General features: G+C 44.7%; 2 protein-coding genes, 1 long non-coding RNA gene and 2 other non-coding genes across 11 annotated transcripts in view; 3 read left to right on the forward strand and 2 right to left on the reverse strand.

Annotated features, from left to right (window-relative positions):
• Positions 1-25,334: 25,334 nt before the first annotated feature.
• Positions 25,335-123,884, forward strand: Ube2h (ubiquitin conjugating enzyme E2 H). 2 transcript variants are annotated; one of them, XM_027391394.2, is made up of 7 exons: positions 25,635-25,905; positions 69,712-69,788; positions 71,162-71,236; positions 90,480-90,519; positions 91,638-91,690; positions 114,365-114,493; positions 119,894-123,884. In XM_027391394.2, exons 1-7 carry the CDS (start codon positions 25,853-25,855, stop codon positions 120,016-120,018), a joined length of 552 nt encoding a protein of 183 aa, XP_027247195.1. In that variant the 5' UTR covers positions 25,635-25,852; the 3' UTR covers positions 120,019-123,884. The 2 variants fall into 2 exon arrangements, with proteins under 2 accessions (XP_027247196.1, XP_027247195.1); XM_027391395.2 differs by lacking the exons at positions 90,480-90,519; positions 91,638-91,690 and having other exon boundaries at positions 25,335-25,905.
• Positions 123,885-126,059: 2,175 nt separating this feature from the next.
• LOC118238455 lies at positions 126,060-128,553 on the reverse strand. Its single transcript, XR_004772097.1, has 2 exons — positions 128,393-128,553; positions 126,060-126,479 (listed from the first exon to the last, which is right to left on the reverse strand). It is a non-coding gene; the product is annotated as an uncharacterized LOC118238455 (long non-coding RNA).
• Positions 128,554-167,870: 39,317 nt separating this feature from the next.
• Mir183 (microRNA mir-183) lies at positions 167,871-167,950 on the forward strand. The gene has a single exon (NR_105142.1). It is a non-coding gene; the product is annotated as a microRNA mir-183 (primary transcript).
• Positions 167,951-171,667: 3,717 nt separating this feature from the next.
• Positions 171,668-171,767, forward strand: Mir182 (microRNA mir-182). Its single transcript, NR_105141.1, has one exon. It is a non-coding gene; the product is annotated as a microRNA mir-182 (primary transcript).
• Positions 171,768-185,300: 13,533 nt separating this feature from the next.
• Nrf1 (nuclear respiratory factor 1) overlaps positions 185,301-288,358 on the reverse strand; it is a 109,177-nt gene continuing 6,119 nt past the window's right edge. The window contains exons 2-13 of one of the 6 annotated variants that reach the window (XM_027391389.2): positions 247,988-248,144; positions 246,759-246,993; positions 246,609-246,644; positions 240,781-240,895; positions 236,996-237,122; positions 232,142-232,282; positions 220,244-220,402; positions 218,853-219,050; positions 217,992-218,093; positions 216,174-216,331; positions 209,535-209,659; positions 185,301-187,080 (exon numbers count right to left, since the gene is read on the reverse strand). In XM_027391389.2, the coding sequence (XP_027247190.1) occupies positions 186,917-187,080; positions 209,535-209,659; positions 216,174-216,331; positions 217,992-218,093; positions 218,853-219,050; positions 220,244-220,402; positions 232,142-232,282; positions 236,996-237,122; positions 240,781-240,895; positions 246,609-246,644; positions 246,759-246,981 (1,548 nt within the window). In that variant the 5' untranslated portion in view covers positions 246,982-246,993; positions 247,988-248,144 and the 3' untranslated portion in view covers positions 185,301-186,916. Of the gene's footprint in view, positions 187,081-194,410; positions 194,692-197,546; positions 198,270-209,534; positions 209,660-216,173; positions 216,332-217,991; positions 218,094-218,852; positions 219,051-220,243; positions 220,403-232,141; positions 232,283-236,995; positions 237,123-240,780; positions 240,896-246,608; positions 246,645-246,758; positions 246,994-247,987; positions 248,145-288,358 lie in introns of those variants that run through there. The other 5 variants (XM_027391387.2, XM_027391391.2, XM_027391390.2 and 2 more) reach the window with 5 other exon arrangements.

A 288,358-nucleotide genomic window follows, 5' to 3' on the forward strand; every position in this document is an offset into this window, starting at 1 on the left:
TTAACTGCAGAGCCATCTTTCTAGCCTTGCACTCTGCTTCTTAATCCCCATTAGGAAATGATCTTTCTGGCCTGGAGTTGGTGGTACACACCTTTGATCCCAGCACTGGGGAGGCAGAGGCAGGTGGATCTATGAGTTCGAAGCCAGCCTGGTCTGCAGAGCGAGTTACAGGACAGGCTCCAGAACAATACAGAGAAACCCTGTCTTGAACCCCCCCCCCAAAAAAAAAAAAGAAAGAAAATGATCTTTCTTTTGGGGCAGGGGCCTTTTGTTCCCACCCTAAGCCCACCATCTCCGGCTGTGGATGGGACATACCCAGGGGTTTTGACCTGAGAGAAGGGTACCCCAGGTCTAGGAAGGTAGGAACATTGGTAGCTGTATAAAAGTAAAATCAGAAGGGGCCCTGAAGAAGAGGGGCCAGCTAGGCAGATCCTATGAAGATGAGATTTGAGCCAGACATAAAGAGGACTTTGACCAGACTAACAAGAGTGAGGGGTAAGAGATTTCCTTCCGGAGAACCTATGGTCCTCAAGAACTGATTGGGATGAGGGCAAGACAGAAGCCTATAACTCAAGTGAGTCAAAGCTTGCAGGGGACCTCAAGAGAAGGAGCAGGCCTGGGAGGAAGAGGGGTGTGTGTGTGTGTGTGTGTGTGTGTGTGTGTGTGTTTGTGTGTTCCTACATACGTGGACACCCTGAAGTGGTTGTCTGGAATGTCTTCTATAGCTCTTCCACTGTCTTCATTGAGGCAGCCTTAATCAAACCCAGAACTTGCTGATGTAGCTACTCTTACCAGTCAGCTTGCTCTGTAGACCTTGTCTCTGCCTTCCAAGGCTAGAATTACACCCACAGGGCAATTTACGTGGGAGGATCCAAACTCCATCCCCAAGCTTGCACAGCAAGCACTTGAACCACTGATTCATCTCCCCAACCCCTGGGCTGGAGTTTTTAGGGTACCAAGTTTGAACTTTTTTTTTTTTTTTTTTTTTTTTTTTTTTTTCCCCCCCGAGACAGGGTTACTTTGTAGCTTTGGAGCCTGTCCTGGAACTAGTTCTGTAGACCAGGCTGACCTCGGCTACTTCTCACAGAGATCCTCCTGCCTCTGCCTCTGAAGTGCTAGGATTAAAGGGGAGTACTGCCATCACCCAGCAGGAGTTTTTCTTTTGGCCTAGATGAAAAAAGGAAAGAAAAGAAGTGCTGCTGGAGAGATGGCTCAGAGGTTAAGAGCACTGGCTGTTCTTCCAGAGGTCCTGAGTTCAATTCCCAGCATCCACATGCAGCTCACAACTTTCTGTAGCTCCAGTTCCAGGGGACCTGACTCCCAAACACAGACATACATGTAGGCAAAATACCAATGGCAGAACACCAATGCATATAAAATAAAAAAAAAAATTAACAAAAGCAGGAATGGAGGGTAGACATGGTCAGGGCTATGGCATTCATGATAGCCTTTGCTCCTGGCTGGCTTTGAAACCTGTTCTAGGCTCTCCTTTGCCCTCTGACATCCAGATTTGGGGGTGGGGGGTACAGAAGCTTGAACATGGTAAGTTTTACTCTGTCACCTCTCTGTCCTCAGGAATTCTCTTTCTCTTTCCTACATGTACTTGGGATATGGAAGGAGGTTTCCTTTTTCTTCTCTTTCTTTCTTTCTTTCTTTCTTTCTTTCTTTCTTTCTTTCTTTCTTTCTTTTTGGTTTTTGGAGATGGGTTTTGCTGTCCTGGAACTAGCTTTTGTAGAACATGCTGGTCTTGAAACTCACAGCGATCAGCCTGCCTCTGACTCCCGAGTGCTGGACTAAACACATGTGCCAACACCACAGGATGTTTCACAGCCCTTAAATCACATTCTCCAGATAACTTGGAGAGTTACTGAATCTCTGAGCACATTGTTCCTGCCTTTGATCCCTCCTCATAATGGAGGCATCCCTGGTAGCCCAGGACTTTTCTAAGCTTCTTGCCCACAAAACAGATTCCAAGGAGACTTATGCTGGGTTGAGCATGGGAGAACAGAGAGGTTATAAACACTGGTATAGATTTATCTTTGTCACATTCTATTTCAGAATTCTTTTTTTTTCAGAATTCAATGTTATCTCTGTATGTGTTTCTAAAATCATTTAATACAAGGTAGCCCATATCTATAATTTTTGCCTGTAATTGGGGAGTCTGAGGCAGGAAAACCATTACTGGTTTGAGGCAAGTCTGGTCTCATAAAACCTAAATAAATAAACAAACAAATAAAAGCATTTATTGACCTGATTTTGTTTTTCTCTTACTAAGTTGAAAACTCCTGCTGAGCGGTGGTGGCACATGCTTTCATATCAAACAAGGGGGGAAATTTTTTTCATTTTCTTCATTGGCTAATGATACAGAGCAATATCAGTTTGGTGTTTGGTGTGTGTGTGTGTGTGTGTGTGTGTGTGTGTGTGTGTGTGTGTGTGTGTGTTGGGGAGGGGGGGAGAGGGGAGGCAGAGGGAATTGAAGTGCTATAAAGTTAATGAAAAATTTCTCAACAGTTGCCAGATAGTTACCAAAAAAGGCTGCATTCCCAACACTTGGGAGGCTGAGACAGGAGGATTATTATGAGTTCAGTGCCAGTCTGGGCTATAAGCCAGTGCGGGGCCAAGCTGAGTTACATAGCAAAACCACATTCCTGGGAGCCTTCTACCCGCCCCCCCCCCAGAAGAATATACCGTGCTAGAAAGATGATTCAGCAGTTTAGAGTACTTGTCCATGTTACAGAGGACCCCAATTCAGTTCCCAGCACCCAAATGGCAATTTACAACCATCCATAACTCTAATTCCTGGAGATTCAATTCCCTTTTCTGACCCCTTTGGGCACCAAGAATGCACATGGTGCAAATACATATATGTGGGCAAAACACTAATACACATAAAATAAATAAATCTAAAAAAAGGAACATGCCATATATCTAGGCAAAGATGACATATATTGCCAAAAGCACAACCCATAAAGGAGAGCATGTGTGAAGAAGTCCCATGTTTGCACTCTGGGGACAGTTCTACCTTTGAGTCATTCTAGCCCAGGAACAGGCATGCACAAGGTGATTCTGCCTGTCTGTCCCCAGCTAGTGTCAGTCTTTCTGGCAGAGTCCCCAGACAAGCCATTCCCACGGGGATCTGTGTGAACTTTTGACCCACGGAATCTATGCTTACAACACAATGCTAAAAGGAGGGAAATCCCTTCAATAGATGAGTCTGGAGACTGGGGAAGAGGCAGGGTTGGAGACAAAAGCTGAAAGCTGTTTGAACAGCCAGGTTTATAATCCAAGCAGTGGGCAGCCGAAGTTAGGAGGGACCACCATTTGGAAGCCAGATTGGGCTTTGTCGAAAACCCTGACTAAAAGAAAGACAGGAAGGAGAAAGCACAGCTATTGAGTAGAAACATTTGGTGGCTTTAAGCTCCCTGATGTGGGGTTAGTTAAATAACAGTAGTGTCCATGGTCGAGATGAGAAGGATTTGGGAGACAACTGGAGAACCAATATTCCATGGTTGACCCCTGGGTCAGCAGAGATGAATGACCCAGTTAGTGCTGCTCAGTACTGTCTACATGACAAGATCTGGAATCACCCAAGAAACAACCTTCCAGATACATCGTGAGGGATTGTTTAGCCTCGGGCATGCCTATGAGGGATGAAGTTGAGAAGCTTGATTGTTGGCTGGAAAACCTACATACACTAAAAGAGCCCAACAGTGGTGGAACATGTCTTTAATCCCAGCACTCGGGAGGCAGAGGCAGGCGGATCTCTGTGAGTTCGAGGCCAGCCTGGTCTACTGAGCAAGTTACAGGACAGCCAAAGCTACATAGAGAAACCCTGTCTCAGAAAAAAAAAAAAAAAAAGAAAGAAAGAAAAACAAAAAAACACCAGCCAACCAAAAGATAGTCCTCTTTGACCTTGGGTCCTGAACTGTGTAACTGTATAAAAAGGAGAAAGGTAGCTGGGCATAAGCCATGCTCTCTGATTCCTATTTGTGGGTGGCAAGTGACCAGCTAGTTTAAGCTCCTGCTGTCTTGATGTTCCACCATAGTGGGGAACACCCTTGATCTGTGAGCCAAAACTCATCCCCTTCTCTCCTAAATTGTCAGAATGTTTTACCAGCCCAGGGTTCTGTGTTTCCCTGCCACAGAACAGCCAAACAGTGAGTGCTTCCTGCGGCTGCTGTAATCAACTTGCGCAAAACAGGGTGACTTACGGTAACAGGGTGGCCTCTTCCCACTGCCACCTCTGCTTCTGCTGCCACAAAGAGTTGGTCCCAGCATGTGTGTCTCAATTTCCTTTTTCTCTGTGTGTTTGGTGTGTCTGTGTACCTGTGTTATGTATGTGCGCAGGTGATCCTCAGTTGTGCTCCACCTCCCTCCTCCTCCTCTTCCTCCTCCTCCTCCCCTTCTTCTCCTTCTCCTTCCTTCTCCTTCTCCTTCTCCTTCTCCTTCTCCTTCTCCTTCTCCTTCTCCTTCTCCTTCTCCTTCTCCTTCTCCTTCTCCTTTTCTCCTTCTCCTTCTCCTCCTTCTCCTTCTCCTTCTCCTTCTCCTTTTCTCCTTCTTCTTCTTCTTCTTGAGTCAGGATTTCTCACAAGCTCCATGGATCCTACTGTGTTCATCTCTCTAGTTCTGGGATTATAGACAATCCCTACCCTGCCAGTTTGGGTTTTTTCTTTTTTTGAGAGGGGATTGTTACTTAGGGATCTGAATCCAGGTCCTCATTCTTAAACAGGAAGTACTTTACTGAGCCATCCCCAGTACCACCCATCCCCACCCACCACCCTCAATGGTTTTCCTTTTTTTTTTTTTTTTTTTTCTTTTTGAGACAGAGTTTCACTGTGTAGCCCTGACTGGCCTGAAACTTTTAGACAATGCACAGAGATCCATCTCCTTTTGCCTCCCAAGTGCTGGGATTGAAGGCACACGCCTCTACACTCAGCTCTGGTGTCCCAGTTCTTATAAGGACCCCAATCATTGGATTCAAAGTCATCTTGATCTAGTATGACCTAAACTTGAGTACGTCTGCAAAGACCCTTATTTTAGATAAGGACACATTCACTTCAATGTCTTTTCTAGGCCATGTTTCTGTCCCTCCTGATCCTACAGCCCTGTTTGGTTCCAAATAAACACACACAGACTTGTATTAATTATAAACTGTTTTGGTTGATGGCTTAGACTTTTTACTGGCTTAACTCTCTCTTAATTATTAACACATTTCTATTAAACTATGTATCTCCATGTAGTCTTGGCTTACCAGAGAATGCCTGGACCTCTTGCTCCCTCAGCAGCTATATGGAGTCTCCCTGGCAACCCACTCTGTGACTCCTCTCCCCACAATTCTCCTCTTCTGGTTAGCCCTGCCTATCCTTCTGCCTGGCTACTGGCCAACCAGTGTTTATTCATCAACCAATAAGAGAAACATATATTCACAGCATACAGAAGGACACCCCCCCATCAGCCTTTATTATTATCCTTTTTGTCATTGTTGTGGTTTGTTTTAGAGACAGGGTTTCTCTGTCCTGCAACTGGCTGTCCTGGAACTGGAATTGGCTCTGTAGACCAGGTTGGCTTCAAACTCACAGAGATCTGCCTGCTTCTGCTTCCCAAGTGCTGGGATTAAAGGTGTGTGCCTTTACCATATGAGAGAGAGAGATGGTTACAAGCCATCATGGGGGTTCTGAAAATTGAGCTTGGGTCCTCTGCAAGAGCAACAAGTGCTCTAAACTGCTGAGTGATTTCTTTTTTTGTTTTCTTTTTCTTTCTTTTCTCTGTTTAGCTGTGGAGCCTTCCTGGAACTAGCTCTTGTAGACCAGGCTGGCTTTGAACTCACAGAGATCCACCTGCCTCTGCCTCCCGAGTGCTGGGATTAAAGGCATGCACCACCACTGCCCAGCTGAGTGATTTCTTTAGCTTCTATTAACAATATTATTTTCAGTTCTGGATGTTGAGCCCAGGCCTCTTGTATGCTAGGTAAGTTAGTACTCTACCACTTACCTATATCCCCAGCCCTTTTTTCCCTTTTTATTTTGAGACAAGGTCTCACTGAGCTACTCAGGCTAACCTTGAACTCACTCTATATCTTCAAGTAGCCTGCTTTTCTTCTAATTAAAAAAAGATTTTAATTTTAACATAATAAAACTATATAAAACAAAAAGTTATCAAGTTACAATATCTAGATCATGTGTATTTGACAATATTATAGAAAATACTCTATCTTCATTTTATGATTCTAAAGTTTTATACATAATCTAAAGTTTTATACATAATTTACTTTTAATCATAATTAAAAAACTATAAGTTTAATTATTTAGTCTTTAGCTCCCTCAAAGACCCCAGAAGGGTGTAATGTTACTTAACAACAAGAACATCTGGTTGCCTGGACTGTCACCCAAAGTTCTTCTGCAATTTTGGGGCATCCAACTTTGGCCTATAGACATTTCTGAGAAGCAAGGAATTTTGAAGGACTGTCTACCTACCTTGTCTTGGCAAAGTTTGGCAGTTGAAGTAGCCTGCTTTAAACCTTTTTTTTGGTGGTGGTGGGGTTGGTTTGGTTTTTCAACATAGGGTTTCTCTGTGTAATCCTGGCTGTTCTGGAACTTGCTCTGTAGATCAGGCTAGTCTCTGCCTCCAGAGTGCCGGGATTAAAGGTGTTTGCCACCACTGTCTGGCACATGCTTTACATTTTTGATTATCTTGCCTCAGTTTCCAGAGAGGATGGGATTACAGGCCTGAGTCACCAGGCACACCTCAACATCTCTTTCATTGGAGCACAACTCAACCCTTGTCAGGATGTGAGCCAGAGGGAGACTCTGCTAGATGAGCCTCACAGTGAGGAGCATCACGGGAACTGCCAATTGAGAGTCATGATAGCAGGTGTAGTGTGTGCCTGTGCTCCACCCTCACACCATTCATAGTGGCCTTATTTGAAGATACCCTTAAAAAATCGACTAAGGTCTGGTAGTGGTGGCGGCGGTGCACACCTTTAATCCCAGCACTCGGGAGGCAGAGGAAGATGGATCTCTGTGAGTTCAAGGCCAGTCTGGTCTACAGAGCTAGATCCAGGACAAGCTCCGAAGTTACAGAAAAACCCTCTCTCCAAAAACCTAAAAAGGGCTGGAGAGATGGCTCAGAAGTTAAGAGCACTGACTGCTCATTCCAGAGGACCCGAGTTCAATTCCCAGCAACCACATGGTGGCTGACAACCATCTGTAATGAGATCTGGTGCCCTCTCTTCTGACATGCAGGCAGAACAATGTATGCATAATAAATAAATAAAATAATAACGACAAAAGCTAGATGAGTGGATGAATTGCCCGAGGAATTCAGATCTCTCCCTAAACTTTGTACTTACAGGCAGCATCAGGAGGCTTAAATCCCAGGACCTATACTGACGGAGAGCTCCTGGGTTTTGAAGCTCGATAGAGGCTCATCCTCACAGACTGTCTGTGGGAGAAGCTTTTATAAGACCCTGTTTACAAAAAGTTAATAATTTCACAAATACAGATTTAGTGCCAAGAAAAGCATTGGAATATTGTGTGTGGTTAGGCAAGGTTATTGTATGCTGCTTCATTTGCTGTTAGGTATGTGATGTTTGGTTTTTTTGTGGGGGTATTTTAGTTTGGTTTTGTGTTTGCTCCATTAGACCCTGGCTTTATCATGTTAATAAAACTGACCAAATATGACCAGCCGAATAACGGTAGTTCTTGAGTTCCAGCTGCTCTTTGATGCAGTGCCTCCACCTGGGCTAAAAAACGAACCTGCTTTGCCTAGCTGACTACAGGGAGTGAGCATTGCTCCATCCCAGCAGGACATAGACAGAGGAGGGCTCCTCAGGCAGATCTCTTTAGGACTGGGGACCAAGCGCTTCATCCCATCCCTAGGACACAGACTAGTGCTTAGAAATGCACGTGGTGATCTCAGTAACAGACCACAGGGTGTGTTCTTGAGTGAGAGACCTTCAATTCTAGTCATCTGTGTGGGCAAGCTCAAGGGACCCCAATCAAGTGTTCTGAGAGAAAGGCACCTAATAACTAACACATGCATTTCTGAGAAACAGATCTACCAATAAGGATCTGAGTTCTCCCCGACCCTTGCCTTATTATCATTTTTGAGACAGTGTCTCCTGTAGCCCGGGTTAGCCTCACAAGTCATTACATGGCTGAGGATGACCTTGAAATTTGGATCCTCTTGCTTCTTCTACCTCTGGAGTGCTGCAACCACATCTGGCTTTATGTGTCGCTGGCTTAAAACCCAGGGCCTTGACAATAGGCAAACACTCCACCAACTGAGCCACATCCCCGGCCCCCTCGGACTTAATTATTGATCACAGTTGAAATATAGTGGAAAGCAAGCCCTTGAGTGGAAAAGAGTCCCTATCAATGCTAAACAAAGACACAGATGTGTACAGCTTAGATGTAAAGTTGGCTTTCCTGGGTGAATGCAGGGGAAGGGAAGGACTACACCACCCAGCCAGGGCAGACTCCTCAGAGAAGGGGACTACCACGGAAATTCATTTATCTGTCAAAGGCAGAGTGAGGGGACAGAGCAGGAGCAGGAACAAATGCTGTTGAGTTGAATTCCTATAGCACAGTCCGGCACTTCATACAGGACAAGGGCGGCTGGGGGACGTCTAAAAAGAGCTATCAGCCAAATGAAAAAGGAGGTGAGAGACACCATTTATGTTCAAATCATCATTGAGCTCTGGACTATAGACACCCGGGACTGTGCTCAGCACTGGGCTGTACTGTAAGAGAGATCTGGTCTTGACCCCTGTGGAGCTTCTAGAACATTGAGAGAGACAGACGTTCAACAATTCATCACATAGAGACAACACTGAACGTCAGCAGTCTTCAGACTTCAGCCGCCTCCTGCTGCTGGCCAAGGCATTGCCTCAGCCACACTCAGGTTTCTTTCACTGCTGTCAAAGATGGATCCAGCTCCAGCAGGACGGATCAATCAGAGAGGCCATCTGTCATTAATGAGCAGGATTAAGTTACAGGACTGGATTGCATGCAGTTCAGCTGTAGAGCATTTTCCCAGTACCTGGAGGTCCCGGGTTCTATCCCTAGTCACATGTGCAAGCCCATGTGTGAGCCCATATGCACGCACACACGCGCACACACACGAGTACACACAGGCACACACAGGTGTACACACAGTACACACACGTGCACACACGTGCACACACGTGACACACACAGAGTCAAATTTTTTGAGGGAGTCCAGCGATTTACTTTAAAATGACAACCTCAAACACTTCTGGGGGATAAATAACATTTTGAAAAACCAAGAGCCTTCAACCTTGATTTCTAAGAGTTCTATTTAATTCTAATATATTGTAAGACAAAAACGCTCATATGTGTTTGTGAGGTATGAGTGTGTGTACATGGATGGGAGTATGCTCACTTGTGCATGGATATGCGGAGGCCAGATATCAACTTTGGGTGTCTTCCTCTGTCGTTCTCAATGGACCCCTGGCTGCCTTTTTTCAGATAGACTGGCTGGCCAGCAAGCTGTGGACTCTGCCTGTCTCCATTCCTTACCACTGCTGGGGCTTGGAGAGATGACTCATGGGTTAAGAGCACTGGATGCTCTTCCAGAGGACCTAGGTTCAATTCCTAGCACCCACATGGTGGCTCGCATCGGTCTGTAACTTCAGTTTCAGGGGATCCAACACCTTTTTCTGTTTTCCTTGGGTACCAGGCAAGCCATGGTACACAGATATACATGCAGGTAAAATACCCATACACAGAACATTAAAATTAAAATTAAAATATCAGCTGGGAAAGCGGTGTTAGTGGTACACAACTTTAATCCCAGCACTCTGAAGGTAGAGGCAGTTGGACAGTCAAAACTACATAGGAAGACCCTGTCTTGAAAAAGAAAAAGGAAGGGAGGGAGGTAAGGAGGGAGGCAGGGAAGAACCTAAGTAAGTGTAGCCAGGCAGTAGCAGCCCCTGTAGAGCCTGTAGCTAAGTTTTTTCATATTGTTTTGTTTTTGAGAAAGGGTCTCACTCTGTAGTCCAGACTGGCCTTGAACTCACGGTGATCCTCCTGCCTCAGCTTAGGTGCTGGGATTACAGGCAGAAGTAGCACAGTCAGGTGGTGTTCTTTTGGAGTCTAGCTTTTTCTCTGTAGTCATCTTTTCTGTGTTCCAGGTTTAGGAAGCAAGAAGGGTCCAGGGCCTGTGAGGTAGGGCCAAGCTTTGAGGACCATTTTGGCACTCCTCTGAAAGAGCTTTTACCTAAACCAGGCCACCACCTCCAGCCTTGCTACCTTTTAAGGGTGTGGCAGGCATGCAGGTGAACTTCATACAATGCAACCAAGGCTAGGCAAGAAGGCGTGCCATTCCAGGGCCTCAGGAGGAAGCAAATTGCTCTGAGAGCAGTAGAAGATGCCAAAGGGAAACTGAGACTCGGGCAGACATGCCCTGGAGACCTTGCCTTATCTCTCTGCCCTGGAGAGAGGCATTCCTGGCAGCCACTGTGCCCCTTTTTCTTACCTACAAGGTTTGGGGTAACTTAGAAATCAGAAGTATAACAGGGAACCACAAATATGACACACAACCTTGGGTGGGCAGGAGTGCCACCTGGCTGGTAGTTCTGGGGAACCAATGTCAGCTTTGGGGGGAGGAAGAGGTTCTGAGTGTCCCTGCCCCAGTGTTTCATACGGTTTGGGGTAAGGAAGTTTGGGAGATTATCCCTAACCAATGCACTGGTCAAAGTCCTTGGGCAAAAATGAAGCTCAGGTCACTCAGCATGTGTTGGAATCCCTCCATAGTGTAAAATCCCTCCATCCCAGAGGCTTCCTTCTCAGGGACTCAAAATCCAAGCCTCCAACAAAGGTGGGAGGCTTGTGAGTGACTCACACAGCAAGGAGAGCCAGCTTCCCAGGGGAGGTGGCAGCAAGTGCGGCCTGGGGGACAGGGGCATCTTTCCAGAAAACAAGGGCTGTCTAGGGGTTGGAGGCAGCAGGGGAAACAGCCTCAAGGAACCAAAAAGTCAGGTGGTAATTTAGGGAAGGCCTGTGCCAATCTCCAAGCTATGACTGAGGCAAACAGAAAGGGAAAGAATTGGGATTTATTTTTCACTGGTACACATATTTGTACATACTTACAGGGTGTGGCACAATGATTCTATAAACACATTGAATTTGTATTGATCAAATTAGGAGGATCACCATTTCCATCTCCTCAGGCATTATTTTTATTTTGCTTACTTATTATTTATTTTTCATTTTGGATTTTGTGGTTGCTTTGTTTTGTTTTGTTTTGAGATAGGGCCTTGTGTAGTCCAGGCTGGCTCGAACTAACTATATGGCTGTGGGCAACCTTGAACTCCCAATTCTCCTGCTTCCCTCTGCCCTCAAATGCTGGGATTACAGTCTGTGATTTCACTCCCAGATTGTTTATTTATGTATTTATTTGCGTATTTATTATGTGTGTGAGGGTGCTAGTGTATTCATGTGTGGAGGGAAGAAGACAACTTGTGGGCTCCTGTTTTTATGCTTTTTATTGTTGTTGTTTTTCGAGACAGGGTTTCTCTGTGTATTTCTGGCTGTCCTGGAACTCACTCTGTAGACCAGGCTGGCCTCAAACTCACAGAGATCCACCTGCCTCTGCCTCCTAAGTGCTGGGATTAAAGGCATGTGCCACCATCTCCTGGCAGCTGTTTCTATGCTTTTAAAATAGGGTATTACATAGCTCAGGCTTGCCTGGATCTTGCTATGTAATTCATGCTGAATTCAAATTCTTCCTGCCTCAGCTTCCCAAGTGCTGCGATTACAGGCCCACGCCACAACACTACTACGTGTTGGGAACCTCTCTGGATTTTTCTGGTTATTATGAAGTGTCTGGGATGAGAGACAGGGGAGCCCATCTGATCTCCAGCACAGCATAAAATGGGTGTGGTGGTGCTTGTCTGTGACCCCGTGCTAGGGAGGTAGAGGCAGGAGGATCACCGATTTGTAGTCACCCCACTCCCCCACAGCATCTATAACTCACTTCTTGGCATGATTGGGGAAACCACATCTCACACAAGCATCTGTATCCACCACCTTGTCTCACTGTGAAGGAAATGCCTGAGCTGACACAAAGGAATGGAAGAAAGGCTGGTTTTAATTCATGGTTCCAGAGATTCCAGTTCATCATGGCAGGGGAGTTCCTGGTGACTACAGCATGTGGCAGGGATTCCTTAGATCACCGTGGACAAGGGAGCCGAGAGCAGCTGGACCCAGGGATCAGTCTATAACCATTAAAGGCCAGCTCCTAGTGATCGTCTTCCCACAGCCAGGCTAACCTCCTAAAGGTTCAAAAGCCTCCAAAAAATACCACCAGCTGGGGAACGAGCAGGCAAGATATGACTCTGTGGGGGACATTTCAGATTCAGACCACAGCAGAAGCCTATGGACCAGAAGCCTAGCCACTGGACCAGAAAAATAAAAATTAAAACAGTCACCTGGAGTTAATAAAGAGCTGTGCATCTGCACAGGCATAGTGATGAGATGAGATATAGATCTCAGATAGTGTAGATATAGCTTTAGGCCCAAAGCAAAATTCAGAGTTTTTAATGTGATATTCTTATCTCTATCAGAAACATTATTAATACTGAGTTCTGGCCAGTCCTCCGTGCCCCCAATTGTAGTCCCCCATGCTCCCTTGGCCAGTGAGGGCCTGCTTGGGATGTCTGATGGTCTCTAGATGCCTCTGCTAGCCTGAGGGGACAGCAGGCTGTCATTGTCGTAATCAAAGAGCGTGTTCCCAGCTGTGACAGGTGCTGAAGCAAATGACAGCCAGGCATGCGATCGGACCGCCTCGGTGAACCTGTAGCTTTATGACTGATGAGCAGTCATGAGAAAAGCATGTCTGGAACCTATGTGCAAGTGAGCTTCCTGTTCTCCTCCCAGGCTCTGCTGCTTTGGGCCTTCAGATGTGTTATGATGACAGCTGTGGTCAGTAGTAGCTCTAGGTAAGCAGAAGGAGGGGCAGGAAGGCAAAAAGGAAGAAGAGTGTGTCACTGGAGAGGCCTCTCCTGATCTCTCCTGTGGTGTGATGAAGCAAGATCTGCAAGCACCAGAAGCCCTAAGAGCTGGGTCTGGGCCTGCAGCTACAACCGCTGACCAGGTAGCTCAAATGCTGGGACAGCAGCATTTTTTCTGTTTTTATCAGACAATCAGAAACAAATTAGTCATCATATAGTTTGGCAAAAATTATAATGCTCTTCCCTTTTCCTCGCCTATCATTACTAGTCCTCAGCTGAAGCTGTGTCATCGTCTGAATGAGGCCAAAGGCCTACCCTACCGGGGTTGCCAGAGCACCCTGGGGACACAGCTCTAGCAACACTGGTAGAATCAGACTCCAGTCTCTCTCTCTCTCTCTCTCTCTCTCTCTCTCTCTCTCTCTCTCTCTCTCTCTCTCTCTCTCTCTCTCTCTCTCTCTCTCTCTCTCTTCTTTTCTCTCCCTCTCCTTCTTTTCCTTCCCTCTTCCCTCAAGTAGCCCAGGCTGGCCTCAGACTCCTCTGTGTTTGTGGCTGGCCTTGAATTCAGATCCTTGTGTGTCTATTCCCCAAGGGCCGGCAGTACAGACACATGCCATCATACTTGGTTTACACAGTCCTAGGGATGAAATCCAGAGCCTCCAGCATGCTAGGCTAATAGTTTATTACCTGAACTGTGCTACCCACTCCCACACCCTGACCCTAGATTCAGCTTTCTTGTTCTTTAGTCAATGAAGCAGACTACTCTCCCCTTATGTAATCCCATCCATTTCTCCTCAAGCCTAATAAGCATACCTTCGTCCCTTGCTGGCAAAGTGTGTGTGTGTGTGTGTGTGTGTGTGTGTGTGTGTGTGTGTGTCTGTGTGCACTCGAGTGTGAATGCAGGTGTGCTTGCCCATGGATGTTCATATTTGAACCCAGAACCCCTTGCATATTGGGAAGTTCTTGACTACTGTCGATGGATGTCCCCAGCCCATTTTTTACTTTTTGTTTTGAGATAGGGTGTTGCTAACTTGCCCAAGTTGGCCTTGAACTCACTCAGTAGCGCAGGCAGACCTTGAATTTGAAATCTTCCAGCCTCAACTCCTAAGTAGCTTGGAATGCCACGCCTGGCCCTTTTGATTTCTGCTTTTTGTTTGTTTGTTTGTTTGTTTGTTTGAGACAGTAGTATAGTGCAGGCTGACTTTGAACTCGATGTGTAGCAGAGGCTGGCCTTGAATTCTTTGGTCCTCTTAGCATGTGAGCCTCTGCCTCCCAAATGATAGGATCACATGTGTGCACCTATCTGGTGCACAGCCCCCCTGTCTGGTTCTTTGCCTATTTCTGTTTTATGAGGGTCTAATTCACTGTAAAGGATCACATGTTAAACTGTCCAGTCCCTGCAATCCATTTGTAGGAAGTGAGCAGGTAGATCCCCTGTATGCTCAGGGATAGAGCTGGGATTGGGCTTTGGGGTCACAGACCTCATTTATCCCTCTTCTCAGAGTTCAGTCAGATTGGAGTAGGAAAGACGGAAGCCCTGATTCCATACACTGTAGCCACATCAAATGCCCGGCACCAGTGAGACTGAGATGCTATGTCTGCCCATGTGTACAAGGCAAGGTACCCTGGGCTGTGATGGGTGGCCTCAGATGGGCAGCTGTATTTGCTTTCAGAGAACCTCGACCTGCAACTGCTAAAGGCTGGGAGGAAAGGGCTGGATGCACATTTGGTGGGAGATATGGCAGAAAGGGCTCAGTGATGTGATCACTGAAAGAAAAGCTGTGGGTCCCCCTAGAAGATGGAGAGATAAAGGCCTTTGAGGCATCGGGGGAAGCCCAGCCCTCTGAGGAAGCTTCCTCCTTCCCTATCCACACTGGCTCTCACTGGTCCCCAGGAGAGAGTGTTCTGTTAGCTTCTGTCCCTGATGGAGTTAGGAAGAGGAAGTGGGGTTTTTATTTATTTGTTTACTTATTATTTATCTATTTTGTTTGTTTGCTTGGTTGTTGCAACAAGAGCTCATTCTGTAGTCAGGCTTGTCTGGAACTCACTGTGTTCATAATGACATCATTTTTTTTCAAGACAGAATTTCTCTGTAGCTCTGGAGCTTGTCCTGGAACTCTCTCTGTAGACCAGGCTGGTCTTGAACTCACAGAGATCCGACCATCTCTGTCTCTGGTGTGCTGGGACTAAAGGTGTGCACCACCACTGCCCAGCTTGACTGGCCTTTTCATTTTGCATGTTTTTAGTCACCACCTGTGATATAGCATGTGCTTGTATTTTTCTTTTTATTGCTAAAAATACTCCAGTGTATGGACATACCACATTTATTTAATTCATTCATTCAATGTGGACATTTGAGTTTTTCTACTTTATGGCTATTCTAAATCATGCTGCTTTGTAAAAATCCTTGTGCAAGTTTTTGCGTGGAAGGGTAAAACTTTTCAGTTAATTATTAACAAGGATGTATTAACTGCCTGCTGTGCATGAAACATGGGGTAAAAGGGAAGTTGAAGAAAGAAATGTAGGAAGACAAAGAACCAAAGGATCTATAAGTATAAAATGTAACCATTGGGGCCTGGAGAGATGTCTCAGAGGTTAAGAGCCCTGACTACTCTTTCAGAGGACCCAGGTTCAATTCCTAGCACCCCTGTGGTGGATGATAAATGTCTGTAACTTCAGTTCCAGAGATCTGACACCCTCACACAGACATATGTGCAGGGAAAATGCCAATGTGTTGGTGGTGCATGCCTTCATGCCTTAAATCCCAGCACTAGGGAGGCAGCGGCAGGCAGATTTCAGTGAGTTCAAGACCAGGCTGGTCTACAAGAGCTAGTTCTGGGAAGGCTCCAAAGCTACAGAGAAACCCTGTCTCTAAAAACAAAACAAAACAAAAAAACAAAAACAACCCCCCCCCAAATATAATCACTGTCTTATGACTAGTTGGGGAAACCAGACTATGTTTTTGAAGAATGTTTAAATTAATGACAATCATTTAGTTTTGAGTACTTACTTAATCCTGATAGGTCACAGTAGATCAGCCCTCCTGTGCAAAGGAAATTGAAGGAGCTAATGAGGGAGTGAGCTGGGATTCATGTCACTTATCCCAAAGGCTCAAATCAGCCTGGAACTTAACATGTAGTTGTGGTGACATCAAAATTAACTAATTAAACAAAATGTAAATAAATTAAACAAGAAATAACAACAATAAAAAGCACACAGCACACATAAAGCAAGAAAGAAATGAAAACAAGGAGAGGAGCTTGGGGAAATATCAAAACACACACACACACACACACACACACACACATACATGCACACACGTGTTGATGTACATTTTTAAAGACAGGGTCTCACTATGTAACCATGGTTGTTCTGGAACTCATTGTGTAAACCAGACTGGCCTCAAACTCACAGAGATCCACCTCTTGAGTGCTAGGACTACGTGGCAAAATCCAGACTTAAAGAAATAAATAAATTGCTGTACATTGTGGTGCATGCTTTTAATCCTTAAAGGCTACACAGAGGAGATAAAATCTGGGGGTGGTTATGCAAGCTGTATATAATTTTCTATCAGTGATCGGAACATTTATGGGTTCTGGTATCTGCAGGGGTCCTGGAACCACTTAAGCTGAAGAATGGACTGTGGGTCAGGGTGGGCAAGAATAGGACCAGAAAGGCAAGTGGAGGTGGAATTAGGTGATATATGTTGGGGGTTACTTGGGTTTGACAAATATATAGGGGGAGTTTTGTGGGCTTGGGGGTGGAAAGTGTATAGGTGTGAATAAAAAGCCAACGGCTGTTCCAAGGCCTTAGAGCAACTGCTGGAACAGTTACCTTGCTGTATGGGGAGTAGCAGAGGATACATTTACTCTTCCGAAGAAATTAATTTTGTTTAGAATAGTCAGGAAGCCTTTATTTATTTGTTTGTTTGTTTGTTTTTCATTTATGATATGTGTGTGTGGGTGTCCATTGAGGTCAGAAGAGGATGTCAGATCTTCCTGAGCTAGAATTATAGGTGACTGTGAACTGCTTAACATAGATGCTGGATCTGAACTCTGTCCTCCGGAAGACCAGTAAGTCCTCTGAGTCACTAGCCTTCTCTCCGGCCTCAGCTGAGGGTAGGAGGAGTGTCTTCAGGGTTATGAAGGACGTGGAATCTGGAGTACTAAGCAGAAAGTATTCATGGACATCTACTAGTGATGTATTTCACTGGAGTTAACAAACGAGGCTGCATCTCCAGAACCAAACCAAACGAACGGATGAATCCTGATGTCTCCGCTTCCTGTCTGCGTGACTCTGTGCAAGTCATTTAACCTTTTGGAGTCCTTATCTGTCCTGCAGACTGTTAGGCTGTGAATGTCACACCCTGGCCCAGTACCTGATTCAGGGGAGGCACTCAGTACATAAGCCTTCCTACTACTTTGAAGAGAGTTTTAGGAAGAACTGATTAAACAATTTTTCAACATTTTAATTAATTTGTGTGTGAGTTGGGGGCTGCTGCATACACCCCCATATGTGTAGGTCAGGAGAGTTGGTGCTTGCCTCCCTTCCTCTGGGACTCTAAGACAGAACTCAGATCTTCAGGTTTGGTTGTTAAAGCACCTTTTCTCACTGAGCCATCTCATCTTAAATTTTTACTGTTATTGTGGAGTGCGTGTGTGTATGTGTGTGTGTGTGTGTGTGTGTGGTGTGTGTGTGTGTGTGTGTGTGTGTGTGTGTGTGTTTGCACATGTGTGACATTGTGGGGTATATGTGTGAGTGCAGGAGCATATGTGCTTGATGCACATGTTGTTAGAGTAAAAAAATGTCTGGCCACCGGGCATTGATGGCGCACACCTTTAATCCCAACACCTGGAAGGCAAAGGCAGGTGGATCTCTGTGAGTTCGAGGCCAGCCTGGTCTTCAGAGCAAGTTCCAGGACAGCCTCCAAAGCAATACAGAGAAACCCTGTCTCAGAAAAAAAAAAAATTCTGGCCAAGAGAATGGAATACAGGGGCTGGAGAGATGAGTCAGTGGTTAAGTGCTGCTCTTCCCGAGGACCCAACCATCCATAGCTCCAGTTCCGGGAGTCCAGTGCCTTCTTCTGAACTTTGAGGGTACTAAGCACAATGTATGTGGTCTACATACATACATCCAGGCAAACAGCTCACACGTAAAATAAAATGAATAAATCTAATAAAAATTTATGAGACAGAGGAGAGAGAGAAGAGAATCTCTGACCTAGGTATATACTTAACCCTCCAGATGGCTGGAGCATCACCTGACCCGGGGCCTACCCTTAGGAGAGGAGGCAGACTCACTTTAAGCCATGCTAAAGAGATAGGAGGGATAATTAGCATTTTAATGATGTACTTTAGTAATGTTCCTCCCCATAGTCTCACTTCTAGTGTGGTGGCCTATGAGCTTGTACACCTCTCCGTTATTTTTGAATTATTCAGAAAATCATAACTTTCCCTTTTCTCTCTTATCTCTTTTTCTAGCCTGCTTTCCTTAACACTTTGGACTTTCCCCTTACCGTTTGAACAAGCCTCCCTCCCTACCTCGTGGCTACTCCTCTGCCATGTGTCTGACCTCTGTGCTAGCTTAAGTGGCATGGCTTTTGTTTTTCCTTCTTTCTTCCATTGTCCTCCTCTGGGCAGCCTTGAAGTTTACAGCTGGCCTATACTTGGGATTTTCTTTAAAATTCTAATAAAATTGTTCTTGAGCTTATGTGAGCCCCCCCCCCTTTTTTGGTTTTCCAAGACAGGGTTTATCTGTTATTGCTTTGGAACTCTCTCTTTGTAGACCAGGCTGGCCTCAAACTCACAGAGATCCACCTGCCTCTGCCTCCTGAGTGCTGGGGTTAAAGGCATGTGCTATCAATGCTGGTGGGATCCCATTCTTAAATTCCTTTATTAATGAGACTGAGAACTCCAAGAGTTATCAATGTGACAGTCAGGATACAACTTGCAAGTATTCAATCCTTCTGCTATAGGTTCTGCGGTTATCAGGTTTGTGTGGCAAGTGCTTTTATCCCTTGAGCCATCTCACCATCCCAGAAACAACTTTTGGGAGAAGTGACTAGTTGAAGCTGTCAGTTTTTCAGCCAGTTCTCCATACCCCCCCCACCTCACCCCGTCTTTTATTGGAACCCAGAGCCCACTGATTAGAGATTAGCCTGATTCTGCCTCCTTAGCACAGGGGTTACAAATTTGTCCTGCTGTGCCTCCATCTTCTATGTGGGTTGTGAGGGTCAAATTGATATCCTTATGCTGATGCAAAAAGTACTCTACCAAATAAATTACCTCCCCAACCTCTGTTTGGAAACAGAGCTCAAGTAGTTGAGGGTGGCTTTGAACCACCAATATCCTGCCTCTGCTTTCCAAGTGCTGGGTTTACAGGAGTGTTCCATCCTTCTGAGTTAGTGTGAGGTTTTTATTTTTTATTGTTAAGTGGTTTTTTTTTTCCCATATTATCCTTGAATTCTTGGTAATTCTCCTGTCTCAACCTCATGAGTACTGGGTTGGAATTATAGGTATGAGCCCCCAGGCCTGGCCAATATGACCAATTTGTGTTCCACGTATTGACATAGGCACTCAATGTATAGGAGTGAGACAGACAAGGCTGTCTCACATGAAGAACATATGTTCTTCATGGAACATATGTTCTGGAGAGGACAATGAGCAGGGGATGGTGGTTAGTCCTATGGAAGAAGGAAGTGGAAGACAGTGCTAAGTTAGACTGGGCACCCATTTTAAGTATGGCTTACATGGGAGGCTCCCTTGGTTAAGGCTTATTTTCTAGAGGGGAATATTTCAGGCTAAGGGTGTCAAGTTCAAGGGCCTAAGAGCATACTTCATGTATGTGAAGAAGAGCAGAAGAGCAGCCAATCCCGTGCCTCTGGGGGGAAGTGAGTAAGGAACAGTGGCGGGCTACCTTCTGCCAGGCCTCAGAACCTGCCATGTCTTTGGCTTTTTACAGATGGGTCCCAGTCTCAGTGGCCAGCCAACCTAGCCTATGTGGCAAGCTCCAGTCCAGTAAGAGACCCTGCCTCAAAAAAACAAAGTAGATAGACATTCAAGGTTGACCTCCGTTGACAGAGAGAGAGAGAGAGAGAGAGAGAGAGAGAGAGAGAGAGAGAGAGAGAAAGATATTCAAATGTGGGTAATTGTGGTTTGATAGAGCAGATAAGATAGATATAAAGATTCTGGATATATTTGAATGCTAGAGGCAACAGATTCTGGATGAATATAGGATTTAGAAAATGATATCTCTCTTTTTTTTTTTTTTTTTTTGAGACAGTGTTTCTCTGTAGCTTTGGAGCCTGTCCTGGAACTCGCTCTGCAGACCAGGCTAGCCTCAAACTCACAGAGATCCTCCTGCTTCTGACTTCTGAGTGCTGAGATTAGAGCCATTCAAGACCTGCCAGGCTAGAAAATGATTTTAAACAATGATCATGGTCTTTGGATACATTGGGTTAAACAATGGTTCTTTTTGTTGTTTTTTTGTTTTGTTTTGTTGAGACAGTGTTTCTTTGTGTTGCCCTGGATGTCCCAGAACTTGCTCTGTAGACCAAGCTGGCCTTGAATTCAGAGATCCACCTACCTTTGCCTCCCAAGTGCTGTGATTAAAGGTGTGCACCCATTCCACCACCACCCAGCTTAAACAATGGCTCTTAACCTTAAAGAGTAATTTCATATATTTCTTTCGAAATTGTCATTTACTAAGATGAAGAAACCTGTGAAGAAGGAAAGGGTGTGGCATCTGAAATGCATTCTGGGTTCTGAGGAGATGCTGGATAGGCCTCTCTATCCATGTCTGGAGTTGAAGAATGAAGGCCTATATTACGAATGTCTTCTTAGGAATCAGTAGGGATAGTTGTTAAAGCCCTGGGGCTGGATGAGGTCCTTTGAAGATTAGGCAGACCAGAGATTTGAGGTATCCACATCTCCAGAACAGGGAGATAACAGTGGAAACGAAAAGGCAGGATACCACCTGTGGAAACAAGGACTCTAGCCAGGACATCTGGCCCAAGTGGGAGCTCCCTAGATGTAGGTGTAAGTAATTTCCCAGGCTTCTTCTCTCCTTTGAGTTTGTTGCTGGGGAGTGTGTGTGAGGTTGTGTGTGCACGTGTGTGTAGACATTACATGTCACAAAGACTGGTGCTATAGAGGTTGCAATATCTCCTCTGTGAGCCTAACAGACGCTGTCCTCTTGCTTTTAGATGAGAAAATAGAAACTAAAAGGCCAGGTGACCTAATCCAAGGTTCTCTCAGTGGCAGGGACTGGGAGAAGAAGGGATCCAGGTTTCTAAGCTGCTATTCTTGGTGCATGTTTCTTAACTCTCACTGCTCCTGAGGACCCACTATGATTGGGTCACAAAGAGGTGACCTCAAGTGAGCTTTAAGGTTTTTTTTTTTTTTTTTTTTTTTTTAATTTGTGTATGTATGTGCGCAAACATTCATGCGTGTTTCAGCTCAGGCATGCATATGGAGGTCAGGGGATAACCATGGGTACCACTCCTTGCCTTCCCCTTTGTTTACTTGCCACTGGGAACACCAGGCTACCTGGCTTCTGCAGATTCTCATGCCTTCTTCCCATCCCCCAGAGAGTGCTGATGTTGCAGGCACTACACGGCTATCTGAACTCAGGTCCTCATGCTCATGTGGCCAGCAGTCTACCTACAGAGCCATGGCCCCAGGGCAGAGTTTTACGCCTTTATGTCCACAGGAGTAGTCTGATGATATGATGACCCCCTGAAGGGATCCAGATCATCCCTGTTAGATGAACAGTTATCTCTGAGGAACAACCCCGTGGAAACAGGAGGCTGTATTGGGGGGATTTTCAGCCTGGGAAGGGACATCCATAAATTCATCTTAAGGGTTAATAAGTCACTTTAGAAACTGTTCAGGTTCTTGTTGGCCTCTTCCACTCACTCTACCAAATAACTGGTTTCATCTTAGTGTCTTGCTAGAAGCACTATAGTCTCTCCAAGCTTATTTTCTTGCCTCGTTGAAGCTGCTTCTGAGCTCAGAGGCCCCCACCAGTCAAGCTTAGCCTTGCCCTGGGCAGAGATAAACAGGCCCAGAATCCATTTCTCAGATTGCAACACTGGTGAGTCAGGCAGGGTCGGACAGCTGCTCCCTCCCAGGCGCCCCTTGGCTGTACCTGATAAGGAAGCACATCGCTCATTCCAGAGCACCGTCTTGCTAGTGTACAAGTATAAACAGACACTCCCAAGCCCTGGTGTTGTCTTAGAGTAAATTATTGACATTCTGAACAGCTGAAACATGGGGAAAAGGAGAAAGCAAAGCTAACAGATTCAGTGGTAACTTCAGTTTTCTTTAGCTAAACCTTGGGAAAGTTTTTGAACTTTCACAGTCAAGGGCAGGCTCTGGAGTTCCCTGAAGCGCTGGAAGCAGGAAGGAAGGTCAGACTATGGGAGGTGCATTGATGAAAGAACAAATGTCAGAATACACAGCAAGGAATGTGGGCATGCCTTTGACACAGAGAGGGACAAGGGATGCTGTAGCATCCTCAATAGCAAGCAAACAAAACCAGTTTCCCCAAATCAAATGACCTCCTCCTGTAAGTGGTATATACGCAACGGGGAGAATGGGGTACTGAGGATATAGTAATAGCCACATAAGACCAGAGCTAGTAGCATGGTAAACCTGGCCATCAGTATTTCCCATTGCCTCTATGGCAGCCTTTCATAGCTTCTAGGTCCTCGAATCTAGGGCTTTCACACTGATCTTTTCCACCAACTCCATCAACCTACTCAAGCAGGGTAGGGCATCAGAGCCCATACTTTATAGATGAGAAAATTTGAGACTCTGCGAGGATATAAGCAACTTACTGAGGCATAATTAAGAGCCGGGAGGGGCAGATTTGTCCTAAGTAAGAGTTAAAGTGCTTCCGAGGCCGGGGAGATGGCTCCTCAGTTAAGAACAGGTGCAGCTCTTGAGCAGGATCTAAGTTTGGCTCCCAGAGGCTCACAACTGCCTGCATCATCAGTGCCAGGGAATCTGACTCTGTCTTTGGACCACCAAGGGCACCAGGTACATGGTGTACATTCATTCATGCAAGCAAACACTCATACATGTTAAACAGAAATAATTACATCTTTAAAAAAATAAAACAAAATACTTCCTAGCAACATCATGACCCTCCTTTAGGATGTTTCCTTTGCTAAGACTGCTTGAAGGGCTAACACTGGCTTGCATGTGGAGAGAGCAGCCTTGCCACCATCAGTGTGGCCTGCAATTTTGTCAGTGTAGCCTGAAAATTTCCATTATGAAAGGGCCCTGACTATTTTGCCAAGTTCTTTGCTCATAGCAGTCCTGTCAGTGAAGAGGAAAGCACCAGGTAGAATTTCTAGGTCTCCACTCCAGGCCTTTCTCCCTTGAGCGAGTGTCCCTTCCTTGACCCCCCCTTTTCTGTCTGTCCTGTATATATGCTGTGGTTTTAGAGATAATAACCATGGGTCCTCTAGGTGCCAGTGGGTGTGGTGGAGGAGCAGAGGGTACTGCTTCTGCCTTCTTGGCATAGGACTTTTTTATAAATGCATTTAACAGCAAGGGGTGGTCAGGTAGGTGCCTATTGGAATACTGAAGGCAGAGGTTCTCTGACTTTGGCCAGCATCAGGACCATCTGAGGTACTTGTTAAAGACAAGGATATTCAGGCTTCCCCCTGGACCTTTTGAATCAGAATTCTCAGGGGCGGATCCTGGACACTTGTGAGCTTAACAAGCTCTCCAGGTGATTCTGAAGTATTGGGCCAAGCTTGAAAACCACTGTCTTAGCACAGGGGTGGAAGTTAATCAGGCCAAGGAGAGAAGGAGAGCAAGTAACACTCTAGGGAAAAAGACACATCTTGGTTTATTTTTTCCTTCCTTCAATAAAGCAATCAAATAAAGGGGGTTAGAAGTCCCTTCACAAGTGTCTGCTGACAGATTTGATGTAGGACAAAACAATGAGTTGTCCTTTCTTCCTCTAGAACATAGAATGGAGGTTACAAGGGCCACTGGGAATGGGGGCAAGTAGTCATTATTTAAGGGGTACACAGTTTCTGTTGCGGTTGGTGAGAAGGTTCAGGAAATGAGCAGTAGTGATAGTTGCATAATAGCCAATGTTATTTTATGTGGTTGCATTGAATATTTAAATATAGTTTAATACTGAACATTTTATGACATATATGTTATAATTAAAAAGTAGCTAGCATATTGAGAGTAGAATGGCAGGAGCAAATGATGTCCAACTTTAGCCCATTGTTCTGTTCCCAGGAGTGTGTGAGTGTGTGTGTGTGTGTAAGGTTTTTAAAAGGGACCCAGCTCACAACACCTGGCTTGTTAAAGTACAAGTGTAGTCATAGGGAAAAGACAATATATAAAGCTTTTGAAAATACTTGGCACTATTCTCTTTTGCCTGGTTGGCTCCTTAGTTTAGCTGTCACGTTTGAGCTCTGTAGAGCAGTATCCCTCAAACTTCACTGTTGAGGGAACCACCTGAGAACTAGGATCACCTGCATATGCTAATGAGCAGGCCTGGGGCCCTTTTAGTGGCATTTCTAACTAGCTTCCAAGTGATGCTGACACTCAGGCCCATTCTGGGAGGGCTGTGTAACTTTTGCCTTTATTCATGCTATAGCTTCATGAACTCAGGACCATAAGCACACAGTAGCAGTTAATGTTTATTAAATGAATGAGCAAGTACACACGGTTGGTATAGGAGTTTGGAGGGCTGAACCATCTTTGTCCTGAATCAGATCGTATTTAGGGTGCTTCTATCAGTCACACACATTGTGAGTTCAAAATCACCTCAACTTACCTCAAACTCTGTAGAACAAGGATGTTAGTACCAAATTATTTCTGTTCTTGCTACCTTGCTGCTCCTACTGCACTCCTGGAATTACTGGCCTCATGTGGAGGATTCATGAACCCTGGTTTGCAAGCTCTGAGGAAGTCCTGCTGTAGTCTACAATCCCTGCAAACCAATTCTTTCCATCTGAAGAGGGAGCAGAGTGCAGAGAACATGCTGGTGTGGGAATTTCCAGATTTGGACGCCAGTCTGAGTAATTGCCACTTTGGCCTCCTCCATATCCAAACAGGCCTTTGTAACACCGTGTGAGAGGGTGGTTCATACAGCACACGGATGTAAATCAGACTGCCATTATTTACTACCATCGCTTATGTGGATTGGTAACGACACTGGCAGTTGAGCGATGAAGTGTGTGGGGAGGTTGGGGGAGGGGGCAGAGGGATGCAGGCGGGCAGGAGAAAGAGGAACTACATCTCCCAGAACGCCGCGGCCAAACCTACCCCCGCGACGGCGCCCCGCCCCTCCCACCGGCGCCCGCCCCTCGGATGACGTCACAGAGGTGACATCACGGCGCCTGGAGCGAGGCTGGGGTAGAGAGGCCGGCCGAGCTGGAGTCGTCCGCTTGTGGAGGGAGCAGCTGGGAGCTGGCGAGAGCGTGAGCGGGCGGGCAGGCGAACGAGCGAGCGAGCTAGCGAGCTAGCGAGCGCAGGCGGGGGGGCGGGGGGGGAGCGGCGCACGGCGCGGAGCAGCGCCTGCCCGGGCCGCGGCGGAGCCTCTGCCGGAGGGCAGCCCCGAGCGGGCGCCTCGGTCCCCGCCCCCACTCGGCGGGGCAGTGCCCGGTGTTCCCCCGTGCGGGGCGGGCGGCGGCGGCGGCGGCGGCGGCGGCTGAGCGGACCCCACGGACCGCGCGGGTGTTGCCACCTCGGCCGAGGAGCCGGCGCGGCCGCGGGGCCCTGCGAGCTGGGCCCGGGGCCCGTGACAGACGGGGCCGAGGAGGGGAGAGAGGCGGCGGGCGGCGCAGGCGACGGGGAGGCAGCGGCAGCAGCGGGCGGCGGCGGCGGCGGCGGCGGCGGCGACACCACCATGTCATCCCCCAGTCCCGGCAAGAGGCGGATGGACACGGACGTAGTCAAGCTGTATCCTTCACGGAGGGGGATTGGGGCTGCGAGTGGGGCGGGTGGGGTGCCCGGGCGAGGGCTCCGGGGCACTCCAGGCCACTGGCCGCGCCTCCGGTGCCTACGGCGGCCCCTTAGCACCTCCCCGGAGCCCAGGGCTTTTCCAGGCCCCCTTTATCTGCAGCCCCCCGAGATGTGCGTTGCTCCTCGCTCTCGCTGCACCCCCCGGAGCCCGTGACTTTTCCTCCACGACGTTTGGATTCCTAAGACGGCCCTTTCTTGGAGGAGGAGGGGGGGGCATAACTAGCCGCCTCCTTCGTCACCCGGAGCTCATCTTCAGGGTCTTTGCTTCCTGTTTGCTAGCTTTGGATTTATGGACTCATGATAGAAATTTCCCGAGAGGGAAGTCTTTCTTCTTCTTTTTTGTTGAGGTGTTCGGGTCCCTTCCACTCACAGTGCTGCTTAAACTGGGGTAACTCAACCGACCTCCTTTATCCCTAATTCCTTTCTATATTAGGAAGAGAGTAGTCTGCTCAGGGCCCCTCTTGTAATAAAGAGCTCCGTGTGTTTTAAATCAGACACTCTGTTAAGCCTTCTAGTCTGGAGAACGTTCCTGTTTTTCTTTCGACTGACAAAGCCTATCCCACTCGTAGTGTGAGCAGTGAGGACCCCCAGGCCCTCTTAGCAGGCAGGCCACCCTCCATATTGTGGATCTGACAGCTGGGAGGAAGGAGAGAAAGAGGAGCTCCTGAACAAAATAGCCCCTGTACTAGCCACTTGAGCAAAACTCCCTCTGTGAGAGTATGGTTCTTGAGGACTGCTTACTCTATGATCTGGGCCAAGTGACATTTTTTATTTTCTCCCCCCGCCCCCCAACTTTATGTCGACCCGAGGTTGCAGTGGGAGAGCTGTAACTGATAAGTCTTCCAGGCAGTGGTTTTGGTTGGAATCCAGACTGATTATTTCATGACCGGCTAGAAATTCTCGAAGGTTCCTGAAACAAATCGGGTATTTAAAAAATGATTTTTATTTTTTGAGGGCTGATGGGGGGCGGTGAGAGCTTAGTGTTGTAAATAGCTAATCCCTTGAGAGAAGGTGAAAGGCTGTTAAAAAGTCCTGTCTCTGGTTTCTCTTTCTGCCTCGCCCCCCATCCCCCACCGTTTCCCCCTGTTGCAGGATTTTGTTTATATAACTCAAGTTGTTTGGCTAGATTCTTCAGGTGAATTCCTTCTTTTATTTGTTGCTGTTTTTGATTGTTTTACCTTTTCTATCAGTGGTGTTTGTCAAAAACTGTTAGGGAATTTGCTGAAGTTTTTAAAAAAGTAGTTTTTGCATAGGATTTTAATTTGGGGGATGGGAGGGGAAGTTGCATAGGCTAGGTTTTTTTTTTTTTTTTTTTTTTTTGGTCCAATCCGTCTTTTCAGGAATAAGAGCATGCTTTTCTTCTCGCCCAGGGGAGACCTGGCTAGAAATTAAGAATAGTGGGTAAACTCCGAAGTTTAGAGTTTGGGGAAAGGGTAGTAGGAGAACAGTAAGTAATAAAGGGTAATATGCCAGATACACACCTAGGCACAAGTGAAATCAACTCTTTATGAGCTGTTTGTGGCAGTGATTGCTTTTTAAATATGCGAATGATACCAGGAATGTTGGCTTTTCATAAGCCCACAGGAAAACTTGTAACTATGGCTGTGTAACATTTACACAAAGTAGTTGGAGGCTTTATTTTTGTTTAGAAACTAGGAAATAACATGGTGGTAGACTTAGGAGTTATTTTTGTCTTGAATTGAGAGTTACTGTCACACCTAATGTGAATTTCACCCTAATGTATAATTGGGATGGGGTGATTCCAGCTGTTTTTGATCCGATGTCAGTTCCTCAGATTACATTTATACTTAGATTTCTAAAAGATTGAGGATAAAGATCGAGGCCTAACTTGACCTGATGCCTTTTCCATACAGTGCCTTTTGTTCATGTAGTTGTGGCATCTAGAATGATTACCGCATTTAGGAGTCCGGGTGTGGGGGGTGGTGAGGGAGAGGGAAACAGACAAAGAACAGCAGGGTGTCTTTTTCCCCTCTCCCTAAGTGGCTTATTTCATAGCTTATTTTTAGTAGAAGATGAAGAAAGGCGAAGATGCATTGGCTTCTGTTCTTTCCCCACCTTCCCTTTGCTGACAAAAGAAACCAGGGCTCTTCAACATTGTAGCTTTCTGAGATCAGAGGATAACAGTTTTGATTTGAAAGCTAGAGGTTATCTCTGCTTTGAGTTTGTTTTCTGGTTTAATGTAGTTTGGAAGTTAAAAATTGTCGGATTTCCTTTTGTGTGTTGGTGTGTATTGTGGAGGATTTTATGGCCTCCTTTCTCAGTTCTAATTCACATCAGTAGGCCCAAGTAGAGTTTTACAATTTCTGGGTAAGGTATACTAAGTGGAAATTTTAAGAACAAATTCCCCAGCCTCCTGCTAAGATGAGTAGTAAAATTGAGTGTCAGTGCCGAGGGTTGTTAAAAATGAAAGATGGTGGCAAGGAACTCAGAGAAGGTCTGAAGGAATGTCTGGTACTACTTGTCCCTTGCCCTGGATGGTTTCTTTGGTGTAGAGGCTGATCGACCCACGGTTTCATCGAAGCTCCTGGTTCAGCCCATTTTCGGCTGTCTCTGGGCGTAATTATACCACAAGGATTTACAGCCTGGCAGGAACCCTATGTAGTAGGAAAGTAGCGGTGTGGGGGTAGGGAGGGGAGAGGACATGGGACTAATTGGTCAACGCTTTCCACCAACGCTAGACACTGTCTCTCTGGAGTCTGATATTTCTTTTGTGACCGGTTGGTAGGATAGCTGACTCCCAAGTTATGCAGGGAGTGAGTGTTTTGCACCAATGCATTTAATCTGCTGGGCGATTATGTTCTGAAACTCTGACTCATTCATTGTTTCTCTTCTGTGCCTCAGCTGAGCGTTGTGCAAACCTCCACAGGAGCCGAGAAACTGATTTACATGACTTTTGGGCGCTGTGGAATCAAAAACACTTGTCCTTAGCCTAGGTCCAGTGGAATGGGCTTGGATAGTGCAGCCATTTGCTGCCAGAGTCAGGTAGATTGCCAGCCTGAGAGAGCACAGGATCACCAACCTTTGAGGTTTCCACCGGCAACCACTGATTATTTAGATTGTCTGAGACCTGGGACTCTGGTGACCTTAAGCGTGATTGCCCTAAAGGAATATTGGTTGAAGTTCTCCCTGGTGGAGGAACAAACAGCTCAGGTTACATGGGTTTCCTTGTTGGTGGGGGTGACTGTCTCGCCCAGTTGCACAGCTCTGGTGAGCCTTTTATCTGTGAACCAGTGCCCCTGCTGAAGGCTAGAGCTGCTTGTTTTGGAAAAGCGTATGCAGGCAAAAGGCCGCAGGCACAGCTCCTTGCAGCTCATTGGCTGCTCTGTTACTACCCGGAAAAGGAGGAGGGGTGGAGCTACCAAACAGCTGATGGGAGTGTGTGACAAGAGCGTGTTTACATACAAAAGAGGTGGGGGCTGGGGAGGCCCTCCGCGCCGCTGACAAGCACAAGTGTAAGTTTAAGGGATAAAACAAAAACAAAACAAAAAAACCCTGTACTCTTAGATTCGAGAAATGTTCAGAAAATTAAACCAGAAAACTGGATCTGAGCATAATGGGGACTTGGCTCACCCTGCTATTGCTGTAATATTGGAAATTTAAGAATGCCGTGAGTTTTCAGAGATTCTCTTTTCCAGAAGGATCTCAGTACAAACAGGATATGCTGGATTAAATAAAGGTGTGCTGGAAATGGACCTCCAAAGCTGAAAGCCTGGGGATTCACAGGAATTTTCTGCAACAAGTTTAAACCCTTAAATATTTATGTTCCCTCTTTGTGTCAGGCATTGTGTGGCTGTGTGGAGGAATTAGTGAAAAGATAAATGGTGGACACAGTGCTTATAAAATTAGTTATTAAATTGTTCTTTTAAACCACGAATGGCAACATGTTAGGTCAACACTATGTTATCATCTTGTCTTTTTTAGAATACTTTGTATTTTTAAAATTGACTTTTTCCCCTCCTTTTTTGGCCAGGCTTGGTGGAGTCTCACATCTTTAATCCCAATAATTGGGATGTAGGTGGATCTCTGTGAGATCTCTAGAGCTAAATACTGTCTCAACAACAAACGAATTACTATTTTTTAAGAAATTGAAAAGTTAAAAATAATTTTATGTGGTGGGGATATTTGGATATCTAGATGCCTTTTCTCTATCTATCTATCTATCTATCTATCTATCTATCTATCTATCTATCTATCTATCTATCTATTGGTTTTTCCAGACAGGGTTTCTCTGTGTAGCTTTGGAGCCTATCTTGGCACTCGCTCTGGAGACCAGGCTGGCCTGGAACACATAGAGATCCATCTGCCTGCCTCTGCCTCCCTAGTGCTGGGATTAAAGGCATGCGCCACCAACCGCCCAGCTTCTATTTATTTTATGAACATTGGAACCTGAGCCACAGACAGTGGTGGAGCTGCCATGTTGGGTGCTAGGAGTTAAACCCACGTCCCCTGGAAGAGCAGCCAGTGCTGATAACCTCTGAACCATCTCTCCAGCCCCCACTTTTTTTTTTTTTTTTAAGGTGGGCATTAGAACAAAAAGCAAGCATGAAATGTGGAGCCATTTATCACTGACTTTAACTTTGGTGTTTTACTGTTAATCAGCAGTTATTCTATTCCCAAGTTAGTCATTGTTACTGTTTAATTTGTGTTCAAAGTGTGGACAGTCTTTTAACTAGCCTTAGTGTCCATTGGCAACCTGTGGTTGACCTCTCATTTCCTGTGGCCTCTCAGTGAATTGGTGAGATGAAAGTTAGAACAGTTTTATGGTCTTAAAGCTAAAAGTTAAAGATTTGGCAATTCCCAGTATTTTGAATTTGTCTTTGACAAACAGTTCATTATAGTACTTTGGTAAAGCAGAAACCTGTGGTGAGTTTGCAGTGAAGTTGTAGGCCTAAAAGTTAAGCTCTTAGAAGGAAAAATTTTTTGTAGGTAGGACCTGTAAGAGACCCTTTTCTCTGTGTGCAAGCATTAAGACAACCTAGGTGCCTTGGTTGGGGTAGTGTGACTTACCCAGTACTTTGATGGTGTTTATACATACATGCAGTGGATATCTTGTTCTGTGTTAACAGATTGATGGTTCCAAACACCATGGTTTTTTAGACATGCAATTCAAATCTTAAAATGCCTACAACATAGCAGCTTTTACCTGGAGACCCAGAGAATCTGTGTTTTAATAAAACACTTTAATGAAAGGCTTAGTTGGGTTTTGAAAGTGTGATAATAAAGTAATTGGGGAAAATACAGGTTACAAAAAAGGAAAGAAAACAGCCACTCATAATCTTATCCTTTAAATAATAGTTCTCAAACTTGAGTGTGATCTTAATTACTTGGAGGGTTTGTTAAAATGATTGTGGATCCCACCCCTGGACTTCCTCATTCAGGAGTCCAGAGTGGGGTCTGGGGATGAGAGAAGCTGCTCCAGGGACTGTGGCATGGAAATCATCTTTAAAGGTAGCCTGTTGGTGTTTTTCCTATAGCATTGTATTCTCCTCAGGATTTATTGGCCATATTCTATGTATCTGCTTTGATTTTGCTTAATATTTTTGAAACTGATTTTCCCTGTTAAAAATATTGGAGACAGCTGGTATATTGAAACACCTGTAATCCCAGAATTCCAGACTTAAAGGCAGGTGGATCTCAGAAATTTTAGGCCAGCCTGGGACATATAATGATAGTAAGATCATGTCTTTCTGTTTTGTTTTTTTGAGGCAGGGTTTCTCTGTGGCTTTGGAGCCTGTCCTGGAACTTGCTCTTGTAGACCAGGCTGGTCTCAAATTCACAGAGATCCGCCTGCCTCTGCCTCCTGAGTGCTGGACTAAAGGTGTCTTGTCTTAATCTAAACCCTCCCTGGGGAAAAAAAATACCCACAAAGAAAGCAGTGCCTGACTGAGGCTATAAGTGTGATAGATTGCTTGAGTAGCACACACACAAGTTCCTGTTTTGTGATCTAGAAGCACCAGAAGCATTTGCTATGTCTGTCCTGTCCGTGTGTCTTCTGTCCCCCCTCTCTCTGTGTGGAACTCCCTTCTAGACCAGACCCTCCTGCAGTGCTAGAACTAAAGGTGTGAGCCACTACAGCCTTTTTTTTTTTTTTTTTTTTTTTTTTTTTGTGACAATAGGTTCTTTCTATATAGCTCTAAGTACCAAAACTTATATAGACCAGGCTAGCCTCAAAACAGATGCCTCTGAAGTGCTTTGTACCACTGAGTTTTAAAAATTACTTTTCAGCTAGGCATAGTGGTACATGCTTTTAATCCTAGCATTTGAGTCAGAAGCCCGAAGATCTTTGTGAGTTCAAGGCCAGCCAGAGCTACATAGTGAGACCCTGTTTTTTTTGGGGGGGGTTACTTTTCTTGGGCTTTATGGTGCTCATCTCAGTACTTAGTGGATCTCTGTGGGTTTGAGGTCAGCCTGTTCTCAAGAGAGAGTTCCAAGGTAGCCAGAGCTACATACCGAGATACCACATTGTGCGTGCGCGCGTGTGTGTGTGTGTGTGTGTGTGTGTGTGTGTGTGTGTGTGTGTGTGTGTGTGTGTGTGTGTGTGTGTGTTTTCGATCAGATTAAAGGAAAGCTTTTGGGAGTTTGTTCTCTTCTTCCACCATTTGGGTTCCAGGGATTGAATTCAGGTCATTAGCTTTGGTGACAAACACCTTTACCTGATGAACCATTTCACCAGTCCCCCAACCTTTTTTTTTTTTTTTTTTTTTTTAAAGATTTTGTTTATTATGTATACAACATTCTGCTTCCATGTATATCTGCACACCAGAAGAGGGCACCAGATCTCATCATGGATGGTTGTGAGCCACCATGTGGTTGCTGGGAATTGAACTCAGGACCTCTGGAAGAGTAGTCGGTGCTCTTAACCTCTGAGCCATCTCTCCAGCCTTTTAAAAAATTATTTTTATCTTTATGTGTACAAATGTGTCAGCTGCATGCATACATACATGTATGAGCACCATGTGCATGCCTGTTTCCCTCCAGAAATCAATAAGAGGACTTTAGATCCCTTGGAATTGGAGTTAAGGGTGACTGTGAGCCACTATGTGAGTACTTGGATGGAACCCAGGACTTCTGCAAAAGAGTGCTTTTAACCACTGAGCCAGCTCTATACCTTTGTTTTTTTTGACACGTGGTCTTGCTATGTAGCTTAGGTCTCTGAATTGAAACCCTGCTGCCTCTGTCTCTGAGTGCTAGGAAGCTATTTAAAAGTGATATGGTATGCTTTTTTTTTAGTGGTGTCTTAACATATTATCCATGAAGCCTGTGACCACAATCAAGAAGAAACACACTCATCTTCCCCTGTAATAACTGTCGTTATTACAGGATCTCACATAGTTCAGGTTAGCCTTAAACTCCCGATCCTCTTGCTTCCACAGCCCAAGGGCCTAAAATTTCTTGTATTAATTTGTAGTTCTTTCTTTTCTCCTCCTCGGCCTTTGGTTTGATTTCTGTCCCTAGATGATTTTTTATTTTCTAGAATTATATACGAATGGAATAGTATGTGTGCCCTTTACATGTATCCCTTCACTGGTCATAATTTTGAAGTTAGGTTGCTGAGCAGTATTTCATTGTTTGGATGTGCTGTAACTTAGAAGTTTGTGTCTTTATGCTCCATGTGTGTATAGAAGAAGTAGGCATTGAGTTCGGGACCTTTGCAAGCTAGGTAAGGTCTGTAATACTGCACTTCTCCCAGACTTTTTTTTTTTTTTTTTGGTTTTTCGAGACAGGGTTTCTCTGTGTAGTTTTGGAGCCTATCCTGGCACTAGCTCTGGAGACCAGGCTGGCCTTGAACTCACAGAGATCCGCCTGCCTCTGTGTGGGGTGTGGGTTGGACCATTTGTAGGAATCAGTTCTCTTTTGTTTTTTTCCAACATGAGGGTACTGGTAATTAAATTTAGGTTGTCAGTCTTGGTGTTAAGTGCCTTTACCTGCTGAGGGCTATGTCCCAAACTCATGCCCGCCTCCCCCAATCCCCTCAGGGTGTAGCTGTAGCTCTGGCTGTTCTGGACTTCTGTAGACCAGTCTAGCCTTGAAATCACAGATCCACCTACCTCTGCCTCACTAGTGTGGGAATTAAAGGCATGTACCACCACCACCTGCTGAGCTATCTTGATAGCTTTTTTGTTTTAAGTTTTGAGACAGTCTCACGAAGTTATCCAGTGTGGTCTTGAACTTGATCTGTAGGCTATGTAGACCTTGAATTTAAGCTCTTTCTCAGTTTACCAAGATGGGATTGTAGACATGTCCTGTAAACCTGGTAGAATTTACATCCCGATGCTCCTGGTTCTAGTTTTAAGTGGCTGAGCTTTTGTATGGGTGTATGCTTTCTTTGGATTAAGAAATATCTGCACCATGAGGTAGGTATGTGGTTAACTTTTTGCTTGAGACAGGCTCAGTGTGTATACTGGGCTGGCCTTGACTTCTCCCATGCTGTCCCCTGCTTTAACTTCCTAGTTCTGGGATTAAAGGTTGTACCACCTTGCAAGGTTCTGTTTTACTTTTTAGAAGATAATTTGGATATAGCTTTTACTAATGATGTCTCTGTTTCATGCACTGGTAAAACTGTGGTTAAACTTTTGTTTTAGTTGGGTGTTTTAAAGGACTCATGTTAAATAACACCCCCTCCTACAGTACTTATTCCTAGCCCTATTCTGTCAAAGCTGGTGTTACAGGTCTCTCCCCCATATGAAATTGGTGCGTTATGGCTAAGCAGATGGCTCTGTGGTAAAGTGTGTGAGTTTAAAGAGTTCTGATCCATACACCCAATTAACGGCTGGTGCTGTAGTGTGAATCTGTAGTCCCTGCGCCCTTTAGAAGATGGGAAGTGAGGACAGGAGAACCCTGGAGGCCTTGAAGGTCAGGTAGTCTGGGAAGTGCCTCACTGTACAACAGCCCCTGTCTCAAACAAGGTAGAAGGCAAGGACCAGTACCTGAGATACACCCACACAGTACACACATACACCCTGTGTTTATGCTTACATAAATATTGAAAAAGGGAAAGTAGTGAATTAAAAGTTTTCATTATGGGGCTGGAGAGATGGCTCAGGGGTTGGGAGCACTGACTGTTCTTCCAGAGGTCCAGAGTTCAATTCCCAGCAACCACATGGTGGCTCACAACCATCTGTGATGGGATCTGGTGCCCTCTTCTGGCCTGCACTATATACACTGCACTCGGGAGGCAGAAGTAGACCCATCTCTCTGAGTTCAAGGTCACCACAAAGTGAGTCCAGGACAGCCAGGGCTACAAAGAAAAACCCTGTCTCAAAAAGTAAACAAAAAGGATTGAACAAAGGTTGGCACCTTTTTTGTTGATGAAATTATTGTTTTTTCTGAAATAAGGATAATAATTTTAAAAACTATAACATTGCCTTACTATGTTCATGAAGTTTACAATAATTTGCTAATATTTGCATAAAATTCTGGTATCTGAACCATGACTTTAATTTTCATATAGAGTAAATTCAGGTGGAAGGGCTGAGGGTTCATGACATAATTGAGATTTGCAGAGTTAGGGTGCTCTTAATATACTTTGCAACAATTCAGAAAGTCACTGGTAAGGTTTGTTTTTAAGAGCATAATACCATGCTGTTACCATAACACCTATGAAAATGCCATCACTTTGTATGAATATAATGAAATCCACTACTTTGTACATAAATAACATGCTTCTTTTTCTTTCTTTCTTTCTTCCTTTTTTTTTTTTTTTTTTTTTGGTAGAGTGGTGTACTATGTAACCAGGACTAGGACAGCTGAGGCAGGCCAGCCTGTGATGTCCATAGTAAGACCGTCTCCAAAAAAAGAAGAAAAAGGTTTTGGACTCTTAAGAGTAGACACTGACGTAACAAAAGACTCTACTTTGTGATGTTACTGTTAACCTTTTTTTTCTGATAAATTCACCATATTAATGGTAGCTGGAACTTTTAGATTGGATAACAAGAAAACAACTTGGAGTTTTTCCTGTTTTAGGTTGGAGTCGGTGACAATCCATTGGGTGAGCAGGCTTTGTTTCAGTACTCAGTGTGGTACCTGGAGCATTGAGTTAATATGTGTTTTCTTGTCAGGAAGACTGGACTCAAGCTCACTCAAAATGTTTGCAATCAAAGGGCTGTTCATGCTTTTGTGAGGCTAGCAGAGCTTCAGTGCTAGCTTCACAGCACAGGTGAGGAATTGTCTGTTTTTGAGACAAGGTCCCACTATGTAGCTCTGACTGGCCTGGAGCTCAGAAATCTACCTGCCTCTGCCTTCCAAGTGCTGAATTGTCTTGTGTTTTTGGGCAAGTACTATGGTTACTGTAAATTCTTTCCCTTGTCAAACCAGATACTTGAGAAACATGGCTGTTTGCATGCTGGTTCCTTTGGTTTTTCAAGACAGGGTTTCTCTGTAGCTTTGGAGCCAGACCCGGAACTCGCTCTGTAGTTCCGCCTGCCTCTGCCTCCCGAGTGCTGGGATTAAAGGCGTGAGTCACCACTGCCTGGCTGCAGGTTGGTTCTTATAGTGCTTATCTGCCCAGCATAATCCAAAATCTCAAGAGCCACATGGAGAGCCTCTCAACAATATGTTTGTGGAGGACGAGTGATCCATGTGCTCCTCTACTACTTATGGTATTAGGTGTGGGCAGTTGGGAAGTCAGGAAGGAGGACAACACTGAAGAGGAGACTTCTGCTTTGTTTTTCTCAGGAGGACAAGGCTGGTTGGTGCCACTTGTACACAATTTCAGGCATGAAATATTACTTGTTTGGGAAATGGGTTAGTTGTCTTTTGTCCCACCTCTTGATTTCTAATTTGTAAATCATTTTTAGGGTGGTATTCTACATGAAAGGAGCTGTCCCCAGTATACTTTTTACATTTCCTCTTTCAATTTTAATAAAATACGTGTACACACACACACACACACACACACACACACACACACACACACACACACACACGGAGGGAGGGAGGGGAGGAGGGAGGGAGGGAGGGAGGGAGGGAGGGAGGGAGGGAGGGAGGAGGGCGGGCGGGCCTGGGTGCACGTGTAAAGGTCAGAGGACAACATTGTGGAGTAGATTCTCTCCATTTACCTTTATGGGCTCAGGTGACCAAACTCAGGTTATCAAGCTTGCAAGGGAAGCACCTTTTAACCTCCAAGCCATCTTGCTGGCCCAGAAAATATTTTTTCTATGTGTCATGTATTTAGTATGTATTCTTTTCAAGTTTTCTTGGATTGTAAAATCTTAGTTGTGGTGCTGCAAATAGAAACTAGATCTAGAGTGGGCCTACTCCTGTTCCCTCAGAAGCAGTTGAGCTGACACTGGTCTGGTGAAAATTCAGTTTACCAGGCATGGTGGTGCATGCATTTAATTCCAGTGTTTGAGAGGTGGAGGCAGGTGGGTCTCTTGAGTTCCCTGCCAGCCAGGGTTATATAGTGAGACCCTGCCTCAAACAAAACAACAGCAAAAAACTGGGTGTGGTACACACACCTTTTTTGGGGGGGGGGTAGGGGTTCTCTGTGGCTTTGGAGACTGTCTTGGAACTAGCTCTTGTAGACCAGGCTGGTCTCGAATTTACAAAGATCCACCTGCTTCTGCCTCCCGAGTGCTGGGATTAAAGGCGTGTGCCACCAACACCCCGGCACATACACATTTAATCACTGCACTCTAGAGATGGGGTCTTAATAAGTTCAAGGCCAGCCTGGTCAGCATATTGAGTTCTAAGACAGCCAGAGCTATAGAGAAAGACCCTGCCTCAAAAATAAATTAAGTAAATGAAATTGTTTTGTCTAAATAGTGCCAGTATAACTTTGGATTTATGATTTTTGTCAGTAAGTTGACATTATATAGGCAATTTATGAGAGATTGGCTAATTTTTGAAACTTAAAATTCTGTTAAGCGTTTTCACGTAGCCTTTTCCCTAACAGACACTGTTAGTTTTGTGTCCGTAAGAGATCAACAAATTCGATATGGTTAAGATATATTAATGACCTTATACTGCTGAATGTTTAGGACTGTGTATGTAACTACATGTACATACTTGGTGCCCAAGAAGAGATCAGAAAAGTGACATTGGATCTCCTGGAACTGGAGTTACAGATAGTTGTAAGCCTCTGTGCGGGTGCTTGGAGCCCACCCAGGTCCTTAGTAGGAACAAGTGGTTGTAGTCCATCGGTGGTGACATACACCTTTAATCCCAGTACTCAGGAGGCAGAGTGAGTTCGAGACCACTCTGGGTTTACAAGAGCTAGTTCCAGGTCAGCCTCCAAAGGCACAGAGAAACCCTTTCTCAACCCCTCCCTCCAAAAAAACCCCCAAGTGGTCGTAACCGGTGAGCCATCTTTCCAATATAGTGCCCCCCTCAGGTTTGTAGATCTTTGAGTCTAAAGCTACAAGTAAACTAGTCTCCTTGGTAACAAGCCTGGAAAGTAAAATTTTGCAAAGGAAAGAAAGTAGATATTTTTTATTTTCATTAATAAATGGTCATTTTTTACATGGCTTAAGGTTTGCATGGCCTCAGGTTCTCATTGTTTTGAATTGATAATTAGATCACTAATCCAAAGAAAGAAAATTCCCTCAGAAATCATCCCATAACACAGACTTTGGAAATCTATATCTCTATAAATTAAATTTATATTAAATTAGATTTAAGTGTATGAACATAGAAAAATGTGTGTCATTTTATGACGAGTTTTAGCTTTAAATTGGTAATATAACTAGTATACATATATATAGAAATGTTCTAAAAATATTGCTGTTTGATTAGAACATGGAAATAAAAAGATATGTGCATCAGAGCATATGTTCTCCTTAATTTTTATTTTATGTGTAAGTGTTTTGCCTGCATGTATATCTGTGTACTGCATTTGTGCCTGGGGCCTATGGAAGTCAAAAGGTGTCAGATCCCCTAAAACTGAAGTGGTAAATGGTTGCTAGCCTCTATACAGGTGCTGAGAATCAAAACCAGATCCTCTGGAAAAGCAGCAGGTGCTTTTAACCATTGTGCTATTTCTCTTGGCCCCTATTTTTATTTATTTTTGAGTCAAGGCTGGCCTTGAACTCATATTAACTACTTCTGTCTCCTGGACCCTGGGATTAAATGATTGCGCCATCACTCCTGGTATGCATGCTCTCGATCTCCCTCCCACCCTCCCTCCCTACCCTCCCTTACTCACTCACTCAACTTTATGTATATGGGTGTCTTGCCAGCATGTGTGTATGTATGTATGTATGTATGTATGTATGCATGCATGTATGTATGTATATCTGGGTACCACATGGCTCACAGCATCCACAGAGGTTAGAGTATGGCATTTGGTCTCTGGATCTGGAGTTAGGGACAAACAGCTAGCTACCATGTGAGTGCTGGGATTTAAACCCTGGGCCTCCAGCAGTAAGTAAGTAATCTAAACTGTTGACCCATCTCTACATCCTGCCTCCCTTTGTTTTTAAATTTACTAGGTTTTGTTGTTGTTGTTGTTGTTTTTGGTGTGTGTGTCTGAATGTGGATTTATGTGTACCGTGGTGAGTGTGTGGTAGTCAGAGGACAACCTTGGGGAGTTGGTACTTTCCTTCCACTCTGGAAAGTGAACTCAGGTCACTTAGCAGCAAGCACCTTTAGCTGCTGAATGTAAATATCTGATATGCAGGATATCTGATATTCCACCCCTGTGAGAGGATCATTCGATTCCAAGTTGAGAACTGCTGCCCTAAGGTTTTTGTCTTTGCTGAAGAAACTTGTAGAAGTTAATTTTAATAGTTTGATTCATGTCTTTGAGATTCAGAAGCCTAAGGCCTGCTTAGCTCTTCAATGAAGGAGGTCTTGAGATCTCTAATACCCAGTATGATGCCAAGCAAGGCTGAGGATATAATTTAGTGTAGAACACTTGCCTGGTGTCCTAGGGCACTCAATTAAATTCTTAGTATTACAAATAAAGAGAACTATCTACTTGGGCTTATTCTTTTTTCCCCTTCCCTGTGCTGGGACTCAACCCAGAGCCTTGGTGATGTTTTGATTATCAAGTGTTCGTCACAAGCTGCATCCCAGCCCTATTTTCCATTATTTTAGTGACCTGGTGTAATATGCTGAAGCTTTTGAACCAGTTTATGTGAATTTAAAGGCATGAATGTCAATTCTGTTTGCTTAATGGGAAGTAGAATCAGAAATTCTATTTTTTATAAAAACAAATTAGTGTGTGACTACTGTGCTTTCAGATAGGGGCCTATTTTGCGGCTGAGTGAATTGGATAAAATGCAATGGCTTTATTCTGCCAGTTATGGCTATTTTATTTCTTCAATGTCATTCAAGTGTTTTGTCAGCTCTGAAGTTCTGTTGACATCTGGCTAAAGTCAGTTCCAGCAGTTAATTATACTCACATAGTTAAGCGTCATTTTATACTTGGACACCTGAACTGCATATAAGAATATGGTAAAGCACACTGATCCTTTCTGCAGGTAAGAATTTTTTGAGTAGAAATTAATAATTATATCTTCTAGGCAATGCTATTTTGGCCTTAAGTAGCAGTTTAAGGAAGTACTAATGCTTAGAAATATGGCTTCACAGTAAGGAAATGACTCTGGTAATTTGTTGTTATCGAGGCAGTCTGCTGAGGTAGCTCTGACTGGCCTGAAACTGTAGAACAGGCTCACTTTGAACAGACAGAAATCTTTTTTCCTAAGTCCCTGGCTGGATAGGGTGATAGATCTGGTCCACTCTTCCTGGCTTTATTTATGGATAGGTTTTTCTGGGTAGCCCAGGCTGGCCTTGAACCTGAAATCTGCCTCAGTTGTCCAAGTGCTAAGAATGCAAGCATAAGCCATTATGCTTTTTTTCCATTACTGGGTTTGTTCTGTTTTGTATTTTCAAGACAGGGTTTCTCTGTGTAACAGCTCTGACTGTCCTGGAACTAGCTCTTTGTAGACCAGGCTGGCCTCGAACTCACAGAGATCCACCTGCCTCTGCCTCCCAAGTGTTGGGATTAAAGTCTTGGGCTACCACTGTCTGGCAAATAGTTATATAGTTAACCGTAAGAGAGAATATAGATCACCTGTTAATTTTAGTGGCACTTCATCTTGATCCATAGATTTCCTTTTCCTTTTTGGTTTTTTGAGACAGGGTTTCTCTGTGTAGCTTTGGAGGTGTCCTGGCACTCAATCTGTAGACCAGGCTGGCTTCGAACTCACAGAGTTATTCCTGCCTCTGTCTTCCAAGTGCTGGGATTAAAGGTGTGCGCCATCAACGCCTGGCTCCATTTTGATTTTTTTTTAAAGATTTTATTTATTATGTATACAACATTCTGCTTCCATATATATCTGCACATCAGAAGAGGGTACCAGACCTCATAACGGATGGTTGTGAGCTACCATGTGGTTGCTGGGAATTGAACTCAGGACCTCTGGAAGAGCAGTTGGTGCTTTTAACCTCTGAGCCATCTCTCCAGCCCCCATTTTGATTTTTTTTAAAAGCAAGTACATTTGTCGTTTTAGTCATTGTCCTGATTTAAAATATTGTTGGGAGTTTTAGTCAGAAATTATTGCAAAATAGTTAGCTAAGTAGAATTTCACCTTTTCTGTTCAGATAGTGTTTCTCTGTGATGCTGAGCTCAGCTTGCACAGCTCAGCTCTGTTATTTTGCCACAGCTCCATGTAGTTCTTTTTCTTGACTTCAGGATTTTTAATTGAAGTTATGCCTCTAATTGAGAAAACTTTAATAGCCTTGGGTATTTTCTTTCTTGTTTTTGTTTTCATTTTTTTTGTTTGTTTTTGTTTTTGAGGCAGGGTCTCACTGTGTAGCCCCAGCTGTCCTGGAGCTCACTATGTAGACCAGGCTGGCTTCGAACTTGCAGAGATCCGCCTGCCCCTGCCTCTTGAGTACTGAGATTAAAGGCGTACGCCATTATGCCTACTGTCATTTGGGTGTTTCCTTTTATTTTGCTAGTGCTTTTGTTGTTTTTCTCCTTCCTGGGAAGTAGGTGGTTTTGTTACATGATAAAAGTCTTAATGTGTATTCATTGTTGAACAGACAATATTATTGGATAAGTGAAGCTGTTGGAAAAGTTATACTAAGATATTAAATGTCATTTGTTTTCTTGTCTAAAAAGTTGATTTTATCGTTCACCATCTTTTTTCTAAGATTTTTTTTATTTGAATTAGAAAGCTTATTTTACATGTCAGTCCCAGTTCTCTCTCCCTCCCCTCATTCACCATCTTAAAGGGTAGAAATGAAATGTTGCAGCAACACCTTACTAGTTAAGAGTGTAGGACAGATTCTCTAATTAGAGACTAAAGAGCTCAGAACCTACTCTTGAGGACACCTGCGTTGTTGTTCGGCTGTGGGTCAGAAGTGTAACCAGCAGCTCATTGGCTCAGTAACTCTGCTGGTGTATTTTTAGACCTTTGTATTTAAAAATACCCACACCTGGCTGTCACATACGGTGCAGAGTGTCAGCTGTGTGACACTTTAGGTCTTCTTGCTGGCTTGTTGACACTGGGCTTCACGTTCAGTTTCTTTTGTGCCTCTGCTTCCTCTCTGCACCATAGATTTGAGTGCTGTGAACTGAGGGCCACTTTCAGTCAGCAGAACCAGTACTCCTCTGTTTTCCTAAAGCCCGAGCTGTATGTAGACTCCTTATGTCTTCTTAGATAGAACGGAGTGACTTCAAGTACTTGATGATCTGTCTGCTGGATTATATATAGCACAAGCCACCATGGATGACAAAAGTATTAAATGTGGAAGTAGTATTTTTAATTTTTGATGTTTTGTTTTGTTGCTGATGTATTTTTTTTTGAGACTGGCCTGGCACTCTTTAGCTGAGGTTAGCCTTGAATGTCAGATTTTTCTGCCTCTCAAGTGCTGACAGGACTGTACTACCAAGCCTGCCCTTGAACTAAAAAAATCTCTGCTGTAGCTTCTTAAGTGCTGGGATTATAGGTATGTCAGCATCCCTGGCATGGATTTTGTTTCTAGAGCAAATAACTAGATTTTGCATTGTTGAACTGTTCTGTCTTTAATTTGGCTTAATTTCCTTATCCTCATTGTATATTACAGCACTTTAATTTACATAATAATATATTTTGCCCTTTTTTTTGAGGTTTTGTGTGTGTGTGTTTGAGGTAAGATTGGTCTACAGAGTAAGTTCCAGGACAGCCAGGGCTACAGAGAACCCCTGTATCCAAAAAAAAAAAAAAAACAAAAAAACAAAAACAAAAAAAAAGACTTCTGTTTTCTTTGCAGATTCCATTTGCTGTTTTTTTGTTTTATTTGTTTTTTTTTATCCTGGAACTCACTATTTAACCAGGCTGACTTTGAACTCCTGATCCAGCTGCCTGTGTCCTCTTAAGTACTGGGATTAAAGGTGTAAATTACTGTGCTTGGGCTCATTGCTGCTTTATGCATAGCATTTATGACTTTTTTTATTAAAGGTTTTTTATTTTATTTATTTATTATGTATACAACATTCTGCTTCCATGTATATCTGCACACCGGGCACCAGATCTCATAACGGATGGTTGTGAGCCACCATGTGGTTGCTAGGAATTGAACTCAGGACCTCTGGAGAGCAGTCAGTACTCTTAACCTCTGAGCCATCTCTCCAGCCCGCATTTATGACTTTCTACATGAGTAAATGTATTTGTGTATGAACTGCCCCTGAATTCAAAACTTCAGCCAGTAGTTTCTGTTAAAGATTTAATTGCTAAGTTTTTGTTTGGTGTTGGCAATTAACCTACAGCCTTGTGAATGTTACCTGATGACATGGTCTGCCGCTGAGGAATGTCCTAGCCTATAAGTACTGTGCCCCTCCCCATCTCTGTATGTAGTTGCATGCTCAGTTGAGGAAAAACACAGTTGTGCTCCTTAGGTCACTGATAACTCTGTTCTAGGGTGTGTGTGTGTGTGTGTGTGTGTGTGTGTGTGTGTGTGTGTGTGTCTGTCTGTCTGTCTGTCTGTCTGTCTGTCTGTCTGTCTGTCTGTCTGCACCACAACTAACCTTCAGAATCTGATACTCCTGTCTCCATCTTCTGAGGGCTGGGATTATATTGGTAAATGTTTAATCAGTTGGCCCTTTTGAGGTTACATTACACACATTGCCTGAAGTTACCTGGGGATCCCTCAAGGCATTTCATCCGAAATCCAGAACTTGATGATAATGTTAATTCATTGATTGCCCTTTGTGTTTTATTGACATTTATACCGAGGGTGCAAAACCAATGGCAGGACTTAGTGCGCCCAGATCAGGGTTAGCAGTTGTTTGATTAAGCATTTGCTGTAGGTTTAGAGGGTAGTTCTTCTGGGCCCGGGGTCCAGGTATGCTGCTCAGCAGGTGAGATAGGTGGGTCTCTGTGAGTTTCAGTTGGTCTACAGCCTGTCTCTACAAACCTAAAGACTGAGGCTATCTTCACGTAGAACACTTGGCATACACATCACCTGCTGAAGAGAGTTTTCCTGGAAGCTTGCCCTTGATTAGGATAGGATTAAACATGGCTCAGCAGCTAAGAGCACCAGCTTGTTCTTCAGAGTGCCCAAGTTCAGTTCCTAGCTCCAAACCACCAGTAACTCAAGTCCCAGGGGATTTACCCTCTTGTTGCCTCTGAGTGTTTGAAGCAGCCTTCTGAACTGGCTGCCTTTTGGGAATGTCATTTGTATTTGAAAGTGACTGACAAACGTAGACTTGGGTATTTGACAGTATTCTCAAAAATGAATTAGCTAAGCCTTTATTTCTAGGCAAACTAATACCATATGTCACCAGTAATAAAATTAGAACTTGAAAGCAGAACATCTGTCACCTAACAAGCACTTTGTAGTTTTCTAATGCTTATATTCCTAGCAGTATTTTGATACTGTGTAAGGAAGTTTGTCTGCTTTGGGAAGATCTGTATATAAGTCAGTGAACCATTATTTTGAAAATGTCCAGTGCATGATAGGAAATCAGGCTTGTGTAAAAGATTCCCCAAGAATAAGGTAGAGGAGCAGATTTTATTATGAGTATGAAAACTTTACTGATATAATTCAGAGTTCATGTTACATTTAGCCTTTGAGAGTTTCCTACATGTATTTTTTTTTCTCCAGAAATATTTGAAAAATGTTAATTTCAACACTAAAGAGATTTGTGAAGTCATTTTAAAATGCCATTTTGGGAACTAGGATGGCTCAGCAGTTAAGAGCACTGGCTACTCTTACAGAGGACCCAGGTTTGTTCCCGGCACCCACATGGGGGCTCACAACCATCCATAATTCCAGTTGCAAGGGATCCAGTCACCTCTTCTGGCCTCAGAGGGCACCACACACACACACAGGTGGCATGCATACATATATGCAGGCAAAGCACTTACACACACTAAAAAAGATGCCATTCTAAGTTTTTGCTTTGGAAATTACAGCTTTTAAAAAACATGATATAGTTAACAGTGATAAGATTTACTGCTCTAAAGTGTATTATTCCAATATGTAAAAAGGTAACTTGATTGATATAACCCACATATAAAGAGCACTTTGATGTCCTTTTTTTTTTTTTTTTTTTTTTTTTTTTTTTTTTTTTTTTAAGAATCCCAGGCTGCCTCAAACTTCATTGTATCGCTAAGGGTGACGTTCTGATCTTCCTGCCTTCATTTCCTGGTGCTGTGGGATTAACTGGCAGCAGCACCATGGCTTGTTTATGTGCTGCTGAGATCTAGGCAAGGACAGTACCAAGTGAGCTACGTCTCCATTCACCCTGCAGGGTGTGTGTGTGTTTGTGTGTGTGTGTGAGAGAGAGAAAGAGAGAGAGAGAGAGGTGAGAGAGAGAGGATGTGGGCATGTGTGTACCATAGCACATGTGGAGGTCAGAGGACAGCTTTTGGGAGTCACCTCTCCTTCCTTCATGGATTCCAGAAATTTAACTCAGGTTGTAGGCTTGGTGTCAAACTCTTTCTTGTTAAGCCATCTCTCCAAACTACCTACTTCAGCTTTGAAGGCAAGGTCCCTTGCTGAGTCTGGAGCTCACTGATTTTCAATGTCCTGGGGTCCATCTATCCCCCGCCCTCCCACCTCCCAGCTAGGATTACAGGTGTGCACTGACGCACTGGGCCTTTTTAAGTGGGTTCTGGGGATCTAGTTCAAGACCTCATTCATGCTTGTTTGGTAATTGCTTTCCCAATGGAGCCATGGCTCCAGCCCTCCCAGAGTAAAGAGGCAGGCTACAGAGATGACTCAGCAGTGGAGAGCGCAGACTGCTCTTGCAGAGGACCTAGGTACTCTTCCCAGCACCCACACGGTGGCTCACAACCAGTCACAATTCTAGTTCTGGGAGTTTGACCCCTGCCCCATCTAACCTTCTTAGGCATCAGGTACATAAATATATGCAAGTAAGACACTCATGCACATAAAATTAAATAAGTGTAAACAATTTTGTGTAACTTGAGCTGGGACCACAGAGTTTGAGAACTAATACTCTTTAACAAGTGTATGTTGAGAAAGAGAAGTTGTCACTTTGTGATAGTGTCTAAGGTGTACTTTAATTGTATCCAGCACAGCGCCAGGCAGATTAGTAGGTTCTTTATAAAATGTATGAATCATATTGAATTTAATTATACAGCAAGTCATAAAAATACATATTGAGCCCAGAAGGAAAATTGGTGTGTGAAGATGGCAAGCGATTTTATGTTAGTAAACAATGTCAGGTTTACATCACATTTTCTAAATTCTTAGACAGTTTTTTCCACATCTCAACATCGTTGAAATTGAGATGTCTTAAAATTGGTGGTGAGTCACTTAAATGCAGCTTTTTTCTTTCTTGGTGTGTCATAACATAATGATGTGTTGTACGTGTGATGAAATATGGTAGCATCTTTTTGTGTAGAGAGAAGCATAGGCTTGCAGTTTAGTTCCCTAAGATACAGGTTACACTGCATTAGCATTCTTACCAGGCATTAAGTTGACTCTGGGCAGTTGATAGTGTCCCCATTGTTGGAGAGTTTAACTTATTAAAAAAGTTATTCTAAGTTAGAAGACTAGACTTTAGTGTTAGAATGCAAGCTTTTTACAAATAACTCATGGGAGTCAGGCATGCAGCCTGGACCTCCAATCCTAGCACTGTAAAGGCTGAGGCAGGAGAGTCAAAAGTTTGAGGCTGGCCTGGCCTATGTAGTGAGTGCCAGTTCACCCTGGTTTATGGAATAGATACTGTCTTTTTTATTTTTTATTTTTCTCAACAGGATTTCTCTGTATATCTTTTACTGTCCTGAAACTCAGTAAGTAGACCAGACTGTCCTCCAACTCACAGAGATCTGCCACCCCCCTCTTGTTTCAAAGTGCTGGGATTAAAGGCATGTGCCATATGACACCCAGCTTGAGACACTGTCTTAAAACACTTCAGGGAGCTGATTGGTGGGTACTTTACTAACATGCAGCAAAACCTGAGTTTGATTGCTTGAATGGTACAAACAAGCATACTATGTAAAATTGTATAAATCTTGCGTTTTTTTTTTCAAGACAGGGTCTCCAGGGTCTCTCTGTAACCCTGGCTGTCCTGGAACTCGGATCAATCAACCTGCCTCTGCCTCTCAAGTGCTTCGATTAAAGGCAGGTGCCACAACGCCTGGTTAGTAAATCTTATTTTTTATATGCAAAGCTGTTTGCTTTTTTGTTGCTCATAATTTTCTCCCCACTTTATTCTTTTGTGTCTTTTTTTTTTTTTTTTTTTTTTTTTTTTTTTGAGTTAGGCTGGCCTTGAGCTCAGATCTGTCTTATGAATGTTTGGATTGAAGGCATGTGCTTGCTTACTTATTTCAGTGTGGTTTTGCTCTGTAGCCCAGTCTGGCCTTGAACTCTGGGTCCTTGTTCCTCCTTCCTTGGGATTTTAGGTGTGTGCCCGCTAATGTTAATTTTTCTCATTTCCATGAGTAGAGGTTAACTGACTTATGGTTTGAGGGGTTTGTCGGCTATCATGGCAGGGAAGACCTGTTGGTGGACAGCTCCTGGAAGGAGTATATAAGTAAATACTACAGCTGCTTGCTTATATTTAGTGAACTAGGAAGCAGAGTGAGGCCTCAACACAGGGCCTAACTATGAACCTCAAGGCCTGCCTTCCACTGACCTACTTCTCTAGCTAGGCCTCATCTAAAAGTCTCACAGCTCCCCAAAGCAGTTTTTAAAATGTGTGAGCTTGTGAGGCACAGATTCAAACAGTAATGTCTGCATCTTTCTTTTCTTCAGATCTTAGTTTTATCTATTTAAAGATAATTTTGATCTGTCTAATGCCTCTAATTCCAGTACTTGGAAGGCTGAAGGAGGAAGATAGTAAAAAGGCCAGTCTGGGTTATAGCAAGATTTTGTTTCCAGGCGCAGTGACCCTTGCCCATAGTCCCTGATTCTCAGGAAGATTGGAATTGGGGGAGGTAGGGTCACTTTGAACTCAGATGTTCTAGTCTGGGCTGTATAGTAAGTTCTAGTTCAGTTTGGGTGATACAGTGAGACCTGTCTTACAGGAGGGTGGACAGTGGTGGTGGGGAGACGGCTCAGTGGTAAGAACACTGGCTGCTCTTGCAGAGGACCCAAGTTCAGTTCTCAGCACCCACATCAGTTAGTTTACAACTGCCTGTGACTCCACCTCAAGGGAATCTGATAATCCTTTTTTTTTGTTTTTGTTTTTTTCGGGACAGGGTTTCTCTGTATTGCTTTGAAGCCTGTCCTGGAATGCTATGGTGGAAGTTGCACCTAAGCTTTCCTCCTCTATCTTCCTCCAAATCCTAATACATCTCAAAAAGCCCGCCAAATGATGACCCCCCCCCCCCAGAGATGCTTAAGACCACTCTCACAGGATATTTAAACTGTCCCCCAGAGAATAGAAAGGTTTTTTACTGGTCTCCCTTTCCCATCTCCTGGGGGGAGGGAGGGCTGGAAGGCCATCTGGGAGTGTTGTGTCCATTAAATGTGGGCTTTTCTAATTCAGTTTGATTTGATCTGATTTGGATTGCTGCATTGGCGGAGAGGTTTATCAGGGTGCAGAAACTTTTCACTCTGCCTTCTAGTATTGGCATTAAATGTGTGCCATCATTGCCCAGTTCTTCAGTGTACTTTTTTTTTTTTCTCTCCTGGTTTTTCGAGACAGGGTTTCTCTGTATTGCTTTGGAGGTTGTCCTGGAACTTGCTTTGTAGACCAGGCTGGCCTCGAACTCAGAGATCCACCTGCCTCTGCCTTCCTAGTGCTGGGAATAAAGGCGTGAACCACCAATGCCAAGCCTGTGTACTTCAAACATAAGTATAAAGTGGGGATCAAGCCTTGAAAAATTTCAGAGTTGGTTTTTTTTTTTTTTTTTTTTTTTTTTTTTGAGACAGAGTCTTAGACTGTAATCTAGTGGAACACACTTTCTAGCCCAGGATAGTCTTGAACTCTGTCAGTCCTGCCTCACTTCCTCAAGTGCTGTGATTATAGGCTTTGAGGCACCATACCCTGAGAACGCTTCCCTAAAGAAGCTGAGTAACAAGAGGCAAATGAGGAAGGTTGGAAGGTGGTATTAAAAGGTCTGAGGATATAAGTGAGTTACTAGACCTATATGTACTAGAGCACAGTTTATCTGAGCAGCAGTGTGGGTTCTGTTGGTAGACAGGCTGGGCTTTGCCTCTGATCTGGGATCTCTAGGATCTCACTTCATACTTTTCTGATGGTTTTCATCAGAGGAGAACTGTTGAGAAGTCTGCATCCACAGAGGTTGTTTGAAACCTCACCATGGATTGGCAGGGTCATCCTTTCACTTAGGGAGTAAACCCAAGGCTTTGGACAATGATAGACAAGCTTGTAACATCGTTTATCTGACTCTTTTCATTAAGTTGCCTTAGGCTAGCCTTGAACTTAATCACCTTCCTTTGTCTCCTGAGGAGCAGGTCCAGTTCTTGTCAAGGTTTTAATGGAATGGTAGTTTTATTTTTTTAGTTGTTTTGTTTGTTGTGACAGGGTCTGTCTACATAGCCAGTTTTGAAATTCACTGTTTAGGTCAAGCTGGCCTTGAACTCATAGATCTCATAGATCTGACTTGCTCTGCCTCTGAAGTGCTGAGACTGAAAGCATGTGCCACCATGCCAGGCCATTAAAGTTGACCTCATTTACAATTAAATTAGTATCTTGACACTTTAATCTACAGCATCTAATTTCAGAGTTAGAGTGTTACTGAAGATTGGTAGAGGAGAGCTGGGTTGATTGGGAAGCAGGCTGCCTACCTAGAAGTCCGTGTCCTTGATGTTGTACTGACTCCTTTTCTTGTCTTTGTCTTATCATATCACATGAGGCGTTGTATCCATAATTTTGTCTTAACCATCTTAATATTCTGTTTTCATTTGTAGACATTTTGCCTATGAATGTATTTATGTATTCTTTTCTTTCCTTTTTAGTCAGATTCTCCTGTAGTCCAGGAGAGCCTTGGACTCAACATAGTCCAGGAGGACTTTGACTCTGGTCTTTCAGCCACCACCTTCCAAGTGCTGGGATTATAGATGTGTGCCACTATGCCTGCCTGGGACAGGACTTTTATTCTAGGATTTTAAATGTAGGTTTTGCCTATATGCTTGTTTGTGTACCACATGTGTGCAGAAGCCAGATGAGGGAATTGAATCCCCTGTAACTGTACAGACAGTTGTGAGCAGTCATGTTGCTGCTGAAAGAGCAGCCAGGCTCTTAACCTCTAAGTCGTCTCTCTAGCACCAGATATGGATTATAGATCCTCTAACCTAAATTTGTCTTATTAGAGATCAAGTATCCCTTGGTCTGAAATTCTGAGGATTAGAAGTGTTTGGGGTTTGGGATATTTTGGAATATTTGCATATTCTGGATTAAGCATTTTGGGAAAGGGACCCAAGTGCTAGCACAAAATTTTTGTTTTACATATACTTGTGCACAAGTATGAATATAATTTCACACACTTATTTTAGTAATTTTTGTATATGAAGTTATTTTTTTGAGTTGGGGTTTTGGTTTCTCTGTGTAACAGTCCAGGACAGTCCTGGCTGTCCTGGAACTCAGCTGTGTAGATCAGACTGGCCTTGAATTCACAGAGATCTGCCTGTCTGCCCCGAGTGCTGGGATTAAAGGTGTGCACCATCACTGCCAGGCATGAAACTATTTTCTAATCAAATACTTTTTTTAGTGCTCTTCTTCTAGACTGTTTGCAAAGTGGTACCAAGAGAAGCAAAACATGGCTTTTCTTTTCTTTCCTTTTTAGTCAGATTCTCCTGTAGTCCAGGAGAGCCTTGGACTCAACATAGTCCAGGAGGATTTGACTCTGGTCTTTCAGCCACCACCTTCCAAGGGCTGGGATTATAGATGTGTGCCACTATGCCTGCCTGAGACAGGACTTTTATTCTAGGAAGCTTATCTAGGATGATGAGTTAGATTTTTACCACCTTTTTTTTTTTTGAAGACTTATTTATGTGTATGAGTGTTTTGTCACATTTACATCTGCACACCAGAAGAACCTACAGTTATAGACAGTTGTAAGCTGCCTCATGAATGCTGGGAAATTAACTCAGGACCTCTGGAAGAACAGCCAGTGTTTTAACCAGAGAAATTTCTCCAGCCCAACTCTGTCATTTTCAAGTATCAAGCACACAGAGGAGAGAGGCTCGTTTAGGGAGAGGAGACTGCTGAGAGAGAACGCTGCATTTTGGTCATGAAAGGGCTTTTTGAAGGAGCAGTGGGGTGGAGAGAGGAGTGGTTAGTCAGAAGCATAGAGCTGTAAAGCTCTATCAGTGGGAGAATTTGGGTGTTGTGACTGCTCGGGATGTATGAGACCAAGGGAGAAGCAGTGGGGACAGCCTGTAGACACAGAGGCTGGAAAATGAGTTTTATGTTGCAAGCATTAAGGCAGGATATAAATTGGAGTGGTGTTTTGTTTTTGCCTAGAAATTTCAGTGTTTAAAAATAAGAACCATGCTCAGTGTGACTGGGCATGCTTATAATGTGACTGTTAGAGCTGAGGTCAGCCTTGGGCAATAGCATTAGATGCTAAAACTAGTGTTACCACCATCCCACACATGGCTGGGAACTTGTGATCATTCCACGTCAGCTCCCTGAACACAGGTTATTGGCATGTGCCTTACATGCTGCTCAGAGTTTTAAATTTTAGTTTCAATATTGTAACCTTCTCCATCTGCTTTTTACCTTTTTGAAACATGTAGATCATAGAAATTGCTGTTTATCTTTTTAGCTGAACTTAGCTTGGTAATTGGCTATCCTAGTAGGAAAATATTTGTAGCCTAGTACACAATGTATTCAGTCCCATCCAGGCTTTGTTTTAAGTGGTTAAACAGAAGAACTTCACAAGTGTTCTCTGTTGTAAAGTAGGAATAGGTATAGCTTTGTGTAGGGTTGTTGTTTGTTTCGAGACAGGGTTTCTCTGTGTAGCCCTGGCTGGCCTGGAACTCACCCTGTAGTCTAAGCTGGCTTGGACCTCACAGTGATCTGCCTGCCTCTGCCCTCCCAAGTGCGGGCCTGCACCAATACCTCCAGCTTGAGTTGGTAATTTTTTTTCTTTTTTTTTTTTTTTTTTAATGTGCGTTGGTGTTTTGCCTGCATGCATGTCTGTATGAGGGAGTTAAGTACCCTAGAATAGGAGTTACAGACAGTTATGAGCTGCCATGTGGGTGCTAGGAATTCAACCCAGGTCCTTTGGAAAAGCAGCCAGTGCTGCTGGTTAACAGCCATCTTCCCAGCTCCTACTGTGTTTTTAAATGTGCTTTTCTTTGTATTTGGAGACAGGGTATGTAAACCAGGCTGCCATAACCGGTGTCGCTTCTTTCCTTGCTTCCTGAGGACCTAGGGTTACAGGTGTGCATTACCAGCATTACCAGCTCTGCTTGGCTGCCATGTTTAATTGAAGAGAATCCTATGCATATAGAATCACTTTTCTGGACCTTACAGTTAGTTGAATTTTTACCTGTATTTCCTAAATTAAATACTTAACCTTTGTGCTATCTCTAAAGTAGAGGCTTTTTTTTTTCTCCTAGTTTGTATTTTTTTCTTTTTTTAACATTTTTATTTATTTTAGAAGACTCGTATTTACATATCCCTCCCCCATTCCCTGGACCTCCAATCTTCCCATGGTCTCCCCACCCCCCAAGCCCACCCCTACCTAGTTTGTATTTAATTTGGGGAGAGTTTTCTGAGGAAACCATGCTAGAAATGGAAAGTGCTGAACCAGATGTATGTGTCATACAATATGCCTGGCCCAGCTTTCTTCTTAGAACCTCCAGGGACATGTAGTTTTGTTAACCTTACCCTGTCACCACCTCCAACTCCAGCGTGGACACCCTTATGCACAAATGTGTCTGCACACACAGTTTGACAGTTGGGAAGGATGTTCTGTGTTAGGGGCTGGGGCTCTCTGATTTACTTCCTTCATTTAGCAGATGGTAATACTTGTTAACACCTTGGCAGTAAAAGGGGGGTGGAGCAGTTGGATGGAAGGTAACCATTCTAAAATAAAACAGTATAATCCTGAATTTGTAGGTAGCATGTGAGGCTAAACAAATGGGACTCTTGCAGGTGGTTTGTCCATTAGCTGTGACCATGAGCAACGTGTATTAAGCAAGTGGACAGGATGTTCTTTGTACTGTGTAACCTTGAAGCCTTCTACTTCCATTTTCAGAAATAGAGTCTAAACTAGAAAAGCTGTTTTCTTCCTCTGAGCTTTCAAAACAAAGTATGGCTTGTACAGCTGAAGTGTATGTGTGTGTTTGGGTGGGTGTGGGGAGTAGGTCTCTCTCTCTCTCCCCCTCCCCCCTTCCTCCCTCTCTGTGGTTTTTTTTTGAGACAGGGTTTCTCTGTGTAGCTTTGGAGTCTGTCATGGTATTCACTTTGTAGACCAGGCTGGCCTCAAACTCAGAGATCTGCCTGCCTCTGAGTTCTGAGTGCTGGGATTAAAGATGTTGGCTACCACTGCCTGCCATTCTTTCTCTTTTTTTTAGAAGTTGAGCATGGATACATGTTTTGTTTTTGAAGTGAGAAGTTGTGGCTGGAAGGTGGCCCAGTGGGTGGAGGCTTGCTGCTGGGTCTGGTAACCTGAGTTTTATCCTTATGACCCCCTCATGGTAGACGGAGAAGACCTACTCCCACAAGCTCTCCTCTGCCTTCAGTGTGTTCCCACACAGGTACCCTTCCATCCGAGTAAATGTAATGAGATATTTTTAAGCAAAAAGAAAATGCAAAATTACTAACCACTTGTATGTATACTGTTTCAAATAACAGAAAAGTTTAAGGCAAAATTGGTCACATTGTGGAAGCCAAGTGCTTTGGTTTCTGTGGTGAATAAAGCTAATGTCTAGAGATTATTTTCCTGTGTTGTCTTGGCTACTCCTCAGATTGAATTATCTGTGGGGAATTGGGGATGTTTTATATTTATGGGAAATGGTAATGTTTTTGTGTGTCAGGATCTTGCTTACCTAACCCTGCTGGCCTGAAAACTGGTGGTGGTCCTCTGCCTCCGTTTCAGAGGTGCTAGGATTATAGGCGTGAGCCATTATGTTCAGATGAGTTGGATTTATTTATTTATTTATTTATTTATTTATTTATTTATTTATTTATGGTTTTTCCGAGACAGGGCTTCTCTGTGTAGCTTTAGAGCCTATCCTGGCACTCGCTCTGGAGACCAGGCTGGCCTCGAACTCAAAGAGATCAGCCTGCCTCTGCCTCTGCCTCTGCCTCCCGGAATTGGATATTTTTAATGGAAGATTAAGCCAGTTAGTTATATTACTCATTATAACTTTGTTTTTAGAGCCCTGGAATAGATAAAATTATCTACTTAGGAAAAAAATTCAAAATTATTTGAAGAAAAAACAGGTGGGGAAATATGAGCCACTTGAAAGTTTAAAATGCATCTGAGAAAGCTCATAGTCTAAGGGTTTTATGGGTTTTGTTTTGTCTTTAATAATTGAACTTGACATGAAAAGTACATTTTGTCTAAATGGACTTAAGCTAGAAGAAATCAAGGAATATTTTATTTGTTACAGATTGCCTTTAACTTCCCTTAGCTCTTGTTTCTATATCCTAACTAATGGTAGACAGGAAAACCCATGGAACTCAACATGTTTATGGCTTTGGGGTTGCCAGTGAAGTTCAAAGGCAGCTCCATTCTGACAGAGAATCTTCTGTCTGGGGCACGTAGCCTGGCGTGTTTGCTTCTGCTGTGGTCACAGGAGCAAGCAAGCTGCTCTTTAGGGCTCACGTCCCACTGCTGTTCCCTGCCTCGGTGTTCTCCCGGCGCTCTTCACTGATGTATGGGGGAAAGTATTTCTAGGGCAAGCACTAGCAGTGGAATTTAGTAAGTAGTTTAAAGACTGAAGCGGCAGATAAAGAACCTTCCCACCATTTAACAAAAAAGGAGGCAAGCCAGCAGTTTTAGTTCTTTGAAATGTGTTTTACGCTTTCCCATAGAGCTATAAAAGTTACTCTTACAACCTTGAGGAAAGACATCACTTCACCTACAGAGTTTGCCTAGTGGTGGTGAAGGAGGTGGGTTGTCATTATCCTGTAGCTTGCACAAGTGGCAAAAGGCTCTATGAATACCTCCTCTAAGCCAGACATATCATCAGTAGTGATAGCAGCTGACACGGCAGAGTGTCAAGCATGCACTTTTTTTATTTTAGCACTTTGTGTGGCTTCCTCAGTCCTCAGAATGACTCTAAGATAGCTAGTTTTGTTTTACAGACGAGAAAGTAAGACTTGGGTTAAGTAAAATTTCAGAGTGGGGAAATACAACATCTGACTTACAAAGATCTTATTTCTTGTGTAGGCTGTCCTGTTCGCAAAAGGGTTTAAGAGGTTGATCTATGAGTTCGTATTTTGCACTAAGAGTCCATTGTCTCCTGGCAGTAATGCCATACTGGTGCTTTACCTGGTAGGAGTTGTAAGATGGCTGCCCAGTTGATAACTTTCTACTCACGCCAGTGACCCATTGGGTTCTAAGATCTGCTCCGAGTTCAAAGGGAGACCAACCATGTGTTCCGACTAGTTAGCAGGTCCTGTTGGTTCTCTTTCCAGATGTTCTGTCAGTCTCGGAGTGTGGATAGGTACAGAACCAGAGAGGTTAGACCTGGTTCTCCCATCCACTCCCCAGGTGTCTTGACATCAGGCTTTTAACCTAATTTGTGAAATGTGTGGGTGTCCTCATGGGACAGCAGTGGGGCTCAAATGAGATAAACAGGCCCTGGGTGCTTAGAATTGTATCTGGACACTGATGGTAGGAATGAGGGCCGTGGTGTGGAGAGGGATACTTTGTGGAGCAGACTGGGGCCCAACACTGAATTGCTACCACACTGGGTTTTTTCTTATTTTAAAACAGTCCCACTGTGCAGCCCAGACTAGCCTAAAACCAGTGTCAAACACACTGAAACCATTTTATCTGTCTCCCCCAGTGCTAAGATTAGAGGCTTGAACTACCACACTTGGTTTGGAACTAATGTTTATCAATCAGCTTCTCCCCAGAATTAATATTTACCCCAAAGTTAAGCTTGTGCCTTCTCAGCACTAGCATTAGAGGTGTATTAGGCTTTCTGTGAGTGCCCAGGGCTCTTCCTGTTTACTGACTGAGCCATCTCCCCGACCCTATCCCACCCTCCTTTTTGAGACAGGGTCTAGTTATAACCAGGGTGCTCATTTAGATGACCTTGGTGTCTCCACTTAACATGGGATACCAGGCATGCTACTACCATGTCATGTCTGTTCCCCAATTATTTTAGTACACACATAGTTCTTCCCATTTCCAGTCATTTGCCCCCTGACATTTTCTCCCTGTTCCTTATAGCATAGTAGTTTTGATCGCTTTGTCTTCTTCCCTTCTGAGAGATACAGGTTTTATTTGCAGTAAGGTTCCATTAGTAGAGACATCGGTGTTTCAGTTTAAAACTCTGTGCATTGGTTTTCCAAAAGATTTGTGTGGGTGAGGATTAATATTTCAAAATAAAACAGTTCATGTCAGATACAAGTTAGTTAAATTGACTTTTATTTTGGGAAAGTTACATTCTGATTTCTGAGTAAGGGATTTAGAACTTTGAAAATGAAATTGTTGGGGAAGTGCTGCCCTGGTCAAACTTGCTGTAGACTATACCCCAGGCATGCTCTAATATGAGAAACAGTGGCCCTTGAAAGTGGGCTGAAAAACGGAAATGTGATACCCTTGAGGTTTGGAGGCTGGGCTTGTGCAGATAGTTAGCTGTGCCTGCAAGAAGAAATGTCTGTATGCTTCAGTGGTGACATTATCATCTACATAACAAATCAACTGCTTCAGGACTATGGAAAAAACAGTAAAGGAGTTCTGAAATTACGGCTGTTTGAGACGGTGTTGATCTTTCCCAGTAGGATTCCTCCAGAAATACCTTCTGGACTCTGCAGCAATTCCTGTTTGAAAGAGGAAAGCCTATTTCATTAGTAGCCCATGTGATTTCCTGGTGGTTGGTTTTTTGAGTCAGGGCTTATGTAGCCCTGGCTGTCCTGGAACTCAATGTGTAGACCAGGCTGGCCTCAAACTCAAAACCACCTGCCTCTGCCTCCCCGGCACTGGTATAAAGGTGTGCGCTACCACACCTGTCTCTCCACAATTTATTTTTTTCCCAAGTCAGGGTTTCTCTGTGTAACAGCCCTGACTCTCCTGGAACTCCAGGCTGCCTCAAACTTACTGAGATCTGCGTGCCTCTGCCTCCCAAGTGCTGGGATTAACCAGGTGTCACCACTGCCTGGCTCAAAGACTTCAGATTTAATTGCCCTAACTGGGATATGTGTCCCACACTCCTTTGCTGAATTTCATGATTCCCAAGTAACTCAAGGTGTTGCTATTTATCCTCAAGCAGTTTTCTTTCATCCTGAGCACAGGCTGACTCTTTGTTGCCCTTATCTCTTGCCTAACTATGTAATTTAAACTAAGGGCAGGGTAATTTCTTTGGCCCAAATGAAGTAAACTCACGAATCTGGAAGTAAAACTGAAAATCCAGTATTTGTCAGTGTGGACAAGTGTCTTGCCTTGTCTCTGTGAGTGAGTGGACATAACAGGGAGTCAGATGCCACAACCAGACAGCTATTTGAGAGGGAGGTGGCACAGAGGCCACATGCCGTGGCCTTAATAATGTGCTGCTGTGCCGGCTCTCAGTCTTTTTCTCTGGGGTCTCGGTGGCCCCTGCCAGCAGCATCTCTTTCTGACTTCCTTTAGGTGCTCATAGAGTTCCCTTTTTCTGGAAGACAGCTTGTTTTTGTGTGAATGTGCTTAGTCTGGCTCTTCTGGAGCCTTGCTGCAGGAGAGCAAGCTTTCTCTGTGGGTTGATAGCCCTGGCAGTGCTTCCTGCTAGGCTCACTGTGAGTACTGCTAGGCTCACTGTGAGTACTGCTAGGCTCACTGTGAGTACTGCTAGGCTCACTGTGAGTCCTGCTAGGCTCACTGTGAGTCCTGCTAGGCTCACTGTGAGTCCTGCTAGGCTCACTGTGAGTCCTGCTAGGCTCACTGTGAGTCCTGCTAGGCTCACTGTGAGTCCTGCTTAGGCTCACTGTGAGTCCTGCTTAGGCTCACTGTGAGTCCTGCTAGGCTCACTGTGAGTACTGCTAGGCTCACTGTGAGTACTGCTAGGCTCACTGTGAGTACTGCTAGGCTCACTGTGAGTACTGCTAGGCTCACTGTGAGTACTGCTAGGCTCACTGTGAGTACTGCTAGGCTCACTGTGAGAACTGCTCTGTCTTTTTACATCTATACCTTCACCTCAGAATTTCTTTTCACGTTTCAAAGAGTCAGAATGTCCCCTGATTTCCTCTGCACTTTGTTCCTTATGTGTTGGTTTTTAAGTGTAGCTCTCAGAAGCCCATCTTCCTATGTCAGGAATGGCACGTTCCTCAGTGTCACCACGTGTTAAACTACTTTTGCTTCCTCGGCCTCCTGGCTGAAAGAGGCTTCTGCGTTAGGCCTTTTGTGGGTGGATGAATAAATCTAGATAGGACTTGTATGGGTTAAGATCTAATTAGAATTATTAGTGTTTGAACTTGGGATTCTCTTTGGTTTTTCCCTCCGAGGCAGGATTTCTCTGTATATAGCCTTGACTGTTCTGGAACTTGCTCTGTAGACCAGGCTGGCCTCAAACTCACAGAGACCCGCCTGCCCCAGCCTCCCAAGTGCTGGGATTAAAGGTGTGCTCTTACCATCTCCCAGTTTGAATTTGGGATTCTAAATGTATATTTTTGCATTTGCTTTTCTGAAATATTAGTAATCAAAAACTAATTGAAAACTACAGTTGTGCCAGGGGAGGAAGGGGATGGCCTTTAATTCCAGTACTCAGGAGGCAGAGGCAGGCTGATCTCTAATTTGAGGCTACAGAGCAAGTTTCTGGCAGCCAAGGCTACACCCAGAAACCCTGTCTTGAAAAACAACAATGAAGAGCTAGTTCAGGACAGGCTCTAAAGCTACACAGAGAAACCCTGAAACAACAGGTCGTGGTGGCACACGCCTTTAATCCCAGCACTTGGGAGGCATAGGCAGGCAGACCTCTGTGAGTTTGAGACCAGCCTGGTCTACGAGAAAAACAACCAAACAAACAAACAAAAAAACATAGAGAAGGAAAACTACAGTTGAATCTTATATGAGATGTGTCCTTTGCAGGAAAGTCATGGAAAAGAGTTAAGATGAAACCAAAAAATACTTAGTGATGAGGTTTTTTGCTCCCATCTTTCTGAAGAGACTTAGAGCTGTACTGCCTCCTGTCCCAGTCTCCTTGACTGCTGAGATCATGGCCTGAGCCATTTGTGCTCTGCTTTCTGATTAAATGTCTCAGTGGCACCCAAGGGGAACCCAGGAGCCCTGTCAACTTTCTACATCACATCTTCCTACTATATGCATCCACTGTTGTGTCTGTGTCTAGGTTTGTTTTCTCTTGATTTACTACGTGATTTTGGTGTGCTCTCTCCCCCTGAATTATTTAAAAGTATTTCTCTGCGGAACTTTTGTTTCCTGCCTGTATTTCCCAACCTTATTCAAGTTAAATCTTATTTTACTATTTATGTATATTTAAATCTCAAACTTCTGTTACTGATTAGGTCAGCTTCCGTAAAACATAGCTACTTCCATATGGAAATTGTACCAGGCAGCCTGTTTGTTGCTGTATTAATTACCTCTGCTGGTCTGGAGGAGCCGGTCAAGCACCCCCCCCCCCACCTGTTACTTATGGTGCTGAAAGTAGCTCTACACCACCCTTGTATCACATTGCATGTCTAGTTACAATGGCCTTTCATGTCACTGCTCTTGACTTTCCAGGGTTTTGTACTCATTTATTGGAATGATTTGCCATAGTAAAAGCATTTCTTTTTTAATTTTGTTTAATACTATGGATAAGAACAGTCAAAAGACCACTTTGGGGAGTTGGTTTTCTCCTTGCACGTTTATGTGTTCCAGGGACTGAACTCTGACTTCTATGCTTGTGCTGTACACACACAACTGCTTACACCATCTCACCAGTCTAGGTATTTCTTGTTAATAGGTAGGGGTGTGTGTATGTGTGTCTGTGTCTTTCTGCCTGTGAGTGAGTGAATGCCATATGTATATTTGGGTGCCCTTAGAAGATAGAAGAGGGAATCAAATCCCTGGGAACTGGAGTGTAAGGCATGTGTGAGCTGTAGGACACGGGTGCTGGGAACTGAGCTTTGATACTCCTGGAAGAGTAGCAAGGGCAACAAGAACTTGCATAGGTCAGAATGGCCTTGGACTTCTGGTCCTCTGATTTTGTGCTTCAGGGTTGTGGTTAGCATATGTGTGTAGCATCATGTCTGCCTGGTCTGTATGATTCTGGGGATTGAATTCAGGCTTCATGCATGCTAAACAGGCCTTGTTACTGATCAAGCTACATTGTCCATCCCCCATAAGAAATTCTTCCCTTTTGCTTATTTTCTGTGAATTTTTAAAATGAAATCAATGACATAGTTGAATTTTCTTCATTTTTTCCATCCTAATCATAAGTAAAAATAAGACAGTTTCAAATACTGATTTATTTGTGTGTATATGTGTGGGTATATGCATGCTGTTGGCAGTGTGTGGAGGTCAGAGGACAACTTGGCAGGACTCAGTTCTGTCATTCCATAACAGGGATGGGTTCCTGGATTAAACTCAGGCCATCAGTTTTGACGCCAAGTCTGATCTCACTGGTCATCTTCTTAGTTTTTGTTTCAACAGGGTATCACTACGTTGACCAGGTTGGGTTTGAACTCTGTAGCTCAGTTAGGCCCTGAATTGGGAAGCCCTGGCCTGTAAAGTAACTGGTATCTGCACCACCAAACTTGATTCCTGTGCTTTTTAAGCAGACTTTCATTCAAGAAGAGAGGGCTGTTTTCTGAGGTGGACAGTAGAAACTGAGTCCAGCCGAATAAAGGCATCCTAGTTTGTTTTGAAACAGAGTTCTGTATTTAGTAGATCACATGAAGATCTCCTTTAACATACCAGCTTGTTTGTTGTTGTTTATTTTGTGGTTTTTTTGTTTTTTGTTTTTGAGACAAGGTTTCTCTATTCCTGACTGTCCTCGAACTTACTCTGTAGACCAAACTGGCCTTGAACTCAGATTCGCCTGTCTCTGTCTCTGCCTCTCTAGTGCTGGGATTAAAGGTATGTGCCACTACCCGGCTCCAGCTACTATATTTACCTGTGCTTTGCTTTCTTCAACTTAAGTCTTGGTAGTGAGTGATCTTGAACCTCTTACTCCTTTGTGCATGTTGCTTTAAACAGGACTAAGTGTGTGCTGTTGTTTGGCCCCTTTGAATTTGTATGAAATCAAAGTTGAATGCCACTTAATAATTGGCACCTGCTGTGCCTAGTGACCATGGAGTAGTAAAGGGAACGGCAGGTGTTGGCCATTCATGCTCAGAAAACAACTATAGGCATGTCTCACCTGCATTTGGGGTTGCATGAATCCCAAGATAGCCATGAATGTGGCCTGAAATATTGGCAGATGACAACAGACCTGACAGTGTCAAAAAGTTTGGACAACCTGATCAGATCTTTAGTGAAGTGATTTCTAACCTGTTCATATGGGTAAACTAGTGATATGTAGATGTGTGTTATCTTTCCTTTTTCCCCCTCTGGATTTACATTTAAAATTTTAAAAGCTTGTTTTAAGAAACATTTCTTGTTATTGAAGTCACACAAGTGAAGTGGGGAATTATTGATCTTTGGACACCCACACTTATAATAAGCTGGTCTAGGGAAAGAAGGATGGAAGGGAGAGCCAGCCACCAGTGTGGGTTGAGGACCTTGGACTTTTTTAAGTAGCTCCGTGACAACACTCCATGGTGTGTTGTGTACTCTTTAGAGGGATGACAGCATCTAAGATCTTTCTCAATTTCTACAGTCCATTATTGTTCATACTTTGATGACATTCATCAGTTGAATGGGTAGCAATACTTGGTGTTTATTCATTCTTTAACCCAGCACTTTAAGTCAATCCACCATACTGCCTTTATTCTTATCCATTACTTTGTAGATGTAGTTAGTATATATGTTACCATGAAAAATGCCAACAAGATATTTCTTTGTAGAAATGTCATTGCTTTCTAAAAATGATTCCCATGTGCCTTAATTATAGTATCTGAGGAATAATTTTTAAACACTTATTTTAATTCTGTCTTCAGTAATTGAGTTGGCATAAAAATTGGGCTGTCTTCTCTCTTAAGGATAATGTTGTTTATGCTCAGAAAGGTGGTGGTTTAAAAGGAAGTAATGTCCAAGATTAACTCACGGTGGCATTCCTGTAGTCATAGCACTGGAAACGTGGATGTGGGAGGACCATGAGTTTGAGGCCAATCTGGGCTACCGAGGGAGAGTCTCATTTAAAAATATAAAGCAATCAAACACAAAGAAGTTGGGAGGTTAGGGGATTGGGTATGGGGTAATACACACCTATAATCGCAGTACTTAAAGCCGAATGAGGAAGATGGAAAGTTCAAGGCTTTCCACTAGTGAGTTCCATGGTAGACTGGGCTATTCATAGAAGACCATGCCTGGAAAGAAAAGACAGGAAATTAGATTGATTAGAAATTAGGAAGTAGGTGTTGACATTTGGGTTGATTTTTTTGTTTGTTTTTTAACCTTTAAAAAGTCTGGATGTGGTAATTTACACCCGTAGCTGAGGTACTTGGAAGGTTTAAGGTCTTCCTTGGTTGCGTAGTGAGTTTGAGTCCAGCCTGGACTACATGAAACCTTTCTCAAAAAAACAAAACAAAACAAAAACAAAAACAGTAAAATATGTTGGGTGTGGTAGTGCATACCTTTTATTTTAGCACTTGGAAGACAGAAGCAGGCAGCTCTGAAGGCCAACCTAGACTTCATGGCAAGCACCAGACCAGCCAGGGCTGCATCGTAAGAACCTGTTTAAATAAAATGACATTTTAGCAACAATAGAGCTTTGTGCCCTGTCCAGTAAACTGCAGAATCTATGAAATCTTCTATCATTCCTATAACTGTTGTCTTGGTTGAAGTCTAGAATGTCCCCTTTTTCAGTCCTGTTTTTTCCCTGTCCTGCACACCACAGCTGGCTCATCTCTGTAAAGCACACCGACACAAACTCTGCTTGGAAACACTGCATCCCTGCTTGTTGGATCAGGTACCTCGAGGCCCCACTATCTTACTTTCTAGCATTCCTTCATCAAAATAAATTTTTAGTATTCTGTGGACCTATCTCCAATCTTTGCTGTATTTTATTTTATGACTTCAGTGTTTTGTTTTTATGAGACAAGATCGCCAACTCATTTTGTAGCTGAGGATGACCTTACACTACAGAGCCTTCTGCCTCTACCTCCCAAAGGCTGGCTGGGGTTACAGTAAGGAAGACCCTACTGTTTCTGTCTTAAATCTTTACTTTAAACGCTTGTTCCTCCCTCTGTGTGTCCAAATAGCATGGTTTTTAAGTCATTGTGTTAACTTAAGCTCGGCGTTCCTATACTGTTACATGTATGTGGTGTCTGTGTGTGTGTGTGTGTGTGTGTGTGTGTGTGTGTGTGTGTGTACCTGTCATGGTATTTGTGTGTGGAGATCAAAGAACGACTTGCAGGAATCCGTTTTCTTCATATAGTTCTCTTCATATAGGTCTCTGACTCCAAATTCTAGCTGTGTTTTGCTTTTTTTTTTTTTTTTTTTGTTTTTTTTTTTTTTTTTTTTTTGTTTTTTTTTTTTTTTTTGGTTTTTGAGACAGGGTTTCTCTGTGTAGCTTTGGAGCCTATCCTGGCACTCGCTCTGGAGACCAGGCTGGCCTCGAACTCACAGAGATCAGCCTGCCTCTGCCTCCCGAGTGCTGGGATTAAAGGCGTGGGCCACCAACACCCAGCGTGCTTTTGCTTTTACTATTTCCTTTTTATTTGGGTTTTAGTGTTTGATCTTTGAAACAGGGTCCAAGCCTGCCTTCTGGAACTCACACTGTAGCCTAAGCCTCAAAAACTCTTATCAGCCCTCCTGCCTTACCTCCTAGAGTGTGAGGGTTACAGACATGAGTCCCTATGCCTGGAGTGTATTTCCCACTTAACCAGTATGTGGTCTTATGTTCTCATACTACATTTTTAGGCTTTCTTGTAGGCAGACACTGTTTAAGAGTGATTTTTGTTTGGCGTATGGTGCTTATGTGGAAGATGTTTAGAATTTCAGTAAATAAGTTCTGATAGAAATGAAGTCTCTATGATCCTTTGTGGATATAATAGATTCACATTGTATTCCCCATAAACCAGCTTAAGTGGTTGCTATTATTTCCTATACAAAGCTTAAAACTAGTTTTGGGAAAATATAGAGTATAAAATTGCTTGACCTTAAAAGATAATGACATGTATCTGTTTATTTGTTGATTGCCCTGAGTGTTTCCTTTCAGTTCAGAGAAACAAATAATGATTTGCCCCAGTTCTTTACATTTGTGGATTTTATTTTTGGTTATGAGCCGAGCCTTTAGTGGCTGAGCCATCTCTCCAGCCCTACATTTGGGGATTTTATTACTAGATCCCCTCCCCCCCAGTTTATTCAGAAGTTGTTTTTTTGTTTGTTTGTTCTGGTTTTTTGAGACAGGGTTCTCTGTGTAGCTTTGTAGGCCAGGCTGGCCTTGAATTCAGAGTTCCGAATGCCTCTGCCTCCGGAGTGCTGGGATTAAATGTCGGTGCCACCACTGTTCAGCTGTTTTTTGTTATTTTCATACGTGGTGGGTCTATGTGAGTAAAGTTACAGGCTTCACTTTTGACTTTTTTCACAGTTGTAAGCCACCTGATAATGGGTTCTGGGAACCAAACCTGGACCCTTTTATTTTACATATGTGGATGTTTTGCCTGTGTTGTGTCTGCACTGTCTGTCTGCAGTGCCCATGGAGGCTAGGAAAGGGCATCAAATCCCCTAGAGCTGGAGAATGGTGATCAGTCCCCTGGAAGAGCAGTAAGCCATCTCCCTAGACCCCCTGCTTATTCTCTCTCTCTCTCTCTCTCTCTCTCTCTCTCTCTCTCTCTCTCTCTGTGTGTGTGTGTGTGTGTGTGTGTGTGTGTCTGTCTGTCTGTCTGTCTGTCTGTCTGTGACAGGGTTTCTTTGTGTATCTCTTGCTGTCTTGGAACTCATTCTGCAGACCAAGCTAGTCTGGTACTTAAAGATCGGCCTGACCTGCCTCTGCCTCTCAAGTACTATTTTCTTAATACCTTTGTTCTGTTTTTACTTTTATTTGAATAAGGGTTCCACTCTTACTAGGAGGAATACAAACCTTCACACACACTTTTTTCTTTTGGAGACAGGATCCCAGGCTGTCATGGAACTTGTTGTATAGCCCTGGTTACACTCAAACTTAAGACAGTTCTACCTCAGTCATGCCCAGTGCCTAATGCAAGCTCCTCCTTCTAGCCAGCACCCTGCTTTTGTGCAACTTAGTTCTAGGTTGTTATTCTGTCCAGAGTTTGGTTGTTGTGGGTTCATAAAGCCATATATTTCACTGTGGTTAGATTAGATTAGTTATAGACATCCTTATGAAGCCTTTTTTCATTTTCTTCAACTTTTTCTTAGCCTTCTTCCCCTCTTCCCACTTCCCTTTCCATTGCTAGGGTCAAACAGACCTAAGGCCTCCTGTAGACAGAACAAGTTCCCAGCCCCAAACCACTTAAAGTTGACTGCAGTGTTAGCTGTTGACTTACTGTCTTGGCAGAGCCATCTTCTTGATGTGAAGTTTGTTTTCTTAAAATCTGGATCACTTGATCGTTTCCCTTTCCCAGACCAAGTATTGTGCCTCAGGAAACCATGAGGTCATTTCATAAAATTTGGGGGAGTTTTGTCCCCTTTCCCCCTCCAATTTTTTAAAACCATTTTATTTATTTTATGTGAATTGGTGTTTTGCCTGCATGTATGTTTGTGTGAAGGTTCCAGATCCCCTGGAACTGGAGTAACAGACAGTTTGAGCTGTCATATGGGTGCTGGGAGTTGAGCCCAGGTCCTCAGGAATAGCAGCCAGTGCTTTTGACCACTGGCCATCCATCCAGCCCCCCACCCTCCTTCCCGTTTTCTGAGAGAAAGATTCTCTTGTTGCTAAGGTGAGCCTCAAACTTGCTATGTTACAAGACTGGTCTTGAACTCTTGATCCAGCCTATACCTTTCAAATATTTGATCACAGGCTTGTGACACCACACCAGCCTCAATTCCTAAACTGCTTTTGGGGGGAAAGTGTAGGAATTGCTGGGTAGTAGTAGCAGCACACAAATCCCTGTAGTTGGTAGGCAGAGGCAGGAGGATCATTGTGAGTTCAAGGCCAACCTGGTCTACAATGAGAGTACCAGGAAAGCCAGGGTCTTAAAAACCTACACTCCTAAGGCTAAGAGCTCAACTATTTTGCTTATTGAAGCTAAAGTTTTGTTCATAACTGTGTTACTATTCCTGTGAGAGAAAGTTTGAAATCAAACAAAATGGAGTAGTAGTATGAATCCCTGGGTTATCTCGATAGACAGGGAATTGACAGCTGCTCAGTGTTTGCAACTTTTCCTGGGTAGTCACTTTTCAAGGAGAGTTGGAAACAGACTGGTCTCAATGTGTCTACAGAATTACATTCTTCACCCTGGTTCTTCTCAGGACACAGTTCTGGAGGCCACTTCCTTGATAAAGGCATTATCTGTGAGCTAAGGACACACTGATGTCTTTGAGACCTAGTTCCTTGACCTGTCAATGTTATTCCTGTGGCATAGGCTCAGTAAGGCCCTGTCTCCGTTTTTGGAAAATTTCTGAACTATATAAAAATCATTTAAAATCCTGATAGACACATTTCACCAAGAATGTCAGTTATCTCTTGACAGATTGTATAACCATAATGCCATTCAGGGAAATAAGGTGGTGGGTGGCTGTTATTTTAAGAGTGAAGTGGACTTGAGTTCCTCAATGCTAATCGGTGTTGTGAGAACAGAATCCTTAAGGTGAAACGCTAAGTAGATAAGAACTGGTATTTTGTGAATAACTTAGAAATAAATAAAATATAATTTATAGATTTGATAGGTTCTTTTTAATCAGTATCTGGAGAATTTGTAGATTTCTTTCTTTCTTTCTTTCTTTCTTTCTTTCTTTCTTTCTTTCTTTTTTTTTCTTCTCGAGACAGGGTGTCTCTGTGGCTTTGGAGGCTGTCCTGGAACTAGCTCGTGTAGACCAGGCTGGTCTCGAACTCACAGAGATCCTCCTGCCTCTGCCTCCCTAGTGCTGGGATTAAAGGAGTACACCATCAGCACCCGAGATTTTTTTTTTTAATGTAGTAAAAACATGCAACACCCCCAAATGGTAAAGGAATGTTGTACTGAGTTTCCACACTGACTTGTCTAACCAGTGCGTTTGAGTGGGTGGTGGCTTTGTCGTTTTAACTGGCCCTCTAGAGTTGCCTTCCCTTGTCTTCCACAGCATAGATTGGTAGTATTACCAACTTGTACTTTTACATTTTCCACTTCGTTGGGCTTTAGATTGACTGTGCTAAGGATTCCTATGTATGATTCAGCATGTAATTAGAGACCTGTTGTATCTGGCATGTGGGTTGCACTAAAGACAGGACATTGATCTTATCTTGTTTTAACATGATTTAGGAAAGAGAATCTTTGTCAAGTAGATGCAAGCAGATTGAGTGTTGTTTTCTTGCATCCTTTTGATACAGTACAGGTCTTTAGTTTTTTAGAACTGATGACCACAAGTGACCACAAGTATAAGTCATAATTTAAATATTGAATGTTTCTTTTGAGGTGAGGAGGCTGCAGTGCCGGGGGTTGAACCCTATTGCATGTTTTGTCACCCCCCAGCTCTTGCTCTCCCTCTTTTCAAATATGATGTGATCCTCTGTGTGACTGCCACAATTGGTCCTTTTACTGGTAATGAACATTTGGATTGTTTCTGGTACTTGAATGTTCACACATATTAACAGCTATGAGCTTGGTGAAGATCTCTATAAGTATGTTGGCACGTATGTGGGACTAACTTTTTTAATGTAAGGATGTTTTGCCTACATGTGTATGTGTGGTGCCCAAGGAGGCCAGAAGAGGAAGTCCTATCCCTTGGAACTGGAGTTGTAGATGATTGTAAACACCGTGTGAGTACTGAGAATCCAGCCTGTGTCCTCTGAAGAGCAGTAGTTTCTCCATCTCTCCAGCCCATCAGTTTATAAAAGAAAATGAAATCAGATCCCACTCACCAGCGGGGACTGGCTTAAAAAAACAAACTACTGGGCTGTAATGGTGCACGCCTTTAATCCAGCACTCAGGAGGCAGAGGCCAGCCTGGTCTATATTACGAGTCCTGGGAGAGCCAGGGTTACATACACAAACCCTGTCTCAAACAAAAGAAAGCAAACTAAAAAATGTCATTAATGTAAAACTTGAATAAAAGAAAATTTAGGTTTTGAACTGGTGATAGAATCTGTTCTCCAAAGTACAGGTCCATGCATCACTGAACACTTTTTTCTGTTTCTTTTTTATCAATTTGTAGTGTCGGGGGCAGGGGAGATTTTAATCTTTTCCTTTGCATTTTCTTTTAATTGTGTGTTGAGATGGAAGCAGGGTATAGGTGTGTATGTATAGATGTATGCGTATGTGACTGAAGTGTCTGAAGAGGCCAATAGTCATCCAGTCAAATCCCCTGGAGTTGGAGTTGGAGGTCTTTTCGAGCCACCTGCCATGGTGCTGGGAATTGACTTGGGTCATCTTCAAGAACTGTGTGTGCTTAGTCTTACTGAGCCATCTTTGGACCTTTTCTTTGTTAGGGTATCTTCCCCTGTACTTTTCTAATAACATGCTATTTTTTAAAATTACCTTTGAGGGAGGGTGCTGGAAATTGAACCCGGGTTCTCATGCATGCTGCTCATGTGCACTGTCATTGGGGTGTATTCTGACCCAAGTTACTTTGTCCTTTCCTGTGCTGTCTCATTATGTAGTCTAAACCTAAAGATACATCCATCTAAAGGGTTTAGCGTTTGTTGGGAGCAAAAGAATGAGTGAAAACAAATGCCATAAATTTGCTCCCATTTTCCCTGTTTAAATTTGACACAAATCCCATGAAGTGATATTTTCCAAGTTTGCAGAGAGACACATGGTCAGAGAGTAAATTTATATTAGTAGCCTCTCTTGAATCCAAAGTTCATGCATATTCTTTTCATAAGGGGTATAAATTGTCTCTTAAACTACTAGAGTTGTTCTATACGTTTGATATTTTACCAAAAGTGCCTCAAGTTTGGTAACACTTGCAAGCTGGCAAGTCTCGGGTGTCACCTATGGCTCTTCCATGTGCTATGAAGCCTGTGTAATTTCCTTTACTTTTTACTTCAGCATTGAAAGCAAACATGAGGTTACAATTCTAGGAGGACTCAATGAATTTGTTGTCAAGTTTTATGGACCACAAGGAAGTAAGTACAGGTGTGGGTATGTGTTCTTTTTATAATCTTTGCTAGACAGTAGGACTATCAGCAGGTGCATGGCTTTGAAAAATAAGTTTTAACACTAGAACCATTGAGTGAAGAAATGTTTGTCATTCATGCACATATTCTCTCCCAGATTCTGGGTTCTGTAATGGATGGCTACGTAGGTGTTCCCTGGAAAATGTATATTCTGGTGTGTTTTGCTGGGGAGTGGGGGGAATTGGTTGAAGTAGGAAAAAAAGGAACATGACTGTCTCTTAAAGATAATTGAGTGGTGTTGAATAGAATCAAGTAAGTGATTTGCTTAACTCTGGATATTTTAAAGGAGAATGTGTGGTGTGATTTTGTTTTCTTGTACTAGTGATTGACCCCAGACTTTGTGCATGCTTGGGAAGTGCTCTACCACTGAATTATATTCCCTAGTCCTTTCTTTACTTTGAAAAGCTTATTTTTTTTATGTGGGTGAGTATTTTAGCCTATGTGTATGTGTGTGCACCATATATGTGTCTGGTGCCCTTAGAGGTCAGAAGAGGGCATCAGATCCCCTGAAATAGGAGTTACAGTTTGTTGTGAGCCACACGGTGGGTCTGGAAATTTAATTTGGGTCCTCTGCAAGAGCAACAAGTGCTCTTAATTCCTGAGTCATTTCTTTAGCCTCCATATTACTTTTTACTTTGAGGCAGAGTCTCACTAAGTTGTTCAAGCTATCTTGAAGTTACTCTAGTCCAGGTAGCTCTTGAACTTTGAGTCCTCATGCCTCAGCCTCCCAAATAAGTGAAGATGGAGTCTAATTAAAAACAGGCTAATTCTGATAGAACAAGCTTGTTCTATTAGACGAAGCCTAAAGAAAAGTGAATTAAGCCGGGCATTGGTGGCGCAAGCCTTTAATCCCAACACTTGGGAGGCAGAGGCAGATGGATCTCTGTGAGTTCGAGACCAGCCTGGTCTACAAGAGCTAGTACCAGGACAGCCTCCAAAGCCACAGGGAAACCCTGTCTCGAAAAACCAAAAAAAAAAAAAAAAAGAAAAAAGAAAAGAAAAAGAAAAATTAATTAATCTGAACATAGAGTACCTTCCTTGTTGATTGTACTTGGTCCTAGACTTTTTTCCCCCTTGAGACAGAATGTCATTTTATAACCCAGGCTAGCCTAGAACTCACAGCAATCCTATTGCCTTACCTTGTTGAATGCTAGCTAGCATTGCAGCTAAGTCACTATGTTCAGCTAGTTCCTGACTCTTTGAGGAATTAGTTGGAGGCCTTTTTCAGGAGAGAGAGGGATTTGATGTTCATTTAAACTTAGGTTTATTTTCTAATTTGAAGATACAATCCCAATGGATAATATGTTCTATTTCTGTTCCAGCACCATATGAAGGCGGAGTGTGGAAAGTTAGAGTGGATCTTCCCGACAAATACCCTTTCAAATCTCCGTCTATAGGTATGTGATGACTTGGTTCCTGTAAGACATTTCTGAACTCGAAGAGGAAATTAAAAATCTTATATTTTGTGAGAGATGATTAAGTCCTGAAATTTTTACTGAACTGAGGATTTATTTACTTACGTATATGATCTTTTGTCTGCATGTATGTCTGCACACCAAAAGAGGGCATGGGGTCTCATGGGACTATAGTTGGGAGCTCTCTTCAGAACTAATGCCTATTTTCCTGCAGTTTAGACTAACCCCTATTCCAGCATAAACTTTTTCTGAAGTTTTGCTTTGATCCCAGGCTTCCAAATTTCTGTATAGGGCAAACAGTGTGTTAAGATATGATGTAGTGTATTAAGGATGATTGCAAAACTAAGTTCTGTCAGAAGTTGCAGCCTTGCACTGGTCTCAAACCACTTTACTTCCTGTAGAATTTTATGTCTTAAAAATACTAAAGAGCACCTGCAGTTCTTTTTTTTAATATAGAATTTATTTATAAACAAATCCAACATTTATATTTACCTCTGACAAAGTTCTATGTTACCACATTCAAAAAATTTATTTACTTTTATGTGCATTGGTGTTTTGCCATGGGTGTCAGCTCCCCTGAACTGGAATTATGTGTAGTTGTGAGTTGCCATGTGGGTGCTGGGAATTGAACCCAGGTCCTCTGGAAGAGAAGTCAGTGGTCTTAACCACTGAGCCATCTCTACATCCCCCCACCCCCTTGTTCTCAAGCTGGGGAATTCTTAGTGTTCATTTGGACAGTAGGCTGCTCTTTACCTTCGGGTCCTTAGGTGGGTTTTTAACCCTGCAGCCACCCAGGAGATATTTATGGATAAAAAGATGAGAAATGACCTCAGTGCTGCAAGAGTCTACAAGTTGTAGAGATGGGGATGGTGGCAGGATAACTGTGAGGTCTGGAGTCTGACACAGCTCTCAGGTGTGCTGTACATTAGATCTATGCGGCTGGGGATCGAAGCCTTTCCACAGGTCCACTCCACAGTGGCAAAAGTAGGTGTCACTCTCTTCATAGGGCTCTTCTGCTCTGGCATCCTGATCCTGGTTTATTCATGTCTCTTAACTTCAGTGTTATTTCTTTCTATTGCAACATTTCAAAAATAGACTTTAGAATGTCATAAATATCTTATTTAAAGACAGAAAATTGGCATTCCAAGTATGGTTTTTGTTACCTCATATTGTTGCTTACAGGAAACTATAGGGCTTGTGGAAGCCAAGAGTAAATTAGGGAATGTAGCCTGTGCCATATAAATGTAGCTATTCCTCAAGCTTTAACCTGTTGTCTTAGGCAAAGGGTATATTTCACTGCAACTTTCTAAACTTTATCCTAAAAGACCTTTTCTGTTCCATTGCTGGGTTCAGATTTTGTCTGGATAGGTACTTCACCACTTGGCTGCATGCATCCCCTGCCCTAAAATAACTAAACTTAAAATATTGCTTATCTTCTACCTAATGACATGGTATGCAGTTGGTTAAGACAAATGACCAAATTAACATTCATAAGCCTTACTTTGCCTTTCTCTACACTTTTCAGAATTCGATACTCTGCAAATGAATATCGTCTCCCCTTGAGGAAGTTGATCTAGTTGAAATATTTGTACAAACTGTTCTTTCCTTCAAAGGAGGATTGCATAAGAGTTTTAATCAGTTTGTGAGGTGACCCATTTTCAGGTTGTCAACAATGTAATACTGTTAAGATGTACTTTAAGCATTTTTCAAAAGGAGTAGCTCATTTTAAAAAGGCAGGGCTTACTTTTTGAGTTGTATAGACATAGAAAAGCAGAAGGGAAAGATGAGGTAACTCAGTGTTCTTTTAAAATCTTTTCTCCCATAGTATCTGGTGTTTCTTGTGTTCTTGAGTTTATTTTAAGCTCTTAAATATGAAGGTGTGGAGTTGGGAGTTGTAGTGTAGAGGCAGAGTGCTTGCCTGGCATGTTTGAAGCCCAGAGTTCAGTCCCCAGCAGTGAAACAGATAAATAATAAACATCCTTTATGCTTACACTGTGTGTCTGCCTGCCTGTCTCTGTGTAGACTCGGATAGTCCTTCAATTTGTCCTTTTGCCTCAATCTCCTGATCTCAGGTGTATGCTATCAACCTTAGCTTAGATTTTAAAATATGAGTATATAATTAGTATGTGTTAAGTTAATGTGTGGCTGTGTATATACGTTGGTGTATCAAGGCCAGATGTCAGATGTCAGTCTCAGGTGGTGTTCTTTAGGAACTATCTACTTGGTTTTTGAGATAGTCTCTGTCACTGGGACCTAGGCTAGGTTGTCTGGCCAGTGAACTAGCTCCAGGGGTCTGCCTGCCTGTCTCTGCTTCTAGTGCTGGGATTAAAGCCCTGTACCATTTTGCAAAACAGTTCTGGTTTAATACTTCTTTTTTCATTGCAGATGTTTCTTGGCAAGCCTGTTAGCACTACTGCTAGCTATTAGTGACCATGTACAGTTATGTATAGTTTGGTATGCATGATTAACCATTTATCACTGGTTACCAGGGAGGAGTTCTGGACTTCGTTTTCATTTTTCCATAAAACTGATACTCATGTGATCTATGGTTTCCTTTCTAGAAAATAAGATACTGATCAGGATCTTATGTGGCACTCGTTTGTAGTTGCAGTTATTCAGTACCCTGAGATAGGAGGATTGCTTGAACCTACAAGTTTGACCCAACTTTCTAAAAAATAGAAAGCTGGGCAGTGTTGACACACACCTTTAATCCCAGCACTCGGGAGGCAGAGGCAGGTGGATCTCTGTGAGTTCAAGACCAGCATGGTCTACAAAGTGAGCTGTCCAGGACAGCCAGGACTGTTACACAGAGAAACCCTGTCATGAAAAACCAAATAAATCAGTAAAGGAAGGAAGGAAGGAAGTTGTTGCAACATAGCAAGTCCTCAATACATTCACATACATACATACATACATACATACATACATACATACATACACACACACACACACACACACACACACACACACACACACACACACACACACACACACACACACACACACACAGACACACACACAGACACACACACACACACACACACACACACACACACACACACGGGAGGGGGTGGGGGGTGGGAGATAGGGTTGGAGGCAGGATGGTCAGGATTCAAGGCCAGCCTGGGCTACATAGAATCCTGTTAGAATTAAGTTAATTCTTTGTGCTTATTGTTAACTGATTCATTAAAAACTCAAAGTATATGGTCACCCTTCTTGACATTAGGAAGGTTGGTAAGAATAGATGGGTATAAAGTACCAAATGTTCCTTAGATGATGTATAAAGAAGAGTTTTTTATTAAAAAGGCATGTTCTGTTGTCTTTACAAAGCTTTGGAGGTGTGAGGGCACAAATGGGAACTTTAGAAATATTCAAAATCCCAAATAATCCTCAGTGGATGCAGATGCTGTTTTAAGCTGAGAAGTTACTCCACGAACTCTTTCTGTACTTATCCAGACTCCATTTATTACCACGAGGAAGCTTCCACCAGTGCAAGAAGAAAGATATACAGGGCTGCATAGCTGAGTACATACTGTAGAAGGGCAGTACTGTGCATTTCAACAAAACTGTTGTGTATGAAATGCTTTATGAGTACTGGGTGTGGTGATAATACATCACTCTGGAGATAGACAGGTGGATCTGTCAGTCCAGTTTCAGCTTATTGTACATAGCTAGTTTCAGGCCAGCCAGAACTATGTAATAAGTCCCCAGACAACACCAAAATGTCTTATGTGTAGCCAAGAAGAGGAAAAAAATGTAGTAGTAATTGGTTGAGCCACAGTGTTCACGTTTTGTTTTGTTTGTTTGTTTGTTTTTTGAAAAGTGTATATTTGGTCAGTCGTTTTTATATTTCTTTTATATTTTTTTTTTTTTTTTTTTTTTTTTTTTTTTTTTTTTTTTTTTTTAAAAAGGCAAAGTAAACCAGGAATGATGTCACACACCTGTAGTCCCAGTACTTGGCAGCAGCAGAAGCAGAGGGATGAGGAGTTTGAGTTTGAGGTACCCCCTTGACTATGTAGTGTACTGTGTGTGCTGAGCCATAGCACAGGCTATCATCTAAGGAGGAGAGTTTAGTTTGTCAGACTTGTTAAAATCCTTCTTAAATTTCCTAATTGGATATATTTTTAGTTGGAAGCTACTCTGATGACCATATTTTTATGCTTGTGCCAGTGATTAAGGGCAGTGCATTTCAATGTTTTATTCACTGTACTCAGAAGTTACCTCACTGTTTTAGGACTGAAGTTTGATATTATGGCTAACTGTAGAATTTAGGATGGTTAATTGTATTTCATATGTGCCTAGATGGAAACAGTCTACAGTTACTCCCCCAGAACTAATGTGCGTAACTGAAGTCAGCAGTACATTTTCGAGATGGGGAGGAGTGTCAGTCATGAGAGATTTGGGGTTAGTCACTTTAACAAAGTTTTACGTGGGCCCCCACAATATTTGTACAAATGAGTCAGTTTTTGAGCTAAGGTACCAGTGAATGCTCAAGTATATATTGACGTATGTGTGGTGCTCCTACTGTGTTGCAGGTGCTGCTCAGTGCTGGTCACACTGAAGCCAGCAAGCTGCTCCCCTGGCAGATTCACAGTGACTGCTCAGTTTATGTAAAGAATTGATGTCATAGGACAGTAAATTTGGATTAGATATTTAATAATTCTAAGCCTCTCTAACCAAGTACATTCAAACTTAAAAGACAACCAGGCAAGAAGAATTCAAAAGTACTACTGCCCCAGGCTGGCTAAAAAATGAGGTGTGATTGGGGGTATGCTTAGGCAGGGGTGGTCACAGCGGGCTTTTTATGCTAGACTCATTGTTTAAATTTCATCTTAAATGTAATGGAAAGACCATTTAAAGGTTAGACTTTGGTTTTTAGTGATGGTTCTTCTGTGGAGAAGAGAGCAATGGATGGAAGCAGTTATTCCATTTGCTGTCAGAAAGATCCTGTTGTGGACAAGGAGATGCTGAGGTTGAGAAATTAACAGAAACCTGATGTGGGATCAAATATATCAGGAGGTGGAGGCAGGAGGATCAGAATTCCAAGGTCATCCTCAGCTGCCTAGAGAGTTCAGCACCAGACTGGGATATGGAGATAGATAGATAGACAGACAGACAGACAGACAGACAGACAGACAGACAGACAGACAGACAGACAGACAGACAGACACACACACACACACACACACACACACACACACACACACACACACACACACACACACAAAACTAAAACAAAAACCATCAAAAGGGAAGGGGTTTGGGTTTTATTTTATTTTCGTTTGGAGAGAGGATCTTGAACTCAGGAGAGAACTACCTGCCTCTGCTCTCCAAATCTAGGATTAAAGAAATACCACATACCAAGCTATGAAACAGACAAGATCTCACTGTGTAGCTCTGACTGGCCTGCAACTCACTATGTAGACCAGGTTGGCCTTGAACTCATACCCAGCAAATACTCAGGGCCTATTGCATTGAAGACTATTAGAATGAATGGGTTTCTCCTTAGTGTCACCCTAATGTCCAATTTGCCCTCTAAATCCAAAGGATTCTGTATCCACTGATTGAATCCCACTATGTACCAAAACCAATCTGAAATCTATTTCATCTATAAGGAAGGTGTACAGCAGTCTGTGAATGATAAAATGCACCTAATTGCAGAGCATATACATTGTATCGATTATAGGTAATCCAGAGATAACTGAAATACATGTGTCAGTTATGAAACCGGTGTGCTTGTGAAGCACTTGAGCTTTTGTGGGGTTTTGGACAGTAGTGGTCATGCCGCTGGGACAATTCCAACAAGGGATGCAGAGAAACAGCTGGATAGCAGATAGGCATTTTCTTCGGGAAGGGCTTGAATGTCAGAAAATCTTTGACAAGGATGAGACTGTAGGAGAGGAAATGTCTGGATGTGTGACTGAAGAGGCATTCCTGATAGTAGATATGGTGTGTCCTGGGAATATGAAGTGTTATAAGATCGATGAACAGGGTCTGGAGAGATGGCTCAGCGGTTAAGATTCTCAGCACCCACATGACAGCTTACAACTGTCTATAACTATGGTTCCAGGGGACCTAACACCTTCATACCAATGCACATAAAACAAAATTAAATAAATGATTAAAAATGATTGAGGAACAGTTATTGAGTAGAAACATAAAAAACAGAGGGCTGGATTATGGTCTTTATGATAATAAATAGGGGTGGGGCAGAGAGAGAACTCGGTATCAAGTACTAAAGTTGTCACAGAGAGAAGCCAGTTATTACTAAATTGGTCCAATTGACTTGACCCATGTCATATAAATTTATCTTGCTGCTTAGTAGAGTAGTGGAAATAGTACATTAGCTTTCCTGACCTTGCCTCTGTGTGCTACTTAAGAGGACTTGGCCATGTTCTTCCTGAAGTTGACGTCATAATGCCAGTTTAAATTCTGCCCTGAACCGTTCCTTTTTTGACTTTTTGGTTTTTTGAGAGAGGGATTCTCTGTGTAAGTTTGTAGACCAGGCTGGCCTGAACTCACAGAGATCCCTTGCCTCTGCCTCCCAAGTGCTTAAAGGTGTGCACCACAACCACCTGGCCCTTTTGTCACTTTTTTTTTTAATTTTATTTATTTATTTATTTATTTATTTATTATACAGTCTTCTGCCTGCATGCCAACAGAGGGCACCAGATCTCATTCAAGGTGGTTGTGAGCCACCATGTAGTTGCTGGGAATTGAACTCAGGACCTCTGGAAGAACAGTCAGTGCTCTTAACTGCTGAGCCATCTCTCCAGCCCCCTTTTGTCACTTTTAAAAAATGTTTTTGTTTATTTATCTTATTCATAATATTATGACATTTTCATACATGTATATAATAATTTCTATTTTATTACCCTGCTACCCCCTACACTCTACAACCCAAGAGAGCACAAGCCAGCCTCTCTTCTGCCTGAAACCATACCTAAAGGGTGTGGCCGCTACCACTAACAAGGCAAGATGCCACTACAGGCTTTTCTCCCTTCCTGTTCCCAGCTAGCTATCCGTGTGTGTGTCTGTGTGTCCGTCCGTCCATCTGTCCGTCCCACTGTGTTTCATGCAGGTATGGGAGCTTAGACACCTTAATAGTAGCTGTAGCACTGAAGAATGTCTCCATCCATGTTGATAATTTAACTTTGTATAACCCTTCACAGAGGGCTAGTGCTCCATGTGTCCCTCTCTATGACATGGTACTGTTGATGGATGCAGTCTTGTGGGGATGTAATCCTAGCCTAACTGCAGTAAGTTAACGACTGCAGCAGACACACATGCCCTGATGTCAGCCGCGTTCCACCCCACCATAGCCGCTCCTTTGCTCTGGCTCTCACAGGCTTTCTGCCCTACTTTGTTCCTTGAGCTTGAGGAGTGATCTAGATGTCCCAGTTATGGCTTGGACATTTGACAGTTACTTATCCTCAGTACTTTGGCTAGTTATAAGTCACTTTGACCACTGTAAAAAGAACCTTCTTGGGGTATAAATCTAATAGCATCACTAATTTATGGTCTTTTCTAACACAGTTATTTAGAAGGCAATTGGACAGGCATATCTTGACCACGCTAATTAGCAAAGCAACAGCAGTGGCTTCCTGACTATGACCTGTGGTTTTCCCAGCCACAGACTTTTGGCTAGGTTAACAGTACCAGACATGAATTCCCTCCTATGGAGCAGACATCAAATCCAATCAGAAAGTACTTGGTTGCTCCCATAACAAACTTGCCACTATTGCACCAGTAGTCTGTTCTTGCCTCAGCAAGACTGTTGATGACAGTTCTCTGCTAGTACCCTGAATAGCAACATAGCACCTTTGGACACTGTGAGGACTAACAAACAGGTAGGAAGCTTCTCATCAGTTCTAGCTTGATTTCTTCATGTCTTAAAACTAGAATGTGGTTGGTATCTACACAGTAGGCAGTAGGTGCCTACTAAATATAATATAGTTCTGGTGGGCAAACAAGAACAGCGGTAATTGAATGTTTTGTTTTGAAAGTCTCAGGAGAAGCCTCTGACCAGTAGGGAAGTAGTCTGTTCTTGGCACGAGGGTTTTCATTTAAAAACGCATGGCTTCTAGGCAATTCATTGTTACATAACCTTCCTGTTGGCTATATAAAAATTCCATCTTGTTGCTTGGGTGATCTTCACTTTTGTGCTGGCTATTCTGACATCTCTTTTGGTATTATGTCATTTATTTCTTGTTAAGATTTGATGTTAGCATGCAAACATGTAATCTTAGCTTCCCCTTTTTTAACCTATGATAAGGTTGATTTTTAGATTTATTTATGTGTCTGTATGAATGAATACCATCTGGTGTAGGTGCTTGCAGAGGCCAGAAGAGGGTATTAGATGCCTTGGAACTGGAGTTATAGGCAATTGTGAGCTCCCCAATGTGGGGGCAAGGAGCCAAATTTGGAAGAACAGCAAAGGCTTTTAACACTGAGCTGTTTCTCCAGTCCAATTTCTTTTTCCTTTGAACTGAAATTCTTTTTTAAAAAGTGTTAGGTCAAGCTGGCACACATCTTCAGTCCCAGCACTTGGTGGGCAGTGGCAGGCAGATCTTTGTGAGTTTGAGGCCAGCCTTATCTACAAAGCAAGTTCCAGGAAAACCAGAGCTACACAGAGAGAAACCTGTCTTAGTTCCCTTTGAAAGGCATGTTCACGTCACTTAAGATTTGTTTATATTTCTGGGTTTGGTGAAAGCCCTGTTGTTGACAGGCACTTTAGAGATGGTCTCATTTAGTTGCCTCTTAAGGCTAAGATGTAGCACCATAACTAGTTGCCAAATCTGTGAGAGTTTGTAATATCTATTGGAGTATTGTAGATTCTATTTTCACTATGATGAGATTATATAAAATGTAGTATCAACATCAGAATCCTTCACAGACTTTGACATTTCCAAAAAGAAGTGGTTATGGAGGGCTGGAGAAATATAGCTCAGAGGTCCTGAGTTTAATTTCCAGCAATCACATGGTGGCTCACACCATGTATAATGAGATCTGGTGCCCTCTTCTGACCTGCAGACAAACAAGTAGGCAAAACATTACATACATACATATATACATAATACATACATACATACATACATACATACATGCATACATAGTAAGTAAATACTTTTTTTAAAAGTGGTTATGGGCGTTGGAGAGATAGTTCAGTGGTTAAGAGCACTTGCTGCTCTGGCAGAATACTAGAGTTTGGTATCCCATATCCATGTTGAACAGCACACAATTGCCTGTAACTGCAGCTTCAGGGCATCCCAGTGAATTTGGGCATCTGTGAACACAGTCAAACACATAAAGTAGTAAGTTTTTTTTGTTTGTTTGTTTTAGCTGAGTAGTGGTGGAGGTGCACTCCTTTAATCCCGGCACTTGAGAGGCAGAGGCAGGCAGATCTCTGAGTTCAAGGCTAGCCTGATCTACAGAGCCAGTTCCAGAACATCCACGGCTGCACAAAGAAATCCTGTCTCAAAAAACAAACGAACAAAAAAGAATCTTTAAAAAAAAGTGGTGTTTGTGTATGGTGAAAGAGTTTAGTTTAGGATGCAAACAATAGCATAAAATTATTTAGCTGGGCATGGTAGGGCACACCTGTAACCCCAGCACTTCAGAGGCTGAGGCAAGAGGGTTGTAAGTTTGAGGCTAACCTGGTCTCCATACTGAGACCTTCTTTCAAAAAAGAAAGGAAAGACTGGGAGAGGGCGGTAACTTGCTTAAGCTCATTAAACTGAAATTAAGTTCTTTTTGTTGTTTTGTTTCTTGAGGGTGCTGGAGATTTGAACTCAGGGCCTAGTGCATGCTAAGCACTTTTAACACCTAGCCTTTGAATTTGTTTGTTTTCTTGAGACAGGGTCCCACTGTGTAACTGTTCTGGAACTTTGTAGATCAGGCTGGCCTCTGATTTGCACTATCTCCTGCTCCCCACATTGTAGGTTCTAGACACCAGTACATACCACCATTGCCAGTTTCTAAAACTACCATTATTGTGTACTTACAGTATGCCAGTTATTGTTTGGATGCTTTTTACTATGCTACTTGTTTCATGTTCCTGACATCCCTCTAATGTGTGGATGACATTACTTAATCTGGTTTTGGGAATAAGGAACTAGGAAGGCAAAGAAATCAAGTAACTTGAGTCTAAGCTTTTAACTATGACTTCAAGATTGTTAGAGCCAGGTGTGGTGGTGTACTCCTTCAGAATCCCAGCATTAGGAGGCAGTGGCAGGCAGGTCTCTGAGTTTGAGGCCAGTCTGGGCTACATAGCAAGTTCTGGGCTAGTCAGAGTTATAGTGTGAGACTTGTCTTTAAAAACGAAAAGGGAAAAGAAGGTTGGAACCTTGAATTTTTGTACTGTCTTCCTGCTGCTATGAGAGTCCTTCCAGATTTCTCAGTATAACTAGATGAATGAATAGGACACTGGAAGATAAATACAGAGATGGAAGGAGGTTAAAAATGAAACAATAGGCAAGTAGGCTAAAGGTTTTGATAACTTAATAATTTGGTACAAGAGTTGTGCTGTTGAAGAACAACCCTTTTCTTAGTTATAAATGAACTTTTCTTGTCCGTCTAGCCCTCAGATTCTAAATTCTGAAAGAAAGAAAGAAAGAAAGAAAAAAAGAAAGAAAGAAAGAAAGAAAGACAAAAAAAAACAGAAACAGATGAGTTTAGAGCTCCTGAAACTCGCATAGGATCAGTTCAAAAGTTTCCATGACACAGGACTTTGCTTGGTTCCTCACCTGAAAAGAGCCCAGGTCCGTCTCTCCTGAGTGGGGATTTCTGCCCAGGTGCAGATACCCAGGCTGGGCCTGTCTGTCTCAGGTAAGATGAAAGTCTGAAATGAGTGTCAGGACACAGAGTTTTTCTTGTCGTACTGGGAATTGAACCCCGGACTTCATACTTGAATAAGCAGAAGCTCCGCCACCAAGCGGAGTTTCAGTGGGTTTTTTAACAATTTGTGTTCTCAGCCCCTAAATGTAGTTTAAATACCTGCCTTAAAAGCAGAGTGCTTAGTTTTGAGTCGTCTGTTTTCTGAGAACATTTGTGTAGGCATATGTATCCTAACATCAAAGTAAATGTTTTCACTTACTATTTTCTCATAGGAATTGATACACTTACAGCTGAATTGCATCAGCCATACAACAAACATCAAGCACTTCAGTCCTGGCTCACTCTGTCCCTGGGATAGAGCCACTTTTACTTCTGGCATTTCCCCCCTTGTCTTCGATCCTTAGTCATTTGTCTGGCCTTGCATTTCATCAAGGTAAATCTGGCAGAATTTCCAAATAGGGGATTGGCCTCAGGATATTTCTTCGCCCATGGATTTGGTCATTACTAAGTCTGCTAGCAATTAGAATGTTAAGGACCCATAAAGATTTTTTAAAAATACGTTCAAGGAGTAGAACACTTGCCTAGTGTGCATGGGACCCTGAATTCAGGCTCTAGTGCTCCTTTTCCTGGTCTCTGTCTCTAGGACTTGCTGCTTCTACTTACCATGTTTCCATAAAAGCTGTTTTCAAAATACATTCTCCTAAAATATCTTCATAATAGTTTCTGGTCAAATGGAAACAAGTTTTGGGGAAATTCTCTTGTTGCAGACATACTCCTTAGTGTGGTGACAGCTTTGCCAAAAGGAAGGAAACCATGCCAGGACAAACACGCTCAGGCCTGAGAACCTTCCTTCTCTGAATTCCTAGTTTGTTCTTTCCCAGTCGTCTCTTTTCCAAACTCAGAAGTTTCATTGTTGGCATCATTGTCCAGAATATAAATGGCTTTGCCAGAAACTCTGCACACAGCTTATCCAAGAACAAACATAAAGGAAATAATGTTCCTTTTTAGTGATTGGCTTTGGGTTTTATTTTGTTTTTTAACAATTTGAGCTGAGCATGGAAGCATATTCCTATAATCTGTGTACTTGAGAAGCAGGAGGATTATTACAAGTTCAAGGCCAGCCAAGGCTTCATAGACCATGCCTGAAGCACACACTTCCATGTTCATATTCTCCTTACCCTCCAAAAGCCTGAGCTACCCTTCCAGCATTAGGTTGTTTATGGAGGGAAGGATCCAGAAGGAGTTGGGAGTGGGGAGTAGGGTGAAGATGATCAAAGTGCACTTTATATACATGTAAGAAATCCTCAAGAAACTAAATTTTCAGAGAAACATTATTTTTTTCTTTTGGTTTTTCGAGACAGGGTTTCTCTGTGTAGCTTTGGAGCCTATCCTGGCACTCACTCTGGAGACCAGGCTGGCCTCGAACTCACAGAGATCCGCCTGCCTCTGCCTCCCGAGTGCTGGGATTTAAGGAGTGTGCCATCAACGCCCGGCACGAAACAATATTTTAAAATAAAAGCCTGCAATAGGAAGACGTTTCTGTAGTCTGAGGGTTTCTCAGGTAGTGTTGGTCTGTTAGTACCTGGTCCTTGAAGGCAAGGTTGTCAGTTGATATCGCTCACTTTGGAATTGTCAGTGGGTTTTGTGCTCTCTGTGGTTAGTGTAGCACTCTGCTAGTTATCTATCATGTTCTAGAATGTTCTACTTAGTGGTGCTGTCTTACAAAGTCACTTTCTTTTAAGGACTTCACTGGACATTCCCTTTTAGGTCCTCTGTTCTTAGAGCTTTAGACACTGTTAATAAATCCTAGATTTTTGGCACCTATAGGACCTCTAGAAATAGAATAAGAATGAGGGTTTTAGAGATGAAATGGTACAGCTGTTTATCTTCGAAGATGAAAAACAGACCCATGTTTGGAAGTGAGGTGACTGGCCCGGAGTCTACAGTTAGTAGCAGGGTCAGGGCTAAAACCTGCGATCCATTTAGTAATTGCATGTGCTTCTGCCCTCTTTCTTAGAACTCTGATAATGTTCATTCTTTATTTTTATTTTGTGTACATTGGTTTTTGCCTTCGGGTATGTTTGTATGAGGCCATTGGGTCCCCTGGAACAGGAGTTACAGACAGGTGTGAGCTGCCATATAGGTGCTGGGAATTGAACCCGGGTCCTCTGGAAGAGCAGTCAATGCTCTCAACTGCTGAGCCATATCTCTAACCCCTGAGGGTGCTGAGGGTGTTAATTCTTAGCAGCATACTCGATGCTAGGCTCTAGGCTCCAAATCTTTTGTTGATAAAGTATATTTATGAAGTTTTTGGTCCTTTCATTTATTTCAAGTACTGAAGGTACAGGGAGCCTATTGACTGTCCTTCAACAAGCCTTTCTTGTTTGCTTTTTGAGAGCCATTTGTTTAAAAACAATATGTTGGGCTGGAGAGATGGCTCAGAGGTTAAGAGCACTGACTGCTCTTCTAGAGGTCCTGAGTTCAATTCCCAGCAACCACATGGTGGCTCACAACCATGAGATCTGGTGCCCTCTTCTGGTGTGCAGATACATATGGAAGCAGAATGTTATATACATAATAAATAAATAAAATCTTAAAAAAAAAAACAATATGTTGCCCCAGACTGATAGCTGGGAAACCAGCATGGGACTGATCCAGACCCCAGGAACCTGGGTGTCAGTGAGGAGGCCTCAGAAATCCTGGGGCCTTCTGTAGTAGATCAGTACTTAATCCCTAGCATAGGTGTGGACTTTGGGAGCCCATTTCACCTAAAGGGATACTCCCAAGACACACGGGGATGGGCCTAGGTCCTATCCCAAAGGATGTGACAGACCCTGAAGACCTCTCCCTATGGAGGCCTCACCCTCCCTGGGGAGCAGAAAGGTAGGTAGGGTTTTAGTTGGGGGGGGGTGGTGGTAGGGGAGGAGGGGAGGGAGAGGGAACTGGAATTGACATGTAAAACAATCTTGTTTCTAATTCAAATAAAAATGGGAAAAAAAAAAAACCCAATATGTTGAGACACTAGTTTGGGTGGTTTGACATCCCCCTCTTAATGAAAGCTAGTGTCCTCTCTCTGCCCCCACATCTAGACTTTTGTCCCGTTCCCCCACCACCACCCCGAACTTCAGCTTATGTCTTCGATGATCTTCAAAAGTATAAATGAAGCAAACTTCTGGTGCACTTTTCACCTGGCTTTCACTATCATAGGTGTTCTTAGGTACCAAATGCTAGTCATACGCACTCTTTCCTGGTCCCAACTGAAAATTGCAACCTCTGCTCCTCGCCTTCCTATTTTTTTCCCTTTCCTAATACTAGCCACCTTCTAATCCAGCATGTGCTTGCTGTACAGAGCTCTTCAGGCAAGTCCTATCTGTAGTCAGTGTGGGGAGCTTTTGTTTCACCAGTGCTCACTGCAGGTTCTAGCAGAAACAGGATGTTAAGTACCAAGAGCATCTTTGGATTATTAATAGTAGCCATACTTAGTTAAAACATAGTGATTCAGTCTTATTTCCTGTTCATTGGAAAGTGTGTAGGCTGTGGGGGTAGTTAGTTGTAGAATACTCAACCTCATATGTGTGAGACCCTTGCTTTAATCCCAGGATGTAGAAGGCAGAGAAGCATTGCAAAATTGAGGCCAGGCTCTAAAATCCTTTGTGATTGAGATAATAGTATGTTCTTAAAGGTAACAGATCTTGAGGACCATGTACTTCACAAGCTGAGGGGGTTTTGGTCTTTTTTTTTTTTTCTTTTTGTAATGGATTTTGTTTTATTTAAACAAGAGGATATTAAGATATGAGATCTCAGAATAGTTTGCTTTTGTTTTATTGATCATTTTCCTTTAGAAGATTCAGCACTAGTTAACACACGAATAGTTAAATCTATTTTAAAAACTTGATATTGATGGGCTAGAGAGATGGCTTAGCGGTTAAGAGCACTGACTGTTCTTCCAGAGGTCCCGAGTTCAATTCTCAGCAACAACATGGTGGCTCACAACCATCTGTAATGAGATTTGGTGCTCTCTGCTGGCACACAGGCAGAAGACTATACATAATAAATAATTTTAAAACAACCAAAAAAACCTGATATTGAGCCTTGCAGTGGTGGCACATGCCTTTAGTCCCAGCACTTGGGATTCAGAGGCAGTTATATCCTGTGAGTTCGAGGCCAACCTGGGCTTCAAAGTAAATTCTGGGCTAGCCAGGACTGTTGTACAGAGAAACCCTGTCTTGGAAAAAACAAACAAATGAGAGAAAAAAAAAAAAAAAGCAAGGGGGTGGGGGAATGAAAAGACACACTTAATATTGTTTCTGTTTATTTGAATGGTTGTTAACTATTAATATTAAACATGATAGAAATCCAAGAGAACCAGGAAGGAAACATAGAAATACTGGAGCTAACACTCAGACGCTTGGCACTTGTGGGCTTTTCACACTGTTCTATCCTTGTTTGGTTCTGAGGGGGTGGAGAAAGGATAGAATTTTGAAAATACTACTGCAAAAGTGTTTCAACGGAGAATTCTGCATTCTTAACCTTTGAATATATTTGCTTCCAGCTTATCTATGTGCACACTTGCTGTTTTGTTTTTTTAAGGCAAAAATACCCAAGCACTCTGTCTCTCCTTAAAGATTTATTTTTATTTTGTATGTAGGAATGTTTACCTATGTAAAAATGTATGTTTGTGTATTGTGTGTGTGTGCATTGCCAGAAGAGATCAAATTCCCTGGAACTGGCTGTCACATGGGTGCTGGGAATTGGACTTGAACCTAGGTCCTCCGGAAGAGCAGCCAGTGGTTTGGTTTGGTTTGGTTTGGTTTTTTGAGACAGGATTTCTCTATGGATTTGGAGGCTGTCCTGGAACAAGCTCTTGTAGCCCAGGCTGGTCTCGAACTCACAGAGATTCGCCTGCTTCTGCCTCCTGAGTGCTGGGACTCTTTAGGTGTGCACCACCACCACCCAGCAACCGGTGCTCTTAATCACTGAGGTTCCCTCCAACCCCTACTTTGTCTCTTTTTATTTACTTAGTTTTTTCTTATTTTATGTGTATATATTTATGTGTGTGCCAAGTGAGGCCAGAGGATGTCAGGTCTCCTGGAGCTGGAGTTACAGGTAATTGTGAGCTGCCGTGTGGATGCTGGGAACTTGAACTCGGGTCTTTAGCAATAGCAGCATCTGCTCTTAACTTCCGAGCCATCTTTCCAGCCACCTTTGTCTCTCTTTAAAAGGAATATTTAGTGCTGCATAAAATCTCTCTGCTTTTAGAGACAGGGTTTGACTGTATTACCTAGGTTGGTCTCAGACTTGAAATGCTGCTTCAGCCTCCTGATGACAGGCGTGCAGCACTACCCTAAGCAGGTCAAGTAATCAGGAACCATCTGCTCCCCGGTCTGTGTTTCCATGTCCACTGCAGCCATGGCTCTGTAGCCTAGTTAAAATACCTTTGCAACTTTGATATATATGGTTCAATAGAATTTTCTCCTAAAGCACAGAGCATAAATATTAATTTATTATCATTTAAGTAGTACTGTATTATCAACTCAGTCTGTTATGTGGTTTTGACTTGTTTAACAAGCATTTTTAATTTTTTTCTGTGGCAAATTTATACATGTGTAACTTATATCTTTATTATAGCTACTCCCCGCACTCATTCCTTCTGCTCTTCCCCAAAATTCCCAGTGTGCTCCCCCTACCCCACCCCCGCTTTATGACCTCTCATGTCCAGAAGTTAGTACGTTACCACAGTGCTCCTCGCCCTCCTCCACCTCTTAACATTCTTCTGCCACCTTGGTGTGGGTCCTTGGGGTTTGATATGTCGTCCAATTTAGGGCTAAGTGTTCGAGTAGTCACCATTTGCATTAACTACTGTCCACTGGAGAAAGTTCCCTTGAGAAGGCTGACAGCTTCACACTAATCTGGGTATAAACAAATATTTAGAAGGCAGCTTGAAACTTAACTTTAGATCTCTCCAAGTGGACGCATTGGTCTAGTTCACTATGCTTGGCTGCATAGATCCCAAGTCCGTGGGTATTCTGTTCTTTAGTCCCATCTGTAGGACTTGAGGGTTTTTAGTTGTTTTTTTTTTTTTTTAATCCCCTCAGAGACAGGTTTTCTCTGTACAGTCCTGGCTGTCCTGGAACTTGCTCTGTAGACCAAGTTGGTGCCAAATTCAGAGATTGACCTTCCTCTGCCGCCAGAGTGCTGGGATTAAAGGTGTGCACCATCACCCCCAGTCTGGGTTTTTAGTTGACTTTTAAAAAAATAATTTATTTTATTTCATGTGCATTGGTGTTTTATTTGCATGTATGTCTGTATTCGGGTGTCAAGTCCCCTGAAACTGTAGTTACAAACAGTTGTGAGCTACCATCTGGGTGCTGGGAATTGAACTCAGATCCTCTGGAAGAGAGAGAGCTCTTAACCCCTGAGCCATCTCTCCAGTCTTCCCCTCCACCTTTTAAAGATGCCTCACTGTGTAGCCCTAGTTTACCTGGAACCTCACTATGTATGCCAGGCTGGCCTCGAACTCAGAGATCCTCCAGCTTATACCTCTGTATAGTGCTGGAATTAAAGGTGTGCACCAGCCCTGCCTAAATGTTACAATGTTAACTTACAGTATTCTCAAAGCTTAACCTGGATGTGTATGTTATTAACATGTTATTAACCCTAGGAAAAAATTTTCCTTTTATAATATGAGCACTTCTATTAGCTTGGGATATCTTTTAAGCATCCCTAATTTTCCTTAATGAAAAATTAATATTGGTGCAGCCTTTTACACCAAAGTTATTTATATATATTACAGGACTGTCTTAACTGTAATCGTAGATAAAGCCTTAAACAGTTGGAAGTTGCAATATTAAAGTCCTAAAGATGAATTAAAGAGTAGAATTGTTATTTGGAATGTCTAGAGCAGAGTGTGAAGTGCCCATGCTTTTGTGTTCTTATCCTAATTTGAGGGATGTTGTAAGGTTTTGGGAAGTCACTTTAGGCTCCTCCTGAGTTTGTGGCATCTATTTCCATACTCTGTCTTCTCTTTCCATGTGTGCTCTCTGATTGTGTCCATATTTCCTGTGTACAGCAGTTATTTCTTCTTGTCTCTTGGCTTGCTGCTACAGTAACTTCTGGGAGAATAGTGTACAGTCTCATTTTTGTACACTAACTAAATGACTGCCAAGTAGACGCTGACAAGCATATTTGGAAGGACCAATCAAACTGTAGGAAAGGGATGAGAGGGTAGTGTGGGGACAGTGGGGGAGAGTCATCCTAGAGGAACTTGTTGAAAGTGACAGACAGGACAACACAGTCCTAGTAGGGAAACATGGTAATACTATGGTACAATGAAGAGCTTTGAGTTTCTGCTTAGGATATTGTTGTTTGCATTAGTAAGTTTAAAATGAATAAATTCCTCCTTGGGATTTGAGCAGCAATTTTGTTGTTGTTGTTGTTTTCTTTTCTTTTTTCCAAGAAAGGATTTCCCTGTGGCTTTGGAGGCTGTCCTGGAACTAGCTCTTGTAGACCAGGCTGGTCTCAAACTCACGGAGATCCTCCTGTCTCTGCCTCCCGAGTGCTGGGATTAAAGGCGTGCGCCACCACCACCCAGCTAGCAATAAATTTTTAAGTTGATGCTTTTCTCTAGGAATAAATTTTAAAAGTTATCCTCTAGCAGATTCAGCTATTTTTCCCCCACCCCACCCCCATCCCTTTGGTTTTTCTAGACAGGGTTTCTCTGTGGAACAGCCCTGGCTGGCCTCAAACTCACAGATATATATGCCTGCCTTTGCCTCCCAAGTGCTGCAGATTCAGCTTTCTTAGAGAATATGTTTTTAAGTCCTTGCCATATTGCTTGGTTGCCCCAATTTTAATCAGAATTGACTGAGTGTATAGACTCACAAGAGCTGCTTTAGTTACGGCTCTTGTGACATTTTGTGGTTTGAAAGTGGTATTCTTCTAACTTAAGCAGCGTCATTCATGTTCCACTGTGTGGCCAAAGGATACTTGTACATATGCTTCCAAAGTGCAAGTGTGGACCTCCAGTAAGGCTCCAACAGTTCAACTGCTTTGAACATTTCTTAGCTTCCATTGTGGCACTAGTTATAAATTATTTAATATTATATATTCTGTTTTGACAAGTTCCTTCATGTTTCAGAAGATAGTTGCTTTTAAGATTATCTTATACAAAAAGCTGCATGGTCCCAAAGTTTGTGTGCTTTTTATAGAACTTTGTGTTTTAGTTAGTTGGGGTGAAAATAATTTTACAAGTATCCAAAGATCTAAGGCTGAAAGTAACAATTTGAGTGTTGCCTCCATTTCCAATCCTAAAATGGTCTCCAGTACTGACAAGTTAAAATTCGATGTTCTCTGCATACTTTGTGCTGCTAATTAACATCTCTTTTTGCAGGATTCATGAATAAAATTTTCCACCCCAACATTGATGAAGCGTAAGTAACTATTTAAAAATGTTTAAATTTTAGCAGCAGCTGTTCTTGATTTATTAGAGGTCATCTCTCTTTCACTGTTGGGGAGGCAGCACTGTATGGATGGTCCTAGGGATGTGATCGTCTAAGCCATTTTTGAGCTTCCAGTGCAATTGTCGATTGTACTGTTCCCATTTTCCCATTTTCATGAGTAGGCCTTTTCATTTCTTTTGATATCCAGCTGAAATAATCCACATCTCAGTCTTACGTATAGGCCCAACTCAAAGACCTTTGTCAGCATATGGATTTACTGTCAGCCCTTAACATGTTTCTTAGTTCTTGAGACAAATATGAATGATAATAATTTCATTTTAGTTGATCTTAATTATCTGTTTCTTAAGGACTGTTAGCCTGTCTTGTCCTTCTAGTGCTGGTTATCTGGACTATACTCTTTTCTTTGTCCAGCTTCAGTTTGTGCTGTCTCAACAACTGCATAGATTTTTGTGAACCTTGTATGTGTAGGTTACATGTCTACATTGTGTCCCTTAATCTTCAGTACTTTGTGTATCCACCATCCTAATGACAGGATGTTCTCTTAGGTAACCCCAGTAAAGTAGATTCAGGAATTTAGTATGATGCAATACTTTTTATCTAGTCTGTAGTGCAGTAATGTCAGACTCATGCTACCTTTAGTTGTCAAGTTCCTGAAATAACTTTAATCAGGATCAGTTCCTCAATTTGTGTCTGCTATAAAGTTAAGGTTTTAAGAAATGAAGTTATTGTAAATTAATTAATCTTTAATTTGTGTTTGTCTGCTTTCCTTAGGAGACTCAGAATATGCACACACTTGACTATATAGTGAAATTCTGTCCTCGGGGAATCATAGGTTTATCTACCCTTGTTCCTTGGGTTAATTCTCAACACCTGGTTCAGGTGTTTTCTTCTTCATATGGTTGCTCTTGTTCCTTGTTGGCTGTAAAGGAGGCACAAAAGAGCTTGTAAATACCTGTGCTTCTCATCTCCCTATTCTCACCTGCATCTTACAGGATGTTACAAAGTGTTTTTTGATAAAATTAGCTGCCAGAAACATGCAACTAGATTTCTAATTTTTTAAAAGTGCCATTTTTTTTCATCTGTTTCAGGTCAGGAACTGTGTGTCTAGATGTAATTAATCAAACTTGGACAGCTCTCTATGGTGAGTTTGGCCATGGAATATTTTTTGGAGATACTGAGACATTGCTTCAAAAGAATGTTGTTTGGCTTTTCTTCAGTGGTTAATGTGTTGTGTTGGGATTGGGAAAGAATTCTGAGGGGCTGCGTATGAAGGTTTGCTCGATGGAAAAAAATGGGGGGGTGGTGGTTAGGGAGATGGCTCAGTGGTTAAAAGCACTTGCTACACAAACAGGAAGACTGGACTCTGGATCCCCAGAGCTCATGAAAATGCCAGGTGGGTATGGGACCTGTCTGTAATTACAGCCTCTCAAGTTAGACAGAGACCCTGTGCAAGCTGGCTGGTGAGACTAGCCCTGTCAGGGGCCTCTGGTTTGACCGAGAGACCCTACCTCAGTGACCAAAGTAAAAGGAACACAGACACACATGAAAAGGGAAAAAGAAACAGTTTGAAGTACAAGCTTCACTTTAGTAATGCAAACTTAAAATAAGTTCGTGAAAGGCTGAAGAGATGGCTCAAGAATGATTAACAAGCTGCTCTTGCATAGGACCTGAGTTCAGTTTCCTCTACCCATGTCAGGCTGCTGGCAATTGCCCGTGACTTCAGCTCTGGGAGCTCTGATGCCTCTGGCCTCAGCTACCTGCATTCATGTGAACATGCATGCGCGCACACATGCACACATATACATGCACACACATACACATCTACATACACACACACACAATTTTAAACGTGTTTTTTAATGTTTAAAACAAAAATTCTGTGGGCTAGGTATGGTGACCCATACCTGTAATTCCAGTACTCAAGAAGTTGAGGCAGGAAGAACTTTGAGAGCATTGCTGACTTCACAGGGCGAGTGGCTGGAAAATTAAAAACAAAAAAACAAAAAAAGAACTAATACAATCTGTAAGATTGTGAATTAAAAGTGCAGTGATATTATGTATATAAACACAAATGGTTTTTTATGGTTATATATCTCTTAGCCATTCTTCAGTTGTGAAAGCGTAGACTCATCCATTGTAGCAAATCAATAAATGACTGAGCCGGCTCTTGAGAATACTGTGTTGAATGTCACAGAAGCATGAAGAAGAAGAAGAAAAAGAGAAAGCTTTGTTCGTTGGGCTTGATGCCTGCTTGGGGAGCTGAAAATAATTTAAAGTCTATTTAAAGTGAACCAGTGATACTAAAACAAAAGAAATGTGTTTATTTTTACGCACAAGTCCAGATCCACAGTCATAATTAGATACTCCCTTTTCGGTCCCTACCACATGAACTTTTCCTGCACTGTTTCTGCTGAATTCATTTTACAGTTCTCTCCTACATCTCACTTTGACTTGGTATTGGTGTGTATGTGTGTACGAGTGCATGCAATTTTTGATTTGCTAGATTGTTGCCTACCTTAAAGACTGTTAGGTGTGTGTCTGATTTGTCTGGGACTTTTAGCAAGAATGGCTAATAGAGAAGAGTTGCTGAAGGCCCGAGAAAAGAAGGGAAACATCACATTGCTGCATTGTCTGTCCAGCAATGGTTTTCTTAAAGACTTGTGAGGAGAGCCTTTAATACCAGAGCCTGAGAGGCAAAGGCAGAAGGATCTCTAAGGTTGAAGCCAGCCCAGTCAAGAGACCTTTTCTCAAAAAAATTTAAAAATGAAAAAGACTTGTGAGGAGATAAGGAGGGGGGTATATGGGAGGAGTTGGGAGAGGGGAATGGGAAAGGAAGAATGATGTTATTGTATTGTAATCTCAAAATATAAATTTTTTTGAAAAGGCTCATGAGAGTTGTCACTGTGGGTCTATCCACAGCCTGAAGCCACCTTTCCCAAACTAGGTTAGTAGATGAGATCACGGAAGACTGTCAGTCACTAGCAGCATGCGGTCCATCCCTGTCTTCTTGATCATACCATTCAAAAGCATTTCCTCTGTTGAGTTGTCCCCTTATCTTTTTGTGGCTGACCCTGCTTAACCTCAAGCATTACTTTTTCAGAGATGGCTCCTTTCCTAGCCAGCCCATTATGCAGCATCTTGCTTAGTGTATGTTTTAAAGCTGTGTATCCATCTACTGGACTGCAAGTTCCATTGGAGCACGACTTCATAAATTTTGTCCATTTGCAGCTTTTATCTCAAGAAAGACTTGGCTTTTGTTAGTGTTGTAGTTGTTGTTTTGGTTTTGGGGTGTGTGTGTGTTTTGTCATCATGTGTCCACACACACACACACGCGCACGGACGCACACACGCACACACACACACGCACGGACGCACACACGCACGCACGCACGCGCGCGCCAAGACAGGGTTTCTTTGTATTGCATACCTGGCCGGCCTGGAACTCGCTCTGTAGACCAGGCTGGCCTAGAACTCACAGAGATCCACCTGCTTCTGCCTCCTGACTGTTGAGATTAAAAGAGAAACTTTAAGATTCCTTTTGTATGTTAAGGGTGTTCTGCTTGCATGTGCATGTGCACCACCTTCATGCTCAGAGACTGTGGAGGCCAGAAGAGGGGTCAGATGACTTTAAGTAGCCTCTAGGTGCTGAACCAAGCCCAAGGCCTCTGCAAGAGCAGCCACTCTTATCCACTAGCTATCTCTCTAGCTCCTAGCCCAAGAAATTGTTTTGTGATCCTGGATATATACAACAAATATACAAATTAAACATCTACTGGTAACAAGGCTCTTTGTTGTTGTTTTTGTTTTGTTTTGTTTTAGATTTTATTATGTATACAGTCTTTTGCCTGCACGCCAGCAGAGGGTACCAGATCTCATTCAAGGTGGTTGTGAGCCACCATGTGGTTGCTGGGAATTGAACTCAGGACCTCTAGAAGAACAGTCAGTGCTCTTAACCACTGAGCAGGGTTTCTCTGGAACTAGCTCTGTAGGCCAGGCTGGCCTCAAACTCTCAGGACTGGGAATAAAGGCATGCACCACCACTGCCCAGCTACAAATATGTATTTTAAAACAATTTTTAGCATGCATATAATTTTTACCATTTATTAAAAATGAAAGCAAACTTGCATGCTAATGGAGATTGATAAATTTGTGTATTCTGAAAGAGTTAAATATTGACTGAATATTTGATACCACCAAGTGTTGAGCATCTTGGATGTTTTTTAGAGTTCATTGATAATGGTCAATACTGAAAAGGCCACCTGGATTAATATATAATACCAGATGACAGGTATGTTTAGGAACATTTCAAAAGATATTAGAGCTTGATACTTTATGCAGAGGACAAATGGTAAAAATGTTGGTTTTTGTTCTTAAACCATTATTGTATAAGAACAGAAAACTTGCACAGTGAAAACATCTCAGTTCTTAGGACACTGAAGTCTTGGGTCTGAGCTGAGCTATCTCAGGCAGCATTGATGAGTGGCACTGCACATGAGCGTGCACACTGCAAAGCACACACCTGTGTTCAGAACCAGGCTGCCCTGAAGCTCATGGCGCAACACCAGCAAGTGCTGCTGAGGGCTTTGGATTCATTATATGTTTGATTTTGAATTAATTTTGGTTGTTGCATTTTCTAGAAAGTTTAGCTTTTGTTCAAGATTCTTTTTTATTTTTTTTTAATTCCTTCCCTCCATACGGAGCCAATATCCACAGTTGTAAGAAGCTAAATAATAGAGGAGGTGCTTGTCTTGGTATTTTTACGCACATACTTCTAGAATAGTGCTTGCTGTACAGAAAGTCTCAACTGTTGTTGAACTAAAAAGAAAAGGCAACTAGAGTGCACACACTCCCAAGAGTGATTGTGTGTGTGTGTGTGTGTGTGTGTGTGTGTGTGTGTGTGTGTGATTGGGTGGGTGTGTGATTGGGTGTGTGTGTGTGGGTGTGTGGGTGTGTGTGAGTGTGTGTGTGAGTATGTGTGTGAGTGTAGATAATCAGTTATGTGGAAGCTATCACCACCACAAGAAAGATACTTGTTAGCTGTTAGCACACACACAGCCCTAGAGAACCACCAGTCAGTCGACTTATGTTTCTAGATTTATCTGCTCTGAACTTTCTTCATGTACCCTTTGTGATGGCTCTTTTCAGTTTGTATAGTCTTAGAAGGCTCATCTCCATTACAGCATGTATCAAATCTTGTCATGACTGAATATTACTCTGTTGTTACCACATTTTATTGATGTGTTTATCAGATGATGGGCATTTGCATAGTGCTTTGGTAACTGTACAAATTTTTTAAAAATTGAGATGTATTTGATATATGTATGGGTGTTTGGCCTACATGTATGTCTTTGCACTGTGTGTGTGCAGTGCCTATAGAGACCAGAAGAAGGTGTGAGATCTTCTGGAGCTAAGGGTGCTGGGAGCAGAACCTGGGTTCTCAGCAAGAGCTGTCAGTGCTCTACCTGCTGAGCCATCTCTCCAGCCTAGTTCACACATGTTGATGTGGTTGTGTGCTTTCATTTCTCTTTGAAAAGTGCTGCACCATTTTTACATTCCTGTGAGGAGTTGTGCGATTGTCAGAGACTGAAGTTCCACATACCTACACAATGTTAGCATATGTTCTTGTGTTCTCTAGTAAAGCATTTCATAAGCGGCAAGTGCTAAGCCACATTGGTCTAAGAGAATTGAAAGTACGTTTCCACAGCAAGTGTCCCACAGCTCGAGTGTGGCCACTCTGAGGTCGCAGGTAAGTGTAGGAGAGCACAGACACCTGAGAATTGTAGTCAGAGGTGAGGTGACCATGAGAGGAGTTCTCACATTTTGCTCTAAACAGAAACTGTCTCTCTAGAAAAGTCAACGTCAGGTGTCAGGTACTGGTAGAGTTGGTTCAAGTGCCTATGAAGGTTTTGTGGGAGTTTTTTTAAAGATTCATCTGATTTTTGAGAACTGAACTTATGTACCAACCTTGGTGAGTCCTGACTCACTCCGTTTCCTGCAGTAATTCTTTCTTAAGAGGGGTTCAGCTGGTGACACAAGCCTTTAATCCCATCAGTTGGGAAGCATGGATGGAGCAGGCAGAGCTCTGTGAGTTTGGGGCTAGCCTGGTCTACAGAGTGAGTTCCAGAAGTAACCACATTACCTACTATAATTAAAACTACACGGAGAAGCCCTGTCTCAAATAAATAAATAAATAAATAAATAGTCTTAGTACAAAGGCTCCAAAATTCTTTCTAATATAAGATTAAATAGTCAGAAAAGGATGGCTTGTTAACATAAAGATACAACTAAAACGAAAAAGGCTTAGCCTGGCCCCCAAAACTTGTTAAAACACTACATCACCTACTTCTGAGTTCCACAGAGAGAGGCAGGGAGGAAGTTGGCAGGACGTTTGCTGTACAATGGCACAGGTGTGTTTAGAACAGCGATTCCAGCTGAAGTTTCCAATCTGTACTCACCACAGCACTGCTCATGCTAGCAGTAAATTTGGTCCTTCATCCTCTTTGCCAAATACACATGAAGCTTGTTGGTTCAGAAGTTTCAAATTGGAATGATCATAATTTAATTGCCAAGTAATTTTGTATTAATATTGCAAAGAGAATTAATGTGGGTACTTCTGTAAGGTGATGTCATTAGTATAAAGTTCTCTAGTATATATCTAGTAGTTATGTGATGTACTCTTAATGACATTCAGAGAAAATAGCAGATGACAAAATTGATTTGCTCTGTCCTATAGCACAATAGCATCTTTTCTTACATCCCTTCCTGCTCTTGAGACATCAGTGATAAAAGCACTGGAAAACTTAAACTGTAGCCAAGGCGATCTGGATTTCATTGTCAAAGGCTAATGAAATTTAAGAATTGGTAGAGGTTCTGGAGAGGGATGGCTCACCAGTTAAGCTCACTTGGTGCTCTTCCAGGGTTTGTTTCCAGTATCCAAATCAGACACCTCACAACCCACCTTAAAAGCCCAGCTACAAGGATCTGTGTTGGTGTTTTGTTTGTTTGTTGGGAGGCAAGAGAAGTGGGGGAATGAACTTGAGGAAAGCTGGAGTCACCTGAGAAAATGCTTCCACGAGATTAGCCTAAAGTTATTTTTGTTTTGTTTTGTTTTGTTTTGTTTTGTTTGAATCAGTGTTTCAGTGTAGCCCTGGCTGTCCTGGAACTTGCTCTGTAGACCAGGCTGGCCTCAAACTCAGAGATCTGCCTGTCTTTGCCAGGCATAGTGGAATATACCTTCTTTAATCCCAGTACTTATGAGGCAGGGGCAGCCAGATCTGTGTGAGTTTGAAGCCAGCCTGGTCTACAAAGTGAGTTCCAGGACAGTCAAAGCTATGCAGAGAAACCTGGTCTTGGGGGGAGAAAATAAAAATAAAAATAAATGATGGATGTAGGAGGGCCCAGTCTACTAACTAAGGGTGGTGCCACATCTGGGTTAGTGACCCTGGGTACTATAAGAAAGCCACTAGTAGCCAAGCTATCTGCTTCAGTTCCTGGAATTCTTCCTTGGGGTGGAGACAGGGTTTCCCTGTGGCTTTGGAGGCTGTCCTGGAACTAGCTTTTGTAGACCAGGCTGGTCTGGAACTCAGAGATCCGCCTGCCTCTGCCTCCCAAGTGCCGGGACTAAAGGCGTGCGCCACCACCACCCGGCATTCATTAAAATTTTTTAAAGATTGTGTCTTCATATATGCAAACACATGTGGATACATGTATCCACAGAGACCAGAAGAGAGGACATGACATCCCAGGAGCTGGAGTTCCAGGAAGCTGTGGTCCACCCAGTGAATATTGGGACACTGCACAAGCAGTGGGTGCTCTCAGCCCTTGAGCCACGTCTCAGTCCCTGTAGCCATGTATGCTTTTGACGCTCTACTTCTGTCTTGGGTTTCTAGCTCTTATAAATTGGGGCTGGCTTACAGGTGAGAGTTCATAGCTTTGATGGGGTGTATAGCTCAGCAGTATACCATCTGCTAGCTGTGCAGAAGACCATGGATTTGATGCCCGCACTGAAAAAAGGAAAATCCTTCTATGGGCTGTGCTGATAGACAAAATTTGTAATCCTGACAGTTGGGCTGCCTGGGCAGAAAGATTGCAAGTTCCAGTCGAGTCTAATTTACATAGCAAAACATTGTCTGAAAAAACTAATAATGCTTTGTTACTCCAGTGTGCTCTTTCTAGATTCTTTTTTGTTTTAGGTGGTTTTGAGGCAGTGCCTTGCTATGAAGCCCAGGCTGGCCTCTGACACAGCAGTCCTCCTTCCTCCTAGGTGCTAGGTGGCACATATGTGCCACCATGCCTAGCTGTTTGTAGATGTTTTAGTGTAGCTACCTAGACAGGATTGTGAGGTTTTTTTGTGGGCTTTTATTTTTGCTTTTTTGAGACAGGGTTTCTCTGTATAACAACTCTGGCTGTCCTGGAAGTCACTTTGTAGACCAGGCTGGCTTGAACTCACAGAGAAGGTGTACACCACCATGCCTTCCTCTGTGTGTGTATCTTTATGACTGTTGGGGCACAAAAACTCAGCACTGATTCCGTGTATGTGTAGACTCTTTGTGCCTGGATATCATTCTGAGTCTTCTAGACAGAGTTCAAGTAGAACAGCTTCTTGTCAGAACATGGGAGGAACAGCACCTGTTATACACAAAGAAGAAAATGTTGAGGTCTGGCCTTGCTGTCTTTGACAGGGTTTAGCTAGCTCCATGACCAGCCTTCTTTATGAACTGGAACTCTTGAGAAGTCATTTGTATGTGCCTCAGAGAGTAGTTATTTCAGGAAAATGGAAAGAGTTGTTCTTGGAATGAAGAATTTAGTGGATTAGAGATGTCACATTCATTTGGGGTAAGCAACCAGGCTTTTGTGGACTGAATGACGAGCACTCACAAAGATGACCTGGTTTCTTGGGACTGTAGTTACAGGGTCCACCTTAGTTCTTACATATGTAGACAGGTAACCCTGATTTGTTTTTTCGTTGTGTTCATGATACATACGGAAAAAAAAAATTCTTACAAGTGGATTTCTTCTCTCTCTCTCTCTCTCTCCCTCCCTCCCCTCCCCTCCCCTCCCCTCCCCTCGATTTTTTGAGACAGGGTTTCTCGGTGTTATTTTTGGAGCCTGTCCTGAACTCCCTCTGTAAGACTAGGCTAGCCTCTTAACTCACAGAGCTCCATCTGCCTCTGCTTCTCGAGTGCTGGGACTAACGCTGTGCGCCACCAACGCCCGGCCCACAAGTGGATTTCTCACAGATGGATTCTTAGCTTGTAATTGCATGAAGTTATCTTAACCTTTTTTGCTTTTGAGGGTTTCTTGTATGGGGGGGTGTTGTTTTGTTTGTTGTTTTTCAGAACAGGATTTCTCTAACAGCTCAGGCTGTTCTGGAACTCTTGTAGAACAGGCTGGTCTTGAACTCACAGAGATCCGCCTGCCTCTGCCTCCCGAGTGCTGGAATTGAAGGCGTGCGCCAGCACCGCCCAGCTGCTTCTGCCTCTTGAGTGCTACCACCACCTAGCTTGTTTTGTTTTTATTTTAGTCAGTATTTCTGTGTAGCTTTGACTGTCCTGAAACTTGCTCTGTAGACCAGGCTGGTCTCAAACTCAGAGGTCCCCCTGCCTCCCAAGTACTGGGACTATCAGGCCTGGCTTTTATTATTTTTTATTTATTATGTATATAACATTCTGCTTCCATGTATATCTGCACACTAGAAGAGGGCACCAGATCTCATAGCGGATGGTTGTGAGCCACCATGTGGTTGCTGGGAATTGAACTCAAGACCTCTGGAAGAGCAGTCGGTGCTCTTAACCTCTGAGCCATCTCTCCAGCCCCTGGCTTTATTATTATTATTATTATTATTATTGTTGTTGTTTTGTTGTTGTTGTTATTGTTACTGTTACTATTATTATCATACATTAACAACAATTAAATTATTGCCTAGTTGTTAAAATTTTTAATAACAAACTTTAGTGTCACTGTAAGTATACCCCACTGACTGATTACATATTAACTGCCTTCATTCAGGAAGGTTAAATACAAATCCTACTGTAAGATAAGCAAGGTTGTGTCAGTTTGAACTCCAGTGACCTAAAAACCACCCCAGTAAGGTGAGAAGTGTTTTGAGATTTACTGGCAATGAGCACTGCTCATCTGAGATAAATAAGAGTATGCATTTTTTTAAATCACCCTCAGTTTTATATACATTGGGAAAGGAACTACAGTTAAGAATTTTACATGTGTGTTTAGATAGTTTTTATTTTAAATAGACAAATGTTTTGCCTACCTGTGTATCTTTGTACCACCTGCTTGCCTGTTGCCTTCTGAAGCCAGAAGAGGATATCAGATCCCCAGGAACTGAAGGTCCAGACAGTTGTGAGCTGCCATGTGGATGCTGGGAATCAAACCCAGGTCCTTGAGAAGAACAACCAGTGCTCTTAACCACTGAGCCATCCCTCTGGCCCCTCTTCTATCTTGAGACAAAGGCTCACTATGCAGTCTTAGCTGGCCTGGCGTTCACTTTATAAACCACTGTGGACTCAGACTCAAAGACATCCACCTGCCTGTGCTTCCAAGTACTGAACTTAAAGGAATACACTACCATTTCCAGCCTAAAATTCTTTTTTAAATGGTCCATGTACTGGGGATGTTTCTCAGTGGGGAAGCATTTACCTAAAGTGTACAAAGCCGTGGGTTCCATCTCCAATATCACAGCGAATTTGCAAGTAAATAAGTAGTATGCATACATTCATACAATTGGTTCTTATGTTCAGATTGGCGACCTGGCACTTAGCAGAACATGTTATTGTTCTCCAGGTTTTAAGGTACTAAATCTTTGCTGCTGTTCTTTCCCACAAGAACAAAACTACCTGTTTTAAGGTTGAAAATACTGAAAGGTCAAAATACTAAGTGAAATTCACTAAACATATCATGTATGGTGAAAGTTCAATTGTGTAACCAATTCTTAATTCCTGCTCAATTCTCTATTTAGGTTTTATCTCCATAGACATTCTGTCCACTAGAGATTTCACAACAAACATGAGCACATGTGTAACCCATGAGGGCAGTACTTCTTCATTTCATCTACACATAGACTTAAGTCTCTCTCCTCCCCACTCCGCCGGCCCTCCCAGAGCTGTATCTCAATTTTTTGTTCATTGTTTTGAGGCAGGATCTCACTCACAGACTGGCCTTGAACTTGAAGTCCTCCTTGCCTCTTCCTGAGTTTACAGGCTTGGGCCACCAAACCCCGCTAATTATAATGCATTCTTGAATTCATTTTTTAGCAGTTAAGCTGTGAGCCATGAACCAGTCCAGATACGATGTGTGTGCCACAGGTGCTATAGGTGGTCTGTGGTGGGCTGCTCCAGTTAGCTCTGGAATGCTCTGGGCCAGTAGAGATTCGTGGTCTCCCTTTCTCCAACGTTTATTTTAGAGAATGTTACTTTCAACCTCTCCTTTTTAAAAAGTCAGTCAGCATACCTATTTAAGAATATTCCTGATTAACTTTACTAAATTTTTATTCCAGAGGATGTCTGCTACCTTTTATATCCCCTTAACAAGTTTTTCTCACCCATAACTGCAAGTTAGATGCAGTACAGGGTTGTCTGGTTACTGAGGTACATAAGTTTGTAGTTTGAGTATGAAATGTCTACAGCAGGCATATGTGTTAAACAGTTGGTCCCTAGTTGGTTGTGCTGTTTTGGAAGGTGGTAGGAACTTTAGGGGGTGGCTCTACTGGAGGAAGTTGGCCTCCTTTTAAAGCTTAGACCCCAGTGCCTGGGTTGTTAATTCTTTCTAAAGTTCATGGGGCCAAACCATATACCAATAAGACTTTCCTCCTTTAGGCTGGTGTCTGAGGTGGTGGACTTACCAGTATGCAAGCATAGCAAACACGGGGCTAGAGAGATCGCTCAGTGGTTAAGACTTTGCCTCACAACCATGAAGATCTAATCCCAGTGTTGATGTAACTGTGTGTGTACTCAGGTATACCTGTCATACAAATAAACTCTTAACAAAGTAGCTAATGGGTCAGGCATAGTGTGCACGCCTTTAATCCGAGCACTGTGGAAGCAGGGACCGGTAGACCTCTCTGATTTTGAGGCCAAACCTGGTCTATGTAGTGAATTCCAGGATAGTCACGGCTACACAGTGAGACCCTGTGTTCAATAATACTAATACTAATACTAATACTAATAATAATACAGTGTGGTTTGAAAGAGAATGGCCCCCAAAGGGAGTTGCACCATTAGGAGGTGTGGCCTGTGCAGGCGGGCTTTGTGTTCTCATATTCAAAATATGCCCGAACCACACCCAGCGAGGCAGTTCACTTCCTGTTACCTGCAAGTCAAGATGTGGGACACTCAGCTACTTCTCCATTACGGTTTTCACCACATGTCACCCCATGATGATGGACTAAACCTGTGATATTGTAAGCCACCCCATTTAAATGGGTTTTTTTCTTTGTAAGAGTTGCCATGGGCTGGGTGGTGGTGGCGCACACCTTTAATCCCAGCACTGGGGAGTCAAAGGCAGGTGGATCTGGGAGTTCGAGGCCAGGCTGGTCTACAAAGCAGGTTCCAGGATAGGCTCCAAAACGACACAGAGAAACCCTGTCTCAAAAAAACAAAAAAACAAAAAACAAAAAACAAAGCAAAAAGAGTTGCCATGGTCATGTTTTCTCTTCACAGCAACAGAAACCCTAACTAAAACAATAGTATTGCTTTTTTGTAAAATTTCATTGTAGTTTTTCACTGTTCACATACTGTGAGTAGGAGAAAAAAAATTTAGAAATATTTAAACAAATTTTAAATCTGTTATTGCAGTTTCCTAGGAGCTGGTAAAAGATTTTTTGAAATCTATTAATTAGCCTAAAATTATAAAATAACCAAGGGACATCTGGAAGTCTTTAATTATTTACTCTATTTCAATCTCTGTGGTAGTTTGGATGTAATTGACCCCCATAATCTCCTAGGGAGTGGCATTATTAGGCAGTGTGGCTTTGTTGGAGGAAGTGTGTCACTGAGAGAGCAGGTTTTGAGATTTCCTATGCTCAAGATACCGCCCAGTGAGTCCGTCGACTTCCTGTTCCCTGCCAGCCTGCAGGCCACCACCCTCCCCATCATGACGAGAATGGACTGAACCTCTGTAACTGTAAGTGAGCCCCCCCAGTTAAATATTTCCTTTTTAAGAGTTGCCGTGGTTAGCTGGGTGTTGGTGGCGCACACCTTTAGTCCCAGCACTCGGGAGGCAGAGGCAGGCGGATCTCTGAGTGCGAGGCCAGCCTGGTCTCTAGAGCGAGTGCCAGGACATTCTCCAAAGCTACACAGAGAAACCCTGTCCTGGGGGGGTGGGGGGGAGTTGCTGTGGTTATGGTGTGTCTTCACTGCAATAGCAACCCAAACTAAGATCTCTTTTTTTCCTTTCCTTAGCCTCCTCACCACCACTACCACACACAAAGTGTTTGTGTATCCCTGCCTGTCCTGGAACTCGCTCTGTAGATCAGGCTGGCCTTGCACTTACAGAGATCCACCTGCCTCTGCCTCCTGAATGCTGGGATTAAAGGTCTGCACCTCCACCACCTGACCAGCTGTTTTCTTGTCTGTCTGTCTGTCTGTCTGTCTGTCTTGTCTATGTCTATTTTGAGGCAAGGTCTTGATGTAGCCTTGGCTGGCTCTCGAGTACTGGGATTAAGGACTACACCACTTTGCCCAGCTCTACTTCAGTCTTTATCCACCTCAACCCTCAAAGTAGCTACCTTATATAGTAGATAGTCTCTTACCTGATGGAGTAAATGAAGTGAAATTTCATGGTTGGCTTTTCTCTGAGCATGGTAAAAATTCCTGGCTTGTTTGCAAATTGATGGTGAGATTTTGAAAGGTCAGTGGCTGGTTGTCCCCTAGTAGTTAAGGATATGAATAACATGATTGAAATCTTGAGATGACCACGACTTACTTAGCCATAAATTTGAGTTAGCAATGGCCAGAATCCCAAGAAAAGGTATCTGTGTAAGTCACAAAGGAACCGTGGGTTCTAGACCACAGGAATTGATGCCCTGTGGTTTTGATTCATCCTTTGCCCTATCTAGTTGTGAATGAGATTCTTTTTTCTCACTCCTCTTTCAATTTGCTCCTCATTGTATTACAGAAAAAGGAGAGTGGTGACTGGCTGTGACTGCCCAGGTTAGTCAGTCAGACATATATACTGCTCTATTTGGTCCTGTTTATGTTAGGCATAGAGTCCTGGCATGCTGGGCATGGAACTTGCTCTTGAAGAGAAATGAGGTGATGGTCTTAAAGGAGTTTTTTCTAGCTGTAAAGGTGAGAATTTGGAGTCCTGAATGCCCTCTAAGGTCCAGCATGACTGAGACACGGTAGAGTCATTTTGTCAGGGCAGTTACAGAAAGAAAGCCTAACCAAACTCCTTTCTGGTGTCTATCTTACTTAATTTTCTATTGTTTATAGCCAGAGCAACTAATAAAGGAAAGTAATTGGGACTTGGCTCACAATTTCAGAGGGTGAGTCTGTGACCATCCTGGCGGTAGGTCTGGCCTGAAACAATAGCTGAGAGCTTAAGAGCAACCTTACTCACCCCTTTCTTATCTTCAGGTGGGAGGTGGACAGGGAGACTGGGCCTGCCAGTGACACACCCCCTCCAACAAGGCCACACCTTCTAATCCTTCCAAAACATTCTACCCTTTTGGAGCCATCCTCATTTTAGCCACTACAGAACCCAAACGCAAGGGTGTTTAGTGAACCCATACTCCCTTGATCAGAAGGGAATGGGTTTTTTACAAAATTAATTTTAGGTATGTCAAATCTGATAAAACTAGAAATAAAAGACCTATTATAAAGATTTTGTAGTTATCAGCATACATTTATTGCTTTAATATTTTTAAAGAGTCGTTTATCTATTTTACATGGATATTGTATCTGCATGTACATCTTTACGCCAAAAGAGGGCATCAGATCCCACTGTAGATGGCTGTGAGTCACCAATGTGTTTGCTGGGAATTGAACTCAGGCCCTCTGGTTGTTTTTTGGTTTTTTTGAGACAGGGTTTCTCTGTGTTGCTTTGGAGCCTATCCTGGCACTCGCTCTGGAGACCAGGCTGGCCTCGAACTCACAGACATCTGCCTGCCTCTGCCTCCCTAGTGCTGGGATTAAAGGCATGTGCCACCAATGCCCGGCTTTTGTTTGTTTGTTTTTTGAAACAGGGTTTCTCTGTCCTGGAACTAGCTCCTGTAGACCAGGCTGATCTTGAACTCACAGAGATCGGCCTGTCTCTGCCTCCCGAGTGCTGGGACTAAAGGTGTGTGCCACCACTGCCAGGCTTTTTTGGTTTTGTTGTTGTTGTTTGGAACCAGTGCTCTTAACCATTGAGCCATCTAAACAACCCTTTGTTTTCATATTCTAAAACAGTGGGTTAGCTCCCCGAGTGAGTCTACAAAGCTAATTTGGGGAAGGTAGGTGGACAATGTCTCACTTACTTTGTAGCCTTGGCTAGCTGGGAATTCAACTATATAGACCAGGCTGGCCTCAAACTCTGCTTCTGAATGGTGGAATTAAAGGTGTGTGCTACCATGTGCAGCTTACAACGCTCATTCTTTTTTTGTTGGGGGGGGGCATGACTCATTCATTCATTCATTCATTCATTCATTCATTCATTCATTTTGAGACAGGGTTTCTCTGTGTAACAGCTCTAGCTGGAACTCAATCTGTAGAACAGGCTGGCCTCGAACTCCCAGAGTTCTGTCTCTGCCTCCCCAGTGCTGGGACTAAAGGCGTGCACCACCGCTGCCCTGTATCTGTAAATCACAACACACTTTTTTTGCTTTTGTTTTGTTTTGTTTTTTTAAGGGAAGCCAGACCTGTGACAGACCTGTGCAGCCAGCCATAGAATGGGCAGTAGAAGGACAAAAAGGAGGGGTGGGGGTGGCTCTTGAAAATGGAGGTGTGAGGTAGGATGGGGTGTGCACATGCATTTGGAGGTCAAGAGCAACCTTGGGTATTCTTCCATAGACACCTTACACCATTTGAGACAGGGCTTCTCTTCTTTGTAGTGTATAATTTCATCAAATAGCAAAGCTAGCTGGCTGACAGACTCCAGGAATAGGCCTGCCTCTACAGCTGGGATTACAAGTGTATGCATTTTTTCATGCATTGTGAGAATTCAAGCTCAGTTCTTTGTGCCTACAGGCGAGCACCCTACTGACCCCACCCCACCTTAATGTTTAACACCCAATGCTTACTTAGTTTACAATGATAGTATTTTCTGCCTTGAATCTGAAAAGCAAAGAATTTGCAAGTAAAAGTCCCTGAGTGGTTGCAAATTGTGGTTTCAGAGAGGCAAAGTGTGTCACTCTTAGACATTCACAGGATTTTGTTGGTATGTTTTTTTTGAGACAGGGTTTCTCTGTGAAGCAGTTCTGACTGTTTTTGAAACTTGTTTGGAGACCAACAGGCTGGCCTCAAACAGAGATCCACCTGCCTCTGCCTCTGCCTCTGCCTCTCAAATGCTGGTATTAATGTCACGCACCACCACTACTTGTCCTGTCCACGGGATTTTAACCCAAGGGATAAAATGTACTTTCTATTTTAATGTTGAAAGGAAGTAGAGGAAGAAAGAAAAAAACCCAACTTATGGACACTGGCTCATAAACAACCCCCCCCCCAAAAAAAAGTCCATTAGCCATACAATTCCTCTCCTATGGGTGCTTTTTAAAGTTATGAGCCATCTTACTGTGAGTCATTGTGCTTTGAGAATTGGTGAATTGCATGATTCATTTTAACATTCCTTAAGAGATACAGGTAGCTGGCGTCTCTACTCCGATGAGATGTCTCATTTGTATACTATTTTAGGCTAGTCCTTTGCTTAGTTTGAAATGTTTTTATAGATACTTTAGTGCTGTGTGAAACGTCCTGATTAAGAACAGCGGCATTATACTTCTCTTTTTACAGGTGACGAAGTTGAGGTGCGGAGAGGAGAGACTTACAAGATCAGTGAGCAAGTTAGTGGGGGCCTGAGATTAGACTTGAGGCTTTCACCCATTGCTCGTTATTGAGGAGCAAATATCGCTATCGCTGAAGGTAGTGTGGCCCAGTGGAATTTGCAGAGTCAGATGTCCACAGTGCATTTGCTGATAGTTGCTCCTGCTTGCTCTCCTGAGACAGCTCCTTAATGCCTCTGAATTAAATCCGAGTGGAGAAGGTAGTGGTCACAGTAAACAGAGAAAAGTGGTGAAAGGGGGCTTCAGGGAGCCAGGCATGGTGGTACATACCTTTAATCCCTAGTACTGTGGAGGAAGAGACGGCAGTTTCTGTGAGTTCCAGGCCAGCCAGGGCTAAGTAGGGAGGGCTCCTCAATGAGAACTACTTCAGCTCCACACCCAGATGTTTGGGATTGAGCCAGAAACCCACACACAAATAGCCACTCCCTTCCCTTCCTGTTAGACTTTGGGGACAGCAGTGCATGGTACTCCCTGACTGTGTGCACACAAACTTGTAGCCTGTGTGTACAGAATCCTCTAGGACGTTTTTACCTTTGGGAAATAGTCTAAGAAAGAAATTCGCTGTGAGGAAGGGTGTTCATAATCTCAACAACCAGGAGGCTAAGGCAGGAGGATCACCAAGAGTTTGGAGATAGACTGGGCTATAGAATGAGACCCTGTTCTAAAAAAACAACAATAAAACAGAGTTTATTGTGAATTTTTCCTAAGATGCCTGTCATTCTTTCTTTTATTTACTTATTTTTGGTTTTCAAGACAGGGTTTCTCTGTGTAGCTCTGTCTGCCCTGGGACTCACTCTGAAGACCAGGCTGGACTCAAAACAGAGACCCACCTGCCTTTGCCTCCCAGTGTTGGGATTAAAGGTGTGTGCCACCACTGCCTAGCTGTTTTTATTTCTTAGTTTGTTGTTTGGGACTTCTGACAGCACCTTTGTTTAGGGGTTTTTGTTTTGTTTTGCTTTGGTACCCAGAGCCTTCCAAGTGCTCTGTGACTGAATGACACGCTAAGCCTCATGTCTTATTTTAAATGAGAGTGTCTGCACATCTTCATGTGCAGAACGGGCTTCTTGGCTCTTTTGTTACTGCTGGCCATTTGAGGGAGCTCCCACTGCCTCCTAGTGGCCATGCCCAGAAGGTGTATCATCTCCACCCAGAGCTGATGGGGACATCTTTGCTTTTGCTGCTTTCCTGTTTTGCAGATTCACCACATCGGTAACAATGGAGCACAGGAAGAACGAACCAATAATTAAGGGTTCTTTTATTTGTTTGGAGCAAACACATTGGCAAAGCTACTTATTGGTACCTTAAGGAAACTTAAAAATAGTAGGAAAGTTTATGAAATCTCTTCCTGGGACACAGGCAAGCCCTGGTTATATAACAGGTAGTCTGCAGTATTTCTTCAGCCCCAAAACCCTTCTGAATATCAAAGAAAACAAAACCTAGACTTTATTTTTAAAAGGTTTTGTTGTTGTTTGGTGGGGACATTGAGCAGTACAATCCTTTTCAGCAGCCCTTGTCATCAAAGCGTGGCAGTGGGCGTCCTCAGCTCTGTGGGGCCATTCCCTATGCCCAGAGACTGGAAAGTAAGCACATTGCCACTGTGAAATTGCTGCAGAGGCAGCCTAGACATTGTGTTAAAGCCCATTCTGCTGGCTGTGCTCTTGTGAGAAAGGGAAACTTTGGAGAGAGCCAAGCCTGTCTCTAGGCATGCATGGCTCCCCTGAACACTGCACAGTTTTGCTACAGACATGGATGTCATGCCCAGATCGCTGAGTCCCCCCAAAATCAACAAGAAGACCAAATCCTGTAGGTAAAAGCAAAGAGTCTTTATTCAAGTTTGAACTCTGTGAATTGGCACAATCAGAGAGCCTTGAGCTCAGTTGGGGTGGGGTTTTTTGTAGCAGAGGTTGGGGTGAGGGTGTGTGTGTGTATATATAAAATTTATTGGGGGGAAGGGAAGAGGGAGAGACAGAGACAGTGACCTGTCTCAAAGAATCAACAGAGTCGGGTAAGGGATTTCTAAAGTTCCAGACCCCTGATTGGCTGACATTTGTCTAGGGGTCTTGTGAAGGGGGATGTGTATGTGTGCTGGATTAAGGGACAGCAGGTGATAATGGGTGGTTTCCTGGAACCAGGTATTGCCTTCGGGGCAATTTAAAACTCAGGCTCTATTGAACTTGTCATGGCTGGGCCCTACAATGAAGAACTTGCCTTTTCATGAAAGTTTCATGCATTGACAGAAGGAGCAGGGGTGGGGATCAGTCTTTTGGGCAGGTTATATAGCCTGTGTGCCTCAGTGTCTTTATGTGTGCAATGGATTGGTGGTAGTAACCACCTCATTAGTTGTAGTCAATACTCACCTAAACTCAAAGTTCATCTGGCCAAACCAGGTGTGGTAGGTCACACTATAATCCCAACAACTGGGGGATGCTGAGGAAGGAGGATCAAGAATTTTTTTTTATAAATTTTATTTAAATTAGAAATAGTCTTATTTTACGTATCAATCCCAGTTCCCTCTCCCTTCCATCCTCCCAGGTCCCCCACCAACTCCCCCCATCCCATCCCCCATCCACTCCCCAGGGAGGCTGAGACCTTCCATGAGGGATCTTCAAAGTCTGTCAAGTCATTTGGGGCAGGGCCTAGGGCCCTCCCCTGAGTATCTAGGCTAAGAGAATAGAGGATCAAGAATTTGAGGGCAGCTTGAGTTGCACAGCAAGGTTTTGGCTTGTGGCTAGTGTCATGGGTTCCTCTGCTACTGATGTTGCCATCATTCTGTTAACTGTGACAGTTGATAACTCTCCTGCTCTGGCATTCTGGTTTGTACAACTCTTATTATTTATTTATCTATTTAATTATTTATCTGTCAAGACAGGTTTCTCTATAACAGCTCTGGCTGTCTCCAAACTAGTTTTGTAGACCAGGCTGGCCTTTAGCTCCCAGAGATCCCCCTGCCTCTGCTTCCTGAGTGCTGGGATTAAAGGCTTCAGTCAGCACATCCAGGATAGATTTTTTTTTTTAAGACTTATATGCTAATTATGTATACAATGTTTTGCCTCCATGCCAGAAGAGAAGAGGGCACCAGATCTCATTACAGATGATTGTGAGCCACCATGTGGTTGCTGGGAATTGAACTCAGGACTTCTGGAAGAGGCTCTTAACCTCTGAGCCATCTCTCCAGCATATATATATATATATATCAGGGTTTCCCAGTATAGCTTTGGAGCCTATCCTGGCACTCAGTCTGGAGACCAGGCTGCCCTCGAACTCACAGAGATCCTCCTGCCTCTGCCTCCCAAGTGCTGGGATTAAAGTTGTGTGCCACCAACGCCTGGACCAGCCTAGATTTTTAAAACTATAAATGTTAATGAAAGTCTTAGAGGAACATGTTTTGTTTTGTCTTCTTGGTTAAAATTTTAGCACTTACGTCCTAGTTTGGGGGACTTTATTTACTGTCATTTGGTTCCATGGGGCTGTGGTGAAGACAGTCTTTAAAGCCCAGGTGGGAACCTCTGAGGCATATCTTCACATTCTGGATGGAACTGCTCTGTGAGAACAGACTGAGCAAGCCACCCAGAGACCTGCTATAGGGTCTGCTGCCCACGTACGAGTGTTTAAAATTAGGCCTGAATAGAACAAAAATTGTAGTTCCTTATTTACACTCACCGTATCTTTAGCAGACACATGTGATTTGTAGCAGATGTTTTGGACAATACAGAAACAGGGCATTTTTATCTCTGCATAATGTTCTGTTGAGAAGCACAAGTCTACAGTGTTCCAGGAAGTGAGCAGGAATGGTGTTGGGGAATGGACCTAGGGCGTAGAGAGTGCTAAGTGAGCTCACTACCACTGCAGCAGCCACTCCTTTTGTGTTTACCTTTGGCTGCTCGGGTGCCACAGCTGCAGAGCTATACTGAACAGATGTTTGTTGGCCACAAGATCTAAAGTATTTACTCCAATCTTGTATAAAAGTTTTGACAATCCATATATATATATAACAGGTTTTTTTCACCCTTGCCATAAATGTCATTTTCATCCAGACCATTCTTTGAGTGAGTCCTATGTATAATAACACTTTAATAGCATCCATGGTCTTTACCCAGTAGATGCCAGTAGCATCCCACCCTGTTGTGGTGACCAGAAATATTTTCATATACTCCTAGATTCCATGGGGAACCACAGGTCTCAGGTGGTGAGGCTCGGCACAGTACCCACTAGTAACTGTGTAGGCAGTCATTGTAAAAATAGACCAAATCCAGTAAGAACAAGTAAATAAAGAACGGCAGTTTTTGTTACTTCAGTGGTCCTTCCAGAGACAGGAGTGTTTATTTATGTGCAGGGTAGCTGCAGTATGAAGAGGAATGGAGGCACTGAGGATGGAAATGACATCACCTCTGAAGTGAGGGGGAAGTGTGGACTGTGTTTGCCCAGCTTTTCAAGGCTGGGGTTGTGTTTGCTGTCTACAGATACCGTCTGGGTATGCCAGTAAGACAAGAGTTAATATTAGCAGTAGATTGCTAATCTGCCTTGTGGTTATTTATGGTTATAAGTGGTTTGTACAGGTTTCTGCTTCCCCCACCCTTGGGGTTTCTCTGTGTAGCCCTGGCTGTCCTGGAACTAGCTCTGTAGACCAGGCCAGCCTCAAACTCACAGAGATCTGCCTGCTTCTGCCTCCTGCCTCCCAAGTGCTGGGATTAAAGGCATACACCACCATCCCAGGCTAGATTTCTCCCTCTCTTATTTTGAATAGTTGAAGACCTTGACCAATAGAAATTAATGCCAGCCCATTTTTACAGTTCTGGGCCTCAGAGGGATCATGAATTCAAGGCCAACTGAGCTGCTTAGTGGGGTCTTGTCAAGGGACTTGGGGGACAGAATATTAAATATCAATTCCTATAAAAAATTTTTTTCATTCTTTTATTTTCCCTTTCAAAGCAAGAGTCAAGTAAGCAGCCCAGGCTGTCCTGGAATTCACTGGGTAGCCCAGGGTAAGCTTCAACCTCATGGCCGTCCTCCTGCCTCACCTCCTGAATGCTTGGCCTTGCCTGTGATCCTGAGGTTTACCTAGGAGGTGAAGCAGGAATATAAGGGCTTCTTTTAGTACGTGTCAAGTTTGTAGCCAGCCTAAGCTATGGGAAACTCTGCATCACAACCAGCAACAATAATTATACAATAGAAGGCTTTGGAAATTGTGAAACATGACTATTTTAATAAATTACTCATGGGACTGGAGAGATAGTTCAGTGGTTAAGAATACTGGCTGCTTTTCTAGAGGACCCAGGTTCAATTCCCAGCACCCATTCCAGGAGGATCTGATGCCCTCTTCTGGCAGCTGTGGACACTGCACACATGTGGTGCACTGATGTACATTCAGACATAATACAAAATAATACATAAAACAAAAATGATTTTTTAAGGGAAATTAACTCACTTGGGGCTGGTGAGATGGCCTGCTGTGAGTGAGCGGCCTGCCATCTACAGAGCCCATGTGAGGTGGAGGAGAGAACCACCTCCACAGGGTTGTCTCTGGCTTCAGTCCTCATACCATGGCACGTGTGCCCTCACAGTCATCAGACATGTGAGCACACAGTGGTAAAATCCTTTAAAAGGAAGAAAAATTGCAGGTTGGGGTGGATTATTGGGATATAATTTTCAATAAATCATGTGTTCCCAAGTCTCAGTTTGGGAAATAGAGTAAATTAGAATTGATAAAACAGGGCTGTGGTCATACCAGTCTGACACATGGCCCTGGATTGGAACTCCCATCAGCATAAAAATGGGAAAATGGAGGTATGGAAAGGTTGAGGAAATTGCCCTTCAAAGAGAATAATATTCTGTATATCCTGATTCCTCAAGTTTAAATTTTTTAAAATGTAATTGATGTTAAAATGATTGTGTTATTGTAGAACACACCTTTCTGGAAAACCATCCATGTGGTAGTGAAGTATTTAAGCAGGTGAGCACGGTGGAAGACAGCAGGTGTTGGGGAATGGAGAGGTAGATAGCTTCTCAGAGTGGCCATTCCACTCCACTGGGCAGCACAGTAGAGCTGGGCTGCAGTTGTACGTGTGAGAGAGCCCAGATGATGAGGATGTGAAAACCTGAGAACTGGCCCTGCCCCTTACTCAGGACTCAAGGAGTGAGCTTGCCAGGACAATGCAGGAGAGCTCCCCCTGGTGGTGAAGACCGAGGAGAGCTGGCAGGCTGACCAACCTTGCAACTACCCAGACCCAGAACCAGGATAGATCCACCGCCTCTGTGATCTGCTAGGACATGGGCGTGGGAGGTCTTGTGGACCCAGGGCTACACAGGGCAGCAACAGGATGTCCAGGAAGAGTCCCAGTGAGGGCCCAGTGTCAATAGTGTAGCAGAAACCTGGAACCAGACCGATGATTCTTTGCAATGAACACCTCCATGGAAATATGTATGGATTAAAGGGATTTGCTGTGTGCCTCACTCTGTTACACTGCAGCTTCCATGAGGAGACTTTCCCTTTTTCTTTTTTTACTAATCTTAAAATTTATTTTGTTTTACTTGCTGGGGGGGGTTTCAGGGACCTATTCAAGGGGACAAGAGGTGAGTGGGATTGGGAAGCATGATGTGAAAGACACAAAGAATAAAATATTAAAAAAAAAAGAGTGCTTACTGCTCTTGTAGAAAGCCTAGCTGGTACCAGCAGCCCCTGGGCTTCAGGGGCACCTGCACAAGCATGATGCACATAAGTTAATGTAGCCAAAATACACATTAAAGTGATCTTTCTTGACAGCTGTTATTAGGTGAAATCTCGTGTTCCCAACAATGAAGTATGTGTGTGTGTTTGTTTTTTTTCAGATCTTACCAATATATTTGAGTCCTTCCTTCCCCAGTTGTTGGCCTATCCTAACCCCATAGATCCTCTCAATGGTGACGCTGCAGCCATGTACCTCCACCGACCAGAAGAATACAAGCAGAAAATTAAAGGTAAGGTGGCATGCACTTTTAGTTGGCCATTTAAAACTGCCTTAAATTACTCAGTTCCTGCTAGGTGGTGGCACATACCTTTAGTCCCAGCACTCGGGAGGCAGGGGCAGGAGGATCTCTGTGAATTCAAGGCCAGCCTGTTCTGCAGAGTGAGTTCCAGGACAGCTAGGGCTGTTACACAGAAGAAACCCTGTCTTGAAAAACAAAAAAAAAATTACTCAGTTCCTTGTAGTTTTTCTCTAATCTAAAAGGAGACCGATGTCTAAAAGGACAGCCGCTGTGTGAGTGGCGTGGCGCCATTGGCTGTCCCCCAGGGTTTAGAATACTGCTTCCACATCCTTAGGACCACTTGCTACTGGGGCTGGAGTTGGATTCAGAGAAAAATGAGGTTGTGAAAGAACATCTAAAACTGTTTCCTGAATTGGATGATCAGCTTGCCTCCTCTTCTCCTCTTCAGTGTGTTCTGTGGTTGCACTATACCCATAGCCCTGGCTTGCCTCTGTATCTGAGAACTTGCCTAGTAAGAAAGGTGTAGGTGCATATGGCAGTGACACCAGATAGAAAAGAACTTGAAGGACGGCACTGTGTCTGCTCCCCCTGCACAAATGGTTGGCGTGCCCTTGTGTTAGTGATGTGCCTATCTGAACAAAATGTGTCAAATCCGTTTGCCAACAATGGCCGTAAACGTATGTTAGAAAGCTTGAATACATAGGCCTTCCCCTTAGCTGTGCAAAGCTTCAGTTACAGGAATACCAGGGGACCATGTGTTAAATAATAGTTCCCCTCTGTTTTGTTTTGTTCTCACCCTGTGGCCTGTAGTTCACTTTCTTAGGTCTCAAGTACTTTAAAAATTTAATATCTAATTTAATACAGTATAGTAACCTACATATCCAAATCAGCCATATAGTTCAAGAAAATTTTGGTTTCAACCAAATAGAATTTTGCTAGGAAACTGTGCTAACATTTTGACATAGCCTTCACTTACCAATGTCTACAAAACATGGATATTTATGAAAATATTCTATAGTTCTTACACTCATTATGCCTCAGCAATATAGTATTAACCTCACTGTAGTACAGGTCTGCTCTGGTCCTAGTTAGAGCAGGACCGAGACCTGTGTTCATCTCAGGGACCGACCCTCACTTGATGTGGTGTCCATGTTGAGGGTCAGTTTGCCCCTCTTGGTGGTGTGAGATAGTTGTGGCTGTTAGACTTGAGTGCAGCCTGTTTTCTATTGTGCACTGCCTCACCCATTTTTCCTTTGCCCTTCAGGAAATAGAGGTGCCTTACCTTATTTCTCAAACTCATCCCCTCGCCAACTTTTATCCTTAATCCCATGGCTGCTGGAATCCCACATTTCCAAAGCCTTGACTGCTCCCATGAGCCCTCCTGTGTCACAGGCAGCTTTTGTCCTTGCTTCCCCTTCTCTGCTGACCCTTCCAGTTCCCATCTCCCTGGTCTTGCTGCAGCATTGCCGCACTCTTCCTTTCTGAACCACATCTCAGATGCCACTCTCTCAAAATGTGACCATTCTCTTACAACAGGCTCCCTGTCTCCCCTGAGTTGTTACTCTTGGCTTCAGGTAACCCCCCAGGTAGATGGACTCAGTGGATATGTTTAGGCCTGACCCTTCTCCTAGCTTGTCTTTGGACACTACAGTGGCAATCACAGCTTGGTGTACTTGCATTACAGAAAAGTCCATAGTTTTTTCTCCCTAGGCATTAGCATTTAGATCTAGCTGCTGCTATTGAAGAATGCAGATGTAGGGGCCTGGAGAAATGGTGGCTCAACAGCTAAGAGCATGGATTACTCTTTCCTCCCGGGTGTCATAGTCATCACTGTTAATATTGCCATGAAGAGCACCATAACCAAAGCAATCTATAAAGGAAGCATTTAACTGGGACTGGCTTACAATTTGATTAGTCCATTATCATCACGGTGGAGAATGTGGTGCTGGGGCAGTAGCGAAGAGCTCACATTTGAACCATAATCTGGAGGCAGAGAGAGGGCAAAACTGAGCTAAAGATAGGTCACTTCTCTGCTCAAAACCTTTGCTAGTAAGCCAGACACAGTGGTACACATCTTAGTCCCTGCACTCAGGAGGCACAGGCAGGAGGATCTCTTGAGTTAGAGGACAGCCAGGGCTGCATAGAGACTCTGTCTCAAAAACTAAACAAAAAACCCCTTTGCTAGTGCAATGGGAGATAGCTCAGTCATTAAGGTACTTGCCTTGATAGCATGAGTAAGAGCAACAGGGAGGCTCCTTGGAGCTCACTGGCTGGCCTTTTCAGGGTCAATGAGAGACCCTACTTCAAAAAAGAAGGTGGAGAACGGTAATAACAAGAGGCCGGGCACCGGCATGTGGCCCCCGTGCGAATGTGAGTGTGTGCACGCAAAGCCTGTGTTGGTCAGCACCAGCCTGCCGGGGTCATCTCCAGGACTGGGTAGCCTGCCTCTTTCCCTTCCTCCCCTGATTGCCCCATTCTGTGGCTGTCTAGTTGGATGAGTTCAGGCACTGAGGTGTATTCACTGCCTCTGTTAGTCACGAGAAACTAGCATGCAGAGCAGTGCTTCTCAGTCTCCCTAATGCTGGAAACCCTTCCACACAGTCCCTCATTCTGTGGTGACCCCAGCTATAAAGTTGTTTTCATTGCTACTTCATAACTGTAGTTTTGCTACTGTTATGAATTGTAATGTAAACATCTGCTATGCAGAATATCTGATATTCAACACCCGTGGGAGTAGTGACCCACAGGTTGAGAACCACTGCTACAGAAAAACACAAGATTCACTTATTTACATGCATCTAACAAGACCTCTACATTCTGCCTCATTTTCTTCAGCGTTTAAGGACAGCTGGAGGTATAGCAGATAGAGCGGAGTGCTTGCCTAGCATACACAAAACTCAGCACCACATACATAAACTAGGAATGGTGGCACATGCCTGAGGACTTTGAGATAAGGGAGGTCATGGGTTGTATATAGATCTGTAGAGAGTTTGAAGCCAGCCTAAACACATGAGACTTTGGGCGGTGATGGCACGCTCCTTTAATCCCACCGTTTGGGTGGCAGAGACAGATGGAGCCCTGAGTTTGAGACTGAACTGTGTAGAGTGAGTTCCAAAAGAGTCAGAACTACAGAGAAAAACCCTGTCTCGAAAAACTAAAAAAAGAAAGAATAATGTTCAGTTTTTTATAACCCAGCCACACAATTTTGGTGACCCCAAGACTTTAAATGGACTGTTCTGTGCAGGGTTGACATATCATGGGGGCTTAAGTGGCTATAACTGCCTCCCTCAGCCTTCATCCAATTCCTGTCATGGTGCACCTCCTCTGTCAGTGACGTTCGTTGTTAAGTTCTTGGCCTTCTGCAAAGCCTTGTTCTAGTAAATGCTTCATTGACATTTGTTTCTTCGACTATCTTAAATTTGGTGTGACAGATGTAACACCTTCTGTGAAGGGAAAGTAGAATGGCCAGCCATGAATCAGAAATAAAATCCCTGGGCTGAAAAAGTGGCTCACTGGTTAGCAGTGCTTGGTGCTCTTTCAAAAGACACAAGTTCAATTCCTAGCCCCCACATAAGAATGGCTCACAGCCACCTATAACTCAACATCGGGGCCCACACCTCTGGCCTCTTTGAACACACCTGCACCTGTGCACATACATACACATAATTTAACATTTTTCTTATTCTAAAAAGTTTGAAGTTTGAACCCTGTTTTTCAGACAGGGTTCCTCTGTGTAGCCCTGCCTGTCCTGGAATTTGTTCTGTAGACCAGGCTGGCCTCAAACTCACAGAGATCCACCTTTACCTCCCAAGTGCTGGGATTAAAGTTGTGAGTTGCCTCTGCCACCACCACCACCCAGCTTTTTCTTGGTTTTTTGAGACAGATTTCACTGTGAACAGTGCCCTAGCTGGCCTGGAACTCAGAAAGATCTGCCTGCCTCTGCCTCCTGAGCCCTGGGATTAAAAGGTGTGTATCATGACCAACTGTAAAAAAGGACATTTTTAACGAGGCATAATGGAACATGCCTATAATCTCAGCAAGGGGGTGGGTAGAGCAAAAAGGTTAGATGTTCAAGGTCATTCTTAGGTTAAAATCAAGTTTAAGACCAGCCTTGAATACATGAGATCTTGTTTCAAAGGGGAAAAGAAAATCTTAACCAAGTAAGAGCTACTTTAATCTCACAATCTTAGTATAATGATCCTGTTGTGATTATAAAGAGCTCTAAGTCTCAGACCTACAAATTTCTTCATAAGGCATATATGGCTGAGTGTGGTAACACTCATCTGTCACCTCAGCACTTGACATACAGGGGCAGGAAGCTCACCACAAAGTTGGGTTTTTCAAGACAGGGTTTCTCTGTACAACAGGTTGGCCTTGAACTCAGAGGTCTGCCTGCCTCTGCCTCAGAAGTGGTGGGACTAAAGGTGTGTGCTACCAGCAACAAAGTGTGCTTTTAGCAACAGCTTTATTCTTTATTCAGCACTTAAATTCATTTTCAGCCAGCACATTTGGCCTAGGCTTTTGAAGCATAAATCTTGATGTGAATAATGCATGGAAGAACCACTCGGCTACTCCTGAGCCTCCTGCCACATGACAGCTTGTTCCTGATGAGCAGACAGTGACCATTATTGCTTTCTGCTTCCAAACTCCAACAGTCAGAACCTGTATAGTTACTCTACAGTAACAGCCCTGAGCTGGCTGTAATTACACAGCTGCCGGTCAGAGGACTATGGGGTGTCCTGATAACCACTGTGGAGTCATCTCTAGTCCTGTTCTACCTGGGAAAGAAATCACTTTGTAACATGGAAAGTCAAGAGTGTGGGCTGCCCATTTTACCACACACTAGTCACCTCCTCTTTGGAATCCCCCTTGGCTTTTAGTGATCATAACAACTCTTTTTTTCTTTTTAAGCAAGATTTTTCTAAATCTTTGTTTTTAAAGATTTATTTATTTATTTATTTATTTATTTATTTATTTATTATGTATGGTGTTCTGTCTGCATATATCCCTTCAGGCCAGAAGGGGGCACTAGATTTCATTGCAAATGGTTGCTGAGACTTGAACTCAGGACCTCTGGAAGACCAGCTGCACTTAACTTCTGAGTCATCTCTCCAGCCCCAAAAGTGGTTGGTTGGTTAGTTGGTTGGTTTTTTGGGACAGGTTTTCTCTGTAGCTTTGGAGCCTGTCCTGAAACTCATTCTATAAACTAGGCTGTCTTCGAATTCATGGAGATCCACCTGTCTCTGCCTTGAAAGTGCTGGGATTAAAGTCGGGTACCACCACTGCCCAGCTGATCATACAGCTCTTATCCTGGTCTAGCAGGGAAGTTTGTACTTAGAAGTCACTGAACTCACACCTGTGTTTTTTTTCACTTGCCCTTCTCCCATACAGAGTACATCCAGAAATACGCAACGGAGGAGGCCCTGAAGGAGCAAGAAGAGGGCGCTGGCGACAGCTCATCGGAGAGCTCTATGTCTGACTTTTCAGAAGATGAGGCCCAGGACATGGAGTTGTAGTAGAAAAGCATCTGCTTTTCAGAAAGACTATTATTTCCTAACCATGAGAAGCAGACTATAATATTCATATTTAAACAAAGCAATTTTTTTTATTACTAAACAAGGTTTTTATGAATAATAGCATTGATATATATATATTATATATCACCCTTTAGATCTTGATTTCTTGGTCATTTCTCAACCTGAGGTGCATAGCATATTCCCACATTCCATTTTGGTAGCAATATGCGGTCCGAATGCATGCATTCATAAGTCCATTTGGCCAAGTCAGCCTGTGTGCTACTGAACTGTCAAGAAATTGCCGCTCTGATAGGTAAACACGAGTAAAACTAACAAGAAAAGGTTGCTTCTTTTTGTTGATGGTTCCAAAGAAAAAAACCAAATCTGCCAGCTCTTGGATGAAGATAGAGCAGTGCTTTTCCAGAGTGGAAGGGAAAGGTTGAGCGAAAAGGCGAGCTTTAGGAGCATGCGAAGCTAGCCATGTACACATGAGCTATCCCAAGCCCTCGTGGCCCTTTCTGAGGGGCGGTGTGAGACAGAGCCGAAGGAGAAGTAAGACTTAGAATCTTTTTTTTTTTTTTTTTTTTTTTTTTGGACTCAGATTTAAGTGCATTTTTCTAGGTAGATTTCTGCCCTCTGGGCTGCCAGACCTGCAGCCACATTGGTTTTGCTTTGGAGAACCTTTTGGAGTGTTTTCTGAACCCAGTTCTTTTTCTTGGGGTACAGCTTGTCATCAGAACTTTTTTGAGAGAACAGGACTGGAGGAGAAAGGTGGAGGATGCAATTACATCTATCTGATCCCAGCACTGGGCCCGTTGGAGACCACTGCCCTGGACTGAGCTGCAAAAACTGGAAGCAGTTTTTGTTTGATGTTTTTCTTTTCTTTTGTTCCTTTTTTTTTTTTTTTTTAATTTGTGTGAATTGAACTTAGGTTACTGATTTAATTTTACCTACCAAGAGACAGTCTCCTCCCTGGACAAGGCACTCGGTGGACCTTCAGGTGGAGGAAGACCTGCCTCGAGGCCTGAGCCCTGCACGATCCTTTGAACTCCAGTCTTAGTTTTCTCTCTGGCAGCTGCTCCTAGCAGCAGCCCGGTTGCCAACCGCTTCTGGGAGAGGGAAGTGTGGGTACCTGAGACCCAAAACATCCTAAATTTAAAGCGGGCAATACTGAATCAAATGGAAGTTGTTGTACCCAAAGTGATTTCAGGTGGGGAAGAACCACTTTGTTCTGTGACTGATGAGGGAGAAAGGGTGTGAACTGGGACTAGGCAGATTTCGGGGGAGGGGAGGGCCCTTCCTCCCTCTGTGGTAGCAGCAAGTCAGACAGCTGGAAGCCTGGCCTGCTGCTGCCCAGCGCCTGCTCAGTTATCTGCCACCCAGAGTGCCCAGCAGTTCCCATCTGACTCTGAGGGATTTGGAGACAGTTTAGACAGCAGCTCTGTATTCTTTTGCCGAAACCTGAACAGTAGAAGTAGCCAATCATAAGACCTTCTGAAGACATTTGAATGTCCCACTGGACTAACTTTTCTTTTCGACGTATTTAGTGTAGAAGTGCTGTATTCCACAGGGTTTAAGTCGGTGAGATTGGGAGATCTCTCTTTTTTAATTCAGAAAGCACAATCAGTCTTTCCTTTGAAAATCTATATAAAGTACAACTTTTAGCATGATTATTTTCCTAAATAAAAAGACAAATAATTACTTATTTTATGTTGATTACGGGCATGAAGCAAAAGGTTTTCTTTGGGGAAAATGCAGTCTGTGGGGCTGTGCTCGGTTCATTGTACTGTGCTCTCGGGCACCCTGCCTGTTGGAAGGTGGCTTCAGCTGTGTGGTGTAACGCTGTGTGGTGTAACGCTGTGCTTGCCTGGCACGCTGTCTTCTGTCTGGGGAAGGAGGCTCTCTGCTAGTCTCCCACCTTGCTTCCCTTGAGGGCTAGCAGTTTGCTCATGCTGTAACCTTTACTGTAGGTGCTACTTAGGGTAGGCTTGAAGTGCTGGGTGGTGATTTTGAGTTCAAACAATAAAAAATTGTATTTTTTCAATACTGTATAAAAATAGTATTCTAATTACCTTTCCAAAAAAAGGTCCTGATAATTGCTTTTGATCTTGTTGAAAAAAATACAAAGCAAAAAGTCCAACAAAGCATAAGAGTCAAGTTTAGGGACTGGGTGTGAGCAGCTACTGCTGACCCTTCCAGAACCCACATGGCTCCAATAAAGACATCACTCCCCGTGCAGAGCAGCAGCAGTGCGAGCTGACTGTGCAGAGAGGCCCATGGGGATCCAGCCTGGGGCTTGAGGCTGCAGGGAAGTCCGTCCAGCCGAATAGTGAAGGTTTTGCAGCACTGGGAGTTGATGACTGCCCCCCAAATCACTACCCTCAACTTCCTGGCTCCAGTTCTGATTCCATTCACATTGCTGCTCTCTGGGCCTTGACCCTGTTAGGAAACTGACTTTGCAAGCTTTGTGGCCCACCCTTGCCCCTTGGTGAGGTTGGGGCTACATGACCATACCAGACCCATAAGTGCAAAGGACCCCGAAATAAAGTCTGGCTGTGACTCTTGGGAACTCAGTTACCATAGAAAATAGATGAGCTCTGCAGCATGGCTGTTTGGGCACCGAAACCCTCTCTAGTTACCTGTGGGTGTCCCTCCTAACACCCAAGTTGACACCGAGCCCTTGCTTTGGAAGGGGTAGCAGTAAGTCAGAGCTGTTGCTGGCATTTACATCCTTTGTACCAACCAGTTTTGAGGTCCTACCTTGTGGTTTACCAGTGGGAGCCATTCTCTGCCCCCATTCAGATGACTCTTGCCAAACACCGACAAGCCAAGTGGCTGCTGCCTGGCAGCCCAAACCTGCCACGTTCCTGGAGCCAGTGAGCTGTGTTTTGTGATTGCCAACATAGACCCTGGCATTTGACATTTTTGTCAGCAGTCTCCACCCTTCTCTACTGTGCAGCTTCAACCAGCATTTCCTATTAATGAGAAAGTTCCCAGAAGTTGCCACATCTCTCCAGCACTAATATTTTTGTCCACTTCAAGCGCTGTTCTAATTGCCAACAGGCTGATCTAGGCTCCTGAGGGGTGCATCTTCTCAGAGGAACTGTGCCCTGGAAAGGGCTCCCCGAAGTTCTAGTTGGCCTTGACCTGATACTTGCATTTTCTAGGCCACCTTTTGGGGTGGCTAAGAATCATGACAGATCCGATGCCAGCCTAGTCTCTGGGTCAGGTTTCTGAGAGCTGGCATTGGGTTTTAGATGGCATGTGGCCCCTGTATGTTTTAGTGACTCAGAAAAGTAAAGCCATTTACAAAAGTTAGCAAAGAGTTTTTCTTTGTTTTGTTCACTTCTAATTGGGTCATAACCTTGCTGAGTGAAAAAATCAACTCATTTCTGATTGGGCACAAAGAACCAAATTTCTTTGGACTTCTGAATCTACGTTTATTTTCCTTTGGCCACTGAACACCTTGGCTAGCTCTTTAGGGATTGGATGAAGTGAAGGCCCATTGGGGTCATGGGTGTGCAGCTTTCCACCCACCTGAGGAATGGCCATGGCTCTTGGTTTAGCAGTTACTCGGCTGTGGGCGTGGGAAGAAATGGCCTTTAATTACTGATTGTATTTGGTACACGTTGTGTGATACTTGAAGAGATAAAAGGGACTTACCAGCCCTTAATTGAAATCTAAGCTTTTTACTGCTTTTCCCCTCCTCGCCCTGTCTCCTCTCTTCCATCGTCCTTGCATTGTGATGATCTAGTGGGCATGTCTGTCACCTGGACAAATGCCTCCTCTGACTATAACCTCTTAATAGTTGTGTATAATGAAAACTGTAAACTTTTTTAAATAAAATGTGTATATACCTTGGCAAATGGCTGAACTTGATCAATAGCTGCCCACACACACCCAACGAGACAGAGGGACAGGAATTGGTAGGGGGTGTGTGTCATGCTCAGGCCTGAACCAAAGGCCCTGCCCACTGACTGCTGGCTGGGGGGTGTGCCTCAGAGCTTTCCCTGCAAAGCCATCTCATGTGCAAGCCCTGTGTCCTAGGAGGGCTCGTTATTCGGAGTGTGCCTAAGACACCCGTGTCCTGCAGACTTAGCTGGTGAAGTGCTGTTAGTCCACTCCATGGTCAGTGCCTGGACAGGAAGGAGCCTCCTTTCATGTACCAAGTGCTGACCTTTCCCGTCTGGGGGCGCTAACACTGCCCTAGCCAGCCACCAGATGGCAGTGCTGTCCAGTCGTCTAAGCCCACTGAGCAATCAGAAGCCCTGAGACAAAGGCTTCCTCACATCAGATGTTTTGTTGTTTCCTGGGCATAGGGATACTGTCTCCAGGAGCCCACCTTCGTATTTGCCTGTCAGGGGGATTTAGCATAGGGAGTCAGGGGGACACACTACACTAGGAATAGTGTTCCTTGACTAAGGAAGGGCACACTCCAGATATGTCTTCCTCAGATGGAAACAAACCACAACAGTTGAGCAGGTAGTCCTCGTTGGTCACTTACCCAAAGGACTGGAAGTCCAGGGCTGTTGACTTATAGTCCCTTTAGGAGCTGGGCTACTCAATTCCAGCTTCCAAACACCTCAGGTCCTTTATTAATGAGTCTACTGACACTGACAAACCCATGCACACTGGAGCAATTCCATAACACCAAGATTTAGAGAGGCTGCTGTGGGATCCTCCACTTGGAAAACCATGACTTGAATACAGGTTTATTTAGACCCCAGAGGCTTTGGGAGTTCACAGCACCCATTTTTGAACTGGGGTGGGGGGACACTGGTCACAGTGCCAGGAGGAGTCCACCTAGATACCTGTCAACCCTGCACACCCTGAGCTACCCCCTGAGTGGCAATAGCTTGTCACTGCTTGCCTGAGGCACTGCCCCTTTTCCAGGAGGGGGGTGGGTTCTGAAGCACGTGATTCTAGAAAATTGTGGGCCCAGAAGTTGCACTTAGCGACTTGTCTCACTGAAGGCCAGCAGACCGCAGAGGCTGAGTGGCTGTAACATTGGCTCTTGGGGTGTCCTTCGTGCCAGAGAAGGAAGAGAAGGCTTAGGACCCAGATAACTCCTGGAGCCACCAAACAAGATGCCCATTGTGGCTGAAGCCTAGCCCCCAGAGCTTTAACCTCTGGGAAGGAAGGGAAGGTTATCTGACCCCTCCAGAACTTGAAGTTACCTCAAACGAGTGTACCTCAAGTTCAGGGCTGTTTGCCCTTCTTTGGTGATGGATGTTTTTAAACAATGGCACTTCCTGGTTTCCTAAGAACTCCTAGGGCTCAGAATGTGGCTCCCAAAAGCTTGTGTGAGGCCATAAGAAGTGGCAGGGACAAAGCTGCACCATGGAGTACCCTATTGTCATAACTCAGGACCTGATAGGTGTGGCAGATACATTATGGCCTTTGTAGGACCTGCCACCTTGGGCAACCAGTGTAGGGCAGACAGCCCCTCCTGTAGGCAGCCTGCCCTCTGTTTTTGTGAATGAAGACCTTGGGTACTCATTTGAAAAGGTGGAATGATGGGTCTTTTTTGTTGTTGGGTTCTTTTTTGTTGTTAGGGGTTTTTTTTGTTTTTGTTTTGAGACAGGGTTTCTCTGTGTATGCCTGGCTGTCCTAGAACTGGCTGTCCTAAAACTCAGAGTTTTGCCTGCCCTGTCTCTCTGCCTCTGCCTCCCAAAAGCTGGGGTTAAGGTGTGCACCACCAGCAGTGGAAAGCAAAATGATGCTTTTAAAGATGCCCTCTGGGGGCTGGAGAGATGACTGAGCGGTTAAGAGCACTGGCTGCTCCTCCAGAGGACCCAGGGTTCAATCCCAGAACCCTTAATGACAGCTCACGACTGTAACTCCACTTCCAGGGGATCAGATACCTTCACACCAATGCACATAAGTTAAGTGAAGTATTTTGAAAAATAAAAACAAATAGACCAAGAAGCTCTTCTGCAGATCTCAAGAGTTCTGTGCTGGTGGCTCTTGAATGCCTTCCTCTGGAGCAATGCTTCTCAACCTGTGGGTTGTGACCCTTTAGGGAGTCACTTAAGACCATGGGAAAACACAGATATTTACTTTTATGCTTCATAACAGTAGCGAAATCACAGTTACTAAGTAGCAATGAAAATAAGTTCATGATTGGGATCACCACAGCATTTTAAAGGGTTGCAGCAGTACGAAGGTTGAGGACCATGGCTCTAGAGACTCCTTGCTGGCCATAACTGAGAGAAACAGCGGTGCCATGCTGGATACTAGGGCTGCAGGCTTTGGGGGCCTATTGAGCTCATGCTGTTTCAAGTGTACAGTCTGTGGCCAGCACCCACTGGAGTCTCCTGCCATCCAGGACCCAATCAGATACATCCTGGCTGACCTGCCCAGGCGTCAGTTCCGTAGGCTTAGTCCAGATCTGAGAGTCAGGACTTCAACTCCAACACAGCCATTTCCACTGGTGGCAATGTCCCGGGTGTTTCTGAGGCCTTCAGTAGAGACAGAAAATAAAAATTCAACTGTAGGGGCAGGAGATGTAGCTTAGTGGTAGAATATCTGCCTATGTGTATGAGGCCCTGGTTCAACCTTTAGTACCAATAAATAAAAATTGACCGAGAACCCACTCTCTAGAGAAGAAATATAGAATGCCATCTCCATAAGTATACTAAAACTTTCTATTGCAGGTAGTGGTGGCACACACTTTTAATGCCAGCACTCAGGAAGCAGAGTCGGGCAGATCTCTAAGAGTTCGAGACCAGCCTGGTCTACAAGAGCTAGTTCCAGGACAGCCTCCAAAGCCACAGAGAAACCCTGTCTTGAAAAACCAAAACCAAACCAAAACAAACAAAAAAAACCTCTGTCTTGAAAAACCAAGACCCAAACCAAAACAAACAAAAGGTAACCCTAGCCCTTTGAAGGATGGGGGATATAACCCCTGAATGCTGGAATTAAAGGTATGTGCTACCATCGACCAGTTTAGGGTTACTTTTTTTAAAAGATTAAATTAGGGTTTTATTTAACTCAATAGTACCCATTTCGCTATATATTGATGCTATAAAGTTAATGAGTTATTTAATGTTGGTAATCAATGCTTAAATCCAGAGTGTTTCATATAGCATCTCTCATTATGTATGCTAAATTTTTCAGTGTTTAAAGGCCTGGTGGAGACCATGGCCAGTCTGTGACTAAGTGCTCAGAAGGCCGAAGAGTGTGAGTTGAAAGCCAGCTTGGCCAATCCTGTTTCCAAACAAGTTTTTTTAGGGGCCTGGAGAGATGGATGACTCAGTGATTGAGAGTACTGGTTGCTCTTTCAGATGACCTGAGTTCTGCGCCACAGCCATTTGTCTCTGCAGTTCCTGGGGGTCTGCTGCCACCTTCCAACCTCTGCTTGCACCGGGCACACAAATGATGCGCATACATACATACATACATGCAGGCAAAAACACTCATGCATAAAATAAAATGACTCGGTAGTTTTTGTTGTTTATTTTTCAAGACAGGGTTTCTCTGTGTAGGCTTGGTTGTGTGGAGTTCTCACTGTAGACCAGGCTGGCCTTGAACTCACAGATGTCTGCCTGCCTCTGCCTCCCAGTTTTGTTAAGTGTTTTACCAGAACACAGTGATTTGGCAGAGAAATGTACAGTGCTTGTTTTAAGATACAACTTATTAAAATTTTATACCATGAAAAACAACGCAGTGTTTTCCCAGAAAGAGCACGGGGGGGGGGGTAGCATGGGGGATTTATACTCAGTGCCTGCATGTGCCTCCCACCCACCCACTGTTGGACAGAGACACAGTCCTGGAAGCTTTTGCTTGCTGCAGGGGGTTTTCTGTATAGAAAACAAATCCCATGCCTTTAATCCCAGCACTTGGAGGCAGATCTCTGAGTCTGAGGACAGCCTTATGTACAGAGCTAGTTCCGAGACAGCCAGAGCTGTTACACAGAGAAACCCTGTCTCAAAAAACAGAAAAGAAAAGAAAGGAAGGGAGGAGACGGGCGTTGGTGGCTCATGCAAGAGCGAGTGTCAGGACAGCCTCCAAGGCCACTGAGAAACCCTGTCTCGAAAAACCAACCAACCAACAAACCAACAAACAAAACAAAAGGGAAGGAGGGAGGGAAAGGAAGGAAGGAAAGAAGGAAGAGGAAGAAAGAAAGAAGAAAAGAAAGGGAGAGAAGAGAAGAGAGAGGAGGGGAGGGGAGGGCAAAAGGGGAAGAGAGGAGGAGGGAGGTGAGGAAAGAGAAGAGGAGAAGAGGAGGAGAGGGGAGGGGAGGGGAGAAGAGGAGAGGGGAAGAAGAGAAAAGAGAAGAGAAAATCCCAGATCCCAGGAGCAGCTTCCTTTGGTGATATGGAAGCAGCAGAGGGACCGGAAGCTCGCGGGGTGGGGGGCTTTGGAACCCCACCTGGCGTCCCTGTGGCAGGTGCAGACTGGCAGCACCTCTGTCCCCTGGCCAGGGAGGGAGGTGACTTCCAGGATCCGAGGACACAAGGGCCGGCCCGGCTGGAGAGTCTGCAGACCAGCCCGGCTCCGGCGGCGCGTGAGCCCCTGAGCTGCAGAGGCGCCTCCTGCTCGGCGCCGAGTCCCTCCTCGTCTTGGCCGCCAGGGGGCGCGCGGGGCTCATTCTGTCACTGCTCCGCGCGGACCTGACTGGTGACAGGCAGCGACAGTCTCTGCGGTCCCTCTGCACGCAGGACCCCAGCCAGCAAGCTGCCAGCCCCGCAGAACCAGAGGACCAAGGCCTGAGCACGACTGAGATCGTGACCCCAGCTACTTTGCGCCCTGTAGGGAGACCCACAGGGCTGGGAACTGAGACCTCTGACCCTATCGCTGTCAAAAGCCTGGGATGCCAACACCATGGCATCCTGAGGTCTGACAGCCAGAGCCAGGCCTTAGGAGAGCCCCTGAACCCCGAACCGAACCGCAGTGACAGTGAAGTCTGAAGTGAGTATTAGGGTCTCATCTTTCTGCCTACCGATCTGCCACCCAAGCTTTTCACTTTTATTTATTCGGAAGGTCATCTCAAGGTCCAAGACAGATGTTGGAACTCCAGAAGTCACATCTCGGGTTTCAGGTTGTCGGATAAAGGGAATAATAATAATAATAATAATAATAATAATAATAATAATAATAATAAGAAGAAGAAGAAGAAGAAGAAGAAGAAGAAGAAGAAGGTGCTTGTTGCCAATAAGAGTGTTCTTGAAAGCCTTGACTTCCCACCACATCCCCTAAAACAACCTGAGCCACATGTCCACCCCGCTTCTCCATGTCACCGTCCTCTTGAATAAAATTGGTGTCTACAAGGCAGCATGTGGACCTTCTGGTTTTGGTATGTGATCCAGCAGGTCAGCTTTATTTTACTTATTTATTTTTTAATTGCCCATGGGGGTGAGAAAAGATGGTTCAGTGCTTAAAACACTTACCTTGCAGAGGACCCTGGTCCAATTCCCAGTACCCACAGAGTGGCAGCCCATAGCCATGTGTGACTTAAGCTCCAGGAGACCCAGTACTCTCTTGTGACTTCCATAGGCTCCTGCATGCATACATACACACACTTGGGGATAATAATGCATAGTATAACATCATATACATAAACACATATCACATCAGCTGGTGAAGACAGCTGTTGCCAAGCATGAGGACCTGAGAAGGAGAGAACCAACTCTGGCAAGTTTGTCTTCAGACTTCACCATTAACAAAAAAGTAACAGCCAGCCATGGTGGTGCATGACTTTAGCCACAGCACTCAGGAGGCAGAGGCAGGTGGGTCTCTGAGTTCGAGGGCAGCCTGGTCTACAGAGTGAGTTCTAGGACCGCCAGGGCTGTCTCAAAAAACATTTTTTTTAGTCCTGATTTTAAGTAAAAGTATTAGGATCTTCATTTGGACAATTAGAGTCCTTATACACGGGAGTGCGATAGTAAGGAGCCAAAGAGGAAGCTGTGTTTTAGCAGACAGTGCCCAAGCAAAGACACCTGGACTGAAGGCAATCATTGCAAGACACGCCTGAGGGAGGTGGCCTTTGCACTGTGTGGAGGCAGCAGGACCTCATTTGAGCTGGCAGGCCCTAACAAGCACAGAACCCTGAGGTCAGGGCACTAGCTCAGCATTGCTGCCAGCTGTGTGACTGGGGTGCAGAAAGCCAGTATGTCTGTGTTTCAGGGCCTGGAAAGGAGTGTGTGGCTCAGGACAGCAAGTTTCCCTGGCAGCAATTCACTTACACCAAGCCCTGGAATGATGGCGACTTAGGATGTGTTGTTCAGCCTGCCTGGCATCTGTTCCCCCCTCTGTGAGGACACAATGCCATTTGCTCCACTCTCCCTGCCTGCCATGTGGATCCTCGGGGTTCCCTCCCTCAACCCCACCAGCAGGTTTTCTACTCTGAGTTCAGAGAAGGGCCATGCCTGGGGAAAGAGAAGAGCCATTGCCCCAGGTTGGCAGAGGCCAAGAACAGCCTGCCTGAAAGCTGCCCCAGCCTTTGCCCCGGGTGGAAAGCAGAAGTTTCTTTGCCCTCCAGCCAGGTTCCCATAGCTTCCTGTCCTTTGCAGCCCACATTCCTGAGGACCAGACCAGTTGATTTTTTCCGGGGTAACTGAATGGTACTGTTATGAATCACAGAGGTGAAGGACCTCACCCTGAGCCTGATGACCCGAGTTTAATCCCTGGGATCCCTGGTGGAAGGAGAGGAACCAACTCCTGAAAGTTGACCTCTGACCGCCACACACACACGCGCACACACACACACACCCTGAATGGATATACAAACTTAAATATAAAGGAGTGTGGGGTCTTGCAAAGCCTATATTCTTCAAGGTACATATTAGAATTCACAAATTGACAAGAGCCCGGTGAGAAAGGCTGTAAGATGATTGCACCTAGACACAGTAGCACATGGCTGTAGTGAGGAAGCTGAGACAGGGGGATTGTTAGTTTTATCAGAGCCAGTCTGGGCTACAAGCAAAACTTTGTCTCAAAACAAAACAACAAGAAAGACTTTGTTCTATGTAGCCCTGAACTTGTTATGTAGACCAGGCTGACTTTGAACTCACAGAGATCCAAATGCTTCTCTCTCCCAAGTACTGGGATTAAAGAAGTGTGATACCCAGGCAGATCTCTGTGAGTTAGAGACCAGCCTGGTCTACAGAGTGAGTTCCAGGGCAGCCATGACTGTTACACAAAGAAACTCCGGTCTTGAAAAAGTAAAGCAAAGCAAAACAAAACAAAACAAAAAACCCACTCATACACAAGAAGTGTGTCACCACACCAAGCTTCAAAAAGACATTTCCAAAATTACAGATAAAGCTGGAGATGTAACTCCACATTAGAGTATTTGCCTAGGAAATGTTCAGCCCTGGGTTCAGACTCAGCCCTGAAATAAACACATGAATAACTGCAGTTAAGGCTGTGGTCCTGGCTTAGTGGTAGCTTACTCAACTGGCATGTATAAGGAAGGCCCTAGGTTTTATTCCCAGCACAAAGAAAGATGGGAAATGAAGGAAGAAAGAGGAATCTACACCAAAACTTGGCTCCATGGAATGATTAATAAAAATAACAAACCTCTAGCCAGACTACCATGCAAAAAGAACTCAAGGAAGGAGAGTGGCCAGGGGTGGGGTACAAAGCTGGACAGATGGCTCAGTGCTTAAGACCACTTGCTCTTCCAGAGAACCCTAGTTTGATTGCCAGCACCCACATGGTGGCTCACAGCCATCTATAACTCTAACTCCAGGGGCTCTGCTTCCCTCTTCTGACCTCTAGGTGCAGCTGCACACAGGTGCGCTTGAGCATACACACACACACACACACACACACACACACACACACACACACACACCAAAAAACAAAACAACAACAACAACAACAAAAAACCACAACACAACCAAAGCAATTTGTTTTCTTATTTTGAGAGACAGTGTTTCTTTTTCTCTGTGTAGCCCTGGCTGTCCTGGAACTTTCTCTGTGGACCAGGCTGGCCTCAAACTCAGATACACCAGCCTCTTTGTCCTGAGTGCTGAGATTAAAGGCATGCACCATAAGCACCCAGAAACCAAGGCAGTTTATAAAAGAAAGCACTTACTTTGACTTACAGTTCCGAGTGTTAGCCCATGATGGCAGAGTGGAGGATACATTTTTTTTTAAGATTTATTTATTTATTATGTATACAACATTTTGCTCCCATATATATCTGCACACCAGAAGAGGGCACCAGATCTCATAACAGATGGTTGTGAGACACCATGTGGTTGCTGGGAATTGAACTCAGGACCTCTGGAAGAGCAGTCGGTGCTCTTAATCGCTGAGCCATCTCTACAGCCCCCATGGAGGATACATCTTAACCTACCACCACGAGGCAGAGAGAGAGAGAGAAAGAGAGCACTGAGACTGCTGAGTGGTGGGCGCCGTTTGTTTGTTTTGTTTTTAAGACAGGTTTTCTCTGTGTAGCCCTGGCTGTCCTAGCTCTGTAGGATAGAGCCTGGGTGGTGGTGGTGCACACCTTTAGTCCCAGCACTCTGGAGGCAGAGGCAGGCAGATCTCTGTGAGTTGGAGACCAGCCTGGTCTACAAGAGCTAGTTCCAGGACAGCCTCCAAAGCCACAGAGAAACCTTACCCTATCTCAAAAAATAGATAGATAGATATTTAGATATTTAGATAGATAGATAGATAGATAGATAGATAGATAGATAAAAATAATGGGTCTCCTGGGTAAATGGTAAAACAAAATTTTGATAGTCAAATGTAATTTTTCTAAATGCAAACCTGGTAGCTTTATTTGCTGAAATGTTTAGTGTTTAGTGGCTTAGCAACGGTTCTGCATTTCTGATAATGAGTTTTAGGTATTTGTCCAAAGGTCTTAAGCCGAAAATGAAACTCAGTGTTGAAATACATTTGATACTTATTTATAAATAGTGTGTGTGTGTGTATTATATTGCACAGAATAAATAGAAAACAGGATAAAAAAACCCTACACAATCAGTTTAATAGGTGCAGAGAACACATCTACACTTAGGATAAAGCACTCTACACTGGAGAGATGGCTCAGCTGTTAAGAGCAATTGCTGCTCTGCCAGAGGATCTAAGCTCCGTTCCCAGAACCCACATAGGACAGCTCACAACTACCTGTAACTCAAGCTCTAGGGGGTCCAATATCATAGTCTGTCTCCACAGGGACCTGCTCATATGGTACACTCACTCACATACACAATAATAATAATGATAGTAAATAAAGATAAAATTTTAAAACACACACACACACACAATATGCAACCAGTAGTAGAAAGGAAATTTCTCAACTCAGGAAAGGTCATCACTGAAGAACTCATAGCTCACGCCTTTCAGGATATCTGCTCTTATCACTCTCTCTTTTTTTTTTAAGATTTATTTATTTATTTATTTATTTATTTATTATGTGTGTGCTAGAAGAGGGCACCAGATCACATTACAGATGGTTGTGAGCCACCATGTGGTTGCCGGGAATTGAACTCAGGACCTCTGAAAGAACATCAGTGCTCTTAACCTCTGAGCCATCTCTCCAGCGCCATGCTCTTACCAGTCTTATTTAACATTTTGCTAGGCCAGGAATTTAGCTCTACATAAAAGACATTCAAATTGGAAAAGATAAAAGTATTTTAGGCTATGGAGTACATTTCTTAAGAGTCATCATAAATCTAGGGGCTGGAGAGATGGCTCAGAGGTTAAGAGCACTGGCTGCTCTTCCAGAGGTCCTCAGTTCAATTCCAAGCAACCACATGGTGGCTCACAACCACCTTGAATGAGATCTGGTGCCCTCTTCTGGTGTGGAGGAATACATGCAGACATAAAGCTGTATACATAATAAATCCTTTAAACATTATTATAAATCTCAAAAAGATCCTCAGACTCATGTTGCTCAAGGGTTACTACATGTCTTATGAGTCTAAGGGAATTGCTGTTTTATTAGTAAAGGTCAAAAAAATGAAGAGTCTGAAAGAAGGCCAGAAATGGAGGGGCACACAAAACAGCCGGCATGGCTAGAAAGTGCAGCTGAGAAGCAATGGGGTCTCCTCGCCTGCTGCATCCACACACCCCTGCAGTCCCTGATAGCATTCCATCCCACCAAAGCCTGCATGGGGCTGAGCTCAGCTGACTAAGTGCCAAATGTGACACTACACACAGTCAAACGTGTTCTGTGTTGCTACTCTCCAGGCAAATGTTGGTCAAAACCACAAAGAGAGCTCACTATACACACCCTGGGGTGCTGTCATCAAAACTTAGGAAAAGCCAAGTGTGGTACACACACCTTTAACCCCAGCACTCAGGAGGCAGAGGCAAATGGATCTTGGTGAGTTCTAGACCACCCAGGGCTACATAGTGAGACTGTAACAAAAGGGGTTTCAGGGTGAAAGAAGGAATATTTGTAGAAGGGAATGGGAAAAGTTGAGCAATTCCTCGAGATTTAATTTTGTTTTTCATTTTTCGAGACAGGATTTCTCTGTATTCTCTGTATTGCTTTGGAGGTTGTCCTGCCTCTGCCTCCCGAGTGCTGGGATTAAAGGCTTGTGCCACCAACACCCTGCTTTAATTATATATGTGTGTGTGTGTGTGTGTGTGTGTGTGTGTGTGTGTGTGTGTGTGTGTTTTGCCTGCGTGTATGTCTGTGCATCATGTCTGTGTCTGGTGCCCATGGAGGCCAGAAGAGGACATCAGTTCTCCTGGAACTGGAGTGGCTGATGGTGTAAGCTGCCATGTGAGTGCCGGGAATCAAACCTGGGTCCTTTGGAAGAGTAGCCAGTACTCTTAACTTCTGAGCCATCTCTCAAGCCCCTTCCTCAAGATTTTTTTGGGTGGTTTTTGTTTGTTTGTGTCGTTTTATTTTGTTTTGTTTGAGACAGGTTCTCATTGTGTAGTTCTGACTGGCCTGGAACTCACTATGTAAACCTTGTGGGCTTGAACTCACAGAAATTCACCTGCCTCTACTTAATACTTTTAATCGACAGTTACTCAATTTTCTGGGTGTGGTAGTGCCTGCCTATAGTGTCAGCACTCAGGAGGGTGAAGCAGGAGGACCATGAGTTTGAGAATAGCCTGGGCTACCTCGGGAGGCCCTGTCTCAAATATGCTAACAAAGGACAGGTGGGAGGGCTCAGCAGTGGAAGCTTGTCAAGTATGATGACCTGAGTTCGATCCCTGGGACCCACATGGTAGAAGGAGAGACTGACCACAGCAAGTTGCCCTCTGACCTCCATACACCATGGTATGTACACATGTGCCCACACACCACACGCACAGACACAAATGACTAAGTAAATAAGCAAACGAACGTTAAATTTAAAAGTTTTAAAGAAGAGTGAAAACAGATAATATAGTAATTACACTTTTCAGCAGATGCCCCAAAAAACCGCAAAGAAAGATTCACATGGATGCCTATGCAATGGCGTTCACAGCAACCTTGTTCATGATAGCTAAGGTGGACACAGTTCAGGCGTGGGCCAACAGGGGAGTGGACAGAGGAGACCGGTCGACAGTGTGCTGTGTGTGTGCGCCCCTGCACGCACAATGACTTAACCTAAGAGAAAATGGAATCCTGCTCCATGCTGCAATGTGGCTGAATCCTGAAAGCATGTCAGAGAACGAAACCAGACACCAGAGCACAGATACTACACAATCTCATTGTCACCGGGACCCTAGGAGAGGCGAACACCGAGACAGGGAATGAGTGGTGGCTCCCGGGTGAGGGCTTGCCGGGACGGAGAGTGACAGGTACAGAGTCTGAAATGATTTACTTCTGCAAATGACAAAGGGGATGGTGCTGTAGCACTCCAAGTACACTGAACGCTACTGACTGTCCCGTCATCTCCATCTCAGTACTTAGAAGTTCAAAGCCTGGATTGGCTACACAGTGGCATTCAGAATGTGACCCTGTCTAGAAAAAAAGAAGAAAAGACAAAAATGACAAAATACATATATTATATGTATTTAAAGCCGGGATGGGTGGGTGGGTGGAGGAGAAAGAAAAAGAAAAAAGAAACATAAAAAAGGCCGCAGGACATGGTGGTAAAAACCTTTAATCCCACTGAGCATCAGGACCAGAATAGGAAGTGAATATATGACACCAAGATCTGAAACCTGAATGCGCCTGAAGTGAGGTCAGAGACGGCCAGGCTGGGTCCCAGGCCATCTTGTGCAGGGCAAGGGGTTGGAGGCTATTCTGTGGGCAGACAGCCCTGTAGGGCTGCAGGGTGCAGGAGAAGATGGCCTTGGCTTGGACCAGGTAAAGACCAGGAAGAGAGTGATGCGGGGGAGTCTAAGGGCTTGTAAACTGGAAAGGCCAGGTGACAAGGGACAAAGGAAAGGTGCCTCTGTCACAGAGTGTATAGGTCAAGGCAGGTTTGGCCTGGTGAAGCCTGTGATACTCTGGAGTGAAGATGCCTTAAGGGACCTAATTAGCAGCCCAGGAGGGCAGCTGGTCACCCTCAGGGGTCAAATGCTCAGATCCCCTGAGTGACTCTGCAGCAGCCTTGGCTGTGGGAGTAGGGGAGGAGTTAGAAAAGGGTGCTCTTGCTGGCTGTTGACACACAAGGGACAGGCTGGACCCTTCACAGAGGTCACCCCTCACTGGCCACAGGGCCTCCGGACTGGCTGAATGAAGCATCCCTCTCCCACGTCCTCCGTTCCTGCTTAATTCTCAGAGACTTGGTTTTGCTAGGCCTAGCTCCCTGGCCCGGCCACTGATGAGGGACCTTTTGGGCAAACTGTGCCCTCACCTGGATCCAGAGCCCTGTCAGCCCTATGACCCATCTGCTTGTCACACAGCTATGAACTGCCTCTGTCAGAGTCTCACGTCTCTGGCTGACATTGCTCGGCAGCCTCAAGGACTAGGCAGCAAGGTGGACCAGGGCCAGCCAGCTGCAGCAGGTTGTGTCTTCACTTCTGGAGACATGGTGACAGGAGATTGAAACTCTAGGCCCTCGTGAAAACTTTAACCAGAGAAGATCACCCTGCTCGTCCGCCCCCAAAACCCTGTCATAGTCTTCTTTTTGTAGCTATAACAGCATACCTGGACCTCGGTGAGTTCTATAAATAATAGATATGTGTTTATAAATTACATGTGTATGTGTGTGCACACACAACTTATAGAAGTTGTTCTCTCCTTCCACCATGTGGGTCCCTGGGATTGAACTCAGGTCATCAGGCTTAGCTGCAAGCACCTTTTCCCACTGAGCCATCTTGCCAACCCCAGAAGGTCTGTTTTAAATCATAGTTCTGGAGGCTTGAAGTACAAGATCCTGCAGCGGAATCTGATGAAGGCCTCGTGGCAGAAACACTGAGGGACAGCCAGCCTGTGGGAGGAGCCAAGCACGCCAGGCCTCACTTCACAACAATCTGCTTCCCAGGCCTGAAGATAATTAATCCCTGTAAATAACCCAATTGCCTTCCAATGAGCCCCCCTCTCAGCAATCAGATTTAAGTCTGTGGGGCTGGGGTGCATTTGCCATGCCTGCCATGCATGAGGTCTTGGGTTTGTTTAATTTCTACCACCACGAGAATAATAATTATAGTGTGCAATTCAGAGCAATAAACTACACTCCAGCTACCACAGACCACCATAGCTGGCAACACTGGGTGCTGACTCTGCGTGGAGCAAACAGGGCTATACTTCTACTTAAGAGGCATGGTCTTTCTAAGGTCACCAGCTCAGTGGCAGCTAGCCTGGTCCCACTGCCTCTGAGGAACTGGCTCGTCCCTGCTGCCTTTAGTAACCCACTTTCTCAGTGTCTCAGGCTGCCCTCCACCCAGAATTTCCCCTCCACCCTGGCCTCCCCATTCCCCCACCGGTGGCCTAATTCTTTAGCATATTTTTCTCCAGTGTGCTATGTGGTCATGGAAGGATGCCTTATCTGTCTGGGGAGAATTACAGGAAAAAACATGTCTTGGTACCTAAGAGAGACTGCAGGAAATAGGCCCAGCCTGGAGCTCCAGGGACATCAGAAAGCTGCTGCGAGAATAGGAAATATGAGGTGTGTGCAGGGAGAGCTGCCTGCAGTCCCAGGCCTGATATTTATTTCAGGTACTGGAGTGAAGCCCCTGCCATCTTTCCCAGAATCCTCTCTTCTTCCAGGCCTGCTTAGTTAGGAGGCCCCTAGAGTCTCACCTCAGAGAGAGCTTCACAATGGACCTGATCTCTCCCAGCTAGGAGCCGGAAGCCCAGGCCTGAAGGCCCTTTCTTGTCAGTGAACAAGTCTCGAGAGGCCTCCGGGTTCTTCTCCTCACATTTCTGGTCCAGGAACCTCTGGAATAGGTGATCATGTGAACAGCTATTGCTCAGAGTTAAATGAAGCCCCCATCTCCATTTCTGTTCATTTTTAGGGCCAGGGGTGGCCCCACCATTGTAGAGTGAAGTCTGGGGCCATGAGTATCTGGGTTCAGATTACCACCCCACTCTGGAAACAGGGCACAGGGCCAGCAGGATCGGTGGCCATAACTAATTCATGTGCCCACAGTAGCCAAGTGACCATCTCAGCCTCCCCAACTGGGCCCCCAAGAAGGTCCTAGAGGCTTGAGGAGCCTGGAGTTGGCCCAAAGCCCACAGTCACCTCTGGCCACAGCAACAATCTGGAATAAATACAACCAGCCCAGGGATTGGGAGCCCAGACCAGGGAAGAGTCAGGGCCAGAGAGAACTCTGCCCAGTGCTTTCCTGAGCTATGAACCCTGTCTTCCGGACATCCCAGGCTCATCTGTGCCCAGATGCCTCCCTGGGCTCTGATACGACCTCACATTTGAATTTCACTTTTGCAAGGGAAATGACCAGTGTTCTGGCCCCTGCCTCCATCCTGGACAGTGTTCTTGTTTATCCCACAGTGTCGATCCTCTCTGTTCCCCTCAAGATGAGGCGGAGGCTCCCTGTCCTTAAGTACAGACCTTTCCTGGGCTGGGCCTCAGTTTCCTCACAGGGCTCACTGATGCCTTTGAGTTTGTTGGTCTGTCTGCCTATACATGGCCTTGCTGCTAACAGGGCAAAGTTCATACATGGTAACCCAAAGGCATCGAGGGCGCACTGCTCCCACTGCCCCATGTCACTTGCCACTCACACACGTTCTGGAGTGAAGCAAGGCCAGGCAGAACTCCCCGCAGGTCAGAGGCCTGGTTCTTTCCATCAGGCTCATGTGCTGCCCCATGAATAATTTGCGACCCGCTGACAGGGCAGTCATCCACATCTCTCTTCTCGGCTTTCTGGAACTTCAACTCTGACTCTATCGGCTTCTGAGTGCTGCGGCCCACATTCCTGCAAGCTGGGGTGAAGATGATGAAAATGTTTACTCAGTGGCTTCCTCTGCTGGAAGGGTGCACACTCAGTTAAGAGCCCTGTCCCTTAGAGAGGTCTCCTCCCACTCAGAACACCTGTGTCATCCTGATGACAGTCTCATTCTCAAAATCACTCATTAGGGTGTGACCCAAATACAGACAGGAAGTACACACACACGCACGCACGCACGCACGCACGCACGCACACACACACACACACACACACACACACACACTCGCACTGCAAGAGCACCTACAATAAACTCATTTGGTGCTGATGAGATGGCTCATTAGGTAAAGGCACTTTCTACCAAGCCTGACTGCCAGGGTGTTGTCCTTGGAAGGAGAGAACTGACTCCTGTGAGTTGTCCTCTGACCCCCACAAGTGTGCCCTGGCACCTGCCCGCACACTCCCCCACTGACGAACATAAATGAAGGTAATTTTTAAAAATTAAGTGATACCCAAGAACAGCAAGTTGTCTCTTCACCTAACCCTTGCTCTCTTCTGGGACCCGTTTCCTTTTCTGAGACAGAGGATTGTTACTTAGCCCAGGCTGGTCCGTCTTGTGCTCCTCCTGCCTCAGCCTTCGGAGTACTCAGGTGTGTGGTACAGCTCCTGGCTAAGACTCCAGAAACAACCAGGGCAGTACAACCCTCCTCTAACCTCCCAAAGGAAATTTGCGCATCCCAAGACAGAGACTCTGATTGGGCCCTGGTTACCTTCCAGTGTAGACACCACACGCTCCACAGTTTGGCTCCCAAGCTCAATCAAGGTTTTTGGCCTTGATTGCAGAATAGGGCTATAGGCATGAATCATCTAAAATACTTGAATTACTGCTTTCTTTCTTTCTTCTTTTTCTTGGGGGGGGGACTTTTGAGACAGCGTTTCTCTGTGTAGCCCTGGCTGTCCTGGAACTGGCTCTGTAGACCAGGCTGGTCTTGAACTCACAGAGATCCGCCTGCCTCTGCTTCCCAAGTGTTAGGATTAAAGGTGTGCGCCACCACCCCTGGCTGAATTGCTGCTTTCTAATGTCTTTAGAACGAGAAGCTGGGGCTGTAGCTCAACGGTAAGAATGCTTGCTCGGCATGCATGAGGCCTTGGATTCAATCTCCAACAACAACAACAACAACAACAACAACAACAACAACAACAACACACACACACACACACACACACACACACCTTCAGAAAGAGGTCTGACGATCCCCCAAGGAAGTAGCTGAGGAAGCTATAACACAGCAGTAACAGAGAGCTCCCCATGCCTGCATTGTTTTCTTTTTTCTTAATTTTATTTATTTATTTGGGGTTATTTGAGATAGGGTTTCTCTGTGGCTTTGGAGCTGTCCTGTAGATCAGGCTGGTCTCGAACTCACAGAGATCTGCCTGCCGAGTGCTGAGATTAAAGGCATGCGCCACCACCGCCTGGACTTTTTTCTTGTTTTTATTTTTTATTTTTTTTTTTTAGATTTTACTTTATGTATATGGACGTTTAGCCTACATGTATGTAAGTGTGCCGTATGCACATAGTGCCCTGTCCAAAGATGCCAGGAGAGGGTATTGCATCCACAGGAACTGAAGTTACAGATGGTTGTGAGCTGCTGTGTGGGTGCTGGGAATCAAACCCCTGTCCTCTGGAAGGACAGCCAGTGCTCTTAACTGCTGAGCCATCTCTCCAGCCTCCCAGGTTGGTTTCTAAATACTCTTTGTCACTAAAAGGATCCAGGACTTCTTGGAGCAATGGTTGATTCCCAGACCCAGGACGAGAAGGTGCAAATAAGGACAACCCTTGGAAAACTAAGGGTGTTCCGAGAGACATCTGACTGGGCTCTACCAGAGAGGGGTTAGCATCTGAACAGACAAGGAAATTAACAACGGAGGAAATGAGAGTTCACTGCATAACCCAGGCCGTGGGTCTATACTGCTGTACATAAACAAATTAGGGCTGGGAGTGTCATTGGGTGATAGAGTGCTTGCTTAGTGTGCCTGAGGCCCTAGGCACTGCAAAAATAAATAAAAGCACAAACAAACCGAAGGTTCCATGAAAAGCAGTGTATTTCCGTAATCTCAAAATGTATATCATTATCAAAGGGGTCAAGGGTCACTTCACCCTCAAGAAACCCAGCAGATCAAGGTGATCTTGTCCATCAGGTGGCAAGTGAAATTGCACATGTCCTGATAGGGTGCCATGAGACCCCAGCAGATTTTGGTAACAGTCCCATGGAAGATGCCAGTCGGAGTTATGTAATAATGAGCATCTGATGATGAAAAGGTATGTCAGACAAACTCAAACCCAGGGCCGACCTGCACAATAACAAGCCTATAGGTTTCCAATATGTCAGGGCCAGTGAGATGGCTCTACAGGGAAAGGATCTTGTTGAGAAGTCCAATGATCCGAGTTCAAGCCCCACAACCCACTTAAAAGAAGGGGCGACCTGACTCCCACAGATTGGCCTCTGACCTCTGCACACATACTATGTGTATAGAGCAGGCTCACCATTGTTGCACCAAATGGAATGGGAAGGGTTAATGAGTCCTCCACAAAGCCTGTGCTGAGCACTTCATCCCCAGTCGACCGCGCTAAGAGTTGGGACCACTGAGAGGTGGTTATACTGTGCCCCACAAATGTCAATGAAGAAAGGGTTTCAAGTGACACGTCCTGTGTGAGCATTTGCTCTTCTGCCTTCCACCATGGGGCTCTTCTAGAGGCAGGTCAGCCCTCCTCAGCTTTGGGTTTGAGCCTCCAAAACTGGGAGTAGTAAATCTGTAGCTTAAACATTACCCAGGCTCAGGGACTGGAGAGATTACTCAGAAGTTAAGAGCAACGACTGCTCTTTCAGAGGACCTGGGTTCAATTCCCAGCACCCACACGACAGCTCACGACTGTCTGTAACTCCAAGATCTGACACCCTCACACAGACATACATGCAGGCAAAACACCAACGCACATAAAACAAAAGTAAGTTACCCGGGCTCAAGTATTCAGTTATAGTAGCACAAAACAGACCAAGACAGTCTCCCAAAGAGCAATCCAGGTAGGAGCCACAGCTTGCTGCCAGACACCCTCCACTGAAGAACTCTTTGCTGAAAATGGAAGCAGTAACCTGTATGAGAAGTGTATGTGTGGCTGTTTTCCCCAATCCTCCATCCTGCAGATCTGAAACTGGAAGATAAAGGAGAAGACCAGCTATGCCATTACCCTCCCCAAGAGGACAGAGCTGAGGTCACAAGGTCACCATGCAAGGGTGCTGTTCTGGGGATACAAGGAAATAGAAGGGTGGAAGAGTGTGCAGGTGGCCCAGCTGTGCTGCAAGGGTGCTATCGACTGTGAGCTGGCCACCGCAAAGGGTGATGGGTGGAGAAGCAGCTTTGGCATTTTTGGGGGGAGGAGGTTTGAGACAGGGTTTCTCTGTGTGGCCCTGACTGTCCTGAAACTCACTCTGTAGACCAGGCTGGCCTTGAACTCAGAGAGATGCCCATGCCCCTGCCTCTGCCTCCTTCGTGCTGGGATTGAGAAGCAGGTTGGAGGTCTTTTCATGAGTAGCTTTGAGGCTCTCTGGAGACTGGTACCAATGTTTGACTTCAGCTGGCTAAAACAATAACAAAATGAACATGGAGTGAAGAGTGGAGATTTTTATTCTTGGCTGAGGTGTGATCTGGAAACACAATTCAATGTCTAGACCTTCTGGGGACCAGGAAAGCTTAGAGTAAGGGGAGGGGAATAACTAAGTTAGGGGAGAGCTTGCCTGGCCTGCACGAGGCCCTGGCCTTGGCCTTTGGACCACATAAGAAGACTGGGCATGCCGGGGGGCATTGGTGGCACACACTTTTAATACCAGCACTCTGTGAGTTTGAGGCCAGCATGGTCTACAGAGTGACTTCCAGGACAGCCTCCAAAACAATACAGAGAAAATCTGTATTGGAACCCCCCCCTCCCAAAAAAAAAGGAAGACTGAGCATGGTGGTTCATACCTATAGTCGCAGCAATAGGGAAGTAGAGGCAGGAGGATCAGGAGTGTAAGTCATCTTGCACTACAGAGTGAGTTTGAGGCTAGCCTGGGCTACAGCAAACCCTGTTTCAAAAGAAAAATGAGGCAGGCTAATGGAAGGTAGAATGTTCACTTACTTTCTGGGAATGGGGTGATTTTCTAGAAACTTGGAGAGCACTGTCTACTCTCTTTTACGGTTCTTTCAGGTCTTTGTCTCTGCAGCTGTCAACTGGCACAGCGTTGGGGAACTGCTTCTTGTAACATGGCAGTAGGATCATGATGAGGTTACCTGTCAGTCACTCTGGCTGCCATCTGAGAGTCAGCGAATTTCAGCTTTGGGGCATCCTGTCTCGGAAGATGAACAAGATTAGAGTAGGATGGAACTTCAGCTAGATCACCCAGACTGTGCAGTCAGAGAGAGTAGCCCACCAAGACACCACTGAAGCACCTGTTGGGGTACACAATCATCTACACTGTCACACACACACACACACACACACACACACACACACACACACACACACACTCCTGATGCCAGATGTGGTGTTTGTCACACACGAAGTTAAGTAAAGTATAATTTGATTCAGTGCTGCCTGGACATAGTGACAGATCCACAGGCTAAGACCTCAGTCCCCACTGGACTATCTGTATTTCAGACACGAATCACAAGTTCCACGTTGCTGAGTGTACTTCTGACCTGTGAGTTAAGGCTCCTATACCAGCCCCAAGGATTTGATCATTTGAGCTAGAATGGCTCCCAGGACTCAACGAACCCTGGATTCATGACTGGTTTGCTGTCAAGGAAAGAGATGAATGGCCAGAGGGAGAGACGGCAGGGCAAGTACCAGGGAAGGAGATTGGAGATTCCATGTTTTCTCCAGGCACAGTCTCCTCAGCTTGGACACCTGTTCCGCATCCTGGAAGGAAGGCAGGCCTTCAAGCCCTGTTCACAAGCTTTTCATGGGTTTAGTCCCCGCTTTTTATTTATTTATTTGTTTTTCATTGTTTTTTGGTTTTCATTGTTGTTTTTCAAGACAGGGCTTCTCTGTGTAACAGTCCTGGCTGTCCTGGAACGAGCTCTGTAGACCAGATTGGTCTGGAACTCACTTGAGATCTGCCTGCTTCTTTCAAGTGCTGGGACTAAAGGCGTGCGCTTTTAAAAGCCTCCAGCTTTCTAAAGCTCTGTAAATGAGGCCAAACACTCACCTGTCTGGATCACTTAGGCAACCTCTGGAAGTTGATGGCTTCAACGCAGAGCCACTGAAGGCAGCAGAGAGGTGGAGCCAGATATGGGGAGGTAGTCAGATGAGGGAGGGCAGAGCACCCTCTTGCTCTGGGGACAAGGGGACGGGGTGGGGGGGCAGGGGGTGGAGCTCTTCCAAACCACAAGGCCCCTGAAAGTTGCAGGCAGCACCCCACGTTCTCACCCCTCAGTGCTCAGCGAGGGGAGGGGAGGTTGTGCATGCGTTCCAGGTGAGCTGGTCTAGGTGACCCTGAGGGAGGAGGAGGAGGTGGGGCCAGTCAGCCCCAAGACCTGATGGTGACAGTGGAGAAGGTGTGGGGCCAGAGCAGGGGCCAGAGCAGGGCCAGAGCAGGGACTTCAGTCCGGAGAGCCTCTGAGACTCAGTTCCTTCATGAGAGGTGGGAATAGTGCCCCGCACTGAGGTGGAGAAGCCTTGGTCCCCAGTGTAAGGACCCGGTGCACGCGCAGAGATGGAAGATCCGCACCCTGCCTAGCGGTCCTGATGCTAGCCGCCGCACACCGGCCTGGGCTGTGCTGAGGGGCGCAGGCAAAGAGAGAAGATGGGGGTTGGGGGTCCCCTCCCAGCTCCTGATGACAGCTCCACGCCCTCTGCTTTGGGGGACAGGTGGAGAGGGAGGGACCCAGCTGCACCTGGAGGAGACAAGCCCGTCTCGGAGCTCGTTCCCAGACTCTTGCCAACTTCAAAAGCAATTCCCTTTATTGTTGGCGCCTTTGGCTGGAACAGTGGATGACTAAATTAACGTTGGGAGCAGGTGGGCACAGTTAATGCCTGCGCGAACCTTCATGCTCTCTCCATGGTAAACAAAGATAACCTGGGCGCGCGGCAGGCAGGCGGTTCCAGGCTGCCCCTGGGCCTCATACCCATACCCCTCACGCTTCTCTTGGTATCCACCCTTCCCCAGCTCAGGGTGGATACCAAGATGGAAACCTGGCTGGCTCACCTGCCCCACCGTGCAGACTCGGTGTGGATCCTTCCCGCCACCCTCTCTGCGCCTCCCCCACTGCCCTACCACAGGAAGTCCTGTGTAATGCAATTGCTGTGATTATCTTGCGCCTCCTGGGGCCTCCAGGCCTGGCTGGCTCCGCAACCTCCACACCCGCTGCTTTTACTTCTTGAGGACTGGAGCGGCTCGCTGCAGCTGGCTCTCCCAGCTGACTGGGCAGCTGGATGCCCCCTCCACCAAATGTCACTCATTCCTATAAGGAAGGACCCTGTCCTGGAAGAGGTCCAGGTGGGGTGCCTCATGGTACCCCAGACATTAAGATTCCAATGGCTGCCAGCAATAAGATTGCCAGTCTCTGCTGGGTGGTGGATGAAAGCGCACGCCTTTACTTTAGTCCCCGCACTTGGGAGACAGAAGCAGGAAGATCTCTGTAAGTTCGAGGCCAACCTGGTCTACAGAGTGCGTTCCAGGACAGCCAGGGCTACACAGAGAAACCCTTTCTCGGGAAACCAAAAAACAAAAAAAAAAAAAAAAAAAAAAAAAAAAAAAAAAAAAAAAAAGAAAGAAAGAAAAGGGAAAAGATTGCCTGTCTGTAGGGTTCTCACACACCGACCACAGATGTCCTGAACACTCTGCATGAGTTCATTTCCCCTTCCCCTGTAGGAAAGGCATTCAGTCTTCATTTGCCTGGGCTGGATGGTGGCAGCCGTACAGATAGATGGCTCCACTCTCTACCGATAGCCTCATTTGCTCCTTTCACACTATTCCTTCCTTTCTGGTGCAGGGAACTGAAGCTAGAGTATGCCTGAGCTGTGCCAGGCAATGCACTCTAGCACGGGGCTACATTCTCAGCCCTGCCATGAGGTCACCCTGCCATGGGTGGCGTCCCATTGCTCCACTCACGGTGGTGCCATGCTGCCTGCCCTTAGATAGCAGAAGACCTCTGACACCACTCAGCCCCAATCCTACAGCCAGCATTACAGTCTGTTCTGGAAGCCTTCCTCCCTCTGTCCCTCTGTACGTTCCCTCTGTCCGCAGCCCATAGCCACCATCCTCAGGGGCTATGCTTTTGATGACCAGGGTTCCCGCTGCCTCCTGCCTTCTGCTCCCTGTGAGCCAGTGTGCCTCTGCCTTCGGTCACCAGACAGCTTTCTTCACATCTAGGCCTATTGCCAATAAAATGGCATGGTAAATTCTCAAGCAGGGCATGGTGACACACGCCTATAATCCCAGCAATTGGGAGGTGGAGGTAGTGGGGTCTGGAGTTCAAGGCCAACCTCAGTGTGGTGATTTGAAGGAGAACGACCCCCATGAAGGGCCAGTGCAGGCTAGAGTAAACGGTCTCAAACAAAGAGAGCCATACAAGGTTCAACAGAGACTGAGCCAGGCTCCGTCTCCTGGGGCAGGCCCGTGAGGTGCGGGAGAGAACTGACTCCCGCAAGTGGTCCTCTAACTCCACACGATAGCTGTGTCCCATAAATAAATAAATAAATAAATAAATAAATAAATAAATAATTTTGTTTCTCTTTTTTTATAATTTTGTTTTTCAAGACAGGGTTTCTTTATGTAGCCTTGGCTTTCCTGGAACTCACTCTGTAGACCAGGCTAGACTTGAATTCTAAGTATTTTTAAACAAACTAAATAAACAGAAATAAGATGAAAAAAAAAACAACAAACATTGCTGCTTGGTGTGGTAGCATAGGCCTTTAATCTTATCATGTGGGAGGCAGGGGCAGGTGGGTCTCTGTGAGTTCCAGGCCAGCCAGGGTTACATAGAGACCCATCTCAAAAAAACAAAAGACAAGCCCGGCATGATGGGGATATCTTTAGTCCCAGCACTCCGGAGACAGAAGCAGGCAGATCTCTGAGTTGGAGGCTAACCCTTGTTTCAGTGTGAAGTACTAAAAACCTTTCCACACATTGTCTACTGTAAGCCTAATGTTCCTAGCCCTGTCCTGCAGGTAAAGGGGCAGAGGGGAACGGACATAGACAACAGCTTGCTTAATGTGAGACTCGCCAGAAGGCCAGCAGGGACCCAGCTTCCTGGCCTATTCTTTGGTGCCACTGAGGACTTCATCTGTTCCTTGGGGCATGAAGGAAATAGGAGGTCCCTGTGGGGCCCCAGGGTTGAGGGGAAAGTTCTGGTAGGGCCTGCACCTCCCACCATCCTTTTGCAGCAGTTACCTCTTAAGGCATGAACTCTGCTCTCTGTGGATGGCCCAGCCTGCTTCTGAGTGGCTGAGGTGAAAAGGGCTGTGGCTCAGAGCCCTGGGGTTTCCCTTTCTTGGAAGGGAGCAAGGCCTGATGTCCAACCCCTGACCCTAGAAGGCTGGCCCCTGAGTTCTTAGCCTCTGGCCCCTGAGCTCTTAGCACCGCGGGGTCACACTGACAAGAGAGGGAGGATCAGGTTTGGGTTAGGAGCCCAGGCAGTGTTGCCAGATTTAGAACTAAAGTTTAAAAGCCAGGAAAGGTGAATGGAACCCAGCACCCAGAAGGTGGAGGCAGAAGGAGACTGAGTTGAGATCTCTCTGTCTCTCTCTCTTTCTTTCTTTCTTTCTTTCTTTCTTTCTTTCTTTCTTTCTTTCTTTCTTTCTTTCTTTCTTCTTTTCTTTCTCTCAGGGGAGGGGTCCAACCCTGGATCTCCTGGAACTCACTCTATAGACCAGGCTGGCCTAGAATTCACAGAGACCCACCTGCCTCTACCTCTGAGTGCTGGGATCAAAGGACTGTGTCATCACCACCCAACAAGACCCTGTCTTAAAAACAAACAAACAAACAAAAATAAATAAATATAAATCTATCAAGTAAAAGTACAAGATTCTCAGTCAAATTTCAATTTGGATGAACCACGAATGCTTTTTAACTTGTCGTATGTGATATTTGGGGGTGTAGTTATCCTAAAGAATTCCCTGTCTGTGTGGAATTCCAGTTTGGAGCCTCTGGTGTTGTACCCTGGCCCCTAGGGCCTGAGCTTTCCTTAGCCCCATGTGACATGATCCCTTCCTCAAGGCCAGCTAGGCTTCAGAAACTGAACGCCCTCCTTACCCCTGTAGCAGAGGTGTGCTGAGAGGCTCCGGTAGGCTGAGAGACTGCCCTTTAGTTTAGGAGTAAGTTGATGGCAAAGAGGAGTTGATGGCAACTGGTGTCCTGAGGAGCACAGCTTCACTTAAGAGTTTCCAGGGGCCCAAGAATGGGATGCAGCCAGGGAAATACCCTCACGAAGCAACTCAGAACGGTATAGACTGCTACGCTGGGAGGGATTCTGACTCTTTTGCTGTTTGATTTTGGAACGCTGAGAACGGAATCCAGGGCTGACACGAACCATGTATGCAAGGACTGTGCCTCTGAGCCACACCCCAGCAGTCAGTGCTCACATCTTAACAAATGAGTGTGTTCTGAGGCACAGAGAAGCAGTTGTGGCTCCAATCCTCAGGCCTCTCTACCCTGGGGCCATGCCTTGTGTCATGGCGTCAAATGCTACCTCATTACTCTGATCTCTGGCTGGGATATGTGGTGTGGTCCCTAATGAGTATCTAGCATTTTTGGTTTAGCAATATTGTCTCCTTTCCTTTCGTTGAGTTACAATAAGCGAAATGAATGGCACAGCCCCACTGTCCCTGACTTCCCAGATGCAGAGCAGAGTGGCATATAAGAACGTCACTCAAGCCGGGCGTTGGTGGCGCTCGCCTTTAATCCCAGCACTCCGGAGGCAGAGGCAGGTGGATCTCTGTGAGTTTGAGGTCAGCCTGGTCTATAGAGTGAGCTCTAGGACAGCCAGGACTGTTACACAGAGAAACCCTGTCTAGAAAAACCAAAACCAAATCAACCAACCAAACAAAAAAACTTGTACAAACATGAGGACCTGAGTTCAAATCCTTAGAACTCATGTAAATAGCAGGATTTGGGAAAGCCGGGTAGTGGTGGCACAAACCTTTAATCCCAGCACTCAGGAGACAGAGGCAGGTGGATTTCTGTGAGTTCCGGCCAGTCTGGTATACAGAGTGAGTTCCAAGACAGGATCCAAAGCTATAGAGAAACCCTGTCTCAAAAAACAAAACAAAAAACCAACCAACCAACCAACAAACAAAACAAAAAAGAGGATCATTGGAGTTTGTTGGCTGCCAGCCTAGCTCCAGGTTTAGTGAGAGACTTTGTCTTAAGGGAATAAGGTGGGAAGTGATAGAACAATACATCCAATATCCTTCTCTGGACACATGGGAACACACACACACACACACACACACACACACACACACACACACACACACACACACACACGAATGAAGAAGACAGCCTAAAACAACCAGAGGCTTGCTCCTTCCTCAACCAGTCTGGGATGGGTTCCAGGTTTTGTAGAAACTCAAGTTCATGCTCAGATGATGACAAAGATGTGTTATGAGTTTGCCTGCAAGAAAAGAACTCCATAGTCTTGGGAGATCCTATAAACTCATCGGTGCCAACAGCAATGCCCATGACAGTCCCGTCCTGGCCTGGCAAGGTAAGTCATACCTACACCATGCCTCACCCTGTGTAGAGAGAGTGCAAGGGGCCCTGGAGACCAGTCTCTCCTGTCTGCTGGCCTAAATGGATTACTTCCAACCTTATCCTTGCCTCAGTTTCCCTGTCTGTGCAGTGGGTAGAGCCGCCCTCTCATCTCAGGCTCACAGGGGCCCAGTGATGCCCTGTTTGATTACAAAGTGGATTAAAAGGCTTGGTTACTTGATACAAGTAACTCTATCCTGTGCAGCAGCCTCCGGTGGCCTCTCTCACCAGCATCCCCCACCCACCCAAAAGAATGAGCTGTAAAGGAAAGAACAGAGATAATAGGCTCTGCTTAGCACCCCTGAGGCATCGGCTCTGTTGAGGACTCCTAGGAACACCCCCTGAGCAATGGTGCTTGGGTTATCTGTGGAAAATGACTGTAACTGGCTGACTATAGGATTGCAGTGTCATGAACAGGGCCGAGTAGAGTCCATGACACTCAGGTGCTAAACCACCGAAATCCCATGAGCACTGGGGAGCCTGTGTCTCTGACTGCAAGAGGATCTCACTCCCCATCAGCTCAGCGGTTAATGCCCAGTCCCCTCACATCCTACGGGCATTCCGGTGGAGGAAAAATGGAAAATGGAGCTGGCCTTGGACAGTGACTGGGAAAGCTAGTGTCACTAAGTACCTTGTAAGGGCTTACTGGGACCCCTGGGATCAGCTCAGAAAATGTTTAGTTAGCATCTCTATATTAGGTGTGGTTTAGAGTGGTTTCCTACTTTTCCTGGGGCAGGGGGGAAGAACGGAGTGGGAGCTGTTCCTTTTTTATGAATAGCTTTTTGTTTTTGGGGTTTTTTTTTTTTTGATGGGGGTGTTCGAGACAGGGTTTCTCTGTGGCTTTGGAGGCTGTCCTGGAACTTGCTCTTGTAGATCAGGCTGGTCTTGAACTCACAGAGATCCGCCTGCCTCTGCCTCCCAAGTGCTATGATTAAAGGCATGCAGCATGACCACCAAGCTGAACGGCTTTTTTCAGTGGTCTTCCTCTGTGGGATGGGTTCTTTGATCTCTTCTTGAGGAAGGGGGGCCTCAAGTTAACAAAGAAGTAATGAATAAAATGTGCCCGTTAGCTTTGAGGAGGTTGAGCATTAATGGAGTAGCAACACCCTCCCTGCCTCTCCATCCCCCTCCCAAGTGGCAGGTACCCATGATGCTGATAGGCTCCTGTGGCCTCAGCCAGTTGAGTTGCAAACTCTGGCTGTCATGGCTCCTGCATCAGAATGGGCTGTGTGATGTCCAAAGGGACGGAAAATCTCTGGCTGTTCCCCTTTGGAGCAGTCACCTCTGTAACTGAGGCTGAGGCTGGATTTGATGACATACTTTACAGAAGAGTTTGAAACCCATTGTTTTGTGACCAGCACATACAAATGACATAGTCACATAGCTAGGCCAAAGAAGGCCTGTAAAGAGTCCAGAAGCCGAGCTGCCTAACTGCCCAACTGCAAGCCATAAGCCATCAGGAGCTCATACTTTCTCTCATGGACAGTGGTCAGAGGGTTGCTATGGAATTCAGCTGAATCCTGGCTCTACTCCTTCCTGTATGAGTGGCCAAATTATTAGGCTTTTAAAGTCTCCATTAAATGGTGATAACAGCACGGCACACGCCTGTGATCCCAGTACTGGAGAGGCAGAGGCAGGTGGATCTCAGTACGTTCGAGGCCAGCCTGGTGTACAGAGTGAGTTCCAGGATAGCCAGAGTTATTACACAGAGAAACCTTGTCTTGAAAAAAACCAAAAAAATCCGGGTTTTGGTGGCATATGCCTTTAATCCCAGTACTCGGGAGGCAGAGGCAGGTGGATCTCTGTGAGTTCATGGCCAGGCTGGTCTCCAGAGCAAGTGCCAGGATAGGCTCCAAAGCTACACAGAGAAACCCTGTCTCAAAAAACCAAAAAACCAAAAAAAAAAAAAAAAAGAAAAAAGAAAAGAAAGAAAGAAAAAAGTGATAGCAGCATTCTTACATAGATATGATGGAAAATAGATATGATGGAAAGTAAAACACCCCTTTATAGTAGGTAATTACCAATACGGAGTCAGGTAGAAATATAAGGGTATTTAATAGGGAAAAGCCTTACTTACAGAGCGAACCAGCCAGCCGGTGGTAGTCTGTACAGCAAGAAGCAAAGAGAAACCGAAACCGAAAACGCAGACCCCCTACTCACTCTGACCACGCCCTCACAAGCCTGCCCAGGTACTCCTGTAGCCAGCCCCTAAGAAGGCGTGGCTACAGCTTCCCCTACACCCCTTTAGAGCAATTTCCATCCTCTCAGGATTTGTTTGTTTTTTTGAGACAGGGTTTCTCTACATGGCCCTGCAGTCCAGGAACTCACTGTGTAGACCAGGTTGTCCTCCAACTCACAGATCTGCCTGTATCTGCCTCCCAAGTGCTTGGAATTTTTAAAAATTATTTAATCTTATGTGCATTGGTGTGAGGGTGTCACATTCCCTGGGACTGAGTTACAGACAGCTGTAAGCTGCCATGTGGGTGCTGGGAATTGAACCCAGGACCTCTGGAAGGAAGCTAATGCTCTTAACCACTGAGCCATCTCTCTAGCCCCACCAAGTGCTGGGATTAAAGGCCTGCTCCACCATTGCCTAGCCTCTCCTGGGATTCTCAATTCTCTGGATATGATTTATCGGTCACCCAGAGTGTCTGTTACCAAATGCCACCATTCACTGATTCATGCATAATTGGTGTGATGGTGCACACCTACAATTTCATCACTCAAGAGGCAGAGGCAGGAGGATTTCAAGCCTATCTTGGGCTACACATAACAAGTTTAAGGCCAGCTTGAGCTACACACAGAAAAACCCTGTCTCAAACAAACAAAAAAGGCACCTGGGATATAGCTCAGTGGTAGAATACTTACCTTCCCCTGGGTTTGTTTTGCAAAAACAAAAGACTCAGTGCCCATTCTATGGCCAGACAGGGCAAGCCTTTGACCTTGAGGCAATAGCAACCTCCAGTCTGGGTTTTTCTCATGGAAATAGAAGGTACAGTGCCTGTGAGCAGGGTCTTTGGAAGCAACAGCTTCAAGGCTGAGGGCTACCTGAAGAGTCACAGGCAGCTCAGAGTCATCATAGGAATAGAACAATTCTAAATGAGGCTCAGGAAGAATTAGTTGGGTCTGGCTCAGAGCTTAGGTCAAACCTCCCTTCTTCTGGTTTGAATCTGGGAATGCCACCCCGCCTCAGGCTCATGTGTTTGTCTTCTTGTTTCCCAGCTGGTGGTGCTGTTCTGGTAAGGTGTGACAGCAATGGGTCACTGGGTCACCCCTGCCTGGAAGGCCATACCTGCCTCTCGTTCCAATTTGGACTCTCTGCAATATGTAAGGCACCCCAGTTACAAGCGCCTGCTGCCCTGGGGCTGTCCTGCCACGCCATTGCTGCCATAGTGGACTATATCTCTGTAAACTGTGAGCCAAAATAAACTTTGCCCTCCTCAAGTTGCTCCTGTCAGGGGTTTTGTAACAATGAGTGACAGAACTAATATATTCCTGGTAGGACCCAGCAGAGCAGTGGAGACAGACTCCTCAACCCAGACAGAAGAGCTGGGGCTCTGCTGAGTCTCCTTAAGGATAAGGAACCAAAGAGACAAAGGGCTCTGGGTCGAGCCTCAGATCTGCCATTCACAAGCTGTGTGACTTGGACAAGTCGCTCGGTCTCCCTGAACCTCGATGTCCTCATCTGTGTGCCAGGTGATCCTGAGAAGACATGCAATAGCCCGTGGGGAAGTCCTTTATCATCAGAAAAGGGGACATCTTCAAGACTGTGGGAGAGGAAGGAAGCCCAGGGCTGACTTCTCTTCCTGGTGCCCTCTGAGGGAGCTTGAAAAGTGAGGTAAGGTCTGAGCACCATCTTCCTGCCTGCAGAGGGCTGAGGAAAAGGGAAAATGCCAGGGACAAGACAAACAGGGCTCATACCTACAATCGCAGCACTTGGGAGACTGAGGCAGGAAGATTGCTACAAGTTTGGGGCCAGCCTGAGCTATGTGGTAAGTTCCAGGACAGTTCTCTCCTTCCACCTTGCTAATGGACTTCAGGGACTGATCTCAGGTGGCCAGGGCTATGAAGTTTTACCAGGTGCAGCATCTTGGCAGTCTCCCTCACAAGCCATCCCTCCGGCCCTACATCCTGCTGTTTTAAAAAGCTGATCTCGCTGTGCAGCCTTGACAGGCCTAGGACTTGTTCTATAGACTAGGGTTGTCTTGAGTTTCACTTGCCTCTCCTGTTGAGATCTCTGCCTCCTGACTGATGGGATTAAAGTCTTGAGTCACCATACCCAGATCATCTGGTTTTTGTTTTGTTTTTCCTCTGAGTTCATATAGATCTGCCTGCATCTGCCTCCCGAGTGCTGGGATTAAAAGCATGAACTATGATGATGCCTGGCTGAGTCCTGCTTTTTTATGTGGGCGCTGAGGATCTGAACTCAAGCAGCCAGGCTTGCACAGCAAGTGCCTTACGGACTGACCCATCCCCCAGCCCCAGGTTCTTCTCAATTCACTTTATTGCGTGTAAATCGTATCTCATCGAAGTCATTTCAACAAAACCCAAACCTTACCCACTCTGTCCTATGTCCTCCTCAGACATGCATGTCATCCTGGTGGAGTCACATTTTATTCACCTGGAACAATCAGAGAAAACTCCTCCAAGTTACACCTCCTCCAAGATGTAAGAAGCCCACCAGATGAGACCCCCCAGAAAGCCATTTCCCTGCCCATGGGCCAACCTCTGCAGAAGCTGGGCTGGATGCTGCTTAGCAAAAAATGATGCTGTTTGCACAAAGGATGGTGGAATTGGGAGAACTGAAGTTACTCAGGTTTAGAAGAGGCTCAGAGCAGGGAGCACCAGGACTGCCATCATTTGACATGTGTGCTTGAGGGTTAGCATATGGCCAGCGATGGCCAGCTGTTCTCTGTTGGCTCCAGATGGAGTCTGAGAAAAATGATCCTCTTGGATAGCAGGAAAGATTTAGGTGGTGCATAGTGATGAACTTTCTGAGAAGACTTTTTTGCAAACAGTGGACATGTGTTTATGTACATCCATGTAGGTCAGTGGTTCTCAACCTAGGGGTCATGACCCCTCTGGGGGCTACATATCAGATATTTTACATTACAATCCATAACAGGCAAAATTACAGTTATGAAGTAGCAACGAAATGATTTTATCGTTGGGGGTCACCACAACAAGAGGAACCGTGTTAAAGGGTCACGGTGTTAGGAAGGTTGAGAGTCACTGAACTGGTGCGTGTGTGCGCGCATATGTGTGTGTGCTTGTGTGTCTGCATGTGTGTTCATGTGTGTGTGAGCACGTGCATGTGTGCATATGTCTGTGTGTGTCCAGAATAAAGGGTCACAACACTTGGTATGACTCTTCTCTGTAGCATGTTAGGAAGGGAAAGACAAGCCTTGCTCTGAAGTGAGTGTGGGTCCCTCTAGGCTGGGGACAGAGAGCTGGACTCAGGCTTTTCTCTAGTTACTTCTGAGGGTAATTAGCTAGCTGACCCATCAGTCAGACCCCCCAAACCAAAGGTCTGTGGAGACAGATGGATACTCACTTTCATGGCCAATCTCCTCCCAGACGGGCTCTGTACTTCTCTCCTCCCCATTAGAGCCGAAAGGAGCAGCCATCACCCACCATGGTGGGGGGCTGGTGATGTCACAGCCACAGGCCTCCACTGCAGAGGAAGCTGTCCAACCCCTCCAAGGTGCTAAATCATTCATGGAGCAGAGGCTGGGTAGGAGATGACTGCTGAAGAAACACTTTAGGGACTTGGAGAGATCAATTCCTTAAAGAGACCCCATCAGCTGGCAGGCAGCCTAGGGCTGAGACGTGGGTGTGTGATGGAGACACAATGAAGTGAGGTGGCAGCTTCCCAGCTTCAACACAGAGAGTGGAAGCGAGCCCACGACACGGGGCCCAAGGAAAGGCAGCTTCTAACACTCTGTGAGAGAGATGGAGGAGCAGACCTTCTAGCTCTGCCTCCCTCTGTCCACAAAGGCTCCACAGGTGCTTAAGCCCCAAGGAGAATTGTTGGCACTGACTGGTTCCTTTAGTCGGTTAATCTTTCAGTGGTAGTTCCCCACCCCTCAGCCACACAACTGCCTGAAGTCTCCAGAGATTCCATTTGGTTTGTCTGAAGTGGTAGGGAGAGTGTCTTCAGCATGTGTCTGTCCTCTTGTCTGTCTTAGGACAATGTGAGCTTAAAGGCCACACAGTCTCCGGTGTATGATAGAATTCTAGAACTGCACCATTCGGCTCCTGGGGGACTGTGCTAATTACTAGACATCTATTTTTCCATGTCGTGTGGCACACGGTGGGAGACTCGTTATATGCACGATTTTGAGCAATTTGATTCACTCCTCTGAGCCTCAGTTTCCCATTTGAAAAGTAGGCAAAAGGCCTCTTTCTTCTCAGAGGGGATTAAAGAGATAAATCTGCACATGTGAGCAGATGCCCGCAAGGGTCCCTGTCAAGGTCAGGCCCTGCACTAACAGCCTTCAGGTACCTAGCGCAGCACAGTCTCCGTGGCCAGTCTGTCTGCTCCAGCAGCTTCCTCAGAGCTTCATGGAAAAGGAGGCTGGAGGGATGAAGGAAGGACCAACACTGGAAAAACAGATGTAATTTGGGGGCTTTCTTCCAGCCCCCAGTTTGCAGATATGGGTGGATCCTGTCCACAGTCCATGGACACAGCCTAGGACAACGGAGAGTGGGGAGAAGAAAAGCCTGGGAAGTCCTCTTAGCAATCCCTTGAAATGACAAGGCCCAGACTGAGGTCCTGCTAGCTGAAGCTGTCACACAGAGCAGAGGCCATTACAGAGAAACAGATCAGGGATGTGTGCCCTGTCCCACCACACTCTTGTGTCTCCTCTCACTGTGCCGTGGAATCCCAGACTCTTCTGGTGACTCCGTTGTGTCATCCCCCATCAAGTTACTCAAATGCAAACTCAGGGATCGCCTTTCTGGAGCTAGGCACAGCAGGTGGGTGGGGCCCTTCCCTCTGGCTGGAGTTTTTATCCCTAAGGGTTTAGGCTAAAGGTATCTTCCCCCACACCCGCCCACCATGGAAGTTGAAACCAGGTTCTGATCCACAATGAGCAGTTTGGCATCCTTGCTGCAGACCGAAGGCTGCCTCCCTCAGGGCAGAGCTGCAGCTGCGAGAAAGCAGCACCTGCCGGTCTCAGCGGGTCTCCGGAGGGCAGGCCAATGTTTCTGCTGCTGCAATTGTAACACCCGCCACTGAGGGGTTTCCTTTCTTATATTCTTTTATTATTATTATTATTATTATTATTATTATTATTTAGTTTTTACATTCCAACCCCAGTTCCCCCTCCCTCCTCTCCTCCTGCCCCTGACCCCCCCCCACACCTCCCATCTACTCCTCGGAGATGGTAAGGCCACCCCTAGGAAGTCTACTAAGTCGGTCCCATCTCGTTGAGGCAGCACCAAGGTACCTCCCCACCCCCCACCCCCCAGTGTCTAGGCTGAGCAAGTTATCTCTCCATATAGAATGGGCTCCAGTAAGTCAGTTTGGACCCACTGCCGGTGACCTAAATTCTGGATACTCTTGATCAGCACTTGCTCCAACACACAAAAACGGATTCCCTTCTCTCTCTTCTCTCCCTTGATTTCCGACCCCATCCCCCCGTGGAAGGCCCTTCGACATCCCCAGGGCTAACGAAACTATCTGCAGCCAGGAGGCTATGATAATCTTTCTATGTGGCCCATCCTTCAGGAAAAATCTCTGCAGTTCCTGGGGTAGCTCTCTCAAGGAAGGCCAGCGGGCTTCCCCAGGGGTCCTTTGACACCCTTTAATCTCATACTCTCGGGTTCTCTATGGGCCCTGCGCCCCTGCCCAGAGAAAAGATTCCTGGGTTGGTATTCCAAGAACCGGACACTGGTGTCCACTCTGCCTTAATTACGGGCCTAGCCGGGCTTGGGAATCTTTCATTTGCAAAAACAAGGAGATTGTAAGACACAACTCGGGGCTAGAGGACTCTGCACGGAGCCCTGGGAGTCTGAGGGGCTGCAGGCCACGGGGAGAGACTTCACACAGCCAGAAATAGCACCCCTAAGACACCACGCTGAAAGCAAGAGTTGGCTGGTTGAGTGCAAGGCACCAGGATTCGCACAGTAAAGAGAGGTGAGATGTGACCTGGGAAACGAGGGGCTGACTGGGCTATGCCAAGGAACATTCCCCGACAACCTCATCTCCTAGAACGAATGTGACTGCTGCCAAAAACAAAACACAACGACGACAGCAAAATGGTCCACAGAAAAAGTACCTTGCCCCCCCCCAAAAAAAAGTGCTTGCAAAAACATTTCCTAATTTGATGTTCACAACAGTCCTCTGATTTGGGCAAGCTCCCAATTCACAGACAGAGAAACAAACGGAGTCTCAGAAAGGTCACGAAATTGCAGGGCGCACACTATCCCCTTTTTTGTGGGTGAGAGTAGGGTCTCAAAAGAGTTCCTGGCAGGCCTGGAACTCCCTGTGATCCAGCTGGCCTGGAGCTTGTGATCCTCCTGAGTCGGCTTCCCAACTGCTGTGATTACAGGTGTGTGACACCACATCGTGCCCAAATATTTGTTATGTGATTCATAAAAAATGTAGACTATTGTTTTAATTTGGGACATTTAAGAGCTAACTCTTCCAAAGGTTCCAAAATGAAAACAAAAACAAACAAAACAAAAATGCGTTTAAGCCGGTGGTGATGGCACAGTCCTTTAATCCCAACAGAGGCAGAAGGATCTCTGAGTGCTGAGTTCGAGGCCATCCTGGTCTACAGAGTGAGTTTCAAGGACAGCCAGGACTACACAGAGAAACCCTGTCTAAAAAAAAAGAAAGAAAAGGGGAGGGAGGGAGGGAGGGAGGAGGGAGGAGGGGGGAGGAGAGAGAGAGAGAGAGAGAGAGAGAGAGAGAGAGAGAGAGAGAGAGAGAGAGAGAGAGAAGCATTTGGGGGCAAATTATTCAGCACAATTACATTCTGCTTTGGACATCAGGAGTGAAACCTGGCACAGGGCCAAACAGTATTTGGGTCACTGACCTTTGGATAATCTATTGAAGGCTGTAGGGGGGCCAATCCCCTAAGAACTGCAAACATAAACTGACTGGACCCTCAAGGTTTCTGAGCCTGGGACCCGGGAACTCTGAGTTTGATGTGTGGCATTTATGCTCTCTCCTCTAGGTGCAGTGGATGCTAGAGGGTCCTAGGGGATGGGGAGACAGCCACGTGAATGGGGAGGGAGGGGAGCCCCAACCCCAGCTGAGCAACGCCCTACAGAGACCTACTCTGTAGGGCCAAGTATCTCTGTTGCGCACCCTCCCCATTCCGGAAAAAGGTACAGAAGATGTTTTCCCACCTATTTTACAGACAAGGCAACCAATCGGCTAAACGCGGTCCTCTTGGCGCTGGCCTTGGTCTGTGCTGACTCGGGTGAGGGACTCTGGGGATGGTGCCTCGGACTCCGTAACGCCGGAATGGAGCTCAGCCAAGCAGACGCCAGATAGAGGAAAGAGAGAGAGAGACCCGAGCTGCGAAGCCACGAGGTCCCCTGGTTTCTCTCCCTTCCCCCAGCCCTTGTTCAAGGCGAGGGTTCCCGAACCGTAACTGTTCAGAGCAGAGAGCTGCAGCAGCCACAGCCTGGTCATCGGCAGCTGGACGCTGGCTCGGGTGCCACTCCTTCAAGACCGCAAAGCAGGTTGGGTTTTTAAAAAACCCAACTTTTGAGTGTCCTTTTAAATTAGAAGGCCGATAAAACATACAGGCAACACAATTCTCTTGGAATAACCTAGAAGGCGCGCGCGCACACACACACACACAAAACAAAAACCTTTAAATTCTTCGATTTTCTTTAGTACGTAAACAGGTAATATTTTTTTCACAAACAGGAATCGATGTGCCCTTTGCGTTTTTTACTGATTGCCCAGATAATTTCCAAGATGTGCTCGCATATATGTATTGCATTTAGCTGATTTAAATGAATGATTTAATTAATTATTTTATCGGGCGACAGGAACTCGATATGCATTCTAGGCTGGCCTTAGCCCGGGCTCCTCTTGCCGCAGCCTCCCTGAGGCTGCGATTACAGGTGTGCATCTCCAGCTGGGCTCCTAGCTGTTTTGGGAGCTGTGTGGATTCCTGTGAGGATCCCCTCCCACTTGCGTGTTTCATCTTTCCCGTCTGGCACTGCACCTCCGCCTCCCTCCTGCAGCTGGAGCGGTCTCCCGAGCTCCAGCACAGACCAGGGCAGGATTCTGAAGCCTCTTGGAGAGAAATGCTCAGAAGCACAAACACAGCCTTTTTGGGGTCAGCTAGCTGGTTGGGTTTTGAGCAGCCCTTTGAGGGTCCATCCATGTACATCTAGATTTCTACCTCAAAGCCCCATCCCGAGAGCTGAGGCTGGGGTTGGGCCCAAGACAGTAAGGCCACATTCCCGTGAATAGCCGTGGATTAAGAGGAAGGAGGTCTCCAAGGGCCCGTGGGATCTGTGATACCATGGTAGAACCAGGGTGCGAGGTCTTCCAAGAGGTAGGAGTCATGTTATCTTTTTTTGTTTGTTTGTTTGTTTTCGAGACAGGGTTTCTCTGTGTAGCTTTGGAGCCTGTCCTGGCACTCGCTCTGGAGACCAGGCTGGCCTCGAACTCACAGAGATCTGCCTGTCTCTGCTGGGATTAAAGGCGTGTGTCACCAACGCCAGGCTCATGTTATCTCTTTTTGCAAATGGGGAAACCAAACCAAAGCTCATGAAGGTGAAGAGGGTCTGGAAAGCGCGCATACATATGATAAACAGAACACAGATGTTTTGGACAGTCCAGAAAGACATAAAACAAAAAAACACGACTGGAGCAAAGGGCCGAACTGGAGTAGCAGGCGGAACCCACTATTCCTAAGAGGCCACGAGGTGAGCGGCAGAACTACCTTCAGTGGCTTGATTGAGGTGCTGCAACCCACACAGCAACCCTCTCCCCGACTTGACGCATCTGGAGTGGAAAGGGAGATGGGAGTGGAGGATTGAATACTCCTTCACTCAACACTTTGGGTACAACTGGGGCCATCACAGAGGAGCGAGGGCTTGGGATTAGGTAAACTGCGTGGGGGCAGCGGTTGGGAAAGGATCAAGCATCAGGACACGCTGAGACACCAGGAGCGCCAAGTCCGCGGTGCCCTGGCACACAGCGTGCGGACCATTCAGGACCCCACGAGACTAGGGACCAGGTGAGGCTCTGAGGTCAAGAGCCTAAGCACAACACGATCTTGCAGGTGGAAAGCCCTTCCTAACCCTCGATCCAAGGCCAGGAAACAAAACTACCTATCTCATCTCTGACAGCACGACTCCGGGTCGTCGGCCTCTAGAAGGGAAGGACCTCTCTAGGTGCGCAGTGTCGCAGCTGGCAGACAGACGTTGGACCTACCGAAGGAGGAAGGGTAGGGTACTTGTGTGCAGCCAGCGGGCCAGCAAAGTGAGGACCCGGGTTCGTGCGAGCCCTTCTCTGGCCTGAGCCGGGAGCTGTAAGCGATCTGGGATATCGGGTCCCTGGGGACCGCCCCCTCACCACTCGGGTCCAGCTCCAGTTACTGGCCCTAAAATATGTATGAGGACCTCGAGGGTGCAATTTCACGGCCCCTCCTCCAGTGAGGCTGGGGGGTCTCGGGGTGCGAAGGGGGCTGCGGGGGCAGCAAGTGACGCTCGCTCTTGGGCCGGGGCTGTCTCGACTTTCAACTGAGCATTTAAGAAAGGTAGAAATCGGATCCATCTCGCCCGCGCCCCCGCCCTTCGAGTCCCGACGGCGGGACCCCGCAGCCGAGCGGCTAGCTTTCCGCTCTGCGGTGTCTGGTTCTCGACAGCAGGTGAATGGGCCCGGGCGGGGTGCGGGGGGCGGGGCGCATGCTATAAAGGGGCGCGGCAGGACAAGGGGGCCACTCGCAGCCCGCCTGGCCTGCGCTTCCAGGCACTCAGCACTGTGGCCGCCTGGGGCAGGACAGGCCTAGGGACCAGGTAGGGCTGGAGTAGAGAGATGCCGGCCGTCAGTGAGGTTCAGGGCCACAGAGGTGCGAGGGGAAGAAGCGGGGCAGGGAGGGGTTAAGTGGAGTCATCACTCCCCTCCCCCCGTGGTATGTTGGGTCGAGCCTTGCTCGGAGCATCCCCAGCTGTGCTGCGAGAGGGACAGTCGGGTCCTGGCCTTCCTGCCTTGGGGTGGGTCTTGCCTCCGGAGCCATCTGTCTGCACCACCCATGGCTGGAGCAGGTCCTGCCCAGGAGCTGAATATATAGAAGGGTTCGTATCTGCAGCGTCACTCCCCGACCCTGGAGGACAGCAGGGGAGGGAGGAATCTAGAGGCCTGGTTCCTCTAATCCACTTCCTTCGCAGGAGCTCAAGACCGAGTGCTAACGGTTTTCAACCTAAGCGCAAGGGCTCTTTAGTTTGGTGGCAACACCAGCCGAGCGCCACCCCACCCCCATGCCCGGTTTTAGAGGCTTCTAGGCGGTCAGACCTGCCCGGATCCGTTGGGAGAACTAGGAGCTAAAAGGGAGGAAGGCGGATTAACGTTTTATTTTAATCTGGTTTTGAACTGTGGTTGCCGTCTGGGGCAGCCGGGCGCGGCAGGGAATGGGAGGGCGCCCAGAGCAGGGGAGGAAGGAGATGAGGGCGCGCGCTCTGGTGCCCAGGATGCTGGGGAAGAAGGCAGAGGCCACTTCAACGGGGACAGCTGGGGTGTACCTTAACCCTGCCCCTCCCCAAGGTTCGGGGGTGGCATCCGAACTACGGAGGTTTAGAGGGATCTAAGCCTGGTCGTCGCCCCAGATGGCCCCGCCCCCTCCCGGGGGAGCCACTGCGGCAGTGGAGGGGAAGGAAGGGAGATGGGAGCGGGTCTGGGGGCGGCTCCCCTTCCCCTCCCCCTTCCGGGACAGGCGGTCTTTGTTCCCTGCGGCGGCGGTGGCCAGACACCTGTGAGGCCTCGGAGCTAGGCAAAGGTGGATGGGGACGAGCGGAGAGTCTCGGGTGCGCACTCAAACTCGGTGCCCTCGGGCCTGGATGCTCGCAGCGAGGGAGAACAGACGTGCGCACACCTCTCGGAGGAGACTGCGGAGAGCCGTCCGGGTGCTGGTTCCACAGTACTCCCGGGCCTCCCGAAGCTCTGCCCCTCCCCCAGCCCAGAGTCGGATTTCCAAGTTGGCTGTGCTATGCGCACCTTGGCTAGCAACCGGCTTAAAGGGAGGTGGGCTGGCAGGGCACCGGGGTGCACCTCGGCCTGGGGTACGACAGCCCAAAGGTAGGACGCTGGGACTGAAGGTGGGCGGCGGGACCCCTTGGGGGCCAAGCCCGGCTGGGTTGGGCGAACAGGCGGGGCTCCGGCCGTCTCCGCAGTCCCGGTCGGGCGTGCCCTGCGACGCGCACCAACCGGAGCCACATTCAAGGTGAATCATCTTCGGTCCGCCTCCTGTCCCTCCCCCTCCTTACAGCACCTGAGCCAATGGCACGGCGCGAGGGGCGGGCGGGGTGCCGGGGCGGTAAACCCTCCCCGAGTCATTATCTCGGCACTCTGTCCGTCGAGCCCCGGGTCCCGGCGCCTGAGCCCGGCAGCCTCCGTCCTTGAGAGCGGGCTCCGCACCTGGTGCCCCCCGTTCGTCGGGCTCTGGGGCCCGGGTGCCCCCGCAGCCCTGCCCCGCCTGCTTCGTGGAAGAGGCTCCTCCTCAGGTGGCTCGGCCGGGGCCTTCCCCGGCAGACCTGTCACCCGACACCCAGGAAGCGCGCGGCCCCATCCCGGCTCCTCTTTGTTCCCCCGCTGGGCTCCGCGCTCCGGCGCGCCTCCCCCCCCCCGGGCGGCGGAGATTCGGGCGCCGCCTCGGCTCGGCCCGGCGCGCTAGTCCGTTCCGGGGGCCCTTGCGTCCAGCCGGGCGCCAGCGCAGGTGAGTGCGGGGCGGGGCGGGGCCGGGCGGAGCCAGTGCGGGGCCAGGCGAAGGTGGAGCGGGCGCCCGAGGGCCAGCGGGGCGAGGAGCCAGTTTTGTGGGCGGCTGGAGGGGCAAGCAGTGGCCCCGTCGTGGCCGTGGCCTTCGGGGATGACGCTGCAGCCCTAGTGCCTGACTCCCCGGCCCTGTGGCGGGGGTGCCCGCGGGGGTGCCCGGGCCCTCAGTAGCAACTGCCCCGCATCCAGTGCGGCTCCCCGGGCGGGGGCGCGGGGTGGGGGGCGCGGGCAGGTCTGAGCGCAGGTTGGGGTTGGCTCGGTGCGTTGGGCCGCCAGCCCTACCGTCGCCTCCTGGAGGAATTCGGCTGGGGTCGCGGGCCTTTCGCCGCCCTGGTGGGCCCGGGAGGAAGTGCAAGGCCGGGAGGCTGGCCGCGGCGCGGGCTCGGGGAGCGTTCCAGCGCAGAGCTGGTTTCTCCAGCCCCTTCTCAGGGTTTCGCTCAGCTTGGTGACGGCTTCCGTGGCCCGGGGCCTGCCCCGCCCAGTCCCCTGGGGAAAGCTGGCCCCAGACCTCCTGCTCGCCTTCCTTCCGTAGCCTCCGGCCTTGGAGCAGGCGGAGACCAGTCCTGAGTCACCACCCTTTCGGTTAGCCAGGGCTGGTCCCCAGGTCCCCAGGTCCCCAGGTCCCCAGGGTCATTCTCCCGGAACGCGTCTTAGACGTTTTGCCGGTCGGTGTGTCCTGTGGTTGTGGGCAGTGAGGATGCGGCCTGGGTCGTCAGGGGTCGTTCAATTCTGCGAAGCCCTACAGGCCGAGACCTTCACTTTCCTTTCCTTCGTCCCTGGAGTCCCTACCCAACGTGGAAATACCTGCTAGCGCTAGGGAAGTAATGCTGGCTAGGAGATTAGGGCAGGGATGGGAGGGGGAGTGCTGCCCTGACCGGCCCCTTCACTGTCAGCTGGCTACGACCAGGCCTTCCAGGCTTCCCGTTGGCTTCGCTAACCTCCTTAAAAAGAGTTCAGTTTTCACACCGTGGACCAGGTGCCCGAGCTACATCTCGGTCCTGAGACCGGGGCACTGAGCTCCGCCTAGCCCGCACCATCCTCCCATCCTCCGCCCGCCACACACAAACCATTTGGGCATCACATTTCCAGGTCTCTGTTCCGAGGTCAATCAAGCCTTCCAAGAAACCGGTCCTGGTGGGCTAGTCGTGAATCGAGGCCGTCTTCCAGCCTCCACTTTTTTTCCCCTGCAGGGATTCTAGCCACCCTTTCAAGCAGTGATGGTGATTAACGGGGCGGGACATTACACAAAAAAGTAACAATTTCACTGTAATAGTCTCACTTGTGAGAATTTCGTTTATTCTTATTTTCCACTAGGAGTATTAACGGGGTCCAGTGGCCCCGGAACGCGCTTGTGCAATGCACAGCTACACATACTGGAGTTATTGGTGCATGCCCTGGTGGCTTGGACTGCATCGAAAGCAGCCTGAGGGGCGCCTGCGATCTCACTGGCCCACCGAGAGGTTGGGCCACGCCCTGAGCGTGTGGACAGGCTGACTGCCCCAGCCCTCAGGGCGTCGGGGCGTTCGATGGAGATACAAATGACTGGTGCTGGGCCGATTGATGGTGGGAAGACTTGCAACAGGGACTCTAGATCCGTTGTGTAGATGTTGATCGGAACAGTTACGGGGGCTGAATGATAGCAAAAGACCCCCAAGACCCCGCCTGTACCACTCACCTCTGGGTAGCTGCTCTGGTACCGAGAGATAGGAGGGAAGAGGCGCACACCGCTGTTGGGCAAGTGCCCAGGAAAAGATTCCCCCACCCCCACCCCCACTCCCAGCCCCCCACAAAGCGAGGGATGATTCTGCAAATTGCTTTTAGTATCCAAGTAGAGTTCAGGAGGGTGGGGCCCAGACTAGCCAAGGGGAGTAGGGCTGGGGGAGGGGGACCTTACAGCCAATGAGGGAACACACTCACCTAGGACAGGCACACTACGGTTTCCCCTCACACAATAGCTCTGATGCCCTTTTCATTGTTCCCACCTACCAGGCTGGCAGACTACCTCTTCCCACCATCAAAAGTGGATTTCTTAGTTTTTAATCTCAAGGTCAGGGCTCTGGCCCACAAGAATAGCAAACGAGACTGTTGTGAGGACCTGGCCAAGGCGCCATGGTCTTCCCCTTTGGGGAGGACCAGCCATGCTTTTGCAGAGCTCTACACATCGCCTTCCAGGAGACCTAGAAGATCCTAGTTTCTCTGGCCCAGGCCTGATACTGCTCCAACCAAGGTCTGAGGATTACAGCTTGGCTGTTTGTTGGTTGGGTAGACGCTGGCAGTGGACATGGGTGTGGCCCTGCCAAGGCACTGCGGCATTATCTCCTGCCGCATTTGAATTAGGAGGGGCAAGGCTGTGTGGGGAGGAGCCTCACCAAGCTGACTAGAACTGGATGCTGAAGAGGTACTTGGCTCTGTGAGCCTTCCCTGCCCTTCATCCCCCTTCAGTTAAGAAGAGGAAAATGCACTCAGGAGGGTGGGCCTGCCCAGGCACTTGATGCTATGGGGCTATTCTCCTTCTTACGATGTTTTATTTTTTTCCTGGGCAGAGGATGGCGAAGTCCTTAGCTCCAGCCTAAATTGTCAGGAGACTGGTACCTTGAGTGTCTCCCATCAGTGCCACGCCTCTGTTCCATAGAAACAGGGAGGAAAAAAAAAAAGAATTTAGGACTCTGTTTCCTAAACAGCTCTAATAGCATCTTCTCCCCAGCTCCGTATTCTCCAGGCCCATATTAAAATGTGGATTTCCAAGTGGGGCATGAATCCACATTTCAAGGGGCTCCTTGGTGATTCTGATTCCAACGGACACTGTGACTACAACTATTCACCCCCACTTCACACATAGCCCCCGCTCTCAACCCCCAAGTTCAGATAATTAGAGTTGGAGAAACCGAGGCCAAAGACCAGGAATTAACTTCTCCAGACCCCCACCAAGTCAAGCTGAAATGGCCTCTGGGGAGAGGGGCTGGAGGTTCAGAGTCTACTAATAGTGAGTTTTGTGTCCAAGCCCCACATGTATGTTATCAAGTCTGGGACTGAGGGCTTGGGGTAGCCTGCACTAAAAGTTTACAAGGTCTCTGAGCCGGAGAACTCTTACTATGGGACCATCCCTTCCAATGTATTTCCTCTCCCCTCTCACTTCCCCCCTGGGCTCCAGGCTGGCCTGGGGTAGGCTGAGCCTATGTTGGCTGCTCTCTACAGAGTCTCATGCCCTAGGGGCCAGCTCCAGGGAGACCTACTCTCCCCAGGGCACTGGCACCAGAGGTAAGGGCCTCCACCGCGTCTGTGACAACCACTGATGCAACCGCCCCTGCCCTCCCTTGGCTCTCTGGCCTCCACCTCCTTCCAGAGCACTCTCAGAGCCTTCCAGACGCTGCTTCCACAGGCTCTGGCCAGAGACAGTTCACCCTAGCTCCTTCCGAGCTACCTCCTTATCTGAAGGAGCCTCCTGTCTCCATCTTGGCCCTGGTCAAGCAGCAAAGGTGCCCATCCAGGGCATTTCAGAGTCCTGCCTTCTGGGCTTGTGCTGTGGAGCTGTTGGTCTCTGGGCTCAGAGGCCATGAGAAGCATCCCGGATGTCCTTGTCACTGCCCATTCAGCACTGGGTGAGGTCTGGTATGACCGTCCTAGGTAGACCCGGCGGCTGCTTGCTGACCTTGGCAAAAAGATGGATGGATTGTTTGCATGGTGGTAGAGGGATGTGAGCCTCTGCAAATCCAAGAAATCAGTCTTTCTCCTGTTGTTCTTCTCTCCTTGAAGGTCACTTTGGGCATGGGTGAGGAGGGTTGCTGAGCTGTGGGTGACAGCGTTAGAGGTGGGAGTGGGGTTGGAGTCCCTACTGGGTGTTGAGGCTACCAGGAGAGGGCAGCTGGGCCCTGCAGGGTCTGCAGGCTGGAGAGTGTGACTCCTGTTCTGTGTATGGCACTGGTAGAATTCACTGTGAACAGTCTCAGTCAGTGAATTACCGAAGGGCCATAAACAGAGCAGAGACAGAACCGCGAGTGCCTCAGAGCACCTCACCCCCTTTTGCCTGGACGTCGACATCTCCAGGGGCGCAGGGGTGCAAAGACCTCCTCGTCCACTCTGTCCACAGAGGGCTTGTTCCAGTACCATCTGCTTGGCCGATTTTGGCACTAGCACATTTTTGCTTGTGTCTCTCCGCTCTGAGCAATCATGTGCAGTGCCAATATGGGAAAAGCAGGCTGCTGCGGCCACGGTCACCTCCCCCTGCATCTCCAGGTCTATGCTTCTCACCAGTTCCTGGCCCATCTGGCTTCATGTTGGGTGAGGGTGCAACCCCATCCTGGTGGGCAGCCAGATCGCCTTACACTGCCTGGGGCCAGAGTGGAGTCAGAGCTGGGCAATCTGAGCTGGGCCAACAGATGGAGTTGCTGGGGGTGGGGGTGGGGGGTCACCATCTGTAGGGCCTGCTTCTGTGATGCCATGAGTAAGAGACGCCCTGCTGGGCTGCCAGCATACCCCTGGGGTGAGACCTCTTGTGGCAGAATGGGGCCTGGCCTTCTGCTACAGGGTTCCAGGGAAGCAATTCCAGGCAGTGAGGGTGTCCTGTGCTCAGCCTGCATGTTTTATGAAGGCCACTATCCCTAGAGCCTACCTGGAGCTCACCTCTGGTGGTGATGAGAGGAGGGAAACTAGTGTGGTCTAGTGTGGTTTGGCACTGGAATGCCGGGAAGGTTCTGGGGCAAAGTCGGTTGTGGCCTTCACCTTCACACCAGCGGTGTTTCCTGCATCCTTAGACCCCCGTAACTCACCAGCCCTGTGCTGCTCATGCCCATGCATGGGTCATAACATGTAATCTCTCATCTCCCACAGCCACATGGAGCGTGCCGTTGATAGAGTCGTCTCACGGATGGAGAAATGGATGCCTTGGGAAGAAAGCCAGGCTACAGGTCCATGAGTAGTGGAGTGGGTTAATATAGTTCTTCTTCAGTCACCACCAGGTATTGACCCCAGTGGCCTTGCTCTGTGGGGTTTACTGATATAGCCCAGGGCTGGGTGAATCTTCGCTCTGACCCTGGTCTCCAAGATGGAGGAGATGTGGACCTGATCCATACAGCTGGGAGGAGTCCACCAGCCAGGCTCTTGGGTGAAGCTCAGGTGACTGGCAGGCAGTGAGGTCAGCTGGCTGACCTGGTCCACTGACCATCATGTAGCCATCATACTTGAAGTGATCGGGCCTGCCTCTAATGAGGCTGCTTCTCCCTGGGGAACCTCATGCAGGGGCCAGTCACTCCTCAATCCAATGACTGAGTCATTTTGGGTTGCCAAGCTGAAGAGGGCTGGGGCTAGGTCAGGAGAATGTGTGTGGTTGGGTCTGGAAGTTAGATATCAACCAATCCAGTTGGCTGCTCATCATAACGGGTGAGCATCCAGGGCTGCCTGCTTGGGTGCCCTGGGGATCGTGTAGGACAGTCAGGACATTTGTCCCTACTATTGCCAAACACAGGGGGAGCTCCCATAAATCTCTGGGGCATGGTGCTAGTGTGTACCCGTGCAGAAGGTCTGAGCACTGTGGAAAAGGGACAGATTGCTTATGTCACAATGGAAGAGACTACTGCTCTGGCCAAGGCTCTTCCAGGTCTTGCTCTGTAAGGCCCTGGCGCTGTCTCTGGGTGGTGGCAGGCATTTGGCTATGGCTGTCTCAGTCTCTACTTAAGACTGAGTCCCTCTGCTCCTTCCTGTCCACCACTCAGGGACCACCCCAGGCTGGCTCCCTATCCCTAGCCAAAGCAGTCCTCAGACCCTGGGAGGTCTTGCCTCTCACATTGGCATGGGTGGAGGCTTTGCTGAACCCTCGGTAGCAGGTGCAGGCTCGGCTAGTTCTATAGCTCCTGCCAGGCACAGGGCCTCACACCTCTGGGGCCATAGCTTTGTGATTCTCATCCAGCCAGTTCTAGGCCTGGGTGAAAGGTCACCCACAGTAGTAACTTCGGGTGAGTGGAGGCTAGCAGGCTGGCTGGACTCCCCGGGGAACTGGCTTCCTGATCATGCTGGCCAGGGCAGGTGGGAGAGGGCTCACCCTGTCAAGCAGGACCTTGGCTGTCTGTGCTATCGCCAAAGGATTCACCTCTCATTGGGTACCAGAGCAGTTGGTGAGGTTTGCCCCTCCTGTGGTCCAGTCTACCCCGAACCTTTTGTGTTTTTCAGGCACGGTGACCCCTACTGCCTTCTGGGCAAGCCCCTTGCCTTGTTGCCTGGTGTTGGGCTGCCTGGGCTAGCCACTTCCCAGAGTCCCCATGCAGTGGATTTTGCAGACTTTAGCCCTCCCCTATCCTCCATTTGCTTCTTCAATCCAGGCCATTATCCAGGTCCCTGCCCCAGCTCTGCAGTCCTCGGGCCTGGGCCTTTGGAAATGTGATCGCCTCCATTGATCGCAAGCAGCCCAGAGGGTGGGCGGGGCTACTCACTCTCAGCCCAGCTAGGATTGAGCAGTCAGGAATGGGGACAGGACAGGGCCCTCCTCACCCACCCTGGAGTGGAGGGAGTGACCCACTCAACCAAGCCCCTACCGGTGGCTTAGTTGGCTAAGTATTTTCTGAACGAGATAAAAATGGCCTGCCTTTGGGAAGTACAGGAGAAAAAGTCCAGGTCCTGGGTGTGTCCCCAGAGGTTTCAGCTACCCTAAGTCAAGGTTTCAAGGACCTTCCTTGGCAAGTAGATTACTCCAGCCTTGAACACAGGGCTGGGATCACAGGGGTGGCCCACAACCCTGGCCCAGCTATCGTGCACATTTCTTTCTGGGCACTGGAGACATCTCAGCCCTCAAGCCTAGGCCACTGGCAGTGCCCAGCCTCAGTGTCCTGGGTTTGTTGGCAGCTCTGTCCCCCCAAGGCAGCATTTGTGAATCCTTGATCCAGCTGCAGAGCGGGGAGGACAGAAGGGGTCTTGGTACTGCTGTCACTGGCCCTGTGAGCCAGCAGCTCCCCCAGGCTGCATTCCTATTTGGGATGAATCCATATGACGTGGTGGCAGACATGTACGGCCTCTGGGGTAAGTTCCCTCGGGAGCATGCGAGTTCTTTGGAAGGGGGTAAGGAGACTGCACTCCGGAGAAGAATGCTGTGTGGACCGGCTATGCAGCTGTATTTGGCTTGCTAGCCCTGTAGTGATGGTTGCCCATGCTCTCCAGAGAAGTTCTTAGCCTAGGTGTTCCTCCTTCTCAGCCTCAGGGAGGAGGCCACAGGCCTAGCAGTGGTTTGCCTGTGGGTTGACAAGGAAGTTGGATGTGAATTAACTTTTGCCTCCCTTCCCTGTGGGGTGGGGCAGCTGGGGAACTTTCGGCTCTTGGGGAGTGATAGGGATTAAACAGGATGTCACCTGGGGCCCTTGGTAGATGGCAAAGCTGGCTCCCTACAGCTCTCTTCCTTGGTTACCAAGCAGGGGACTCCCTGGCCTAGAGTTCACCCATCCCCTAGCCGGTGCTATCAGGTGCCTGGGGTGGAGTCACCTGCTAGAGTTCCTTTGAGAGCAACGAGTATGGCTCCATCACTGCCTAGTATACCCACAAAGGGACTGTGAGTGTGGAGGGCAAGGTGGTGGCTGGAGGGGGTTTCCATGCTGGAGCAGCTGGGCCGAAGGCCCGTAATGCTGACCTTTGTCTTAGCTGTGGGGATAGAGCGGCCTCCTCAAACCTCCCTAATTGCTTCTTCTTCGGCACAGGCTCACTGGTCTGGCTGCTTGAGGCCTCCCACCCTTTTTGGCAATGGTAGAACTCACACCGGTGAGGTACTGGGACCCGGTGGTTCTAGACTTGCCAACTATGGTGTAAGTGCTGAGCTGCTGAAGGAGAGGGTCTGCACCATGCTGGAACCTGCTGACCACCAGGAAGGAGGGCGACTCTGGTCCCCAGAACACCAGACAGTGGCAGAGGGTGGGTGCAGCTGGAAGTGACGCTTAGTGCTTCCCTGCGCCCCCCTGAGGTCACAAGTCTTCAAGTCAGCTGAGAGGCCAACCTACTCACCCTCAGGAACTGGGAAGAGGGCTTGGGACCCAGCCAGCCTTGCTGCAGGCTGGCACTTTTGGGGAAGATGGGGAACCCTAAGGTTCAAGGGCCAGTATCTGGCTCTTCTTCTGGGTGATGCATCTCCCCACTCTCAGCCCCCAAAGGCTGTTTTTGGGGTAGGTTCTGAGGCCACAAGGAAATGTCTTCTGATCCGTGGTGAAGAGTAGTGCGGGTCTCTAGGATGCAGGCTATGGGGACGATGGCACTGGTGGCAAGCTGAACACTCACCAACACCCAGGAATCTTGTCAGGGCCCTAGAGGGGCAAAGGGAATGAAGGCTCTGTCCACGAGGAGGTAGGGTGATGAGGTCACCTGGACAGTGAGACAGGACTGTCTGCTGTGCGGAGAGACCGCTCGTACCTCAGCCTGTGGTCACGGAGGGTCACTAGACAGTGTCGACAGGCTAGGCTGGAGGTTCCTACAGCTCTACTTTGGAGCTGGGGTGAGTGACAATTCTCAGAGGGCAGAGCTTGGTGGGTGGACCTGTTGGGGAAGTCTGGGCCCCAGGGTTGATTTCCTGACCTGTGTGTGTGTGTGTGTGTGCGCGCGCGCGAGTGCGTGAGAGAGACAGACAGAGAGTGTGTGCAAATGCATATTTGTATATGTGACCCTCGGTTAAGGCCTTCCCCCTTCTTCTGAGGATACCCCAAACCTCAACTTATTATTTGTAGTTGACTCCCTTTCTTCCCTCTTCTGCTCTCAGTGGGCCCAGCCTCTGGGGCTGACGGGTAGGTGTACAGCCTCTCTGGGGCTGATGGGTAGGTGTACAGCCTCTCTGGGGCTGATGGGTAGGTGTACAGCCTCTCTGGGGCTGATGGGTAGGTGTACAGCCTCTCTGGGGCTGATGGGTGGGTGTGTAGCCTCTCTGGGGCTGATGGGTGGGTGTACAGCCTCTCTGGGGCTGATGGGTGGGTGTACAGCCTCTCTGGGGCTGATGGGTGGGTGTACAGCCTCTTCACTGCCTGTGGCTGATGCAGCTCAGCTATAACTAGGAAGAAATAGGCCAAGGAGCAGGGAGCACCACAGAAAAGAAGGGTACCTTTCTCCCACACACACGATTTTCCTTGGAAGACGCTGGGCTGTTTGGGAAACACTCAGGCCCCACCTATCGGTGGCCTTAGCCCTGTGCTGTACTGAAGGCAGACCATTTTGATCAACTGTAGAAGAATGTCTCCATTATTCCATTGCATTTATATCCCAACTCTCTCTTCTCCTTTAGGAGGGACTCCATTTATTTGTAAGGTGTTTGTTAAACAGAGGTTCACTAAATATTTTGTTCTTTTGTGACAGGGTCTTCCCATGTAGCCCAGACTGGCTTCAAACTCATGATCCTCCTGTTTCCCCCTCCTGAGTGCTGGCACTGCAGGTCTACACTGTCAGGCAAGTAAGCTTGTGTTTTTTAAGAGACAGTGTCAAACTACGTATCCTTGACTGTCCTGGAACTCACCCTGTAGCTCAGGCTGGCCTCAAACTCACAGAGATGGCCTGCCTCTGCCTCCTGAGTGCTGGGATTAAAGGTGTGCGCTACCGCCCGGCCAGGCAACTGTTTCATGGGTCATATTTGTTGAACGGAAGGCCGTGGGAGCCACAACCAACAGTGGGAACGATGTGGCAGGAGGCATGTTTTGTGGGTGTTTCTGTGGAGCATTGGTCACAGCACCCTGAAGTAGTGAAGGCTGACGGCATACATAGTCAGACCCAAGTCATCCTGGGCTACATAGCAAGACCCTGCCTCAGAAAACAAGACAACACAGTCAGAAAGGTTCAGTGGAGAGAGCACAAGGGTTGACCCCAAAGGGGAAGTGAGGATAGGCTCACAGAGGGAACAGGGATGGCAAGCCGGGCTGGACCGGGAGAGTCCCCAGACGATCCTCCAAAGGTGAGTGGGCTCTGTAGACTTGAGCAACAAAACAAGGAGGCGAGGGTCACATGACTCAGTGACTTGATTAAAGGGTGATTAATGGCACATAATCTCAGCGCCAGTACTTCTAATGGTAAGTGTGCAGGTGGCAGACCAACAGCCGCAATTAGTATGCAATCGACAGCCAGAGGTGGCAGGGAGGAAACCATCCTGCAACCGAGGCTTTGGCCTTTTAATAAAAAGAAAAGTACTACTGTAGCTGGGTGTTAGCAGCGCACGCCTTTGATCTCAGCACTCGGGAGGCAGAGGCAGGTGGATCTCTATGAGTTCGAGGCCAGCCTGGTCTACAGAGAGAGCTCCAGGACAGCCAGAGCTGTTCCACAGAGAAACCCTGTCTGAGAAAAGCAACAAGCACTACTGAATGTTTAATATCTGCTGTGTGCTTGGCAGGGTTAGGTGCGCAGAGAAGGTGGGATGGAGATGTGCCCTGGGCCAAAGGGAACAAGGAACAGGGGGCTTTGAGTTCTACCAGAAGGTGGCTGGATGGTGGCCTTGTTGGCGGCCCTTTTGCCTCTGCAAGTAGTCTTGTCCTATCCTGAAAGCTATGGTTGTTGAGGACGGTGCAGAAAGTGGGTGATGGCGAGGTACCCACAGGGGACACACCCAGGGACAATCACTACTTCCCCTCTGGGCTTCCATCCTGCCCCATACCACTAACTGTCCTCTAAACTAATCTCACCAGCCACTTCCCCCATCCCCTGGGCTAAGCCCAAGCGCCTTACCTGGGTTATGACCTGGGGTGACCCGCCTGCTTTGGGCTCTGATGTCCTGAGCCCTCTTCCTCTGCTGTTGAGGAGGAAACACGTGAGTGCCTTAGACCTGGCTCTTCTCACTGGGGTTCCCATGCTTCCCGGCTCTGACTCCAGGCTGTTAGGTGCATTTCACTTCTCCCCAGCCTGATTTCACCCCTACCCCAAAGGCCAGGAGTGGGCCAGGTAGTTTAAGACTTGTTTTTTTTTTTTTAAATAAAGATTCTTCCCCTTCTGCACAGCCATGGTTTCTCTATGTACCTTTGGCTGTCCTGAAACTCTGTAGACCAGGCTGGCCTCAAACTCGTGGAGATCTGCCTGTCTCTGACTCCTGAGTTCTGGGATTAAAGGCGTGCGTCACCACTGCCGGGCTCTTTTTCTTATGCTTTTATTGTATTTATTAGTTTGGGGGAGGGAGGATGCTGTGGTCTTCTTGTGGGGGTCAATACAACTTGCCAGAGTAGTTCTCTTTACCAGCAGGTTCTGGGGATCAGACTTAGGTCGAAAGTGCCTTTACCCCTGGAGCTGTCATGATGGCCTTTCTTTTGAGACAGGATGTCATGCAGCCTGGTGATCACTGGCTAGACTGGCTGAACAGCAAGCTCTGGGGATCCACTTACCTCCATCCGAGATGCTCTAGGGTTACAGAGCCAATGCTGCTAAGCTGGCCTCTTTTTTTTTTTTTTCTTTTTAAACATGGGTGTTGGGAATCCAAACTCAGGTTTGCATTGTAGGCATTTTAATAACAGCCCCTCCCCAGTGCCCCCTCCCCACTTACGACTTATTTTCAGATGGTCTCATGTTGTCCAGCCAGGCGTTGAACTCACTGAAGCCAAGGATAACCTTGAGTTTATGGTCCTGCTTCTACCTCTCAGTGCTAGGATCAGAAGAACAGTCATCACACTGAGTTGTATGGTACCACCAATCTGTGCACGCTAGGCCATCACTCTACTGACGGAGTTTCCGGTCACTTTTGTGCTTTGTATGAAGGAGGCCCTGGGATCCCCAAAACTTGGGAGTCCATCCCAGCTCCCCATAGTCTATGATTTAGGGTACCCTCAGGACCTGGTCATTCATTGCCTGAGTCCTGGTTCCCATAGAGCAAGGGATTTCCTAATGGGGAGGTGTCGTCCCCCACCCCTCCCGCCCATGAGGTCACAGGAAGGCCTTCTTGGCCCTGACCTTCCAAAAGGAGGTTGTATCCCAGGGCCAGGGCTAGCAGGTGCTTCTAGCACGAGGGCTAAGGATAGAAGGCCCTAAAGTAGTGTCCAGTAGGAAGCTGGGGCCTGGCACCTTTCAGAGCACAGGTGAGTGAACCCAGGCAAAGGACCTTCCAAACCTCCGGGAAGGCCTGGCAAAGCCAGCATCTGTGTGAGCACACACTGGGCTTGTGGCTGCAGCTGTGTGAGCACACGCTGGGCTTGTGACTGCAGCTCATTTAGCTAGGCTGGAGGTAGGCCAGGTGAGGGAATACCCGTGCTGGGCATGGATGACATGGGGCAAAGGAACCAAGGACAGGCTCAACACCTTGAGCCTGGGCTGGTCCTATGGCTCTTGAGTATAGATAGCAGCTAAATTGGGCCTTAGAAGAGACAGGACAGGAGAGGCTGCAGGAGGAGCATCTGTGGCTATGAGGAGGGGCATCCATTGGGTGCTGCTCTTGGGGAGGGGCTCAGTCTGTGTTGAGGAAGGTGCCTGGTTCCCCCTCCATCATTTGACACTATGATAGAGCATGGGGCCTATGTCAGGCTGGCACATACCTGTATCTCTGGAGGTGAGTTTTACCCCTTGTGGGGATGAACAACAGTGTCTGGAGACCTGTCTGCTGTGACTGTGGGGGAGGAGCCATTGGCAAGACACAGGCCACGGGTGCTGCTCAGCATGCTATAATGCGATAGTCTAACCCAGTAGAAGCCAGGCCCAGTGGCAGTCTTGTAATCTAGGAGTTGGCAGGCTGAGGCAACCTGGGCTACAGAGTGAGGCCTTGTTTTTTTTTTTTTTTTTCCCTAAGTGTCAGCTGATGGCAAAAAATGGCTGGATGTTAGGTTACACCCAGCTGGGTGACATCTGAGAGCAAGGACAGCACCCCAGTTAGGGTAGAGGAAAATCAATTGCACAGGGCAGGACCTTGAGGCAGGGATGAACCAAGGACGGCCTGGGGGAGACAGTGACTTTGGCAGAGCGTGTACTCACATGGGGCAGTAAGTGACCTGTGCCCTTCTTCAGAGTGTGCCTTTGGTTTGGACCAGACGAGGGCGGCTTGTGTACCTAGGTGACTTTTGTGGGTTACTTTATTGTGCATTTAAAGAGCTTCTGGCCTCGGAGGCATGGCTCTGTGATAGACAGAATTTGCCTCATATGTATGAGGTCATGGGTTCAAGCCCCTCACAGGTTTTGTGAGGAGTGTTGTTCTGGAAATGGGATGTATTCTGTTACGAGAAACAAGACAGCCATTATCAGGAAAAACTTACCTAGGAGAGATGGGAAGTTGAGGCCTCAAGACCACAAGAGGAGATGCTCTGGGTAGAGGCTACCAGGAGGTTGTCTGTGTATCCCCAGGACATCCTTACTTTAGAAGGATGATTGATCTCTATCCACAAAGATGGCCCCACAAGGGGCTAGGATGTTACAGTGGGTTGCTGGCCGTGGTGGGGAGCTGTATCAGTGGAGACAGTTGACAGCAAACTGTGTTTAGGTTAGTTTCTCATCCATTGGGGTCTCAGAGTCCCAGTGCCCCAGGCATCACTCAGCTAGCTTGCCTTGCTGCGTTCTCTCAGTGTGTGCAAGTGCCCTGGGGAGGAGAAAGTCTTACACAAAGCACTGTGCTTTCAAAATGGGCGTGTTTTCTCATGCTGCAGATGCTGGGGGCTGGTCCTCTATCTGAAAGTGGGTTTGTCCTGGATATTGGTTCTGGAAGCTCTGTTACAAGCAATGGTATGATCCAGATCTTCCTGGAATGAAGGCAACCCCTTGCACTGGCTCTGCCAGAGTTTCCTGGAACAAAAGTGGCTGGAAAGGCAGACAGCAGGCCTATGGGTGAAGGTGCAGGCAGCCATTAAGACTTCCTCTTCCCAGTGAGAGCTCATGGACATCTCTACCAATGTATAGTTCTGGAAGTCTCCTGCATATGCTCCCTCAGTAACTTCCTGTCCTGGGGTCCCTGCCATTTGGAAGCTACTCCCTAGCTCTTCTGGGAAACTGGTGTGGGAGCAGACATCTTGAGGACCAGAAGAGGAGGTTGTCAGGAAAAGAGGCTGTAAGTGGAGGTACCCCCCATCTCATATCGTCCACAGGCGGGGGTGAGCATGGGGCTGTCCTTAAAGGAGATCAGACTTGTGTCACATTATGTGGAGATTTGGTGCAGACTAACCTATAACCCTGAGGTACCATTTTATTTTATTTTATTTTGGGGTTTTTCAAGACAGGGTTTCTCTGTGGCTTTGGAGGCTGTCCTGGAACTCTGTAGACCAGGCTGGTCTCGAACTCAGAGAGGTCCATCTCCGTCTGCACCTGCCTCTGCCTCCGAAGTGCTGGGACTAAAGGCATGCACCACCACCGATGGGCCCAAAAAGACATCTTTCTTATCTGATGAATTTGAATGCAGGGTTTTTTTTTTTTTCTTGCAGAAACTGCTTTACTATGTTTGACTATCTTTTTGGTGCCTTAAGAACATTTGGAGTGAATTCCACAATTGTTTTTTTTTTTTTTTTTGGTTTTTCGAGACAGGGTTTCTCTGTGGCTTTGGAGGCTGTCCTGGAACTAGCTCTTGTAGACCAGGCTGGTCTTGGACTCACAGAGATCCACCTGCCTCTGCCTCCCGAGTGCTGGGATTAAAGGCGTGAGCCATCAACGCCAGGCTGAATTCCACAATTGTAAACCGCCCACACCAAGTCTGCCCACTTGAAACTTCCTTCTCAAATGAGTTCAATCACACTGATTGTCCCTCTGAGGGGCTACAAGGGATGTCTGTCTGGTGCACTTCTCTTCCTGGTCCAGAACCTCCAGGATTGGGGATGGAGGGTGGTGGCAGGAGGGGGAGACACAGGGAAGGGTGGGGAGAAATCTGAAGCACTTCACTCAAGGCCAAGGAAAAGAGCAGCTGCGGCTTCCTTGAAGGTCTTGGAGGCGTCTGAGAAGGCTCCCCCGCAGCGGGGTGGGTTTTGCTGCACGCTTATGGGTCGGTGTTTCTCTTGAAGTTGGGTTCTGATGTGGGGAAGAAGTCTTTGTCCTCACTTGTATCTCTGAGTGGTGTCCCAGCAGAGGAGACCTTGCACCATTTCTTGTTGCAGCCATTTCAGAAGGGCCCGGGTGACTTGCTGGCCATCTTTGTCCCCTGTCAGTGTTTCCCTCCCAGAGCCATAACCTAGAACAGGCTCTTTCAACACCTTGGGAGTTGAGCTCTCCTTAGATCTTTGCAAAGGAGTGTTTTAAAGTAACACTCAAGGGTTTCAAATCCTAAAAGCTATTCCTTTTTTAAAAAAATAATTTAACCTTTATTTTATGTACATTGGGATGAAGGTATCAGATCCCCTAGAACTAGAGTTACAGACAGTTGTAAGCTGCCATGTGGGTGCTGGGAATTGAACCTGGGTCCTCTGGAAGAACAGTCAGTACTCTTAATCGATGAGCCATCTCTCCAGACCTGTAAAGCTATTCCTTAGCTATGAAATGTGGAATAACTCGGGCTCCGTGGTGGCACACACCTTTAATTCCAGCACTCAGGCGACAATGGCAGATGGATCTCTTCATGTGGAGGCCAGCCTGGTCTACACAGTGAGTTCTAGACTAGCTAGGATTACTTAAGAACTTGCTTCAAAATAACAACAAAAACACTTGGATTTCCTTCAATCTTTGCTTTTCAAGACAAATCTCATGTAGCCCAGGCTGGCTGGCTTCATTATTTATGGAGGCTGGCCTTGAAGTCTGAATCCTTCTGACTTTACCAACCAAGTACTAGGGTTTGTGCTACCATGCCTGGCTTTTTTGTTGTGTTTTGCTTTTCCAGACAGGGTTTCTCTGTATTGCTTTGGAGCCTGTCCTGGCACTCTGTAGACCAGCTGGTCTTGAACTCACAGAGATCTTCCTGCCTCTGCCCACTAGTGCTGGGACTAGCACCCAGCTTTTGATTGCTTTTGTTTTTTGTTTTTGAGACTTTGTAGCTCTGGCTGGTTTGGAACTTGCTATGTAGACAAGGCTGGCCTCAAACTCCCAAAGATCCAACTGTTTTAGACTCCCAAGTCAAAGGTGTGTGCCACAGCCGCTTGGCTAAGGACTTCCTGTCTTGTTTGAACCAGTGACACCATTTAGCCTTTATTCCAGATCTAATTGAACTCTTTATTCCATCAAGTTTGACTCGAGTGGGCTTATGTGTAGTCGCCTCTGGTTTCTGGCTTCTCATTCATGTTGCTTTCCTCCTTCAACTTCATTGTATACAAGTCATTTGTTTGGAAAAAAAAGTATTTAAAAATGGTTTCTTATTGGAAAAGTAAAAATGTTCTAAAATGAGAGTGTGATGGGTGAGTAGCCTTTTCAAAGCACCGAGGTTATAGCAGATGGTAGACATGGGGCATTATGTGGTACACGGTTGTAATAAAGGCCCTAATAATATATCATTCAGACTGGTGCAGACTTCAGAGGCGCTAGTTGGGCATCCGGCTCCATGATCCCTGGTGTTGCTACTATGTCATAGCCCAGCCTTGACAGTTGTCTCTCCTGGGTTTGGACTTTGTGGCTAAACCCCTGGTCACCACTGAGTGGGTCACAGTGGGCATGTAACCCAGCTGGTCCTTAGACCACACTCTCCAATTCTGTTGCAGAGGTAGGCTTCTCAGCAGGCTGCCAAGCTCCGGGGAAGGTGGAAACCTCCAACCACAGCAGGTGGGATGATAGGAGCCCTGGTCACCTGCAGGGCTCAATCCTTCACAGATGAGGTCATCCTGGCATCCTTCCGGTCAGCCTCAGCTGGAGGGAGGGGGCAGACGGATGCTGTACAGGTGCTGAGACTGAGTCAGTCAGATGGGAGAGGTTGAAGCCAGGCCCCATGCTCAGCAGACGACCTACCCAGGCCCCTGCAAAGACTACTCATGGACTATAATGCTAAGATGTAGCCAGCCTGCTTAAAGTTGAAGAGCATTTGGAAGTGATTCCGGCTGGCTGCCACATGGCCCTGGGTCTCTCCCTGCCTCTGGAGAGGCATTAAAACAAACAAAACAAAACCATTTTATCATTTTATTTGTACTTATGTGTTTGTGTGTGCCCATCCTTGAGCTGGGGTTACAGGTGGCTGTAAGCTGGTAACAACCTCTGCAGGAGCAGAAGCAGTTCTAACTGCTGAGCCATCTCTCTAGCCGTTCAAAGGGCCTGGGTGCCAGCTAAAGCTGTCCTCAAAGCTAAAGCTGCTTCCCACCCAAGGGCAAGCCTGGGGCTTAGACCCCACTGACTTCACAACCCAATGATTTCCAGATTTGGCTTGACCTCCTTGAGTTTTGTTGCTCAAGTTGGTCTTGCAACAAGGCCCTTCAGTCCTTGCAGGTCTATGAATTAAATCAACATTTCACACCAAATTATTTAGCAGTGCTGACACTGTGTTTCTGTGGAAAAGTGTTGAAGGAAAATGGATGTTTGGGGCTCCCTGTATTTTGGGATTAAGAAACCACTGTGATGTATTTGGCCCCTGCTAATGCCTGCACTCAAGATGAAAAGGCCCAGCCTCAATAAAGACAAGCCTCGATAAAGACAGCATGCAACTGCAGGCCTGGCTCAGAGCAAGCTGACTGGGAGAGGCTGAACTCAAGACACCTCTGGTCTACAAAGCAAGTGCTAGGCTAAAGCTATATACAGTGAGACCCTGACTCAAAAATAAAAGACCCAAACCAAGTCTGTTTATATAGAATCCTAATGTGCAGTTTGTTCTGTATGATTTCTCTGAGTGCCAGCACACACAATAAGGCAGCTGGGGACAGTCACACACGTGTGTACTCCAGCCATCCATTTGTAATTGCACACTTAGGGGAAGATGCTGAGTCTTAGTTGCCACAGCTGTAAGAGGGGCCTCCTCACAGGCTGGGGAGGATAGAGCTAAGAGTACAAGGCGCTTGACGGCACAGTGCAGAGTCCTTTAGTACTCACTAACTTAGATGTTCCCATCTTTCTTTTCTGAGACATGGTCTCATGTAGCTTAGATTATACTTAGTAGCGTTTTTTCTCGTTTGTGTTTTTTTGAGACAGGGTCTCTCTCTACATAGCCTTGGCTGTCCTGGAACTCACTGTATAGATCAGGCTGGCCTTGAACTCATAAGGATCTGCCTGAGTCTGCCTCCTGAGTGAAGGGATTAAAGACATGCATCACCACCACCTGGCTCACTATTAATTTTTTTCCCTGCCCCTCACTATTAGCTTCTTAAAGGGTCCATAAATTCAGAAGAATTTAAGAGGGACCCAGTGAATTCATTAATTAATAAAATCTGGAGATGGAATCTTACTTGTAGCCCAGGCTACCCAGGAAGTGTGTGTCCAAACTGGCATCTACTCCTGGCAATTCTGCTTCAGCCTCCCAAACACTGGGATTATGTGCATGGGTCATCATACCTGGTGGGACCCAGTTCATTTAAGTTTTGCTAACAGTCATCCCTCTGTCAGCTGTGCTGGGTATTGGACTTGGGGCCTTGCAAATGCTAGACAGGTAATCTATAACAAGCTACACCCTCAGTAACAGTTTTCATCTGCCAGTGCATTAAATTTTAGGGAGCACACCTAGCTCTCCCCGCAAATAATAGCTAAGCCACTTAAAAATATAACTGAGTGCTCTTGCACACTCCTATTGCACACCCCACGTTGTCCTCACTTAAGCATATGAAGTAGTATTTCTGGGCACAGATTCTAAGCGAGCTTGCCTTGGCCTCTGCCTCTTCTTAGGTGAGTGAGCTTGGTTAGGTAGTTTAACTTGACCTGACTGTAGCTCAGCATGACAGTATTTGATATACATTCAGATGGTTAGCAGCATGAGGACTCGAAACTACTATTGCTATAGAAATCCTCTACTGTGGGCAAGCCAGTGTTCACATAAGAGCTAGGAGTGCCTGTGGACAGGGTTAGGGCCCAGGCCTGACCTGAACTGTCTCCTTAAGGCCCAGAGTGACCAAAGCCCAAAGTACTGGCTCCCCTCCATCCCACCTGTCTCTTACTTTTGTGGTCCTCCCTCCCCCAAGACAGGGTTTCTCTGTGTAGCCCTGGCAGTCCTGGAACTCACTCATGGACCAGGCTGGCCTTGAACTCACAGAGATCCACCTGCCTCTGCCTCCTGAGTGCTGGGACTAAAGGTGTGTGCCACCAGTTCCCTCTTACTTTGAGAGCTGCCAGGTGTGTGGACAGTGACCTCAGTGAAAAGCAGCTGAGGCCTGGGCCAGTGACCTGCATGAGCCACAGGCTGCAGGGTGGGGCGGGGCGGGGCGGGGCTAATGGTGATGTGGACCCTGCTCCACAATCAAGTTGGTTTTCTCCCCGATGGACCTGGTGCTCACCCACCCTGGGCTGTGCCCTGCAGCCTGAGCTGCTCTTCCAGTGATCTCCTTACTTGGTCACTGGACTATAGATGACTTCAGGAATCGAGAGCACCTCTAGGGCATATCTTTAGCTGTAAGACCACCAGGAATTCCTAGATTGACAGGTCTCTAGGCTTCTGTGAGCCCCAGTTCCTGTTTGCAGTGTGATGAGCTTAACATGGTGGATCCTTGGGATATAGTACACTGTGCTCCATTCTACTCAACACCCGGCTGCAGCAATCTGTTAACAGGCTTGCTGTCTTCACTTTATTTTATTGCTGTGAGGATTGAACCAAAGGCTTTGTACATGCTGGGCAAATGCTCTACTGCTGAGCTACAACCCCACTCCTTTTACTTCTTATGGACAACTGCTGTGTGTGTGCGAGCGTGTGTGTGTGTGTGTGTGTGTGTGTGTGTGTGTGTGTGTGTGTGTGTGTGTGTGTGTGTGTACTCACAAGTGCCACACCACACATGTGGAGGTCAGAGGACAACCCCAGGGAATCAGTTCTCTCCTTCTGTGTGAGCTTCAGGGACCAAACTCAGGCCAGCAGGCTTGGCAGCAAACATTTTTTACCTGCCAAGCCACCTCAAAGGACCATGCCAACCTTTATTTACGGAGGACTCGCCAATATTTGTGAGTTTAACCTAACAGACCCTCAGGTCAGATCTAGTTGACAAAACAGATTGTGTTGTGCCTGCAGAGCACACACTGAATTTTATCTTGCTAATGAAATCAGATTTCATATCAAAACTCGATTCCCCAGATTCTCTCGGAACTTTTGAGGTGACATTCTGCTGGCACTTAACCTTTAGGCAGCTCCCTGTTGGATCGCTGTTTGCCACTTCACATCTTACGCTGACCTCCCTGATCTCTTACTCACTGACTGCACTTAGCTGGCCCTGGGCACAGAGCAGTTTAGTGGCCCCCACTGGTGGGGGCAGAAGTGGAAGAGAAGCTTGTCATTCGCCCTGTGAAAGAAGCTGTCAACAGAGGGAGGCACAGTCTGGGTCTGGCTTGCAAATAGCAGGGACTAGTAGCAAGCATCTTGAAATGGCTGATGGCGGGGTGTGTGTGTGTGTGTGTGTGTGTCTGTCTGTCTGTCTGTCTGTCTGTCTGTCTGTCTATGCTGCTCTGGGCAGCAGCACTCACTCCTTCCTCTGGTCCTCCCTCCCTGGAGGATATAGATGGCAGTCTACCGTGTATGCAAACAGGGAAAGAGGCAAGCACTTAACGCTACTGAGCCAAGGTTAGACACAAAAGGAAAACGCATCCTGCATCCTCCTCATTCCACCACTCTTTAATCCTGCCAGCAGGAAACTACCAATGAAAACAGGCAGAGAAAGGGCATTCAGGGTGAATAAGAGACCCAAGATTTTGGGAAGGGCTGGAGTTAGGGTGTAGCAGGGGACATCTGTGAAGGTGACAGTTGCGCATTTAAAACAGTGAGGTGTATGTGTGTGTGAGAGAAACCAAGACATGAGGCCATAAGAGCAACTCAGGCTGGGACCTTTGGCTGAGGACGTTGCCTGTTTCAAACACACTCATTAGGAAGACCCAAGATGCAGAGGCAGCATCACACCCTCCTAGACTCTGAATGTGGTGCCAAATAAACACCTAAACCAAATGCCAGAGTGGAGCCTTCAAATCACTGTGATGTTTTGTGAGTGACTGTTCCAGAACACCATGATATGAAAAACGGACTGAGTTGGGCCTGGTGGCATTCACCCAGTACTCTCAGGAGCCTCCTGCAGCCCTGGGCTGTCCGGTGTAAAGACCTCTGACTCTAGTGCATGTCTTTTGAAAAGGACAATGAACTACAACTCCCCCCCCCACCCCCCCCAGTCCTGTAGCCCAAGAGGCCAAGGCTACTACAGAGAGGGGGCACTTGTTGTTGCCACATTTAAACTATTTATTGAATGAGGCAGTTTAGACAGAGTGGGGAACAACACAGAATCCATGCTCTGCTACTGGGGTCTTGCTTTTTTCTTCTTGGCAATTTCTCAAACTATTGGGAGGTTACTTCACCACAAAGGAACACGGACCTTTAAAGCCCCCGGACAGCTTCACAATATATGATAAAAAATAATAATTAAAAAAATAACAAATTGTAGAACCAGGACTGTTTATAAATTTCCCACTCCTCCCCCATTACGTACAGAAAAGAACATACAAAAAACATTGGATAGTTTCATATAAAACAAGCAAATATAAGAATCAGAAACTTTTCTCAAAGGCTGAGCAAGACATGAAGAATCTTTTAATGTCTCATTAAAAAACAAAACCCCAAAACACCACATTAAATACACTATCACACTTGAGGGAGGGCCTGGGAGGAGGGCGAGGAGCTGTCCCTGTCTGCAAGGAGTGGAGATTTGGCTTGTCAAGAAGTCAGGTGAATTAGCCACTGGAGACTCAGGGCTGTGGCTGGAAAAGCACAGTTCACAGTGACAAAGACCGATCCATCCACTCCACACTGTGAGCAGGGAAGCTGTTCCAGGCCTGGGCTGCCAGGATGTGCTGGGAAAATGGTCCTTGTAGAGTCCTCCTAGAGCAGGGCCACACCAGGAATGTGGCCCTTCTCTCTAGACACATCTCCGATGGCTAGCCCACAGGCAGAGGCTTTTCATATGGCTGTCTCTTCTGTGAAGAGACAGCCAGATGCTCGAGAGCATGGCTCCCATGGTCGCACCCTGGTTATGAAGTTTTCTCCCTCCTTCCCTTCTTGCTCTCCCACTCTTCCCATTCTCTCCCTATGACACACACACACACACACACACACACACACACACACACCCCTGCACTTACACCCGCCTGCTCCCTAAGCACTTCCTCAGGCCCTTAACACTCCTGTTCCCTTCAGTTTCACAGAAGAATTGGTTCTGGACTGCCCTCGAAACCAAAGCAACTCTTCAATAGTCATAAGACTGAGGATTCCCAGGAAGGGAGGAGATGGGAACCAGAGGAAAGATTTGTTGCCCCTGCCAGGAGCCTGTAGGGCATTTGTGTGCCTGAGGAAGGTCAGCACCTGGGGCAGCCTGAAGTCTCTGCTGGCAAAGCACGTGGTGACTGGACTCCGTAAGCACTTTTTGGACCGCACCGTGTCCTGGATCTTCCTTCCCTCTGGTGAATCTAGCAGAGTTCTAGGCGCCACTGGGAGGCAGCTTTGGTGGAGGGCGTGGTCACCTCTGCCTGAGTTTGTCAGTAGCTCAATGCATGACCCTGGTATGAATGAAAACCAGGTGACTGTGTCTGGCCATGTACCTACCACCCACTGAACTGGGTGGGTTATCTTTTTCCCACAGTTCACCTTGATTTCATACAGATAATTCCATGCGGGTTTCATACATACATACATATGTATGTACATATATACTTTATACACATATGTAAATGTGTATGTCCATATGTACACATATACATATATTCACACTCACACATACATACACATAAGTATACACACATTTCCCCACAAAGAAGTCCGGCCACAATTTGGCTTTTTTGGGACAGTGAAATCGGTGTTGATTCTTGCTCCACCAAATCCCAGAAGTGGTGCTTTAGAAAAAGGTGATTCCAAAATCTGCTGCCTTTCTTCCTTTTTAAAAAAAGGTTACCAAAACTCTTCTTCCCAAGCCGAGAGACTTAATTCCATTTGATTGCACCTCTGCAAACAGGTAAAAAATCTGAAGTAGACTAGAAAACGATGCCATGATAGGGCTGCGTGTCACTGTTCCAATGTCACCACCTCCACAGCCTGGCCGTCCATGGTGACTGCGCTGTCCGATATCCTGGTGGTTACTGGGGCCATGGCCACCTGCACTGGCCCGTTGCCTTGAGCGAGACTGGTCACCACAGTCTGGTACATACTCACAGGGATCTGGACCAGGCCTGGAGAGACAAAGCAAGACCATTGGTGGGGCCCATGCTCAGGACCCAGGTGCTGGCTGGGGCAACTGGCTCTGATCCTTCAGGGTATCACTGACTGCCAGCCCCAGGTTAACGACTTACCTGCTCTCTGGGCATAGATAAGTTTCAACTTCTTTTCCTTTTTTCTTTTTGTTAGAGACAAGGTCTTGTAGCCCAGGTTGGCCTTGAACTCTTGATCCTATTGCCTCAGCCTCCCAAGTTCTTAGATCATAGGTATGTGCCATGGCACCTGGCAGCAAATCTCTTTTCTCAGTTCATTTTAGCTCTTTAAGACAGACTCTCAGGAAAGAGAAGTGTGGACACTGTGGGAACACTTCCACGAAGACCTGCCTCCATCTTTAGCAAGCACAGCCCACTGAGCATGAGTCCACCCTTCCAGCCACCCCTGCTTCTAGCAACAGACCACCTACTCTGCTACTCTGCTTGTCTCTTCTACCCTCCAGCTGTCCATGCTCGAGCTTCTATCAGCCTGAGAAGAAACAACAACAACAACAACAACAACAAAACAAATTTCTGACTTCTTCTACCTTGTTGTCTGGCCACTGTGGTCCACCTCTCTCATTTCCTCCAGAATCAAGCGTATAAAAGAAACAAAATCAAACTACACTAGCCCACTTGTCTACTAACCTTAGCATTCCACAGGCTGGTATAATTTAAAAACCGTATTTTAGGGTGACCTAAAAGGCAACAACAAAACAACCCCCCCCCCCCATCTATCTCCCAGCACCACTATTACTCAGAGTGGAGCTACTGTAGAAAGGAGGCAGCATGGGGCCTTGGAGAAGGGCGCCCACTTCCAGTTAACTTGGGCCAAATAACCGTGCACTTTGTTCGGCGTGTCTTCCTGTTGGAAGCAGAAGCTGTAACCCCTGCCCAAACCCCTTCAAGATCCTCCAGGAAGAGGAAGGAGGCTGGTAACAGTAATGACTGTGAAATTAGTATTTAACTGAGTGCATTAGTAGGTCAGTGTTCCAAACCCTAACACCTAGACCAGTGTGTCAGAACATCTGATATTCAGCCCAAAGAAGAAACTTGTAGTGAGATGAGGTGAGTGAGTGACTGTTCTAACACTAGCTAGCCCCGCCATCCATTAGCTGCCTAGCTCTGTCCCTGGATAACCTGCAAAGCAACATTCTGATGTGTTCCTCCTAAGGGCACAGAGCTACAAAAAGGTAACTTAGGAAGAAAACAAAACGAATGCTGTCACAGTCTAGCATCCTCAGAGATTACTGTCTTAAAATGGGACATTATTAAAAACAAAATAAAGCAAAGCAAAACACAAAGACAAACAAAACATAAACACCCCCAAAACAAACCCACACCTGTAGTGAGAGTTTGAGACAGGAACATAACTTGCGCCCAGGAGTTTCAGGTTAGCTTAGGCTGTAATATAGGGAACTCCATTTTACAAATAGAAAATATAGAGCTGGGAGTAGAGCTTAGTAGAAGAAATCTAATCTAGCATGTATGAGACTCTAAAAGTTAGATTCCTGGCACCACAATCAACAGCCACCCAAACTAACCAGCCAACAAGCCAGCCAGCCTCAACTCACAAAACTTATGATGGGGTATGTCTATAATCATAGCACCCAGGAGGCCAAGACAGGAGAACTGTGAGTTTGAAACCAATTTGGACTACATAGAGACCTTGCCACACATGAAAATCAACAGCAGCAACAACAAAACCCTGGACAACGCCTCTAAAATTCTACAATCAATTAGAAAAGAAAAATGAGAGGATTTTAAAAATAAAAAGTGCAATAAATAAAATACATTCCAAAGGTTGTAAGATAACAAGGAAAATTTCCAGATACTAAAAAAGATTAGCAAGTAGGGAATAATCTAGACACACAGCAAACTTCTATTACTGAGAAAATGAGTGTGTCATGGAAAAGACCATTTGGTGCACCTGGCACAATGGATGATGAGAGATCCAGACACCCACTTGCATCTTCTGAGAACATTCGGAAAACAGTGAAAAGCCCAAAAGATTCTAGAAAGAACCAAGTAGGGAAAGAGGAACATATGCAAAAAATACTGAACTCCACAGCAAACACAGAAGCTAAGGAGATGGCGCCATACCTTCAGGCACCCTGGTTCAAGCATTCTGGAATCACTTGCAGCTTAGAATTCTACACCCAGCTATGATGACCCAAATTAACCTCACACCACACAAGTTCAGATATGGTTCAAAACTCTGCTGCTCACGCACACTCTCTCAGGAAGCTTGGAAGAATGTGCATGACATTAGCACAGAAACCTCAGATGGCAGCCACATGGGCTTTGGAGACCCTGAAAGGGAGAATGGGAGCAAGACAAGGAACAGAGCTGAGCCTAAGCACCAGGAGCCACCGGAAGCAGCCAAGCTGGCACAACTGGTTCAAAGTTGAGGCCAGCAGGTCTAGGAGTCTCAGGCCTGTCGCATCAATGGACGGTCCCCAGGTACGTGGACTACAGAACAAGTTAAGAGAGAACCACTCACACCTGAAAATGGTAGACGTTCTCCTTTACCACAACAGGCAAGTATAAGCTCAAAGAGAAAATAAAAGCTATACAAAAGAACAAAAATGAAATGTAATAACATGTACATTTGTTTTGACAGTAAACAATTTTTATGAAGTTATAATACAAATACAGATGCCAAATTTCCTCCAAATTGTGGTTACTTTTTTGGGGGGAAGGGGGAAGTTACAGATTCTAAATAGTTTTTGTTTGCTTGTTTTCTTGAAGCAGGGTTTCTTTATATAGCCCTGACTACCTTGGAACTATCTCTGTGGATCAGGCTGGCCTCCCAAGTGCTGGGATTAAAGCTGCCGCCACCACCTGGCTCAAATATAGTTTTTAGACAGTAGTTGAAGCACTGCAGTTATAGTATGCCATGGTGTTTTGCTTCTGTGCATTGTCCACACTCAAGTATCAGAACTGGTTATCTATCTTGCAGCTCAACTAAGACTGCCACAAAAGTGGTCATAAATTTGGGGTCCTTTCTCTTGCTCTCCAGCTGTGTGTGACCACACTTGGGCTGGCTTGAGGGACACCGAAAGAGTCCCACCTGAGAGTAAAAATGAGTTTTAAGCAGCAGTGGGGAAGTAAAGGACCTCTGAGTTGGAGGTCAACATGATTTACACAGTGAGTTCTTTTTTTGGTTTTTCGAGACAGGGTTTCTCTGTGTAGCTTTGGAGCCTATCCTGGCACTCGCTCTGGAGACCAGGCTGGCCTCGAACTCACAGAGATCCGCCTGCCTCTGCCTCCCCAAGTGCTGGGATTAAAGGCGTGCGCCACCAACGCCTGGCTTACACAGTAAGTTCTAGGCCAGCCAGAGCAAATAGCACAAACTTATCCCCCCCAAAAAAAGGTGGGGGTAGAGGGTGCAGGGCCAGTTAGAAGGTCCAGTGGGTGGGAGTCATTGTCATCAAGCCTGATGACTTGAGTTCAATTCCTGGGACCCACATGGTAGAGAACACTCCCTCCCAAAAGTTGTCTTCGGACCATCACTTGGTGGCACCAAATGTGTGCACCTGCCCGGGTGGTGGTGGTGATGGTGGTGGGGGATCCGAACCAAAGGCAATCAGGGAAAAGAAAATCTGATTTCATAGCATTAGTAACTGTGTGTAACCATTGTTTTTAAGTTTTGTCAGTTTAGGGATAAGCATTTGGCAGTACAACTTGAAGCAGGGCTTAGGTTTTGTTTGACGACAGTCATTTTTGAAACCCCACTTACATGGGTGTGTTAACAAAACAAAGGCAGGGTCAGGGAGGGTTCTTGTCTATGTGATGGGGAAAGTCAACAGAGGAAGGATCAGGGGGGAGGGGTGTCCTGGTTTCTTCTAAACCATTCCAAATGGCTTTTCAGTGCTGAACCAATTCTATTCGTTCTGCCTCAGCCCTTGAGCCTCACACTTAGGTACCCAAAGTCCACGGCACAGTCTAGATGCTTTAAAGGCATGGTGTTCAAGGTGGGGATGATTCGATCTAGTCTATCTTCTTGTTTTGAGGCAGGGTCTCAATATGGATTACACGATGGCTGTGAACCTCTGATCCTGCTGCCAAGTGTCAGGAAGACAGGCATGCATGCGCCCACTGTGCTTCGGCCTGCAGGGGCTGCGCTGCACTTGAGCTTCTCCATGCTTGTGCACCCCAAGGCTTCTGCAGCAGCAGTGCTCGACTTGCTCTCTGGTTCTTCCAGTCTCTGCCCTCTAATGGCTTAGGTCCTCTTCCCTGGAAGCCCCATGGCACTGTACCCAGCTTTCTACAGAGGAACAATCTTAGGTATCATCACTGTTTGCATATCTTGTCTTCAATTTGACGGACTGAGCCTAATCACTGAGCAGGTGCTAAACACGTTTTCCATGCTTACAGTTGAAAACTCAAATGTAAAATCATAGCTAAGAATGGTGGCTCAGGTGTAACCTCAGTAGTCAGGAGGGCTGCCTCACGTCTAAGGCCAGCATGGAATAAACAATGAGACATCTTCTCCTAAAACAAAAACTAAGTAAAAATACCAAACCCAAGACCTATCCAAATAAAATAATTTTTTACAGACTGCATTTTGTAAATGTTTTATATTTCACATAACTCAGCCCTAACAACTGAGTTATGAAATAATTTCCACACAAAGCTGTCTCAAGGTGAGTAACAGTGACAGGCACTACACACCTTAAAGGTGTCTCAAAGAGAAAAATTCCATATACAAAGGCCTCGAAAACCCAACTCCAATCTTTTCTACATGCATTTTTGGTCCACATCCTCCTTAAGTAAACATATCTCCATCTTCATGTGGGAATTTTAAGACCCCTCTCTCACACAAACACCCACGCAGGCACTGGACATGGGATTAGATTAAATCTGCTCAGCGACTCTGACCTCACAGCCTTTATGTCCACGGCACGGGGGAGGGGACAAAAGCTTTGAAACCCCGTACACACTAAGTCGGCCGCTGCCCTTGGAAAAGAGATGATTAAATGCTGAGGTACAGTAATCAGGCTGGGGGTGTCCCCACATCTGCTCAGCCTGCCCCCGATTAGCCCTAATCTAGAGGCACATGCTAATCCAAGCTTGGGTTCTGGGTCATTTCAATTGATTAAGCAACAGGAAGCCCTTCATGCTCTATTTTAAGGGCCCGAAGTTCCTTTTCCTTTTCAAGGAGACCCAGTAGTCTTAGTAACCAGACTCCTTGGTGTGTGTGGCTGCACAGGCCCCCAGAGAGGGACGCACTCCTTCAGCAGGACCCTGGACCTATCAGGAAGTCACAGACTCACATGTTTTGAAGACTTTAGTATTCCAAAATGTCAAAGACACATACTAGAGTTTAGCAAGTATAAACTGTTTCTTTAAATTCTTTAAGATTATCATTTGCATTGAGACAGTCTCACTGTGTAGCCTGGGCTGGCCTCAAACCCACTCTTCCTACCTTGCTCAGCCTTCCAGGTGCTGATTATAGCTGACACCCAGCTGTTAACTGTTCTTCCAATCCCAGCACTTGGGAGGCAGAGTCAGGTGGATTTCTGTATTTGAGGCCAGTCTGGTCTGCACAACCAGTTCTAGGTCAGTCAGAGTCACAAAAAGAACCCCAACCCCCGCAAGAAAAAGTTAAGCAATAAACAAAATGCAAGGGCAAGCATGATGGTTCAGCAGGTAGAAGTGCTCACAACAAAGCTACCTACCCGAGTGCAGTCCCCAGGACTCACGTGATGGAAGAGAGAGCTGACTTCATTAAGTTGTTTCTTCATCTCCTGTGTGCCCTGGCACACATGCACACACGCATGCAAGTAAATACAATACCCAACAGCTACTGGCTGCAGTGGTAGGTGCCCATGAAACAAGCACTTAGGAGGCGGAGGCAGGAGGATCTTTAGTTCGAGGCCAGCCCAGGCTACATGATGAGTGAGACTCTGTCTTAAAGTCAAACCCAGCCCCACACCCCGAAGTCAGCCAAGGTAATGCATGACTATAGTCCTAGCACACAGCCTCTCTGAGGATGACCTTATCCACAGCCTTAAGACCCTGTCTCAAAAACACAAAACAAACAACAGGGAAACTGACTGGCTGTCATGCCCCCCCACCCCCATGACTGGTTTATTAAGCTAGGTGTCTGGGTTTTCCGTGCACCAAAATACCCTTGACAACTAGCACCCCTGCTAGCAGGGCTGGGACAGCAGAGAAACATCCATCCCTTCAGAGCTCACTGCTGCTTCTCCAGACTGCATGATAAATCATGGCAGCACTGCCCAAATGGAACAGAAGTGAGGGCTGGAGAGATGGCTCAGATGCTAAGAGCACTGGCTGCTCTTCCAGAGGTTCTGAGTTCTATTCCCAGCAAACACATGGTGGCTCACAACCATCTACAATGATGCATACATAGTAAATAAATAAATCTGAGACAGGGGTAGGGAAGGAGAGAGAGAGAGAGAGAGAGAGAGAGAGAGAGAGAGAGAGAGAGAGAGAGGAGATAGGAGAGAGAGAGAGGGAGAGGTGAAAGGGAACTTAGGAAGTCAGGTCTCTCTACTAGGATCCTAATTAACCACTCCAAATTCCCTAGAGGAATTGTTAGCCCTAGGACCACATTTCTCTTAAATGAGCCCCGAGCCTGTCCTGTCTTGATTAAAGTAAAATCTGTTGGCTATTGCTGTTGAGCATACATGGTTCTTCCTGTTGCTCAGGGCTACATTTCTGAAGTCCCCCTCACCACCCGCGACTTCACAACCAATACATCATCAACTCCTGCCAGCTGCCCCTCCTTCCCTTTCTCTAAAGAAATCATTATTATATTATTATTATTATTATTATTATTATTATTATTATTATTTTGGTTTTTCGAGACAGGGTTTCTCTGTGTAGCTTTGGAGCCTATTCTGGCACTTGCTCTGGAGACCATGCTGGCCTCAAACTCACAGAGATCCGCCTGCCTCTGCCTCCCCAAGTGCTGGGATTAAAGGCGTGCGCCACCAACGCCCAGCTAAAGAATTATTTTTATTCATTTTATTTATCTGTATGTATGTGTCATGTGTGTAGGTAACCTGGAAGCCAGAAGAGGGTGTTAGATCCCCTGGAGCTGGATTTACGGATACACACACGTGGGTTCTTCATTGGGACAGTGAGCACTCCTGACTGCCGAGTCAACTATCCAATCCAAACTCTCCTTTCAAAAGTAAACCAGAACTCAACTTCTGCTATTTTAATGTAAGCAACAATTTATGCAGGAGTCCCACTCCAACTTTGTACCTTTAGTTTTCAGAAACTTTAGCTAAAAACAAAACTATCCCAAAGTCAAAACCAAAACCATAGCCATGGATATGCTAAAGTTAAGAGCTAAACTTTATTTCTTTTTCAGGTGCTGAGGTGACTTAAATTTGAAGAAGATAATATCTCCATCTTCAACAACGTAAGCTCTGCCTTGTTGTCTGTACTTCCCAGCAGCCATAGCTGCAATTTCCGAACTCTCCACTTTAAGATCTTCGTCTTTCATTACTTCCGCCATAATGAATCCCTTTCCAAACTCTGTGTGAATCTTTCCTGCAGCCTGAGGAGCCTTCATGGCTTTCCTGATGGTCCATGCATGAACTTCATCTGGGCCTGCAGTGAGAAAGTATTCTAGTTGGCGTGCTGCAAACCCAGCCTTAGCGATCTTTGGCAAAGCACCACATGCCCGTGTCCAGATACTTCTGTGTCTCCTCAGCACTTTTAAGTAACCCACACTGGTCTCAAACTCTCGATCCTGCTGCCTCAGCTTCCCAAGTGCTGAGAATACATAACCACTATGCCTGGTGAGCTGAATCTTGAGCAAGCATACACAAAAACATTCTCCCCCAATTCTTCCATCACAACCATGTTTGCTCTGTCAACACACCCTCGTACTACACATACTTGTTCAAGCGTATCCCTCTGCCCAGATTATTCCTGAAGATTAGAGTCGGACTCTTTTGACAATCCAGGGGGTTAGAGCAGACATAGCCCACTCTGTTCTCTGCCTCCTGTGATGTTAGGGACTCCACCATTCTTCACTCAAGTTCGCATGGACACGCCCTGCTTCCGAGTAGTTCCTGCTTCTCTTTAGAACTGCTTACTTCAGTTGTTGACAGGACTGTCACTGAACACTCAGCAACCTCAGCACAGTAGCTGTTCAGTAGTGGGATGCATTATGACACACCTGACCGCCATCTTCTTGACTTTTAGAAACTGGACTATATTCTTTCCAGCCTTGCCCTTTGCAGACTGAGGAGCCCTGAAGCCCTCTGCTCTGCCCTAGAGCAAAACCAGCTTTGTCCACAGCATTCTTAAGGTGTTGTAGTCAGATGCTCTGTGGAAATCCAGGCTTTGTATGGGAGCTATTTTACTCTATACAGTATCTTACTTCCTCAGTCACAAAGAATTCTGTCATTGAACATCCATGGGCCTTAGCGTCCTCACATGTAAAAGGGTAATTACTAATCTCACAGAGATGCTGAATAAGATATGCTGACATAGGAAACCCTTGGAGCAGCATCTGGTACACAGTAGGTCTACAGTACTTGGCGGCTCCATATCTTTGAATGAGAAGTCTAGTTTGGGCTGCTGGTGGTAGTCTAGCACTCCCAGAGCAGCAAGCAGGCAGGAACAGCACAAAAGGGATTTGCTCCTACGGTGGGCACAACACTTGCTGAAGGCCTCCAAAGACACAGATTTGAGATAAAAACCCAGGAAATCACTAAGAGACAAGCAGCAGGCAGCTTCCCATCGGGACCACAGCAAAGATCTCAACCAGCATGAACTGTATGAGGGAGGCGAATCAGCTGCTGAGCCAGGGCACAGGTGAGCATACAAGGCTGGGCAAACCACTAACCTGTACTGACAAAAGTAAAATAGGACCAGGACTGGAGGGGTGGGGGGAGGGAGGGATGCAGCTCAGTGGTAAAATGCTTGCCTAACATATGCAAGGCTATGGGTTCAATCCCCAGCACAGAAATAAGTCATCAGTATAGTATGATGATATTATCAACATGTCTAAACTCCTCGGCAGTATACAGGATGACATGAACCAAAGAGAACGCAGGGCACCAGGACTGCCTGGTTACCCAGCAGCACACCTTGCCCTCCCCCCACACCACAACAAGATAGGCCAGGACAGACAGACAGACGGCTTTCGGAAGAATGGGCCTTTCATTTGCACTCCAGGCTGGGAAACCTTTGGGAATTGTTTGGTGTAATTCAATCTTTCAGGCCAAAGGCCGTGTGAGTTGGCTGTGGAAACATCTTTAGTTGGGAGAGTACTGCCAGCCACGAGAGGGTGAAAAAAAGCTACACAAAGTAAACACAACAGTTGGTGGGAAGAAGTTTTTTCTTTTGGAGACAGGTTTCATACTGTAGACTTGGCTGGCCTGGAAATCACTATATGGCATATGCTGGCCTTACACTCAGCTATCTTCCTGGCTCAGCCTCCTGAGTGCTGCAATTACAGGCATGAGCCACCACACTTGACTGAGAAATGATTCCTAAAACTAAAAGGAAATATGTTGTAATGCCTTCTGTATTTTTTGTTTGCTTTTTGAGACAGGGTTTCTCTATGCAACACTCCTGGCTGTCCTGGAACTTGCTCTGTAGACCAGGCTGGCCTCCAACTCACAGAGCTCCACCTGCCTCTGCCTCTCGACCGGTGGGACTAAAGATGTGCGCCACCACACCTGGCTTCCTTCTGTAGCTTGTTGAGAATAATGCAGCAGAAAAACACTGGCCTAATGGAGAATCACACCTACAACCAGAGAGGATAAGAATGAACTAGAGAGGGCTGGAGGGATGGCTCGGCTTCAAGACACTCAGCAAAAACGCTTCCAGAAATGATGCTCACGGTCGAGTGGACCAGCTGGGACAGTTACTCTGTCCTTTGCCATTTGAAGACTACCAAGAAACTCCTCTTGCCCCTTCCTCATAAATCAAATGTTAAAATTGAATTTATTTTTTAATTTTTAGTAAATGTATCTCAAAAGATATCTTAGAAACATGATCTCATGATTCCATCTTGAACACCATGGAGCTGCTCAGGAACACTATGAAATGAGGTTTTGTGCTTTGCTATATCAGAACCCCTGTGGTTCATTACCCTGCAGACTGAACGGCCAGTGTGGGCTGAACTGAACTCAAGGCTTCTCTGCAAATGGAAGTAGGGACAAGCCTTTGATTAGTGTGTGCAGAAAATGCACATGGCTCAGAATATGTGATCAATTTGCACACCGAAGATGGGGAAGAAAAGCAGGGCTACAAACCACACACCAGTGGCTTGATATGGTCCCCAGAAGAAAGTCACCGAGCTGAGTTTTAATACAAAAATGAGGAGTGGGAGGCTCACACAGGGTTACCCAAAGTGAGGGATGAAGGAATGGTAATTGGGCAGTTCCAGAGCTTGACAGTCACACAGAAAGACATCTACCCCAGTAAAGCCTCATCTTTAAAAAAAAAAAAAAAAAAAAGTCACTTTTATTGGGTACCAGGGTAGGAAAGGTGTCAGCAAAGATGGAGAACCCCACACAGGAGTCAGGGCAAGGCGATCATGGTCCAGAGTGCACCTTGGGCACTGTCCCCTCTTCATGGTTATATGGTTGCCATTTAGGTTTGAGTTCTTTGTAAGAAAGGCAGGAGCTGAAAAGCATGTAAGCTGTCAGCACCAAAGCGACCCCAGCGGCTTCCTTTCTCTGATTGGTGGGGGTACCTGTTGCAGTGACTCTTTGAAATGCTCCAACGATGCCTTTAGGGGTGAAACCCCATACCAACGTCTAGCACAGCAGTTCCCCTATTTTGACATCTAAAGGTTTCTTCTTCACTGGTAGGATTGGCGCCATCATGAAGTCCAAGTATTTGCCAAGACTAGTAAACTTCATCTTGACCGAACTGTCATTCTCTCTCTTATCTGAACTGTACTTGCATAGCCAACTTTGTCTTTATAAAAAGAACTCCAACATTAAAGACAGCAATTATCAACAGTTACTACAGCTATGAGGTGGCCGGCTGATGGAGGCTGTATCGTAGGGGAATAAGGCCATACATGGCAGAAGCAGAGCCTGGCATGGCCGTGTTGCAGTCACTGCACCCTCAGCTGCTTCCTTCTCTCCCCAAAGACGAATCCACCTGTAGCCTTCTTGCCAGGATCCACTTGCAACCTTCATAGTCTGCCATAAAGAGGCCTGACAAGAACACAGAACTGTTACAAAGCACTGGGCAAGATAGGCCACTAGAACCTGCCACAGCTTTGTAACTTCCCATACACCCCAGTGCACAGTGTTCTGTGAAACCCAGCTCATCTGAACACACCAGCTCACTGAGTACGAATGGGATATGTGTTTACAAAAGCATCTTAATCACAGCCAGCTCTTAGTTGAGCCAACAGAGGAGCGTAGGTTACTCCTGCTCACCTCCTTCCTAAAGTAGCATTTATGATGTGGTTTTCTTGTAGCAGATCTGCCTTCCCAATTATATCTTCCTTAAGCTAATATGAAAACTAATTTGTATTTCTTAGGCACCTAGCATCTGGGCAGAGAGTGGTCGGATGGTCTAGGCTTACACTGGCCTGCTTAGCTCAAAACTGCCCAAGGATTTAAAATGTGTCACAAGTAATCTACATGAGAGATAATCTGTATGTGACAACTAAGTTGATTACATTTATAAAATCCACAGGCCACTTTGGACTAACAGTGCTGATTTGTGCTCAAGTAACATTACATTTATTAGAGTTACATTAGCAAAAAAAAAAAGATACTGTCTAAAGCTGAGGTAACTAAGTAGCTACTGGAAGCAGAACAAAGGAGAAAATGATTAAAAGCCACTTACACCTTGGTCTTAAAGGCTACTAGAAAGGGAAAGTGCAAACAATCTACTTTTTGAGTTTTTGCTGTCTATACAATGTACAATTCATACACATTTTTGCCCCCTTGAGTTTCACACGGCCTCTTGCTAGAGGCTGCTTATTGAGAAAAATACTCTCTAGTCCATATACCTGGGCTATGAAGGCTGAGGGAAGAGAAGGCCAGGGAGAGGATGGGTTGGAACAGACATTCGTTCCTGCTCAGTGTGATGACATACACCTTGAGTCTCCACACTGGGAGGCAGAGGCAGGTGGATCTCTGTGAGTTCCACGCAGCCAGGTAGGGTTGCAGAGTGAGGCCCTGTCTCAAACAACACAAAATCAAATCCCTTCCTCATGTAGTATAATTCAGGATTTTCCCCCTTCCTTTTGTACGGACAGTAGTGAAATTCTTGGAGGTAAAATGTTTTTAGACCTTGAGAATACAGTCTAGGTAGCATGGCTAGAAGTTGCTATTGTAGACACTCAAAACACTTTCTTGCCTCTCTCATCAAGACTGTACTAGGTACTCCAAGGGTTCCAGTTCAGACTGATGGCTCAGAGAATTCCCCATGGTAGGACATGTTCACTCTGTGTGCTGGCTAACACAGTGGCTATGCAGATTGGCTAAGGAACCATATTTAAATTTTATTTCATTTAGTTAACTTAAATAGCTACAATACTAAATACAATACTTTCTAGAGTTTCTAGCATGCCAATTCCACATCACAGTTGTACACTAGTCACCCAAGTACACACAGACACAAACACACTAGAAGAGCTGCCTTTGTTGAGATGGAAACGCAATCTGAAAATGGATGCTTTGTATTAGCCGGAAATACATTTCTGGACATTTCCTTGTTTTACATCACAGCTCTTTCTTTCCTTTTCTTCCCTACCAATTTACACTAACTCTCTCCAGTTCCTTAGGCCTCTTCAGAAGAAACTACACCACCATTACAAGCAAACAGTATAAGGTGTACCTTACAGTTGGTGCCGAGCATCACGGAGAAGCAGGGGCCAGCAGAGTCATGGAGCCTCCAGTCAGCTCTCTGGTGAGCCAATCTGATAGCACTGCCTTTCTTTGTTGACTCGTTCAGAGCCAATGTCTCAGTTCTCATCTTAGACCCTTCAATGAATCTCAGATCCAATTGTTGCCTTTACAACAGCAAACTTTTTTTAAAAATCAATTTCACTTTGAAAACCCCATTTAGGCTTTGAAAATCTCTAAATTGGGGTCCTTCTGATAATGAAGACTTGGTGTAATTATAACGTCACAAGCAATTGTGCTGCCACAGCAGAACCAGCAAGTCGTCTCCTTGCTGGGCCTCAGCCTGACCAAGGGGAGCAGAAAGGGGCTTTGTCAGGAGCAGATGTGCAGTGGGAGGCCCGGGAAAGCTGATCTAGTGAGTGAAGCAGGTGCCACTTAGACATTCACAGACTGATTCCAACCACAACCTCCTCTTCATTTGATACCCTACTCCTGGCAGGAGACGGAGAGAGCATCCCACAAAAAGGAAGCATGTTTATCCTGTTCAGATCACTTCTCCTGCCAGGCCGCTGTTGCTGGGCTCTGCACATTTGCTCTTTATTAAGCAAATGGCATAGCTGGATGCAGGGAAGGGAATCCTGCATTTGCAGAGGTAACCTGAGAGTCAGAAGGCCCCAAAGCATCCGGGTTATTAGAGTTAATAACAGTGTGCTGACATTCCTTCCAAGTCCTAATAGAAATATAAGCTAGAAGAGGAAGGTCTTCTTTTACTCTAGACTTTTGAAAACTTTATTCTCCAAAAGCTTGTCCTGTTACGACAATGTGGGTCCCTATGTGAACGAACAGTAGCTAATATTCCTTGAACATGCCTTACTAAACCTGCAAGAGAAATGAAATAACTACTTTCCCATCATGAAATAAACAGAAATGACTCCAATTAAATTTGCTCAGTTATGTCTCTTGATTCAGTATTAAAAAAAGAAAAAAAAATCTCTTTGTAGAGTGTTGACTTTAATGACAGACACCAAGACTTGAGAATGTCAAGCTGGCTTGCTGGCATGTGCTAATTCCTTTGTGGCAATGAGGAACCAAATGGAAAGCATCTAGTTTTTAAACACAGGTAACAGCTAAACACTACATTTGAAGGCCATAGCATAGATCAGATGAGCACTTAGAATAGACGAAGGCATAATGCTCTAACATTTCACCGTAAGGGCCCTCAATACACACACTTGTAATCTACCATCTTTAAGATAAAGATGAGCATGAGTTTCTCTCATTTTCCTTCTCTCCCTCTTTCCTTCCCCCCATTCCCTATTCCCTAATTCTCTCTAGCATTGCCTGTGCATCCCAGGCAAGTCAAAACTTACTATTTTGGTTTACACTGGCCTCACACTTGTGAGCCCCCTGCCTCAGACTCCCCAGTGCTGGAATTACAGGCAGGACAACATGCCACGCTAAAAGATGTGCTAAGCCACAGGGAGGGGCAGGAGACCTTGTAAAAGGCACTGCTACTTCTTTTGCAGGCATCTACAGCATCTACCTTTGCAGGGAGCAGAGGAAGGACCTAGAGGCTAGATCCCAGTGACAGGAAGGCCTGGTACCTCTGAAGAACACAAACTCAGTATATAACACAGTTCCATCAGAAGCTTCCTGAAGTAGACTCTTGCCTCCCCCTTCCCCTTTTAAGCTTTTATTTTTCCCTAATGATAAAGGTATTTACTGCCCCAGTGGTAACTGGGCAGCTATTATATGCATAGCATATCACAGGCACTGAAAGAGAGTGACAAAACAGTTTCTGCTGCCCCTTAATTAGTGGGGCTCTTATACCTCCCTGGAGGGGGGAAACTGGAGAGTTAGGAAAACTACCTTGTATAGAGAGCTATTCTGGAGGAAGAAGCTTCTGGAGTGAAGACTCACCATCTCACACTCCTTTCTTCTCTTGGGCCATCAAAAGGCAGGCTGAGTAATACCTGTAACATGTTGGGTGGGGGACACCTATGGGCTAAAGAATTGCAGGGCATCCATGTTTGTGGTACAATTTGAAATCCAGTAGTAATAGCTACTTTCAGACTCATGACCTTCCCAGCTTTCCATACTTGGTTTTGGGTACCACTACAACTTCATTAGGGCACCTGGCTCCAAGGACATATAACTACAAGGAAGAACAGGAGGAGATCGGGTATTTTTGCCATGGCTAGCACATCCATGATGATAATTTCCTATAGAGGTGCAGTCTATTCTAGTGGCCACTAGGGACATGTTCTTAGTTGAATTTAACTGCAAATAAAGTTATGATTCAAAATTCAGTATTTCAGGCCATAAGTGACTTTATCATTTCAAATGTGATTATCGTAACGAAATAAATGTCTTCATCTTCAGTTATCACTTACTTTCATTTAAATGGCCACACATAGATAATAGCAACCACACTGGACCAGGGCTACACAGAGAAATCAAAAGAGACACTTGCTACACTGTTCCAGGTGGCCCCAAATACCTGGCTTCATGTCACCCTTCCACCTGAGACTCTGCCGCAGCTAGGAATGGCACATGCCACTGCTCCTGACTGGGTCAGTGCAGTTTTAGTTGTTCGTTTTCATATTATGTACTTGTTTGCCTCTGCTAAGGTTTACTGTGACTCTTACTGCTAAGACTGTGATTCCTGACGATGGCAGTTTAATAAGATGAGTAACCAAGAGCAGGATTTCATTTGTTTTCTACTTTCTTTACTTCCCAGGATGGGGAGGTTGGCAAGAGGCAGTGAAGGGGTTAAGTCATACTCAGCAGTGGAAGGACCAGGGCCGGAGTTCTGATTCCACTTAGCAGCTTATGACCGAAGCAAATCTGAGATCTGGCCGCCTCTGCACAGTAGAACTGGTAAGCCATGCCTCAGCCTCTTGCCAGCAACAGTACCTGGTCACCTCTGTAGTCATGGCAGTAACAGTAAGAAAAGAAACATGAAGCTTCTCAATGGTATTTTCAGTGCTCGGCAGCAGTCAAAGATCAAGCAAAACACACTGGTTACGTCCGTGCTATGAGGCTTGCCAGTACCACACCAGGGTCGCCTTCCCAGAGCAGCGGCCAGCTGAGGGAGGGCTCATCTTCAGGCCTGTGAATGTGCCCACCACAGCGCTGTACTGCTTACATCTTATCTCTTATCTCTCATAAAGAGATCTCTGCTGTATGTATGGATGCCCTGTGATTCCACAGTGGAGGTGGCTGCATTAGGAATGAATCTGCACTGGCTGTTTCTTTAGAACAGGCAGGGTCTCCCTTTGGTCTGACTGACCATCCATGCAAGTACCTTCATTTTCTTTCTAGACACCACAAAGGGAGTCAGTGGAGAAGACGGCCATTACCTTCTAGGAAGCCCATAGCAACTACAGTAATGGCTGTAGCATGCAAATACCGGGACTCAACACACAAGAAAACAGTCCTCAGGCGCTGCTTCTAGCCCTGGTGGCATTGCGTTTGTCACAAGTACAAAATGGTATCATAAAATATAATGACACTTTTTATTTTAGAACAGGGTTTCTCTGTTCAGTCCTGTGTTGGAATTTACTATGTAGATCAATCAGGCTGGCTTCCTCCTCACAGATCTTCCGCCTTTGCCTTCTGAGTGCTGTAATTAAAGGTGTGTGCGCCACCATGTCAGGCTAAAGTTAAAGTTCTTATTTACTACCAATTTGTGTCTATGTGCACACATGGAGGCCAGAGGACAACATGATCTCCTCCATGGGGGCCAGGGGACGGGACTCAGGTCATGAGGATTGCCTAGGAAGTGCTTTTACTGACTGAGCCATCTTTCCAGCCCCAAATTCAATTTTTTTTAAAAGATTTATTTATTTATTATGTATACAGTGTTCTGCCTGAATGTATGACTGTATGCCAGAAGAGGGCACCAGATCTCATTACGGATGGTTGTGAGCCACCATGTGGTTGCTGGGAATTGAACTCAGGACCTCTGGAAGAGCAGCCATAGAGTGCTCTTAACCACTGAGCCATCTCTCCAGCCCCCCAAATTTAAATTTTAATTTAAATCTCAACACCAAGTCAGAAAGTAATTAATGAACAAAGGAATAGCATGTCAGCAACTTCATGACAAACAATGACTGACACATTTCCTAAATTAACACACATTCTCATCTCTACTGGCTCTTTTATGAGCATGTCATTGTACACTAATGAGCAGCACACGTGGTAAAACAAAATTATCAGAATGGTTTATCAGAATAAGGACTTGTGTTTCATTTCTTAAAGAGCTAGATAACCAAGGATGTAGTAATAATAGTGAATAATGGTGATATCAACAAAAAGTTGAAAAAAAGTCATCCTTCATGAAAGATGGTTACATCAATGCAGTCACGGAGAAGGACAGTGCCACTTCAGGAGGGAAGAGGGCACCCTAATTATGTGTGTACTGGAGAATAACAGTCTTACTAGGACAGTGACAGAGCCCAAAGCAATGCCACCTTGCCTTGTATTGTATTATCCTCAATCATGGATGCAGAGGTTCTGACCATCCCCGGTTGTCTGGTGTACACTCTGGAGACTAACTCTTTTGATGGCACAGGTTAAGCATTTGGATCTGTCTTAAAGATGGAAAAGCATGACCTACACTAACTAGTGTGAGCTCTGCATTTCTTGACATACTATGTAAAACGTGGAGATACTATCCCACTGATAATGTATTCATGTATCCTGCAATGTGCTAAGCCCTAGACAGACATCACTTGTTCAATGCTTACCGCCATATGAACAAAGACCAACCATTATCCCAACTGTACAGCTACGGCTTAAGGAGTTTAACCCATGACCTACCATCATCTCAGTGATGCAGTGTCAACATTTAGCTTACAGGTCCATCCACCACCCTCAACCTGCTGACTCTCAATACCACACCACTCCTCCCACACACTGAGGAACTAGAGCTTGGCACAAGCAAAGCACGTGCTCTATTGCTGAACTGTGTCTCTAGCCCCTGCCACAACCTTCTGTAGTAGAGGCTCTTCATCTCAATCTGTGTGTATGTATGCACCTAAGAGATCTAATTAACATCTGATTAAAGCTATGGATCCCAGAAAGAAACAGTTTACAGACTTCACATTAAAGATGTTCTAATGCTCTTATAGTACACACCAAGGACATTTTGACAGGAAATTAAAACACGCACAGGCTCCTTGTGTTCAGCTGGGCTCATCTGCTTACAGGTAGGCCTTAAAGCTTTCTTGCATCACTTGAATTGGAATGCGCTTTCCATTTTCTCAGTGAGAATGTCACGCCAGAACCCTGCTCCTTTCTCAGAACTTCATGCTTATTTCTTTTCTCTCCTTTCCTTTCAGTCCATGAAACACACAGATGCACAAATGTGGATAAAAACATGAGCTGGGTGGTTAACTCATGCCTATAATCCCAGCAGTTAAGGGGTGATATGGGAGGACCACGTTTTGAGTTTGAGGTCCATATCATAAGCAAAAAATGATGAAAAGGCAACATTTATTACTAATATAAAATGCAAATTAAATAAGACAGACCTTATTACCTGTTCAAAAATAGGGAAAAATTATAATTATGCTAATATTCAGTGCAAGGCAAAGAAGCAGATGATCAACCCCAGTATGGGAGAATAAGCAAGCATGGGCAATGCTACACCAACCAACCAACTAACCAAGTAACCAACTAACTAACTAAGTAAAGGTGTTCGAATCTTATAAAGAGATAAACAATACTATTTTATTGTTTAAAAAAACTGTTAGTAAGCTAAATTATCAATAATAGGAGGCTCACTAATTATGGAAATACGATGAAATATTACCAAGCATAATAAAATGACCTTTTGAAAAATGATTTAATGATATGAAAGTGGTTAAGATACTTTAAAATGAGTTACAGAATAATACTGACAATACAATCCTATTTAACTTGAAAACATTTTTTTTTTGAGAAACAGAAATAAAAGGCCAGATTTAAAAAACAAATTTCAAACATCAACATTCTATTGGGTGTAATTATCAATTTTATAATCAAAGTAAAACCAAAAAATACCAAAACACCCCCAAAACAAACAAACAAAACAAAACCAGACCAAAGGCCACAGCCAAATCTATCTTTGTCCTTTCTTTTTTCTTGTGGATCACTGGAAAGAGTGAGGTCAGCTAATTCAGAAAGTGTTGAGACACTCAACAGCTCTAGGAAGAAGTAAGGGTGCCTAGCCACTTCAGTTACCTGCTTTGCTTGGCCTCATCTTGTTTTTAGGAAGGAAAGACACCCATATGAATCTGTGATAATATTTCTGATATAAAAGCAGGGGCTGCTGAGGTGGCCTGGAGCCAACAGAATTCTGTAATTATTTTTGCTGTAAAATAGGAAGGAGGAGAAAAGGTCTATAAACGCCTCCCCCCAAGGAGTGCCTGTATCCGCTGGTCCTGGAGGCCATGAGTCCTGGTAGCACAGGGGATCCGGGGCCTAGCGGAGAAGAGGATGGCAGAGTAAAAGGCAATGAACAGGCTCACACGCATAGCCTCGTAGAACATAAACAGAATCAAGCAATGCTAGGCTCCAACTTCCTGTCATGTTGGGATGCAGTTGGTGTCTTCAGGGCATATGGACAGAGAGTATTTATCAGGGCTGCCTTAGTTAGTCACAGCTTTACCTCTACTGTGCATGGGTCATGATCTTCTATACCGTCTTATGGGGCACCAGTTTATATTCTCAGTACCTTAACCTACCACCCAGTGCTTACTTTACTCCAAATTCTGTGGCCAATCATCTTCCATTCCTGCTAGATCTGGCTCACAAGCTCCTCTTCAGGCCTGAAACCATATCTGAATGGCTCTAAGAAGAACCATCTTTTATTTGGACTGTTCTTTAGACTTTTCTGGAGTCTGTGATGGATCTCCCCCAAGAAGTGTCCATTTCCAAGTTAGCTCTATTCTGACAAGTAAGACTTTATTCTTGTCTCATTAGTCTTCCTGATAATAAACTTTTTGATTTAGAAACAAAAGAACTGGTTGTGGTGGCGCACGCCAGTAGGATTTGCTGAGGGAGACAGAGGCAAGCGGATCTCTGTGAGTTCGAGGCCAGCCTGGTCTACAGAGCGAGTTCCAGGACAACCTCCAAAGCAATACAGAGAAACCCTGTCTTGAAAAAAACAAACAACAACAAAAAACCAAACCAAACCAAAACAAAACAAAAAGAAATCTTGTTGGCTTACTGGCAGATGCTTTGAGTTTATCAATACACAAGTGAGAAGGATCACAAGGACAGAGAAAGAATGAAGATAACCCATGCTGGTCTGGCCAGCTACCATTAGCTGGATAAAAGGGAACACCCAATTTTAATCCAGAGTAAATGGTATAGCACTCCAGGTGAAAGTGTCAACACACAAGACATATCAGAACAATCTGGGTCAGCTCCCATAGTACACCAATTTGTTGGATCTCTAAGAGTGGATAAAAATGATTGGCTTTTGTCTTAAAGCACTGAGATGAAGTACAAGGCACTGGTTTAGTTTGACAAAGAGGACCTACAGTGAGAAAGGGACAAGTCCAAGTCAAAAGTCCTGAGTTTGACAAGCACTAGCTTGCTTGGGACACTAACAGCTTTTCAATTTAATTACTTAGTTTTGGAGACAGGGTTTCTCTGTGTAGCTCTGTCTGTCCTGGAACTCAATCTGTAGATCAGGCTGGCCCCAAACTCATTTTTTTTTAAAAAAAATTGTTAAAACTTTATTTTTGAGATTATTCTTACCGTATTACCCAGGATGGTATCTAACTATTGCACAAGAATGGCCCTTTATTCTCACCTTCTGAGAAGTAGGACTACAGGCATGTGTCACTATGCTTGGCTGGAACTATGGGCTCTTAGGGTGTAGATCAAATGTTCTCTTACCAAGTATATAGCCAACAACATGAAAACTACTAGAAAAGAGGCAACTTTCAGCACTGAATAGTAGAGAATGTGATTCAACTTTATTATATGGCCCATCAAGTACCCAGAGCATACTTGGACTTCTCTCTAAGTTTGTCATCCTGAAAAGGTGAGGCTGAGGAGGAGCTGGGACCCAGACATCTCGAGTCTATTAGAACGGGTATCAAAAGCGCCTATGAAACTCACAGCAGCTCCACTGTGAGTGATGGCACTTGTACTTCAGGAGATGCTATGTGACTAGACAGCTACCTTCCCCTCGAAGTAGATGAGGACTCAGATGAGGAAGAGAAAAGGTAAAGAAACAGAGCCGGGGGGGGGGGGCCTAGCCACACAGGGAGCTTTTCCTTAATTTCCTGCATGGTCCTCTGTGTCCTGAATACACAGGTATAAGATGTCCCTTATCAGGCAGTACTCTGGCTATCTCCATTCAAGTTAGTGTAAGAAAGCCCCCCCCAGGCTGTGGTTGGAACATATAATTTGGAAAATGATTCACAGAAGTGATAATAGCTCTCTATACTCCAGTCATTCCTCTCCCCCAGGAGAACAGAATACTTCCTCCTGCAGCAACCGAGGACAGACACTGTGTCTTCCCCAGATGGCCAGGTATCTAGTGCTTATGGGCTGACCATAAAAACAAACAGTGCTAGAAACTTCTCTCTCTCTTTTTTATCTGAGACAAAGTTTCATTGTGTAACCCTGCTGTCCTTGAACTTACAGAGATCTGCCCACCTCTGCCTCCCCAGTGCTGAGATTAAAGGAGTGTACCACTATACCCAGCTGAAACTTCCCTTTCAGACATTTAATGCCACTAAGGAGCTCTCTGCCTAAATAAAAAGATGTTATCTATCTAAAAGTCCTTCCCAGGACTTGTAAATAACAACTTCTCCAATCCCACAGATACTTGATTTGTTCTGCTTAATTAATGAAACAATCACACACAGTCTCACAGATAAGGCTGGTCCTCCTCTTTGACCCAGACTTCTGAGGCACTTCCCTTGGAAGCCCAGGTCTTGGCCACTGACTGCCAGAGACTGCTGAAGTGGATCTAAAAGAGCTGGGATGGAGTTGTAAGCTTTTGCCACCATAAAACTTTATCCCTTTTGTTTATTTGGGTTAGTCACCAATATCCAGGAGGTCAAAGAACTGGGAAAGAAGGGCAGGGTGGTGGCATGTTACTGGCTAAATCTAGATGTCCTTGGTCAGGCCACACACATAACAAGAAGCAGAACCCACAGGACCAACCAGAGAAGTGCCTTGCTCACAGCCTGCCATGTACCCTGGGACAGATGATATGGTGGTACCTTTCTGATGAAGTCAGAGCATTCCACCCACCCATGCAGTAAAGAACAATGGAATACCTTACCCTTCAAGATAGTAAAGAAAGAAAATACCCTACAGCAAATTCTAAAGTATGTCTCAGCAAGTCTCATTTAGCAAAACAGCTAATTTTTAAAAAGGAGTCCAATTAGGTAGCCATTACAGACGCATTTTCCTTCAGGGAACCTCAAGGACCCTATTAGTGAGAGGAGTCAGAGGCCCCTAGATTTTCCTAGGCATCAATTGACAACCTATGAAGAAAAACTCAAACCAAGCTCAACCTCTTCCTAATGGATTTGTTACCAGCTGTATTGGGAAGGGTTAAGTGGAAGCGGGCGTGAATTCAATAAAATATTCATGACCTCTTACCATTAGCATCTTGGACTCCAGTGAGTGCTCCGACGGCTGCTGCGGTTTCCCCAGACAAGACTATCTGTCCCCCGCCTTGTAAGGTGGCTTCAGCCAGTGTGGCAACAGCATGGGCGGCAGCTTCACTGTGGGCACAGGGACAGGACAGAGGGGGATAAGCAAGATGAGTGAAGAAGGCACAAGACTGTCCTTCCCAGGTTCTCTGGGCTCTGGGGCGCTAGACACCAGAGCTAAATGGGTAAGAGCCAAGAGTAATTCTGAATGATACCAGACAGCTAGAGAGATATATTTCTAAAGCTAATATGAAATGTTCTTTAAAATGAAGTCAAGAGTGTTTGAGGACAGAGGGACAGAGGCATCATTGTCAGTCTTTCCTTACTGATAGCAACTGAGTGCCTGCAAACCAAAGTGGAAGCTCCCATCCACACTCACACAAAACCATTTTGGTTGTCAATTACAAGGTTTTCTTTTTTGCTTTATGGTAACACAAGACAGATCATCAGAAACTGTCCCTTTAAGCCAATGATGGATGATGATCTGAGGAGTTGGCAACCTGGACTTACTATCAATATATTTGAAACAGTTTATATATACACCCCTCAAATACGAAGCAACGGCTGACTACTAACTTGAAAAAAACAGCTCTTCTTTTTGCTTCACTTATATGCAGACAGCACTAAAAATGGAGACTCACCATTTAAAACCATTACCAAAGTTCTTGCCTCTGAAGTTGAGGAAACCAACAATTCCCTTTCCTACAAAGGCAACACTGCACAGAGCGAGCAGAGACATCTACCTAAAGGGAGGGCAGGTTGTAGTAGTTTGGGATCCATTTTTCCCCTTCTTTTCCTTACTATCTGCTTTTATGATATAAATAAGCATCCCATTTTTCTTGACTCTATAATGTCATACACTATAAGATAGACTATTTTTTTTTTAAATGTGCCAGTAAGGAAGAAAATTCCTAAAGGTATTAAAGACTAAAATTTGTCATCTGAATTTCAGTGATTTTAAAAACAAAAATAGGCCAGGTGGTGGTGGTGCACACCTTTAATCCCAGCACTCAGGAGGTAGAGGCAGGTGGATCTCTGTGAGTTCAAGGCCAGCCTGGTCTACACAGTAAGTTCCAGGACAGGTTCCAAAGCTACAGAGAAACCCTGTCTTGAAAAACCAAAACCAGCCCACAGAAATTTCTGAATCTCTTCTATGAAGATGGAGATTATCAGCTGACAATTTGTGGTCCCTGAGGGAGGAAAATTGAGCATGTAGGGTCTGAGTAGATAAGGCAGTTTACTGTGCAAGTCCAAGGACTTGCATTTGGACCCACCGCCCATATGAAAAAGGCTGGGCATGGCTGTGTGTCCTGCAACCCAGTGCTGTTGGGGCAGAAAGTAAGACAATGGGGCTTTCTGGCTGTCAGCTTAGTTCTAAATTCAGTGACAGACCCTGTCTCAGACAAAATGATAGAGAGGGACATCCAACACTGTCCTTTAGCCTCTATGTACACACAGGTGCAAGTTAACTGCAGCACTGAAGAAATGTGTACTTATACCACACATACTAAAAAATGAACACTGGCCAGCAAGATGGCTCAATAGGCAAAAGCATTTGTCACCCACGTTTGATGCCCAGTACCCACATGGCGAAAGCAGAGAGCCAAGTCCTACAAACCATCCTCTGACCTTCATATGTGTACTGTGGCCCATGCATATGTGCGCAGACATACAAAATAAATAAATACTAAAAAATGCCAGAGTGAGCATGAAGCAGAGAAAGTAGTGTCATTTAGTTTGGCAGAGGTCGGCAAAGGCCTGGTTCCATCTTCAAATAAGCTAATGGATGCAGTTCTGCTCTGAACCTGAAGGCTTTACACCAATACAGCTGTTTTCTTGCAATCCCAGGCTCTAGTAGGAACTGGTGAGGGAGTAGGGACTGGCTGTTGTAGACACGACACTGATCGGGGCATAGCAATGTATACCCTATTAAACACAGTTCCTTTATCGAAGAAGCTCAACAGGTAAAGCACAGTAATTCCCTAGGGAAGACAGACCCAACAGACAGAAAAGTCTTATTAAATAGAAAAGTCTCCCCTTTGTTCTAATCTGCCTTACTTTTAAGGTGGTTTTTCTTTTTCTGATATAAAATATATACATAGGAACCTTGCAAAATTTAAACTCTCAGAAATACCATCTAATACATATTAAACAAATAAGCAGAATCATACTGAAGTTTTGTTGGTTTTGCAGAGCTGAAGACCAAAGTCAAGGCATACTAGGCCACTCTTCAGAAAAGACAGCTGTAGCAGGTGCCAGGTAGAAGATGAGAAAACAGGTTTATTCTTGAGAACAAAGGAGATCCTTAGGTAAAGCCAATGCTTTATATAGAAAAATTATGACTCCACAGACAGAATAAAGGGCCTGTACAACATAGACATTGGTGGAAACACTACAGCCAGACAGCTGCAAATGAACCCTGCCTTTAATTTCATCATTCGGGAGGCTGAGGCATGAGGAACACCACAAGTTCGAAGCTAGCCAGGGTTATCTTGCAAGACCTTGTTCTGGGGTAGCTGGAGTAGGGAAGTCATAGCTGGGGCCTATATTCCCTTCAGCAGGCTCAGCAGGAGTATCCAAATTGTAGAACACAGAGTAAATTCAAGGTCAGCTTTGGCACCTTTGTGACACCTCGTCACAAAATTAAGACTCAAAAAACAACTGAGGAGGAACCAGGCATTGGTGGCTCACGCCTTTAATCACTCAGGAGGCAGAGGTAGGTGGATCTCTATGAGTTCAAGGCCAGCCTGGTCTACAGAGCGAGTTCCAGGACCGACTCCCAAAGCTACACAGAAAAACTGGGTTTCGAAAAACCAGGAGGAAAAAAAAAAAAAAAAAAAAGAATGTTGCTTTAGTATATAGATGGACATTGGTCCAGTAAGGTGGGATGGATAACATAAATCAGATTGTCTTTCCTATAGTAGGTAAGGACTACGATCTTTCCTGTAGATTAAAATTAGGCATCTACAAACAAAAGGTAGGGGGCTGGGCAGTGGTGGTGTGCTTCTTTAATCCCAACACTCAGGAGGCAGAGAAAGAGGGGTCTCTGTCAGTTCAAGGCCAGCTTGTTTTACAGAGCAAGTTCCAGGACAGCCAGGGCTGTACAGAGAAACCCTGTGCGTGCGTGCGTTCGTGTGGCGGGAGAGGGAGTGATAGGAGGGTCTTGGAGATAGTTTAGTTAGTAAAGTGTTTGTGTGTGGCAGGGGTTCCCACAGACCTGAAATTGAACTTTGCTAAGTAGCCCTGGCTGACCTGGAACTTCTAGCTAATCTCCTGCTTCTGCCTCTGAAATGCTGGAATAAGGGCAAGTGCTTATTTATAAAATACCATGGTCATTCATTCATTCATTTTTGGTTTTTAAAGACAGGGTCTCTGTGTGTAGCCCTGGCTGTCCTGGAACTCACTCTGTAGACCCGCCTGCCTCTGCCTCCTGAGTTCTGGGATTAAAGGTGTGCACTGCCACCACCGCCTGGCTGCTATTTTACTTCTTTTTAATGCAGTCTCCACAGTTAAAGAAGGGCACATTCTAAGTTCCCTGAAAAGAAATGACCCAGGCACCAGCTTCCTCAGAATGCTAAGTGGAGGCACCGTGCTCAGCAGATACACAAATACCACACTGACAACACAGGGTAAAACATGTTTTTCCTAAGGTCTACAAGCCCAGTCTACAAACCCCTACCATGTATCTCTATGCAGAGCTGCACTGGGGACTTGAGAAGTTTCTTTGCAGGGGGTCCAATTAAGAGGTATGATGACTTCACTCCCCTTTCCCTGCTGCTTGTGTGAACTGAAAAGCTGCTTTTTGTTTGGTGTGTGTGTGTGTTATGCTTTGTTTACCATGATTCCCTTCCCACCTCATTCCTAAAAGTGCTGTTTTATTCTTTATTTGAGACATTAGAATAAACACTGTTTTCAGTATTTAATACTGGTAATTTTTCCACAGCTCTTTGGGCTGTTATGAAGCTAGGGTGGGCTAAGGCTGTGTAGCTGTGGATCCTGTTCTGACTTGCTGTAAAAATTCTTTTAACAGCATAGTTGAAAAACAGGTCTGTCCTGCAGCTGTCCTGACCCCTTGCTTCCTCGCTAGTGATGAAGGAGCCTCTCCTTCTGAGGCCCCCATCTGCCTTCCTCACAGCTCACTTCTTTCTCACCCTGCACTCACATCTGCTGTTTACAGTGCAGCAGAGGTGCAGGTGGTTATTAGAGAATCATGGTTGGTCCATCTGCACCTGAAACAGAGACTGGCAGCAGATTATGAAATTACTTTGTTACCATAGGAACAAAGACCGTTCTCTGTGTATTTTTCATCAAGAGGACTTTCAACAATGAATTTTGTAGGGATAAAGGATTCCATTGCGTCTCATGCATAGAGACTCCTCAGTAAGGGGTTGTCTCAGACCCAGCCCTCTTGACAAAGCCATTCACCCATGGGGTATAGCTTGCTTTGCTGCCAGGCTTGGTTTCTGCCAGAAGCTGCAACACATCACCCCTAGGACTCATTGAGCATTGGACTGTCTGATTGCAAACAGATTTCAACATCTCTTTGCTCCTCCTTCAAGCCATGGAGCACCACTCTCCTTTCTGGAATAAACAGTGTAGCCACCTCAGCAGCACCTGAGTTTTGCTAACAAGTTCTCAGGGGAACCATTATGCTCAGTGTCTTTAGAAATGAGCTGTTCCTCACAGCAAAGGGAGTCAGAATGTGTCTCAGACTTTCCACTATGTGCAGGGTTCCCCGGATACCACAGGTCACTGAAGTCAAGGTGCTTACTGGAAGACTGGTTTTGCTGGTCTTTATTGATGACTTATTAGACCCAAAGTAACAGTAAGGGGTCACCAGACTGAAGGTAGGAGACTCTCCCTCTAACAAAGCCCTTCAGGAAATGTATGAGTACCAGAAAGGAAGGAGTGGAAGAGGAGGACCATCATGTAAAGAACAGTTAAGACTTCCGGCTGGGAAGCCCCAGCTCCAGGTCATGCAGACACTCATTAGGTGAGTGTGAGAGGCCAAGGATGAGCACATGCCTCTGTATTAGTCTTAGGTGTCTGACCAACCACATCTTGGCCATGGCTCCCTTCAGGGGACTGGTTTCCAAGCCTTTAACAAAGCACACCTAGATTCTGGGTTGCTTCATCCTGACTGCTTTTATAATCATGCCTCATCATCACAGTTCTGACTAGACAAGTCTTAAAGTACAGCTTGAACCCAGGGCCTCACACACGCCAGACTCTCCAACGACCAAGTCCTCAAGTCCTTCAAAAGTGTCATTCAAATAAGATGAGCATGGTAGCTCACATGTACAATCTCAGTACTCAGGAGGCTAAGGCAGGAGGGTCGCCACGTGCTCAAGGCCAGCCTGGGCTACAGAGTGAGACCCTCTGGAAAGAAAGAGAAGGGGCAGAGGGAGGTGAAAAGAGGGAGAGCGATAGATGGAGGGGAGGAAGGGAGAAGGAAAGAAGAAAGGAAGATAGATTTAACTCCTGAAGTGGTAACATGAACTGGATGCCTCTATGAGCTTTATATACATGGTCTCTCTGGGTCTGAGTCAGTTGGTGACTATTATCCTACAAGAACAAAGAGGAAAATAAGACTAGGGGCTAAGTTTCTCAAATGGTTTGGCTGGGATTCAAACCAGAAATCCTCTTTTCAACAACACACTGTACAGCCTCATACAGCACACTGCACACCAACATATCAATGCTCTCTAGCCATCTATACCTACTGATCTACTTCTTATTTCACAACAAAAGCAGTATCCTCCAATCCACACATCAGCTGATTTTTGTATTCCAGGAAAGGTAATTCCTCTCTGGATTTCTACAGTGTCCATACTCAGAACTCCACAACATAACACTGAAGGACATTGTAGTATAACCTGTTAGGTGGTTTGAGAGCCGAGACTGTGCTGCCATGCCATGGAGGTCAGGGACCATGTGAGACTACAGGCCATGCAGGGTGACTAGCATCAGCCCTCACCACATGCCAAGGCACTGAGATCCTAGGATCTCACCTCCAGTGACTTCAGTTGTCTTACCCTTCCTCAAAGCAAGCATAGGTATTACTCCCAGTCTACAGAAAAAGAAACCCTGGACACTGAGAGGGTAAATAAACTGTTCAAGGTCAGCCAGGTAGCAAGTGATAGGACAGAGTGACGTTAAGGTCCCTATTCTTAATGATTAATGAAAATGCCTGGGTCAGCTGAAAATAGTGTCAAGAATGAAGAATAATACGGGGATGATCACCAGGAAGAAATGGCCAGAAGGGAACATGCAATTCTGTTTTGGAAAAGGCCTCTTTCTACTTGCAGTGATCTTCTTAAATATCCCTAAAGGGAAGAGGGCTCAATTTTCCTTGGTGAGAGCTGATTAGAAACCAAAGTACAGTTAATTCAGTATTAGAATGTTTGCTTAACATGCCTAATAGCCTGGAAGCTCTACTCCCAGGACTGCAGAAAACAAAGCCATCCTGCCTCCAGTGTCTTATGAGCTTGAAGGCAGCCCTAACTGTCAGCTCTGATGAGGAGGAATACATTGCATCTCTTAGGACAGACCTGCAATCCCTTTTATCCCCCACCCCTGCCTCCACCTGTTGAGTGCCATGGTGACAGTAGCTCCCTGCTGCATCTCCTGAGAAGCTGCCACTGCGGCTTCTGCCAGCGATGCCACTGCCTGAGTGGCCTCTGATGCTTGTGTCGTCTGGATGGTCATTTCACCTCCCTGTAATGTGGCCCAGTTTTGTTCCACCTGAGGCAGAAAGGACAAGGACGGTCAAAAGTCAAAACATAACATCACCATGTTTTCAGCCAAATGAATGCATACACATGACCTATAATGAATGGGGAGAGTTCTGTTGGAATTTACATTTGAATTTGATTGTGTCTGTAGCAGGAAGTTTTGGAAGCACACAGAGAAATCATTGAAAATACTTTGAGTCAAGTATGGCACCTGCCTAAATCCCAGCATTCAGGAGGCTCCCAAGTCCCAGGTCGGTTTGGGCTACATAGCAAGACCATGTCAAGAAAGACAGAGAAGGAAGGAGGCCGGGGGAAAGAAACAGAAAACTGTGTTGGGTTTGGATGGGAGGCAGAAGGCAGACTTGGCACTATCTACTTCTAAGCAGTGCTTTCCTTGGCCATGTTTGCTTGAGTGCCTGTCACTCTTTCCTTCCTTCCAGTGTGTGACTGTATGTGCCTATATGCTACCACGTTCCAAAGAGAGAGCTCTAAGGCCAAGATGCAGCGCTGTTCAGAAGATGTCCTATTGCCTTGCTGTGCTGAGTTTCAAATGGTGGCTCCTCCTATGTCTAACGTGAATGAGCCACTGTAGCCATCTCACATTTTCAAAGCTCAGGGCATGGGGTGCTTGCTGCCTTGGCTAGAACACACTCCTCTCCCTGCATCCTCTGCTTTTGCTTGTTCCCCCAGTCTGAACTCAGGTCTATTAGTCCTCTGGAGAGCAATCAGAGACAAGTCCACTGCACCACCCCAGGGCCCCACCTCTTCCCGCTGCGGCTGCTCACTGAATGGTTTGCTATGGGTTTCCCCACCACCGTGTGTGGTCCCTTATGGAAGAAGGTAGCATTTATTGTCCTATATCTAGACTACAGAGCCTGGCAGAGAGCTCCAAAAGCATTTTACTGAATGTGTGGGTGGAGAACGTACTCCTTTATTTGTCTGCTTGTTATTGAGCCTGTCCATATTTCAGCTGAATGTCATACAATTTCAAAGCCATCACACATGCTGGCATCACAGCTTGAATTCACAGCTTTAATGTCTTTATACTTGGGTGGTTTTTCCTTTGTTCAGCAGAATTACATATACTATTATCATCGGATATCATTTGATTTTTCTGATGTCTAAAGCAATCAACATGACCAATATCAATTGGTGGTCCCATTGCACAAACAAATCATTTTTTAAGCCAATTGCATGTCTGAATAAATTTCATATTTTAAAAGCCAACATACATAGTTTACTTTAGAATTTAATGTGGAATTCTCAATGTCCATGTAATTTGTACAGTGTCCTTAAATAACTTTAAACGCTTAAGATTAGAGATTGTTTCTTTGCCCCTACTTACTTAGATTGCCTATGCACAATCTGAAAAGACCTTTGTCATAAAAGTACTGAAAGGATAACCCCTTTTATTATGTATACAATACACAAAATACTATATTATAAATGTGAAAATCTAAGTTTCTAATAGGCTGGTTGGAGTTGTAATGATCCACAAACTTTGTTACAATTAACATACACAGTATAAAATACTTCTCCAAACTGTCATTGTCTGACAGATATCATAAGAGTTCAAATAACATAGGCTGCCCTTCATCTTCTGGGCCCTTACCTCTCCTTACTTATTCATGCACTGTTTCAACAGGAGCATACAGAAACCTTTTTCTTACCTCTCCATCAGCCACAGCAGAATAATTCACTTGGGCAACAGTGACCGTGGTTGGCAGTTCTGAAGCATCGGCCAATGTAGCTACTGTTGCCCCTGTACCAACCTAAGAAGCATAGAAAGTTAGGTGTCAGTGGATGGGCCCCACTACCTGGCCCTTACATATAAGCTAAGACTCACTGAACCCCAATTTCAGAATAATGTCTGGTGACATGAAGAGAATTACTAAAATCATCTCTCAGGGACCAACCAGCCTAAGTTTCAGAAATTTACTTCAACCAAATCAATATAAGAAGAGTGATTGCATTCTATTCTAGCTCTTGGTGCCAGTCAAACAGTATTCTACTCTAACCCTAACCTGAACTTTAGAGATTCCCTATCTATCAATAAATGGTGTTTCACCTCTGAAAAGGTAGTTCCCTGGTGTGTGTTCTCAAGTACCCTTATCTCTCTTTTACCCTCCCTCCCCAAATCCTCCTCTTTAGTTCTTTCTACAGGTAATGGCAAGCATTACCACTCAAGTGGACCCTAACCAAGAAACCATTTCTAAATGCCTGGTTTGGAAGTGTCCCACAAGCTACTTACAGCTTGGAATTAACCAAAGTGCAAACAATATAAAATACTGTCCCAAGGCTGGAGATAAAACGTGGCCATGTGGTAGAGTACTTTCCTAGTGTGGGTGAGACACTCCAAGCATCACAAGGAAATGAAACAAAAACATAACTAGAACCCTGTTTAGAAGTTAATTCTAGGTACAAGAGCAGGTACACAGCTATATGATGCTCAGAGCCAAGTATCTGCATCAGAAACTTCTCTAGTGGGAGGTGAGAGAGACGCCACTGACCCACCTCCAGCCCGTGCTTACCTGGATGAGCGACACGGTGCCATCAGGATTGCTGAAGGTCTGTACTACGGTCTGTGATGGTACAAGATGGGCTATACTGTGTGTGGTGGTGGCCTGTGTTTGTGTTTGCTGATCTTCAAAAGCATATAAAAGATCTTCCCTCCCATGTTGCTTATAACAATTTTTAACTATGGTCCGTAATGCCTGGGTCCATGAAACCTGCCACCAAAAGACAAGGAAAGCACAAAAAGTCACAAAGAACTTTTGTATTTAGGCCACTATGAACTAATCAGCCATATATTTATTGAACCTTTTGCGGAGTTCATCTCAGGATTCCCCACAGAATTATTCTATAACAAATAAACTGATGTTTTTTTGTTTGTTTTTTTCCTGCTTTCCTTCCTAACCAAGGTCTGATTTAGCTTTCGGGTTTTATGTCCTATTCCAAACTCTCAAATTTCTTATAAGAGATATCACTCTGATCAATAATTATATACTGTTTCTTAATAAACTTCCAGGCAAAATAAAAAGCCAAATGTATAGAGAAAGTAGGGAATGTTATCTAGTTCAGTCTTTCTTCTCCAAGTGCTGGGTAACTAACACACACTTAGCAGACTTCCCCTCTAACCCTGTACTAATTTCAATAGTGATTCTTTCAAAAATTTTCTCTCTGTGTGTGCGCACGTGCACTCGAGCACTTGTATCTATGTGAGTGTGTCCAATGTGTGAAGGTGCCCATAGAGGTCAGAATAGTGTTGGATCTATAAGGGGAAATCAGTTATCAGCTGTATACTGTAGAAAGAGTTAAATAATTCCTTTCCAAAATTTAATTCTGTGTCTTCATTACCAGCTGGATTAATTACTGGTCCTGGAACTACAGTTACATGTGGCTGCGAGTCACATGACTGCTAGGAAATCAATCAGGTTTTCTGCAAGATCAGCAAGCACTCTTAACCACTCAACTATCTCTCTAGACCCTCAACAGTGATTATTTTTGCTTACTGTTTTCAGGTAGGCTTGGCCTAGAACTCACTATGTTGTCCAGATTGGCCGCAAACTAGAGATTCGCATGATTCAGCCTCCTGAGTGCTAGGGTTATAGACATGTGCCATAATACCCAGCTCAACAGTGACACTGGATAATCAGAAATAAGGACATTTCTAAGCTTTCAAATGACTAAATACTCTTACTTTAAGTTTTTCTGGATTTCTCTAATACTTTAAATACCATAAAGCTTTTGCAAAAGGCAACTATGAAGGAACAAAGTGTAAATCCACAGGAAGGGCTGTACAAGGAGAACATCCAACTTCTTTGGAGGGACAGGCTTAACTATTATAAAATGTTCTGAGAGTCTGTAGCAAAAGAAGTGACAGAAATTGAGGCAAAGCAATGGGCGACTCAGAGGAACTTACTCTCTGCTTTTGCTCTTCTGTGCGGACATCACTACGGACATTGGCCCATGGGATGTCTTCTGGCCACCAGATAGGTTTGCAGCTTTCTTTCCCCCAGCCTGGTTTTCCCCGACCTGTGGAATACTTGAGCATCTCTGGGATAAACGCCCGAAGCTGAGCCTGAAAGAGAAGAGTATGTCATCACAATGAACTCAGGACCAACACCTGGGGTGTGCTCACACCCCCACCTAATCCTAATATCATGAAACAGAGCCTTCCTGAGGGTGCCAGAAGATTCCAAATGTGACTGCTGACAGGCCATTGCTTCTGACAGGTTACATCTGCCCCATGGATGATTGTGGAGGATACATCTGTTGGCTAAGGAGAACTTAAAAGCTTGGTAGACTTTTTCTTAAAAGATCAACAATGTCTATCTGCAAACTTGATTTCTGTCTCCTGAGATATTACTGGCAATAGGGCTTATGTTTCTTCTATATCTTCTGTAACTTCCATGAGTTAATGGTGTTGTCAGCACTGTTCTGAGGTGGTAGTCAAGCAGATAACAGAAGAATAAACAGGACCATCAATATCTGTAGATGAGATGACTCTGGAACACGGACTCCAGAGAGTCAAAGGAAAAATACTACAAACACTGAAAAGTGGATTACATCCACAAAGAGGTAGACGCTTATGAAATATATGAAAATAAATTGCTTTCCAGATAGTAAGGTGAAAATAATCCAAGAATTCTTCTACCAAGTTCCTTGGAAGTTGGGCCAGTGCCCACAAGTTTCAGAGGCAGATGTATATACATTATGGACTTCACTCAGCTTGCTTTTTGCAAGGTTAACTGAGACCAAAGTAGGTTTTAACCACAGTTAGTGACATACTTATTTCCTGCCATAGTAACTAGGGTGAGGACTGTTCAAGAAGAGCAGCAGTTCATCAAGTTAAAATCTCAGGTCCTGCATAGAGAGCAGCACCTACATTCGCCAAGGACACATCTGTGCAGCCTTTCTAACATAGCACCAGGAGAGGAGCATTCTGAGCCAGGAGTCAGATTCAGAGTGAGTATGCCAATACTGTGATATGGAAGAACATATCTACTCGTGTTCCTCCAGTTCTTCTACCAGAAGACAATACAAACTGTCGCATAGTAGGGAACCACGAATTCAAGTCATCTATGCTTATGTAACAAGACAGGCCTGGCTAATTCCTGTGCAGACAATGCCACTTCACCTCTTTCTAAGTGCTTCCTATTCAGACAGTCTCCTGCTTACAGGCTCTGATATAATATACTCCAGGTATATTTGTCTCTGAGGCATCAAGCAGCAGGCTAATAGAAATGTATCCATTTGCAAATCCATGCCAGCAGCTGGCTCATGAGGTCATTCCTCCAGTTATTTTAAGAAAGTACATCTCAAAGTCATTTCTCCTTTATCCTGGTTTCTTTCTTGAGTATCTTTCTCTAGCCTCAGATAAATAGAGCAGAAAAGGGCTTACATGCATTTCATATTTCTTCATACAAAGCAATAGCTATCTAAAATGCACAAATGAAATAAACAGATACTGTAAACTGAAAAGTTCCCTTTTTAGTCCCATTAGTAACCCCTCTCCCCACAAAAAAGGAGAGACTTTTTGTGTTGTTGTTTGGATTTTGGTTTTCAAGGCAGGGTTTCTGTAGCTCATGCTGGCCTTGAATTCAGAAATCACCTACCTCTGCCCACCCAAATACTGGGATTAAAGGCATGTATCATCGATACACAGTTAAACTACTTTTAAACTGTCCCAAGTAAATGCTAAGACTTTTAAAAAGACTTAGAGAAACTCACCCCTGCTCGCTTGCTCTCTCTCTCAAAAAAAAAACCCAGCAACAATATTAATAGTAGTAACAATAATAATAATAATAAAATATTCTTATAAATATGTATCTCAGGCTGGCTTTGAACTTGAGATTCTCCTGCCTCGGCCTATTCAGTGCTGGGACTATAGGTGTAGATAGATCATCATGCCTGACCTGAAGGGGAAATCAGTTATCAGCTGTCTAACCTAGAAAGAGTTAAGCAATTCCTTTCCAAAATTTAACTCTGTCTTCATTACCAGCTGAATTAATTACTGGTCCTAGAGAGTCTGGGAAAGCAAAGCTTCTCAATATGCTTGTTAAGGAAGATTGTTTGTAATCCACTGGGAGACAATCAACAGGATCAGAGGCAAAGGCACGGCCTTACTTCTCAGGCTGTGCTTTAATGGGCTAGAATACGCTTGCTTGGCTGCTCTCTTCTGACCTAGGTCTCCTTGTGAGCCTGCAAGGCCCTAGGATGGCCAATAAGCTTACTCGAAGTAGAAAATACTACTCCTTCCAGGATTCAGCCAAAGAGAAAATGATATCAAATTCACGTCAATAACAATTAAAAGTAAAGATTATAGGAGCCAGAGAAAGGGCTCACTGAAGAACGCGTACTGCTCTTCCAGAGGACCCAAGTTTGATTCAGTCCCAGGGGGCCCGATGCCCTCTTCTGGTGTCTGCAGGTGCTGTATGCATGTGGTGCACAGATACATACACGAAGGCAAGACACTCACACACACAAAAATAAAGACTGTGGAAACTAAACTGGGTCTGGTGACATACATCTCTCAGGCCTCGGGAGGTGAAGGCAGGAGAATCACTTCAAGGTCATCTTTAGCTACATAACAAGTTCAAGGACAGTCTAATTGAAGGGCTGGGGACACTAAATGGTGTAACACTTCATTAGCATATTTGAGATATGGGTTTTGATCTCAAATCTAGATATATAACAAAAGCACAAAACAGCTAAAATGAAACAATAACTCTTACTATATTTGTAAATTCAGTTACTTATCTGCTGTTCAGCAAGTGCATACCCTCATACCCTCAACACATTTAAATACCATTCACCCCTCATTCCCTCTCTTTACTACAGGGATTTTTGAGGCTCTTCGTTGGTATTTAGGCTCAATTGTAAGAAAGGAACTTTCAAGTTACTATGTCTCCCAACTCCATCTCTGCTGAAGTGGTCAGAAAGTAGAGTCAGTCTTCCATACCTGTGAGTTGTATATCTAAAGATTCAACCAACTGTGAAGCAAATACTCAGGGTATTTTTAAAATAAATAAATAAATAAATAAATAAATACAATTTATATAAAAATATAAATATAAAATATAAAAAAATAAAAAAAATCAGCTGGACAGTGGTGGTCCATGCCTTTTCCCAGCATTTGCAAGGCAGAGAGGCAGGCGGATCTCTGTGAGTTCGAGGCCAGCCTGGTCTACAGAGCGAGTGCCAGGATAGGCTCCAAAGCTACACAGAGAAACCTTGTCTTGAAAAACAAAAACAAACAACCAAACTAATTACCTGTACTGAATATGTACCAACTAGCCTTTTCTGTCATTATTTCCTAGATAATACAGTCTAACAATTACTTATATAGCATTTGTATTCTACTGGGTGGTGGTATAAGATAATGCAGATATGATTTAAAGTATATAGAAGGATTCAGATAGATCTCAGACAAACACTATGTGCCATTTTCTGTAAGGATGTGAGCAGTGAGCATCTGTGGACTTGTGTATCTGTAGTGAGTCCTCTATGAGGAAAACTTCATAACAAATTCTTTTCTTTCTTTCTTTCTTTCTTTCTTTCTTTCTTTCTTTCTTTCTTTCGTTCGTTCTTTCTTTCTTTCGTTCTTTCTTTCTTTCTTTCTCTTAGCCATTGAGCCATCTCTTCAGCCAAACTTTCCCATACTTCTTTCAGTGAGCTATTTACAATGCTTTGCTTACTTTTCTAATTTTTTTTTTATTAATCTGAAGGAAGCACTAATCTGTTCTGCATATTAAAGTTGCATATATTTCCTTGGTCTTATTGTATCCTAAATGTATAGTTTACATGGTCATTATCTTTTTCCTTAGCATTCTTGAATACACTTTATGTTTCTCTGCTTAAAATATACTATGCTCTATTTAAGAATACTTTAAATGTCTAAAAAGTTATTACAATTTCTTTTTGTTTGCCATGCATGCCATGGCACTGGTATTGAGATCAGAGGACAACTTTTTTTGTTTGTTTGTTTTGTTTTTCGAGACAGGGTTTGTCTGTGGCTTTGGAAGCTGTCCTGGAACTAGCTCTTATAGACCAGGCTGGCCTCAAACTCACAGAGATCCACATGCCTCTGCCTCTGCCTCCCAAGTGCTGGGATTAAAGGCATGTGCCGCCACCGCCCGGCTCAGAGAACAACTTTTAAGAGTCAGTTTTCATCTTCTACCATGTGGGTCTTAAGTATTGAATTTTGGTTGTATTAGGCTTAGAAGCAAGTGCCTTTACCTGCTGAACTAATTTGTTGGCCTACACCATATATTTTTGTTATTTCTTAATTCTAATCTGCCTTCCTACACACACACACACACACACACACACGTCTGGCGATTTGAACTTAGTCCTCATAATACTTGTGTGACAAGCCCTTTGCACACTCCCAGCCAGGTGGAGGCTATAGAGGAAGATGTCTTCCTGTCTTCCTTCCTTCCACATCCCCCACCCCGACTCCATCTCTCTCTTCTTGGTGGCACTGAAGATTGAGCCTAGGGTCTGGTGTGTGCTAGGTAAGCACTTCACTACTGAGCTATGTCCCATCCCTTCTGCCTGATACTTTATAAAGCATGGCGTGGCATGGCATGTCACACATTCATCTCTGAAAACCTCAGATAGTAAGAAAGGCTACTGAGGGCGGCGGCATAGACATGCAAACCAAGCATTTGAAAGTCAGAGACAGGAGGACCAGAAGCTCAAAGCCAGGCTGCCTGAGTTACATGATACCCCACCCACAGAAAAGGAAGCCTGCTTTGAATGGAGAGGCAGTTTGGAACTTCTGTTTATAACAGTGGATAATTCAAAATCAGAGGATTTAAAACTACAGCTGTTTGAGTTCCATCCACAAAGATGCAGACTAACTGGCCTGCAGTGTGAACCATTCACTGAAGCTCTAAATTCCCCAGGTGAGTTAGTGTGAAGCCAACCTTGAAGACCACCAAACTTAAATACATTTTAATCCAGCTCCCCCTTTCTCTGCTTCAAATAACCCTAATGTACACAATTTGGGGACATTTAGTGCACTCACTATGTATGATCATTAACACTATTTCCAGAATTTTGTTTCACTATCATCCCGAACAGAAACTCTGTTAAAACTTTAACTCCATTTGGATTCCCCCAGTCTACTTTTTATCTCTATGGCTTTACCTACTGGAGAATATCTCATTTTTGTCAGGTTGTATGCTCCTTCCCTTTATTTCACTTAGCATTAATGTTTCTACTCTTTGTGTAGGAAAGACCAAACAAACCCACGCTTCCTCAAAGTAAGAACTTTAAAAAAACCCAGACTGACAGTAGACTGAATGTTTTCTAAGGAAAATGAATCAAACTTTGTGACTAACTCCTAAGGAAGCAACTGTCGTGTGGACTATTTCGGAAGCTTTTCTTGAAACTAGTGGATTACTACCCAGTTGCATCATCACTCCCAGGGACTACTAATGCAACAAAGATGGCCCCAGTGAGAATAAAAGGAAGACAGCAAGTTCAAGGGGGCATGAGAAGAGCCAAGGGAAAGAGAAGTAGAATGAACCAATGACATTGGGCAGGCTTTTCAGAGATGATTGTTCTATAATTCCTTCCATAATACAATCTTTCCCTGTATCTTTTCAAATACAGCTCTCCCAAAAATGTACAACCTCTCTAGAATAGGAGAGTCCTTTCTCACTGGTCTGTGGCATAGATAACTAACTGGCTGACTGTCTCCCTCTCCTCTCCCCTAACCCATCACAGAGCCCTAGTTAGAGTTTGGAACTCACTCTGTAGACCAGGCTGTGCTCAAACTCAGAGATCCACTTCCCCCTGCCTCCCAAGTGCTGGGATTAAAGGATGTAACACCCTGCCACCACCCGCCACACACTGTTTTAAGTGCTAAAACCTCTCAGGGAACAATGTACTTCTCAGGCTCCAAGAGCACCTGAGAACTAGCAGCACTGGCTGGCATCACCTGGAAGCTGGACCTCAGACCTCACTCCGAACTGCTGATCACAGCAGCATCTGAAAATGCCCACACAGTGGTATCTGAGCACAGATGAAGCCGGCTCTCTAGACCCTGGTCTGTCATCTACAACAATCTACTAATGTGACATTCCAAGTTTCTGAAAAACAAGGCATTCGAAGTAGTAAATACCCCATATCCAGGAGGCTGAGGCAGAATTGCTTGAACTAAAAAAATTCAAGATGTTCTGGGTATGGTGGCACACACCTTTAATTCTAGCACCTGGGAGGCAGAGGCAGGTCTATGAGTTTGAGGCCACCCTGATCTACATAGTGAGTTCTAGGATAGCCTGAGTTACATAGTGAGATCATGCATCGAAAAAAAAAGTTCAAGACTACTTTTGGCAATAACCTAATCCACACCCCCAAATGGATTATTCTGCTAAGCCTTATTTCAACCTTCTCTTTTATTGTATGTTGGTCTTTCATGACAAGCTCTCATATTGCTCAGGATGTCCTCAAATTTGCTGTGCAGCTATGGCTAGCCTTGAACTTGAACTTCTGGTCCTCCTGCCTTCACCTCCTAAGTACTGAGGTTACAGATGTGTACCACCATACTCTCCAAGAATTAAATATTCAAAATGAAGCAAAAGAGGCAAGAAAAACCCAAAGGACAACAATGGCAAAGTTTGGCCAAAGTGCTGCTTTCTAAATACAGGGCAGTCAGTTCTGGAATGAAGTTCAACTACTTGCTCTGTAACTCCATGTACCTACATACACAGGTAATTTCCAGTGTTCAAAATGAAAAGAGCAGGGAACTAAGGAGAACTAAGGTTCAGCAGTTAAGAATGCTTACTGCTCGAAGGAAAAAAAAAGCCCACAAAAGCCGGGCGTTTAATCTCAGCACTCAGGTGGCAGAGGCAGGTGGATCTCTGTGAGTTTGAGACCAGCCTGGTCTACAAGAGCTAATTCCAGGACAGCCTCCAAAACCACAGAGAAACCCTGTCTCGAAGAAAGAAAGAAAGAAAAAAAAATGCTTACTGCTATTGCAGAGGACTGTGGTGTAGCAGATGCTGTCTTCTGGTATCTGCACACATATATACATTCTCTCTCTCTCTCTCTCTCTCTCTCTCTCTCTCTCTCTCTCTCTCTCTCCCACACACACACACACACACACACACACACTCATAATTAAAATCAAAGTCAACTGTACCTAGGTGTGGTGGCACACGCCTTTAATTCCAGCATAGAAAAGGCAAAGGATCTCTGTCAGTTTAAGGCCAGTCTGACTGACATGGCAAATTCCAGGCAAGCCAGGTTTATACAGTAAGACCCTCTCTGAAAACAAAGCTTTTGGGAAGAAATAAAAACAGTGAAGCCTCAGCCCCTTAAAATTAAGTATAAAAAAGAAATGCAAGTTTATAAAAGCTAACAGTAATAGTAACATTGTGATATGGTTTAATTTTCAAAGCACTTTTCTCCACAATACCTAATTTTTACTTCCTCCAACTTAATGGGGCAGGAAGGCTCATAAAAGTGAGGCCCAGAATTAATATGTAGTAGTGCTCGGACTAGAAATTAGATCTTAGCATTCTCATAAAAATAGGTTTAACTATTTAATTTACAGAGAATCAATAAAGCTGACATTAGACTAGTGTCAGGCACGAATCTCCTTGAATGATTCAGAACACATTTTGGGTCTGCAGGCAAAATCACACGTCTAAGGCAGCCCCATCACAGGAACACTAGTCACCTCCACATCATCCAATGCAGTTAAGATGGGTGACAGAAATGTCTACCTGTAGGACAGCCCAGTTTCCCAGGACTTGATCACTTTAAGGAAGTGATAAGTTACACTCAGAGTCTGAAATCTAGAATTAACACTCATCCTTGATTTTTTTATGGCTACAGTTATATCTGAATTCTGCTTTCTTGACTATAAAGTAGTTCTCTCCCCCGGTCCCACTCCCACAGAACAAATGAGGTGCCCCTGTACTGAATAATTTAATAGTGTGGTCTCTAACACTTGGTAGCTCTACAGAAATCCAAGGTGAGGGCTGGAGAGATGGCTCAGCGGTTAAGAGCACTGACTGTTCTTTCAGAGGTCCTGAGTTCAATTCCCAGCAACCACATGGTGGCTCACAACCACTTTGAATGATATCTGGTGGCCTCTGCTGGCATGTAGGCACAAGACTGTATACATAATAAATAAATAAAACTTAAAAAGAAAGAAAGAAAGAAATCCAAGGTGACATTTTTGTCGAAACATAAAGAAGAAAAGTGACCTTTAGTCAAAACAGAGCAGAAACATTATCAAACTGGTACCCTAAAAAAATTCAAACTTAGGTGGGTGGTGGTGGAGCACGCCTTTGATCCCAGCACTTGGGAGGCAGTGGCAGGTGGATCTCTGTGAGTTCGAGGTCAGCCTGGTCTATAGAGCAAGTTCCATGACAGGCTCCAAAGCTACACAGAGAAACCCTGTCTCTAAAAACCAAACAAACAAAAAAACCCCAAAACAAAAACAACAAAACTCCATAAAGAGAAAACCTACACAAAATAACCCATTCTTACCTACAAAGAAAATGAAAACCATCCATGATGTCATCATGCTAGTAATCACTTAATATTTCCATGTACATTCTTACACACATTAGTGTGAACACCTGGGCATGTTTTGTGTACACATTTTAGAAAATAGGGTCACCAACTCTACTTTGTGTTCTCTTTTTTAACTCTTTGAGTTAAAAAAACAAAAAAACAAAAAACTAGCCTTTGAAAAGAAATGAAAACAAAACAAAACAAAAAACCATTAAGCCCTAACCTCCTAAAATTAAGTACATAAGAAATGCAATTTTACAAGCTGCTTGGTATGTATCAGAGGTACTATTCTACTCCAAATAGAGAGCATTCCTTTCTGTGTCTAACAGGTCACTGAATAGTAAATAACCTTGTCATCTTTGGGCCATGGTATGCCTCCTCCAATCTAAGTAGCTGGCAATCCCATTATAATTTAATCACTAGTTACATTATATAGTCTCAAATTTTCCTACTGTAAACAACGAAGTCACAGTGAACAATCACTGCAGCTTTACTAGAGAGCAAACCACACACCTTTTAAATATTATTTAATCTTATTTTTAATCATGTGCACACATCTGTGTGCATGTATATACATGTGAGAGCAAGTACCTACAGGCTGTCAGGTCTCCTGGTGCTGGAATTATAGGCAGTTCTGAGCCACCCAACATGGTGCTGAGAACCAAATTCAGATTAGACGCTGAGCCATCTTTCCAATCCTGGACATGCACACTTTAAACTCTGCACCACTGACCTGCCTAGGAAGTATGCCAATTTACATTCTCAGGAGCACTGTGTACAAGTGCTTTTTTCCCATGCCCCTTGTCTATTCAGGCTTGGTTTGAAATTAAACACTCTTTTACTACTATTAAAAGTGGAGGGCTTTAGAATCATTTAAAATTGAGAGGTATTAGGTTCAGCTAAAGATGAAAGTATATGAGGAAAGCAAAACAAAAAAAGCTAGAGGAAGAAAATACCAGCTTCCCAATACTTTCTGTACACTCAGAGACTTCCATTCAATTAGTTTGGTCTTTTATCACCCTACTTATTCCTCCTCACAATGTAGTTTTTAAATATTTATTTATTCTGGGGGCAAGGCAACAGAGCACATGAGAAGATCAGAGGACAACTTTGGGGGCCAGTTCTTTCCTTCCAAAATGTGGATTCAGGTCATCAGGCTTGGTGGCAAGTACCTTTAACCCCCTCACTGGGCTCCTTTAAAATGCTGAGGCATAAGCCAGGCGTTGGTGGCACACACCTTTAATCCCAGCACTCGGGAGGCAGAAGCAGGCGGATCTCTGTGAGTTTGAGGCCAGCCTGGTCTACAGAGCGAGTGCCAGGATAGGCTTCAAAGCTACACAGAGAAACCCCCGTCTTGAAAAACCAAAGAAAGAAAGAAAGAAAGAAAGAAAGAAAGAAAGAAAGAAAGAAAGAAAGAAAGAAAGGTTGAGGCATTAAAGCCCCTGTTAGGTTTTGTTTCCAATCATCACCTGCAGAGAGGAGGAAAGGGGGAGTGTGTGGCTGTGGATATGAATGCTCACGACAACATGTCTGTGTCTAGCTGGTGATCAAGTATCAGCTTTCCTCGGATCTGTCACTGTGTCATGATCTAGTTACCAAGTGTGTGGTATAGAATGGAGCACACTGAGGTTGCGATGTTTTGCTTTCCAAACAGTAGCTGTCTGCTCTAAATGCTCTTCATGAAAAGCAGCAATTTAGGCATGTTTATCATCATCAAAACCTTGGACTATTTCAACTCACACATCGAACATGACAGTGAGGGAGAAAAACTCATCCCAGAAGAGGATTCTATGTTAGTATTACCCTACACCAGAGGATCAATCAGCTGGTTTTACACGAGTTTCATGGCTGAGAGACAGATTCTTTTTTGTTTGTTTGTTTTTTTATTTTTTTGGTTTTTTGAGACAGGGTTTCTCTGTGTAGCTTTGGAGCCTATCCTGGCACTCGCTCTGGAGACCAGGCTGGCCTTGAACTCAAAGAGATGCCTCTGCCTGTGCCTCTGCCTCTGGAGTGCTAGGATTAAAGGTGTGCACCACCAATGCCCAGTGACAGACAGATTCTTAAAGGTATCCTTGCAAAATAGAACTAACAACAGAATATAACACTATGAAAGGACAAGAATATGCCTTTCTTTCTGAACCATTACTGAAATACCCTCCATGTCCACAGAAAGGTTTGCACTCCAATAATCAAAAGGTCACAGTTTAAGTTTAATACTATTTTGTTTAGAGAGGGTCTAAACAGGCTAGCCTTGAATTCTCCTGCATCTGTTCTCAGGTTCTGGGATCACAGCCCATGTGATGCCACACTCCACTCTAGCTTTGCATTTATAAGATGCAATGTGATTTCTCATCAAGTTGCAGGTTCAGACCTATTCAGGAAACCAGCTGGCCATGATTTACTGAATTCAGTTTTGTTCCAATATTTGTGGGTTATTTACTAAACAAGTACTATTGTTTAGATGGCATGCAATTTTGAGTGCTAGGCACCAGCAATAACTCAACAGCAATAATAAAAAAATAAAAGTTATCGCTCTAAAATTCTACATGGATGCTGGGCAGTGGTGAACACCTTTAATCCCAGCACTGGGGAGTTAGAGGCAGGTGAGTCTCTGAGAGTCGGAGGTCAGCCTGGTCTCCAGAGAGAGTTCCAGGACAGCCTCCAAAGCCACAGAGAAACCCTGTCTCAAAAAAACAAAACAAAATCTACATGAAGAAACAGACCAAACCCAAAAGTTAGTAAAGTAGCCAGGCATGGTGGCACATGCCATTAGTTACAGCACTCAGGAGGCTGAGACAGCTGCTCTGACTTTGAGGTGAATAAACCTGGTTTACGTAGCAAGTTCCATCCAGTTCAGCCAAGGCTATATAGAGAAATCCTGTCTTAAAAACCTGTTGGGAGAGTGGAAGAGCAACCCAGCCTGCTAAACTCGCCTCTCTTGACTGTAATGCCTAAAACGTTTGAGAGTTTCCAGGTCAAACCAACCCAAACAGAAAGTTTTGTTCCTTAGCATAGAGACCCCAGAGAGGGTGGTCGGCAGAGAGGCGGGGCGTGTCATGTATGTGCTCTGTCAGGGTGGTCAGCAGAGAGGCGGGACGTGTCATGTATGTGCTCAGTCAGGCTCCCCCTGGGACTCTTGTCTTCTCCAAGGCTGCCACACATTCTAGTCTGTGTCTTGTGCTCTGTCACACCACTGAAGACAATGCTAGAAAGTGAGGAGAGGCCCGCCCACACCGGTATCTCTTGTCTTTGCATCTCCGCCTTCCTTCCCGCCCAGTACCTGGGTCATTTTGTCCACAGAGACGGGAATCCCATCGATAGTGAGAGGCGGCAGTTCGGAATTAACCTCCTGTGGCGCAGGGGCGTGCTCTGCCAGAGCAGACTCCAGGTCTTCCAGGATCATGCTCTTGTACTTTCGCACCTGCAGGGAATTAAGGGCAGAAATAAACAAGATGCTCAACAGCTAGGGAGGGTTGGTGCCAAGCAACAACAAAGTAGGTTGGGCTGGTGTCCCTTAGCCACTGCAAAGCCCCAAGAACAAACACTCCTGCAAGTAGAAGGTGAAAATACCCGCTGGCCCCAAAGACACCATTGAACAGAGTCAAATGATAAGATGATGAAATTTCAGGTAACAACAATAGGAAGGAGTCAGTGGGAAAGCTCTATAGGAATACTAGTGTTTCTCAGTTAAGACTCATGTTTTCTCAATCCACAGAGATCTGTCACCTGTTCCAGACATAATATAAATAACATTCTGCCTTTACCAGGCCAGTTGTGTTCTAGATCACATCTAATGCGACAGTTAACTGTCAAAATAATTTTCCAGATCTAAGGACTTATGTATCTAATGTATTTGAAACTATTGTTTTTTTTGTTGTTGTTGTTTTTGTTTTTTTGTTTTTGGAGAAAGCCAGGCACCACATGGACAGGAGATCCAAGTGCTTTAGAGTCTGGACTGAAAAGAATCAGACAAAGCAAGAGATGAATAATATATCTGAGTGCCAAAAGTACCATTACTAGGAAGGGCTGAGGCCAGGAAGCCCCACTGGTCAGCCCCTCCTCCCTTTAGGTAATCCCCAGAGACAGAGGTGAACTTCAAAGCCATGGTGTCAATGTTGTTCCCTGACTTGTTCTTCACCAGTGCAGTGAAAGGCATCCCAAGACAGCAGGCCCTGGGCGGCAGGCTTCTGTCATGAGCAAGAGGCGGAGGTGCATACTGGAGCCGCCTGCAACCACCAGTAACGGGCTTATTCATTTAGAAGAAAACACAGGGGAATGAGGACATCTCTGGGGAAAATAAAGTCATGGAAGTATGGAAATGTAACTAGATGGGACAGGAAATTAACTTGTTTTCAGGACTTAAGGCATTCTCTTGGGGCAGGGTGGGGGGCACAAGACAGGGAGGGGGGCCAAAATGAATTTTGTCAAGAAGCACCAACAGTGTTTTCGTTCAATGAACTCACTTCCTTACTGATACCTCACGGTGAGGCTCACAAGAGAAAGACCCCAATCTCTACACCACACACCTGAACAATAAAACCAGACCAAGTTCTAAAGCGACAGAATCCTCCAAATAGGAGGGTCAAGGGATGAAAGAAAAATGGTACAAACACTAGACTCACTATAACTTGACTAATTCAGTTTTACACTAACACAAAAAAGTCTCAAATATTATCACCAGTATGTTTATTATATCATAAGCACTGGTACTATCAAGGCATTATGGAGGCTTTTAATTTTTTGAGTTTTTATGCTTTTAATCCACAAGGTGTATCAAGCTGAATTCATGCACGCAGGCCTATAGGAAGAATAAAAATGGTGTAAGAATACTTTGTTGTGATGGTAATACCTAGCATTCAAAGATGGATTATCACTATTACAGTAGTCCGCATCAAATAATTTCAACTTTTCTGGCTGTCCTGGAACTTGCTCTGTAGATCAGGCTGTCCATGAACTCACACAGATCCACTTGCCTCTGCCTTCCAAGTGCTGGGATAACTTGGGGATAACAGTGGGATGTGCCACCACTGTCTGGCTAATTTCGTTATTTTTATGGATTAGGAAAAGTCCTATTATGGTATTTTGCTAAATTAACTATGCTGGGAGAGTATATTTTAGAGTAATTTCGAGAGAGCAATTCCAGGTGATCACAGCACTCCATCTAAACTTGCTTAGTACGGTGGATTTCCCAGAACATAAAGTCAGTGTTTCGATTCTATCTAACCTCTCGGTTCTGAGACGCCTTCCCCACCTCCTACCCACAAACCTCATTTCCAGTCCCCTAAAATCTCAGGGCGTCTAAAACTGCAGGCCAGGCTCCTCACTAGTTTTTGCTTCTAGCAAAACTTTTCTTTTCTACTTCTGGGCCTTCAATTATGCTTCTTATCCAAATATTGTCTATTTTTCAAAGTACAAACCCAATTTCCACAAAATCTCTGAAAAACCGTCTCAAGTTCCTGTCTTAATTATCTTCCTGCTTTAAATTCCTGGTCTCAAATAATCACGAGTCACACTATTGTTCCCACAGTGCATTGTGCACAACAAATACCTGACACTACTAAGCACCGTCTTTTTTTTTAGCATGTATCATGAAATACTTGAAGTATTCACACGCAGAAGTACATTACCAAATGTTTTCATGAATACCAGGGATAGGAGGTTAGGTTTAGATGCCACTGAGACTAAAAATAGATTGTCATCTGGAGCTTATAACTGAGAGCTGCCCGAGCATGGCACAGCCCTCATACTCGTGACTCTGTGACTGGCTAGGAGCCATGCTTCAGCTGTGGCTAGTGAAGTTAGGCTGGCTTCATCCAGCTCTCTTTCCAGCCCCCATAATCAGCTCCTCCACCAACCATGGACTCCTAGGTTTGTTTGTTTTACAAGATTTTGTATTTATTTTCTCCTGCTCTCTATATGCATGTGCTACGGCACTGTGTGTGAAGATGAGAGGTCAATGTGTAGAATGGATTTTCTCCCTCCGGGACATGGATTCCAGGTACTGAACTCAAGTCATTGGGCTTGTCATCAAGAGCCTTCATCTGCTGAGACGGATCACCAGCCCATTATATACTTTGCATATGTAAGTGTGGTTCCATATGCACGGAGGTCGGAGGTCGGAGGTCGGAGGTCAGGAGAGCCTCAGGCGTTAGTCTTCATGGCCTGGAGCTTCAGAGGATTCTCCTGTCTCAGTCTTCTATCTCTCTGCAGGATTACAGATGCAGGCTACCACACCCAGTTTTAGTTCTGAGGATTCAAACTTGGGCCCTCAGGCTTGCATGGTAAGGTGGTTTATCAAAGGAGACATCACCCTAGCTCCACAGTTACTACTTTTAAAACATTTGCCTACATTTTATATAAAGGAAACCATTTTTTAAAACCTATGGTGGCGCACACCTTTAATCCCAGCACTCGGGAGGCAGAAGCAGGTGAATCTCTGTGAGTTCAAAGCCAGCCTGGTCTCCAGGACAGCCTCCAAAGCTACACAGAGAAACCCTGTCTTGAAAAACAAAACAAAACAAACAAACAAACAAACAACAAACAAAAACCCAAAAAAACCTGTATAAACAAATGAACAACACAGTCCACTTACCTATCAGGAATAAAAAGGAAATAAAGGTAGAAGGATGACTTCTAGGAAGCTGGTGGTAACTCCAGAGCTACCTCAGTCCTCTGTTGACTGTGAAGTGGCCAGCTGTATTCAAGCGGCCCAGCTGAATGCTCCAGGCCCCTGGTTCTGACTAAAGAGTTCTACCTTCAGAAGCCCCCAAGTGCTTGGGAAGTTTTCACTATGTTCCTCAAGAAAATATTTTAGGCTATTCCTATAGAGCTCTAGAAAGTCTATGGTTTGAACTAAGTCTCAGAGAATGGCCCTCAGAACACAGTAACCAGCTACTTCACCTCCATTACGCCCTAAGCTCAGCGTTTCTCATACAACATCCCCTTCATAGACAGTCAGATTTAACATTAGTCCCAGGGAGGAAGGCACTGCTATCCTTATTGTACACACAGGACATTGAGGGAAAAACTCTAGTGGAAAATATTTTCTTTCTGCTTTTTGTTTTTTTTCTTCTTTCTTTTTAAATTAGGGGTGTGGAAAGATGGCTCAGTGGTTAAGAATGCTTGCTGTTCTTCCAGACTACTCTGTTCAATCTTGTACAACCAACCTGTCACTCCAGTGCCAGGAAACTTCATGCCTTATCTGGTCTCCAAGAGCACACATACACATGAGGCATACACTTACAAGACACACACACACACACACACACACACACACACACACACACACACACACACCAAAAAACAACAATAACAACAAAAGCCCAAGGATAAAAATATACAGGCCAAGCTGCCTTCCCTGCTGGGAATAAAGGCATGTGTCACCATGCCCAGCTAAACCAACTTTTTTAAAAAAAAGGCAAAACATACTTTTTAAAAAAGATATACTAAAATATGTGACTAATAGTGTTTCCAGTTTGCCTTATAAAATTATTATCCTGGAATCATACAGTGTTTCGTTTCAGATATGAATAAAAAATTTCACATTTTTTTAAAAGTGGTGTCAAGGACAGCCTTGAACTCAATTTGAAGCCAAGGATGACCTTGAATACCTGATCCTCTTGCCTCCACACCTAAATGCTGAGATGACAAGCATGTACCATGTCACCTGGTATGATTCATAGGATGGAACCCAAGACTTCATGAATACCAGGCAAGGGCTCTACCAACTGTGTTACATACTCAGCCCTGTTCTGGTTTCATAACAAATAAAACTTTTGTTCTTTTCTTCACTGTCCCTGGTGGGGTACAGTACCTTGACTTAGGAACTAGAAACAGTAATAATCATCTTAAAAAATTATTATTCTATGTGCACAAGGCATGATACAACTTTGGCCAAGTATCAAGCTAGGTTCAAAAGAGCTCTACAATCTGTTCTATTCTTGACTGACATATGAACATAACCAATAAGGCATCTATCTGACTGTTGCCATGAGGCAGATCTTTTTGGTTTCAATCTGCATAAAGTAGTTTGAAAACCAGTTGCCACCTTCCATCCTGAGACAGACAGAAGAAAGAGGAATAAAAGGTGAAAATCTACACAAAGCAAAGGGAACAGAATTCAGATCTGACTTACCACGTTCTCCAAAGGTGCTGCTCCAAACACCTTAAAGACAGGGTTGGGTTTGGAGGGTGAAATACAGAGAACGATAGCTTGCTGTCCTACTCGAGTAGTATATTCATCTAATGTGGCTCGGAGTTTCCTGAACAGAATGAAAATAAAAGGTTATGGGATGATAAAAAATACTGTGATGGAGTCACAGACCAAACGTCCTATGATTTAAGACAATTCTGATGAAAATATGTTCTGAAATTTTAGAAAGGAAAGGACAGTGTGTTTTGGGATTCTGTCTGAGAAAGTGTGGACATGCTCTCTTAAGCCCATCACATAAGGATGTATTTGGGCTTATGCCTAGGACACAGACATGACAATGTTTAATACAGTAAGTTACAACTTTTTTGAGGCAGGGTCTCTTACATAGCTCTAGTTGTCCTAGAACTCGATATGAAGACCAGGTTGGCCTCAAACTCGGAGATCTGCCTGCCTCTGCCTTCCAAGTGCTGCAATCAAAGGCACAACACCAATTACTGCTATTGACAATTTTAAGTAGGACTACTGAGATGTCATTTACAGACTTACCTTGTTAGCGCTATGACAAAGGTTGCCCAAATGACCAATTTATTTTATTGATATAGTCAATATTCATTTCACACTGATACACTTTATCCAAAATAAATACTTTTAAAATGTTGTGGGCCAGTGTGATGGGCTTAGTGGTAAAGGTGCTAGCCTGTGAACCTAAATGCAGTCCTAAATGGCAGAAGGAAAGAACCATCAGCAAGTTATTCTTTGCCCTCTATACATGTACCACGGCCTGTGTGTACCTATATGCCACCACACACAAAATAAATAAATGTAAAGGAGTTAAAGTATTGTGACTTCAGATTTATTTATTTATTATTTGGGCCAGGATTATTAGCCCATGCTGGTCTTAAACTCCTGATAATCTACCTCCATCCTCCAGGGGCTAAGTCTGAAGGTAGGTATCACAATGCCTAGCTACAGCTTTATATTTTACTGTGATACAGACACACTGTCCTGGTTAGCTTCAACTGTCACATTGACACAGTCTCACTAAGGAACTTGTCCAGATTAGACTGGTCTATAGCATGTCTGTTAATGAGGGTTCTGGGCTGTGTTAGAAAGCTACTTAAAGTGTAAGCATACAAGTGGTGTGGTGGTGCACATTTTTAATTCCAGCACTTGGGAAATTGAGGCTGGCAGATCTTTGTGAATTCAAGGCCAACCTGGTTTACGTGGTGGTTCCCACATAGCAAAGAATAATAAAAACAAAACAAACACCAACAATATAAAACAAAGCCTGCAAGGGAGCAAGCATTCCTGGTTTCTACTTCCAGTTCCTGCTCTGACTTCCTCCCTGATGAACTGTGACCTGAAGTAATCACATAAGCCCTTTCTTCCCCTACATTGCTTTTGGTTAGAGTACTTTATCTCAGCTATAGAAAAGAAACTAGAACACAAACCCACAATGAGGAGGAAATGAGTTTCTGCAGTAGCCCCACTTACCTGTGGGGGTCTGCTCCAAACCAGATACCAGTGGATACCTGTGAGCTGAGATGGAATCAAACCCTTTGCACATTGTGTTTTTATCCTGAACATGCATACCAATAATAAAGTTTAATTACAAGCCAAGTACAGTAAATGATGAACAATAACTAATAGAAACAATTATAACAGAGGCCAAACAGATGGCTCAATGGTTAAGAGTACTTGGTGCTCTTGCAGAGGACCTGGGTTTGATTCCTAGTACATACTAACTCCAGATTCAAGAAACTCAAAGCCTCTGCCTCCTAAAGTGCACATAAACCCATGCAGGCACACAAATCCCTCCTCTGACCTCTGTGGACACCAGACACTTACATGGTGTACCTATACATGCAGGCAAACACTCACACACACAAAATAATTAAATTAAAATCTTAAAAATATTCAAATTGGCTGGGCATGGTATCACACATCTTTAATCCCAGAATTTGGGAGGCAGAGGCAGGTAGATCTCAGTGAGTTTCAGGACAGCCAGAGCAGCTACACAGAAAAACCCTGTCTCGAAAAACAAAAACAAAATAATATTCAAATTATAAAAATATAGTTAGTAAAATTACTTAAGACTTACTATTTAGTTTAGAACTTTCCGTTTAATATTTGTAGATTATGGTTGACCATCTGAATTAATTGCAATCACAGAAAGAAAACTCTGATACAGTGAGAATCTAGGGTAGGAGCAACAGATAAACAGAATACCACACTTTTCCTGAGTCACAGGGATCATCACAGGGGTTCTCCTGTGACTCAGGATCCTACATTTCATAATACCAAACAAAACATCAGGCAGTATTTCTTGAATGAATGGTTGATAGGCACTGCCTCCAATTATCTCTCCACTCTCCCTTAAAACAACATCTTGGTATGTAGCCCAGGCTACCTCAAAAACCATGGCCTGCCTACCTCAGTCTCTTGAGTGCAGGGATTATAGGTGTGAGCTAACCATGCCTTGAACCTGTGGCCATCCTCCAACCTCAGCCTCCCAAGTGCTGGGACTATAAGCATGAACTACCATACCAGTTTGCCAGCCTCCTGATGGAGCTGGGCTTTCTTCACTCCTCTAATCATTCCCGTCCTGCTCCCCCTGATTGCTTTTTAAAAATCACTATCTTGACTGGGTGTAGTGGCTCATGCATTTAATTCTGGCACTCAGGAAGCAGAGATAGGCAGATCTGAGTTCAAGGCCAGTCTGGTCTGCAGAGTGAGTTCCAGGACAGCCAGAAATACATATTGAGATCATGTCTCAAAAAATAAAATAAGAAATAAATAAATAAATAAATAAATAAATAAATAAATAAAATAAGGTAAATAATAAAACGACTACCTTGGTTCTCAGTACTCCCTCTGCCTGAAATGCTGTTCCCACAGACATAAACACAGCCACTCTTTCAGTCAGCTCCTCCCAGCTCTGTGCAAAAGTCACCTCATCAGAAGGATTTCCTCAGACCATTCTTAGGCTAGAGAAACAACTATGCTCTTTGCCCTCCTGACACATTTTCTCTATTCTCTTTTCTCCCCAGAACACTTAGTCTGATTTAAAATAGTGTGTTTGTTTTCTTCCTCCCTCTTTCAGAATATAAATTCTTTTTTCTTTTTTTCCTGAGATAGGGTTTCTCTGTGTAACAGCCTTAGCTGTTCTGGAACTAGCTGTGTAGACCAGGCTGGCCTCAAACTCACAGAAATGAATTCGCCTCTCCCTCCCAAGTGCTAGGATTAAAGGCATGTATCACTACCTCCTCCCTGGCTCAGAATATAAATTCTTTAAGGGACTTTGTTGCTCAGTGTTACACCCTCAAATGTTTAGAGTGCTGTCTGGCACACAGCAGGCACACACATTTCCTCTGGATGGATTAATGTGACAAGCATTTTCCTTCCTTCCTTCCTTCCTTCCCTCCTTCCCTCCCTCCCTCCCTCCCTCCCAGACAGGGTCTTCCACTATGTAGCTCTGGCTGACCTGGACTTCACTCTGTAGACCAAACTGGCCTTGAACTCACAGAGATCCACCTGCTTCTACCTCCCAAGTGTTGGAATTAAAGGTGTGCACCACCATAGCTGGTCAGTGTTATACATCATATTTTCTAGATTTTTATCAATTTAATTTTATGGGAATGATTCTAAGACTAAACCTTCCCTCAAACACTCCAACTCAGTGTCTTGAACCGAGTAAAAACTGTTCTAGCCCTTCCCACACACAAGGCATGTGAAGAATAGCAAGATGGGGTAAGGCAGGCCCTCACCGAAGCAAACGTGTCTGCTGTCTCTTCCGGATAGACGGATTAGACTCAAACACGTGAGGACGTTTCCGTTTCTTCCCCGTTGCCACAGCAGCAGCAGCAGCCATTCCCACTGGACCTGAAATAATAAGTATGCACTGAGATTAGGCAGAGGCCTACAAGGGTACAAGACAAAAAAACAGCACACTACCAGTGAAAACAGAATGTTTCTGATATTCTCAATGTTCTTCAATATTGTTTCTCATGAACCGTATGAGTTTATATCTTATGCAAATGTTGTATACCTTCCCGCCACACACCATCTTCAAACTTGTACAATGCTGTTGCTTTATTTTGCCAGCATGCCCACACTGATAGGACAGTGTTCACACAGGTACCAGGAAATACTGCAGCACTGTGAGAAAGGCATGTTTATACTGAAACAAGCTAAGGGCTTCACACACCACTTCTGCTCCATGGCCCTCCCTCCCACTGCTCCAAGACCCTGCCAAATTAAAGAACTGGGAGAACTTGGAGTGAACAGGCACACTCCCACCTACAAAGGGCCATCTGGAAGAACACCAGCTAAGCTGGAGACTGCCAAGGAATGAAGACAGCAGCCGTAAGTAAGGTCCAGGCGATGAAAGAATCCTGGCCCAGGAGATGAACACATCCTAACTCCAACAAGAAAAGGTTAACATAGGCTGGGCTAGTTGCCCTGAAACTAATGTATAAAGGTCTTAGGATTTGGGGGGAGGGATAAATGAAGGGTAATCCTAAGGAACTACTATTACAGTCTCAACATTTAGGGGTTTCAACATTTTTTGTTTTGTTTGTTTATTTGTTTTTGGTTTTCAAAACAGGGTTTCTCTGTGGCTTTGGAGGCTGTCATGGAACTAGCTCTTGTAGACCAGGCTGGTCTCGAACTCACAGAGATCCGCCTACCTCTGCCTGGGATTAAAGGTGTGTACCACCAACGCCCTGTGGGGTTTCAACATATTAAAGGCAGAATTTCACCTTTATCCATTCTTGCCAGCCCTATAAAAGGCTTGGATGAAAAGTAAATTGCAAACGTTTATATTTGCATGTATATTCTAGTGGTGAACTGCAGGCTGCTCGGTGCTAGCATGGTCTTGATTAAATGACACCCTCTAAAGAACACTGGAGCAAGTGGTAGGGGATTCTCTCTCTCTCTCTCTCTCTCTCTCTCTCTCTCTCTCTCTCTCTCTCTCTCTCTCTCTCTCTCCCTCCCTCCTTCCCTCCCTCCCTCCCCAGGGTCTCACTATGTAACCCAGACTAGTTTGGATCTCAAAGTGATCTTCCTGCCTCAGCTCCCTAAGTGCTGGAATTATAGGCAGCATTGTACCCAGCTAGCTATAAGGAAAAACAAAAACAAAACAAACCAAAAAAAAAAAAATTAATTGCACTGCCTCCCCATTTTATTATAAAACCGTGGAAATATTTTAACACAACATCTGTCTTTGAATAAAATTTTGTATGCAAAACAGCATTATTAACCATACCCACGATGTACAGATTTCTAGAATTTATCCATCTTACATATCTGAAATCATCCCTCCCCCTCTTCCTTTCCATTTTTTGAGATAGTCTTAAGTTGGACAGGCTGATTAGAGTCATTAAATAACTCAGGATGACCTTGAACTTCTGATGCTCCTGCCAGGTATGCACTATCTTTCCATCTACTCTGCCTCCAGGTCTGCCTTTGCTCCCTTCTTCCTGACCTCCTTTCTCCTTCCTCCTCCTGCTCTGGTGCATACTTGGCAAGCATGCTGGCTCAAGCACTTGTGGCTTTAATTACTAAATGCTATCCCCGGCACTGAAACAATCTGTTGAAAAGCAACTTCTCACACCTCCTTTTCCTCAGCCTGGCAACCATTCTACTGTATGGATCTGGCTATTCTACTATAAATTTGTCTATTTCAATCCTTCACACACATGGAGTTATACAACATCTGTCCTTCTGTGACAGGCCTATTTCTGTTAGTATAATGTCTTTAAGGTTGATCTGTGTTGTCACATATAGCAAGATTTCCCCTTCTGAAGGCTGAGAGGATGTGAGTGTATATATTCATTTCCTCTGGCCTTTCATCCACAGAAAGACATCTAGTTTATAGTCACAAACAGCTACTGTGTATAGGGATCAATTTGGGATCCAATTCATTTGGTTACTTAGAAATGCCATATGATCCAGAAGGCCTACTTCTGTGTTTGAACTTCTTGGAGGAAGCTCCACATTCTTCTATAGAAGCTTTATTTTATATTACCATGTGATGTACAAAGGACCCAACTGTTCCGTGGTCTTGCCAAAGACAGCTATCTTTTGTAACTGTGGCAACAGATATCCTCTTAGGCCTGGGGTATCATCACATGTGTTTTCTGTGACACTGAACACCTTTTCACAAGGGATGTCTCTTCAAATCCTCTATTTTAAAATATCAGGTTGGTTTTCTCATTGTGCTGCTATTTTATTATGAAAAGGTTTAACTGTATACACAAAGCTTAAAGAATTTTAACATTTTACCATAAGTAACTTCTATTTGTCAATCCATACATTTTTTGGTGCAATGTCAATATAATATACTTAAAGCCAGGGGGCAGTGTCATACACCTTTAATCCCAGCACTTGGGAGACAGAGGCAGACGGATCCTGGAGTTCCAGGACAGCGAGGGCTACACAGAGAAACCGGTCTCAGAAAAATAAAAGAAGAAAAAAAGAAACCCTGTCTGGAGAAAACAAAACCAACCAACCAAACAAACAAAAAGCCATCTGGGGACCCAGTAAAATGGCTCAGTGGGTAAAGGTGATTATTGCCAAGCTCAACAAACAGAATTCTGTCTCTGGGACCCACATGGTAGACAGAGAAATGATTCCAACAGATCTCCACACATGCACTGTGGCATGGGTAACACACATAGACACAGTCTTTTAAAAGCCTGAAGAGAACATGATAAAAATGTAGCAATACCTGGCAAAGCCGTGTAGCACGCATACGTGTGTTTGCCAGGTTGCCCTTGATTCTTTTCTATATTCCAGTGTCAGGTTACTTTTCAGGGTTCAAGATTTCAGACTTGTCACAATCATCAAAGCCCATTGTCAAGGAAGCAGCTGTCTCTCTACAGAGCATGTGAATCTTTCTACTTTAATCCACTGCCTCAGAGAAAATAATTCAATTCTGTTTAAAATGACGTGCCCTGGCGGAGGGAGAGATGGCTCAGCAGTTAAGAGCACTTGTTGCTCTTCCAGAGGATCCACCATTGTCTCTAGCACCCACATGGCATGTCATTTCCATCTCTAACTCCAACACCTTCTACTAACTTCTGTGGGCACCAGGCACACGTGTGGTCACATACATACATGCAGGAAAACACTCATAAATCTAAAAGAATAAAACATCTTCTGAAATTGATACAGGAGACTAACTTGGGAAAAGGTTGACTATCCTGGGCATGCGTACATGCACAGTGGACACATGAGTGTTCCTCAGGTGCTGTCTGCCCACTGGCCGAAGAGCAGCAACTGCACTAGGCTACCTGGCCAGCAGGCTTCCGGGGTCTGCCTGTCTCTGTCTCCCCAGTGCTGGGAGAGTAGCAACTGCACTAGGCTACCTGGCCAGCAGGCTGCAGGGTCTGCCTGCCTCTGTCTCCCCAGTGCTGGGACTGTAAGTGCAAGTCACCACGCCCAGCTTCTTACCTGGGTCCTGGAGATCAAACTCAGGTCCTCATGCTTGCACGGCAAGCACTTTGCTGACTGAGCCATCTCCCTGGGCCCTTCTTATTATTATTTTTTTTTTCTTGAAAATCAACATGATCAAGAGCTATTCTGGGCTGAAGAGAATTAGAAACATTTTTTGACAGGCAACATGGCACAAAGGGTGATTTGACTTTTCTGAGTTGCCTCTTAGATCTGAGGATGTTACAGACTAGTCCTCAGAAAGAATTCTCTAGCAAGCAACAAATGTGACAAGTTAGTATTAATTATAACCCTGGGCAGTTAATGGCCCTGCCACCTTGGTAATTCCCCTTTGCTTACTGTGATTACAGGTGTGTGCGCCTCTACACCCAGCTGCTTCTGCAAATGTCCCTAAGCCCTGTGTGGCTTCATGTCAGCCCTCTTGTATTATTTTTTCTTCCTGCTCACAAAGTTCAACCACAATGGCCTCCTTCCTGTTTTCATCTGAAAGTCCTTGCCTTTGACCTTTCCTTGGTCTGAAATGCCCTCGCCTTGGCACTTCCCTGCACCAATAACCTGCCACCAGCAGCCTGACATTGTCTTCAGAAGTGAGCTTTTATCTTATTCAAAGCATCTATACCTTGTAGTACATATGATTACAATTCCTTCAGGGCAACTCATTAGAAATTTGAAGGGCCTCTATTTTCACACCAGATAAATGATTTTAGTCCTTTTCTGTTCTTTGTTTTGAGACAAGGTCTCATTGTGTTGTCTAGGTTGCTCTTGAACACCTGAGCTCAAGTGTTCTTCTGTCTCAAACCTCCTGAATAGTAAGGGAATCCACGTACAGGCCATTATACCTAGCTATTTCTAGTCTTTTCCTTAGGAACTGAACCCAGGGTCTCACACACATGTTAGGCAAGCACTCAAGCCCTGAACCTGTCAGTCTCAGCTGCCTCTGCATCCTTACACTATGGCAATGCAGAACAGAGGCACAGCAAAGCCATGTCTCAAGAGCTTCTTCCTTCATGGGAAGAAGTTGGCCTGGGTACATTATGTTAGGATGCCCTCTTCTGGGAAGTATAAAAACTTCACAAAACATATGTTCCAAACATTTAAACCCAGTGCCTTGCACATGCTAGCTAAGTACTCTACCACTGAGCTACACACCCAGCCCCTCCCTTACCTTTTAAGGTCATAGTCAATAAGTTGAGTATGAGATTATAATACTTTTCTTCTTCACCTTAATTAAATACAGCATATATTTTTAAAGCATAGTATTTGGTCATTCCTAATAATTAGCTTCCTGCCCTGCTTTTCCTAAATAAAACACTAGATCCACCCAAGCATGTGTATCCTCGCCATAGTGCTAAATACACACATTGTCCACAGAATGATAGAAAACACAGCCAGCTTTAAGTCACTTGGTACCTTAGAAAACTTCAAACTTATAAATTGGACTGAGATGAGGACCACTAGTGTTCCCTATACTGTCTAGAAGATTCAAACAGAAACCTTGTCCAGCATAGTATTAGACCCCAAATTACTTTAAAATAATTTCCAAACACATCATACAACAGTCATTCACATATAACTAACTAGCATATGAAGCAAGGAGCCAGTATAAACAAGACCTATCACTAGCAACAGACGGCAACAGCTCCAGTCCCTCAGACAGAATTACCAAATGAACTGTAAAATCATCCTATTACTTGTGGAAATCTACAATCATAATAGTAATAAATTTCCACACAAACTGGAATCTTACAGTGCAAGTCTGGACAGATGGAGAGACTCACTCTCATTAGAAAGTCCAGGACTGAGATGTATGGCTCAGGGTAGGGCTCTTGTCTAGCATGTGAAAGCCTGGGGTTCATCCCCAGCATAAAGGCAAAGAAAAGCCAATACTAGACATTCTTTTTCTTAACCTTCAAAATATTAAAATCTAAATATGTCAGCCCTTATTTAATGTGAATATAATAAACACTCTGGCTAAAAACCAGAAGACTATCAGAATGGATAAGAAAAGACAATCAACACCGTCACACTACTAATAAGTGACCCCAGAACTCAACTCTCACGGAACAGGCTAAAGTTGAGGTGCAGGCTTAAAAATTTGTGATGAAGGGCTTGGGATGTAGCTCAGTGGTAGAGTACTTGCCTAGTATATGCGAGGCCCTGGGTTTGATCCCCAGCACTGAAAAAAAAAAAATGATGAAAAGATATGTGAGAGGCTTGAATCCCAGGCTCTTTCAGACAGGCACGAGACCACAAGCTAAGGAAAGAGGAGAGCTTCCAGTGCAAACATTACCTGCAGCAGCCAGATGGGCAGTTACCTCATCCGCTGCCGTGGAGTTGAGAATGTCCGAGTCATCATAGGAGGTATCCTCAGGGGAGGAAGGGGAGTCTTCATCAGCACTCAGCATACTGTGCTCAGTGTACGTGGCTACATGGACCTGCTGGACTTGCTGGGCCACGGCATGGGCTTCGATGGTAGCCATGTGTTCAGTTTGGGTCACTCCGTGTTCCTCCATGAAGAGCTACAGCTAGAAAAGAAGAAGAAGAAGAAGAAGAAGAAGAAGAAGAAGAAGAAGAAGAAGAAGAAGAAGAAGAAGAAGAAGAAGAAGAAGAAGAAGAAGAAGAAGCAGCAGCAGCAGCAGCAGCAGCAGCAGCAGCAGCAGCAGCAGCAGCAGCAGCAGCAGCGGAGGAAGGAGAGGATGTCGAATCAGCATACAATGTAACAATGATTAAACTAGTTTTTTTTAAGAACAGAGAAATTGTTTTGATAACCTCTGATTTTATGACTTACTTGATCACACCAAGGTATGGGAAATTCAAATGATATAAAATAGTAGAATATTTTTATTTGAAATCATTTTGACAGAAATTCACTAGTATACAGAAACATAAGCACACATCAAAGTCACAAAACATTAAAAATCCTTGATATATGTATAACAATAAAAGATGTTTAATAGCCCAATGGCTACTAGCATTTGATACTGTGATATAAAATACTTAATGATAAAATAGTTAGGATTATCTTTATATTTCAAAGACAAATGGGAACAGCCTCCCCATATAATAATTAAATTTGGTTGTATGTTTACAAAACTATGCTCCTTGTAAGTCTGAAACGGTGCTTTTTGGTAGAAAAGCTGGCTCTCCCACCATATTATCCCTCCTCTTTTTCTCCACAAGCTCATTATTTGTGAGAGAAAAAAAAAAAAAAAAGAAGCAAACATGTAGATATTTAAAATAAAACAGGTTTATGATGACACAATGTTTTTCTCTCTCATTTTAATATACCTAGACATTTTGATATACTAAAGCACACAAACCTATCATATCCTTTTAAACTAGCTATAGAATACTTTACTGTATAGCTGTGCTGACGAAGCAAGGTTGCTTCCAAATTTTTGCTGTTATAAACATTAGTGCAGTGAACATCCTTATATAGGAAATTATATGTATTGGTTCCTAAAATGTTCTTTAAATAGAACGTCTATATAATCTGGCAACACAACTTGTGGTACTTACCCAGAAGAACTGAACGCAGGGTCTCAAAGAACTATGTGCACAGCCATATTCATAGCAGCATTATTCACAACAGCCAAAAGGTGGAAGCTACCCAAGTGTCCATCAGTGGGCAAATGGGAAAAAAAACGTGGTACATACGAACCACATATCATTCCACCTTAAAAAGGAAAAAAATGCAAATTAGGAATAAAGGGGATTTCTTCGACTTGATAAAGAATGTCTATAAAATGCCTATACCCATTATACTTAAAGATGAAAAACCAGAAGCTTTCCCATTAAGATAAGGAGCAAGACAAGGATGTCTTCTCTCACTATATCTTTTCAACATTACATTGGAACTCATAGCTTATGCAGTAAGACAAGACAGAAAAAAAAGATAAAAGAAATAAGGAAAAGAGAAGTAAGGGGGAGAGAAGGGAGAAGAAGACAGAGGGATGAAGAAAAGGCAGGAGGGGGATCTCTGGAAAGGATGAACGGCTGTCTCTGCATGACATGACAGTCTACACCTGAGGTCATCAACCAAAGACTCCTGGGCTGAACTGCAAGTAGGTTGTGAGACACAGGGTGGATACAGAAATCAACGTTTTCTTATATATCAACAATGAACAAGTAGAACTTGAAATTAAACACAATTTCAGTTCTATTAATGCCTCCTAAAAGTGAAATATCAAGATATAACTCTAACAAAACATGTACAGGAGCTACAGAGGCAGAGGGAGGCAACAAAAAATGTTACGACTGAGTTTTAAGCTTAGCACTATACCCAGTTTTAGGTGTCTGCTGGGGGCCAGGAACATATCCCCTGCAATAAACAGGAGATACTGCAAATTCTTTTCAATTTTTATTTTTATTTCAAATAGACATATAAAACTATATATTTACCATGTACAGCATGATATTTGAAAGTCACTTGGGAGGCAGACGGATCTCTGTGAGTTCAAAACCAGCCTGGCCTACAAGAGCTAGTTCCAGGACACAGAGAAACCCTGTCTCAAACAAACAAAAACAAACAAACAAAAAGAAAGCCCCCCCCCAAAAAAAAACCAAAAAGCCAGGCAGTGGTGGCGCACACCTTTAATCACAGCACTCTGGAGGTAGAGGCAGGCGGATCTCTGTGAGTTTGAGACCAGCCTGGTCTACAAGAGCTAATTCCGGGACAACCTCCAAATCCACAGAGAAACCCTGTGTCGGGGGGGGGGGGGGGGGGGGGGAGTAAAGTACATACACATTATGGAATGGTAAAATCTAGCTAGTTAAAATATACATTACCTCATACAGGTATCAGTTTGGAAATGAAAGCATTTAATTTTAGTCATGAACTGTAGTCACCATGTTGTACAATAAATCTCTTGAACTTAGTTCTATCCTTTAAAAAAAGAAATCTGTATGAGGAAAATTACACAACTCTTATGAAGGAACCAAAGGCCTGAATACATAAAGGGCTCCTGCATGCAAGGCTTGGTGGCGCACGCCTTTAATGCCCACACTTAGAAGCAGGGGGGACAGCCTGTCTACAAAGCTATTTCTAGGGCAGTCAGGACTACATTGAGAAATTCTGTCTCAAAAAAATAAACAACAGGACTCTAAATTGAATATTACCTTTTTTTGAGGCTGGCCTGAAATCCATAGACTTATTCAGTGTTAAAAGAAATGGCTCAGCTGGGCGTTGGTGGCTCACGCCTTTAATCCCAGCACTCGGGAGGCAGAGGCAGCTGGATCTCTGTGAGTTCAAGGCCAGCCTGGTCTACAAGAGTTAGTTCCAGGACAGCCTCCAAAGACACAGAAAAACCATGTCTCGAAAAACCAAAAAAAAAAAAAAAAAAGAAAAAAGAAAAGGAAAAAGAAATGGCTCAGTGGTTAGGGGCGCTAGATTTTCTTCCAGAGGATCCAGGTTCAGCTCCAGGCACCTACAACTAGTTGCAGGCTAACAACTATCTGTAACTACAGTTACGGGGATCTGACTTCCCCTTGTGGCTTCTGAGGATACTACACAACATACAGGCAGACAAAAGCCCACACACATTAAAAAACAATTAACATTTTGCTCTTTGAACATATTAGGCATTAGGTAGCTAGTCCCTTTGAATCAAAACTTTCCCTCCTGTGGGGAACAGAGTTGCTTCTAGACTAATCAAAATGTGGAAGCTCAGGAAACTTGGAAATTCAAGGAGGCTCAGAAAGTTACAGGACTCACAAGCTCCCTCTCTGAGGTTACATTAGTGAGTAGTCATAATTGCTGAGGAACAGGAAGTTCTTCAATGGAGCCTGCAAGTTGAGCCAGGAGCTAAGGGATGCAGCTTTCATGAATCACCATCCACACCACAGCAGGCTTCTCAGTGACACAGTGACCTTTCAGTTGCCTGCTCTGTGACACCCGTTCTCACCCATACTCCTATAAGTAACCCCAATAAATTCACTGGCTCACCAAGCTAGACTTGGGTGGAATCATGTCTCTGGTTTATTGTTGGTGCCCTATCTGGAGTGAATAGATATTTGCTTACATCTCCCTACGAGGTCACACATTAGTAATAATACACTGTCAAGAAAATAAGTCCAGAACAGGGAAAAGAATTTGCCAACAAATAAAGGACTGCTGTTCAAAATTAAAAAGTAACTAAAACTCAACAATAGGAATATAACCAACCCATTTTAAAAACGGTCAAAACGACACCTCACCAAGCATATGAAAAAGTGTTGAACATCATGTTGCTATGGAACTGCCCAATAAACCACAGTAACATACAGCTATATAGCTATTGCATGGGTAAAACTCCACAAACAGCTCCCGCCTTCTCTTTGCTGCCAGACCTCTGCCATCATGAGTTGTATGCATGCTCCCGGGAAGGGCCTGCCCCAGTAGGCTCTGCCCTACAGCCTTAGTGTCTCCACCTGGCTGAAGCTGACATCTGAAGAAACAGATTTACAAACTAGCCAAGAAAGGCCTGACTTCCTCCCAAATAGGAGGGACTCACATGGTGTGGCACAGGTCCATTTTGTGACTGGTAATAAAATCTCGAGAATCTTCTAAGTCCAAAGGCCTTGCCCCTGATCTCCCCGAGGATCTCTACCATTTGATTAAGAAAGCAGTCACTGTCCAAAAGTACCCTGAGAGGAACAGAAAGGGTCAGGATGCTAAATTCAGCCTGGTTGTGACAGAGAGCAGAATTCACCAATTGGCTCCTCACTCTAAGACTAAATGTGTCCTCCCGCCCATTTGGAAATATGAGATTCCACAGCCTCTGCTCTAGTGGTATAAATTCTCTGTGTACATGAGCAATAAAATCACACGCACAAAAGACTCCACAAACAGTGGCAAAACTAAATGCTGCTAAGGGTTTGCTATGGGAACACTCACTCATTCATTGCTGGGTAGTCACTTTCAAAGACAGTCTAGCAGTTTCTCCCAAAACTCAAAAAACACACCAACCAAATGATCCCATAATTAATGCCTTGGTATTTAGTCAAAGGAGATGACAACCTACATCTACAACACAATCCACACGCAAATGTTTACAGCAACTTTGTTTGCAACTGCTAGAACTTGGATGCTACCAGATGTCCTTCAATAAGTGACTGGATACAAAAGTTTTGTTCATCTGGACAATGAAATATTGTTCAGCACTAGAAAGAAATGGGTCATTGAGCTAGGCATGGTGGAACAGACCTATCATCTTACACTTAGGAGACAGAGACAGAAACATCGCAAGTCTGAGGCCAGTCTGGTCTACATATTAAATTCCAGATGAGTTCCCAAGACATGAAAATAAATTACATAGTTATTACTATGTGAGAGCCAGTCTGAAAGATCATACACTATATGATTAGAACTATAGAACCTTCTAGAAAAGACAAAATTATGTAGACAGTGAAAGGAGTAGGATTTCCGAGGACTGGGGGTAAGAGGGATGAACAGGCAGAGCACATCGGACTTTCACTAAATTGTCACTATTCATTTGTTCAAATTCATAGAAAGGACCATAAGGTATAGGACCATAGTCTCTGGGTGATAATGACATGTGAACACATCCTTATGACCAATGTATAGCCATCCTACAAGATGCTGACAGAGAGGTGGGCAAACTATTAAGGCTAGGAGACCAGTAGGAAACCTCTGTACAATCTACTGAATTTTGCTGTATTACTTGAAACTGTTCTTTCTGAAACTAGGTTGTTTTTGTTTTTTGTTTTTGAAATTTGGACACAAACTATACTATGTAAAACTTGGAGATTCTCTGCTCAGTAAAACAAGGTAGTCACAAAGACAAACACTTTGAGTCCATTTGGATTTTATTTATTTACACTAATTTTGTACATGATTGAGGAAGGTGCTACAGCCTGCTATAGAGGTCAGGTCTGTCCTACTACCCGGGGTTGTGGGGACTGAATTTAGAAGTCAGTTTACACGGTAAGAGCTTTCACCTGTTGAGCCATCTCCCTGGCGCTGTAGTCCATCTTTATGACATAATTAGAATAGTCTACAGAAGGGGCTGGAGAGATGTCTCAGAGGTTAAGAGAATTTAGAAACTGTGAAGGTAAACTTTTTATTTTTTTGGTTTTTCAAGACAAGGGTTTCTCTGTGTAGCTTTGGAGCCCATCCTGGCACTTGCTCTGGAGACCAGGCTGAAGGTAAACTTTTGCTGGATTGAGCATATTAACATAAAGAATAGATATTTGATATGTACTTCAAGTTATGATCCATAATTGAAGGTTTAACTTGTATGTTAACATCACCTCTCTTCATTCAATCTGATGCAAATATAATGTAAATATTGACTGTTATAGTAATACAGCACAGCATTCAAGAACTTACCAAAAGAAAAGGTAACCATACATATGCAGAAATATGATTTTTATACCTATATATGGAAAGAATATGATTATTCATAAATTTTTTTTAAAATACTGCTATACTGTAGAAGTTTCATTTTTCCTCTCTGAGAATTTCTAAAAGCTTTTGTTCCTCTGGTTAGTTGCTCATCCCGCCCCCTTGTTTGTTTTTGGAGACAGGGTCTCACTATGTAGCCTTGGTTGGCCTGGAATTTACTATGTGGAGTAGGTTGGTCTTAGAGATCTGCCTGCCTCTGTTGAGATTAAAGACATTTGCCACCATATCCAGAAGTACCTGGTAAAATACTTAATACAGAGAGAAAATGAAGAAAACAAAGTATTAATAAGTGGGTACTCTGAGTAAATATTATTTGAAGATTCTAAAAGCCTGAAATTATGGCATGTGTTTATACTAATTTGCTGTGACAGGGTTTGAACTTGTGACATATTTTGAAAGAAAAAAAAGTAAAGTTCATAGCAAGTTTTCTTTCCTATACTATCTTTGTTGTAGGTTTTTAAAAAAGTGTACAAGAATATATCCTAGCCCCTTTGTTGGGACTTATCTAAAGTACAATTTAAAACACCATGTCATACAAACATAGATAGTATAAGAGAAAAATAATCAATATAGTGTTATTTTTCCCTTAATTTCACTATTCTAGTCTGAGACAAATTGCTTAGGGCATTTTAGAATTCTGGGTACTTCAAAACTGTTTTTAAATGATTTGGGATTAGATGGCATCTAAACTGCTTTTCAAAGGGATTTGAAAGCTATGTGCTTGGCATAATGCATTTCAATTCTTTGCTCCAGAATGCAGCTTGCAGCATAAATCAATAGGACTGTCTGCTCCCTGGGCTTGTCACTTCTGCCCGGTGCCTGCCTCTTTTTTCCACCCTCCCCCCTCCTCCACCAGCTTCTCCAGCCTCTTGTACACGGGACTCTAAAAAGCAAAGGCAGAGACATTCCTGGCTCCTCTAAACCAGAACGGAGTACTTGCAAACACTGCTTTCACAAAACCATAAGTAAGCAAGGTTATAAATAACATATACATGCCACTGGAGATCATGAAATCTTCACCTCCATATGTATTTAACAGAGAAAAAAATGAAGGTCAATTTTATTTTAAGATTTATTTGTTCTGGCCTAGGCTTGGTACACACCCTTAATCTGAGCACTTTGCTAGTAGAGGTAATACAGAGATTTCCATGAAGACAGTCTGGTCTAATAGTGAGCTCCAAGCCAGTCAAGACTACAGAGTGAGTCCCTACCTCAAACAAAACAAAAATCTCACAAAGATTTATTTATTTTATGTCATCTGTATGAGTATTTTGCTTTCATGTATGTGTGTACCATAAGTCTGCCCGGTGCCCATTGAAGCCTGAAGACGGTGGGTGCTGGGAATTGAACCCAGGTCCTCTGCAAGAGCAGCAAGTGCTCTTAACCATTGAACTGTCGCTCCAATCCCCTCTTTCTCCACATCAATTTTAGTGTAATTAATAAAAGCACTCAGCTTTTATCTCCAAGGAATCAGATTCTCTGGCTAGCAAAAGCAATGGGAGGTGGGGGGGGGGGAGATATGAGTGATGTGCACTGAAAACCAGACATCCAGAACCCTGAACAAGCTGCTTAATGACAACTAGGCCACAATCCTGTCACTGTTTTTAAGGTGAGAGGAAGAAATACATGGTATATATCCTCCAAAGGATGATGTGAGGATTGAATGTATTCGTTTAATCCCAGCAAAATCTAGAACATAGTGCCCCGCACATAGGCATTTAATGTTACCTATGGCAATGCCAAACCCCTTGGGCTTTTGAATCTATCTTTCTTAGCTCCTTTCCCAAATAGTCTCGCATGCACCATGCTCTGTGCCTCATTTCGTTACATCTAGACACCTGTTCCTGAGGCTTTCTTGACCGTAGCTGACAAGTCTGTGTTAAGACACCACATATTACATTAATCTGAGCAGTTACACTGTCTTGGACATAAAGTGAGAAAGTCAACACCTAATAACACTTTGTGACAGTGCACAAAATGGGGAGGGAGGGAAGGAAGGAAGGAGGGAAAGAGGAGGAGGAGAGAGAGAGCTAGAACCTTCTGAACCAGAAAAGCAAAATGGTGCATCTGTCTATCCCACTACAGACAGTGGTATTCAGCAACTACTCAAAACTATTTAGAATTATTCCTCGGAAGTGGAGAGATCATTCGGGGGGGTTATGTACTGCTCCAGCAGAGGACAGAGTTTGGTTCCCAGTACTCACATGAGGTGTGAACATCTGTAAATCCAGCTCCAGGGGCATCTGATGCTTCTGGCTTCTTTGGGTGCCCATATTCATATGCATATACTTATATATAACCCCTGCACTGGGCAGGCTAAGTCAGTGGTTCTCAACCTGTGGGTCACAACCCCAGGGCCAAATAACCTTTTCACAGGGGTCACCTAAGACCATCAGATATTTACATTACAATACATAACAGTAGCAAATTTACAGTTATGAAACAGCAACAAAAATAATTTATGGTTGGAGGTTAATACAACATGAGAAACTGTACTAAAGGGTCACAGCACTAGGAAGGTTGAGAAATGTTGATCTATATAATGAGACCCCGTCTCAAAAAAAAAAAAAAGAGAGAGAGAGAACAGAAAAGAAAAGAAGAAGCCCTCTATTACCCAGTGTCCCCTTGCACATCAGCTAAGGTAGAACCAAAGCACAGTGGTGAACACAACACAGCAGGACTGTCGGCACACAACACCCTGGTGGCATGGTCTCTATATAGTACCTAGGGAGCTACTGGAATTTGGAGAAGCCAATCAAGGGGTTAAATTCAGTCTAATCCACACATAATGGACCAGATTAGAGAGTATTTAAAAATCAAGGGAGAAAGACGATCAGGCCAGGAAATCTAATCAAAGCATAACAAAGTATAAAAGAGAGCATTAGTCTAATCAATAGCATTATCATTTCAAAAGAAAAAAATCAGCAAGATTGGTCTAAAAATCTCTATCCAAGACTGTGCCCAGGGGAAAAGAGGCTCAAGTTATATCCCTGGACATACCTGGAACCTAAAATTTATCACTAGACTAGAAATCATACTCAACACTCAATGAACTCCAATGTCAACAATAGAGTTTGCTTCATGGGAAACAAAGTAGTAGATCAAGCTTGTACCACAGCAGAAAAATTAACAATCATTCAAAAAGGGAAAAAAAAAAAAAAAAGCAGCAAGCCAGAGTAAACTAGAAGCAAGGCTAAATGTGTCTTAAAACTCTGGGTGCAAGTGGAATTTAAGGACAGAAGAATGTGTCTACCAAGAGCTTCTCTTCAAAGAGTGAAGACTAAGTTATAGAGGAAAGCAATTATCCTCCAACAAGACTTGGGTTCTTTGATTTTTAAAAAAAAAAAAAAAAGCCACGTTCATATATGTTTTATTTGCTTTCTATTTCCAGGCTTCAATTATAGAGCAAAATGCAAACAAAATTAAGCTGGTGAGATGCCTCGGCAGGTAAAGGCACTTGCCCTTGTGCCTGACAACCTGAATTCAACGGTGAAGACGAGGATTTGTCTCCTGAAAGCTGTTCTGTGACCTCCATATTTGCATCCCGGCACGAACATGTGTGCACACACAAAATATAATCTTTAACTAAAAAAACTAATGCTATCAAACATAATATAAAAGTCATGAAACTGTAAAAGTGAAGTAAAGCTGACACAAAGAAGCAAGAGGGGTTGAAAAAATAGATAGGAGCATTAATAATCTATTTTTCAAGATGAAGGCTGCAGATGATAAAGAATTAATATTACAATATAGTTATTGAAAAGGGAGCAGATGGAAGTGAGTAGTGGAAGCAATCTTCACACTCCAGAGGGAGAAGTACACAGTGCTCAAGATTGATGAATCAAGAAAAGATGGTACAGGGCCAGAGAGTTGGCTCTGCAGTTTAAGAGCATTTGCTGTAGGTGTTGGCACTCAGGAGGCAGAGGCAGGTGGATCTCTGTGAGTTCGAGGCCAGCCTGGTCTACAGAGCCAGTTCCAGGACAGCCTCCAAAGCAATACAGAGAAACCCTGTCTCGAGAAAGGAAAAAAAAAAAAAAAAGAGCATTTGCTGCTTTTGCAGAGGACCCAGGTTCAATTCCCTTCGCCCTTCGCCCACACAGCAGCTCACAACCATCTGTAACTCTAGTTCCCAGGAGACTATAATAGCCTGCACATATCTGTGGGTGTCAAATTCCAAGGCCCTAGAGAATTCCTGAAACGATGCATAGCGCCAAACCCTATACAATCCACCTATTCTATGTTACATAGACCTAGGATAAACTTTACCCTCCCACTTGTAGGAAGCTCTCAAAGCTTCTCGTTGACCCACCTGCCTATATCACACTAACAATTTTGGGCTTTATTAAGTAAATGACAGTTACTTGAAAGAAAGCACTGTGGTGCCTCTATAACTGATTTGGTATTTAGGTGGTTAGAAGGCAACTAATGGGAAGACAGCCCACATGGCATGGCCAAGCTGGACAAAGGACACTAAGACAGCTGGTGAGACAGAAAGGGACGGGTGGCACAGTATCCACTCTGCAGGTTACAAGCTGTGGGTCACTTACTCCTGGAACTTTCCATTTTAGACCAGTGGTAATTAAAACCATAGGAAACAAAATGGGGGTGGGGGGCTACATGCACCTCTATAGTACCTACTAAAAACCAGTAGAGGATAGTGACTACAATTCCCTGCATGGCCAGCAGTCACTTAAGAGTTGTCATTATTATTAGTGTTCTGCTACTACTACACCACAGGCCCCAGGGGCTGGACAGTCTCCTCTCTGTCCACCATACCCACTTCAATGCAAGTCCTCCACACTCTGGAGCCACAATAGTGTCTGCCACTTGCTGACACCTTAGACACGTTTCATTTGATGTCTGTGCCGTAGTTTCATCATATGTAAGCCAGCAGATGGAATCGCTGTGAGGACCAAGTGAATTGCTCTTTGTAAACACCCAACATGGAGTGCTGCACAAATGCAGTGAGTGACTCACAAGTTCACACATCAAGGCAGTTATAAAACTGCCTAAAGCTACACTACATTTTCCTTTCAGATACTAGAAGAAACAATTCTCTCAGAGCACTCCAAGAGTTCTGACCACACAAGGACTTGTATCAAAAAGCAAGTCTGTTTTTTTTTTTTTTTTTTTTGGTTGTTTTTTGTTTTGTTGTTTTTAAATCACTGGTCCTTTGGAAGATGGGTAAAAGGTCCAGACACTTTCCCATGGGAGAGAAGAAAAAGAGAGGAAAAGAGATGGTAGGGAGGAAGGAAAGAGATTTCCAAAATGTTTTAGGGTTTTTTACTGTAACCAAATGAGAATCAGAACTGCAAGATGACACTGCTACAAAGCTGAAGCACTAGAGGGTGCCACAGCCAAAGTGGAAAACGAATATAAAGAATGCACAGGGAACGTCAACTACAACATGCTTTAAAATGTTAGGGCTGCAGAAAAGGTTCACTGGCTGAGAGCACTTTACTGCTGTTGCAAAGGACTCAGGTTAGAGTCCTAAAGCCTCAGAGCGGCTCACAACCATCTGTAAGCCCAGTTTGAAGAGATCCAATGGGCACACCGTGGTATACATATAAGCATGCAGGCAAAAACATTTGTACACACAAAGTAAATGCAAATTTTTATTTTAAAGCACAGTTAGGCTAATCCACTTCAATGCTTTAAGGACATGTCTATTCTTCTACAGGCTCTAGACATTGCCATCATTTAACAGAACTTCCAGCAGTTGACATTTTACAAGGCAACAGCCACTACACACCTTTGGCAACTGACCATATTGAAATGTGACTATGAGCCAGGTGTTGGTGGTGCACGCCTTTAATCCCAGCACTCAGGAGGCAGAGGCAGGCTGATCTCTCTGAGTTCGAGGTCAGCCTTGTCTCCAGGGTGAGTGCCAGGACAGGCTCCAAAGCTACACAGAGAAGCCCTGTCTCGAAGGAAAAAAAAAGAAAAGAAAAGAAAAGAGAAATGTGACTACTGCGACTTAGGAATTAAAGTTTTCAATCTAATTTAATTTAATTTTATCTTCATGTTAATGTGTTTTTGGCTTATATAGTGAATGGAGCAGTTCTACACTGCATTTTTATTTTGGAAAAAGACTTGCTTCTAATTCTAGGTCACTGAACAACACGGAGAAAGAAATTTGTAATGCAGAAATTCATACAATCACTCAGGCCAATCTGACATGATAATTCAACATTTTAGAGATTTGAAGATTATCAATCCCTCTTGCCACTCTGCAGATACAAATTCAAAAGCAATGCTGTCTTTTATTTCCTATAGAAGATCCTACCTACCCAATTCCTTGTGCTACTTTATTCAAGCAAATACTTAAACTCCTAGGTTATAATAGCTTTTAAATTATGAGTATGAAGCCAGGTGGTAGTGGCACATGCCTTTAATCCCAGCATTTGGGAGGCAGAGGCAGGTGGATCTCTGTGAATTCGAGACCAGCCTGGTCTACAGAGTCAGTTCCAGAACAGGCTCCAAATCTACAGAAAAACCCTGTCTTAAAAAAAATAAAACAAAAAACAAAAGCAATAAAAAAGAATTTTGTAAAATTATGTGTATGTGCATCTGTACATATATCCATGTGTGTGCTGGTGTCACAGAGGTCAGAGACATGTCAGAACCCCTGAAGCTACAGCTACAAGCTGTGGTGAGCTGTCTGTTGTGGGTACTGGGAACTAAACTCCAGTCCTCTGGAAGAGCAGCAAGCACTCTCCAATTGCTAAATCATTTCTTCAGCCCCTAGAATAACTTTTATTAAAGTGTACATTAAAGGGCTGAATCAACAAGAAAGTAGGCATTGCCATTTAAAAAATAAAAGAAAAAAGGAACAAATTCCATGCTAGCAAGAATTGCCAAGAGCTAAGTAACACTGTGAGGAGAGGGTTGCCAGGGATACCAGCAGCATTTCGAAGGAGACAGTCTTTGGACACCAGAATGAAAGAGTGCTGTAGGCAGAGGCAACAGCTTGGGAAAATACATGGATGGCATGGTCCAGAGGTATCAATGAACACCAGACAACAGACACGGCTTGGGGGGGGGGGGGGATGGAGTCCTGGAACCACAGGAACATAGCCCTCTGGTGCCTTTCTTTAGCAACTTACTGTGCAAAAAATAAAGCTAATACTGACCCACCTGTCAGAGAGTAAGCTTCCATACTCAATACCACATTACAGTTTACAGCCAGTGTCTGGCACAGTGTCTTCAATGAAATAACAGCCTAATAAATGTTTCTGACAGTGATAAAAAGAATTAGGAAAATGTAGTCTTGACAAGAATGGTGGCACAGGCCTTTAATCCCAACACTTGGGAGAAAAGACAGGTAGATCTCTGTGAGTTCCAGCCAGCTAGAGCTACATAAGAACCTGTCTCAAAAGAAAGAGGCAGGTGAAGGGGGGGAAAATGTATTTTCAAACACGTAGGTGCTTAAAAAGCAGGCAAGTTGCCAAAGGTGGTGGAGGGAAGTTTGGTATGACCAACCCCTCGGTGTCTGGGTCCAAATGCGGCTGCTCAGCTCTTCCAGACCAGTCTATGTACATACTGAGTTCCAGGCTAACCAGGAGTACATAGTAAAACCCTGACTTCCAAAGGAGGGAAACAGGAAGGGGGAGGGAGGAAGAGGAAGGAGGAAAGGAAACTGTACTTTCAAACACAGATGCTTAAACAGCAGGTGAACTGCTGAGGCTGTACCTGTTTTAGGAAGGCAGTGGAAGGAAAGTTTGGTATGATCAACCAACAACTTGGCAACTGGGTCTGAATACAGCTGCTTGGCTCTTTTCATAGAATAATTGTTTGTCTGCAGCTGCTCCCAAATTACCAAAAATCAAATAAGTAGCTGTCATGTGATAGCAGGATTAGAGGCTGCCTCAATTTCCATTAAGCAGAAATAACATAAATGGCCGCAAGCCCTGCCCCTCAGTCTGAGACCAGCACAAAGAGTACTTTCATTCAAACTCTGCATACTATGAAGTAGCACTGTGGCCTGGCTGGTTCTGTGGCCGGCCTCAATTCTGCTGGATCTGTCACCACACTGAGAGCTGCTTCCTAGTTTCTGGGGAAAAAAAAAAAAAAAACCAATTCAACGCTCTCTCTCTCTCTCTCTCTCTCTCTCTCTCTCTCTCTCTCTCTCTCTCTCTCTCTCTCTCTCTCTCTCTCATATGCAAATACTCTCCAGACCCTTCTAGTTTCTTCTATGTGTTGTTTTGAGCAAAAACTGGCATATACCATAAACTTTCTTTTTTACATTTTTCTTGCTTTCTATGTATGTGTATTTGTCTGTTTTGATGTGAATGCATGCTATGTGCGTGTACAGTTTCCTGGGAGGCCAGGAGAAGAATCAGATCCCCTGGAGCTAGTTATAGGAGGTTGTGAGTTACTGAATTGGATGCTGGGAACCAAACTCCATTCCTTTGTACATTTCTTGTAAGTGCTTTTAGCATTTGACACAAAGTAAAAAGCAATTCCTCACACTATTAAAATGTTTTGTATCATTCTAAAACTTTTAGTGAAATCTAGCTTGGTGGCACACCAAGCATTTGAGAGATGAAGGAGGTCAAGGTCATTGTTTTTATACAGCATTCTGAGGCTAGCCTGAGCCTCACAAAACATCTTTAACAAAAACAACCAGAAAAAAGTTGAGCATATCTACTGTAAAGAATGAACAGTAGGGACTGGGCAGATGGCTCAGCAGCTAAGAGCACTTGCTGCTCTTGTAGAGGACCTGGGTTTAGTTCCCAGGCCCCACGTAGTGGCTCACCACCATTTGTAAACCCAGTTCCAGGGAATCTGATGCCCTCTTTTGGCCACCTTGGGTGAGGTTTGCATAGTTCACAGACATGCATACAGTCAAAACACCTACGTACATAAAAGTAAAAAAAGCAAAAAATAAAAAAACCCAAAACTCTAAACTTCACTTTTTATAAAAGAATATATAGAAGTTACTTTCTGTCCTATTTGGGGTTACTATTGCTGTGATGAAACACCATCACTACAGTAACTTGGGGAGGAAAGGGCTTACTTACTTCTGCTTACACGTCCATCACTGAGGGAAGTCAGGACAGTAACCTGGAGCAGGAACTGAAGCCGAGGCCATGGAGGATGCCGCTTACTGTGCTCATCATAGCTTGCTCAGTCTGCTTTGTAACAGAAGCCACAATGGGCTGGGCCCTCCCCATAAATCGCTACGAAAATGCCCCACAGCTGGGTCTTATGGAGACATTTTTCTCTCAACTGAGGTCCCCTCCACCCCAATGACCCAGACTTGTGTCAAGCTGACACAAAACTATCCAACATAACTGGCCTCTTGACAACTTGACACAAACACACCAAGTCTCAGCCTTTCTTTTCTCATTCACCCCAAGATCTCATATTAAATAAATAAATGAAATAACTTTAAAAATTAAACACATTCAAGCTGGGCATTGGTGGCGAACACCTTTAATCCCAGCACTCGGGAGGCAGAGGCAGGGAGATCTCTGTGAGTTCGAGACCAGCCTGGTCTCCAGAGCGAGTGCCAGGAAAGCCTCCAAAGCTACACAGAGAAACCCTGTTTCGAAAAAACAAAAAAAAAAACAAAAAACAAAAAACAACAACAACAAAAACACATTCAAAGTTCAGTCTCTTTAAAATATCCATCTCATTTAAAATCCAAAGTCTCAAAACTGTGGGCTCCTGTAAAATCAAAAGTAAATTAAGTACTTTTTTACTTCAAGAGGGAAGAACCAGGGCTGGAGAGATGGCTCAGATTTTAAGAGCACTGGCTGCTCTTCCAGAGGTCCTGAGTTCAATTCTCAGCAACCACATGGTGACTCACAACCATCCGTAATGAGATCTGGTGCCCTCTGCTGGTGTGCAGATATACATGGAAGCAGAATGTTGTATACATAATAAATAAATAAAATCTTAAAAAAAAAAAAAAAAAGGGAAGAACCAGGGTACAGTCAAATCAGATCAAAGCAAAACCAAACTCCAGACATTTAAATAACTCAACATCCAATGGCTGGGATTCACTCAAGATGCTTGGGTCACTTCTCTGGCTCCGCCCTCAGCACACACACTTGTCTTCTAAGTTCCGACAAGCTCCACTCCAAGGCTGCGGCTGTTGGTGGCCACCTCATTCTGGCATCTCCAAAACACTGGAGTCTTCTGCTGCAACGGGGCTGCACTTTCATCAGTGTCCTCTGCTCGTGGTGCCAAGCCTCAGCTTCTCTGCATCACCCCTTCAATCCTGGGCCGTCCAGTGCCAGAGACTGCACCTTCACCAATGACCTCTCCCTGTACCAGACCTCAGCTCCATGACCTTTTCATGCCTTCAAACCATATCACCTGGGTGACTCTTACACTACCAAATTCAGGGGCCAGTAAGACACAACCAGGGCCACCTCTGGAATACAGTTTGTGTGCGACTCTCAGGAAACTTCTCAGAACATCACCTCAACAATGCTGGTCTCTTGCTAATCACTGCTAATTTCTCAGTCCCAGCTGACCAGCATCCATAATCCCAGCAGAGCAATAGTTTCACTTTGGTATCTTGTAGTTCTGGTATCTTGTAAATCACAGCTGATTCTTCAGCCGCAGATTAACCAGAACCACAAGATCTTAATTCAAACTTAACAAATGGCCCTGATAAGGTTCTTTAAACTTCCCTCTGAAACGGACAATTCAGGCCTCCACTGTCTGCATTGCTTCAATATTCTTATCTTTCAATATTCCAACAGAACAGGCCACCAAGGACTGAACACTCAATGGCTTTTCTTGCACAAAGTTCCAAAGTGCTTCCGAAATCTTCCTCAAAACAGTAGGGTCAGACCTGTCACAGCAATACTCCCTAATTCTAGTATCGTCTTGTCCTAGTTAGGGTTGCTATTGCTGTGATGAAAACACAGGGACAAAGCAACTTGGAGAGGAAAGGGTTTATTCCAGTTTACACTTCCAGATAATAGCCCATCACTGAGGGAAGTCAGGGCAGGAACCTGGAGGCAGGAACTGATGCAGAATGCTGCTTACTGGCTTACTCACCTTGGCTGGATTGCTCAGCCTGCTTTCTTACAGAACCCAGGACCACCAGCCCAGGGATGGCACCACAATGGATGGGCCCTCCCCCATCAATCACTAATTAAGAAATGCCTTACAGGGGGATCTTACGGAAGCCTTTTCTCTCAGTTGAGGTTCCCTCCTTTCAGATGACTCTAGATTGTGTTAAGTTGACATAATACTATCCAGCACACTTTCCAATCCCCTCAGGTAGTTCTAACTTTTTACCGTTCTGAATATCATTGCTATTATATAGTATATATATATATATATATATATATATATATATATATATATATATCCCATGAAGTCAGTATTTGTTGAATTAATGAGTAAGTGAATGATTTACTAATGTAATTTTCTTTTTCCTGAAATAGGATTTCTCTGTATTAAAGCTCTGGCTGTCCTGGAACTCACTCTGTAGACCAGGCTGGCCTCGAGCTCATAGAAATCTGCCTGCTGATGCTTCCCAAGCTGGGATCAAAGGCGTGACACCACCACCTGGCTAACCTAAAATTTTTAAGCATATATCCAATAATTTTCTAGGTTTCTGAAGGACATTAAAACTGTCCATACACAGTAATGGTGTGCTGAACATGCTGTTAGAGCAGGCATAGAAAGTTTATGCAGAAAAACAGCAATACTAACTTAAAGCCCGCGCCTTTAATCCCAGCACTCGGGAGGCAGAGACATGGAGATCTCTGTGAGTTCAAGGCCAGCCTGGGCTACAGAGTGAGTTCCAGAACAGGCTCCAAAAGCTACACCAGAGACCTGTCTCAAAAAACAAAACAAAGCAAACATAAAGATAAGCACAGATGGTAGTCAGAGGACAGAATTAAAATATCACCCATTTATTAGTCTTGATAAATATAGTCAGGTATCCATTTCTCAACTACCCAGTAGGTTAAGGCAGGATTGTTTGAGTCCAAGAGTTCAAGGACAGCCTGGGCTTCACAACACAACAGTGTCTAAGAGGGGGAGATACTACTATCCTCAAAGAGGATACGAATACACACAAAGTGAATAAATGTTAAAAAATAAAATAAACGTGTCTTAAGATAATGAAAATATCAAATGAAAAGTTTAAAAAGATACAGAAAAGGTTAAGTTTTTCTTTAAAATGTTCCTTAAAATTACTATTATTTTTATTAACTTTCATAACCAAATGTCACAGATATTGTCTAAAGTTGATAAACAGAAATTTTAAAAATTACTTGGTCATATGTCAGTAGTCACAGAAAAACTAAAACAGAAATAGTGAAACAGTCAATAATGGTTGTCTCCTTGTGAGGACAAAATGTAGCCCATTGCCTCAAGCTCCCACTGTGAGTCAAAACTGGGGGTGGGGGGGGACAGGGCAGGGGTGGGATGGGGAGATGACAAAGACTGTTTCTAGGTAGAAGGTAGGGCTGGGAAGGGACGCAAAGGAAATAGAAGTCTCATGCTTATTCAGTGTGCACGTTCCATGGCTTTCTGGTTTATCAAAGTAAACAGCAGTCTGCCATCCTTTAAGCAGAGACAAATCTGAACTTGGAGAACACCTAGTCTGATATTTCTAATTCTACAGATTAAGCTTTGGAAAGGCTGAGTTGAATTACCCAGAATCATATTTCTAGTTGGCAGCAAAATCAAACTCACACCTCATTCCTCCCAACCAAGTGCTCTGTCTGCTCCGTTGACCAACACTGTTCTGGAGTATAGCTACTTACTGTTATTTGTTTGGGTTCCTTGACCAATATTCTCCACAATCACAAATATTACTAAAGACAAAAGTTGAGTTGACTGAGAATTCAATCAATCTGCATTAAAAAGAAGTCTTTTGTGAGTGACAGGGCATACAAAAGATGCCATATTCTTCATGGGCATCCTGACACATACCTGTAAACCCAACATTCAGGAGAAAGATTTAGGCTAGCATGGTGTTCACAGCAAGTTCCACACCAGCTGACACTACATAATGAGACCCTGTTTCCAAAAAGGAAGAAACAAACTGGAGATGACTTGATGATTAAGATCACTCTTTGCTCTTGTACAGGTCCCAGGTTTGATTCCCAGAACTCACAAGGTAGCTTGCAATCTAACTCCAGTTCAAATCTGACGCCATCTTCTGGCCTTTGAGGGTACTGTAGCACATGGTGGCAAAACTCCTAAACATTTTTTTCAAGAGGGAGAACAGTAGTGGTGGTGCACACCTTTAATCCTAGTACTCAGAAGGCAGAGGCAGGCAGATGTCTGTGAGTTTGAGGCCAGCCAGAGCTTCACAGAGAAACCCTGGGGGGAGCGGGGACCTACAAAAAGCTGTACAGGAGACTGATTTTCTTTTCCTACTACAGAATATGGCTCAGTTTTTGCACTTGTAATCATACCAATCTGTGAAAAATTTAAACTGATTTGTTTTATGCATACAGGTGTTTTGCCTGTGTGTGGTGTCCACGGAGGCTACACAATGGCACCAGGTCTCCTGGGGCTAAGTTGTGAACCTCCAGTAGATCCTGGGAATCAACAGCTACACTGGAAGAGCAGTCAGTACTTTAGCCACTCAGCCACTCTCCAGCCACCTAAACTGATTTTTTTTTTCTTTTTTGAGACATGTCTTGCTATATAGCCCAGGCTGGCCTCAAATTCATGATTCTCCTTTCTCAGTCCCTGGGTAGTGAGATGGGATTACAGGACTGTACCACTGTGCCTAGATCTAAAGTGGAATTCTGAAAGTATAAATAAATGCTCCCTGAAGATTATTACTTTTATAAATTTAGGGACAAGGAAACAAAAATAGCATAAAAACAGGTACAAACCACCCATTTAAATATGTATACAGAATACTTGAAAACTTGACTTCACGAGCATGAGCATAAGGAGGTCTACAAGACTTTACCACAGCAGAAGGGGAGGGGGGAAGAAAGGAAAGACAGACAGAATTATAGGCCTTGCACAGACAGGAAAGCCCTCTGAAATGGGTATGTAAGAGATGCTTTGGGGAGGAGTGGGGTCCAGGATGGTAACATTCTGAGCAGAAGAAATAGTATGGCTTTTTGGAGAACAACCAATGGGTTCAGCTTGGGGAGCAGAGGGTAGGAGTCTTATACACTGTGCAAATTACCTCATAGTTTTTCTTACTGCTCAGTGGTACCTAATAAAGATTCCGTTCTAACACAAGAAGACAGAACAAAAGGTGAAATTTCTACTATAAGGTTTCAAGACTATTTGCAATTTACAAGATAACAGTACTTATTCATAAACTAAGATGAGAAAAGGGGCTGGACATACTGCTCTTGCAGAGGACCTGAGTTCTGTCCCTAGCACCCGTATCAGGCAGCTCACAACCACCTATTATTATAGGGATCTGATGCATCTGGCTTCTGCAGACATCTTACTTGAATGTTCAGACCCAAACAGATACCAAACAGGAAGCAATAGCTTTGAGAGACAGTATAGCCCAGTCTAGCCATGGACTACAGCTTCAATGACTCCAGGTTTTGTTGCCAGAGAGGAGATGCTGAATAGCTAAGTGGTGTTTTGTTAACATCCCAGTTGTATGCACTATGGGAAGGGCTGAGGCTAGAGCTGATCTAGCCAGATGACTAATGCAGCGATCCCTGAGGAACCTATTAGAGGCATAAAATAAGACAGTAAAGAGGAACCCGGGTATGGTAGCCCATACCTTGAGGCCTAGCACAGGAGAGGCAGAGGCAGAAGCAGATAGAGCTCTGTGACTTGGAGACCAACCTAAACTACACTGCCAGCTCAGGCCAGTCAGGGCTACATAGGGAAACCCTCTCTAAAAACAAAAGAATAAAACAAAACAAAACGACCTGAGATGTGTAAGTGGTGAAGAGCACAGGACTCCCATTCTTCTGCTGGAGTAAGTGTTGGTTAGTCAGGCCACAGACAAGAAAGGGGCGCACAGATCTGTGGAGGAAGACAGTAACTCAGGAGGAGCCATCCACGGATGCTCAGATTTGGGATTTGGGGGGAAGTCTGTAAAATAGGTGGAAGTACTGAACTCATCAACAAGAGGCTGGTAAATGAGGTAGAAAACTGGCTCAGAACAAACGTACAGCAAAACAAGAAGCAACCCCAACCACACAGACTTACATCCTTACAATATCTGGGATGCTGAAGCAGGAAGACTGCCATGGGCTCCAGGCTAGCCTGGCCTAGAGAATGACACCTGCTTCAAAAAAAACAACAAATAAACAAAATAATGGGGAGGGGAAGAGAAACACCTAAAGGCCAGATGTGGTTGAACACGCCTCTAATTCCAGCACCCAGAAGGTATAGGCAGGTGGATCTGTGAATTGAGACCACACTGGTCTATGTAGTGAGTTCCAGGCCAGCCAGGGGTACCCTGTCTCCAAAATAAAATAAAATATAATAAAATAAAAATTTAACCAAACCAAATAAAAAAGTAAATAAGGAAAAACTTGGGGGAAAATCAAGACGTCATAAAGGGGTAGGGGAAAAATGTAAAGAGATGTCAAAGAAAAAAATCAGAAGACTAGTGTAGTGCTGCAAAGTCAAAAGTCAAGAGGCCAGCAGCATATCCAAGTTGAGTAAAAGAAGATAAAGAACAGAAGTAACTTACCAAAGTTTCAAACTTGGTTCCTAAGACTAATGTGAACAAACCCATCCCTGACTTCTTGGATTTCACATCCTAAAGGGCAGGAGGTAGTAATAAAGATGCATATAATTTTAGGCACTGTAATAAGATTAAGGAGCTGGGAGAGTGAGAGCAGGGAATGTGCTGTGTACTGACCTCACACCCACCCCTGTCATTTTTAACACTTGAGAAACAACACGTGATATATGCATGTATTTGAACACACGTGTGCAGGGGGTGGGGAAGTAGGTATGGGTGGGCGTGTTCGTGCTTGTGGAGGCCGGAAACCAATGTCTTAACTCATCTTCTGATTGCTCTCCCCGCTCAGTCATAGAGGCAGTCTCTAGATCAAACCCAGAGCTTGCTGACATGACTAGTTTCACCAGCCAGCTTGCACTGGGCATCCATTGTCTCACTTTCTGAGGCATGAATTACAAGCAGCACCCAGCATTTCCATGGGTTCTGAGCATCCAAACTCTAGTTCTCTGGTGTGTTCCTGGTGTGGACAGCAGGGCAGCAAGACAGACCCTATATGTGGACAGGGGTAGCAGATGAGACCAGAGGAGTAGCACCAAGATAAAAATTGCATGGCCTTGTAGGCCAGGTAAGATACTTGGATTTCACTATAGAGCAAGAAGGGTAGTCTTGGAAGATTTTGATCAGGAGGGTTGCGATCTATTGTTGCAATGAAACACCATGATGAAAAAGCAAGTTGGGGACGAAAGGGTTTATTCTGCTTACAATTCCACACTTCTGTCCATCATCAAAGGAAGTCAGGACAGGAACCCAAACAAGGCAGGAGCCTGGTGGCAGGAGCTGATGCAGAGACCATGACAGGCTTGTTCAGCCTGCTTTCTTATAGAACCCAGGACCACCTGCCCAGGAATGGCAGCATCCACAAAGGCTGGGCCCTCCCCATTGATCACTAATTAAGATGACGCTCTACAGGCTTGCCTACAGCACGATCTTATGGAGGCATTGTCTTAACTGAGATGTCCTCCTCTCTAATAAGTTTAGTTTTGTTAAGTTGACATAAAACTAGCCAGCAAAACCTAATTTCCGACGTGTGTTTCTAGATGATTATTGTGATGATATGTAAGAGGGGAAGACTAAAGGAGGCTGGAGAGTGAACCATGATAAACCTACTGAGACAGAATATGGCTTGGACCAGGGAGCAGCAGCAGCAGCACTGGTGAGAAGTAATCAGGGCTCACATGTTTTGAGGGCAGAGCTGCCAAGATTTCCTGATGATTTGATGACAGAGTGAAAGAGCAGTAAAAAGTGGTTTTTATTCATTTTTTTCATGCTGTTTCTATTCTGAAGTACTTTCTGTTTCTTCAGTGATAGGGACTGGAAGCAGGAGCCCTGTACATGCTAAGTAAGTGATCTACCACGGAGTCAGGCACACCTGGGGTCCCCAAGTCCCAAAGGTTTCTTTTGGCAACTGGAAGGAACTCAATAGTCATTCTTTGAGTTTGGGGTGAACTTCAGAACAGCTGAGATGCCAACTTTTTTTTTTTTTTTCTCTCGAGACAGGGTTTCTCTGTGACTGTCCTGGAACTAGCTCTTGTAGACCAGGTTGGTCTTGAACTCACAGAGATCCACCTGCCTCTGCCTCCCGAGTGCTGGGATTACAGGAGTGTGCCACCACTGCCCGGCTGAGATGCCAACTTCTAAAGGGAAACATTGAGCAGAATGTCAATTGGTGGCCTTTTGAGGGGAAATCTATTTCTGTTCCTTTTTGAAGACTATTATTGAGTTGTTCTTTTCCCTCACTGGCCATCTGAAGGTTACCAGAAACTGTCCTGGAGTCACCAGGTGGAAGTTTTGCTTGACACAGTCTGATGTAGAAGAGAGCTGAACATATACAAATAGTGCCAGAAAGACATAGGCATCATATTGGATTGAATGACCTTTCTTGTACAGATTATTTAAGACCATCTACCCAGTGAAAGAAATCATGAGTCAGGACTAGAGAGATGGCTCAGCATGGCTAAGAGCACTAACTGCTCTTCCAGGGGTCCTGAGTTCAATTCCCAGCAACCACATGGTGGCTCATAGCCATCCGTAATAAGATCTGTTGCCCTCTTCTGGCCTGCAGGCATACATGGAGTCAGAACACTCCATGTATGTATACATGATAAATAAATAAATCTTTAAAAAAAAAAAAGAATTTAGGGGTTTTAACCCCCTTTAAAAGTTTAAAAAAAAAAGAAAAGAAATCCTGAGTCTTTGTACATAAAGAATGAAGAATTTTTTAGGAGAGAAGAAAGAGAAAGGCACTTATATTTTTCAAAGTATTGCCAACATTTATTATCCAGAACCGTTAATTTCTTGGCAAATCAGTAACAGAAACACCACAGTTGACTTTTCAAAGGCAGCAGAATCACAATGATAGTTACAATCATCTGTTGGATCTGTTTATGACTTCGTCAGATTTCCTTTTTAAACAAGATTTTGCTATGTAGCCCTCCTGTCTCCATTGTAGAATGCTGGAATTCCTGGTGTCCAAACCTTGACTAACTTAAACATTCTTCTTTAGGCGTGTTGGGCAGTGCAGGCTGGAGATGTGGCTCAGTTGGTAGTGCTTACCTAACAGCACAAATCCCTGAGCTCAATATTGCCTAAACCTGCACAAGCCTGACATGGTAGTGTTCACTTGTAATCCCAGTCCTGAGTAGGCAGAGGCAGGAGGATCAAATTCAAAGTTATCCTCAGATACACAAGGAGATAAGACCAACACAGGTGACAGAAGAAGACCCCGTCTCAAATACTACTCCTACTTACTACTATTACTACTCCTACTACACACACACACACACACACACACACACACACACACACACACACACACACACACACACACAGAGGCAAACTAACTGCTATGGAGTAAACAAACAGGAAATGTCAGTAAACAAATTGGCAATGTCCATATTCTTTGAGATTTATAAGACAGTTTCATATTTTACTAACTAAACGATATGAAACTGTCTTCTGTAGCTCTAAAACAGAGGTTCTTATGCTACACCACTTTCGAAAAAGAGAGAGACATGAAAAGATGCTGGAGGCATTACTTCTTATACAGTCTCACTGTGTAGCCCTAGGCTGGACTGGAACTTGCCAATGTTTACCAGGTTAGCCATAAGTGTGTGGATCCTCCTGTCTCTACAACATGATTGCTGGAATTACAGATGTGGGCCATCATGTCCAGAAGAAGCTATTACTTTACGTAGTGACAAGTGAAACCACAACAACTTAACACAAGTGTGAAACTGGCAATCAGTATGAAAGAAAACAGACAATTAAATACAGAAAGCTAGTCAATCCCTCAAACTCACTTGTTACATGGATATGAAACAGATAAACAGTACTTATTTTGTTACTTAATAATAAAGCAAACCTGGCTGGAGAGAGAACAGTCAGAGGTTAAGAGCACTGACTGTTCTTCCAGAGGGCCTGAGTTCAATTCCTGGCAACCACATGGTGACTCAAAAAAATCACCTTGAATGAGATCTGGTGCCCTCTGCTGGCATGCAGGCAAAAGACTTTAAACATAATACATAAATAAAAATCTTTAAAAAAAAAGATGTTTAAATAATAATAATAATAATAATAATAATAATAATAATAATAATAAAACAAACCTTTCAAATGACATTAAACAAAAATGTTTTCCAAGAATTCCAAACAGTATCAGAAATGTAAATTTGAAGTTAAAATTTCAGGAGCTGGAGAGATGGCTCAGCGGTTAAGAGCACTGACTGCTCTTCCAGAGGTCCTGAGTTCAATTCCCAGCAACCACATGGTGGCTCAGAATCTATAATGGGATCGGGGTGCCCTCTACTGGCAAGTCTATGTGCAGACAGAGAATTCATATAAGTAAAAAAATAAAAATAAAAAAGGTAAACCACTCCTTTAATCCCAGCACCTGGGGAATCAGAGGAAGGCTGGTCTCTGTGAGTTCAAGGGCCAGCACGATACATACTGAGTTTCCATGTTTACTTTGTAATTCACTAATCTATCTTGAATTAAAAAAATACATTTAGTGTGGCATAAAAAGCAAGATAAATAGCACAGTAGTATTAAGAGCTCACATTAGATTTCTAGAATGGGAAAATAAAACAGTAGGCTTCAAGAGTGAGGGCAATGACATTTAGAAAGTGACTGATTACAAAACTAAAACAACTGCACCTAAAATTAAAATTAACATCTCCATTGTGGAATTGGTTTAACTTGTAAGAGATATATAAATCTAAAAGGGTATAAATTTCTAAAATGTTACCCTAGAGTTCTAAAGAAACTCCAACTCCCTACATACTGTTTACATAACATTAATTTTAATAAATACCAATTTCCTCATAAGTAAAAGTTTGTAGCTATTCAGATTAGGTATTTTAAAAGGATAGTGCTTATACATGGATCACCACACATGTGCATGAAGAAGCAAGAAGAAAACACACAGGAGGGAAAATCCTTGGATTCTTTTTCTAGAGATGTAAACCATAAATAAAAAGCCTCCATAGACAAGAAAAAAAAAAAAAAAAAGGGATAGTGCCCTAGAAAGAAGATGAAAATTAGAATAAAAAAATATTTTTCTCACTGACTTTTCTTTATGTGACCTTTGATACAATTTGCTTCAGGGGGGAAAGAGGCACCAAGTGCAATCTCTTGGTCCTGGCCACAATGGGCAGCACGCAGCTGCTATCAAGCCACCAACAGCTGCTAGCCCAACTTTCCTACTCTAAGACCAAGCTCACTGCAAAACAAGGCAGCTAGCTCCCTTTCTCATTGCAGAAACACCTGGAATAAAGTGTTAAGTACAATTCTGCCCGCCCAGACATCATTCTTAAGAAGAAACAAACCAAAACCTCTACAAGAGAGGAACAGTGCAGAACCGTGAGCAGTGCGGTGGACAGTCAACGCCAGGCCTGTGAGAGACAGGGTACAGGCTCTGTCAGCCTAGAGGAGTACCACACAAGTCCTAAAGGATAAGGTACCTTTATTCATAAAGAAAATGCCCAAGTATGTTACTGGAAATGGTAAACACTATAAACATATTCAATTACAATTCTTGAGTGCTGAATATATGTCAATGTATGGACTGACAGGAGATAGAGAGAGCAGATCCAGTTTCTCCATTAAAGAGGCATGGCTGCCGGCAGCTTTCCCACTACAGCCTTCAGGGAGAGAACCATTCAGGCCTGCATCATGCTGTTCCTCCTCTCTTCTTGAAGTGGCATGGTGGGCTGGCAAAACATCTAACCAAAAGGTGCACAAGAGAAATGACTACAAAGACACTGCAGCTGAAGGAAATCCCAATATAGGGCAGTAACTTGCTTTCCACAGTGACCTCAAGTTGCCAAGAAAAGATTATAAGCAATTCATAGCTTAAACTCTGGTTTAAGCAGAACAGAAATTCCTGTAATGTTTCATTTTTGTGGTTTCCCATAAAAACAAACAAGCAAACAAACAAAAAATAAAAATCCTTAAGATAGTCAGACATATGGGCTACATCTTTAAGCTCAGCACTCATGAGGCAGAGGCAGGCAGATCTCTGTGAGTTTGAGACCAGCCTGGTCTACATAGGGACACCAAGGTCCACTGTAAGAGCTAGTCTACTTTGAAATAGATAGATAGATAGATAGATAGATAGATAGATAGATAGATGACCAAAATAGTTCTTAATATTTAAAAGGGTAAGTATCATATGGTAAAATACATCTACTAGAAAAATCTTGTAAATTTTAAGAAACGTTTGGTTTAGTGTTAGTGTATTACAATGAGTAAGCGTAGGCGTGCACACGACAGCACAGACGGCAACTATTAGGGAGCTGGTTCTCTCCTCTACCCTTGTGCCTGGGTCTCTCTTTGTTTGAGCCACACTGCTGCACACTCTAGGCTGGTTGGACACCAAGCTTCCAGGGGATTCTCTTATCTCTACCTATCGCCTCACCAGGTGAGTGCTGGGATAACAGATATGCATCACCACATCTGGCTTTTATGTGGGTTCTGGGGATTGAACTCAGGTCATACTGGTGTGGCAAATAGCTTCACCCACTGAGTCACTTCCCAGGCCCCTCACAGAATTTGTAAAATATGCTATGAAATATAAGCTAACTTCCTAGATGTTATTATAAGATGCCTCTATAGTAACACACTGTCAATATTTGGTACAATAAACTTCCTAGGTATGTCACATATGGAATATTCCTTCATTTTCTTCCCCTTTCAACTAAAATTAGATTCCAGTTTTATGTGACTATTTTCCAATCTTATGTAATCCAAAAAGCCAGATCCCTTTCATATTAAAAGGTACAAAATGAAGCACACACACACAAAGGGTGGGGGGGAAGCAAAGGAAAATGCCAAAACATACTGTTACTTTAAGTAGATTCACAAACCTCTATCTTTTGGGCTGGGGATGTTGCTCAGTGTTTAAGGTCCCAGCACTCTCAGAAACGCACACATGCACGCACACAGGCACACAGGCACACAGGCACACAGGCACACAGGCAGGCATGCACACAGGCACGCACGCAGGCAGGCAGGCAGGCAGGCAGGCAGGCAGGCAGGCACACCCTTAGGCTTTTCAGCTGGGCACTGTGGCTTTTGCCTATCATCTTTGTACTTGCAGGATGAAGTAGGAGGATCACGGAGTTTGAGGACAAAGGAGGGCTACATCCCGTGCTAGTCAGGGCTATATATTCAGACCTGAATGGAATGGAAGCAAGCAAGAAAATCATTAACTTAGTATCCTTAACCACTTTCCTCTGTCTTGAGACAGAGGTAAGAGTAGGAAGCAGATGGCAGGCAAGATGGCACAGTGGGTAAAGGCGGTTGTCCAGCAAGCCATGCAGAGTCAATCCCCAGAAGCCACAAAGTTATCAACAGACACAATAAGACACATGCTCCTCCTCACTAATAATAATAATAATAATAATAATAATAATAATAAAGTGGGGGTGGAGGCTAAAGAGATAACTCAGCAGTTAAAATCACTGACCTAAACTAGGCATCCGATACACACCAGTAACCTCAGACCCCAGCTGAGGCCCTGCCTCAAAGGAATAGCTTAAGAACAGAGAACATCCAACACCCTCTTCTGGTTTCCATGAGAGTACAATTGAAGATACATAAGTAGACCTAAAAAGTAAGGGGTAAACCAAGATGTTTTAGATTTACCACTATTTCCACCTTCAATTTTAACACTCATCCCTACAGAAATAAAGACCATAACAAACAACCAAAACAAAACAGAACTATGCATTATTTAAGTAGGCTGAGATTATCAAAATGCAGGTGGGTGGATGAAAGCTTTCATACCACAAGCGACAGAAATGTCATATCACCAAAAACACCAACTATAAGAAAAAGGAATAGTCCAGGGGCCTCGGTAGCCTGGAGACAGTTGTGAAGCTTGGACTATCAGAGGGGCCCCTGGCAGTAGGACCACTATACAAAGCTGGTACATGAGCTAGCTTGTTGGAGCCTATTCTCCATGGTGGGAGGCCATGCTCCGTTTTAATTCATGGGAGAGGGGCCTGGCCCTGCCCCAAACTATTGTGCCAGACTATGTTGACCCCTCATGAGGCCCCTTACTATGAGGAGGAGTGGACTGGGGGTCAGCTTTGGGGGTGGGGTGGGAGGAAGAACTATGGTTGGAATGTAAAATGAAATTTAAAAGAAAAGAAAAAAGGAATAGTCTCTTTACCACAAAGGCATCCCATAGCAGATGGATAAGTCTATTTAAGACTATACAGATCTGTGGTATACATGGACATAGGATTTTAATTCACTATTCTAATAAAAAGTGCTCATACAAATGACATCAGGGATTTCTCATGGTTATTCATTTTACTTTCAAAGTAGAATCATTGCTTTTCCTGCTTAGAGGTGGTTTTAGTTTATTATCTTATATATTCTGTAGAAACCAAGTAGAAACCAAGAAACATTAAATAGGTTTTTCTGTAAAACCCAAGTTCAGAGGAGAACTCAGAAATATTCAAAGATGTTTCCAGGTTTCCTGCTATAACTTCACTTAACCTTATGAATAAGGATTAAGCAAACTTACAAAAAATGCATAAAAATGCCTCTCAAACTAGCTCAAATACTGTACCAGTTTCATCAAGTTATAATATATACTCTTTTGCTTTTTATTTTGTTTTTTGCTTGTGATTTCTTCTTTCACTGACCCTGTTGCTCATGGCTTGTTTATGGAATATTGTGTCTTTCCAGGGCCCTCTGTTTAAGTCTACTCTGTCCCTTTAAACCTCCTGTTTGCTACAATATCCAGATCAGAGATTGCATTCTGGTTCCTCCTTTACTGTTATCCAGTCCTGCTTGTCTCTGTAACTATATACTTATCTAACTCTATATACAACTTAAATTAAACTGCGCTAAGTCTCATATTTCTAAATTGCTATACGTCTTTAAATGATGGTAAAGATTTAAAGTCATAAAGCTCTAATTTAACTATACTTAAAATATAAGCTAAGTCTATACAACTTAAATTTAACTCATGTATCTTTAAATGATGATGAAAGTTTAAAATCATAAAGGTCTATTTCAAATTAATAAAATATTTATAACACTCGGTCCATCCTGTAAACTGTTTACAAAGGTACAACTTTTTTATTACAAAAAGGGATTTTTCTCTAACTAAAGGCAAACTTTTAACTGCTGAGATACTAAACAGACAGACAGCCCTCAAATGCTCAGAGATCTAGAAAATATGGCATTTAAAATGCCATATTTTGTTAAAAAGATTTTTATAGCAGGGCGTTGGTGGCGCACACCTTTAATCCCAGCATTTAATCCCAGCACTCAGGACAATGCTAGTCACTGAGCAACCCTGCCTTTCACCTCCACTCTACAAAGTACTCCAGACCGTGGACAAAAGGACAGTGGAATCGACTTCCCCAATTGCTTGGGACAACGGTAGTCGAGTCTTCCCATAGTCTGTAATACACAGGTCACATGTTACAAGCAAGAAGGCAGGTGTCCTGCAGCCCTCACTATCTGGAGGACCTTGGGGGTGGCTGTCCATGCAGCCTGCTGGCAAGTCTCTGTTATTCTTTAATCATTGATTCAGGTAAAATCTTATCCTTCTCAGGAACTCTGATTCCTTTGCTGACTGGTAGTCTTGCCAGCTTAAAGCCAAACAGATTCCAGGAACAGGTATTTTGGGGTTTATCTATGTGAAGATAGGAAAGTGTAAGATGCATGAAGGTCTGGAAATGTAGTTACGAAGGTCTGAAGATGGAAAGGTCTAATATGGTGGATAAATGTAAGTTATGAAGGTCTGAGAATGGCAGGTCTAAGATGGTAATGTAAGGTGTATGAATTAAAGTTATGAAGGTCTGAGGATAAAAAGGCTTAAGTGATGATAAAGTGAGATGAGACATTAAAAAGAATGAAATATGTTCCTGATTCTTCTATTTCTCATGCTACTGTTCATAGTAAAGTTCTACAATACCACTGTACGATCATAACTACTAGGTCAAGATTAAGATGCTTTTCATTGTCCTAAAAAAAACTGTCAATTTTAAAATGGTAATGCTTTCAGCCAAGTTGCTTCTAACAAAATATGCTGCTAATGTGTCTAATACTTATGTTTCCACAAACTGTAAGTTCCAGGGAGCTGAATTGGATCCAAACAAACAGGTCAGATTCACTCCAGTTATTCAATCTTTCCCTGGTCTCAGGACTCCCTTCCCTCATGTTGGGACTTCTCGGGAACCCCTCCCTCATCTTATAATCATCCCTCAACTGACAGGACCTAAGAAAAAAATTTTTTTCTAAACTTAACCTTGTCCTCTGCTGCCAACATCTTGCCAGGTGTAAGAAGCACCAGGGAGTTCGGAACAGCCTGGACTGCAATGAAACAACCAGCTACCCCAGGATGTAGCAGCACCCCAACCTTCTCAGGTCTCCCAAAGATGGTCAACGCCCCCCATGTAGGCAGGAAGCAGTCTTGAGAATTCGACGCCCTTATTCCTTAACCTGCCATGTCTAACACCCCACTTTTTAAATAATAAGTAGAGGTGGGAATGAAAGGTTTAGGCTTTAATGCTGATCGGTAATATCTCTTTTAAGAGACAGACCCCGCCCCCTGACAAGTCAGGGCACGCACAGGAAAACGTGCTGTGCTACATCATCACCACATCACCGGCCACGCATTACGGCCTACGTGAGGACTCTGGGCATGCGGGGAACCTCAGTGCACTTGCTCAGTCTTCCCTTTAAAAGTCCCAACATCTCTGCTGCTTGCTCTCTTTACTCTCTCTGCTCACTTCTGCTTCCCTCTCTCTTCTCCCACCTATGCGCTCTCTCAGCCTCTCTATGGCGACCGGCCATGGCGGTCAGCCATTTACCCTGCTCCTCTTCTCAGTCTCATTACTCTGCAAGGCCCTATAATAAACTAGTTAACATGTCTCACCCACCTCTTTCCCTCTGTTTCTTTATATCTAATTTAAACAAAAACATAACACACACACTTTTTATTGCTGTGTATATGTGTGATGTGTTCTAAGTTCAGGCATGTGCCATAACATACATGTGGAGGTCAGAGGACCACTTTAGGGAGTAGGTTCTTGTCTTCCACCATGGACCTAAGGATCAATCAAGCTCAGGCTATCAGGCTCGCACAGCAAGTGTCTTCACCCACCAACACTCCTAGCTGGCACTACAATTTTACAATATAAAATTCTTGCTGGGGGGGGGGCTGGGGGGGCTGGAGAGATGGCTCCAAGGTTAAGAGCACTGACGGCTCTTTCAGAAGTCTTGAGTTCAATTCCTAGACCCACAGTCATCTGTAACTGTGGTCTCCTCAAGTCAGATGACCTCTTCTGATGTGCAGATAGGTGTACATGCAGACAAAGCATCAATATTATAAAATAATAAATCTTTTTATGTAAAATAGCCAATCCCTTCATTAATTTCTATTAAAAGAATAAATTTACATTCCCTATTTTGAAGCAATGTCTTTACTCAATTTTTATTTTATTTCTGCAAGGATAAAATAACAATTTATCTTGTGTTATCAGGCTATTTTTTTTCTTCTTCCTTTTGTTCATTGGTGTTTTGCTTGTATGTTGTCTGTGTGAGTATGTAGAATCCCCTGGAGTGGAGTTACAGAGTCATGAGCTGCCATGTGGGTGCTGGGAAATCAATCAGGGCCCTCCAGAAGAACAGCCAATGCTCTTAACCGCTGAGTCATCTCTCCATCCCCCACTCTTTTATAATTTGTAGTTAAACTCAGGGTGATAAGTTTCATGGAGTCATCTTCATACATACTATACTTTGTTCTAATTCCTTTCTCACAGACCCTCCCCCTTCAAGTGCCCTTTTCAATGTGAGGACTACCAAGGCCTGCAAATACCAGGTAAACACTCTATCACTGAATTACAATCCCACCCTCTTTTTCAAGAAATAGCCTCTTTAAATCCAAAGAATATTTATAAAGATTTAGAGTAAACAATGTTCCCTAAAACCAACTCACCCCTAACAACAATGACAGGAGGGATGTTTAGAAATCTAGAGAGGAGCAGCACCAAGTACTGACTCCTCAGGAAAAATAAAAATGGTGGTGCACATTTCGCCTTCTGTGGTCCCTTACCAAGGACTTTCACAAATCAACGAAATAATGACCACTGAATTTTAAACTGGTGTTTGCTTTTCTGATCAGCTCCATCCTTTTTGAGGAAGGCCCACCTTACAAAATTAATCAAAAAATAGAGAACCCATTAATAGAAACCTCATAAGGTCTGAATTGTTGGCACTGAGTGATTATCAAACTGTATTTAGTTATTTCATGGTCTGAGGTACCAGGACATACAGTCTACATTCTGTTTGCTCACACTATTGCCACAGCAGTAGTAGAAATTCTGCTCTCCAATCAGGTTGCCTGGATAGACATAAGGTTGCCCACAAGACTGTACTCAACGAGCTTTGTTTAAATGTTAGCATATCAAATTCATTAAATGCCCATTCTGTACCTTCTGTGTATGAAGTTCAGGATCAGTCTACAAGTGACCATAGAACCAGAGGGGTCTCTGAGTATCTTTCAAGGGATTAATGGAGTTAAAACTACTTTCATGGAGCTGGAGAGATGGCTCAGAGGTTAACATCACTGGCTGCTCTTCCAGAGGTCCTAAATTCAATTCCCAGCAACCATATGGTGGCTCACAACCATAGAAATCTGGTGCTCTCTTCTGGCCTGCAGGCATACATACTAATAAGTAAATAAATTTTAAAAGAAAACTACTTTCATGGTAACTAAAATTCCCCCCACCACTACTGTTTCAATGAATAGAAGCAGTGGTGGGGTAAAAGTACTAACATAGAACAATTCAATACAACAGTGCCTACTGGACTAACTAGTTGCCATTATAATCTTCATTTTCATATGCTCACAGTAAAGAGAGAGGTTTATTTTATTTAAGCATGCACTTGATGAAAGAGTAAAATCTGTTTGTTTAATTTTGGGGAAATAGGGTTACACTATGTAGCCCTGGTGAGTCTAGAATTCCCTATGTATGTAGACAAGGCTGACCTTGAACTCACAGATAATCTCCTGCCATTGCCTCCTGAGTGTTGGGATTAAGTTCGGGTGTATGTCAATACACCCTCTTTATTTGGGTTTTTGGGACAGCCCCTGTTGGCTTGGAGCCCACTATATAGCCCTTGAGCTCATAATAATCCTACTGCCTTAGCCTAGGATAACACATAAACAGGTGTGAACCATTATACTTGGTTCCAAACACTAGTAGTAGTTTCAACAATCACTCACCCTTCATGCTTCTTAATTATTCTGCTCAACAAATGCAAAGTATGCACCAAGTATCTCTGTCCTTGTGACAGCAGTCACAAGTCACCAAAGCAAGGTCGGCATGGTTTGAGTTGCAAACTAAATTAGCCACTTTTTCCCCAAACAAGTATCACTTTCCTTTGATAAAATGGCCAACAAACTATTTAACATTAAGCCCTGCATTTAGTTCTCTCAAAAACTAAAGTGAACCTGTTAATAACTGCCAATGATAAAATTTAATACTTCAAGTGATAGAATTTTGGAAAATTTTGTATGTGCTCCAGTAACTCTGATAACTTTTCATTACTTAAAAGTCTTTTCTGATTAAATAATGAAGATACTAATAAATGCTTGTGTCAATATTTATAAAACCTACATAATGCAGTGAACTATTTTCCAAATTACCTGCATCAGACACCACAGACCATTCTTGAGTTAAAGGACCCATTCTAGCTAGGCTTAGTGGCAGGTCCAGCTCCAGGAACTCAGAGATCAAGAGGATCACATGAGGAGCTGTAGGCAGGCTGGACAACAGTCAGACTCTCTCAGCAAATATCCATCCAAAGTGTATGATGACAATCAAATAGATTTTAAAAGTACAGTTATGATTTCATATTCCACTTTATACTATGTTCAAGAAGCTAATGTTACAGAGTTTAGATTTAGTATCTAAGAACAATATCCACAAGTACTTTAAAAGGCTTTTAAATACTTACCCAACTTGTGTATGTATGTGTAATCTGACTGAGGTATCTCCTCATACTTAATCAAAGAAATAGAAAAAAAATAGTATTTAATATGGCAAATATAAAAAATAACCCACATTAAACAAAAGCTTTTGCCCCCTGGGCGGTGGTGGCACACACCTTTAAACCCAGCACTCAGGAGGCAGAGGCAGGCGGATCTCTGTGAGTTCAAGGCCAGCCTGGTCTACAAGAGCTAGTTCCAGGACAGCCTCCAAAGCTACAGAGAAACCCTGTCTCGAAAAACCAAAAAGAAAAAAGCTTTTTACAATGCTCAATAATTTATGTGTGTGGTATGCACATATGTGTAGGTCCAGACATGCATGGGTACAGCATGTGATGAGTTGATGTCAGGTGTCTTTCTCAATCGAGCTCCACTTTACTGATGAAGAGTCTCTTGCTGAATCCAGAGCTAGTCAATGCAGCCAGTCTCACTGGCCAGTTTACCCAAGGATTCCACCTCTGCCTCGTACTCAGCTTCTACATGCGTACAGTGTACCTCAACTTTTGCTCCTAAGTTTGCACCATGATCACTCTACCCACTCACTCATCTCTCTGGAGCTGAGAGATACAATTCTTTGCTTCCAAAGCTCTAAGCTTCTGTTAGTTTGATAGGACCATCCTAGGAAAATAATACAGACCTTCCTCCCCAACTTTTATTTTTCTTCCCAGGAGAGCTAAAGGATATAAGGATATCTGAACTAGAATAGAGACAATATTGTAACAAAATGGAAACTAGACTTGTTTTTGGAAACCCTAGAGAACAGAAGACCCACAGAAAAAGTTCCAAGATGCAATTTCAGTTTAAATTAGTTTTCTTTAAAAATATGGGGGCTGGAGAGATGGCTCAGCAGTTAGGAGCACTGGGTGCCCTTCTAGAGGTCTGAGTTCAATTCCCAGCAACCACATGGTGACTCACAGCTGTCTATAGTGGGACTGATGCCCTCTTCCGGCATGAAGGTGTACATGCAAGTAGAGCACTCATACATAAACAAACACATCTTTTAAAAAATACCTTTGTATGAGCATGTGGGCAGAAACATGCTTGGTACAACTGCCAGGATTACAGATGCACACTCCAGCATCCAGCTTTCTTACTTGGGCCCTGGGACTTGAACATGGATCACTGGGCTTACCTATCAGGTGTTTTCACCATCCCAAACCTGTTATTAAATTTCTACCCACCTTAAGGTCTCAAAGACTAGCCGAACTTCTGAGGCAGTAGTTACACTTCCTGTCATTGAATATGCTCAAAGAGAGATGGAAAACTTTTTGTTTTGTTTTTCAAGGCAGGGTTTTTCTATGTAACAGCCCTGGCTGTGCTGGAACTCACTTTGTAGACCAGGCTGGCCTTGAATTCCCAAGAGATCTCTGCCTCTGACTCCCAAATGCTGATAAAAAAGGTGTCACCACCACATACTCTCATTTTCAGGTCACCCTAGCCAGCCTTAAGATCTCTGTCTTGCCTCCAAGTATGCTGGAATTACAGGCACGTGCCTGCAAGGCCAGCTCTGGATCATCTCTGACTTCATAGCCTAATCATATTCCCAACAAGCTGAGGGTGAAGACAAAATTCATTTGAAGCAGCCTTGTTTCCTTGAACCTGACTACTACTGTTCCTTCTCCCCTCGGCTTTATCATTTCCCCAGGAGTTTTACCCAAATTCCTTCATTCTCCAGGCCTTTTCTTAAGTATGTGTGTCCATGTATGTAATTTTACAATTATGTCTCGTAATCCTAACACCAAATGATTTTTAGTAATTGAGGAAATGTCCACTGTATTTTCTGCTTACAACAGCCAAACAAAAAAAAAAAAGGGGGGGGGATAAGCCACTATGCACAGGTTTCTGAGGAAGTACTTCTCAGTGCCTGTCAGGTCCTTCAGAAGGATCCGGAAGGCAACACTGTCATTAAAAGATAACAGTCCCTGGATTTTAAGTGGAACAAAAGGTAGAGGTAGATGATAGTGATATTACCACAACCCTGTGTAGGCCTAGACTAAAATACGCTTGAGTCAATTTATTTAGGCAGAATCTCGTAAAGCCCACATTGGTCTCAAATTCCCTGAGTAGCTCAGGTTGACCTTGAACTTCCAATCTTACTAGAGCTACCATGTCCAGCTTATATGGTTTTTAAACATTTTTAAAATTTGAAAATAGGTGAATGGAATAAAGACATAAAATATTGGCCAGGCGGTGGTGGCTCACATCTTTAATTCCAGGCAGAGGAAGGCAGATTTCTATGAGTTTAAGGCCACCATGGTCTACAATTGAGTTCCATCCAGAACATTTAGGACTACACAGAGAAACCCTGTCTTGAAAACAAAAACCAAACAAAAACAGATATAAAATAATGGGGCTGGAGAGATGACTCAGAGGTTAAGAGCACTCACTCTATGGCTGCTCTTCCAGAGGTCCTGAATTCAATTCCCAGCAACCAGATGGTGGCTCACAACCATCTATTATGGGATCTGGCGCCCTCTTCTGGCATGAATAGACACATGCAGGCAGAATAGTGTATACATAAATAATACTGTACAGAATACTGTATAATTTTTTTTCTTTTCTTTTCTTTTTTTTTTTTTTTTTGAGACAGGGTTTCTCTGTGTAGCTTTGGAGCCTATCCTGGCACTCGCTCTGGAGACCAGGCTGGCCTCAAACTCACAGAGATCTGCCTGCCTCTGCCTCCTGAGTGCTGGGATTACAAGCATGTACACTACACCCAGTTTAATGCATTTGTTTTAATGCTAAGTATCCTGAGTCAAAAAGTTTAAAGTTTCAGTAAACTTATTAAAGAAATTCTTTTCATAAATTTAGCCTCATCTAAGTGCACACTGTTTATTCAACAGTCTCCAAAAAGTTGCAGCATTTAGCACTCAGTGATTAATCTCCAGTCCCACAAATACCATCCGTGGCTACGTACTTCACACAAACAATGCATCACTGAAAACCCTTTTAGGCTGCATTTCTACTGCACCTCTTGTGAGGTGTGTTGCTAAACTGCTGTGGTGTTTTGTATGCTAGTATGATAAACATGTCTGATGGCAGAAGACTACATAACACAGAAGGGAAACTGAGTCAGCAGAGTAGTTGTCACACTGAGCCCTCCAGGGAAAACCTTCACCCTTACTCCAAGTCACCCTCACCTCAGCCACCAGAGCACAAACAGCACTGAGGAGAATAAATACACATTTAGGAAGAAAAAAAAGTTAAGCTTTATTCCACTAAACAAAAGAACTTGCTACTGTCCCATTAAGAGTATTTCAGCTGGGCAGTAGTGGTGCACACCTGTAATCCCACCGTTCTGGAAGCAGAGGCAGGTGGATCTTTTGAGTTCGAGGCCAGCCTGGTCTACAAACTTTTTGAGATCCAGGACAGCCAGAGTGCGTGCTCGTGCACACCCACACACACCCACACACCCTGTTATCTAAAAAAAAAAGAAAAACAAAAGGGCCGGTTATAGTGGTGTCTTTAATCCCAGCACTCTGGAGGCAGAGGCTCAAGGATCTCCAAGTTCAAGGCTAGCCCAGTTCATCTAGGACTACACAGAACCTATCTCAAAAAGAAAAAAAAAAAAGTTTCGGAACAAAAATAAATTGGTGACATCAAATACAGCAAAGAGTGTCTAGGTCGGAATATACTGTATTTATTCTCTATCAAATACCGTGATATGTGCACTATGTGTACATGTATGCTTAGGAAATGATCTAAAGTCATATCTATTGAGCTGGCAAGATTGCTCAGTGGGTGAAAGGTTCTATCCTCAAGTCTGAGGACTTGAGTTAAATCCCCTCTCTCTTCTCTCTCACACACAAAAATAAATGTAATAATTTTAAAAATTAAAATCACACATGTTCAGAACAAGGAAGGTAGGTTGAAAAAACCTGACTAGAAAAATGCAAATTTTCTAAGCCTTCACAAAACAAGGATAGCCATATGAGTCTGTTAGTTTCCCTTCAAACACAATACATCTGATGATAGTGCTAGAAGGGTTTCAACATAAAACATTACTAACATTCTAATGCCCAGATACTTTTTAAATTAATGCTTATGACTATTAGAAACAAACACAAGCCAGAAAAAAAAACCACACATATTAAAATGTTCTCTACATAGTAGGGTTATGTTGTTTTTTTTTTTTTACTTTTCTAGAGTGAACTCATATTACATGTATGTTTACATTCAGTAAATATAGTTATTAACATAACAGACTCAGAATTCATTTTATAAGTAACTTTTATTCAGAAGAAATTCTATAAAGTCAAAAATTAAAGAAAGGCAAAATTTCAACAGCCACACAATTAACGAGGGGCTAGGACCATTTCCTCCTTATATTTTATACTTAGGCTGACATGCTGGTTCAGTGATGGTTGCGCCCACTCAGCAAACCCTGGTTGACCCTTTAATATGTGGGCTTCTTTATATGGGAAATTGATCACTAAAACTTCTATTTTGTAACTACTTAAAGACAGAACAAAAGCAAAAACAGAGGAACGGACAAAATGCTTTTTTGGTTCCTAGTAGATTGTGTGTATCCAATAATCCAACTTAGAGCAACATGCATGGCCTGTTGTAACAAGTGAGATAAGCCAGACACAGGAAGTAGAGTGGTTACCAGAGGGAAGGTAGAGGCAAAAAGGAGACACAAGCGTTGGCCAACAGGGACAAAAATACAACTAGGAGTACATTCTCATGTTCCACAGCATGGTACAACAATCATAACAGGTAGGAAAGAGAACTCTGAATATTTACAACATAAAGAAATGTTTCCCATGCTGAATGAGCTAACTACTATGATTGGAATAGTGTACACTGTTTATATTTAATAATACAACTACTGTCCCAAATAAGTATGAGTCATTTTTAAAGTAACTAACACAAACTGTGTAACATAAACTTTCTTGCTGGGCAGTGGTGGCACACACCTTTAATCCCAGCGCTCGGGAGGCAAAGGCAGGCAGATCTCTGTGAGTTCGAGGCCAGCCTGGTCTCCAGAGCGAGTGCCAGGATAGGCTCCAAAGCTATACAGAGAAACCCTGTCTCGAGAAAAAAAAACAAAAAACAAAAAACAAAAAAAACACATTTCTCCTTTAAAATAATAGTACTGACCCCTCCCAGAGCCTACTGTATCTATTGTTCATGAACAGTCAGTCAGACACTAGTGTGTGTCCTGAAGAATAAATAAAAACCATCAATGACCTGGCAAATCTTTGCAACTGCCTTGGCTTTGCTCTGGTTTTGGGCCTGCCCTCCATCAAGTGTCCCTACTCCATCCAAGAAGTACCTCTGAGCAAAGTGCCTCACTGAGGATGCCCACTCAAAATCCCTCCCTGGAACTTACTTCAGCCAACTAGCCAACACAACCATCACAGGATTTCATCATTAACATTACTAAGAAGGCCTTTGACTTTGTGTCAAGAGCCCCCAAGAATCTCATAAAAATGAGACTGGGCCCTTCTCAGAAATACTGAATAGACACACAAAACTTTGGGTGTCATTTCAAGATTCAGAGTTAAGAGTTACAATACAGCCGGGCGTTGATGGCGCACACCTTTAATCCCAGCACTCTGGAGGCAGAGGCAGACAGATCTCTGTGAGTTCGAGACCAGCCTGGTCTACAAGAGCTAGTTCCAGGATAGGCTCCAAAGCCACAGAGAAATCTTGTCTCAAACCCCCCCCCCAAAAAAAAGTTACAATACATCCCTGAACTCCAGAACTAAAAACATTAGAATGTATTTACTAAACTACTACTATAAATCTTCAAAGCTCAAGATCAATTTGCATTTTAAGACATGCAGAGCAAACAATACACATACACACAATGACTTTTTACCTCCTACACACGGTACTAATGTATTGAGTGGAGCAAGGGACACGCAGGTGTCATGATGTGTATGCGCAGGTGTCATGATGTGTATGCACGTGCATGCACACAGGTCAGGGCCAGTTTGTGAGGTCAGCTCTCCTGTTCCTACACATTCCCTATCTCAAGGGCATCGCAAACGAGACTAATCACCACTAACAGTCCTTAACTCCTTATACTCAATGGTCACACAAAAATCACATAATCCAAAATTTACAATCCAAAAGCTGCAAACATCACTAATCCAAAATTCATGTCAATCAAGGAAAAAAAAAAAAAAAAAGAGTATGTGCTAGGGATGCTGCTGAGTGGATTCAGTGTCTGACTGGCAGGTACAAGGGCCTGAACTCAGCCTAGTGCAAAGCTAAAAGCAGAACACCCACTCTGCTGAAAGCTCATTAGGACCCCAGGATGCCTATAGGAATCCATACTTTTATTCA

This window comes from Cricetulus griseus (assembly GCF_003668045.3).
Source record: "Cricetulus griseus strain 17A/GY chromosome 1 unlocalized genomic scaffold, alternate assembly CriGri-PICRH-1.0 chr1_0, whole genome shotgun sequence".
In the NCBI taxonomy this organism is placed as follows: domain Eukaryota; kingdom Metazoa; phylum Chordata; class Mammalia; order Rodentia; family Cricetidae; genus Cricetulus; species Cricetulus griseus.

Bases quoted from the DNA above. Each gene is read 5' to 3' on its own strand.
- Ube2h (XM_027391394.2), top strand. From the start codon at position 25,853: ATGTCATCCCCCAGTCCCGGCAAGAGGCGGATGGACACGGACGTAGTC. The intron at 69,789-71,161 runs GTAAGTACAGGT...TTTCTGTTCCAG, and splicing joins GTTTTATGGACCACAAGGAA to CACCATATGAAGGCGGAGTG. The intron at 91,691-114,364 runs GTGAGTTTGGCC...GTTTTTTTTCAG, and splicing joins AACTTGGACAGCTCTCTATG to ATCTTACCAATATATTTGAG.